Source organism: Diceros bicornis, chromosome 3 (assembly GCF_020826845.1).
Source record: "Diceros bicornis minor isolate mBicDic1 chromosome 3, mDicBic1.mat.cur, whole genome shotgun sequence".
In the NCBI taxonomy this organism is placed as follows: Eukaryota; Metazoa; Chordata; class Mammalia; order Perissodactyla; family Rhinocerotidae; genus Diceros; species Diceros bicornis.
Genome location: NC_080742.1, coordinates 78,141,958 through 78,389,750, shown reverse-complemented (window position 1 = coordinate 78,389,750; position 247,793 = coordinate 78,141,958). Strand labels below are relative to the sequence as shown.

The following is a 247,793-nucleotide window of genomic DNA, read 5'->3' as shown; positions in this document are numbered from 1 at the left end:
ATAGAGCAGACAATATGGAGGAAAGAATTAACATTATTGAGGATAGGAATGCAGAAATGTTCCAGATAGAGGAGGAGAGAGAACTAAGACTAAAAAGAAATGAGGAAATTCTCCAAGAAATATCCGACTCAATTAGGAAATGCAACATGAGGATTATAGGTATTCCTGAGGGAGAAGAGAGGGAAAAAGGAGCAGAGAGCTTGTTCAAGGAAATAATAGCTGAGAACTTCCCAAACCTGGGGAAGGAGCTGGAAATACCAGTGAATGAAGTCAATAGATCTCCTAAATATATCAACATGAAAAGACCCTCTCCAAGGCGTATAGTAGTACAGCTGGAAAAAGTCAATGACAAAGAGAAAATATTAAGGGAAGCTAGACAAAATAAAAAAATAACATACATACAATGGAATTCTCATTAGGCTCTCAGCAGATTTCTCAACAGAAAGTTTACAGGCTAGGAGAGACTAGAATGATATATTCAAAATTCTGAAACACAAAAACTTTCAGCCAAGAATACTCTATCCAGCGAAAATATCCTTCAGATACAATGAAGAAATAATAACTTTCCCAGATAAACAAAAGCTAAGGGAGTTCATTGCCACAAGACCCCCACTACAAGAAATGCTCAAGAAGGCCCTCATGCCTGAAAAAAAATAAATAAATAAAGGGGATACAAAGCTTTGAGCAAGGAGAAAAATAGGTAGACAAAATCAGAAAAATTGCAGCCGTCTATCAGAATAGGTTAGCAAACACTTAATTATAAAAATCAAAGATTAAGGGAAGGAAAACACCAAAAATAAATATAACCTCATCACTTTAAACACACATTCACAAGACAAGATGGAATAAATTGTGACAATAATAACTTAGAAGGGGAAGAGGAAAGGGATAGAATCAACTTAGTCTAATGAAATAAAATGTCATCAGATAATGGACTATCTATCTCATCCACAAGATTTTTTATACAAACCTCATGGTAACCACTAAACAAATAATCAGAACAGAGACACATACGATAAATAAAGAGCAAACTAAAAGAATCATCAGACAGAACTACCAAATTGAATTGGTAGTCCAAAACACATGGGACAAGAAACAAAGGAAATGCAAAAGAACCAGAAAATGAGTGATAAAATAGCAACCTTAAGCCCTCATATATCAATATTCACTCTAAATGTAAATGGATTGAATTCTCCAATCAAAAGACACAGAGTGGCAGGATGGATTAAAAAACAAGACCCAACAATATGCTGCCTCCAGGAAACACATCTCAGTTCTAAAGACAAACACAGGCTTGGAGTGAAAGGTTAGAAGACAATACTCCAAGCTAATGGCAAACAAAAGAAAGCAGGTGTTGCCATACTTATATCAGACAAAGTAGACTTCAAGATAAAAAAGGTAATGAGAGACAAAGAGGGGCAATATATAATGATAAAAGGGACACTCTACCAAGAAGACATATCACTTATAAATATATATGCACCCAACACAGGAGCACCAAAGTACATAAAGCAACTATTAACAAACCTAAAAGGAGATATTAACAACAACACAATAATAGTAGAGGATCTTAACACCCTACTTACATCAATGGATAGATCATCCAAACAGAAAGTCAATAAGGAAACAGTGGACCTAAAGGAAAAACTAAACGAGATGGACTTAATAGATATATACAGAGCACTCCATCCAAAAAGAGCAGACTACATATTCTTCTCAAGCGTGCATGGAACATTCTCAAGGATAGACCATATGTTGGGAAACAAGGCAAGCCTCTACAAATTTAAGAAGACTAAAATCATAACAAGCATCTTTTCCAACCATAATGCTATGAAACTAGAAATCAACTACAAGAAAAAAGCTGGGAAAGTGACATAGATGTGGAGACTAAACAACATGCAACTGAACAACCAATGGATCATTGATGAAATTAAAGGAGAAATCAAAAAATATCTAGAGACAAATGAAAATTAAAATACACCATACCAACTCTTTTTGGATGCAGCAAAAGCAGTCCCAAGAGGGAAACTCATAGCAATACAGGCCCACCTTAACAAACAAGAAAAATCGCAAATAAGCAACCTTAAACTATACCTAACAGAACTAGAAAAAGAAGAACAAACAAAGCATAAAGTCAGCAGAAGGAGAGAAATAATAGAAATTGGAGCAGAAATAAATGAAATTTAAACCAAAAAAAATGGTAGAAAGGATCAATGAAACTAAGAGTTGATTCTTTGGGAAGATAAACAAAATTGAAAAAACTCTTAGCCAGACTCACCAAGAAAAAAAGAGAGAAGGATCAAATAAATAAAATTAGAAATGAAAGAGGAGAAATTACAATGGATACCAAGGAAATGCAAAGGATTATAAGAATACCATGAAAAACTATATGCTAACAAATTGGACAATCTAGAAGAAATGGATAAATTCTTAGACTCACACAACCTCCCAAAACTGAACCAAGAAGAAATAGAGAATCTGAATAGACCAATCACAAGTAAAGAGATTGAAACAGTAATCAAAAACCTCCCCAAAAATAAAAGTCCGGGACCAGATGGCTTCTCCAGAGAATTTTACCAAAATGATGGACAATAACTAGTGTTGACATGGATGTAGAGGAATGGGAACCCTCATACATTGCTGGTAGGAATATAAAATGTTGTAACCACTTTGGAAAACAGTTTGGCAGTTCCTCAAAAAGGTTAAACAGAATTACCAAATGTTCCAGCAACTCTGCTCCTAGGTATATACCCAGGAGAATTGAAAACATGTGTTCACATAAAAACTTGTACATGAATGTTCATAGTAGTATTATTTATAACAGACCACAAGCAGAAACAACTGAAATGTCCAGCCACTGATGAAAGGATGAACAAATGTGATATATTCATGTAGTGGAATATTATTCAGACATGAAAAGGAGTGAAATACTGATACATACTATAACATGGATGACCCTTGGAAGTATTATGCTAAGTGAAAGAAGCCAGACACAAAAGACCACATATTGCAATGAAATGTCCAGAATAGGCAAATCCATAGAACAGAAAGTAAATTAGTGGTTTCCAGAGACTGAGTTGAGGGGAGAGAGGGAAATGACTACCAATAGGTCACAGGTTCCTTTCTGGGGTGATGAAAATGTTGTAAGATTAGATAGTGGTCATAATTGCATAACTTTGTGAATATGCTAAAAAGTCACTGAATTGTTTGCTTTGAAAGGGTAAATTTTGGGCCAGCCTGGTGGCGCAAGTGGTTAAGTGTGCGCTCTCGGCTGCAGCGGCCCCAGGGTTCGCAGGTTTGGAGCCCGGTGTGCACCGACGTACCGCTTGTCAAGCCATGCTGTGGCGGCATCCCACATAAAATAGAGGTAGATGGGCACAGATGTTAGCCCAGGACCAATCTTCCTCGGTGAAAAGAGGAAGATTGGCAACAGATGTTAGCTCAGGGCTGATCTTCCTCACAAATAAATAAATAAACAAATAAATAATAAATAAAAGGGTAAATTTTATGGGATGTGAATTACATCTCAAAAAAGCTATTATAAAGTGTTATTTGAAATATCTCTCAATGAGATGAATGGGCTGTTTTTTTGTTTGTTTTGCAATTATTTTTTATATCTATGGTCTTAGGACAGAATTCAGGAACAATTTTAATCCTATTTTTCATATTTAGAGATGGAAGCCATAAGAAACCTTGTTCACATAAATAAGGAGATGGGAATGGCAAGCATCTTGATACAGTAATTTCAATCAATTCTTTGAATTCTTTCTGAATTATAGCCAAAAGCATAGAGTAATCTATCATCACAAATTATTTTTAATGATCTACCTGTTGACAAATCTATTCAGTTCTCCTCTAATTTACTGAAAGCAAAGAATTAGAAGTCACCTGATTTACAAAACAATTTTTTTTTTACTCAATCATTAAAGTTATTTTGTTTGTCAATTGTGGCAAATATACCAAGAAAGCTTTACCAAGACTTATCAAGTAAGTTAATCACTAAATATATCAAAGATATTGAATATGTTAATTATATCTGTTATTTTTTTCACTTACAGGAATCTTGCTTAACTTAACATATTCAGAAGATTTGGGAAACTAAAAACATTCTTAATTTTAATATGACTTTATCAACATAATTTTTTATAAAATGCCTTTATCTATCACATATTTTACATATACACATATATATGTGTAACACACACATGCACACATACATAATTTTTTTTGTCAAAACCTTGAAACAGCAGTATTGTCTACTCAGTATATGGAAAATCTTTCCTATATGACCTGATTCAGTCCTCTTTATAAAACCAATCAAGCAAATCAGACTGACTGACTTTCTGCCTGAAAAAGCCTGACGTCACTTTTCAATTCAAATAAATGCTTTAATACGCATTTTGAAGAATTAAAAAAAATTGAGAAATAAATTATGAAATACATCTTGCAAAATAGATTATTAAAGGCAGATACCATTAAAATCATATAAAACCAATATAATTAATTTATATGTATTTTAAAAATGTTTTAAAAGCAGAATAAAAAACCAATATGCTGTTTCTTATATCAAAATATGATTTTTAAAAATTTAAAAATATGACGCATACAAAAACAGAGTGATCATGTATCAAAAATTAATTAATGAAGGAATAAGAAGGATGGTAACTGATGCAAATGAGAATTTGAGGAATGGAGATTTTTATAGCCAATCAGTCAAAAGAAAGCTGAAAATAGTTTGCTAATATAGGAACAAAACTGGTTAGTATCTTACAGAGCATTAAAACTGTCATCTTTTTTTTTTTTTTTTTGTGAGGAAGATCAGCCCTGAGCTAACATCCGTGCCAATCTGCCTCTTTTTTTGCTGAGGAAGACTGGCCCTGGGCTAACATCCATGCCCATCTTCCTCCACTTTATATGAGACACTGCCACAGCATGGCTTGACAAGTGGTGTGTCAGTGCGCGCCCAGGATCCAAACCCGGGGCTGCCAGCAGCAGAGCACGAGCACTTAACTGCTACGCCACAGGGCCGGCCCCAAAACTATAATCTTTGAGGTTATCTTCTCTACCAGATTTGTTGAGCAAAAATCTGCAAGTTAACAAGTACCTACGCAAATCTGGCCTCTAATCAACAAGAATACAGTTAAGCACAGATACACTCTCCTGGAGAAATGAATAATTCTTGGGTGGTCCTGTTACACGATGTTCTAATAGGAGCTTTTGAAAAGACACCCAGCCATCCTTTCACCTTGTTTCCATGTTTCAGATAATTTTTCTTTACGCTCATTATTTAATTTGTATCAATATGATTTAATGTGTTATTAAAATGATGTTATTTATGATTAGAAGAATATGATAAAAAGGCATAGTATTCCTTCAGTAAGATGTGTGCTCATGTGTTTCAAACTCTAATGTTTGGTTTTAGGGAATAATTAGAAAGAATCTTATATTAGAAAATCAGAAATAATGCCGCTAAGTTTGTTAGACATCAAGATCAAACTTTTCCAATAATTTTAATGAAAGAGAAAAGCATAAGAACTAATTAATCTGTCAGCTGGCATATAATTTTATTTTTGCTTTAAGGAGGAAAAAATACTAGAATTTTATTAGATGAGATAAAATGAGGATTAATTATAACTGGAACATTATTTTCAAGTAATATGTTATAACATGACTTGATAAGATAGATTTTTTAATACCTTGTTGAATAAACACACTTTAAAAAAAAGTCACATGCAATTTTTTTTTTTTTGGTGAGGAAGATCAGCCCTGTGCTAACATCTGCCAATCCTCCTCTTGTTTTTTTTGTTGCTAAAGAAGACTGGCCCTGTGCTAACATCCTTGCCCATCTTCCTCCACTTTACATGGGACGCCGCCACAGCATGGCTTGACAAGCAGTGCGTAGGTGCACGCCCGGGATCCGAACGCCGCAGTGGAGCGTGCACGCTTAACCACTTGTGCCACCGGGCCTGCCCCATGTGCAATTTTTTAAAATGGGTTTTAGTCAGTCTTGAAAAACATGTGGTAGTCCCTCCAAAACGCTGCACTTACGTTTAGAAGAATCAGAGTCATTAACTTATGCTGCTTCAGTTCTTTTTTTTTTGGAGGAGGAGGAGGACTGGCCCTGGGCCAACATCTGTGCCCATCTTCCTCTACTTTATATGTGGGACACTTGTCACAGCATGGCTTGATAAGTGGTGTGTAAGTCCACACCTAGGATCCGAACCTGTGAGCCCTGGGCCACCAAAGTGGAGCACAGGAACTTAACCACTATGCCACCAGGCCGGCCCCCGCTTCAGTTCTTTTAAGGAGATGTTCTCTCAGACAATGGTTTATGTCGAGCATGGATACTGAGACTAGCCTAAAAATAATTCCTTACATTTAAATGTGGCGGAGCGGGGAAGCCAGTTCCTGTATTCAGCATTCGTTACTAACGCTGGCTTTGCCTTTGCCCTCACAGGGATTTTTCTCTAGAGCTGTAACACCAGCTAGGGTATGAAAGAGGCAAAATGTCCTCACCTCCACCCCCGTTCTACAACACATCTGAATTCTGAAACCCCCAACAGGAGACGAAAAATACAGTTTTTAACACCTGCTTCACCCTGAACAGGTACACACACGTATAAGACAAAGACCAGAGCCGGAAGACAGGTTTTTGGCCCTGAGTAGGCTTGCAGGAGGCTTTCCCCAAGTGGATTTTCAAATTGTGCCTGAAGGTTTTCATATTCAGAGGCAATGCACCTTAAGATTCCCATAGATGGGAGTGCGCAGCGGGAGCCGGACAGTGGTGAGGATGGACATGGGGAATATTTTAAATATATGGCTCTGGCTGCTGTATGGGAAATCGACAGGAGGCGTGAGTGGAAGCCAGAAGCGGGTACCAAAACTCAAGCTGGAGAGATGGCAGCCTGGGACAGGGTTGGGCAGTGGCGGGGGAGGGCTTGCTGTGGACTGGAGGTGGTAGGAGGGAAAGGAGAGTTAAGCATGAAGCAAGGAATTCTACTTGAGTAACTGGGTAGTAAGGATTCCACCTCCGGAGACAGGGAAGGTGCTGGGGAGGAGTTTGGGGAGCGAAGGCTGTGGTGAGTTTGGGAAGGTCACTCAGCAAGTGGAAATGTCAAGGAGGAAGTTGCATAAATGAGGCTGGTGTTCAGGGGCACAGCCTGGTGGATACATCCAATTTGGGAGTCATTAGTGCTCAGAGAACATCACACGGAAAGCCCGTGGAACTGAATGAGATTACCTTGGGAGAGAGATGGATTGAGATTCTCCTTGCCTACCTACTTGCTTTTAAAAACTTTCTTTATCTCATATCAAATATTTGTGTTTGTTAGATCTTTTCCCAAACCATTTTGGGTCATTTATTGATGCTTCTATTTTTGCTTGGCACCATATTATTTAAAATAATGTTGCTTTACAATGCATTCTGATGGTGTAACACGTTCTCTGGGACTAGACCACCATTTTTTCATAATAAAATCTGAAATTATTGCCTATTTATGTTTCCAAATAAATTGTAGAAGCATTTTGTCAAGATCCAAATATCTTTGTGGAGACTTTCATAAGGATTGCAAAAATATGTACATTTGTTTAAGAACAATAGATATCTTTGCATTCTATTTAGTTTAGTCTTTTCATTCAGGAATAAGGAATATTAGTTTTTAAAAATATTTTTGAATCAGTAATACGTAAGCAGTACAAAAAATATACAGTGAAAATTAAATCTCTTGGCTCTTTCTTACAAAACTAAACATGCTCTTACCATATGATCCTGCCATTGTGCTCCTTGGTATTTACCCAAAGGAGCTAAAATCTTATGTCTGCTAAAAACCTGCACACAGTTGTTTTTGGCAGCTTTATTCATAATTGGCAAATCTTGGAAGTTACCAAGATGTCCCTCACTAGGTGAATGGATAAATAAACTGTGGGCCATCCAGACTATGGAATACTATTCAGTGTTAAAAAGAGATGAACTATCAAGCCATGAAAAGACACGAAGGAATCTTAAATTCATATAAGTGTGAAAGTCTATATACTGTATGATTCCAACTATATGATATTCTGGAAAAGGCAAAACTATGCAGACAGTGCAAAGATCAGTGGTTGCCAGGGGCTGAGTTGGAGGAAGGGGTGAGGGATGAATAGGTGGAGCACAGAGGACTTTTAGGGCAGTGAAACTGGTCCGTGTGATACTACAATGGTGGATACATGTCATTATGCATTTGTCCAAACCCATGGAATGTACACCACCAAGAATGAACTCTAAGGTAAACTATGGACTTTGGGTGATAATGATGTGTCAATGTAGGTTCATCAGTTCTAACAAATATACCACTCTGATGGGGGATGTTGATAATGAGGGAGGCTGTTCATGCGTGGGGGCAGGGAGCATATGGGAAATTACTGTATTGTTCCCTCAATTTTGCTGTGAACCTAACACTACTCTGAAAAATAGTCTTAATTTTAAAAATTTAATTTAATTTTTTTTTAAAAAGTAAATCTCTTTGTCATTCCTACTTCTACACATTTAGTTTCCTTTCCCAGAGGCAACCACTATTTGTAGCTTCATGGGTGCCCTCCCACAGATGGGCCCTGTGTATAGTATAAGCATAAAGTAACATATTCTTTACATACAAATTGGAAGCAAATTATACACACTGCTCTGCATCTTGCTTTGTTTTACATGGTAATAATTCCATATCAGCACTTATAGAGCTGTCTCATTATTTTTAATAGCTGTATAATATTCCACTGTATTAAGACATATTTAACCAATCCTTTTTTGTATTAAAGTTCTAGAAGTTCTAGCTGGTTCCTTTTCATATCTACTATGTCACTTTTAAAAATTATTTCCTGTTCCTTGCAGATATTTTCAAGTTTGTCTTTCGTTTCTATAAACAGAGTGTGTAAGTTTTTTTGTAGACTGGGTCTAATAATTCCAATATCTGAAGTCTTCGTGGGACTGTTTCTGTCTGTTATTTCTTGCTGGGTGTCTCACTCATGTTTCCTTGTTTCCTAAGGTCCCTAATCCCAGGTGGAAGAGAGTCTGAGCTGCAAGAAGGAACAGAGAGCGCAAAATGTGATAAACATGAAATCTAAATGAGCATTGACAAATAAAACAACAGAAATAATTGTGGTGCACTTAAAGAATGTAGAATTAAAATACATGACTACACACTGGCTTGTACATTTAAAATGGTTAAAAGAGTAACCTTTGTGTTACGTATATTTTATCACAATAAAAAAATACACAACTACACTAGTATATAGGTCAAGAGGAGGAGTTTTTAGAGGTACAGTGTTCTAGTAACTGAATTGTCTCAGAAGAGAGTAAAGGCTGATGAATTCTAGATCTGATAAAGTATGTATATATGTTGTGATTCCAAGGGGAACCACTAAAAGAATAGAAATAGAGAGTATAACTTCCAAATTAGTAAAGGAAAAAGATTTTTTCTTAAGAAAAAAATCATTCCAAAAGACAGCAAAAAAGGAAAGAAAAAGAAATTTAGAACAGGTGGACTAATGGAAAGCAGAGGGGAGGGAGGCCACCATCTCCCCTCCCCCATGCCGTCATCCATCCATCCCACCAGGGGCCAGACACTGAGCTAGGCACGGCTGAATAAAACCCAACCCTTCCTCCCAAGAAGATATACGAATGGCCAATAAGCACAGGAAAAGATGCTCAACTTCGTTAGTCATTAGGGAGATGCGAGTCAAAACCACAATGAGACACCACTTCACATCCACTAGGATGCTACTATCAAAAACAAACAAACAAACAAAAATGGAAAATAAATGTTGGTGAGGATGTAGAGAAATTGGAACCCTTGTGCTTTGCTGGTAAGAATGTAAAATGATGCAGCAGCTGTAGAAAAGTTTGGTGATTCCTCAAAATGTTAAACAGAGTTACTGTATAAACCAGCAGTTCCACTCCTAGGTATATATACTCAGGAGAACTGAAAACAGGGACTCAAACAGATACTTGTACACCAATGTTCATAGCAACATTATTCACAATAGCTAAAAGGTGGAAGCAGCCTAAGTGTCCGTTGACAGATGAATGGATAAATAAAATGTGGTCTATACATTCAATGGAATATTTTTGTGTGTGTGTGAGGAAGATCAGCCCTAAGCTAACATCCATGCTAATCCTCCTCTTTTTTTTTTGCTGAGGAAGACTAGCCCTGAGCTAACATCTATTGCCAATCCTCCTCCTTCTTTTCCCCTTTTTCTCCCCAAAGCCCCAGTAGATAGTTGTATGTCATAGTTGCACATCCTTCTAGTTGCTGTATGTGGGACGCCGCCTCAGCATGGCCGGACAAGCGGTGCATTAGTGCGCGCCCAGGATCCAAACCTGGGCCGCCAGCAGCAGAGCGCACGCACTTAACCGATAAGCCACGGGGCTGGCGGCTGGCCCCCATTCAATGGAATATTGTTCAGCCTTACAAAGGAAGGAAATTCTCACGCATGTGACCACAGGGAAGAAACTTGAAAACATTATGCTAAGTGTTAAGAAGCCAGACACAAAGGGACAAATATTGTATGATTCCACTTATATGAGGTACCTAGAATAGGCAAATTCGTACAGAGAGAATGTAGAATAGAGGTTACCAGGGCTGCAGGGAGGGGAGAATGGGGAGTTCCATGGATACAGAATTTCTGTTTGGGATGATAAAACAACTTCTGCAAATGCATAGTGGTGATGGTTGCACAACACTGTGAATATACTTAATGTCACTGAATTGTACACTTAAAAATAGTTAAAATGGTAAATTTTATGTTATGTGTATTTTACCAAAAGAAAAGGAATAAAATGTGTAAAAAAAAAAAATAGGTAGAACACCTGATAAACGCATAAAGAAAAGTAAAAAAAAACAAACAAAGAAAACCCCACATAACCTGGTGGGAAAGACAGACACAGGGCTGGATATTTATCAACTTTGCTGAAAAGGCTGTGATAGAGACACAGGCAGGGCAGAGTGGGGCCCTGGTGCTCAGGGAAGGCTTCTTGGAGGAGGGAGGCCTAAGCTGAGTCTTACGAGGTGAGCAGCAGCTGGGCAGATAGAGGGGGGATGCGGGAGTGACATCCCAGGCTGAGGAAGAGGCCTAAATGAAAGCAGAGGCTGGAACAGCACGAGGGGAACCACACAGCGTGTTGTTCCCGGCTCCTGCAGAGTGAGGCAGTGAAAGGCTCTGGGGTGGGGGGGCAGGCAGGGCCTTGGAGGCAGGCGGGGGCTGCAGAACCAGGGTAGGAAGCAGGGCCTTGACCCTGAGACATGGGAATCATGGATGCGCCTGACGCAGGGGACTGGGTTCTAAGCAATCATGTGCAGAGCAAATGGGGGCTATTCTGCAGTCAGGGAGCCCAGTCCAGGAGGGCGGGGGCGCGGAGGGGTGAGGGTTTTGGCTTGGGCCAGTGTAGAGGCCAGGCAGGCGGAGAGGTGCAGATGGAATCAAAGGGGTTATGAGGTGGAATTGGAAAGACTCGGTGGTGTGGGAAGGGGGAGAGGGAGATGACAAAGATGGCTCTGGCAGGGAGACAGCTGTTGGGAAAGCAGGAGGTGGCGGAGCAGGTTCAGACCTGGTGAGGGAGTCTGTGAGACCCTCTAGGGTGTGGAGAAGCCCTGGGGGAGGCTCCTGGCTCCTGCAGAGTAAGGCAGTGAAAGGCTCCTGGGGATCTGCTGCGATGCCCAGGTGGAGGGCCGTGGGGCCAGCAGTCGGCCTCCCACGGTGAGTCGGGATACCCAGCTCTGCTGAATTATTCAGCGGCTGCCTCTCAGCTGTGCCCGCATTAGCAGGGAGGCGGCGGGTGCTAGACACTCAGGCTGCTCTGCTGGCTGCGTGGGAAGTGGGGGACAGGGGTGCCCTGAGCCTCCAGGGAGAGAGCCACCTCGCGCTTGCTGCAGGGCCTCGGAGCTGGACTGCGATGGAGCATGCTCTCCCTCACATTCGCCCCTCCTGCCCACTTCCGGGAGGCCGGGAGCTTGGCCCACTGGCTCGGCTTGGTGGGAGCTGGCACCCTGGGTGCGCTGACGAGAATGAAGCTCCGAGGGCAGGTCACGTCCTCACCTCGGTCCAGGGTCTCAGCTCCCACCATCTGTCTGCTTGTCATTCTGGAACCCAGTTCTACCACCAGGATCCCCAGGCCCAAGGTGGTGGCACTGGGCAGCCCCAGAGACTGGGCAAGGTGAGCACTGGGGGCAAGGCCAGCCAGATGCAGCAGCCTCTGGGCCTGACCCCTGGGCCTGGCATTGGGCAGTCAACTGCAACTCTGGCCCTTATGAAAGCCTCAGCCAGAGACCACTCTAGTCATCCTGCCCCGAGACCCCTGTCTCCCAGCCTATGCCCATCGTGGTCCCAGACGTCAACCCCCACAGGTGTCGGCAGCTCTATCCACAGCAATCTTGGGGCACTCAGGGCCATGGGTGGGTGAGCCCGGAGTGGGCTGAGCTCTCCTCCTTCCTGAGGGTCATGGTTTCTCTGAGGTCACAGAGCTGGTCACCCATGGAGCCTGGGCTGGCCCCATCCTCCTGTGAGGAGTTGGTCTACCCAGCTTCCCTTCAGTACCACACTTTCTCAGTGCCCTCGGGCGGGCCCCAAACCCCCACTTGCCCCGCCTAGGATGTGCCCCCTCCCCACAAAGTTACCCCACCCACACAGGCCTCTCCATCTCCTTGCTGATGGCCTCATTCCTGGAGGTGTTTTTTCCTCCAGCATGATACGTGTTCAGGTAAGAAGGCCTTATCTCTCACAGACAGAATTACAGGGCCCCTAGGAGAGGCATTTTGGGGTGACCAGGACCTTCCTGCCCCAGGGCACCTGCTGGAGACAGGTCACAGGCCCCAGGACAGAGCCTGAGTCCCTCAGGGACATCCCAGAGCTGCTGTGGGAGTGAAGGGACCCTCAGGTGGTGCAGGGGGACAGGCAGGGGCTGAACCTCAGCCCCTGGGAAGGGAAGAGTTGCTGCCTGCAGTCCCAGCATGAGAGGAGCTTCCCATGGCCTCCTCCCTCCCTCCTCATGGGCCTGAGGAGGACAGTTGGGGGGCGAGCAGTGCCCGCTGCACCTCAGCCTGCCCTCTGAGCTGCACCCCCCGCAGCTTGCTCTCCCTGAATCTTACAACCCTCCAGGCCTACTTGGTCCAGGAGGCCTCCTCAGGATCCCCTGCAGCTGGGCCTCTGCTGCTCTTCGGCACACAGTCTAGCCTGCCATGGTCTGACTGTGGCTCTGCTGTGCCCCCTACCACTTGCTGCAACCCCCATTAGGGCAGAGTCCGAGTCCCAGGGCCCCAGAACACCAGGGCCAGAGGTAGCCTCAGAACAGACCGATCACTCTAGGTGAGCAAATGGAGGCCCAGCCCGGGAAGGCCTTGCACCCCCACAAAGGAGTCCTAAGAGGCCTCCCAGGTCATTTCCTAACACTTGCATATTGGCAAAACCTCTGAAAGAAGTGACGATGTGAACAACAAATGCTCAGGATGTCACAGGAGAAATAACTCGTTTGCATTTCTCATTTTGATGTAAGACTGAGGCCCAGGAAAAGAGGAGGTATCTGACGGCCCCACTGTAGGGTGGAGTCTGGAGAGCAGGGGTGTGCGGGCTCGGGTCACTGCCCCACTCTGGAAACAGGGCACGGGGCCAGCGGGATCGGTGGCCATTACTAATGCATGTGCTGGCTGTGGCCAAGCAGCCGTCTCAGCCTCCCCAGCTGGGTCCTGGTGGAGGGGGGGTGGGAGCCCACGTTCACCCTGGCCCTGGCCCCAGTGACAGCCCTGGGGGAACGGCAAGACTGGCCTGAGGGGACAACCAGCTCCCACTGTCTGAGAGCTCAGGCCAGCAACAAGGAGGGGTCAAGCAGAATCCTGGCCTGGCGCTCTCATGTGATGTGATCCCTGCCCCTCAGAGCCTCCAGGACACATCTGTGCCCAGCTGCCTCCCCTACCTCTGATACCACCTCAGATTTGAATTTAATTTTTGCAAGGGAAATGACCTACGTTCCTGCCGGGTACTCCACTCTGGACGGTCTCCTCGCTCTTCTGGGGATGCCCAGCACCCCGAGGGCCACTCTGCTCCACACACTGCCCCCTAGAGCCAGGATTGAGATGCTCCCTGGGCTCGTGGCTTTCCTGGGCTGGGCCTCAGTGTCCTCACCTGGATCCTGATGCCTTTGGTTTTATCAGTCTGTCTGTCTGTCTGTTTGTACCCTGCCTCATTACAGAAAGCATTTCAGGCATTGAAGTTCTGTACCTAGTAACCCACTCCGTCCTGTGAGATAGAGAGGGTGGGTTACTGCCCTGTTCCATGTGTGCCGTCACAGAGTTTAAGCAACTTGTTTAAGGCCAAACAGAACTCACCCAAGGTCACACACCGACTCCTTATCGCCAGCCCAGGGTTCTTTCCACTGGACTCCTATACCTCCCCATGAATAATTTGCACCCAGCTGGTAGGGTGGTCATCAACCACATCCCTCTTCTCACTTTTCTGGAACATCAACACCAACCTCTCTGCTCTCCCTCTGGCAGCTCTCCTACCCATTCCTGTGAGCTGGAGGACCTGTGTGTTCACAATTATTAGCCGATTCTTTTCTCTCCTGGAAGGAAGACAGCCAAATAATGTCTCTCTCCTTCCCAGGTGGGCATCTCATTCCCCTCAAGCTGCCTTGTGTCATCCTGATTAGAATCTCATTCATAAAGTCATTCATTCGGATCTGGACCAAATGCAAATATGAGACATTCACACACACACACACACACACACACACACTCGCATCACAAGAGCACCTACAATAAAACATCTTTAGTTCACAATTTGACATTTGTGATAAGAGTAGAAGGAAATGTACCTTTGCACCCTACATGCCAAAAAAAAAAAAGTGTTGTGTAAATAAATAGCATGAATGAGAAAGAGGACTTATTTAATATCCTATGAATCATATTCACAGGGTTCTTTAAGGTCGCCTTCGGAGTTTATGGCAGGGAGGTCTGATGATAGGAGATTGTCTTCTCAGCTGAACCCTCGATCCTCCTATGGAACAGACGGCAGAGCCATTTGGGTACAGCCAGAGCACTTGTGACCTTCCTCCATATACGCTAAAGTAATTCACACTTCCTAAAACAGAGGCTCTGATGGCATCCTTTGTCATCTTCCAATATGGAGAGCCCCAAGTGCATAGTTTGTCTCCAGACCTCCTCAAATGCTGCTGGTCCCTGAGGTCCAGTCTGTGGTTCAGTGTCCGGCTCAAGCATCGGTCCTCGGGGCAGCTGATCTTGGACAGGCTGGTAGGGGGTTTTCTCTGAAATCCAGGACTTGTTCTGAAAGGAGCATCCGGTGGCTTATACAGAACAGGACTGTGGGTTCGGAGCCTCAAAATACTAGACTCGATTGTTTCCAGGTGCTTCAGAAATATACCTGACAACTATGTGTAATAGAAAAACATTAGGGCCGGCCCCGTGGCTTAGCGGTTAAGTGCATGCACTCCGCTGCTGGCGGTCCCAGTTCGGATCCCGGGCGCGCACCGACGCACCGCTTCTCCTGCCATGCTGAGGCCGAGTCCCACATACAGCAACTAGAAGGATGTGCAGCTATGACATACAACTATCTACTGGGGCTTTGGGGGAAAAATAAATAAATAAATCTTTAAAAAAAAAAAAGAAAAACATTAGAAACCACCCAAATGGCCACCACGAAGGAGCAACTGAATAAATTACGATATATGTACATAATGCAATGCCATGCAACTGTTAAAAAATAAAAGAAATGAAGAATTTCTCTATTTCTATAGAGTAACCTCCCAAATACATTAAATAAAATTTAAGAAGAATTTTTTTAAGGTAGAACTCTTTCTCTTCCTCTTTCTTTTCTCTTTCCTTCCTGAACAATTCATTCCAAACGCCATGAAGTGGGCTGAGCAAGGTGGGCGTCCAAGCTGCTGTGCAGGTGGGAGCTTGAGCCAGGTAGGGAGGGCATGGTGCAGGAGGGGTATGGCCTGGGGCATCAGAAAAGGGCATCCCAATGGGGAGGCCCACCCATCATGGAGTTTCAGAGGCCAAAGAGAGGAGGGAGCCCAGAAGAGGTGAAAGAAATTCTGTTCTATTGAGGGGGCCCATGGGCGAGGAGGGGCTGTGATGTGAGATTGGTTACAAACAAGGATTGAACAAACGAGTCAATATTTTAAGAACAACAGGAGCCACGTTTGTCCCTGTTCAAGAGGGAGGTGCAAATAGGGACAGAGGAAAACTACAATAAACTCTGTGGAGTTGGAAAACTTGTGGTTTTTTGTCATGTATATAAAAGTATAGAAATATAGTTCCAGATAAATATGTGTTTACATCTATAGATCTGGAAATAAATATAAATGTAAATGTACTCCCTAGATCTATCTACTAAGAATCCTGGGAGAGCGGCAGCAGTGATAGCAAAAGTTATTTTGATCTGATATGACTGCAATGACCATCGTGGTGCCCAGACTGGTTTCTAAATACTGTTTTCCACTAAAAGAAACCAGGGCTCCTTGGTGGAGCAAGTGTTGATCACTAAAAGAAACCAGGGCTCCTTGGTGGAGCAAGTGTTGATTTCAGACCAAGGGCAAGAAATGTACAAATGAACCTGAGACATCTTGTTGTGCCAGAAAACAAGGACGTGCTCACAGAAATATAGGGATATGTCAAAAGGACGCAGGAGCCTCCTGGAATGGGCTCCCATTGGTCAAATGTAAGATAATTAGCATGAAAGTAAATAATGAGAGTAAAAGTTACAATCCATTGAATAAACTGAATCCGTCAGTCTGTACTGATACAAATAAATGAATTGAAATTTTGATGAGGAATAGGATATTTACATAGTCTCAAAGCATTTTCCCACAAAATACTTATTAATAACAAAGGGGACAAGAGTAGCTTCAGAGTGGAGAAGCTCTGCAGACGCCACCTTATCCAAGTGATAAGAGTGAACAGTATCAGTAATGGGGCATGTGGGATGTGCCTCCTGATGCAATGAGAAGAACACAGGATCACTCTTGTGATACTTATGCAGAAGACGCAGAACCTGAGGGATCTAATCACGAGGAGTCATCAGAAACCGCCCCTTGGCAGTTGAGAGCCATTCTACAAAACAACTGGCCTGGAATTTTCAAAATTCTTAAGGTCACGAAAGTCAAGGAAAGACTGAGGAACTGTTTAAGACTGAAGGAGACAACTAAACATAACGCATGACTATGGACTGGAGACTTTTGCTATAAAGGATGCTCTTGGGACAAATGAAAAAACTGAATCAGGTTTGGGGATTTAACAGGTATCAATGGTAACACCTCTCTTGTCACATTGCCTCCTCTTCTATTGTGTCTGTCTCCTCTGTGTGTCTCCTGTAAGGACACTTGTCACTGGATTTAGGGCCCACCCGGATAATCCAGGATGATCTCCTTATCTCAAAATCCTTAACTTGATTACATCTGCAAAGACCCTTTTTCCAAATAAGGTAACATTCACAGGTTCTAGGGATTAGCAAGTGGACATATCTTTTGGGGGGCCACCATTCAACCCACTACACCAGCCTTTAAGGAGAAGAAACAGGAAAGAACACTGAGAACGGGAGCCACTGGGTGAGGCTGCACCACTGATGCCGCAGGACTGCAGAGGGACCCACTTGGGTGGAGAGAAGGTGGGACCCGATATTTCTACTTTGTCTTGATGCTACTCTACTTCTCAGGTTTATTTCCTTCGGGGCTTAGCAAAGCCTGTTTTGAAAGTTCTAGTCAGTCTTGGCTGTGCTGTGAAGAACCTGGTTCTTGGGCCAGAGTAATAGAGGGTGCTCAGCTCACCAGGGGCCAGGGAAGTGTCAGCAGCCATCACAGCGAGAGACTAGGGGGAAGGGGAAATCGAGGCACAGTCAGGCCGCGGGCAGTCTGGTCTCAGAGCCCAGCCTTGGAGAGCCAGGGTTCTGTTCCATCAGGGAAGGCAGTGTCCCTTTCACAGGGCTTCCAGCCTGGGAAGACTCTGGAAGTTGGTGGTGCTGATGCAGAAATAAGGAAGGCAGAGAAGAGGCAGGGGTAGAGTGGGGTAAGGAGGGGCGGGGAGGGCAGACAGATGGAGTCCAGACCCTGCAAATTCTTGGTGTCCCCCTTGCCCAGGGAAAAGCGCCTTCTAGACCGTGAGCCCCATGAAGGCTGGCAGCAGCCCCTCCTCCCACCTCCACATGCCCGGTGCTCATCCACACAGGGCGCTGGGCAAATGTGTGCTGTGCACGAATGAGCTGGTCCAGGGTGGTGCTGAGGGAGGAGGAGGTGCCCGGGGCCAGCCTGGGCCAAGGTTCTCTCTTAGCCGGAGGCTGGAGGCAGGGAAGGGACCAGCTAGGGAGGAATAATGCTAACCTGGATATAGCAGGGCAGACCACCTTCCAGAATGTTCCCCAGAGTCTCAGTTCCCTAATAAGAGAAGAGGATAATAGATTGTTTAGGGAGTAAAACCGGCTATCACTGCAAAGCTTTTAGCACACACGTACTAAGTGGTCACTAATGGTAGTAACCATCATAAGCAGCTAAGAGATGGAAGTAGACTGATGAGGCCAGTGGGGAGACTCTACCACCTTTGCAGGGACAGGCACCCTATGGCCTGGGTGACAGGAGCAAGGGTTTGGGGGATGGTGCTGGAGGTGCTGGGCGATCTCCCTTAGGTCCCCCCACCTAGGAAAGTGGGAGTTCAGGTTCTGAAAGCAGAGAAGCCCCTTGAAGGAGGACTCTTAGTGAATCTCAGGTCATGGGGGGCATCTTGCAGATTAGTGGGTACCTGAGGCAGAAAGGCCCCCTTGTTCCATTCTGATTCCCCAGACCTGAGAGTGTTTTCCCAAAGAACTCAGGGAGGAGATGCCACACCTCATCTCAGGTTCAAGATGCCTGTCATCAGGAAGTTCTGCTTGGTATCTCTCCTAATGCTCTCATGCTGCTGCCCTGGCAGGTGGCCCTGTGTTGGGCTGGGAGACAGAGGCATAGTGTCTTTTGCAGAAAACACACACACACACACACATACACACACACACACGCACACACACATCAGGATTGGAGGCTCCTGCCCAGCTCCACGGTGACAACTACACGCCCTTGGCTTTGGGGGGCAGGCAGGCTGGTGGGTGGGGAGGGACCCAGCTGCCACGTGGAGGAGACAGAGCCAGTCTTAGAGCTCCATTCTCAGCCTCTGTCAACTTCAAAAGTAATTTCCTTTATTGCTGGCGCCATTGACTGGAACCCTGGATGAGCAAATTAATGTTGGGAGCAGGTGGGCACAGTTAATACCTGTGGACGGCCTTACGTCCTCTCAGCGGTAAACAAAGATAACCCGAACTCTAAACAGTCAGTTCCCGGCTACCCACGCGCACACACATCTCTCACTCAGCAGATGATGGGCTTGTTTGTTCGAAACAAACAGGGTCCCTCCTTGACTCTGTCGACATTCAGGGTGGGTGGAATCACAGGATTCCAGGATGAAGGGGCCACCTGCCCCCCACCCTGTTGGGGCAGCTCTGCCGGACCCTCCGCCCAGCCCCTCACCTACTCCAGCCTCTCACTGCCCCACAAACAGGAAGTCCTGCGGTACTGCAATTACTGCCATAATCTTGTGACACCTGGGGCCTCCCGGCCAGGCTGGCAGCAGGGGTAGAGGCACCTGGGCACCCCACCTTGCCTCCCCTCACATCCACTGGGCAGGGGCTGCTCTGCTTCCTGCTCAGCCAGGGCTGGCTGGGCTCCTGTGGCCTGTGTTCAGGCTCCTGAGGCTGCTCACCCCCACCCCAACTCCCCCAAGCCCCCATCCCTCTCCCAAATCCTCCCCTGCCCATGGCTCTGAGGGCAGGACGCTGTCATAGCTCAGCAGGCACTTCCAGGGGCTGAAGGTGCAGAGCCCCTCATGGGATGCTCCGAAGTATCCAAGGCTGACCACATGGGGGTCCCAGAGTGACCACCAGTGGCTGGAAGTAGGAATACCAGTTACGACACTTTTGAACATTTACCATACATGTGCTGAATGCCCCACGTCCTCAGGCTCATTTCCTCTCCAATAACAGCCCTGCACGGCGGGCACCACCATCCCCATTACTTCAGGTAAGCAGACCAAGACTCAGAGAGGAGGCGTGAGCTACCAGACAGAGCGGTCTCCCAAATGTCCTACTCTTTGCCTCATTTGACCCCACACAGCTCCTTGAGGTAGGTACCCTTGTTCTCCCCCACGTGTAGGTCAGGAAATGGGGTATCTTCCACGAGGCCAGCCAGCCAGGACATGGGCTAGTTTGAACTTGAGTCGTATGAGTCCTGAGCCTGCCCTTGTCCTGGTCACCACAGTGCCATGCTGCCTGGCCCTCAGACTCATGGCCAGTCATTGAAGGAGCCAGATTTGAACCTGCTGTGTCCAGCCTAGGACACTCGGACATGGACCTTTGACTCCTCTCTCTGCCCTGACCCTATAGTCAGCGAGGGTAACAGTTGGTTCTGGAAGCCTTCCTTCCACAAAGCCCTGGGGGCCCCTCTGCCCAGGCCCAGAGCCAGCATGCTCCACGAGCTTCATTACCAGTTCCCGGGATTTCTAGCCATTACGTCTCTTCCCGTTCTCTCTGCTCCAGTCCATTCTCCATCTTCTGCCACAGCGGCCTTCTCTCATGTCAAGGACCCCCATTGCCCAGAGAATCACACGGAAGGTCCTCAACCTCCAAGACCCGCCACAGCTTTATGTCAAGGCTCCCACCAGACCAGGCCTCAGGCCCAGGCCTAGACACCACAGAGGGGCCTCCCCCAGCCTCTGGAGGGCGGTTCTGGTCCAGGTGCTGCAGGAGGCAGACGGCACTTCTGGCTGAGGGTCAGGGAAGGCTTCCAGGAGGAAGCAGCTTTTAAGGTGGGTCCTGAAGGAGGGGTGGGCTGGGGGCAGGTCAGGAGGTGCTGGGGCAGAAGAGTCGGTGTGGGAAAAACTGAGGCGGGAAGGCTGGGTCTAGGGTCCTCTAGCTAGGAAGGGCAGTCAGTCAGAGCAGCCCCAGAACACAGGAGAGACCACTGCCCACCCTAAAACCTTCCTGAGGGGCTGAGAAGCCCTGGAATGGCAGATGGGAAGTGGGGAATATGAGGGGTGCAGTACTGACGGCCTTCCCGCAGGTGGAGGATTCAAAACCCCTGAAGGGTGACTGAGGGCCTGGAGTCTAGCGCCATCACTGCCTGTTACTAACCTGTTGTTACCCTGGCCAAGTCCTCCCTGTCACTCGGTCTCAGTGACATCGTCTGTCATCGGGAACGCGGGGGTGGGGGTGGGGTGGGATGCAAATTAAACCAATAGTCATTTTTCCAACTATTTTTACCATCAGAGCCTGGAAGCTTTTCCTTAGAAGAGATCTTTTTTTGGAGGTCTTAAGAACAGTGGATAAAAACGAAGCTGTGCAAGTCGATCGGGGGAGGGGGAGTCCAGGGTCTGATCAGCCTCCTATTGCGTCTGCCCCAAGAGGCTGTTTGACAACCACTGGGTGTGGTATCTGTCAGGACACCTGACTCGGCGGTCCTGACCCCACCCCATGATGATCCCTTGACCCCCACTGCCCATCCCCAGCTCAGGCCAGGCCGGTGGCCCCTCCCCGGGTGTCGCTGGCCTCAAACGCCCTCAGCCCGGGCCCTGGAAGAGGAGGAGGAGCCGGCCCACCCAGGCGGCCCCAAGTGCCCGGGCATCAGTACTGAATTGTCTGCATTTCTGTGCGCCCACGGCCCCTGCGGCTGGAGCGGCGGAGGGGGAGGCGGCGGAGGCCCGCCTGGGACCGAGGATGCGCCAGCGAGACGGGCCTCGCCTCACAGCCGCCCCTCAGCCCTGCCGCTCGAGTAGCGAGTAGCGGTCCGGGGCCCGCTGTCGGGGTCGGGATCCAGGTCACCGAGGGCCTGCCGCGTTCACCACCGGCCTGTTGGAAGTTATGACAGCGAGTGCGTGTGTCCCTGTGTGTGGCTTCTGTAATACGAACCAGTAATGCTTTAAATTTGTACACCCTTTGACCTAGAGATACCACTTAGCAGAATATATCCTAAAAAAATATGCCTTTGTCTAATAGCAGGAAATTGGAAACTGCCCAAATGTCCTTAGGATGGGCTTGATAAATAAAGGAATAACCAGAGGATGAAATACTGCGCAGCTATTAATTGTCATAGAATATAATCTTCCCAAATGGGAAAGGCTACCGGGTGAGAAAAATAAGATATAAAACAGTGTATATAAAACGGTCCCAGGGCCGCCCCGTGGCTTAGCGGTTACCTGCATGCGCTCGGCTGCTGACATCCAGGGTTTGGATCCTGGGCGCGCCGATGCACCGCTTCTCCGGCCATGCTGAGGCTGCGGCCCACATACAGCAACCAGAAGGATTTGCAGCTATGACATACAACTATCTACTGGGGCTTTGGGGGGGGGGGGGCCGGAAACTGTCTCATTTTTGATGAAAACAAAATGCACGTGGAAAAGAGGCTGGAAGGGCCTGGGTGGCAGTCAGTGGCTTCCTCCAGTTTGTGTTGTCTGCTTGGTCTTTTCTATCTGTGGTGTGGGGGTTCCTTCTGTGATGCTGCCGGGGAGCAGGGGGGTGTACCAAATATTAGTTTTAAAAGAAAATTAGAGAAAAAGGAAAAATAAAAATCCAAAACACCCAAACCAATTCTTCTGGGTGGCACACCCATGGCTCATGCCCATGGCTGCCCTCCCCTCCCCTTTTTCCATGGCTTCTCTGTCCCTCGGGTAACATGACCCTCCTGGTGAGGAACGTTTCCATCTCCTGGGCCCCTCTCCCTGAGGCCAGCTGTGCTTCCTGGGCTCAGTGCTCAGACCAAGGAGAGGGAGAGGCCTCCTCAGGCCGTACAGCAAGTCCACGCTGTGGCTGAGAGGCAAATCCTGCTCCAACACCCAGTGCTTCCAGGGTTTGGGTGGGTCTGGAGGACCCTCTCAGATTGGGTGGGAGATCCTGTCTGCCAAGGGCTTCCTTCCCCTTGTTAATTATCCAGTAACAAGATATTGGAGATGGCTCCCGGCCTGCGGAGACAGAGAACAAACCTGGATCGGGGTCTCCCATTTCTGTTCCCTGTGCTCAAAGCTCTATATGGATTATTGAGGTTAAGTCTAATGTTCCCATGAGATAGAGATGTTTTGTCCCCATCTTGCAGATGAGAAAACGGAGGCTCGCAGGGGTTAGGTAGCTGGTTTAAGGTACCCCCAGCCAGTACAGCCAGTAGATGCTCCTCGCCGCTGCTGCGACTCAGCTCCAGTCTCCCAGGCTTGTTCCAACAGGGCCGGGTCTTAGCCCCTTTGCTGGGTCATGGAGGCAGTGGGATGGCCCTTCTGTGGCTCAGCTGGGCCCCTGGGTGGGACAGGCCTGGCGAGGCCCTCTGTTCCGAGGCCCAGCCAGCACTGCCAGAGGCGGGTGGGGCCTGGGAGCCTGGCCATGGACAGGCTGTTCCTGCTGCCTTCCCCTCACCTGGTACAGAACGGACAGTGTTTACCATTTAGGGCATGTGCCCAACTGCCCTTTGGACAGGTCCCAACCTGTTCCCAGGTGAAGAAGGGTCTCCTGAGAGGCTGGGTGGGAGGGACTGTGGCCTGGAGCCCCAGGCTGGTGCTCCTCACAGCCCGGGGAGCAGGGCCTAATCCCCCGCACTGCCCTCCCCCTCAGGGGGCTCGCCTTCATGGCTGTGCAGTCTGGCCTCTCAGCACCAGGTGTTCTTAGTCATGCTGACCAGTGTCACGTGTAGGGCAGCAGGGTATGCAGGAAGGAGGTGGGGAGGGACTGTCCTAGACAGTGGAGGGCAGGAGGGCAAGAGCTGAGCAGATGAAGACAAGAACGAGAGATGGAAACAGAGCCAGCAAGAGCAGGCAACAGAAAGAATCAGAATCAAGGAGAGCACAGGAGGGCACCCACTGGGCCCAGCGGCCGTGTCAGACGTTGTGGCCGGCTGCGGGGCCTGGGGGTGGGGTAGGGGATAGGACCCAGCTAGAGTTGCCACACTGAGCAAGTAAAAACACAAGATGTGGGGCCGGCCCCGTGGCTTAGCGGTTAAGTGCACGCGCTCCACTGCTGGCGGCCCGGGGTCGGATCCCGGGCGCACACAGACGCACTGCTTCTCCGGCCATGCTGAGGCGGCATCCCACATACAGCAACTAGAAGGATGTGCAACTAGGACATGCAACTATCTACTGGGGCTTTGGGGAAAAAAAGGAGGAGGATTGGCAATAGATGTTAGCTCAGAGCTGGTCTTCCTCAGCAAAAAGAGGGGGATTGGCATGGATGTTAGCTCAGGGCTGATCTTCCTCACCAAAAAAAAAAAAAAATACAAGATGCCCAGTCAAATTTCAATTTTAGATAAATAAAGAATGCTTTTTTACTATAAGTATGCCCTGTGCAATATTTGGGACATACTTATACTAAAAAATGATTCATTGTTATCTGAAATTCCAATCTGACCGACGTCGTGTGTTTTATTGGCAACCTAGACCCAGGGCCTGCGTTTTCCTCAGCTGCTGAGGCCACTCAAAAGCCACCTAATTGCACCCTCTGGGCACTGACACCCATCTTCATTCAGCCAGGAAGGGGCCCTCCCAGTCCTGTGACATGCTTGAATCTCGTCTCCACACCCAGTGGGGGCCAGCCCTCGCCCCGGGGTAATGAAACGTTGACCCACAGCAGGGCTCTGCCCTCATGTGCCAGCTCAGATTGAGAAGCCACTCTAAGCCAACCTGTGCTGTACCATCCTGTGCTCCCAGAAACTGTACCGAGGAGCTCGGGTGGGCTGGGGGGCTGAGGCTGTGGGTTCCTTAAGGGGTGGGTGGCAGCAGATGGTCTGGTACAAATGCCAGAGGACTCACAGCCTCTGTGAAGGGGGTCCAAGTGCCCAGACATTGGGGGTGCGACCAGGGAAATACCCCAGCCCATGGCAGGCAGTCTCTTGGAACACCATAGAATGCCCTGGCTGGAAGGAAGTTCTGACTCTTTGCTTTACAGATGAGTGTCCTGAGGCCCAGAGCCCTTTGGCCCCCAGGGCAGTGCTCTCCACTGTCGGTGCCACCTCACCTTTGTGGCCTCTGGCCACATGTTACTCATGGCCCCTCATGGAGGTCTAGCATTTTCTACTTTGCAAAGTTCTCTTCCCTCCTTTGTCTCATCTGAGGTACACAGCCACTCCAGATGCAGATGGAACCACCAGCATTGCCCCTGTTTTTACAGATGCAGAAACGGAGGCACAGATAAGAGACTAGCTCAAAATCCTAGAGAGAGATGGTGGTAGAGCTCCGACCAGAATCGGAACTGTCTGCTGGAGGCAGAGTGAGGAACCCCAGGGCAATGTGTTGCTAATTCTTCAGCCAGTCTGGGTTGGGACCCAGGACAGATACCTAGCTTCTGCAGACAGAAACTCAAGTTCATGGGCATGCCTGGATGATGCAATATTTTTTGTATTTGCGTATAAAACCCCCCACAGTCTTGGTAGGTCCCAATTCATGCTAGAAGGGACTCTGCAAACTTTTGAAATATAGCAGAGGTGGTTCCCCACCCCTCACCGGCCAGCTGTGGCCCACCCTGGCCTTGTGGTGCCGGCTGGCCTTGCAGCCCCGGGCTCTGAACTGTCCACTGCCTGCTTGGCTTGAATGGATTACTTCAGATCCTCTGCTGCACCTCAGTTTCCCCACCTGTGAAGTGGGTGGAAATATGCTGTCCTCTCAGGCTCGTAGTGGCCCAGCGTGATGCCATTTGATTACAAAGTGGATTGAAAGTCTTGGGTACTTGATACAAGTAATTCTATCCCGCACATGGATAGTTTCGTTGGAAAGCAGCCCCAGGTGGCCTTTCACCAGCCTCTCTGCCCGGCACCCCCAAGCCCCCCTGGATGGGCTGTGAAGGACAGAGAGAGAAAGACGATAGGCTCCTCCTGGTGCCCTGAGGTATCACTGTCGCTGTTCCTTCCTGCTGAGGGCCCCCGGGAAGATCCAGTGGGGCTGGGTACCTGGGCTGGGTACCTAGGCCGGGTGGGCCCCGTGCACGGCCCGTTCCTGCCAGGCTGGCAGTTGGTGTCTGCCGAAAAGGGCACAAGGGGCTGTAGACCAGAGAGCGGGGGTCCTGCTGAGCACATAGAGCCGCTCAGGTGCCCAACCACCTGGCCTGGGCATCCCACCCCAACCCGACTCACACTGGGCACCTTTGCTGGAACTTGCCTCTTGATGCAACAGAATCCCACGTAACACAAGCTCAGCTCTGGCCTCTGGCCAAGACCTGGTCTCCTGGTGTCCCCTGGACATTCAGGTGGAAGGAAAGTGTGAGCTGCCCCAGGGGAAGCCACAAGCACTGTGAAGCCACCCTTCATCTGTTCCTCGCAGTACAAGTAGTGGGGGATCCCTGGGAGTCCTGTGGTCGGTGCATGGACAAGCGTTAGGCACCGGCCACACTGGCCAGCGGTTCATGTGTTTTTGTTCCCCCTCCTTCTGTGGGGGTTTGTCTGTTCTTTTTCTGTGATCAGCTCTTTCGCAGACGGTCTTCCATTGTCTGCTCCTTCTGGAAGCAGGCCTCAAATAAACAAAGAAGTACATGAATGTGTCCCAGTGGTTTTCAGGAACCTGGACATTAATGGAGTAGCATTACCATCCTTACAACGACCACCATCTCCCCTTCCCAAGGGGTGGCAGCGAGTGATAACACTGATATCCAGGCCTCTGGTGGCCTCGGCCAGCTGAAGCCACAGGCTGCAAATGGCTGCTGAGTGCGGCCTAAGGCAGCACAGGCTGGAATGTCTGGCCTGTTGGATTTCAAAATGGATAGAAAGTCTCCTGGACTTTATACTTTGGAGCAGAGTGATATTCCCTGAGGTCACGGCTAATGCTGGATTTGGAGACACAGCACTAGACGAAAGGATGAAATTCATAGTTTTGTGACCGGCATCTGTCCAACCTTCAGTGGCATAGTGGGCCAGCTGGGGCCAAGGCTGCCCCCCTGTCCACTGGAAGCCACAGGGCCCCTCCAGGGATACCCCCACTTGCCCCCCTCATATGGACAATGGATAGAAGGTCGGCATGGCACTCAAACTCGGTTTGAGTCCTAGCTCCACCCCATCCTAGCTGAGCGACCACATTTTTAAACCTCTTTAGCCTCAGTTTTCTCATCCATAAAATGGGCATAATAATGCTAGCCTCACACAGCTGTGGGGAGTATAAAACATCCACTCAATAAATGTAATTTCCGTCCTCCTGTGTTTTTTAATTAATTACAGCCCAGAAAAAGAAACCATGTTCATTAACAGATACCATTCATTTAGTCAACAGACATGTAAAGAGGGCCTACTATGTGCCAGACAGGTCCTATCAGCACCTGAGCTCTTGGACAGTCAGAGGTGCAGGTCTGAGATGGCTGTTCGAGAATACATGCAGGGACACACTGCCTGTGTGGGGACATTATGTGTCTGGATTTTCACGATGAAGACAGAAGGTGCCGCAAATGTGAGAAGAGTCTCCAGGAGGAATACCTTGCTTTTCTAACAGCAAGACTGTGGGCAACCTGACGCAAGCTGTCCAGGGGCCTTCCAGGCAAGGTCAAAGCCACCAGGTGAAGAGAACAGTTCTGTAAATGTGGCTGAGCTAGACCCAGCTGGGCCTGGCTCAGGCCTGGGGCAGGTGGTCCGAGTGAGGTCTGCGCTGGCCCCAGTAGAATTAAGCAGGGCAGAGCGGACTCCTTGGATCCAGCTAGAGGAGAGGTCAGATGAGCCTCCCAGAGACAGAGGGTGGGGCCAGAGAGCCAAGCAACTAGGGTTCAAGTCTCAGCTCTGCCACTCACTAGCCGTGAGACTTGAACAAGCCACTTAACCTCCCAGAGCCTCAGTCTCCTCACTGGTGGAATGGAATCCGATGAGATGAAGTGTGTGAACGCTCTTCCTAAACAGCAAAGTGGATTATCCGGGCTGGGTGTGAGAAAACCTGGGTCTGAGCCTTCACCCGCCAAGTGTCCACTGAGTGGACTTGGAAAATGCACATTCCCGTCAAGGCTCAGATCTTCCCAGGCCACCGAAAGCGGAGGGGAAAATGGAAGTGCTGGGAAGCCTTTTGTAGACTCTAATCTATCAGGCCTCAGTCAAGGCTGCTTGCTTCCTTGGCCCATCCTTGGACCAGGTGCCCCAGGTTTCCGTGGTGGCTCCAAGGTGCCTGGAGCCCTTCATTGTGGCACTTCATGGCATTTCCCCATAACGCTCCAGAGCCAGGCCCTTCTTCCCAGCCCCCTCAAAACTTACCCACCCAGGCACATAGGCACATAGGCACATGAAAAGATGCTCAGCATCGTTAGCCATCAAGGAACTACAAATTAAAACTACAAGGAGCTGTAGCTACATGCCCTCTATAGAATGCTAAAATTAAAAAGACTGGCATATCAAGTGTTGGCAAGGATGCGGAGCAACTGAAACCCTCATTTCTCTCATTAGCCAAGGGAAATGAAAATCAGTAGTAGCACATTGATAGCTTCAAATTGCCATGGTGGGAATATTTATACCTCAGAAACCAGCAAACACTACAAATCAGGGCTTCCCCCAACCCCAGAGAGCTGGTTGTTAAACATTTACCAGCATAACCTCTGATGGAAATATGTCCACAAAGAGACTTCTGCATGAATGCTCATACTTTATTCATGATAGCCAAAATTGGAAATAACCCAAATGTCAATCAACTGGGGAATGGATAAACAAACTGTGGTATGTCCATACAGTGGAATACTACTCAGCAATAAAAAGCAGTGAACTATTAAAACACACAACAACTTGGATAAACCTCAAAGGCATTATGCTAAATGAAAGTAGCCAGATTCAAAAGGTTACCTACTACATGATTGCATTTATATGAAATTCTAGAAAAGGCAAAGCTACAGTGATAGAAAGCAGATTAGTAGTTGCCAGGGCCTGGAGACAGGGTGGGGGATGGGGTGATAGGGGAAGGAGATTGACCTGGAAGGGGCATGAGGGAAATTTGGGGGGTGATGGAAGACCACCAAACAAAACAAAACCAAAAACATATCCACCTGGGTCCCATTCCTCTAGGTCCCTCTCTCGGCTGACGTATATGTGGTACTGGTGGGTTCACAGGTTATGCATGCAGCACCCATCTTAGAGAACACCCTTCAACCTGATGACTGTCTCGGTAGGCTAGGCCAGTGAGGAAGTGATTTGGAAGATGGAGATGTACCTCAAGTGACACCTTCTCCAGGTAGGCGAGGGCCGCTGGAGTCAAGGGTGGCAAGAAGGGGCGGAGGCTTCTCCCCCATTAGTGCCATCCTCTCCCCCTCCTGCCCTCCGCCTGAAGGAATCGGTAACCTATGGATGCTGACTGCAAAACTTTGTCTTTGACCCCAAAGGCTGGCAGAACTGAGAGAACTAAGGCCATTGAAGCTCAGAGGAAAGACAATGGGAGGGTGGTGAGGGCAGGAAGGGACCAAGCTCATGTTATCATTCACATGTGTGCTTGGTGGGTTAGCATATGGCTAATAACGACCAGCTGTTCTCTGTTGGTTCCAGATGGATTCAGAGAAAAATGGCTGTCAGTGGTAGCAGGAAAGATTTAGGTGGGACACAACGATGAACTTCCTGAGAGTGTTCTTGAGAAAGTGGACAGATGTGTGCACACCCATGTAGTGCGTGTGTGTATGTATGTGTGTGTTGTAAAACCAGGGCAGGGGAAAGGGCACTGGGTATATATAATTCCTTTCTCTGGAGCACTGCAGGAATTGAAAGACAAACCTTGCTCTGAAATGAGCCTGTGTCCCTCTGTGTTGGGGACAGAGAGATGGACTCAGACCCTTTCTCTAGGTACCTCCAAGGGCAATTAGCTGGCTGGTCCATCAGTAAGACCCCCAAACCATAAGTCTGTGGAGCCAGATGGGTACTTACTTCCACAGCCCGACCCAAACCCCCCAGACGGCCCTGTGCACTCTCCTTCCCATTAGGACAGAAAAGACCATCCATCACCAGCAGGGATGGTGATGTCACAGCTACAGGCCTCTGAGTGCGCAGGAAGACTGTTCCAACCCCTCCGAGGCGCTAAATCATTCATAGGGCAGAGAGCCCGGGTGGCAGGAGATTTACTGCTGAGGAAACACTTTAGGGACTTGTGGAAATCAATTCTTTAAAGAGACCCTATCAGCTGGCAGGTGGCCTAAGGCTGAGGCTTGGGTGTGTGATGGGGACCCAATGAAGTGGGAACTGGGGGGGCTGCTTCCCAACTCCAAAACAGAGGATGGGAGGGAGCCGAGTGCCTGGGGCTCAGGGTAGGTCAAAGTGAAGGCAGATTCCCAACACCCTGGGTGCGGGGGGTGCTCCCAGATATCCAGCTCTGTCTCACCCACTCCTCCTGTCACCCCTGTGAGCTTTCCATGCCCATACCCACCAGAGTTCTGCAGGTCAACAAGACGGAATGAGGAATGTTGTCAGGATGTGTTTGCTGAGTCCATTGGCTCTGCGATCTTGGACCACCCCACCCCACTCAGTCTCTACTGGAAAGGGAGTTTCAGGCCAGCTTTGGCTTCTCTGAAGTAGAAGTTGGAACATCACCCAGAATTCATCCTCTTGTCTCAAAGAGAATGTGAGCTCCTCGGAGACCCAAACAGTCTGTTTAATGACCCAGAATTACAGAACTTGATGATTCAGCTCCTGGGGTACCACGTGCTAATTTAACCAGTAGGTGCTTATGACATTCAGCCTGGGACTTCTGCTGCCCCACGCCAAGCAGCACAAAGTGGGAGCTTCGGATTTAGCACAGCGGGGCTCATCTTGTTGAGGTCCAGCCCAGCTTGTCTGCTTCCACTTCTATGGCTGCGGTACACGTCCTCAACATGTCTTGAAGAAGAAGAACGAAGGGACGAAGGAAGAAGGGTAAGGCATTTTCAGATCAGCTCTGGAAAAGCAGATGCAGCTCTAGGGTTTCCTTCTAGTTCTCTTACTTTACAGATGAGGAAACTGAAGCCTAGAGGGGAAATTGGCTTGTCCAAAGCCCACCTCCATGAGATGGAGAAATGGGAAGAGGAAAGGACCCCTGGAGGTCATGCCGAGCAGTTGCTGCCTCTCTTGAAATGATCTTGGTTTTTGCTAAAAGGAGTAATGTAGACTAGGCAGCTGTGGTGGAGAGAGAGAGATCCGGGAGAGGTTCTGGCCCCTGTTCTGCTGCCTGGCTCCTCTGCAAGAAGACGCTCACTGTGCTGCAAGGGGAATCTTTTGGGACCCCGGGTGTGACTGTGCTCTGTACCCTTGCTCCTTTATTCACTCAAACACATTATTTACAGAGCACCTTCCAAGAGTCAGGCTTGCGGATACAGCCGTGAACAAGACAGGTGTGGCCCTTGTCCTCCTGGAGCCTGCATTTTATGTCAGCCGGGACTAGTGGCAAAGGCCTGGGCAGGTAATCCCCTAACGCAATCCACCCCAGGAGGCCGGGATCCAGCTCTATTGGGCGCTCATAGGAGCTCCACATCCTTGACGCAGACCAAAGGCTGCTTCCTACAGTAGTGACCCCGCTGCCTTCAGGGCAGGGCTCCCAGTTGCTGTGCCAGCTGCATCCCCACCACCTTGGCCAGTCCCTCCCTCAGCTGCCATCAGGCTCAGGAGGGCAGGCTGGAGCAGGTTCACACAGGGCAGGAGACAATGCCAAATTCTGGTTCTTGGTTGAGCTTTGTGAAGAGCAGACTCCAGGAGCCATCAAAGACCTTCAGGAATTCCCGATTGTCCCAGTCCCTTCCCAACCCCACCCAAACTGCACCTCTTCTACCTCCCCCTGCCCATCCCCTCTTCCTGCTCACTTACTCTCCACCCCCTCCCCTTGCATCATCTCCCCCATGGGAGGGGTTGTCAGCTTGCAGCCAAGGACCCCGCGAAAAGCCTCCTTCTAGGCATCTGAACGCTTGCTTTACACTCAGCTCTCAGGTTTGTCCCCTGACATCCCTGAAAATCCCTGCAGTTCTCCAGGTCCCCTCCTCGGCTAGAGGTGGGAGCCCGCCTAGGGGACATCTGGCATTCTGAAGCTGGGAGGTCCTGGGCCCCACCCAAGGGGGTCCATCAGCATTTCCTTCTTAATGGCCCCTCCAGGAATTCTCTCTGGAGAAGGGAGAGAGCAGCCCAGTGGAAAAAGCCCCAGGCAGGAGTCCAGAGAACTGGGCTGTGGTCCCAGCTCGGGCCCTAATTCGGAGTTTAGCTGGGCCTGTGATTCCCGCTGCGAAAAATGAGGGGTTGGATCAGACAACCCCTGGAGCCCTGGAAGGGTCGGAGGGGGCGCGGGGCAAACCAGACGGACCCCAAGGGAGACAGCGAGAGGGAACATTCGCGAAGACGCGGCGGCTGAGGAACCCGAGCGGGGCCGGCGGGGTGCAGCACCGAGGTGTCCACAGGGAAGCGCAGACCCGGGCGCAGGGCACAGAGGGGTGCGCGCCAAGAGACGCCACCCGCGAGGAGCGAGGGAGGAAGGGACACGACGCCCCTGAACGGAACGCATGGGCTGCTCCACAGCAAGCAGGAAAAAGACCGTTCCATGCCGGTGCAGGAGCTGCGCGTCCTCATCCGGGAAAGACGGACAATTTGACCCCCTCGAATTTGGGTGGAGACTACAGGACTAAAAAGAACCGTCTCCTGATGAAGCGCTTTGTTGTTTCCAAAGCGCTTGCAAGAATATTTCGTTATTCCATTCCCCCAACAGTCCTCTGACTTGGGTAAACCCCCCAATTTACAGATGAGGAAACTGAGGCTCAGAAAGGTCAGGCAGGCGCCCAACAAATATGTGTTAAGTGATTAAAAATGCACATTATTCTAATTTGAGACATTTAAGTCCTCACTCTCTGAAGCATCCCAACACAGAAATAAAAGCGTTTGCCTGGTTTGGGGGCTGAATTATTCAGTTAAATTCTGCCTTGGACACAGGAAGTGAAACATGGCCCGTGGCCAAAACCATATCTGGGACACTGACCTCTGGATAATCTGCTGAAGGCTGCGGGACCCCTCCCCCACCAGCTGCAGACACAATCTCTGCTTAGAACCTCCGAGTTCCCGAGCGCTGGAGCCCTGAAGACACCCCCGGGCCTTGGGGCTGGGACCCGGGCTCCATGCACGTCGTGCGTGTAGATCGGCTCTCTGGTCCGGGTGCAGCGGCTGCCGGAGGGTGGGGGCCGCCGCGCCGGGCTCTGCTGGGTGGGGATGGGGAAGCTAGTTCTCCAGCCCTTGGAGGGACCCGGGCGGAGCTCTGGCGGACCCCGGTTTTCTCCTCTCATCCTCCAGAAGGAGGTGCGGCGGACAGTTTATTGTACAGAAGAGGAAACTGAGGCTGGGCTCAATCTCGCACCCTGAGTCCCCATCCAGTGCTTGGTCCCCTATGTCAGCCAGCCGCCTTCTCCGCTGCCCCGAGTCACGGACATCTTTGGGGTGGGCGCTCAAGACTCAGCTGCCGCCGGGGCCAGACTCAGCCAGGGTGTCACCAGGTGGGGGAAGGAAGGGGACAGAATGCTGCAAAACAGCACGGGCCGCGCCTGCTGGCTGCACTCCCGGGTCGCCCTAGTTCTGAGCCCGCGTTCTGGACCCGCGTCGCCCCGACCCGAGAACCCCTGGCCCCCACCCCTCCGCGCCCTCCGCGCCGCAGCTCTCGGTCTCTCGGGCTCAGGCTCCAGCTCACCCCCTCTGATTCGACTCCTCCAGGCTTGAACATCCCGAATCAGACTTTAAAAAAAAACAACAACAACAATTTCTCCAGTTTCTTTTTTTAATTGAAAATTTAATACAAGCATATGGTAAACAAACACATACATACTTCAAACAGTCCAGAAAGACATACAGCAAAAAGAAAATCTCCTGCCCCTGGTCCCCAGTTCTCCTACACGGAAGCCACTCCTATTTGCTGTGTCTTGGGTCTCCAGGCGGAGGCTTTTTGTGCGTAAAAAAACTGACACCTAGACACCTCCCTTCATTGATATCTTTACACAAAAAGAAGCCCATGTGTCCTTTGAGCTTTCCACTTAACGTCCAGGATATTTCCAGGATATACAACAACCATACATATTTTCCTCACTCATTTTCAGAGCTGCGTAGATTCCTACGACAAGATCGTCTTTCATTTGTCTGTTTTCCTCGTTCTTTTGCCATCGTCCCCTACACTCCCCGCCCCGGACAGCAGGAGCTGACTCTCCGGGGTCGCCGGCCCTTTGAGAATGGGACAGAGACCGCACGCCACTCGAAGACAAACACACAGACTCACAAACACTCCGTTTTTCGATAAATGTCGGGGGATTAGTTGGGTTTCAAACACTCCTGGGAGTGTCGACCGACGCACATTTAGATTCTGTTAAAGCCCCGAGGGCTGGGGCCTGGGCCAGATCGCAAGACAGTGCTGCAGCACCCCCAGCAGACCGGAGGCCCCAGCACGTGGCCCTGGCCAAGGATGAGGTGGGGTGGTGGTCGTGGCGAGATCTCGAGGGGCAGCACCAGGAGCCTGGGATACGACGGCGGGGGGCGGGCACCGGGAGGGCATCGCGCAGGCCGGGGTACAGGGTCTGCGGCTGTGCCAATGCGGGTTCTGTGGTTTGCGGAGATCTACGGATCACGAAGGACGCGCGTGCCCCCAAGTGCATTCTCTTTGTCTCCCTGAGAGGTAGGCGTCATTCTACCCATTTTGCAGAACTGAGGTTCTGAGAGGTGATCGCGCAGCTGGTAACTGGAGCGCGGGAGGATCCAAACCTGGGGCTCGGTCTCACTGGGGAATGCTAGCTACGCGAGTCTTGGCGCCGAGAGCGAGCGAGGGCAGAACTGCCGCCGCCCGGGAGGGTCTAGCTGGTGGTCGTGGGGACACTGCATCCCAGACACTCCTCCCTGCAGTCCTGCCTCGTAGAGTGGGAAGGGAAGGGGAGACCGAGGGTTGGTGACCTCTTCGCCCAACATCTTCAGCACAACGGGGACTGCCATGGAGAGGGCCAGGTTGGGGATTAGGGAAGCAGAGTGGGGCAGGGGACAGGAAAGAACTGAGATGGCCAGAGAGACAAGCCGAGACACCAGGAGAGAGAAGGAAGGACCGTGTCCGGGGACGGAGCGAGGGGCGCCGAGTCTTTCAGGTTGGAGGAGGCAAGGAGCCTGAGCCTGACCCGAGGGTCGAGGAACCCAAACCTACGCACTGGGGGTGCACGGCTCCGGGCAGAGTGGGATGTTGGTGGCGAGGCGGAAAGGGTCTCTCTAGGGGGAGGAGGAGGCTGCCGCGGGGCAGACAGACGTCTGACCTACAGAAGGAGGGCAGGATGCTGGTAGGCCTAGGGTGCGCGGGACAAGGCAGCAAAGTGAGGACTTGAGGTCGTCCCGAGCCACCTCCTCCCCCCGCCTGGGCCTCGAGCCGAAAGGGATCTGGGGTATCGGGTCCCTGGGGGCCGCCCCCTCACCGTCCGGGTCCAGCTCCGGTTACCGGCCGGGCCTGCTTCCTAAAATATGTATGAGGCCCTTGCGAGTGCAGTTTCGCGGCCCCTCCCGGAGTGGGGCTGCGGGCGTCGGGGTGCGCGGGGAGCCATGGGGGGAGAAAGCAACGCTGGCTCCGAGGCCGGGGCCGTCTCGACTTTCAGCAGTGCATTTAAGAAAAGGTGGAAACTGGATCTGTCTCGGAGGCGCCCCCGCCCCGCCAGCCCCGACGGCCGGACCGCGCGGCCGGGTGGCTCGCTTTGCGCTGTGCGGTGTCCAGTTCTCAACAGCAGGTGAATGGGCCCGGGCGGGTAGCTCCGGGCACGGGGGGCGGGGCGTGCACTATAAAGGGGGAGCTGCACGCCGTAGGGGCCACTCGAAGCCGGCATGGCCTGCGCTTCGGCTTTGCGGTCCCTGGCACACCGCGCCCCTACCACCAAGCATCCCACGGCCCTTGGGGACCAGGTAGGGCGCGGATGGGGACTCAGCCAGGGAAGTTCATGGCGACCTGGCTGGGCAGGGGAATGTGTGCCGGCTGGGGAAGGGTTAATTTGGACCCCCCCCCCCCCCCCCCGCTTTGGCCTGTGGGACCCTGTGTCCTGCCCATGATCTCCTCTGTCCGGGTCCTGGGGTACCGCGCCTCATCTTTGCCTGCGCTGAGAGGGACACCGAGGCCCCACGACTCGCCTGGCCAGCCCGCCTGGGGTGAGGGTCTCGCCTCCTCCTCTGGCTGCGAAAACCAGGGCTGGAGCAGGCCCCGCCCAGGAGTCGGACCTATTGAAGGGTTCGTATTCGCATCATCTCTTTCGGCTCCTCCTGGCTCGGCATGGACGGGGTAAGGGGGGACTATAGACACCCCTCTACCACCACTGCTTACTCCCTTCCTTCGCTCAAGCCCAGGACAGGGTGCTAACGGTCTTCAATCTTAATACAAGAGGCCTTTAGATTTGGTTGGGGCATCAGCTAAGCACCCTCCTTTTTAGGGGCTTCTCAGCCGCCAGACCTACGGCGGTCAATCCGGAGAACTAGGAGCTAAACGGGAGGAGGACGGATTAACGTTTTATTTTAATCTGGTTTTGAACTGCCGTTGCCGTCTGGGGCGGTCAGGCGGGGCCGGGACTGGGAAGGGCGCCCAAAGCATCAGGGGGTGGGGGCGCTCCAGTGCTCAGGATGCTGGGGAAGAAGGAAGAGGACACCCCAACACTGACAGCCTGGGAGTCTCCTAGCCCCTGCCCCGCCCCTCGGAATGCTCCGGGTGGTATCTAAGCGAAGGACGGCGGAGAAGGATCTAATCCGCGTCCGCGCGCCAGCCTTGGCCCGCCCCGCCCCCTCCTAGGGGAGCCACTGACGCAGTGGGGGGAAGGTAGGGGGATGGGAACGGGTCTGGGGGCGGCTCCCCTCTCCCTTCCCTTTCCCGGACAGGCAGCCTTTGTTCCCGGCAGCGGCGGTGGCCAGACACCTGTGAGGCCGCAGAGTTGGGCGAGCGTAGGTGGGTAAGGACGTGGCGGGGAGCCCCTCGTCTCCGCTCCAGCCCTGCGCCCCCGGGTCTGCGTGAGCCCTCTGAGACAACTCAGCCTTGCGCACCTTTCCGCGGGGAATACTGCGGGGATCCGTCCAGTGGTCCCACAGTGCGTCCCAGCTCCAAACGCATTTCCCCTCCCCCAGCCCAGGGGCGGATTTCCAAGCACGCTACGCTACACACACCTCGGCTAGCTCCGGACTCAGAGGGCGGTGGGGTGGCAGGGCGTCGGGGCGCACCTCGGCCAGCAGCACCCTAGTCTGAGGGCAGGAGGCAGAGATAGAAGGCGGGCGGCGAGGCCCCTTGGGGCCAGACCCGGCCGGGTTGGGCGAGCAGGCGGGGCTCCCAGCGTCTCCGCAGTCCGGATCGGGCGTGCCCTGCGCGGTGCACCAACCGGAGCCACATTCAAGGTGAATCATTCCCGGCCCGCCTCCTGCCCCTCCCCCGCCTCACGGCACCTGAGCCAATGGCGCGGCGCGGGGGGCGGGCGGGGCTGGGGGTGGGGTGCGGTAAACCCTCCCAGAGTTATTATCTCCACACTCCGTCGAGCCCCTGAACCTCTGCACCGGAGTCCGCGGGCCTCTCTCCAGCAGCGCCGTCCGGGGCACCCGGCGCACCCTTTTCTTTGGGCTCTGGGGCCCCCGTGCCTCTCCTGCCCTACCCGCCTGCCGCGCGGAGGCGGCTCCTCCTCAGGTGGCCCGGCCCGGGCCTCCCCTAGCAGACCTGTCACCCGACACCCAGGAAGCGCGCGGCCCCATCCCGGCTCCTCTTTGTTCCCCCGCGGGGCTCCGCGCTCGGGCGCCGCCTCCTCCCGCGTCGCGCCGTGGAGGTTCGAGGCGCCGCCCTCGGCCCGGCCCGGGCGCGCCTCAGGTTCCGTCCATCTGGCCCGCTCCGAACCAGGGCCCTTTTTGCCTCGTTTCTCCGGTGTGGACTCCCAGTGGAGCTGGGAGGCGGCGGTGCGCCCAGCCTGGAGCCGGCGCAGGTGAGTGTCCGGGGCGGGGCCGGGCGGAGCCAGCGCCGTGCGAGGGAGAGAAGGTGGAGGCGGGCGCCCCGGGGCGAGCAATGCTAGAACCCGAGTTGCGGGCGGGTGGCCTGGTAGGCGGGGGCCGCTCGGGGCGGCCGGCCTTCGCGGATGACGCGGCAGTGCGGCCTCCCGACTCTCCTGCGGCTTCCGGCGGAGGAACCCACGCGGCTCCGTGGTCCCGGGTCCCTCAGTTGAGTCTGCCGTGCGCCCGGCGCTGTGCCCCGGGCCCGGGGCGGTCGCGCGGTCTGAGTGCGGATTGTGTTTGCAAGGTGCGAATTGGCGCTGGCCCAAGCACCTCCCTGGAGAATGGAGCGGGGGTCGCGTCGGGGTTTCGCCGCCCTGGTGGGCTCAGGTGGAAGCGCAAGGCTGGGAGGCGGGCGGCGACCCGGGCTGGGAGCGAGTTCCTGCTCCGAGAGCTATAGTTTCTCCAGCTCCTTCTCAGGGCTACACGGCAGGTCAATGCCGCTTCTGTGGCCGCGGGGCGGTCCCGCCCAGTCTCTGGGGAAAAGCAGTTCTCAGACCTCCAACGCGTCTCTGCTTCGCGGCCACCCATCCTGGGAACCCCGGAGCACGCGGCTGAGACGTCTTCCCCTCCTGCGCCAAACCCAGTCCCTGTTAGCGCTAGCGAGCACCCGGGGCCCCTGAGCTCTGCTTTGAGGTCGGCGGCTGGACGGCACGCCTCGGGCCCCTCACAGGTGTGGGCGTCCCAGGAATTGGGCTGTGAGGGTGCCGCCCCGAAGTCAGGGATCGCCCGATTCCGCGGAGCCCTCCAGGCTAGGCCATTCGCTTTCCCTTCCCTCAGCCCTGGCATCCCTCCACTGGGTATAGACGTACCTGCTGGGGGCTGGGGGCGCTAATACTGGCTCAGAGCGATTAGTAGCCGGGAGCCGGCGGTGCCCTAATCAACCTCCCTACCCCTACCGTCATCCCCATCGGTTAGGTGAAGACCTGCGTTCTGCTGGGCTTCGCAAAGCTCTTGAGGATTAAAAGCCCAATTTTCGTCCTGGGGGCCAGGTGGCGGATGTTTGCACTACACCCCTGGTCCTCTGGCGGGGTCACTGGGCTGGCTTCACCGGGTGCGCACCACCCTCTGCCCGTCCTGCAGTGAGCGCGACGGGCACCGAGTCAGCAGGTCTGAGCCGAGGCTGAGCCGTCTAAGAAACCTGTCCTGACCGTGGACCGAGCGCACCCAGAGGAACGTGGCCCCACGCCCCGCTCTCAGCCGCGACCCGCCAGCGCATTCCCCGCGAGGCTCTTGGTTTGGATCCCGGCAGCCGAGCTGCAGCCTCCGCTGCTTGTTTCTTTACGGCTCATGGCCGCCCCTTCCTGCGCTCGAGGCCCTGGCCCTGCTCCTGGGTGGGGAAGGGGAGCCTCTGGAGTCGGCCTTATGCAAGAAGAAAAAAATCCGGGGTACTAGCCTCACTTGTGAGAATTTCGTTTATTCCTTTTCCTCTACAAGACGGATTAACGGGGCCCATGGCTCCTGGCATGAGCCCACACAGCTCCAGCCACCGCCTTAATGGTGGGCGCGCTGGCGACCAGGGCCGCGGCGAAAGCAGCTTTGGGCCCCTCCCCTGGGACCTCATGGGGAGACAGGGCGGAAGGCACCGCGTCCTGGGCATGTCCTAGGGCCCCAACCGGCCCCAGCCTCCAGTCCGTTGGGCTTCGGGGGCATTCGATGGAGACGGGCGGGACCAGGGCCGGGCCGGGCGTGGGTGGCACAGCTGGGATCCTGAACTCTGGAATCGTTGTGTAGATGTCAAGCGGAAAGCCTCGGAGCTTCGTCACGGCCAAAGACGCCAGATCTCGGAGTACTCATGGCCTCGTGTCACAGCGACTCTCGCCTCTCGGGAGCCGCTAGCACTGGAAGCAAGCACGGGACCTACCCTGCACGCCTGGGTGCCTGCGCTGAGGGAGGGAAACCTCTGAGGAAGCGAGACTTAGTCTGAAGATGGTCCTAGCAGAGGTCAGGAGAGCGGGACTGAGACCGCTCGAGGAGGGGGTGGTCAGCAGAGTCCTTGTAGGCTGTGTAGGATACACACACACAGCGTGAGACCCTCAAGTACTCCGGGCGTTTTGCTGGCGCTAGTGTCAGCCAGCCTCCGGTCCCGGCCTCCGGTCGAGTCTCCTTTAGACGGACACCAGCTCCAATGCTCTTTTCTTTGCTAGGAACTCACTCCTGGCTCTGGGACCTTGTCTTTATCTTCCCACTCACAGAAGTGGATTTCTGTGCCTTTAGATCTCAAGGTCAGGGCTGTGACCCCGCAGGGAGGGCAGAGGAGGTGGCTCTGAGGCCTTGCCTCAAACCATTGGCCTGTTTTCCCTTTTGACCTTTCAAAATGATGCTTTTGTTGCTTATGTTCTCCCAGCTCTCCTTGTCACTCATTTCGGGAGAGCGGGGAGACCCTGCTTCCCTAGGGCTCAGGCCCCAGCCCCCCGCGACTGAGATGGGAGAGGTACTGCAGGGCTCTGGGGGCTGACCCCGGCTGGGATGGCGGGTGTGGCGCCGCCCAGGCACTGCGGCACCGCGTCCTGCCGCAGTCACCAGTCACGGTAGCAGGGGTGAGGCAGGCGCAGGGGAGGAGTCTCGCCGGGCTCTGCGCTAGAACTGAAGGCTGGAAGAGGATTTGGCCTTGTAAGCTATTCTCTGCACTCCCTCCCCAGTCAGTTTCAAAGATGAGGAAAACAGAGACCAAGTGTCTCCACAGAGATGCCACAATTAGAAAGAGCACCCAAGACCCTGGCGACCTGTTACAGAGCTCTCTTTACCTGTGGTCCCCTTAATTTCCAGGGCTGGGGAGAGCAGGATCCATAGCTACAGTCCTCTGTTCTCAGACTTCCTCCTGCTCCTGATTGCCTGTTGCCAGGCTAGTGCCCCATGTTGCCCCCTCAAAGGGAAGAAAGAAAAAGGAATTTAGAGTTCTGTTTCTGTAGTAAGGCTTCTCATTGATTAGAGTGGAGGCCTTGGAAAAGAGTTCCCAGGCCTTTCTCAAAGAGGATCTGCATCACCTGCAGGAGAATCGCCTGGGTACCTATTAAAATGCAGATTTCTGGAGTGCCCACTAATCTGCGTTTCAACAGCCCTTTGGGTGAGTCTGATGATTACACCCTGAGCTCTGTACCTACCTCTCCTAGACCCATGGTCTTTGCTAAGTCTCCCACCCCCTCAGGCTGGGAGATATCCTGTCCCTTTAGCAGAGTTCAGAGTTGTAGGGGGGGAAACTGAGGCAGAATGCCAGAAAGTGACTTCTGAAGACCTCCATCTCACTGAGCTGGGTTGGCCTCTGGAAGACCAGAGCCCAACAGTGGGCATGTGCTGAAGCAGCACGAACAGTCCCTGGGGGCTATAGGGAGGTGGAGCATTGAGCAGTAATTTGGGGCCCGTTGGGCACAGGTGACGAGGGCAGAGTGGGTGAAGATTTGGTGTAGGTGCCAGGAGGCAGCAAGGCTCCTAGCAGCCCTGAGGTTACTGGGAGAAGCCTTGCCAAGGAGTTTTCATACTTTCTGGGCCCGGGACTCTGACTCTTCTAGGGTGCTTTTCTAGCCACCTTGACTCCTGGGCTCCAGGCTGGCCTGGGGTGGGCCTATACTGCTGCTCTGCAGAGTCCCCCAGCCCTCTTGCCCTGAGCGCCAGCTCCTTTGAGACCATTGCCTTCCCCCTCCCTCTCCCTCCTTCCCTAGGGTGCTTGGCACCAGAGGCAGGAGCCGCCACTGCGACTTCTCTCTGCGACTTCTCTCCAGGCAGCCGCTCTAGCAACCACTGATGCAACCTTTCCTGGTCCCTCCCTCGCCTCCCTCGCCTCTGCAGTCCCCTCAGAGCCAGCCAAAAGCCACTCTCCTTGCTGGAGGGCAGCTGTGCCTCCAGCTGCCTCTACGCTGCCTCCTTGGCCAAGGGACTTCCTGCCCACCTGCCCTCCTGTCCTGGCCACAGGCCGGCAGCAGCGATGCCCAGTCTGGGCAGTTCACAGTCTGGCCTGGTTGGGGATGGGAGTCGGGGAGCAGCAGGTTTGGTGTGCCCCCTGGGGCTCTGTTTCTACCACCGGGCATGCTAGGAGATGGACGATGATGGAGACAAAGGCATCTTGGAGCAGGACTGCTAGTGTCTGTGCCCAGAGGCCAGGAGAGGCACCCTGGATGTCCTGCTGGCCATTGCCACTTTGGGGCCTGGCACGATGGGCAGAGAGGAGGATCTGGCCAGCTGCTCTGAGCTGGATTTACCCCATCTCCAGCTTGAGTAAGGGTGGGCTGGGCGAGGTGGAGGGACGTGGGTGGGCCTCCAGGTGAAGACAGGAACACCTTGATGTGGACATAGTTCAGCCCTTTTCTCCCGCTGTCATTGTCTCCTCAAAGGTCATCTTGGGTTGAGACAAGCATGTCAAGCTTGTGAAGGTGTGGGGTGAGGAGGGCTGCTGAGCGGCACGGGGAGGCTGGACCTTCTGCCCAGGGCTTTGGGAGCCGGGAGCGGGCTTCTTTCCGCAGGGTCGGCAGGCCGGAGAGCGCGACTCCTGTTCTGTGTATGGCACTGGTAGAATTCACTGTGAACAGTCTCAGTCAGTGAATTACCGAAGGGCCATAAACAGAGCAGAGACAGATCCGCGGGTGTCTCCGGAGCGCCTCACTCCCTCTGGCCCCGAGTGGGCCTGGACATCAGAAACGGCCTGCTTCCAGGGGGTGCCAGGAGACCAAGAGCCCCTCCAGTGTGTCCCCAGGGCCCGCACCACTGCCATCTGCTTGGCCGATTTTGGCACTAGCACATTTTTGCTTGTGTCTCTCCGCTCTGAGCAATCATGTGCAGTGCCAATATGGGAGAAGCGGGACGCTGCAGTCATGGTCACCTCCCCCTGTTTCTTGTGTCAAGCCGCAATGTCTCCTCGCTGGCTCCCTGGCCCATCTGGCTCAGCTGCTGTGAGGGCTGCAGCCCTGTGGGCAGCCAGATCGCCTTACACTGCCTGGGGCCACAGCAGAACTGGAAGCCCAGCAATCTGAGCTGGACCAGCAGATGGGGCTGCCTGCGGCAGTGGAGGAGGGGGGGTCACCATCTGTAGGGCCGGCCTGGGTGGTGCCATGGGTCGGAAAGGCCCAGCTTGGCTCCCAGCACACCCTTGGGGTGAGACCTTGGCTGGCAGCACAGCGCCTGGCCTTCTGTTGCAGGAATTGAGGGAGTCAGCTCCCGGCAGTGGGGGGTATCCTTGAGGTCAGGCTGGGTGTTTCCTGGGGGCTGCTGTCCCTGGGGCAGAGACTGCCATGGAGTGGGTCATCTGGACAGCACTGAGAGCACAGTCCTTGGTGGGCTTGGAGCTGAAGTGTGTGGTTCAGTCCTGCCCCTGGAAGGTTCTTGGGCAGGGACCAATGGTCCCCTTCACACACCACACTAGAATGTGGCTCCCTGGATTCGGGCTATGATTTGAACCATCGCTGTCCATTGGTGTACAAGGCGACATTATGCATGTCATCTTGTTGATCCCCACCTCAGCCCTGAGGGGTGTGGAATATTTTTTATCATCTTATAGACAAGGAAACAGGCTCTGAGAGGAAAGGCCTGACTGAGGTCAGTCAGTGGGTGGTAGAGCTGGGCCAGTGTGGCTTTTCAGTCACCACCCACAACTTGTGTGGGGTCAGCCTCATTGGTGGGATGCCCCAGACAGCAGAAATTGAGGCTCAGAGGCCTGGACCCAGCCAGGCTGTCCCCATGTGAAGCCCTGGTGACTGGTGGTCAGCGAGAGGCCAGCCATCACCTGGGATACTGACCAGCTGGGAGCTGTCAGGCCTGAAGTCATTGGCCGCATCCCTGATGGAGCTGCTTCTCCCTGGGAGGCAAGCCTCAGGCAAGGGCTTGTAATTTAGTCTGTATCAGTGAGAGCCATTTTTGGTTTCTGAGCCAGGGAGCGGTGGTGGTAGGGGTCAGGGTGTGTGTGTGTGTGTGTGTGTGTGTGTGGTTGCGGCTGTCAGTTGGAGGATGGCAGGGTCCAATGGGCTATTCAACAGGAACATGGCTTTCTGGACTACCAACCCCTCCTGCCTGGGGCGCTAGGGACTGCCTTGGATGGGTCAGGCTATTTCTCTCTGCTGGTTCCGTGTGTGCCAAACAGGGAGGAGCCCCCCATAGTCCCTCCTGGGTGTGGTGATGGTGTCCCTGTGCAGAAGCTCTTCCAAGCCCTGCAGGAAAAGGAGCTGTTTGCTTATTTCAAGATATGAGAAGGGGACTTCTGTTCTGGTTAGCTGCCCCCACAGCTGGATGTCCCCTCTGATGGCCCAGTCCCCCTATGCCCATCCTGTCTCTTGGCTCCAGCCCTCCAGGGCTAAAATGGCTGACCAGCCTGAGAGCTTCCCTCCAGGGCTCTGTGCTACAGGTCTGAGGGGCAGAGAAGAAGGGAGTCCATGGCTTGGATCGGAGTGACCCCTGGGGGTGGGGGTGGGCACAGAGACCCAGCAAGGAGGGTTGGAAGGCCCCTGTGAGTGACAGTTTCTAGAGTGTCCCTGGCACTTCTGAAATGTCTGGCCACGTTTCTGTACCTGCCTGCCTTAGTAGGGAAGGGTGATCTTTCCAGCTGAGGATAAAGCATCTGCCCCTTAGACCCTGGGTGGTCTGCAGCTGGGCTCCACTTCTTCCTGTGGCTTTGCTTCTGCACACCTCACACCTGCCCAGGTGGGCGCCTTTGCTGGGCCCCGAATAGCAGGTGCTGGTTGTGGGTGCAGAGGAGCCAGTTCTGTGCTTCCATGCCAGGCTGCCTCTGGGAGCCCAGCTCTAGCGCTCCCCTGGGAAGACTTCTGGTGCTGGCTAGTTTCAAGTCCTCATAATTTAGTCAGTCCCAGGTCAGGCCCCAGCTCCTGGCCTGGGCGATGAGTTCACTCACAATAGTGTCTACCCCAGGTTGGGACCCCTGCAGCCGGCTTTTCTCCCCAGGAATCAATTTCCCAGCAGTTGGGGTGGGAGAAGGCCTTCCTTTGCCCCCTCACCCCCTCTAGCCTTTGTCCCTTACCACCCTGTAAACTGGGGCCGGAGTCCTCCTCTGCAGGTCTCCCAGAGGAAATGGGCAAAAGTTTGTACCCACTCGACAGGCCCCTCTCGTTTTTGGAGATGTTTAATCTATCCAGTGCCCTGGGCCCCACAGGAATTCCTAGTCTGATTTCTGCAGCTGAAAGCATTTTCTTGTCAGTGGGAAGGTCCCTGGAAAGCACTTTGCTCTGAGTTTTGGTGTTTTTCAAGAGCAGCCACTCCAGGGGGCCCATCTCCCCATGCAGGGCCCCTTGCCTGTCTGGGTGCTTGGAGCTTCTGGAGATGGCGGCTCTCTGGAGGGGCTGTGTGAAGTTGATTTTCCAGACTCCCCTCCCCTCCCCCACCACTCTATTTGCTTATTCAATCCCAGCCATTATCCTGGTCCCTGCCCTGGCTCTGTGAAATGCGATCTGGCTCCATTGATTGCTGGCGGGCGCTGCAGTGAAGCTGGGCTGGGCTGGGGCAGCTGAGATGGCGCCCACCGGGCCCAGCACTGCAGGCTGCCCTGCGGGAGTGGCCCCAGCACCTGAGGAGAAGGGGCTTGACCCTTCCCACCACAGGGGGCAGGAGAAGCTGACTGGCCAAGTTGTTGGCCCCAGGAATAGCCAGGGACCAAGAGCCCAATTCCTGCTGGTGTCCCCAAAGAGGACACCCAGCCCACGGGCTCGCCCTTGCTCAGTTCTGTAATCTTTACCACCGAGCAGATTTCTCTCAGCAGAAGAGTCTCTCCCGACATCTAGGCCAAGGCTGCTGGCCCTCCCGGGGGTGGGGAGGTAGGGGTGGTTAGAGGGGCTTCAGCTGCCCCACCCTAGTGGGGAATCTGCCCTGGGTGAGCTGGAACATGAGGATGGCCTGGGTCTGTTTGTGTCTCTGCTCTTCCCAATCCATCTTACTGACAACCTTGCTCCACCCCAAAGGGCAGGGAGGAAGGAGCGGTGGCTGCTGTCACCGGGCCCCTGCTGAGGGCCACAGCCCTATGGGATGGGACCAGCCTCCCAGGCAGCTGCTTCTCCAGCTCTGGCTTGGAAATGGGCCCACTTATGATTTGGTCTTACTGCCGAGGGGGCTTTAGGGCAAATAGATCCTTCCAGGCCTTGGAGGGCTGGGCCTGCATGCCAGCTGAAGATGAGGTAACATTAGGGGCTTCAACACCCCTTAGGAAAGGACCTGACTGCATCTGGGGGATGTGCTGTCCTTGGGGTAGGTTACCTGCAGGCCTGGGGAAGGACCACTTTGGGAAATCAGATTGCAGCCAACCCTCGGAGGGTTGCGTTGCATGGTCAGGAGAATGCCATGTGGATGGGATATTCAGCTGCTTTTGGTTTGGCTTGTCTTTGCCATTGACTGGCTGAGACGAGTGATGCCAATGGGCCCAGAGGCTACCTGTGCCTGGTCATGGGTTGAAGGCCCAGCCCAGGTGTTTGCCCACCATCCTCAGGGAAGGGACCACAGCAAGTGGAAGATTCGCCTCTTTGGGGCCTGATAGGGAAGAGTATTATGTACAGGAGCTCTCACTCCCCCCACTGTGGGGTGGGGCAGCTGGTGAGTTTCAGGCTCTGGGAATGACATGGGAGGGGTCTCCCTGGGTCAAATGCAAGAGTGACATGGAGTGCTTGGTGAGTAGCAAAGCATAGCCCACTCTAGCTGTCTATTCGCTAGCTCCCAGGTGGAGGACTCCGTGGTTTAGAGGTGTGCCCTGATCCCGGGACCCCCTGCTGGTGGCCTGGAGTGGAGGTGCCCTCTAGGGTTCCCCCAAGAGTGGATGGGTACAGCTCCTGGGCGTAGGCTGGGTCCCTACAGATGCTCCCTGGGTGTCCCCTCCGTCCCTGCACAGGGACTATGAGGAGGTCTGGGCTCCCACACCAGTGCGGCCAACAGGAAAGACACCATAGTGACCTTGTCCTAGCTGGGGAGGGTGCCTCCCACCTGGCCCTGCCTGGCTCATGCTAACTGTCCCTGTTTCTTCCTAAGCACAGGCTGCGGCCTCCCCAGCTCCTGGGTCCTGGGCCCGCCGCCACTTGCCTCCCACCATTTTTGGCAATGGTAGAACTCACACTGGTGAGGTAATGGGATCCGGTGGTTCTAGACTTGCCAACTACGGTGCGAGGGCTCAGCAGGCAACTCTGCAGCCAGTGGATGAGGGAGGGGCCACACCACGCTGGTCTTGCTGCCCCTGCGAAGGAGGAGAGGACTCTGGTCCCCAGACTGCCAGGCAGTGGCAGAGGGTGGGTGCAGCTGGAAGTGACACTCAGTGTTTCCCTGCATCCCCCTGAGGTCACAGGTCTCCGAATCAGCTGGGGAGCCTTCCTCCGGCCCTGGGGTGGGGTGGGGCTACCAAGAGGGTTTGAGGTCCAGCCGAGGCAAGAGAGCTGGGGGAGTCAAGAGAGCTGGGGGACGGGGCTGGGCTCAGGAAGGAGGGAACATCTGGAGTCCAGGTGCCCTCACCCAGCTCTTCTCCTGGGTGATGAACGTCCTCACCCATGTTCAGGGTGGGCTCTGACGCCCTGAGGGAGGGTGTCCCTCCCTTCCACACATCACTGAGCATGGTCTCCCCTTGGGGCTATTGGCTGGGAAGATGAGGGCAGAGAGGGCTGACTGCACCCACAGGCATCCAGTCACCTTGCTGAGGCAGAAGAGGGACCGATGAGACAAAGGCCCCCCGGGGTGTGATGAGGAGTGCATTCAAGCCATTTGTATAAATGCAGGATTGGCCGCCTGGGGAGTTGGTGGCCTGTGGGCTGGATATCTGCCTTCAGCAACACCTCTCTGCTGTGTAGATGAGCTGCTGATGCCTCAGAGCCTGGTGACAAGCCTGCTCCCACCTTCCCAGAGCCCGAGGTTGCAGCAGGAGCCCCTTGAGACAGGCCAGAGGGTCAGGGACCTGGCTCTGTCAAGACAGGTGGGAGCGTGGTGGGCTGACCTCTTGGGGAGTTTCCGGTGCCTACAGAAGGCTTGGGGCAGCTGGACTAGAGCCATTAAGTGAGTGTGCATTCCGACCCACAGTGAACAGGACATATGAATGCCAAGGCCTTTCCCTGCTCCCCAGCCCCAGGTCTGACCAGCCCTCCATTTCCAGGGAGACCCCATCCCCTGCAGCTCTAGCTCTCTCTTCCCCTCACCTGCCCTCAGAGGGCCATTGGTGGTTCTGGCCCCTGGGGCTAATGGGTAGGCAGCCCGGCAGATGTCTCCACTCCAGGCTCGCCTGGCTCCAGGCGGCTGCAGCCTCTCAGGGAGAGATGGGCTGAGTAAGGAAGTCTGGGGTTCAGGAAGGAGGCTGGTGGAGGGCGACTAAGCCTGTAGCTCTTGAGAAAGAGAAGGGGAGTGTCCTCCCACAGCCTGCAACTGTTTAAAAAAACCTGATAAATTGTGTGCCAGGCCTGAGAAGGACGTGAGTTTGTTCCTCATGCCAAACATTTATTAAGCACTGACTGCATACAAGGCACTGTATACACTGGGCTATAGCCAGGAGCAGGCAGCGTGAGGAAGGGTATGAGGGGCACCTGCTGGGATGCGGTTCCTGGAGGCTGGGTGAGGCTTGGGTGAGGAAGAGGAGGAGGAGGGAGTCTGTTGGGGAAAACACAGATTTCCTTGGGGACTACGCCAGGCTGGAAGGCAGGCCATATTGTTCGTGAACCTGAGGGCAGTGGGAGCCATGGAAGGCAGAGCGGGGGTGGGATCAAGTGTATGTGGAGAATGATGGAGGGATGAGACCAGGGGCGTAGGGCCCTGGTGGGGATGTTAATCCGAGGGGGAGACAGTGGCCTGGACGGTGAAGGCATGGGGCTGGACTGGAGAGAGAAAGTACCTAGGAGCAGACTTTCTCGGAATCCCCAGGAAGGTGAGTGGGGGATCCACTGGTCTCTTGCCTAAAGGGCTCTATTCTTAACTTGAGCAACCGGACGAGGAGGGTGCATTGTGGTAATACATTCCAGTAGGCGTGATCGAGGGGCAGTCAGCTATCTGCTGATCACAGCGCCCTGTGTGCCTGCTAAATGGCGAGCGAACATTCAGGTAAGCGGCGTAATTAGAATGAATTTATAGTCAAAGCCAGTGGAGGTAAGCAGAGCAGGAGGCCAGGGTGGTACCCACCTCTGTCAGCGCCCCCCAGGAACCCATTCTTGCCTTCTCCCTGCTCCAGGCTGGCCAGTTTGGGGCTTGGGGGGCAGACGGGAATGACATTATTCTGGGGCCTTAGCGGGAAGTTAAAGAAGAAATCGGGGGGCTTTGGACAGATGTAGTCATGATAAAGCTACCAATCTTTTAGCACTCACTATGTGCTGTATTTTCATGATTTCCATTAATCCTCACACCCACAGGCCTGCCAGGATCAGGACGGAAAGCACCTTGACTGCAGCGACGAGTGGGGAAGCCGGCCATGGCCATCTGGCCCCGAAGCCGTGAACCCTGCTCTGCGCTGGCCTTCTCCACGGTGGCCCCTTTCACCGCTGCCGGGGCTCTCCCCCTGCCCTGGGAGCTGTGGCTGCTGGAGGTGGTGGAACCAGAACCAGGGCAAGTGGGGGAGGCTTCGGCACCATTGTCACTGCCGCCCCCCAGCCTGGCTCTGTTCCTGCTCCACTGGCCATCCTCTGTGCTAGTCTGACCATGGCACCTCCCTACCCCACCCCGCCCAGCGACTGACCTGTTTTGTGAGACCCCCCCGTGACCTGCCCTGCCATGCAGTCTGCCCCCTTCTCACCACTCCTGGCTTCCCTTGCTCTGCTAGGAGATTCCACACAGGTGTTCGTCCCTTCACCCTTGTCTGCGCTCTCCTACTTGTCCTTTGAATCTGCATACCCCTCCCTGTGTCCTGGCCACCTCGCTGAGAGCGTCTGCTCGTGGGTCTGCTTCCCCGTCAGCTGAAAGCTCTTTGGGGCCCAGGCCAAGTCTCACCCGTACTCGTGTGCCCAGGGCCGCACAGTAGTGCCTGGCATGTAACAGGGAGGCCCTGGAATCCAACGGGCTATTGAGTTCCAGTTTCCCATACTCTGTGTGACCTTGGGCACCTCCAGGATCCTGGTCACCCCCAGAGTCCCAATTCTTCACAAATGGAAAGGACGCTTGTGGCATGGGTAGCCGTTGGGCAAAGCTTGGCGGGCCCCTGGGGTCAGGGCCCAGCGCATGGCTCTAGCCTGGGAGCGGAGGTGGCAGGGGCCCCACCTCTTCAGGTCAAGCATTTTCAGAGCACAGTGTCCTCAAGTGAAGTGCCATCAAAACCCCCTATGATGGGCTTCTCGCAAAGGCCAGCCTTAACGCAGAAAGAGGCCGACTGCAATGAGCCATTCCTGTTGGATGCTAACGGCAAAGGGCTGGGCTTGCTGCTAGAGGCACGTCTACAGACGGGGCCTGTCCTGGCACGTACCGCTCGTCTGGGGAGGTGGGACAGGCATGGTAACAGCCCTGATGGACTGTGTGGATGGAGGACAGGTGAGTGTGGTACAGATGTAGGAGGTGCTGGGCCCAGAGGAAGGAGAGGCCCCCGGGGCTGGGGTGGTCCCACAGGCTTTGAGTGAAGGTAGCACCTGAGCTGAGCCTTAGAGGATAAGATCAGATGGACAGAGAGAGGTGGGCAGCAGCGGGCTCCAGGAGAAGGACCAAATGTGGCTCATTGGAGACTGGAAAGAACAAGCTGGAGCAAAGCGATGGCAGGAGAGTTGGGAAGGGAGTAGTTAGATAAGAATGAGTAGCCCTGGACACGCCTCTCAGTCTTTAGGGACATCCGTGCCAAGGTGTGATCTTCCCGCCCTGGTCTTTTGCCACCAGGATACACGCAGAGCATGTGGTTGACACAATCAGGACGGTACAGAGCAGTGGTCTCAGTGAGGGGTGAGTTTTGCCCTTCTGGCAATATCTGGAGACACTTGTCACAACTGGAGTGGGGGTTGCTACTGGCATCTAGTGGGTGGGGCCAGGGATGCTGCTCAGCACCCTACAATGCACAGGACAGCCCCCACAATAGAGAATGATCCAGCCCCAAATGTCAATAGAGCCGAGGTTGAGAAACCCGCGTATGGAATGACAGGTTAGAAGCAGCAAGTGGACATCTGAGAAGAAAAAGTATAAAACCGTAAAACCCTATGTTTAGGTTAGAAAAAAATGAATTGTACAAGAACGGAGGAGACAGGACTGTACTGAAATGAAGGTGGAATAAATATCTGGTTGACCGAAGCTTCACCTGGACGGCGTTGAAGGAAGGACAGCAGCAGGTCACAGGAGGTGAGCAGGCCACGTCTGTGCCTTCGTCAGGGTCCGGTACGATCTTCAGAGGGTCTGCGTCAGCGAGCTGGCCCAGGCTGAGGACCCTTCTGTGCAGTTGCTTGATCACTAGCTCAGTGATATATGTTAAAAAATATTTTTTAATCCAGCTTTTTTGGTTTTCACTGGGAGGGTCATTTAGGAAATCTAGTCCACTTTATTACTGGAAACAACTCACCAATCTCCAGGAAAAGTTGGAACTGGAGATTTTAGCTATGAAAAAGTTTGGGTGCGAATGTGAGGGCTTTTTTCAAGTATTTGAAGGAATGGAGACCTTTACAGTTCTCTGACTCCAGAATAAATGGGCAGACTTTAGAGAGAGGCAGATTCTGTTTGTCTCCCAGAACTTCCTAACTGGTAGATTGGGCCGTGACTTAAGAGGGGTAAGCTCTCCATCTCTTGGAGATGTTCCAGCAAAAATGGGTGCTGTGGGATGGCAGCCTTAGATGGGGCTGGACCAGATGCTTTGTGACTGTGCATATGCTTAAACTGACCTAAGTGGGGGTCTCTTGCACCTCCCTAAACACCCCAGCCTTGTCTAGGCATTATTAAGCTCACACTCAGATGTCTTTTTATTTTTATTTATTTTATTTTTTTTTGTGAGGAAGATCAGCCCTGAGCTAACATCCGATGCCAATCCTCCTGTTTTTGCTGAAGAAGATGGGCCCTGGGCTAACATCTGTGCCCATCTTCCTCTACTTTATATGGGACGCCGCCACAGCATGGCTTGACAAGCTGTGGGTGCGTCGGTGCGTGCCCGGGGTCCGAACCGCAAACCCGACGCTGCCAAAGCAGAGCATGCAAACTTAACCGCTACGCCACCAGGGCGGCCCCCCGAGATGTCTTTTTAAACGTATGTAAGCGCTGTTGTATGAACAAACTACAAATTAATTGAAGAGTTTTGCACTCATACTGGATGTATCTTCTCAAACAGAAAGCGAGTGGCTGTAGTGGTACAGCTGGTGGCCTCTGGGGTTTTGTTGGTGGATTCGTCCCATATAAGGGTTCTTGAAGCTCTGCCATAAGTGTTGGCCCAAGCATGATCCAAACCTTCCAGAAATGGAGGCCTCCTCCTGCACTGGCTCCATTGGGGTTTCTCAGGGTGAGAGGCCAGCTGGAAAAGGAGGCAGCAGGCCTTGGGGATGGTGATGCAGGCAATGAAGGCCCCCTCTTCCCACCCAGGGCCCCCTGCCCAGCTCCATCAACAGAGACTCTTCTAGAGGGTCTCCTGTGTGTGCTCCCCCACCCCACAATGGCATCCTTCCTGCCCCGTCCTGGAGGTCCCTAGCTTCTGGGAACCAGCTTTCTGCCTCCTCAGCTCTCCTGGGAAGGCGGCATGGGTGGGGGCTGGAAGCCTTTAGGACCAGAAGAGCAAGGACAACTTCCTATGAAGGTTATGGAGGGAGGTGAGATGCAGACAGAGGTGCCCCTTGTGGGGAGATAGAACACTTCATTGCCACTGATGTACCCATAAGTCTCAAGTGTCTTATCTTTGTGAAACCAAAGGCATCTTGCCTTGGTGGGTTTGAACACAAAGTGGCTTCATTTTCTGCAGTCACTGCCTTTACCATGTGCTATTGACTCTTCTAGTTCCTTAATGATTTTTTGAGTGAATTCCATAACTTCATAAACATGGTCCATCATTAAGTCCAGACCACTTTGAAGCTTCAATCTCAAACTTGAGTTCAACTCCATCCTCTTCTGAGCTCCAAGGGAAGGCAAGACTGGCGGTGTTTGGGGTGGGGCTGCAGTCTGTCTTGTAGACCCCCCCCCCACTCCTCTTGGTCCAGATCTTCCAGGACTCAAGGGTTGGAGGGTGGTGGGCAGGCAGGGAGGATGGGAAAGGGAAGGCAGAAATCATAATAGCCAAGCACGTTCCTTTAAGACCCATGGCCTTAACAGCTCCTCTCCCAGTTCCCTGCAGGTCTTACATGGCCTGGGAAGGGACCAGTTGGGGTGGTGACTGGGAGCAGCAGAGCTGGTTTTGCCTCCTAGTAACCTCTGGCCGAGGAGAGTGACTCCTATGGTTGGCAGTTCTCTAGAGAATGGGGATTTGAATGTGGGGGAGGAGAACTCTCTGTCCTCACTTGTGTTTCCTGAGCGCCAATCCATGGAATGGGAAAGGCCCCCTGAGACCTCCTGCTACAGCCATCTTAGGTGGCTCAACAACCGACAATTGCTCACTGCGCTCATCTCTCTTCCACCTTTTCCTTAGATGGTTAATCATCTGCAAATAAACAAATACCGCATTAGTTTAGCCCCTCCCAGAATACCTTCAAAATTGAGGTGTTTTAAAGTAATGCTCAAGGCTTTAAAAGCCTAAGGAAGTAATCAAAGCTATTGCTTTGGCTATAAAAATGTTGAAGATGCTGAATGTAAAATAAATTGGAGTTCCCTTAAACTTTAAAAAAAGTATTTAGTGCTTTGTTTCTTTTGAGTAACTGATGACTTGTTCCTCTCTTTTAGTAACACCAACCTGTTTGCCAAGAGCAGAGCTAAATGGGAGCTTTCATCATATCACCAGTGTTGACCCATGGTTGGCAAATGTGTGGCCTCCTTTTATTTGGTCTTGATTTCTCATTCCTATTATTTCATTGCATACATCTTTTATGTAACCTGCTTAAAATTGTTTTTTGGGGGAAAGTGTTAAAAACAACCCCTTTCCTTTTGAGGATGATGAAAATGTTCTAAAATTAGATTATGGTGGTGGTTGCCCAACTTTGTAAACACACAAGACCATGGAGTTATGCACTTTAAAGCAGGTGAATTTAATGGTATGTAAATTATATCAATAAAGCTGTTTTTAAAAATCTTGAGGTTATTAGGGATGGTGGGAATGGGCAGATGGGGCACACTGTCACCCCAGTAACCCCCTAATTTACTGACTCAAGATCTTCAGAGATGGGGCCGGCCGCGTGGCGTATTGGTTAAGTTCCCACGCTCTGCCGTGGCCGAGGTTCGGATCCGCTTGTCAAGCCATGCTGTGGTGGTGTCCCATATAAAGTGGAGGAGATGGGCATGGATGTTAGCCCAGGGCCAGTGTTCCTCAGCAAAGAGAGGAGGATTGGTGACAGATGTTAGCTCAAGGCTAATCTTCCTCACAAAAAAAGAAAAAAACCAAGATCTTTAGAGACCCAGGAGAGATCTTTGGTAGGGGCAAGCGGGGCAGTGGGGCAGCTGTTAGGATCCAGCTTCATCATCCCCTGGTTGCCATAGCCTGGGTGGAAATGCGGCAACTACCATCTGGTGGACTCCTATCCCAGCCCCCTCCTCTACCTGTGGGGTAGACCGCCGCTGGGTGCGGGTCCCCTGGTTGTTGCTGATTGGCCCGGAGGCAGACACGTGACCTCAACCGGCCAATCAGCTGGGCTCTCCCGAGACAGTGGCTTCGAGTTGCAGGTGCGAACTTGGGCGCCGAGGATACCGCTCCCCGACTCCGCCCGCAGCCCCGGAGCCCGCCTTTGCTCGGGTACCTTTGGGTTCCTGCTGTTCACAACTGGAAAGTTTTTGACGCCTTGTGGGCGCCAGGCGCTTTCCGGCATCATCTCATTCGGGCTGGGCAGGAGGGCCCTGCGGGAGGTGTTGGGACCGGCGTGGACGGGACCCTGAGGCCAGGACTCAGAGTCGGGAGGTAGCAGGGCCTGGACCAACCCAGCTCGGCGCGCCTCCTCATCTGTGGAACAGGAATGACACTCGACTCAGCTACTTCATTGGGGGAAACAAAGGACGTCACCTGGGCCACTGCACTTTGTTGGCGACAGGGTCCCTCGAGTTGTTCATTGTCCACGGAGTTTAACCGCTCTTTTGTACAGATGAGAACCCTGAGGGCCAGGGTAAAGAATCCCATTATGTGCTGAGTCTCCCCTAACTTTTTTCCTGTGAATTTTAAAAATATTTTCTTGATAAAAAAAAAAAAAAAAGTATGCCTTTATGGCTGGTTTCTGCAACGATTTTGGTAAATTCTGGTAAATTTCAGAATAATAAATTTCTTTGGCTTAAATATTGCTCTCTATAAAAATAGTTCTGGTTAGGGAAATACATAGGCATAAATTAAAAATTTCAGGTTTTGAGAATCTGGACGGTAATGCTAGGACAGGAAGAGGTCAGAAAGCAGAGTGCTGTGGGGGGATGACCCCCACCAAGATTCAGAAGTCCGGGTGCAATGCCACCAGCCATGTCGCCCTGGGCCACTCTATGCCTCTAGCCTTTAACCAACATAGCCTAAATGACAGGTGGTGGCTAATGTCCCTCCCAGCTTTAAAATTCTCTTCCATGCAAGGGCACAAGGGAGCCCAAAGACTCCCAGGGCTTAGGCCCAACTGACCACTTCACAGTCCAGCTACTTTGCCAAGATTGGCTTGGCCTCCTGGCCCAGAGCTTCTTGAGTTTGAACACTAACTGCTCTTGCTCTCCGTTTGGGCCCCGGGGCTTTTAAAGAAGACAGCATAATGTAACTGGTGCCAAGACCGTGTCCAGGCACCAGCATCTCCACTACCCTTTACCCTTGGTAGGATCTCACAGGGCCAGAATTGTCTTAGGAATAAAATCAACATTATTTTCTCATCAAATTATTTAACAATGTTAACATTGAATTTTGCAGAAAAATTTTGAGTAAGGAGAATGTGTGGAAATGGATGTTTTGGGTTCCCTGAATTTTCTGATTAAGGAACCACTGGAAAACTAAGGTCACTCATCTGATGAGATGGGTTGAGCCCCTGCTTATATGCAAGTTCCTGTGTGTGTGTGTGTGTGTGTGTGTGTGTGTGTGTGCGCGCGCGCGTGCTGAAAAGCCCTTGGCAAGGAGCGTGGCATGATCTTTATGACCGGTTCAGAAAACATTGACCACTGGGAGGCTGCACATGGGCTGAGCTCAGGATTCACCCGGAGGTGACTTTACAAATGAGAATCCAGGGCCGGCCCCGTGGCTTAGCGGTTAAGTGCTCGTGCTCCGCTGCTGGCGGCCGGGGTTCAGATCCCGGGCGCTGACCGACGCACCGCTTCTCTGGCCATGCTGAGGCCGTGTCCCACATACAGCAACTAGAAGGATGTGCAGCTATGACATACAACTATCTACTGGGGCTTTAGGGGAATAAATAAAATTAAAAAAACAAACAAAAAAAAGAGAATCCAGATGTGCAGCTTGTTTGCCATCACCTGCCCTAAGTGGTTGGCACAAAAAGCAGAGCTTCTAAAGACAGAGTCTGACCCCAGCCCTCCATTTACTAGTTCTGCATTCACCTTGAGAATCTCAGTTCCCACACCTATACAATGAAATCTAACCTCCATCCGGGGTTGTGGAGAGGATTAGAAATAAAAGTGTAAAGCATTTTGCATAGTGTTCTGCGCAGAGCAGCCATTTAGTAATTGGCAGTTATAACTATTAGTTTCTTAAAGGGTAGATAAATTCAGAAGAAATTTGAATTGAGACCCAATTAATTCAAGTTGTATTAACAATTTTACAAGTGCATTAAATTTTCGGGGACAGTTTCTAGCTTTTTCTCCCAAATATTAAATAAGCTACTTTAAACTTAACCTCTTTGTGCCTCAGTTTGCTCATTTATAAAGTGGGGATAATAAATACTTTGTAAAGATTAAGTTAGTATATAGGTAAATCTCATAGAACAGTAAAAGAAATCTCTCAGAACAGTATTGTAAGGGCTGTATGAGTGTTAACTATTATTATTGCTACCATATAAATATGCTTAATTGCAGATAAGCCATAGTTCTCATAAACAAGAGCTAGGAAAGCCTCTGGACATGGCTGGGGGTGCAGGCATTTGCCTTCCAAGGCGGCTCTATGCATGTCCCAGGTTCTCAGGGGACCCTGGTTCCCCCTTTGCAGAATGTCATCCCTGCTCCTTTCCCCTTTTCCCCCAACTCGCTGCAGAAATACACTCCAAGACCACCAACACTTGACAAATGTTTGCTAACAGCCCAGCAGTTTTCAGGAGGGAGAAACTCAAATTCAGAGTAGGTTGGGGACTCATTCAGGGGCCCAGCAGCACTGGGAGTGGAATGGCAGGTAGAGAAAACGTACAGTCTTCAGCTATTTCAGTCCGAGTCCAGTCCTTAAGTCCTACCTACCCCCATGTACCTCCTTCCCCTGCATGTACCACTCCACCATCCTGAGTGGTTCTTCTCCAACAGCTGCCAACCTGGAGCAAACAGCAGAGGCCAGGTGGGAATGCACTGTTGGGTGCCCGTGACTCTGGCATCTGAGTATGAGCTGTGCTGAGGCCACAGGCCGGCTTGGGCTGACGACCTGGGTGGCTCGAGGCCTGTGGAGATGGAGTTGAGAGGGGAAATGTGGGCTCTTCTCCTTCACCCCACGGTGCCTCTGCTCCAAATAACTAAGCTACCGTGTTCTTCCTGATGGGTCTTGGCGCTGACACCAGAGACCCACCACAAGACTAGTACAACTCCGCCATGCCCACAGCTGAGGCTTGGGGGAATTATTGAGGAGGGAAGGGGAAGGGCTGCAGAGAGGGAGGAAGGCGAATGCAGGAGAAGCAGGCCCTCTTCTTCGTGAGCAGCAGCTGGAAATAAGCCTTGCTTGGGTCTGAGTGAGGCCCAGGGTGCACCGGCAGCCTGAGTTCTTCCTATGGGGTGAGCGGCCTCTCCTCTTCCCTGCCCTTTCGGTTCTCCTCAGCTCACTCATCTGAGTTCCGACAACTCCAGTGGTCACCAGCATCGCCAACACATCTTCTCAAATGTAGGACTCAAAGCCAAGAATTCCTAGCCCAGTCTCTTGGTTTCTCTGAGCACCAGATCCTTGTCTGCAACCTGGATGAGAAATTATTTAATGCAGAGGACCCTTAAGGAGAGAAATGAGATAATATAACTCGTTCTGCTCTAGTACTGTTTAGATGACACCTTTCACACTGGGCTGCGGCGATCAGGCCATATGGATATCTCCTCCTCTCACCTTGTTTCTCATGGGCGACTGCCATGCTTTATCCACCTGGCGCATGGTAGGACGAAGTTACACAAAACTGACCCTTGGGCCAGATCTGCTCTATAGGATTTTATTTTGCCTGCAGAGCATGTAAAGGATTTCGGAGTTGTTGAAATCAGGAAATTCATATACAAATCTGGACTCCTCAGCTTCTATGGAAAATTTTGAAGATGGGGCTCCAGGACCCATATTCCTCTGGCTTGGTGACAATCTGCTAGCACTCAGGAGAGGCTGCCCCCTTTAGACAGATGCCATCCACTCTGCTTGTCTCCATCACTGCTCCTCTCACACCTGAATCGCTTCCACTTTGCTCATTGATTTTACCTACCTGGTCTTTGTAGGCAGCTGAGGTAGCAGCTTCTGTAGGTGACTCGGGCAGTAATGGAAGCAAAGGTCTCCATCAGCCCCACCAAAGAAAGTTTTCAATACATGCTTGTTGAAAAGGCGGCATGTGGTCTTGCCAGGCAAACAGAATGTACTGTATAGTAAGGCACCCCTGGAGAGATGCTGTCCCCATAGGAGGTGCTCTAGGTAACCCAGCTGTTCCATGGGTGGCCAACACAGTGATGTTTGGTTGATTTGGCTGCAATTAATCTTCTTTCTCTGTTCCACCCTCTCTGGTGGAAACAGGCAACAGTGTGCCATTTGTGCAAGAACGGGGAGAGATGGCACTGGCTTTATTGAGCAACTATCAGCCATCAAGGAAAACACCTCTGGCCTTCCCCATTCAACTACTCTAATCATTATCACCGGGAAACCAACCCAAACATCCAACAACAAAAAGAAGGGTGGTAGAGGTGGCAAGGAGGGCATCATTTGAGGCTGAGGCACAAGCATGGAGGTGCAGAACCATTGAGGGGTTGAGGAAGGGCCTGAAGCTGGGGGTGTGGCAGGAGGTACAGCTGGAAAGATGGCAGTTACCCCCTTAGAGCAGTGAGCTGCCAGAGAACCCAAGGAGTGAGGACTTAAGGAAACAATTAATGGCTTAGGGCTTCTGCTTCAAGAAGAATAATCCACTGCAATACTAAACAATCCTCATATGGGGAGACTCTCCCCACACGGACAGGCACCATCACCCAACCCTGACTTTTAATGTGCAATGCAATTAACCCCTAAAAAAAGAACTCCAGAATAGAGGTTTTCAAACCATCTTTAGGATTTTCCAAACTGGATCCCCTACCCCCTACCCCTAGGGACAGCATTTTATAAAACAGACTCAGTGGAGCTGCTCTGGTGCTGGAGGACAGGTAGGAGGCCCTGACCGGGGTTGGCACTATCCTTATAGAGCTCTCCAACGCCCAGGAGCATGGTTTAGACCACTGAGCTGGAGTACAAGCACCTTTTCCAAAGCAGAACAAGTCACCCCAAAAGAGAGTTCCTAAGAGGCCAAGTGCTCCTACAGAGATGAACAGTCCCACTTCCTGTTGCCACATTTTTAACTATTTATTGAATGAGGCAGTAAAAGACAGAATGGAAAACAACACAGAATCCATGCTCTGCTACTCGGGTTTTGCTTTTCTTTTTCTTCTTGGCAATTTCTTCAACTATTAGGAGGTTATTTCACCACAAAGGAACACGGACTTTAAAGCCCCTGGACAGCTTCACAATGATGATAAAAAATAATAATTAAAAAAATAACAAATTGTAGAACTAGGACTGTTTAAGTAAATTTCCCTTCCCTCCCCCCATTACGTACAGGAAAAAACATACAAAGAACATTGGATAGTTTTATATAAAACAAGCAAATACAAGAATCTGAAACTTTTCTCAAAGGCTGAGCAAGACATGAAGAATCTTTTAATGTCGCATTAAAAAAAAAAAAACACGTTAAATACGCTATCACACATGAGGGGCCTGGGAGGAGGAAGGAGAATTATTCCTGTACTCAAGGAGCAGAGATTTGGCCTGTCGAAAAGTCAGGTGAAGTTAGCCACTGGAGACTTCAGGCTTGCAGCTGAGAAATCACAGAATTTAATAGTTACAAAGAACACCCAGACCAATCAACACCTGCGAGGAGGAAGCCGTGCGGGGCCTGGGCCCACCAGGATGCACACCTGGGAAAACTGCAGGGTCCCTTCTGAAACAGGGCCTGATCCAGGAGCGCAGGAAACACCCTCGGTCCTCTTCTCTTCTAAGGCCCCAGTGTGTTGGCTAACCTTCCTCAAGCCAGGTGCCCCTGTCAGTTTCAGGCTCTTCTGTTAAGCTACAGAAAGTTACAGGAAAGGAGAAAATTGCTCCCATTGGTGTACTCTGGTCTTGGAAGATTTTTCTCTCCCTCTTTCCTTTCCCCTTCCAACCCCTTCCACTCCCCTTCCCACACGCCCCACCCCACGGACACACGCACAAGCACACTTAACGCGTACACACTCCTCAAACCCTTAATACTTCTGTTACCTTCAGTTCATATACATGACCAATTCAGGACTGACCTTAAAACTAAAGCAACACTTGAATAGTCATGAGATCAAGAAGGTTTCCTGGGAAGGGGAGGAGATGGGAGGCGGAGGAAAACCCTCTTGTCTCTGCCTGGGAGCTTTAAGGACATTCACCTGCCTGTGGCAAGGTCAGCACCTGGGCCAGCCCGAGGAGTGTCTCAGCTGCCAGACCACGAGGCCCCTGGACCTTGCAAACACAATTTCTGGACCCCACCCCGTTCTGGGACCTCCTTCCTCAGGTGAGTCCAGCAGGGAGAGTTGTGGGTGGCCACTGGGAGGCAGCTTTGGTGAAGGGCATGGTCACCTCCGCCTGAGTTTGTCAGTAGCTCAACGCATGACCCTGGTATGAACAAAAACCGGGTGACTGTGTCTGGCCACGTACCCTACACCCACTAAACTGGGTGAATTATTGTTTCCACAGCTCACCTTGATTTCATACAGATAATTCCGTGCGGGTTTCATATACATATATATATATATATATACACACATATATATATATACTTTATATATATGTAAATGTGTATATCCATATGTACACATACACATATTCACACTCACACATACACACACATAAGTATACACACATGTTTCTGCAGAAAGAAGTCCTGCCACAATTTGGCTTTTTCAGGACAGTGGAATTGACAACGCAGTATTTTACTCCACCAATCCCAGAAAATCAAGAGTGGTGCTTTAAAAAATGCAATTCCAAAATCCGCTGCCTTTCTTCCTTTTTAAAAAAAAGGTTAACAAAACTTTTCTTCCAAAGTCGAGAGACTTAATTCCATTTGATTGCACCTCTGCAAACGTGTAAAAAATTTTGAAGTAGACTAGAAAACCATGCCACGATATGGCTGCATGTCACTGTTCCAATGTCACCACCTCCACAGCCTGGCCGTCCATGGTGACTGTGCTGTCCGATATCCTGGTGGTCACAGGGGCCATGGCCACCTGCACCGGCCCATTGCCCTGGGCAAGGCTGGTTACCACAGTCTGGTACATGCTCACAGGGATCTGGACCAGTCCTGGGGAGACAAAGGGGAGATCATTGGTGGGGATCGGGCTCAGCTTCCCAGATGCTGGCTGGACAGGGCAACCGTCTCCAGCCCTTCAGATGTCACTGTCTGCAGCCCCAAATAATTACATACCCACTGTCCAGGCACAAATACTTCCCTTTTCTCACCCCATTTTAATTCTTTAAAACAGACTATCAAGAGAAAAGTTTGGAGAAACTGTGGAAACATGCCTCAGGTCAGGGCCTCCCCAACTTGCCTCCAACTTTAGGAAGCATAGGTCCATTGGGTATGAATCCTCCTCCCCCCAAGCCCATCCCTTCTGCCTGCCTTCTTCCTCTAGGAAAGGCCACCATTAATTTTCTTTGATGTTCTGCTACACTAATTTCTTCAACTCGCTTTCTCTGCCTATGCTCAAGTTTCTCTCAGCTTGAAGAAACTTCTCCCTCAATCCTATCCTGTCTTCTGGCTACTGTCTCTCCCTTTAGAGGCAGCTTATTTAAAAAAAATAAAGCATTGTTCATTAGTTTTCTGATTTTAGATTCCATAGACCACTAAAATTTTAAAATACACTTTGGGGTCAACTTAAAAAAAAAGACGCTACCTACCTCCTAATATCACTATTATTTCACAGTAAAAGGATAGTTCTACACAAAGAAAGGAAAGTTGATGCTTTTATACGACATTAAAAAAACATATTTCCAATTAAGTAAGACAGAATAAATGCACATATCAAACTCTTTTTCCTCCTAAAACTAAAATTATAGTGAAGGAGGAAAAAAAGGATATAAATGAGGGATGTCAACATATTTCTGAAAGATGCAAAGCAAATTTAAAGTGGTTCTGACTTATCAGGGAAGCAGAAGCTGTAACTTCTGTGTCCATAGAGGGCTCAGGACGTGGAGGCCCAGCTACTGCAGAAAGAGGGGATGAGGCCGAAAATAGGAATTAACTGAAAGTTTGTCTTCAACTGATTGGACCAGCAGGTCCCACCAAGCCAACACCTAGACCTTTGTTGACAGGACATCTGAAGTTCATCTACTGTACTGAGAAACTGACCTAGAGAGACCCAAGAAAAGACCTACAGTGATATTAGTTGGGTGGGGAGGCCAGGGGAGACGATGAAAACTCTGGTCTGCTGTGCTAATACTTACCCTGAGGCCGACAGGTCACCTAAGCTTTGCCCAGCAGCACCCTGACAACCAGCATTTCAGTGTCTCTTAGGGAACACAGAGGGAGCAGACAACGTGGGGAGCAGAAGAAAACAAAAACAAATGTCCCAGAATTCTAATATCTTCAAAGATAAAAGAGATTTGTATCATAAAAATGGGATGCTTTTATTAAAAAGGAATATGAGAAAAATTTTAAAATAAAAAATCACATAGATGAAATACATTCTGAAGAAAGATCAGAAGTCAAGTCAAGGAAATCTTCCAGAGAGTAGAAAAGAAAAGATTAAAAGATAGAAAGCAGGAGAGAAAATATGAGACTAAAGAGGTCCAACCTCTGATAAAAGAGAATTCCAGAGAGACTAGAATAAATAGAGAGTAGGAAAATTATCAGACACATTGTAAGTAAATTTCTAGAAATGAAAAACATGAGTTTCAGATAGAAAAGACCCACTACATGCCCAGCACAACAGACGAAAAAAGATCGAGACACTAAGACACATCTTTGCAAAACTGCAGAACACCAGGGATAAAGCAAAGATCTCAAAAGATTCCAGAAAGGAAAAAGAAAAGTCATATACAAAGAACTAGGAATCATAATATTGTTGGACTTCTCAAAAGCAAGCCTGGAGGATAGAAGATGATGGAGCAATGCCTTCAAATGTCTGAGAGAAAATGCTTTCAGCCTAGAATTCTGTATCCAGACCATGAAATGAGACTCACATCAATTAAGTGTGGGGGCAGAATAAAGACATCTTCAGACTTGTAAGGGCTCTAAAAATTGGCCACCCCATGCACACTTTCTCAGGAAGCTCTAAAGGACGTGCTCCATGGAAATGAGAGAGAAAACGAAGAAAGAAGTGGCCATGGGATCTAGGAGACAGAGAATCCACTGTAGAGAGGTCTAGGGCAGGACAAGGGGCCCAGGACAAGGGCTGTGCAGTGAGTCTGAGAGGAGGACAGACAGAGAGAAAGGGCACGACTACACGGGAAAGGGTACTGAGGCGGGTTTTCCAGAATTGGGTAGAACCGGTGATTACTACTTAAAAAGTAGAAGAGAAAAAGCAAGTATTAACCATAATAATTATAATACACTCATCTTGGCAGTGAACAATTTTTATGTGGTTATAATAATATAAACATAAAAACTGAGTTATCAAAAAATTGTGATAATGTCTCAAGAAATAACGATATATGGGGCCGGCCCGGTGGCGCAGCAGTTAAGTGCTTGCGCTCCGCTTCGGCGGCCCGGGGTTCATGGGTTCCAATCCCAGGCGAGCACCGACGCACCGTCTGTCAAGCCATGCTGTGGCAGCATCCCGTATAAAGTAGAGGAAGATGGATGTTAGCCCAGGGCCAATCTTCCTCAGCAAAAAAGAGGAGGACTGGCATTGGATGTTAGCTCAGGGCTGATCTTTCTCTCCAAAAAAAAAAAAAAAAAGAAATAATGATATAAGACTAATATGTAGACCAGTAAAGATACACACCAGAAAAAAGAATATGAAGTGTTGCCTCTGGGGTAGTCTTCTTTTGAAAAAGGACTTTTAGTCCTTTTTGACATTTAAAACCATATATTGATTTGATGAAAATAAAAATTAATCTAAAAAATAGATATCATCAGAATATTTTCTAAGGCAAAAAAATCAAACATAAAATATTCTTTTTACAATGTTAAATTGTATCTAAGTGTTTTCTAGAGGTAAATGTTGCCAGTTTAGGAATAAGTATGTGATGATGCAACATGAAAGAGGCCTCTATGTTTTGTTTTGATGACAGTCATTTTTGGAAATCCAGGCTCACCCTGGTGCATGTTATTGGGAATGGAAGGTACAGCCCACCACCTCTCACACTCGAGATGCTGGGGCCTGAAAAGAGAAGAAAGGAGGCCAGCTCACACTCGCACACGAGGCTGGGAGGACAGCCGGCTGAGGGGCCAGGCACTGGCTTCAGAAGGCTGTGGGGTTCAATTTCTTTCATCTAGACCTTTGCAAATGGCTCTTAAATGTCTCTAATCAATCCCTCTTTCAGTTCACTCTTCCCTGCCACCAGAGTTATCTTTCTATAACATGTCACTCCCCTGATCTCAGACTTTTCAAATTCCATGATGTTGAAAAAGTTCCCAAAGCCTATAATGAAGTTCAAATGTTTGGCATGGTATTCAAGACCTCTCGTGATCTGCCCTGGTCTGCCTTTCCAGTCTCATCTCCCTCACCTCCCTACAGGCACCCTGCACTCTGGGAACCACCCTGGACCAGTCTCAGTTCCTCAACATGTTGGTCACACTCCTTTTGGTGGGCCTTTGCTCAAGTTGTTTGCTACCTGGAATTCCCTCACTCCCCACGCCTTCCCCTTTAAAAGCCAGTTCAGTTGTCCCTCCTCTTGAAGCCTGCCCCATCCTAGCCCCAGTCAATAGCAAGAGTGGCCTCTGGATTCTCAGTAAGCACTGGGACAGTAGTGCATAATCTGGCTTGGCCCAGTTAATGCAGGTGGATAGGCCTTCCCACTTGACTGAGGGCTCCTGGCTCTGGTTCATGTTCTTTTCCCCACACTTTGAGGTACAAGGTGTGCCATCAGTCGGCATCAACATAGCCTCCAAGGCAACAAGCCAAGGGAGTCTATTGCTGGCTCAACCAACGTGCAGCTGGGCCTTACTCCCCAGACTCTAGACTCTAGGCATGAGCTTGAGTATATGTGAAAGCCATACGACCCCTTCAATCACCCCAATTTATCATGATCTTCATCACTTTCACCCTCTCTTCTGATGAAAACAGGCAAAGTTAATGAAGTAACCTCAAATGCCCAGTGGCAAAGCCAAGACACCTGTGTAATCCTCCCAAGAACCCACATGCTAGCAAACAGCAACCAAAACCAGAAGCAAAAATCAGTCTCATTTCACTGCTCTTGTTTCTGGGCTTGATTCAGTTCTAGACCCTCCAAACCTGGGGAACAAGTGACACACTTTACAAATACAGGGACTACTGTGAGCAGGGAGATTCTTCTAACTGTGAGCAACCATCCTGGGTTAGGGCTGGGGTGGATAGAAACTTAAAGAATTGTCAGAATTAAACCTCTTTCACCTGGTTTATGATGTTTGGTTTCCTATGATGTGGGTCCATGTCCAACACTGTTGTTAAAATAGTTTTTAGTATCAGGGAAGATTTGTCCCAGAACAAAATGGAGAACAGTTCAAATGCAAAAATATATATTGGCTGAGACCGCTATAACCAGAACAATCTCCTGAACACAACTGATCTTGCCCTCTTTTACAATTCTTCAGTGCTTTCCAGTGGCCCGTGGGATATAAAGTCCAAATCCCTTTGCAGGTATTTAAAGCCTTCATGTCAGCCCCTGTTGTTCAGTGCAGCCTGTGATCCACGAATCCCCACCCACTTTACACTCCAGTCAGGGGAACTACTTGACTGAAGTTCTCTGTACACACACGCCTCCATGACCTGCATACACCATTACTTCTGCCTGGAATGACTGTCTCCAGCTTGTTTCTTGAATGGGCTCCCATTCTTCCTTCAATAGTCACCTCCAATCTCTCCTCTGTCTTAGCTCCTCTTCTCCCCAGGTCCCACAGCACTTTGTACTGGCAATGTACTGAGGCAATGGTCATATTCATTACCATTGTTTGCATGTCTTGTCTCCAAGGAGACTATAAATTCCCTAATGGAGGGACAGAGTCTCCATCTGTGAGTCCCTAGCAATCAGTTAGTGCTCAATAAGTGTTTTCCACACTCATGAATGAAACCTGCCTTCTGAGATTTCACAGGTGTCCCTCCCAGGGACTGAGTGATTGAAGGGGGTGGGGGTGGGGTCTTAGGATGATTAGCTGTTTCAGAATGAGAGCTCCCAGCCCAGAAAACAGTAACATAAAAACTACATTCAGGACTCATCCAAATAAAACCATTTTGTAAGACTTCACCTTCTGTACTTCACCTCGCAATCAAGGAAGGGTTAATTTGGCCTCTACAACTGGGTGATGAAATGACTCCTACGCAAAGCTGTCTCAGAGTGAATAACGGGTGACAGCGACTGCACATCTGAAAAGCTTTTCAGAGGGAGAAATTCCATATACAGAGGTCATTTCATAACCTCAAATGCCTTGAAATCCCAATTCCATTATTTTCTACATGCATTTTCAGTCTACCTCCATCTTAAATAAATGCATTACCATCGCATTGTGGGGATTTTAGAATCTCTCTCTCTCTCACAATACAGCCATTTTGACATGGGATTAGATTAAATCGTCTCAGTGTCTCTGATCTAGCAGCCTTTATGTCCACGGCAAGGGAAAGGGGGAGGGGACTGGAGGCTTGGACACCAGCACGCACTAAGTCCGGCCGGCTGCCCTTGGAAGAGAGATGATTAAATGCTGAGGTACAGTAATCAGGCTGGGATTGTCCTCGCATCTGCTCAGCCTGCCCCTGATTAGCCCTAATCTAGAAGGCGTATGTTAATCTAAGCTTGTATTCTGGGTCATTTTGATTGATTAAGCAACAGGAAGCCCTTCACATTCTACTTTAAGGGCTTGAAGTTCCCCTTTTTGTTTTTTTCAGAGAGACCCTGTATAATTCTAGCAGTAAGACTCTCTTGGCATTTGTATAGCACTTTTCAAAGCCCTCTCACAGCCACTGCATATTATTTGATTTCTGCTAAGACCCTGGAGGAGTAGGCAGGGCAGGTGTTCTTCCCTTTCACAAATGATAGGCAAGCTCCTTTGGCAGAACCGTGGGCTTATCATAAAGGCACATACTCCAATCTTTAGTACCCCAATATTTCAAAGCTATAAGAAACCTTAGAGTTCATTCAGTTTAGTAAATCCAAGCCCCTTTCTTTCTCTTTAAACTCAAAGGTAAACAGATAAAACGTTTATTAAAAAAAAAATTAAACATGGACCAACAGAGACTGAGTGATATTTTCCCCCCAAGATGACTGAGTTTTGGTAAAGCCAGGTCCAGGCTCTTCATCTGGGAGCCTTTCCATGCACCAGAATGCCCTTATCATTGAACACTATGGCCAGCAGGGGCATTGAAGGGAGAGGACTATCTTTGGGCTCACTGCTGCCTCTCCTCTCAGGCTTCTTGGTAAAGTTTATAGAATTGGCCAAAATGGAAAAAGAGGGCAAAGGCAACTCAGCAGCTTCAGGTCTCAGCACAAGGACTTCCTTGTCAAACAGTAGTCAGACCAAAATCCCTGGAGGAACTGCTGGCTCCAGAACCACATTTCCCTGTAAAAGAGAGAGAGACCTGACCCTCCTCTATTTCTCTCCTAGTTGGGTATCATTCTTGAGCCCAAATGGTCAAAGATACTCCTCCCAGTCTTCTCCCATCTCAGTAAGTGGCAATTACACCCTTCCAGTTGCTTAGGCCAAAAACTTTGAAGTCATCTTTGACTTCACATGCAATACATCAGCAAATCCTGTCAACTCGCCATTCAAAGATAACCTAGCATTCAGCCACTTCTATTGCTGCCTCCCTGGACAAACTCCTATGGTCTTTTGCCTGGACTACATTTAGCTCCCTGTGTGATCGCCCTGCTTCAGCCCTTGCTCCACTGCAGTCTATTCTCCACACAGCAGCAAGAGGGATCTTCTAAAACTTCCACACGAGGTGAGGGATATGGAGACATGCTCTGAAAATTCAGATCCCCAGGCCGGCTCTGACACAACTCACACACTCCTCGCCCAATATCCTTCCTTCCTGCAAGTCAAATGCCCTCTGGGGGAGGACGCACGGTGAGGCTGACCTCCAAGGTGGCCAGCCTTCTGCTCTGACTGCTCAAGGGAGACCCCCACACAGGGTCCATTCTTTGAGGGGCCGGCTCCTCTCATCAGGGGCATCATTCCTCACAGAGTGTTCATCAGTCTCTTAAAGTTTCCCCCCTTTTAGGAGAATCTCTATTTTAACAGGGACTTAACTTTGAAAAATAGTTAACACACAGAGGATGAAGTAAAAAAAGGTACAAAAGGAGTAGACAGTAGGAAAAAGTAAATCTCCCTCCCAGAGGTAACTACTGTGGCCAGCTTCTTGGGTGGCCTACAGTCTACCCAAGATTGTCTGTGCATCTGAAATGTGTATATGTGTGTCTGTGTCTTTTCCCCACTCAAACAATGCATTCTATTCATACTCCTCTGCACCTTGCTATTTGGGAGACCTTTCCTTACAAGTACAAAGAGAGTGGCTTGGGCCGGCTCCGTGGCTTAGCGGTTAAGTGCGCGCGCTCTGATGCTGGCGGCCCGGGTTCGGATCCCGGGCACGCCCCAAGGCACCACTTCTCCGACCAACCCGAGGCCGAGTCCCATGTACAGCAACTAGAAGGATGTGAACCTATGACATACAACTATCTACTGGGGCTTTGGGGGGAAAAAATGAATAAATAAAATCTTTAAAAAAAAAAAAACAAAGAGAGTGGCTTTATTTTTTTAGTGGCTGCAGAGCATTCCAGTTGTATGGAGGTGCTTGATTTTGATTAACCAGTGCTCTGATGACATACACCTTGGGTTTCCAATCTTTTGCTATTATGCCAAATGTATACACAGTTTTTCACAAATGCAAGGATAAATACCCAAGGAGCATGATTTCCTAGTTGGAGGATATTTATACTTTAAAATTTTATAGGTACAGTAATGGGGGACTCTTAACTGTTCTCCTCCCCCCAATTTCTTTCAAGACTCAAAATAATCTATTTCTAGTAGTGGTATTTAAGATTAAGGCATTAATAAGTGATAGTGAAAATACTTTTGGACAGAGGTTCGTCTTTGAGCCACTCAAGTCATATTACATGGGTGGCGGGTAACACCATCTACTCATAAGCTTGGCCTTGTCTTCTAATATAAGTAACCATTTGCTTACGTTAAGGGGTTTGGCCTTGTTTTCTGCAAAACAGGAGGCCATGAGGTTTTATAGTGATCTGTTTCTGATGGTGGCACCAGGAGAGGCTTTGCGGTAGACCATGGGCGCCAATGAGAGTAGCTTGAAAGGTTAGGGTCACAGGCTTGCACACTCTGTGGATTTATCATTCATGAGCTGATCTACTCTATTCCTGACCTCTCCTGAGGTAATGAGTTTCATCACTTACCTACTATGTAATGGAACACGCACACACACACACACACACGTGTGTATGTGTAGAAATGCAATTTATTTACTTAGGGGAATTCATTTATTTTTCCCAAGAATAACTTCCTTTAGTATTCTGAGATTTGATGAATAAGTCTATATATCACAGTTAGCTAAATCTTCCTGAAATATTGTTTGCCAATGGCCACCCATCCACCAAAAAACCCCCCACAAAAAGCAAAAACAAAAGAAAAAACAATTCCAATTTTTTATGGCTTTCTACTATGGGAAAAATAAAGTCCAAATACCTAATAGTTGAGGGATTATACCAGCCCTTCTCACAAATACTTTACATTATCCCTTCATTACAACCATACTTGTTCCCTCAGTGTACCCTAGCCAGCCCTGGTGGTCTAGTGGTTAAGATTCATTGCTCTCACTGCCATGGCCCAGATTCGTTTCCCGGTCAGGGAACCACACCACGGTTGTCAGATTGTGGTGGCTACGTGTTGCTGTGATGCTGAAACCTAAGCCAACTGTATTTCAAATACCAGCAGAGTCACCTGTTGTGGACAGGTTTCAGTGGAGCTTCCAGACTAAGACAAACTAGGAAGAAGGGCCTTGCCCCCAATTCCGAAAAAATTGGCCATGAAAACTCTATGAATAGTGGCGAAGCATTGTCTGATGTAGCACTGGAACGTGAGAGGATGGCGCAAAAGAGGTGGTAGGGTTGTGCTCTACTGTAGACAGGGTCACTGGTAGTCGGAATCGGCTCAACGGCACTAACAAGTGTACCCTAATCGCCACCTCTATTTGCTCAGAGCAGATTCCTCTGCCTAGAATTATCCCCTGCCAATCTAAGTCCTGTTTTCCCAACAATTTCCACATCTTTCACGCAGTTACCCCAGATAGAATAGCCCCCTGGGTTCTCTCCTGCCTGTGATTTTACTGCCTTCACCATTGATTTGGCACCAGCTCTTGTGCAAACCTGTTTCCAAGTAGTTACTGTTTCTCTCTGTATAAATCTGCTTACTTAGATTGTTGATAGGACTATGTCTCTGAATACTGAACAACTTGAACACAGTAGGTGCTTAACAATTAAATGTGACAACAGATCATGTTCTTCATGATTTCAGAAACTTGGTTACATTCTTATTAGCCTTGACCTCTGCAGACTGAAGAGCCTTGAAGCCTTTTACTCTGCTCCTGAGTAAAGTAGGATTTCGTCCACAACAACACTCTTAAGGTAGTGCAGCCAAATGTTCTATGTTAGTTCAGGTGCATTTCATGTGAGAGTAAAATAGCTGTTTTATTTCCATTAATTCTTCCCAGACAGAAAGACCTATGTGTGAATCCTGGCTCTGACACTTAACGGCTTGTGAGCCTCACTTTCCTCATGTGTAAAATGGCAATTACTAATCTCACAGGGTCATTGAGAACTAGATGTGCCGCCTTGGTAAAGTCTGGCACAGTGCCTGGCACACAGTAGGTATACAATAAATAGTTACTTTTCAAAGATGACTTTGAATAAGAGGTCTGATGAAGTCTGGTTGGGGTCACAGATGTTAGAGGAAAGCTCTTGGGAAACAGAAAGGAAAGCAGAGACAGCACAGATCTCCTTTCAGCAGCAATTTGCTCCTGCCAGGAAGCACATCATTTGCCAAAGTCCTTCAAAGATGTAAAGATCAGAGATAACAGCCATGAAATCAGGGCAGATGGACTGGTGGGGCACTTCCTTTGTGAAATGCAGCCATGATCAGAACTGGCACTGGAACTGCACCGTGACACATATGAAGTAGCTGCCGGTTCAGTGCACTGGTAAATCAATGATCCAGGCTAAACCATTAATCAATATTAAGAATGTTAAACATACGATCAGGGACAGTATGATATGATGTCATCACTCTGATAAATTTCTAAACCCCTGCAGAAACTAATAACATACGCTCGAGCCCAGCAGAGACAGAGTAGCAGGCCTGATCGGGTCACCCAGAACCACAGACTGCCCTCCCCCACCCCACCCCACGGACAAGATAGAGCAGGACAGACGGCCTGAGGAAGAATGGGCCTTTCATTTGCCCTCACAATCTGGGAAACCTTTGGGAATTGTTGTTTGCTGTAACTGAATCTTTTAGCCCAAAGGCTTTCCAAGTTGGTCACGGAAATATCTTTAGTTGGAAGAGAAATATTGATGGTTGTGAGAGAAAAATAGAGAGCTAAACAAATAAATCATCAAATAAAACACAAAGTTGGTAGAAGAGAAATAATCCTTAAAACCCAAGGGAAAAATTTACAATGTAATGCCTTTTGTAGTTTACGGACATGAAAGCTAACTACATGTATCAGGGAAATGCTGGCTTAAATGGGGAACTGGAAGACTGTGACTAGAAAGGATAGGAATGAATAAGTAAGAAATGAAACCATGTATTATATTACCTAAGTAACTTCTGCAGTTTTTAAAGAGCCATCAAGGGTATCTATAGGTGTTTCTAGGGGTGACAGGCAGGATGAAGTCCTTTAAAAAATCTTATTTGTAGGCCTGGAAAAAAACTTACATCAATGACTGATGTCTAAGGAAAGTCACTATTATGGTATGTTGCAGTATAGAAATGGGAGAACGTGAAAGGAAATCAGGTGAAGAAGCTAGTCCGGTAGGCAGGCGGCAGATAAAGAGGCTGAGAATGACCAACAAGGACCAGATGGAAAGAGGACAGATGTAAGGCAAGAAAATGAAGGACATGAAAAGAATGCCAATATCAAAGAAAAGGAGATGCAGGTAACCCTCATGGTAGTAAGACAGGGGGAAACAGACAAAAAGATTTCTCTCCCAGTGGTTCTGTTTCTGTTATATTCGCTGATTCTGGGACATTTAATCTTCCTTTTCCGTGTTTTCTAAGTCCATGGCTTTTGGGTACATTCGAGGGATTTATAGATTAAAATATATATTACATCTGGCAAGTATTAAATATTCTCATGAAGCCAATAGCAGCCTCATAAGTGCCTTGGTGTAACAGGCACTTCTCAGCATCTAAGGTTTTCTCCCCTCTTGCTAGACAATCTCAAGCCTCTCTTGGAAAAACCACTTTCTGGAATAACTTTCATAGCAGTGACTCTGTCTGGCTAGGACAGTGTCACTGTGTCCTTTGCCTGATTTTGCAGACTACCAGGAAACTCTTGTCCCCACCCCATAAGCCAAATGTTAAAAATGAATCCATTTTTTATTTTATTAGTAAATGTATTTCAAAACATATTTTGGAGATATAGTTTCACAATTTCCTCTTGAAATTATTGGAGTACCGAGGAACATTAATGAAATCAGGGTTTTGTGCTTCAGTGTTCAGAACCACTGAGCTCCCAATGTGGGGTTGAACAAGCTGACTCCGAAGCCTGCTAATCTGACCAAGAGGGCTTCAAACTGAAAATGGCAGGAGAGAAAAGCGTTCGACTAAAACTGTGGGACATGTACGTGCTTGGGAGGACATCTGATCCGACTATACAAAAAAGGGCAGGAGGTGCCTAGTAAATTTCCAGAAGAAATCACTGGGAAGAAGGGTGGGAACAACACTCAAGGTCTCCAAAGACCAGTGGACTCATAGTGGTCTCCACTACAGACCAGCGCACAGGGTATGGGCAATATGTGAAGCGTGGATATTTTTAAACAGAAAGTGGAGCTGAGATGACAGAAACCTCAGGAGAAAGTCATCGAACTAAGAGTTGGAAATAGTCAGGCGTAGAAATGAATACGAGGGCCAATCCGGAGTTACCCAGAGTTAGGAATGGAGATTTATTTATTTTTGTTATTATTTTCAAATTTTTCATTACGGAAAATTTAGGCACAAAAGGAGAGAGCCTAGTAGAAGGACTGCGCCCCCTCCTCCCTCCAATATGCCCATATTCAGCCTTTGCCTCTTCTCTCTGAACAGAGATAGACCGAGGCAAAGAAGCTTCTAAAGATGTTCTCCTGACTTTTCAACCCCTCACTTAGAACAATCTGTAGAGTACCATTTAGAAAACAAACACACACTAAAACTTTCTAAGAGCACATAAAGGGCAGAATTAAATTTGCTTTAGGCAATGAGACATCTAAAGACAGCAGATTGGAAAGTGGTAAACTGATAGTTGGGGTTTCATAGTCACATAGATAGAAATCTATCTTAATAAACTTCATTTTGATCAACTATTTATCCTGCCTTTCCTATCTAGACTGTATTTAGGATAACCAAATTGTTAATGGGGACAAGTTCTTTATAAAAGAATTCCAGCTAATAAGGCAGAAGAAAAGACAACACTAGAGAAATCACCATTTTGTAACTCTTAGTGAAATAATGAATCTACACAAAGTCATCAATGGTTACTAAAACCATTAGGTGACCAGGTGACGGGGACTGTGGAATAGAGGAATCCCACCATCCATGCAGGATGCAGCACCTGGAAGGGCAGCCTCTCAGTTACTCTACCCACCAGCTGCTTCCTTCTTTCCCCACAGATGACCCCCCTGCGGCATTCTTAGTCAGCGTTCACTCCCAGCGGGCAGTCTGCCATACAGAGGCCTGACAATAACAGAGAACTTTTAAAAAGCACTGGGCATGACGGGCCACTAGAAGGAGCTGTGGAAGGGCAGCCACAGGAAGACTGTTTCCCATGCACACCCTGGTGCCTGGGGTACAAAGCCGTCTCTGACACCCACCCATGGAGGGTTTCACAAATCCTTCAGTTTAAGATGCCAGCATGCTGAGTGCTAACGGTACATGTTTATAAAAGTAGATCTTATAGTCAGGTCTTAGCTGAGCCAAAGGGACGGTAGGTCATTTCCTCCACACTACCCCTCTAAACTGGAATTTATGATGTGCTTTTCATGTGGCAGACTTACTTTCCTAATTATGTCTTCCTTAAGCTAATATGAAAACTAATTTGTATTCCTTAAGTACCCAGCAGCTGGGTGGGGGGTGGAGGAGATGGTCCAGACTTATGTTGGCTTGCTTAGAGAAACTGTCCAAGGATTTTAAATGTGTCACGAGTAATCTGCATGACAGATAATCTGCATGCAGCAACTAAGAGTTGACTATATTTACAACTGTAAAACTGACAGGTTATTTCTGCCTCACAGGGCTGCTATGAGGATAAGGAACATTATATTTACACGATTTAAGTTCTTGGGAAAAAAGATACTATCTAAATTTGAGGCAGTATTGTTATTTCATACAGGTTTTCTCTCAGGAGCCAAACCACCATGTAGTAGCTACTAGAGGCAGACAAATGGAAGAAGCAAGATTAAAGATCCTGCCCTCGGTCCCCAGAGTTGCTGAAAATGGAAGGTGCCACCAGCTCAGTGTTCCACCCCCAGGAGTGTTGTCCATACTCCATGTTGTGCACAAAATGAACAATTCATGTACACGCTGTTGGCTCGAGTGTTCATATGCCCTCTTGTTAGTCAGAAGCTCTGTTTAATGAGGAAAACACTCTCCAGTTAAACAGTGGGGCCGTGAAAGCTTAAGGAAGGGAAGGCCAGGGGCATGCGAGCTGAAAGTAGACATTCCTAAAATTAAAGTCCTTTCTCACGGTTACAACTCATTATTTATTTTTTTTGAGAGGTGTGCAGGGGGTGGGAAAAGGACATGAGATTCTTAGAGGAAAAAAATTTTTAAAGGTGAAAAGATAAAGATCACAGTCTAAGTAAGATGGCTGGAAGGAGTAGTTTCAAAAACATTCAGGCAAATTTCCTTTTCCCCTTCCAATAAGGCTGAAATAGAAACTCTAAGGCTTGCTTAAGCAGTCAAGACATTTCCAGAAGTTTAGACCAATCTCTAAAACAGTGCTGTCCACTAGAACTCACTGTGAAGATGAACATGTTCTATTTGTGCGCTTGCCAATATAGTAGCTATAGAGCACTTGAAATGGAATTTTATTTGATTTTAATTAAAGTTTAAATAGCCAGAGTGCAGCTCTAAAACTTTTCCAGAGCTTCCAGTGAGCCAATTCCACATCATAAACCTGCTTTAGTTGCACACACACTGTAGAACAAGGTAAGAGTTGCCTTTGTTTAGATGGACACTCAATCTGAAATTGGATGCTCTGCATTCACCTAAAATATATTTTCTTTATTTATACCACATGTTTTTTCCTTTGCTGCCCTATCCCATCAACTTATTTTAACAGCCCCCAGCCCCTAGACCCCTAGGTGAGAAACTTTCAGCATTTGAGAACAATATAGTATGGCTATACATTATAGTGCTACAAGTAGTATAGAGAGGCTGGGTTGGGTGAAGTCAAAAGAATTGCTGGACGCCTATTTAGTGAGCCAATCTGATAGCAGGGTCTTTGTAGACTCACTCAGAGCAGTGTCTCAGTTTCCATATTTAGACCCCTTCAATGATTCTCAGATCCAATTGCTAGCTTTACAATGGGAAAGATGTTTTTATCAATTTCACTTTGAAAACCCCATTTAGGCTCTGAAAATCTCTAAATTGGGGCCTTTCTGATAATGAAGATTTGGTGTAATTATGTCACAGGCAGTTGTGCTGACAAAGCAAAACAAATATGTCTCCTTGCTGAGCCTTTGGTCTCAGTCTGACCAAGAGGAGGAGAAAAGAGGCTTTGTCAGGAGCAGATGTGCAGTGGGAGGCCCCAGGAAAGCAGATCTGTTGAATGAAGCAGGTGCCACTTAGACATTCACTTTACTGACTCCAACCGCAACCTCCCCTTCATTTGATATCCTGCTCTTGGCAGGCGGATGGGAAGAGGGCATCACACAAAAAGGAAGCATGTTTATCCTGTTCAGATTACTGCTCTGCCAGGCTGCTGCTGCCGGGTTCTGCACATTTGCTCTTTATTAAGCAAATGGTAGAGCTGGGAAGTGAATCCCTGTATTTACACAGGTAACCTGAGAGCCAGAAGGCCCCAAACCATACTGGCTGCGATGTGCAAGCTATTAGAGTTAATAACAGTGCGCTGACATTCCTTCAAAATCCTAATGGAAGCATAAATAAAAAGAGGAAAGTCCCCTTTACCCAAAAACCTTAAAAACTTCATTCTGTAAGAATTTTTCCTGTTATGATATTCTGGTTCTTGTGTGAACAGTGATTAATCCCATTTTTACAGGCTCAATTAAAACCCACTTTTCATCCATGTATTAAATAGAAATGACTCCAATTACACTTGTCCAATTATGGCTCTGGATTTGCTGTGCCAAAAAAAAAAAAATCCTTTAACAGAATATTACCTGCAATGACAGGCACCAAGATTCTGTCTTGGTTACAAGGAGCTGGAATCATCTAAGACCAGAATCTGTCTTTCGAATACAAAGACTCAGAAAGATCTGGGGACCTAAAAGGGAAGGAGAATGAGATAACGAAACATGTAACTTGGATTTGAGGACACTGGGAACGGAGAGGAGACCATGAGACCATGATCAGGGGTGTCCATCTGCCAGATGGCAGGTACCTTCTTGGGAACCTCCGCCCTGAAGCCCTGGCCTGAGTCCTTTCCGAGAATGTCCCTGGCTTATCAAGTTTCCCCAAGCTGAGAACACCTGACACAATCAGATCAAGGAGTAGATGAAGGTATGCCAGCCTGGCTTGACAGTATGTGCTAATTCCCTCTGGGGTCCCCAGGAGCCAACTCTGGAGGCATTCACCTTTTAACATGGAAAGCATCTAAAAGCTATACCTGAAGGATATGGCCATGGCTCAGATGAATACTTAGAGATAGTGACCTCTCATTTCATTACAAAGGGCCTCTTTTTTCCTGCAGTCTTTAGGTCTTCAAGTGGCAGAGCCTAGATTAGCAATTCCTGGTGTACAAGTTATGAATGTCTGAGGCCACCCCAGTTTATAACAGTACTGGGGAGATGACACATCCCCTCTGGACTTGCGACTCTGCAAGGAGAAAGATGAATCTAAACCTCATAATGACACTTTCAAGAGGCAGTCCTGCTCCTTCTGAAGGTATCCACAGGTCAGCATCTTTATAGGAGACAAAGGCACCAAAGAACCCTGACAACTGAAAACCCCTCCAGTGGTGGGGGCTATGTCTGACGAGTGACAGGAAAGGCCTGGTAATTCTGGAGAATTGAGCCTCAGTTTTTTCTGTCCCAGCATGCCTGAGCCATACCATATGCTCTCACCAGTAACAGAGGCTTTCTGAAGCAGGGATTCTCAGTGTGAGATTCACTACCTGCTCCCTCCAAATGGAAGCTTACTGAACCAGATCCTAAGAGTGTGTCCCAGAAGTGCTAAGAGAGAACACTCTGAAGGTTAATTCCCTTCCCGTTCAGTGTGAGTGTCTAATAATAATAATAGTAGTAGTAGCAGTGGTTAACAGTCATCGCACGCTCACAATGCTCTAGGCACGAAAGAGAACTGGACGAAATATTCTCTGTTGCCCTGAAATTAGTGCCAATGACGGATCTCTCTGGATGTGGGAGATTGGGAAGTCAGAAAAACTGCCACTTCCCTCTGAGAGCTACTCTGGAAGGCATTTTGGACTTTAGGAGGTCATTATGAAGGGAACAGGGAAGGAGGACAAGCTTTAACGCTATGAAAGGTCGGGTAACACACATGGGGCAGAGAACTGAAACCCCCTTGGGTATGCTAGAATAGAGAGCCCCACTACACATCTCCACGTTCCCATTTCTCAGAAGCAGCCACGTTTCGTTGTGAAATCTGGAATTCATCCAATAGTAATGGTTTCTTTCAGGCTTGAGACCCATCAGGCTCTGGATATTTGATCTTTTTTGGGGTCAAAAAGACTGCCTGGCCTGAAGATGCCTGTAGCTGAGAAGAGAAATTTGCACTTGTGAGGCATCTAAGTGGAAATGTGCAAGTGGCCTGCGTCATGAATAAAGAGACTAGGAAGTGGGTCTAGGTGTCGCCACTGCCTCCTGTCTCAGGTTTTCCTTCTCGGGACTCTGCACGAAAATAGGCCAGTTTTTCTTGCAACCCTCCTGCCCAGCTGTTTACTGGCTGCGGATTACTGCAGTCACATGGCAGTATTTTTTTTTTTAGCAAAGCCATGCTGTCTATGAGCTGAGAAGGTCACTGGGAGGCAAGGCTCATGAAGTATTCGTGTCGTCCTCCCCTGTGCAGAGCGGGCACAACTTGCCAGAAGACCACAGTATTTTTGCTATAGCCTTTAGATCAGTGCTATCCAAAAGAACTTTCTCCAATGATGGAAATGTTTGATATCTGTATGGTCCATTACAGTAGCCACCAGCTACATGTGACTATTTAAACTTAAATGTGAATAAATTAAAATTAAATAAAAAAATTCAGTACCTCAGACCACAAATGGCAATTGAGTACTTGAAATGTGGCTAGTGTGACTGACTGAATTTTTAATTTTATTTAATTTTAATTAGCTGTATTTAAATTCAAATGGCCACACATAGCTAGTAGCTACCGTATTGGAATGCCCACCTTTAGATCTTGGGTTTTGATGCTATTTATTTATTTGCCTCTACTAAGATTAATCATGACACTGACTTCTAAAACGAGTAAAATATAGCTATGACCATTCTTTAAAACAATCCTGCAAAATAGTGACCCATACAAGTAACCAAATCATAAAATGACGATTTTCACTGTTTTATACCTTCTTTACTTCCTAGGTTGGCTGGGTTGGCAAGAGGGAGTGAAGGGGAAAGAAGGGCACCCACATCGGGCAGCAGAAAGAGTACTGGAGATCTGGGTTTAGTTTCCAGTGTCACCATTTAGTAGCTGAATGACCCGGGGCAAGTCATTAGCTGCCTCCACAAAATAGGGCTCATAAGCTCTGTTCCACCCACCTTACTGCATGCAGGCAGAATAATGCAGAGAGGGCTTGCTTAGTCAACTGCAAGGGGGTTATGGTGGTGCTGGTGCTAGTAGTAGTAAAAGAAAAAGAATGGAGACAGAAAAGAAAAAGATGAAGATCCCAAAGAATTATGCTCAATGCTTATAGTCAAAAGGCAAAAATAGAGCACAATGGAAATAGTTATTTTCTTGGTATGATCTACCAGCATCTTTCCCAGAATAAAAACTATTCAAGAAAAGTTAGCTGACTTATATGGGAAAAACCCTGTCTGCAAAGAAAGCCTGTTTCCCAGAGTGGCCCGTGGAGGACACTGCAAAGCACCCCTGTTCCGAGGCACTGCCCCGCACGGCTGCAGTTCCCAGCACAGCGTCAGCCTCCCAGTCAGCCCCAGTGACAGGCCCCAAGCATGTATTCACCCCTCACCCCTCTTCTTTCTGCGCCACAACTCAGAAGTCTCCTCATCTTATTTGTTCTAAGAAGTAATCTTTTCAGGTCTCTGAGTGTTCCCCTCACTCCCCTGTTTAAAAAAGACCTATGATTCCAAAGGGGAAACGGTTATATGACAGATGAACCTTTATTTGCTTTTTCTTACAGAACAGGTGATGCCTCAGCATGGTCTGACTGACACCATCCTAGTATCTTAGCTTCCCTGCAGCTCTCCCTATCACTGGGAAAGAGGGCCATCTACCTTACAGAAGGGTGACCTAAAACCCCACAGTTGCCACAGGCCCTGCTCTTTGGGACTTTCGGGATGGGAGGCTTGCAGCCTGGGACTCACAGCTCACACAAAACACTGCTGTTCAGGGGCCACGTGCTTCAAGTCCCAGAGGCAGTGAACTCACCATCTCTGGATTAAAGATACAATAGTGTCACAGTATGAAAGAGTGCAGCAGTTCTGTTAAAGCTATTATCTCGCTAATGGTGACTGAACATGCACTCTGACAATAAAACTTTATTAATACATTTACTTGTTTAAACTTAAAATACTGAAGCAAAAAGTGATTTAGTGCACTCTAGAATAGCATATCAGTGTACCTTTTGGGGGGTGCAACATTGGCATATTTCCTAAATTAATTTAACATGTACATCTCCACTGACTCTTCTGGGAACAAGTCCATATAATAATACGTCCAGAGAATGAGGAGCACAGAAAAAGTGAGAATAGAGATGTATGTTATAGTTTATCAAAATGAAGACTGGCATTTTATCTCCTATTTTGAAAGAGCTGGAAGAGAAGGACATGTAGTAAGTAATAATGGATGATGGTGGTGGTGATAATAAGGGAAAAGGGAAGAAAAGAAAGTCACCCTTCATGATGGAAGCTGACATAACAATGAAGTTGAGAGATTACGCTATTAGGAGTAACAACGGCCATACTAACTACTTGCAAACCTTGTGCTGGAAGAGAATAGCAGCCCTCGCCCAAGGAGAGTGATATAACCAAATACAGGAGCATTATACAACATCACCTTCAATCAAGGTTCCTTCAATTTCCTTCACCCAAGGTTATAGAAAGGGCTTCTGATCTATTGCCATTTTTACAGTATTCACCTCTGGAGCATAAACCCTTCAACTGTATAAGATAAACACTTGGATCTGTCCTAAACACAGGAAAGCAGGGTCTACAACAGTACTGTATGCTCTGTACAACTTAACATATTTGGGGGAATGATGGAGAAGAAATAGATCCTGACAGCTAATAATACTTTCATGTTTACGATGTATCTATGTGCCAAGCACTATGCTAAGCACTTTACAGGAATCATTTTGTTTAATGCTCACAACCACCGTATGAGCATGAACTATCATTATCCTAATTTTATAGTTAAGGCTTAGAGAGGTTAATTTGCCCAAGTTCACAGACTTGGTAGTGGTGCAGCTGTTAAAGTATCCAGCTAGGCCTGCAGATCCTCCCATCTCCCTTGCCCCTCCTTTTACTCTCAGCGCTATACCAGATACCCACAAAGTTAAATGACCCTAGCCACCACTTTCTATGGCAGGGGTAATAGTATTTACCTCAAAGGGTTATTCTGAGTTTTAAATAAGTTAATGCATGTAAAACACTTAGCAGAGTGCTTGTACATAGCAAGCATTATATAAATGTTTGTTAAATAAATAAAATTAATGGGACAATGGAATTGAGAGACAAAATGCAAGTTCAATAGCAGAAAAGAATGCTGACGTCTTATCTTGGAGTACTCCATAAGTGGGGCATGCCCCATTATCTCTAGTACAAAAAATGAAATTGAAGAAGTTGGAAAAAAAGAGAAATTAAAATTTCAAAGTATAAGAACTGAGCCTCTATAGAATTCTGCACAAACAGAATGGATACCACAATGTCTTAGTCTAGAAAGACACACCTGGTTTGGTCTTAAGAAAATGAGTACCATTGCAGGGACAATGTCTCCTCCAGCCACAATTAGTGTCTCATTAGTCAATTAATTGGGGGCAGTATTAAGGGCACTTGCTTCCCAACCCTGGTCCATCTCTGTAATAATGAACACTCCCCATGTCCCTTGCCCCAGGGAAAGCTGGGGCAGAAGGAGAGGAGAAAACTTAAATTAGTCAATTTTACAACTTGTTAGCAGTTCTGCTAAAAGGCTTGCTAAGATTTTAAAACATGGGTAAAATAAGGCTTAATTCTTCCAGATGAACTTTAACATTATTGTAAAGTTCACTCCCCAAAAAACCCTTTGGAATTTTGACTGAATTTTTTTCAAATTTGGAGCTAGGCCTTTCACTAACTGCTAATAATAACATCGCAATAATAAAATATTACAGTATAAATAACAGACGAATGGAAATAGAAGAACCCCACACAAGACCATACACAGTCTATTGAAGAATTCTGCATATGATAAAGATGACATTTCAAATCAGTTTAGAAAGGATGGATTTCAACCGTTTTATGGAATTAATGTTGCAGGAATAATTAGATTATGTAGGAGAAACAATCAATTCAGATTCCTACCTAATGTCGTCACTGAAATAAATTCCACATATTTTACAGTACAGGCATACCTTGGAGATATTGCAGGTTCTGTTCTAGACCACTACGATAGTATATCGCAATAAAGCAAGTCACATGAATTTTCTGGTTTCCCAGGGCATATAGAAGTTAACGTTTACACTATATTGTAGTCTGTTAAGTATGTAATAGCATTATGTCTAAAAAAACAAGTACAAACCTTAATTAAAACATACTTTATTGCTAAAAATGCTAACCATCATTTGAGCTTTCAGTGAGCCATAACCTTTTTGGTGGTGAAGGGTCTTGTAAAAAACACAATATCTGCAAAGCGCAATAAAGCAAAGTGCAATAAACGAGGTATATCTGTACATAAAATAAAAAATGAGACCAAGAATAACTGGCACACAGTTAGATATTTATCTGATCTTGGACCTATGTAAACATAAAGGCAAAAGAGAAATAATTAAGGAAATAAAAACAAAAGTAACAGAAGTAAAATAAAAATAAACTGAGAAAAACTATTTGCAACATAGACAATAAAGGGGTTATATCTTTAATATATGAAGTTTTTCAAAATCAATATGAGAAAGACAGACTCCAACAGAAAAATGGGTGAAGAACATGAATAGACAAATAGTAAAATATACAAATGTAGATAAAAACATGAAGAAAAAAGTAAAAATATCTATCACTAATTTAAAAAAATGCAAATTAAATGAGATACAACTTATTCTCTACCAAATAGGCAAAAAAATGTAAATTATGCTAATATCCAATGTTGGTGAGGGGTAACCAAGCAGGTTCTCAACAGTATTGTTGGAAGTATAAGCAAGCACAGGCTACGTAGAGAGCAAAGAACCAAAGAGGTGGGCAAGATTTTGTACAAAGATAAACAGTATTATTTTTATTGTGAAAAATTATTAATAACTTAAATTATCAACAATGGAGGATTTGTTAATATGATGGATAATATAACATATTAGCAAGTATTAAAGTGATTTTTTCAAAAACAACATGAAAATGGTTAAGATATTTCAAAACAAGTTATAAAATAGTACAGACATGATGCTAATTATGTCTGTAATAATTCATAAAATGTAATAATTCATAAAAATTTTATGAATGGGAAAAAAAAGGCCATATTTTAAAAACTTAGGGGCCGGCCCCTTGGCTTAGCGGTTAGGTGCATGCGCTCTGCTGCTGGTGACCTGGGTTCGGATCCCAGGCGCGCACCGACGCACCGCTTCTCCAGCCATGCTGAGACCGCGTCCCACATACAGCAACTAGAAGGATGTGCAGCTATGACATACAACTATTTACTGGGGCTTTGGGGGAAAAAAAATAATAAAATTAAAAAAAATAAAAAATAAAAACTTAACATTCTATATAGTGGGGTTATAGACAATTTTTATAATCAGGACCAAAAAAAACAAACCAAAACAAAAAAACCCCCAGCAAATGCTATGCCCCCCTTTTTTCTTATGGCCTCATTAAAAAAAGTTTCAGCCATTTTAGAAAATGTTGATACTTTCTTAGCAGCTCTGGTAAGAGGCTTGATGGGACAATAGTTGAAAGAGATGATTGCCATTATTTTTATTTATTTATTTTTTTGTGAGGAAGATCAGCCCTGAGCTGACATCCATGCTAATTCTCCTCGTTTTGCTGAGGAAGACCGGCTCTGAGCTAACATCTATTGCCAATCCTCCTCCTTTTTTTCCCCCAAAGCCCCAGGAGATAGTTGTATGTCATAGTTGCACAACCTTCTAGTTGCTGTATGTGGGACGCGGCCTCAGCATGGCCAGAGAAGCGGTACGTCGGTGCGCGCCCGGGATCCAAACCCGGGCCGCCAGTAGCGGAGCGCGCGCACTTAACCGCTAAGCCACGGGGCCGGCCCCGCCATTATCTTTATTGATTAACCATGAACTTCAGTTACCTGTTTTGTTTTCCCCCATTTACCTTTCAGGAATGAAAGATAGCTGCATGAATCTGCAGTAAGATCTCAGACATAAGAGCACTTCTGGGGTGGCCAAGTGCCAGTATAATTCTTATTTTTCCTTATTTTTGCTGAAATAAGAAGGAAGGCTCCCTGAGGATTGCTAACAGTGGGTGGCAAGGTTGGGTGGAGGTGAATATCAGTCAGAGCTCTTCAACCCGTGTGAGCCTGCTGTCAATGGTCCTGGAGCCCATTAGCACAGGAAGTTCTAGGGCATAGAGGATGGTAGAGAGAAGGGAAACCAACAGGCAATTTAAAAATTGTATGACCTCTTATATTAAGGTGTGTTAGGGGAGCAAAAGCAAGGAGTAACTGTGTTTAAAAAAAAAAAAAGAGAAGAAAAGAAGAAGTAAAGGAAGGAACTCATCAAGAGGCCTTTCCCAGCCTTTGGCAATTCTATTGCATTTCAAGGAAAATAAAGGCACCTGTGAAAATCTTTAACTCGAACCAAACCATGAAACTCCATCCTAAGAGACCAAAGACTCATTTACCTCTATTAAAAACTGGAGAACATAAATGAAATAAAGTAATGCTAGTGCTTGAATAGTCCCTTTAGTGGTGGGGTAGGGTGGGGTCCAAAAATAAGGGGAAGTATTCAGGGTACAAGATCTCTGTCAGGTCTGCCTTGGTGACCTGGAATTTAAACTTCTGCCATGCATGGATCGTTGTCTTTAACTTGGAAACCACCGTCCTACAGGACACTGCTTCATACCCTCGCACTGCCCAGCCATCTCTCACCCTCCACTGTACTCTATCAAGCTCCACACTCAATGGTCCTCCATTCCCTCTAGTTCTATCCCAGAAGATGCTTAAATTCCTTTTGCTTCAGGCCTGAACAATATCCAAATTGCTTTTAGAAGAGTCATCTGCTAATAGGATTTGTATTTAAACAATATTCTGAAATCTGGATGTATTATTTTTTTCCCCAGTAGTGATTGTTTCCAAATAGCGCCTTGTTCTGCTATCATCTGGTTCTTCCTAATGATAAACTCTTCCTGATAATAAACTTGCTCTACTGGCAGACACCATAAATTTGTCATCACACAAGTGATGAACATTGGCAAGAGGACACAATCTGAAAGAATGACGAAAAGAGAACCCCTAAATGTCTAGCCAGATACCAAATTAGCTGGTTAAATGGGGAAAATCTGGTTCCAGTCCCAGGGTAAATCCCATAGCACTCTGGGTAAAAATATCAGAAAACAGAAGGAGCATCAGAATTATCTGGATCATGTCCAATATTAGATTCATTCTCTGGATTCCCAAGGGACAGATGAAATGATTGGCCTTTGCCTAAAATTGCTGGGATAAAGCACAACTCAACGGTCTGATTTGATACAGAAAAGCTGCACTGAGAAAATGGGAACTCTAGCTCTCAAGTCTGAGTTCAGCACTTGTCAGCGATCACAAACTGACGATGGCCTGCTTTGAGGAACTGCTGCCTTTTAGGATGTAGACCAGAATTTTCTCTTATCACAAATGCAGCCAACAATATGAAATCAACACAACTGATCCACACAACCCAAAGCTACTGAAAAGAGGCAGCTTCCAGCAAGCAATAGTAGTGGCGTGGTTCAATATTATCACATGGCTGAAAAGGTCTACTTGGCCAGAGATCCAGAGGGTCCTTACATTTACTTATAAATTCATCCATCTGAAAGGTGACGCTGGGGAGGAGCCAGAACTATAAAGCAGTCTGTTCTCCTTGCCCAGATAGGTCAAGACCATTAGAAAGGATAACAAGGTCTCCTATCAAACTCACACAGAGAAGTATTTTTAGCATTTCCACAGTGAATAACAGCAATTGCACTTCAGAAGAATGTCACATAGCCAGATATCCTCCTTCTGTTCAAGGTAGATTAGGACTCAGATGAGGAATAGGAGTAGGATTCTAGCTAAAGAGGGAGGTATTCCTTAATTCTATCTATGGTCCATGTCATCCTGAACATACATGGCTATAAGATGCCCTTTATCCTGCAGTGTTCTGGCTAAGATCAACTCTATGTCTATTTGAGTTAGTTCATGGAAGCCCCTAGCCCTACAGAAAAAGCAGGCTGTTATTTTATTATTTGATATTTTGTTGTTTGTTCTTTTAAGAAAATGATTCTCAAAAGCCACATGGCTCTTTACATTTCCTATGTTATTCTTCTCTGGGGGACAGAAGTACTTTCTTCTTCCGATTTCCAAAGGAAGACACAGCATTGTGTCTTTCTTCTAAGACTTATCTAACTAACATCTTAATCAGTTCTTAAGGACCGACCCTAAAAAAATTGCCAGGGACTTTTCTTTTAGCCACTAATGCCATTAAAGAACTTTCTGCCTAAATAAAAGTATGTTATTATCTACCTCTTTCTAGACTTTAAACAACAAATAAAAAACCAGAGACCACTTATTTGTCCTCCTTAACCTAATTATATATATATTTAAAAAGTTAATAAGCAATCACATAGAGTCTCACATTAAAGGGCTGGTTCTCCTCTTTGACCCAGACTTCTGAGGCACTTCCCTGGGTAGCCCAAGTCTTGGTAACTGACTCCCAGAGCCTGCTGAAGTGGATCCAAAGAGGTGGGCTGGAGTCGTCAATTTTTGACACGATATTTCTATGAACTTTATCCCTTTTGTTTATTTGGGGTATCACCAATATCCAGGAAGTCAAAGAGCTGGGAAAGAAGGGCAGGGTGGTAGCATGTTATTGGCTAAATCCAGAGGTCCTTGGTGAGGCCACATTTAACAGGAAGCAGAAGTCACAGCACCAACCAGAAAAGCGCCTTCATCACAGCTGCTGGCTGACCCTGTGGTGAGATGGTGGTGCCTTTCTCAAGATAGAACATTCCACCCTCCCACGATGCACTGCCCACAGGAGTCTCTGCTACAGTAAAGGACATTGATCTACCCCTCGGGAGAGTAAAAGACAAAATATGCCCCAGAGCAAATTTTCAAGTACCTCTCAGTGAGTCCTGTCACAGCAAAATAGTTACTTTTCAGTTAGGTAGCCATTATTGTGGCATTTTTTTTTTTTTTTCAGGAAACCCCAAGTCTCCTACTAGTGAAAGGAATCAGAGGTTCCTAGAATCTTCCTAGGCCTACCAATAAAAAACTCAAATCAAAGCTCAACCTCTTTCTGAAGGGTTTGTTGTCAGTCACGTCATGAAGGTTTAAGTGGAAACAGGGAAGAAATTCAATAAAATATTTATGGTCTCTTACCATTAGCATCTTGGACTCCAGTAAGTGCTCCGACGGCTGCTGCGGTTTCCCCAGACAGGACGATCTGTCCCCCTCCTTGCAAGGTAGCCTCTGCCAGGGTGGCGACAGCATGGGCGGCAGCTTCGCTGTGGGTACAGGAACAGGAGAGGGGGACTGTGTAAGTTGAATAAAGGTACAGCACTGCAGCAAGACAGACTATCCTTTTAACCCTTCCTTGGATCTCTCTACTGACTCCACGGTTGTGAGCCTACCAGCAAATACATGACCCCAGTGCTACTGGATAGAGCCACAGTAATTTTTAAATGATAATAATAAATAGCTAGAGAAATCCCAAGCTTTACATATTTACAAAGCTAATGTGCGATTTTCTTTAAACCTAGGAAATGGGTGTTTGAGGACAGAAGGCACTCATTATGAGTATCTTCTTTATCAATATCAGTTGAGTGCTTGTAAGCCATATTGGAAGCTCTGATCCATATTCACAATGCAAAAGCCATTTTGGTTGTCAATCACAAGGTTTTCTTTTTCTCTTTACGGTAACACAAGGCAGACCATCTGAAACCATCCTTGTATAGCAAAGGATGGATGATATGAGGAGTCAGCAACCTGAACTTGCTATTCAATTAACATTAAATAGTAATTTGTTTTACACCCATGATTTCAAATACAAAGTAATGGTTGACTAATATCCTGCAAAGTCCAACTCTTCCCTTTGCCTCACTGTACATGGGGGCAGCGATTTAAATTAAGACTTTAAATTTAAAATTATCACTATAAACCAAACTCCTTGACTCTAGAAACACAATGAAATAATAAACCTCCCTTCAGTGCAAAGCAAATACTCTGTAGAATACAAAGACATTAACCATCTGTTTATAGTGAGCACTATTCTAGCAGTTTGTGTCCCATTTTTCTTTCTCTTCCTTGCTATATGCTTTTACTATATGCATAAATATCCATCTTTATTGATTCTATGATGCTACAAACTATAATGTACCATTATTTTATGTGCCAGTAAAAAAGCAAAGAAAAATTCCTGACAATTGTAATTGTATGATTATAATTTACCATCCAAATTTCAGAGATGTTAAAATGTGAAAAAAAACACAAAAACATGGGGCCCACCCAGTGGTGTAGCAGTTAAGTGCGCGCGCTCCGCTTTGGTGACCCAACGGTTCTCAGGTTCTGATCCCGGGCACACACTGACGCACCACTTGTCAAGCCATGTTGTGGCGGCGTCCCATATAAAGTAGAGGAAGATGGGCACGGATGTTAGCTCAGGGCCAATCTTCCTCACAAACAAACAAACAAACAAAAAACAGATAAATTCAGCACCTCCCCTGGGAAAGCCTCAGGTACCACTTCGCACAGTTACTGAGGGAGTATCAAAAGTGGGCACGGAGCAGAGGAGGTGGTGTCATTTAGTTTAGCAGAGGTGGACAAAGTCCTGGGTTTGACACCAACTAAGCCAGCTGATTCAGCTTTGTTCTGAAGCTGCAGACTTGGCTATAACTATGGCAGTCATCTCACAATCACAAGCTGTAGGTGTGGAGGGATGAGGGGCTATGGACTGGTTAGGGTAAACGTGTCATGACTGTGGGCAAGGCAATGTGTACCAAACTCAACAGTGTCACTTTCATCCAAGAAAGTGAGCAGACAAGTAAAGCAACTGACATAATCATTTCCTTGGGGAAGACTTCGTGGTCACTACAAGGATTCTAGGAAGCAGCAAAAGAAACCTAATGGATAGAAAAATCTCATTACATAGAAAATTATCCCGTTCTTACTAACTTGTCTTGCTTTTTCCTTTTTATGTCTGTGTGTTTAAAAAGTTATTTTTTTCTGATAATAAAATACATGTAAAAAACTTGTAAAAATTTCATTAAGTATAAAAGAAAATTTAAAAATATACAGAGATAACAGTTATTTACTTCTAATCTTAAACACAACTTTAAATAGATAATAATCAGGATCATACTGCACACACAGTTTTATAGCCTGCTTTTTTCACCTAACATTGTATTTCCCCTTTAGCATTCATTCAAAATAATAAATTAAATGCAAAATTGCTGATTCTTCCCTTTTTTCTATTGGTTTAATTGTGGCAACTTTTAATTTTCAGGCTTCCTTTGACTTAGTTCAAGGTCATGATTATATATCTCAAATTTACTTCATAAAAAATTTTGGGATGTAAATGAGCTTGAGAATCATAGAGTTTACCTGCAGCCCATGTAAAAGCTGAGATCATTCTCTATGCTGAAACATACTTCTCGGTGCTCTGATACCCATAGCCAGTCATTCCACAGTGTCTGTAACATGAATTTAGAGCCAAAGGGGCCCTTGATCTGGAATTACTATTAAGGCTATTCTTTTTAGTAATTTTACATGGTAGATTTTAATTTTAAAGTACTTTATAAGTATTTGAGATTGTAAAATGAATGATTATTTAGTACCTATATCCTTAATTTTTAATATTTCTCTAAGAACTTGTGTCCAATAATACTAGCAGCCAATTTTACAGTATCCAGCTATCACTGATTAATAATAAAAATATTTAACACTCTGACCTTAGACTTTATGGAAAGCTGAAAAGTATATTCTTTGGAAAAAGCTGCAGCTGTGTGGTATTTTGAAGAAGGAAGCTGATTATGAAAATTGTTTATATGGAAGTAGGATCTTTGTTTAGAAGTTACCTCAGCGACTGCTCATTCCCCACAGCTTTTATCACAATTTACAATTATCTTATTTCTATGACCATCAAAGGTGATGTCCCACCACTCTTGTACACCCTGGACACATGCTTGCAGCGTGGAATTTCACAGGCAGTGAGAGAGAGGGCAACTACCCCAGCCCTGACATGAAAATGTACCTGTATTCAATCACACCCATTTTATTATGTCTGATGCTCTAAATATTTAAAGTCGTTTTCTTTAATACCTTTCTCAAATATGTTATGGTAGAAGAAAAGCTTTGAACTAGCAACGACCTAAAGCAACCTGGGATGCCAGGGATAAGGGGTCTGATGGGGATGACAGGTCCACAGGTTGACGAGGTTAGTTATTTTATCCTCTGCCAGGAGCCAGAGGCAAAGCAGTGATGGATGGCTCTTTTACACGGGGTATAAAGACAATGGTGACTCCCATGGTCAGCAGGCCTATCATTTCCAAATCTATTCCAACTACCTACACTAGACTTCATGGGAAATGATCAAACTATACTGCTAGAAAAAGATTACCTTTACTTAAAAGGTGAATAGAGATTAAAACGTCTCTAAGCTACCACTTCACAATTTTTTGATAAAAGTCATTTCCAAACCACAGTTACAAATGAGAAATTTCCATCAAGTTTTTATCTGCAAGTGTCCAACATTTATCTACAGGAAAAAGAAGCAGTTGTACAGCCCCTGCCCTCCATTTCCAGAGAAGATTTCTGATCTAGGTTGTCCCTCTCATTTTACTGGACAAATAAATACCAGTCCATACATTAGAGCCATATTTTACTTTAATAATATCTGTAATTTTAAGTCAATAGTGTTTCCATTTAAAAAAACAGTTAAGAGTAAATTTTTCTTTAAAAATATGATTCACTTCTTTTTTTTAAGCAAAATCTCTTCACAGCAAAAGAACAGCAACTCTAAATTCCTTGAGAAGAGCAATCAACTTAAGCATTTGTTTCCCCATAGCACTGAGTCACAGCACTATACATAGTAGACACAGAGTAAAAACTGTGTTGGTGTTGACAACATAGTGTGAATTTCTACTAGGGCAAATGCGGATTTAGCCTACAAATATTTGTCGTGTATGTCTATACGCAAGGACTGTACTGACTTTGCAGAAGGACTTATTTAAGAGGGAATATAAGCCTAGCACAGCTTAGCCAACAGAGTGAAACTTCAAATTAATCATTACAAGCATTACAAAATCATTACATTAATCACAACAAGCAAATCATGATTTCACTTCCTTTCCTCTCTGGTTATTCAGGCTGAATAGCTCTTTTTTTTTTTTTGATCTGGGATGCTCTGTTCTTCATTTGTTCACTTTGAGTCTTTTCCCATCACTTTCCTAAAAGTACTGATTTATTATGTATTTAAAAATAATTAAATTTAACTAGTTTCTAGATTTTTTAATGGCAATTTCTCCATACCTCCTTTTAGGTTATTGTAATGCCAGGGTGGGCTAAAGGCTGTCTGAGCCCAGGGCCCTTGTTCTGACTTGCTATACAAAACTCTTTTAACAGCATGGTTGAAAAACAGGTCTGTCCTACATCTGTCCTGATCCCCCTTTCCCTCTAACAGATGAAGGAGCCCATCTACCTTCTTATTCCCCACCTGCCATTCCATGCTGCTTGCCTCTCTCTTCTCACTCTGCACCCCCATCTGCTGTTTACAGTGCAGCAGAGGTGCAGGTGATTATTACAGAACCATGCTTGTTCTATGTGCACCTGAAACAGAGACATGCTAGAAGGGAGCAGCTCTATGAAACTGCTTTGTTACCATAGGAACAAAGAACAGATTTCTCATGTATTTTTCACTAAGAAGACTTCCAGCAACAAATTCTGTGGAGAGGCTGGGAGTGTATCTCATCCCACAGAGAAGCAAACACCAAGGGCTTGTGTCATCTTAAGTCCATCCTTCTGACGTTAGACAGTGAGTTACCTCCCTTGGAATCAGAAAACCCCTGATGTTCCCTTAATAGTCGGCTATAGTCTAGTCTTGGTTGCCAGGCTTGGTTTCTTCAACCCCAGCAGAAGCTACAGTATACCATCCCCCAACACTCATCAGGGCATTGAACTATCTGATTGCAAACAGATTTCAGCATCTCTTGACTCCTCCTACATGCCACAGTGAACATTCTCCTTCCTTTGGAGTAAACACTGTAGCCACCTCAGCTGTATCTGAGTTTGTTAACAAGCCCTCAGGGGAAACCATTATTTTCCTTGCCTTTAGAAATAAGCCATGGTCCTCACACTAAAGGGAGCCAGAATGTGCCTCATATTTTCCACTATGTACAGGGTTCCTAGGACACTCACACTTCACTGGAATATCCAAAGTGCTGGCTCAATGAAGTCAAGTTTTGCTGGTCTTTAATGATGGCCTGTTAGGTCCCATGCTACAGTGAGGGGTGACCAGACCAAAGGGAGGGAGGTTCTCACTCTGGCCATGGCTTTCAGGAAGTTTATCAGGAAGCGTCCTCTCTCAAAGGAAGGAGCGAGATCGTGCCCAAGTGTAAGGAATCAAATAAGACTCTCACGCTTATTTGAAAAGCGACATGGGCTAAGAAAAAAGTTTCAATCCCAGATCACTCAGGGACTCACTGCATAACTCTGGGAGGATGTATGTGTTTCATTTTTCTATATCTAATCAACCACCAAGTCCTGGCCATACTTCCTTCAAAATCAGTCACTTTATCTCCATTCTTACTACTTTAGTTTCCAAGCCTTTAACAAGTCACACCCGGGCTGCCTCTTCCTAACTGGCCTTCTATTTCTAATCTCTTCTCACTATAAGGAATTCTGAATAGACAAATCTTAAAATATAATTTAAATGATAGTAACTATAATTTCTGAAGCGCTAACCATGGGCTGGACACTTCGATGAGAGTTTTATATACATCATCTCATTGAATCTTTTTGATTCTATGTAATGAAAACTATCTTTATTATAATGATGAGGAGACCAAGGCTCAGAAATTAAATTTCTCAAGATCAGATGGCTAGTAAGTGGCGGAGCTAGGATTCAAATCTGAATCTACGTGACCTCAGAACCCTCTTCTCAGCCACCATACTATATAGCCTCTTGGAAATTATTTGTACAACAGCCTATCAAGGCTTTCTAGTATCTATCACAACCAATCTAAACTTTAGCTGATCTTTATATTTTGGAGGAGGTGATCCCCCTCTGAATTTCTACAATGTTCACAGACCACACTACACAATTCAATGTTGAATTACACTCCGAGTAATACTGTTCACTAAGTGTTTTACTGAAATCAGTCTCCCCAACAACAGTATGATTTCTTTGAGGGCAGACATATCTCAGAGCATTCTTTATTTACAACCTCACCTAGAAGAGTGCTGGCATGTCACAAGAGTTCAATGACTAATTGAGACTAACAGCTGCTGTGCCTAATGATAACAGTAGCCTTACCATATGCCAGGCACTGATCTAAGGATCTCACATGCATTGACTTTTGCTGTTCTCACAACACCCCCACAAGGTGGGTACTGTTATTACCCCCATTTTACAGAAGAGGAAAGCCTGGGCACTGAGTTCAAGCAAACTACCCAAGGCCAAACAGCTAGTAAGTCATAGAGCTGGGATTCAAACCCAGGCAGTCTGGCTTCAAGGCCCACACTCTTAACTATTAGTTAAAATGCCTAGGTCCATTGAAAATAAAATTGTGTCAGCAATGAAGAAGAAGAAGGAGAGAGGGATGATCTTTTCTGTCAACAAACAACAAAAGGAACCAAGCAGAGAACAATACAATTTAGTTTGTACTAATACTCCCTCTTACTGGAGTATCCCATTTTGCAACACCCTTCCTAAACATATCTGAAGTAAAAAACTTCAATTATTTTTCCCAATAACCCAAAACTTATTTTAAAGTCACTGATAAGCAAAAGAAACAAATTTCTTGAAAAGTCAATAAAATCAGCTCTTGACCAGCTAAAACATGGATTAATACTAACAAAAAGCAGTTTCTTTTGTAGGGTAAAAGGAAAAATCAACCCTTAAGCTTCTTGATTTGTTATTATACCCTTTGGTCCCTTTAAATACACAAAGTACTCAATCATACCTTGCTGTTTTTGGTGTGTTAATGGGCATAGAATAGGATAAAGCAAAAGGGACCCATGTCCTTTGCCCAGCAGGCTTGAACTGGAAGTCACAAAGGCTAGACTGGTTGCTGGGGGTGGGGTGGGAATGGGGTGGGTAAGGGCTGATTATAAGCCAATTTACAATATCCTAAGGGCTACAACTGTTAAGCTCCAACTACCAATTGTGACAAACTGAGGTACAACATTTCTCTTTACAACCCGTATGTAGGAACAGATTTGCCATCCTTATTTATTCCCCCACTCCTGCCTCCACCTGTTGAGTGCCATGGTGACTGTAGCTCCCTGTTGCATCTCCTGAGAAGCTGCCACTGCAGCCTCTGCCAATGATGCCACCGCCTGGGTGGCCTCTGATGCTTGCGTCGTCTGGATGGTCATCTCACCTCCCTGTAATGTGGCCCAATTTTGTTCCACCTGAGATGGAAAGAACACAACAGTAAAGAATCAAAGTCACAAAAGAATTATGATTTTTAAAAGTCATTTTTCTAATAAATTGCTATGTGCTCAGCAAAATACATACATACTATTAAATTAACATGATCTACAACGTACAGAACAGAGTTTTCAGTATGCTATCTTTTGTATAAAAAAAAGGGAGTATTAGAATATATATTTGAATTTGCTTATATCTGCATAGAGAAATTCTAGAAGGACACAAAAGAAACCACTGAAAATATTTTCCTCAGTATGTGTGTGGGGGGTGGGGGAGTGGGAGTTGTGGGAATAGGTTGGATTTTCCACTGTATACTTTTAAATGTTGAAATATCTGAGCCATGTCAATATATTACCTATACAAAAATTAAAATTTTTGAATAGACCATAAATTCTAAAAAAATTCAAACCGTATCAAAGGGAATATAATGCCAGTACTCCAGACTCTTTGCCCAAAGGCCACTACTATTACCTATTTCTTGTGTATCTTTGTAGGTATATTCTCTCTACATGCAAGCATATCACACACACACACACACACACACACACACACACACACACACACTCCTACTTTCCCTTTCCTACTCCCTCCTTTTAAAAAATAAAAATGGCAGCATAGTCTACATATCTTTTTGTACCTTGCTTTTTTCACAATGTATCTCTGAAATGATTCTATTTTGGAACATATAAAACTACTTCATTCATTCATGAGTCATAACAGTGGCTGTACAGCATTGTGTTATACAGATGCACCAGGATTTATTTAACCAGCTATCTTTTAATGGGCAGTTAGGTAGTTTCCAGTCTTTTGCTACTAAAACCAGTACTGTGATGAATATCTTATATACTACTTTGTATATTTTATGTGAGTCTATTTACAGAGTAAATCCCTAGAGGTGGAAATGCATATCAAAGTTATTTTGTATTTTTATTTTTCATGGAAACTGCCAAATTCAGTAACTAATTTTTTTTAAACATAGCAAAAACTGCTTTCCTTTTAGTGGGGAATAATTATGAAGAAACAAAACAACACACTATCTGGTGACAGAGGAGATGAGAATTCAGCTCTGCTAGATCTAGCACAGGGTTTCTCCGCCTTGGCACTATTAACATTTTGGCCAGACAATTCTTTGTTGTGGGGGCTGTCCTGTGCATTGAAGGATGTCTAGCAGCTTCCCTGGCTTCTACTCAGTAGGTGCCAATAGCACCCTCCTCAGTCATGACAATCAAAAATATCTCCAGATGTGGCCAAATATCCTCTCTGAGGGTTAGGGGTAGGGAGAGCCCCTGGTTGAGAACCACTGATTTTAGTATAATGCTTTGCTAATGAGATATTTCTCAGTTTTGGATATCTAAATCTAGCTATTTCAGTCTGATTTTCTCAATAAATGCTGGTTGATTATTCCCTCTTAAAAACAAAAAGTAGCAGGGACAGTGAAAGCAATACGGTATGGAATAAATCAATCAGCTCAGGGATATTATTTCTATGGTCTCAGTCTCAGGACGTTAGCTGAGCTTACTGGAGTTCTTGCTGCTCCCACTTCACATTCCTGGGGCCCAGTGAGTGGTTAACCTGTGCCTGCATGTTACTCTGTCCCAAAGAAAGTGCCACAAACTCTAGGAGCGGTAGATACTTACAATGTCCCCCACTTTGGTTCTATTAGCATACTTAGATGATGATAGTGCTTCTCAGAATGTTTGTCAAAAGCCTCCCAGAGAATGAGACATCCCTTTGAGCTACCTTAGTATTTGCCCCGTGTTCTCACAGGTAGTGGATTGTGCCAGCAAGCCTTCAGGGCCCATTACTAGAGGCAGAGATATCCTATTTCCTTCCCTTAGAGCTGCAGAGTTGCCCACTCAGGAACTCACAAAACTCTTGCTTCCGAAGGTATTATCTCTTTGATCTCATTATTCCAATGAGCATCAGTGCAAACAATGCCACTTTAGATGGCAAGTTACACCGTCAATTCATATGTAGTTGACAATTCCACTCAAAACTTCAGCTGAAGCTGGCCAGCCCCGTCACCTTTTGCCATTAAACAGTCTTCCTCTTTCCAGATCTGCCCCTCTATATTTTTGCCCAACCTACTGCTGAGCTTGGCCTAATGCAGCTCTCCCAAGTACTCACGCTTCAATATATATAACATTTAGTTACGACCACATTTGTAGTGAAAATGGTATTAGAATGTTGCCATATACAGTATACTTTAAAGAAGTTAAATTATACAGCATGAAAGATTAACAGATGGTAGTAAACAGTGGAGAGGAAGAAGGAAGAAGCAGACAAAGAGATTTCTGTTCAGAATAATGGCAGGTGATAAATACATCAGCTTAGGTGTTAACATTTCTTTGGAATTTCCTATTCTTGAGTCTCAGTGCTTTAGTTGTATTTGCTTGAGGTCTTGTTGCTCTTTTTCCATCTGTTGGGAGCCACTGTGTGGTTATCTATGCCTGGATGTCACCCTGTCCAAGAGAAGGGGCCACAAGCCCTAGGAGGGAAAGATATTCAGAGGACGTACAGTTAGCTTCTATGCTTTTCCAAGAGACCAGCTGCAATGAGGCCCTTCAAACTGTGGCTACTCAACCCTCTAGCCACAGTGAACCAGCTGTGGCTCTTCCAGACTTTCCCATGCGGCGCACGGCATGTGCTACTCCCTTTGATAGGAATACAACTCCAATCCTTCCAGCCTTTGCTTTCTTTTCACCCTTCTAGACTGAGCTCAGGTGACACTGAAGGAGCCAAGACAACTCCACTGCCCTACAATCCAAGGTGCAGGACCTCTCCTCTGTGTTCCATGCACCCAGGGCTCGCTTCTACTAGATCCTTACCTCATTGCCATTGTTCTTTGATGTGTTTTTCTCTGCCACCTACCTGTGTGCTCCTTAAGGGCAAGAGCAGTCTTCGTTTTCTTGTTATCAACAGTTATCTATAGTGCCTGGCACAGGGCTCAGAAAGTGTTTACTGAATGGATGGATGAAGAACATACTTCTTTATTCATATTTTCCTACTTGTTCTTCAGCCTACCCATATTTCAGGTAAATTAATATACATAAAAGACCCACCTAAAATAAGTCATGCTACTTCAAAACTGTTACATGTGTTGATGGTTCAGTTTAAAATTCATGTCTCTAATGTCTTTGTGCTTTGTTTTTTTTTCTTCTAACAGAATCATGTATACCATTATTATCAGATACCATTCTATTTCAAGCTTTGATTTTTCTGATACATAATGCAATTAATATCACCAATACCGATTGGTGGTCTTATCACACAACAGAATAAATTCTCAAATCCAGCTGTATTTGTAAATATGCCATCAAAACTGAAATTTGTATATATATTTTGAAATCACCATACATAGTTTATTTCATATTATTTTGAAATTCCTTCCTTATTCATTTCTAAATGTCTATGTAACTTATTGTGTCCCTAATTAGTTTTAAGCTGCCTAAGGTTAGAGATTTTCTTTTTGGTTTCTTTGTAACTATTTAGATACACACAGAGAGTACTCAAACAGATCTGGGAGACCATATACAGTCATGCACCACATAACAATGTTTTGGTCAATGATCAACCATAGACTGCATATACGACGGTGGTCGCATAAGATTATAACGGAGCTAAAAAATTCCTATCACCTAGTGACATCGTAGCTGTCATAACGTCACACAGCTGAAGAAGAGGCAAGAGAAAAGGAACTACAGAAGAAAAAGAAGAAAATTAAGTGAAGGGGTTAGGAGAAGCTTTTGCAGACCTCAACAAGGCACTTAAAAAGTTTGAAAACATGGACCCCAACACCAAAAGGTTGTCATTAATAGAGGAAGACTCTTCAAAAAGAGCCTCAGGCAGGTCCTTCAGGAGGTGTTCCAGAAGAAGCAGTGTTATCATAGGAGATGACAGCTCCATGCCTGTTATAGCCCCTGAAGACCTTCCAGTGGAACAAGATGTGGAGATGGAAGGCAGCGATACTGACGATCCTGACCCTGTGTATGCCTAGGCTAATGTGTGTGCCTGTGTTTTAGTTTTTAACAACAAGGTTTAAAAAGTAAAAAAAAAAGAAAAAAGCTTATAGAATCAGGATATAAAGAAAGAAAATATTTTTGTACAGCTGTACAATGTGTTTGTGTTTTAAGCTAAGGGTTATTACAAGAGTCAAAAAGTTAAAAAATATTAACAAGTTTATAAAGTAAAAAAGTTAGAGTAAGCCAAGGTTAATTAATTATTGAAGAAAGAAAAATATTTTTTTATAAACTTAGTGTGTCCTAAGTGGACAGTGTTTATAAAGTCTACAGTAGTGTACAGTAATGTCCTAGGCCTTCACATTCACTCACCACTCACTCACTGACTCACCCAGAGCAACTTCCAGTCCTGCAAGCTCCATTCATGGTAAGTGCCTGATACAGGTGTACCATTTTTTATCTTTTTTTTTTTTTTTTTTTGTGAGGAGATCAGCCCTGTGCTAACATTCGCCAATCCTCCTCTTTTTTTGCTGAGGAAGACGGCCCTGGGCTAACATCTGTGCCCATCTTCCTCCACTTTATATGGGACGCCGCCACAGCATGGCTTGCCAAGCAGTGCGTCGGTGCGCGCCCGGGATCCGAACCAGCGAACCCTGGGCCGACGCAGCGGAGCGCGCGCACTTAACCGCTTGCGCCACCGGGCCGGCCCCCCATTTTTTATCTTTTATACCATACTTTTACTGTCCCTTTTCTATGTTTAGATATATTTAGGTACACAAATACTTATCATTGTGTTATAATTGCCTATAGTATTCAGTGCAGTAACATGGTGTATAGGTTTGTAGCCTAGAAGCAATAGGCTATACCGTATAGCCTAGGTGTGTAGTAGGCTATACCAGCTGGTTTATGTAGAACACTCTCTGATGTTCACACAATGACGAAATTGCCTAATGATGCATTTCTCAGAATATACCCCTGTCGTTAAGTTACACATGATGCATGACTATATTACCAGAAGAGACAGGCCCCCAAACAGTCCTTATAAATGTAACCAAATGTAACTAACTGGATGTTGAAGGCAGTGTGGTCTTAGGTAAGAACTCTCACCGGCAAGGCTGGGATAACAAAATGACCTTACAACTTATAAAAGTATGGGTATTGCGTATTTTGTAAAGTATTTTCCGTTCTGTGAGAGAAAAGATGCTAAATACAAGGTAGTAGAATGTTTTTACTGAGTCACCTGATGAATGTTTCACTGGTTTGACACGGTCTTATGTGCCCCAAGTCAGTGAGATAACTTGAATAATTACAGTTCTTATGGCTCAAAACTAAGATGCTAACAACCATGCCAACACCTAAGAGAAATTAGAAGGCAAATAGAATTAGTACTTAAAACCTAAAACGTTTTGTCACTTTCTGAGATAACCTATGCTTTTTCTCTTCAGATCATTTTTGTTTCACTGGACATGTGGGAAGAGTTAGAATTTCTTTTTTTAATCTAACCGAATTTGGGTTATTTACCAGCAGGCTATTTATATATGTCATTCACCCAATACCTCAATAGATGACAAGAATGATGTTAGTGTGCTGAAAAAGCCATAGATATGTGACTGAGACATTTTTATCCTTCATATTTTCCATGAACTTTTGAATACATTGATTACCTTTGTATATGTGAAGTTATTTAGTAAAATGGGCTTCAAAGAATTAGTCTGTAGAGGAGTGTTTTAAGAAACACAGAGTTACTTCTTTAAATAGTACCAGGAAACATTCAGTAGAGATATGGTTGATCTCCTTGACTAAGTCTAAAAGTAATAAATGTGCCCACCACTAGAGTCTTCTCTACCTCTTTCACACTTAAAGGAGTGTCCTCTAGTTTCAGGATTTGAGGACTGATGAATTTTTCCCTCAGCTAATCCATATTCTTTCATGATATTTATATACTTATAAAAGTAAATATCCTATTGACTTCTACCTTTCTACACTGAAAAACCAAATACTAGCTCCTGCCCTAAACCTTGGGTCCCAGATTCCCTAGCTGGAAACATTCTCTCCTGAAAGCATACACCACTTTGCAGCATCTCTTACAGCACAGACCATAGCTCATTTACACAGACATTTCTCTCCCCCACTAGACAGAAGCTCCTTGAGAGCAAGGTTCCTGTGTAAATCAACTCCACACACCTAACACATCAATTGCAGCATGGCAGCGGCTCAATACATGCTGGTTGACTGAGGAACAGACTGTGTCTCTTCATCTCACTAGCCGTAAGACCTTTACCAGTTCTCTCCATTTCCTGAGATGCACAAATGAAAGGGACTTTGTGGTATGCTGAGTGGAAATGCTCCACGGTTTTGAACAAGGGTGAAATAATACTTTTAGCTTTATTTCTGATACTGCTCTTTGACATTTGTTGATGATTTTTCAAACTTCAGGAGTACACCACACTGGAACCTTTAGGGGAAAAGCCCACAGTGACTTAATGAACCCTTTCCTGAACTTCATTGATGGCCCAGAGCTTAGAACTTAGACAACATTTTTCTAAATGCATTACCCAGCTTCAACACTTACTCTGTAACATTGGGCTAGTCTCCTAACCTCTATATGTTTCAGTTTTCTCATCTATAAAGTGAAGATGATAACAGAATCTATACTTCATAGGGTTGAGTGCTTAGTTTACCAAGTGCTCAGTAAACGTTAGCATAAATCATGTCTACTGATTTACAAATATATTTATCCCGTCAAAGAATGCTTTGTCAACTCCAGTTTTAATGATCTAATTTTTTTTCATAAAGTGCAAAGATTAAATCCTTTGGGATTCACAGTATAAAAGTATTGAATGGATAATCCCTTTTTTATTGTGTATTACACAAAATGCTATATTGCAAACATAAATTATAAGTTCCTGACAGGTCTGAATCATATAGATCCATGAATTTTGATTGTTATAATTAACATACATAGCATAAGATATTTTACAAAATTGTCGTGGTCTGATGTTTTAAAACATTTAAATAAAATAATGCTACAGATGGGTAGGCTACTTACAGTTTCTTCATCTTCTGGACCCACTCTTCTCCCTCACCTGTACATTCAAGTATTTAAGCAGATGCAGACAGAATCCTCTTTCTTACCTCTCCATCAGCAACAGCAGAATAATTCACTTGGGCAACAGTGACTGTGGTTGGCAATTCTGAAGCATCAGCCAATGTGGCTACTGTTGCCCCTGTACCAACCTAAAGAAAAATATGAAAGTGATAAGTGTCAGTAGTTGGATCCTTCTATCTCTCCTTTACTCAGAAGTTAAGATTCATTTAATCCCAAATTCAGCACAGACAACAATTAATGTGAAATGTAATGTGAAATGAGTTACTAAAATCGTATCTCAGACACTAATATGAGTTTCAGAGTTTTACTTCAACCAAATAAAGCAATATTTGAAGCCATCACATTTTACCATTGGTGACCAGTGCCAATCAACCAACTTTCTGCTCTCACCCAATCTGAATTTTAGAGGTTCCCTGTCTATCAACAAATTATTTTTTTACCTCAGAAGAGGTAATTCAGACGGCAAATTTCCTGGCCACTGACAGAGTAAAATGGTAAAAAAGAAGCCATTTTTACAGTGTTTTGTTTTGGAAATGTCCAGAAAAGCTATCTATCATTCTGTATTTAGCAAAATGCAAACAACTTAAAATATTATTCAAAAATCAATTTCAGGTGGGAAGATCTTGGGGAGCTATATAAAATTAATACACGAGTTTGCATAAAGAAAACTTCCTTTAGTCGGAGGTGAGGTGCCCACTGACCAACCTCAGAAACCACAATCTAGTAACCAGAAGGTTTACTCACCTGGATAAGCGATACAGTGCCATCAGGGTTACTAAAGGTCTGGACTACGGTCTGTGATGGTACGAGATGGGCTATACTGTGTGTGGTTGTGGCTTGTGTTTGTGTTTGCTGATCTTCAAAAGCATACAAAAGGTCCTCACGCCCATGCTGTTTATAACAGTTTTTAACTATGGTCCGTAGTGCCTGGGTCCATGAAACCTATCACCAAAAGACCAGAAAAGCATATTAAGTCACGAAGAATGCTGGTTATTCAGTTCCACCATCGAATATGCAGCTGCTTATTTATCAAACCAAACTAAATCTCGTACAGAGTAAACTCTCTCAGGATTATTTCCTACAGACCATTCTGGCACAAAGAAACTCAGCACCACGTACCAAAGAAGATTTCCCACTGGTTTCCTTCCTGATCAAAGTCTGTTTAGCTTTCAGGTTTTATACTCTATTCTAACCTGAGGCTAACTCTTAAATTTCTTACAAAAAGGGCTACTCGTTTGTCAAGAATTTTATATTAAGATTCTCAGTCAATTTCCAAGTTAACTGAAAAACAAATATGTAGAAAAAGTAAGGGATGACGTTTGTTTAGCCTTTCTCCTTTTTTTAAAAGAAGTTTCATGATCAGCAGACTCAGCCAGCTTCACATCTCTCTAATTCCATATTTATATTTTTCAAGAGTAATTCTTGCTAACCAGAAATAAGGACATTTCTAAATCTTCAAAGTGATTAATACTTTTATTTCAAGTTTCTTCAGTTTTTCCAAGCACCTCATAAAATTAAAACTGCTCCAAAAGGCATCTATGCAGAGAGAAGTATAGACTCACGGACCCATCCCAACTCTTTACAGTGATGTAGTGATGAATGGGAAAAGATATAAGTCAGAGAATATCAAACTTCTTTTGGCGGATAGGTTTGACTATAACACAAATGTTTTTAGACTTTTTGGCATAAGAAGTAGAAGGACAAAAATTGAGGTGGTTGATTCAGAATGGAAAAGCAACAGGCAACTCAGGCCAGCGGAACCCTCACCCTCTGCTTTTGCTCTTCTGTGCGGACATCGCTCCGGACATTTGCCCACGGGATATCTTCAGGCCACCAGATGGGCTTGCAGCTTTCTTTGCCCCAGCCTGGTTTGCCCCGACCTGTGGAGTACTTGAGCATCTCTGGAATAAATGCCCGAAGCTGGGCCTGGGAGACAAGAGTGTGGTCATTAGTAGTCATGAAAGACATCTGGGATGTGTTTGTGTCTCCCACCAAATTCTAAGATTATAAAACAGAAAGCCTTCCTGGAGGGTCCCAAAGAGTTCCAAAATGTGACTGATGAGAACCCGTTGTTTTCCATGTGGGTGATGGAGAATTATGCACATGTTAGTAAAGTGCACCTTAAGCTGTATTTCATAGAGTTATTCCTCTAAGATCAAGAATACTTGCCCCCAAGTTTGATTTCTGCCTTCTAAGATACTACTGATACTATAGCTTGTTTCCCTTCTACAGCTTCCACACATTTAAGGTATCAAAGTCAATGTGTTTTCCACATTGTTCTGGAGGTAGTAACCAGGGCAAGTATATAAGAGAGAAATAAGTGGTGAGGAGAAGGTAAAATCATCATTATTTGTAGATGATATGACTGTGTATCTGGAAAACTCCAGAGAATCAAATCAAAAACTACTATAAACAATAAGAGAATTCAGTAGGGCGGTTGGTTATAAATATATGAAAACAAGTAGGCTTTACTTAAAAAATAGAAAAAATAATCCTAAAACTCTTCTAGAAAGTTTCTAGTAAGGTAGGCCAATGTCTACGAGTCTGACATACAGATATAGTGGACCATGTGTGATCTTAAACACATTATAGACTTCATTCAGATTCATTTTACAAATCAAATCCAGACCAAACAGGTGTTAAACCACAGAGACAACGACCACTCCTTATCTCCTGGCAAAGAAACCACACTGTGTGGGTGTTTGAGGGAGAAGGGGAGCCTACTTCATGCATATTCTTAATTACTGACAATGATTTTTGGCAAGAGAAGCAGTTTATCAAGTTAAAATCTTCCTCCCCAGACCTACTGCTTTCCTTTTAACCTGGTGGTCTACAACACTCCAGAGATAAACAGCATCCTCCAACTAAGGACACATCCATACTGCCTCTACAGCTTAACACAAAAAAGGAGAGGGCAATTTTAGCAATGGGTCAGACCCAAGGACATAGGCTTGTGGCTGTAAAACAGAAAAAGAAAAAAATAGAAATGGGAATACTTAAGTATTAACGAGAGAATGAGTGCAGCAACACTTCTATATTGAAGAGCCTATTTAAATATCAGGTTCTTATTTAAATATTATTTTACCAGAAGATGATACAAATTATTACATAATAGAGAATCATGAACCCAAATGGTAATTGGTTCACCTAATAAAGAATGTTCTGGTTGACAGTATTTACATTGTTAATTCTTGGTGAGCTTGCCACTTCGCCTCACTTTCTAAGTTCCCCCTCTCCCAGACAGTCTCCTGCCTACAGGATATGATATAACACACTCTGTATATATTTGGCTCTGCGGCATCAAGCAGCAGGCTAATAGAAATGTATCCATTTGCAAACCCAGGCTATCAGCTGGCTCATGAGGTCACTTCTTCAGTTATTTTAAGAAAGTGCATCTCAAAGTCATTCTTCCCTGTATCCTGGTTTCCTGGGAGTGTGCCTTTCTCTAGCCCCAGATATAAAGAGAAGGAAAAGGCTTAATCCTCTCATAGTATTTACATTTCTTCATATTAAAAAAATGCCTTCTCAGATGCATAAACCACCGAGTTTTATACGTCTCCTCTTTCTTTTAATCCCATTAACAGTCTCCAAAAGGAGAATTCTTTATATCCATACCTAGCAGAGTCTGGAGATAATGAAATAAGAAGGCTAAATATCTCTAAATTAACAAAAGACTAAAGCGTCCAGAAAGAATTTGCTGTGAAGAACACTTGGCTGACAGAGTCTGCTCATATCCCACCTGGAACCCCATATATTCTCTAATTCTGATGATTTTCTCAGCTTCTGACCCCCTACCCATTTGCACCAATAGTTTCCCATGCTTCTCAGTTCTGGGTGCCCCTGGCACCTGGCTGTGGACACCTTTCATCCTCAGTCTTACTTCGGCTCTCTCACACCAGGCTTGCACTGGGTTTCAAGAACTCATTGGTTACTTGAAGTGTGGGCACAGCACCAGCCCACTCACTTAAAACCCTCCCCGCCCCTCTCTCCAACTACTTGTCTTCTCAGCATCTTTGCTTTGTCTTTGCCAGTAGAACCCCACCTTCTTTCCCCAGACACCTGAGCTCAAAACCTGTTAGCTTTTCCTCTTTCTTTCAACACCCATCTAGCTACTCATTGCAAGTTCAATTCTTTATTCTTTGAAATGTCTGTGGCATCCATCCCTTCTTCTCCAGTCCCACCTGCATCCCCACTTCCTAGCCCAAGCCTAGTGTATCCTTCTAGTTGGCTTTCTTGTGGAACTCCAAGTTCTCCCCTCTCTTCCTCATTCCACATATCCTTTGACAGAGAGGTTTCCCTAAATGCTACAAAGCTCCAATGCTCAAAAACCTTCAAATGGCCTTTTACTACTAGCAAATAAACTAGACTCTTCTGTCTAGATTTTCTGGCTCACCACAATTTGGTGTCTCACTACATTCAGTTCCCACTAATTCCCACCAATTCCTACCAGGCAGCCTTGGTCTTTATTAGGTGAGTCTCTGTACTGTCTTATGAACTGCTGAGCTCATTCCCGCTTCTATGCCTTTTGATTTGTTCCTCCTACTGGACCACCTTCTCAAGCTACTATTCCAATGCTACTGCTCATTCCTGAATACCCAGCAAGTCCTACATTCCTCGTGAAATATATCTTGACTACTTCTTGAGGCAGCTTTGTGTACACATCAATAAGAACACTAGCTCTAGACTCAGAGAGCTGGCTCTGAACCCCAACTCTCAATCTTAATTTTCTCAAATGCAAAATAGTAATAATAATGGCAAATACAGAGGGTCAATCAAGAGGATCAGAGATAACAGGTATATACATAACTGCACTGAATAGCAGTTTTACTTTTATTACTTCAGTCACCAGCCATCTTTTCAGATTCAAAGAAATAGCCAACTTTTTGAAATGGTTTTCTAATACTAAACATACTGTGATGTACACAAAGATATTTATCCTTAGTTTTTCAAGATGGGCATAGTGGAAGAAGGCAGAAGAATGAGTTTATATGTAACCATGTAAACATGTGTGAGGATGGAAATAAAGAATGCTAAAATAAAGAAGGAACCAAAACGACCATCCAGGTCAATTCCTTGCCTCGAGGAAGCAAGCTGTTACCAACCTGCCCCAATGCATGGGTAGCTTAGGTATTTGTTCTGCTGTATCTCTGAGCATTAAAAAAAAAAAAAGTGTACAAGCAGATTACTAATGGAAATCATCAGAAAATGGGACTCAAGTATAACCATAATTAGAGGAAAGAGAGAATTAGGAAACCTCTCAAAGATGTTACGTGCTAGAAATCTCCAGACGGGAAATGTTTCAAATTCCTAGGAAGAAGATAGTAGGGGCTAATACGAGAGGTAGGAGAAACAGAAGCAGCACAAAGGGAAGGCAAAAACCTTCCACAGGCAAAAACCCCGTCAAGTTAAAAAGTGGAACCAGAGTGAAATTAACTGCTGGTGTACAAGTTCCAATTCAGAGGCAGACCTTAGCTTTTTAAAGTACTAATTATCAACTGTACAAAATTTGCCCCTATATCAAAACAAGAGGTAAAAAGCACTTTCTACTATAAAAGTTCACTTTTCAAGTCTGTACATTTTGGGGATGAATGATGTGCTTTGCTTTTAAATACATAGAGATAATCTGACTTCACTGAAAAAGGCAATTTTCCACCAGACTATTTTTATACTGTCCCAAATAAATAGTGCTAAGGCCAAAGAGACTATTAATAAGAGAAAATGAGCTGTCCAGTATAGAAAGAGTTAAATGATTCCTTTCCAGAATTCAGCACTGTGCTCTCATTACCAGTCGGATTAATTACTGGGCCTGGAGAGTTTTGGAAATCCAAGCTACTCAATGTGCTTGTTAAGGAAGGTTTGTCTTTAATCCACAGGGGAGACAATCAACAGGATCAGCAAAGGTAAAGCCTACCCTCTCATGCTGTCTTTTAATTGGGCCACAGCAAGCTCTCTGGGCCTCTCATTCTGATTTAGGGCTCTATACGGGCTTAAAGTGCCCAGCTTGATCAGTAAACCCACCTCAAACCAGCAAAGAGTAGAAAATACCACTCTTTCCAGGGTACATTCAGCAAAGAAAAAAGATATCAAGTTCATGCCACTGGCAGTCAAAAGTAAAGATTATCTGTAAACCACAGATGGTTTTAAAGAAAAGATTTTCTACAACTCTAAAAAGTTTAATCTGGCCAAAATGGAATAATACTTCTCTCCACATTAGAAATTTTCCACTTGTAAATTCAGTTAATTCTTTGCTGTCAACAATGCATTATCCTTATACATTCCCAAATACCTTTCTCCTCTCATTCCCTCTATCTTTGCTCTGCATATACTTGAGTCTAGGGATTTTGAAGCTCCTGAAGTCCATTTAGGTTTAGTTACCAAGAAAAGGCCTTTCAAACCAAAATGTTTGCCAACTCCACCTCTACTGAAGAGGTCAGAGAATATGTAATAAATTTAAAGAGAAAGCAGCTGAAATCAAACCATGTTGAAAGGCCATGTTTTCTATAGCCTATAGGAAAACATGAATGTGGCAGGGAAGGAAAACCGAAGAATTTTCAGACTGTAGCTTCTTTATTTTAATTTAAAATTATGAACTTCCAGGTTGACAGACTCAATTATATTCACATGGATATTTAAAGGGCATTAGAAAGCAAAAGCAAAATAATTTTTTTGCTCACTATTTGGAATTATTTGTACCACTGACCTTTCTTAACGGAGATAATGAAAGTGGCTTTCCTTATGAGAAACACCAATCCTATATCCCCAACTCCCTAGCAGTGCCAGCAGAAACACTAGCTTCTGTTACTCTCATTTTCCCATAAAACACATTCCCATAGAGACATGGGAAGAACAAGTTTGGAAGGAAAGATAAGTTCAGGGAATTCGAGGGACAGCCAACAAAGATACTCATTTAGAGACTCCTCTCTCAAGCCAACACTTCTGCTTCTCTATCTCCACACCCATCAACCTATCAAACTGTCTCCCTCTCATTAATCAAAATGTTCTGAAAATTCTACCTTCTCTTTGTGGGAGTCTCAGATTGGTCAGTTTCTGCTAGCTTATCCCAGTTGTACTTTTGAACAAAAACTTAAATAATGCAGATAAGGTCAAAGTCCTCTTTTTCATCCACCCTCCCCCAATCCAGTGACCTGTCCAGAGGCATCAGTTTGATGAACATCCCTCCTTAGAGGCCAAATTCTATGTATTTGCATAGATATATACTGGAAAGGCACAGTTTTACGTGATTAAAAAAAGACACAAATGGTACTATATTGTGTATATTCTACTACAACTCACTTTTTCTACTCAACATTTTGTCATAGAGATCTCATGGTACTAAAACTAGAATAATCTCATCAAAAAACAAAAAAAAAAGTTGCCTGATATCCACGGTATAGATTTTTCCATTTTATTTAACCATTTTCCTAGTGATAAACATTTAGGTTGCTTACAGTGCTTGTACATGCTTCTTTGTGCACATGTGTGAGTATTTCTCTAGCAGAAAAGTGGAATTGCTGGTTAAGGGTATATGCACTTAACATTTTAATAGATACTGCCAAAATGTCCTCAGAAAGGACTCGGCCAATCCCTCTCCCACCAACAGTGCAAGACAATACACATTTTTCACACCCTCCTTCACATTATTTTATTATGTGAAATAACGTGAGCCAAAATAATTTTGGCTCATCGGAAATAGGGGAAATGGTTTATTTTAATTTTCATTACTACTGAGGTTGAGAATCTTTTTATATGTTTACTGATTTTTTCTTTTTATGAACTGTTTATAATGCTTTGCTTATTTTTCTAATTATCTTTTTCTTATTAATTTAAAGGAAATATTAATCTGTCCTGGATATCAATTCTGTCATATAATTTGCAAATATTTTTCCCTGGTCTTGTTGTATCCTGAATATGGAATTTATATACCTAATCCCTTCTATTAGTATTCCTGAATATACTCTTATTCTTTCACTCTACTCAAAATATGTTGTGTTCACTTAAGAACACATCCAATGATTTTGTTACCTTTATATTATCTTAATCTCATCCTGCTTACCTAATATTTACAAAATGTGGAACGGCATCATATATATAAACACTTTTCGATTATTTTAAACAGTACGAAAAACCTCCTTTGCATATGGATTCTACCACTACAGTAAGGAGAAGCAGTTCAGAACTCTCATCTACAACAGCGGTTCTCCAAGTTGGCTGCATACTGGAATCGCCTGGGGAGTTTAAACACTACAGATGTCTCCATCCCATCCCCAAAGATTCTGATTTAATTGGTCTGGAGTGTGGCCTGGGCACTAGGATTTTAAGTTCCCCAGGTGACTCTACTGTGCAGCCAAGTTTGAGGACCACTCAACTAAAGTACTTTTTATCCAGCCCTTTTTCTTTAAAAAATTTTTAAAAATTTGTGGTAAAATATACATAACATAAAATTTACCATTTAACATGTACAATTCAGCGGCATTAAGTACATTCACAATGTTGTACAACCATCACCATTATCTATTTCTAGAACTTATTATCATCCCAAATAGAAACTCTGTACCCATTAAATAATAACTCCCCATTTCTACTTCCCCTAGACCCTGGTAACCTCTATTCTACTTTCTATCTCTATGAATTTGTGATTCTATATACCTCATATAAGTGGAATCACACAATATTTGTCCTTCGTGTCTGGCTTATTTCACTTAGCATAATGTTTCTACTCTTTGAGTAGCCAAAACAAAACAATACTCAGAAAACCTAAATGGATAACAGATGAATGTTTTCTAGTAAAACATGTCAAACTCTGTGAATAACTTCTTCCTCATGCAGCAATCACTGTACTGAATGTTTCTGAAGGTTTCTCTGAAAACCGGTGAAGAATTACTACCCTGTTGCATCATCACGCCAAGGGAATATTAAAGCAACAAAGACTGCCTCAGTGAGAGTAAAAGGAGGAGAGTAAGTTGAAGGGGGGAGAGGGATAGGAAAAGGGAAAAAGGAGTGGATTTTAACAAATAACACCAGACTGGTCTTTCCAGAGATATTTCTTTTATAATTATAATCTTTGCTTGGATCTCTTCTAACACAAATTCCAAAAAGATTTACATCTTCCTAAGAAGAAAATCCTATAGGACTCAAGTGTGGTAAAGAGCAGAGCTGATTTTCCACTAGCAAAATCATAATTATTGCTTAAAGACTCTTCAAGAAATTATGTAATTCCTTAAACTCAAAGTATAGTCTGGGAACAGCAGCATTGGCATCACCTGGGAGCTTGCTAGAAGGCAGAATCTCAGGTCCCACCCCAGACCCACTGATTCACAATCTGCATTTAAACAAATGAAACTCTCAGGTGATGCCTTAGCACACTGAAGTTTGAGAAGCACAATTTAGCCCACCCTCTGGTCTCTGGTCTGAAGTACCCTAGAAAATTTTGCTGACCTGGCTTTCAAAATCTTTGAAAAAGATGACTTCATTATTTCATTGTAAATGAATTCTGGGATTGCAGAATCTACACCCAATTAATGATCTCTTCTGCTAAGCCTTCTCTCAACCTCCTTCAATTCTTATGTAAGGAGGCAGACAGATAGGGGATAAATTCTAGCCACTATTCTTCTTTTTTTTTTTTTTTGTGAGGAAGATCAGCCCTGAGCTAACATCCATGCCAATCCTCCACTTTTTGCTGAGGAATATCAGCCCTGAGCTAACATCTATTGCCAATCCTCCTCCTTTTTTTTCCCTTTTTCTCCCCAAAGCCCCAGTAGATACTTGTATGTCATAGTTGCACATCCTTCTTAGTTGCGGTATGTGGGACGTGGCCTCAGCATGGCCGGACAAGCGGTGCGTTGGTGCGCGCCTGGGATCCGAACCCGGGCTGCCAGTAGCGGAGCACGCGCACTATAACCACTAAGCCTTGGGGCCGGCCCCTCTAGCTACTATTCTTAAAGGTGCCTAGAAATTCAAGTTTTCATTATATCACTAAAAATACTACAGAGCTCTGTGTTTTTTTTACCATACACACAAAAAAGAGTTTATCAGGATCAACATATATTTATAACAATAAAAACAGAAGCTTTTCAGGTAAACATTCTATTTACTAATACAGACTTATACTTTTACCAAAAACCAAAACAAACAAAACTACAGAGCTGCTTCCTAAAAGAACCAGAGCATTCAGTTCACACGGAACTTAAGATACTCTGTTATATGTAATTTCAATCTGTGTAGGTGACAATTTTGATATTTGTTAGAGCAAGTCAAGAAATTCTTTTAGGGGCCAGTCTGGTGGCGCAAGTGGTTAAGTGCACGCGCTCCACTGCGGTGGCCCGGGATTCGCCGGTTGGGATCCCCGGCCCGCACCGACACACTGCTTGGAGAGCCATGCTGTGGCAGTATCCCATATAAAGTGGAGGAAGATGGGCACAGATGTTAGCCCAGGGCTAGTCTTCCTCAGCAAAAAAAGAGGAGGATTGGCAGATGTTAGCTCAGGGCCCATCTTCCTCACAAAAACAAAACAAAAGAAAAAGAAATTCTTTTAAAACAATAAATGTTTAGTGTAGCTTAGCCGAAATACTCAAAATACTCAACCTGAGTGATAATCACAATATAGTTTTATAGAAAAGAGAGAGAGAGAGAGAGAGAGAGAAGAAAGCACTAGCAATATAGACTCAACCCTAAGCTCTATTTATGTTGGCTACTAGCTTGCTTCATAAATTGCTTCCTCTCTTTATGCCTCAATTTTTCAGTATTGTCACCTGTATTGTCCTACTTCATTGCTGAGCAAAATAAAAATTCTAGGTTCATTAACTTTGTCTAAGTGAAAAATCGGTGAGAAATGATATGTTTAGGTTATTCAAAAGTTAATATAGGTAGCATATATAATTAGTATTAATAATTAGTAATCATACTCTTGTGTGATGCCTTTGTTTTCAAAGCACTTTCCCAACTAATATCTCATTTTTTCTTCCTCTGACTCCATAAGGTAGGAGGGCATGTATTATTCTCACTTGCAGAAGATGAAACTGAGAACTAGGGCTAATACATAGTAGAATCGGGACTAGAGACTAGATCTTCTGACTCTAATAAACCATGCTAACTGTAATTTGTAACGAATTAAAATAATGAAAGACATAATAGCATTAGAACAATACTGAATATAATTTACTCTCTTTGGATGATTCAGAACTCATCTTAGGATCGTATATAGCATAATATTTGTAAGTTAGGGTCATCAATATAAACGTCATCTCGATAGCATTCAGAGCAGATAAGATGATTAATAGAGCTGTCTGGTTAACCCAAGTCCATCTCTATTACAGCACACTTGTACAATTCTGGAATTTTATCACTTCAAGGAAGTCATGAATTACCCACATAGTCTGAACTCTAGAACTGGTGTCCAATTAAACTAACTTTGTCCTTTATGGCTACATATCATATCTGAGCTCTGCTTCCTTGACTATAAAAAAGGAATTATATATATATACTCTAGAGGGTAGGGAATAAATGAGATACCCCTGTAAAGAACTTAGTAGTGCACTTTCCAACACATAGTAGCTATAGAAGAGAAAAATAAAAGAGAGAGAAAAAAAGAGTTGTTGACATCTTCACTCGAACATAAAGAAAAGTAATCTTTGGAAGAAACAAAGTAGAAACATTACCAAACTCGTACTTTAAAAAATTCAAGTTTAAATATAAAATATGAAAATACTTTTTGTGTTTCTGTGGTTATAAAAGTAATTCATGCTTATTAAACATAGAAAATGAAAATCACTCATAATGCTATCATGCATAGATAATCACTGCTAATATTTTGGCATACATCCCTCTAAAGTTTTACACACACACACACAGGCAAGTTTTGTGTGCATGTTTTAAACAAATGAGATTGATTAACTCAATTCTGTATTCCCTGAAAAAAAAAATCTAGCCCCCCAAAAGAAACAAAAAATAAAGCCCTAAACCTCTCAAATTAGAGGATGTAAGAAATGCTATTTTACAACCAGTTTTTAACTTATACCACAAGTATTATTCCACAGCGAGAGAGCGCAAATCATGGTTTTCAGTGTCTAATAGTTCACTGAATAGTCAACTTCTAGTTTCTTTTGGGCTAAGCTGCTCTTCTTTCCATGTAAATTCTAAACACCACTACTATAATTTATTCAATCACATTGTTCCCAGATTTTCCTATTGTAAACACTGCCATGAACATACATCTTTGCTTATTTGGAGGGCATGATGCACATTTAAATTTTGATATGTACTGCCAACCTGCCATCTGGAACAACTGTACCAACGTACACTTCTACTGACAGTGGATTAAAGTGCTGTATCCCAGACCCTTGCCTATCTAGGTTCGGTTTGAAATAAAACCCCACTTTTACCCACATTAATAGTGAAAGGCTTTAGGATCAATTAGGAAAAAAAGGTATTTGGCTCACATTAAGAAGAAAGTATCTGAAGAAAACAAAATAAAACACAACTTAAAAAAAAGATTAGGGGAGGAGGGATCCAAATACTCAGAAATTTCCATTCAGTCAGAAGCTGGGTTTTTCATCATCCTGCTTAGGCCTCCTCACCATTTGTTTGTTTTTGTTTTATTTGTTATGTATTATTTTTTAGTCATCATCTGTGGTAAGAAGGGAAAGGAGAGAATGTATGACGATAAAGAAAATACATGCCTCCAACAAAGTCCCTCTGAGTCTGACCCATGACTTGCGTCCCAGCTGCCCTTGGATCCACAACTGCACCGAGCTCTGCTAAGTGCATATTTCATGAAAATGGAAAACACAGTTTACCTCCAAACGTGGTAATTAAACTGTTTGCTCTGACTTCTGTGGCCATCACCAATTTTCATAATTATCAGTATCCATGATGATTTAATATAATCAAAACCTCAGATTATTTCAACCTAACACATCAAATGTGATAAAGAAGGAAAAAATGTCCATCACAGGAGAGGAGTCTACCTAATATAGTCTTCTTAACCAGACGCTTAGTCAGCATTAGATGTACTTTATATCTGAGATACAGAGTAGATTCTTTACATCAATCAGGTAAAAAAATTCACCTTATGTTTTCTTTAACCAGTCAGAACGGCCCTAGGGACAGAATAACAGCAGGTATGAAATGAGAGGGAAAAAGTTTAGATAATGTTTTCCTTTACCATTATTTACAGATCCCTCAAGTGTCCACAGAAAGATCTCTGAATCCAACAATCAAAAGATCACAATTTAGCTTTATATTTACAAAATGTTGTATTACTTCAGACCAAGCTGCTGGTTCAGACTTAGCAAGAAGAAAAGTGCCACCTCCTGAGCGGTGGCATCAATTTCTAGACCGAGTGGACACCCACTCCGGAGACTTGCAGTCCAGTTACCCACTACACTGGATTCATTTTTGCTCTGACCATTAGGTTATTTACTCAACAGATACTAACTGAGTATTATTTAGAATACAGATGTTATTTATTCAGGTGCCAGGCAGCTATACTGGACATCAGTAAAGAAGAGAAACTAAATCCCTGCTCACAAATTCTGGTTGGAGAGATAGACCACAAACAAGTATAAATGCTAATAAATAAGATAATTTAAAGTACTGATAAGTGTTACAAAGACAATAAAATAGGGGATGTATTAGATAGTGATTTGGTGGCGAGGAGAAAGCTTCATTAGATGGGATAATCAAGAAAGGCTTGTCTCAGGAGGTGACAGCTGAGCTAGATTTTGAATAAGATAAGGTCAATCACGCAATGATCTGGGAGAATAATGTTTCAGGCAGAGGGAATAGCAAAAGTGCAAGAAGGAGCTTGGAGGGTCTGACAAAAAGAAAGAGGGCCAGTGTAGCTGGAGCACAGTGACTGAGGGGGAGAAAGAGAAATGAGATTGGAAGAGGCCAGATTTGACAGGGCCTCAGAGGCCATGGTAGACTCTGAATTTGATTCTAGGAATAGTGGAAAGCCACTGAAGGCTTAAACAAGAGAGTGATACGATCTAAGCTCTTTTAAAAATCTCTGCTCTGCAGAGCCTGGACTGCAGCAGAGCAAGAGTGACATTCAGGAGATCAGTAGAACTGATCAACTGCAATAGTCTATGTCAGAGATGCTAAAAGCTTGGGCTAGGGTGGTGATGGGAACTAAGAATGGTCAGATTCAGGGTACATTTCAGAGGTGAACTGACACGACTTGCTAGTAAATTAGATGTGGTTGGTGGGGGGAGTGAGGGCAAAACAGAGAAATCAAGGATTACCCCTGGGGCTGGCCCCATGGCCTAGCGGTTAAGTGCGCGCACTCCACTACTGTTGGCCCGGGTTCAGATCCCGGGCGCGCACCGACGCACCGCTTCTCTGGCCATGCTGAGGCCGCGTCCCAGATACAGAAACTAAGAAGGATGTGCAACTATGACATACAAGTACCTACTGGGGCTTTGGGGAGAAAAAGGGAAAAGAAAGGAGGAGGATTGGCAATAGATGTTAGCTCAGGGCCGGTCTTCCTCAACAGAAAGAGGAGGATTGGCACAGATATTAGCTCAGGGCTGATCTTTCTCACAAAAAAAACCCAAAAAGATTACCCCTATGCTGGGACTTGAGCAACCAAATGGACAGTGGTGTCATTAACTGATCTAGGGAATACTAGGGAGGAACAGATTTGGAGTAGAGAGTGGAGGCAATCAAAGGTTCTGTTTGGTGCATGTTAGGTACTAGAGATCTAATAGTAGTATAAGCTGGAGTGCAAACAGCATATAGATGGGATATAAAGCCCACAGAACAGGATGAGATCATTTGGAGAGAAACTGCAGATAGAGCCCTAGGACATGCCAAGATTGATCGGGTGAGAAGAGGAAGAAGAGCCAGCAGAAGAGCTGAGGAGGAAGCACCCACTGAGGTAGGATATTCAGGAGCGTGTGGTCTCAGAAATGGAGAAAAGAAAGTGTTTTAAGAGGGAAGGAATAATCAACTGTGTTAAATGCTGCTGGAAGATTGAATAAGTTAAGAAAACCTACAACTGGATTCAGCAAGACAGAAGTATTATTAATAAAGAAATAAGGTGGAAATTTGTTATAAAAAAGACATTTGATCTTGATCAAGCTATCACTTTTAAAGCTAAAAAAATTTAAAAGGGACAGTCTCAGCAAAATTCCTGAGGTATGCCTATTTAACAGGCTAAGTCCATTTGGACTTCCCTTCTCAAAGGAAGAGGAGGGAAGCAATGACTCAGTGGGGTGTCCTTTGGAGTTTTCCATTCTTATTCCCCGGAGAGAGGAGCCTTCCTTGGCAATAGTGGGGTGGTATTCAGAATTTATATGGATAGAGGAGCAGCTCAGCCTAAAAGAGACTAAAAGTTTACTTGCCCCACTTGATTGTGATTCATCAAAGTCCTAACGGTCTCCTGTCCAAACCAACTCCAAGGTAAAAGTTTCTTTATCTAACCCAAGGGCCCAAGTGAAAGGAAAAAACTGCCAACAGAAGGAGGAGACCACATCCATGTCCTTGGCTGGGCGCGTTCTCCTGGCATTATATTTTCTTTTCCAAGGTTGCAACTGTTTCACTATCACACTCCAGCCTGCATCTCACTCTGGTGGTATCACTCAGAAAAGTGATCTGAGGCCCGCCCACACCTTTGCCATTTGTCTCTGTGTCTCCTCCTTACTTCCCGCCCCTTACCTGGGTCATTTTGTCCACAGAGACTGGAATTCCGTCGATGGTGAGAGGCGGCAGCTCTGAGTTAACCTCCTGTGGCGCAGGGGCGTGTTCTGCCAGGGCAGACTCCAGGTCTTCCAGGATCATGCTCTTGTATTTACGCACCTGCAGGGAATTAAGGGCAGAAGTAAACAAGACACCCAACAACCAGGGAGAGCTGGTGCCAAGCAACCAGAGAGTGGGTGGGGCTGCCCTCCCTCAGCCAGTGCAGAGCCCTAACTACAACTAGCAGATAAAAATACTCGATGGCCCCAAAGACATCACACAGTACAGAATTAAATGAAAAGATGATGAAATTACAGGTAACAGTAGAAAGGAGCCAGTGGAAAAAGTTTTACAGAAATATTGTTTCCCAGTTAAAAATCACATTTTCTCAGTCAATGCTGGCCCCATCACCTGTTCCGGATCTAATAGGAATGGCATTCATTATTCTGCATTTCCCAGGCCATTTGATAAAACCTAGCTGTGGCAGTTAACTGCCAAAATCATTTTCAAGATCACCAAAGACTTATGTCTCTAAACCTCTAAGTAACCTATTCGAAACTGCTGCTACTTTCCTGCAAAGGCAGACTCCCAAACAGATAGGAGATTCAAGTGCACAAGAGGCTGGACTGAAAAGCTAAAAAAACAAGAGGTGTATATTGTAGCAGGATGTCAAAGGTGCCACTGTCAGGAAGGCCCAGGGCCAGAGAGAGCCCCAAAGGTCAAGTCCTCCTTCTTTCTGGTACTGCCTGGTGACAGAGGTGAACTTCAAACCCATGATGCCTCCGTAGCTCTGACAAGCCCAGGTCCGAACCAGCTATTGTTGTTCTGACTCCATTCCTTCCACTGCCAGTGAAAGCTCTCTCAAAAGACAGAGAACTTAACAGCAGCACATTTGTACATGGACACATTCTTCTACCATGAGCAGAAACGCTAGACAGACACTGGATCCTACAACCGCCAATAATGGGTTCATTCACTTGCAAGAATACCCAAGGGGTGTGAGGACACCTTCAGGAATAACAAAGAAGCCATGGAATTATGGAAATGTGACTAGATGAGATAGTAAATTAACTTGCTTTCAGGGCTCAAGCCATTATCTTAGGGAAAAAAGGGAAAAGAAAATGAGGTTTGCCCAGTTATAACAATGTCTCAGTCCTGAGTTTTCTGCTAAGTGGACTGGACTTTCAATCAGTCCAATCCACTTCCTTATAATTATCTCATTATGAGGATTAAAAAAGATTCCTATACTCCATCTCGAGCATGTGGAAAAGTAAAAATTATTGTTGGCTACAAAATACAGCTTTTGTAGTTATAGAACCTTCCAAGTAAGTCAACAAGAAAGGGGATGAAAGAAAAACAGTGCAAACATGAAGAATCAATATCACTCAAGAGATTCAGTTTTATCCTGGTTTCTAATAAAAAAGAAAGTTTCAAAAATTATCGCCAATATATTTATTGTAACAAGCAGCTGGTGTTGCCACGGCAACTTTAAGGACTTATATTTTCTGCTTTCTAGGTTTCTGTGTCCTATGTAGAGTTTTTACACCACCAACCCACAGAAAAACTGGATCTTATAAGCCTGAGTTCTGGTCTTTGAACTTGAATATAACAGGTTAAATCATTATATTAGTATGTAGCCCCATAGTAAGAGTGAATGATAATACTATAAAAATAAATTTCATCGTGCTAGAAACACCTGGCATTCATAGATGGGAAATCATTAGATTATTAGTATTACATTATTAGCTAGTTTCAAATAATTTCAGCCATTTTCATGGGTCAGTAAAATCTAGGAATTCGTATCCAGGCATTTTGCTAAACTGATCAGTGCTATATAATTCCTTAAAAATATCTTGAGTTGCAAAAGAAATACTGGTAGAGCAACCCTCAGAGTAATTTACAACAAAACAACTTCAAGTGTGACCACAGTATTTCTAAGCTTGCTTAAGTTAATTAACTTTCCCAGAATTATAAAGTTAGTGCTTCAATTCTATCTGATCTATCAATTCTGAGATACATATTTTTTTCCATTTATCAGTCCTCTGAAATTGGGATACATCTTAAAATTGCAGTGGACCAGGGGACATGGGGCATAGCTTGTCACCACCTGCACATATGTGAACATGACTATTATCCCTGGGGGCAGGACTGCAACCCCTTGCCTTTTCAATCAACAAACCATTTAGCACCATTTGAGAAAGGAACGTGAGTCTTGGTTGTTGTCTGATAACCTCCCCAGTGATTTTTCTGGTAAGATCAAGAAGCACCAGCATCAAGTTTGTCACACGTTGGAAAAAAGTCTCAGAGATAATAGCAGAGCACTTTTTAAAGAAATACAGCACCACCCATACTCTTGATGGCACAGAGGACAATATTACATGAAACCGCCAGACAATGATGACTTTGAAACAAGAAGTAATCCTGAAGAGCTGGACTCTGAATGCGAAGAAGTTTTAGGAGTATCAATTTATTTCACTTACATTTTCCTTTTAATGTATATACAGGAGCAATATGATTAAAATCTATGTCTAAGTAAGCCTGAAAGATTTCAGCTCTTTCAAAAATATAAAATAAAAATTCTAAGTGATAAGCATTGTGTTAGTTTGTCAACGTTTTTCCTTTCTTCGTAGTATATAAATAATGGTGCATCTTATAACTGATGGTATCATAGATATGATGAAATACAAGTTTGTTTTCCAACTTCTACCTTCTATTCCAAAAGCCACAGCTTAAGACTTTGTCACTTCACACCAATATGTCCCTGTCAACTACCTGGTTTCACAATTCAAGTTAAAAACCACAAAAACAAAATCAGCTCGTTTGCCTACCAATCTAATCTCTCTTCCCCTAATTCATCCTATCTACCACTGTCACTTATTTATTATTATTTTTTGTGAGGAAGATCCGCCCTGAGCTAACATCCGATGCCAATCCTCCTCTTTTTGCTGAGGAAGACTGGCCCTGGGCTAACATCTGTGCCCATCTTCCTCTACTTTACATGGAATGCTACCACAGCATGGCTTAACAAGCGGTGCGTCAGTGCACGCCCGGGATCCGAACCAGCAAACCCTGGGCCACTGCAGCGGAGCGCGTGCACTTAACCGCTACACCACCGGTCCGGCCCCACCACTGCCATTTAAAATTTCTGAAACACTGACTTATTATAACCAAATTTACTGAGCACTTACTATGTGTCAAGCACTGCATACATTATCTTAATTAATCCTCACATAATTCTATAAGGAAAATACTATTATACACATTTTGCAGATAAGAAAACTGAGGCTTAATAAACTTAAGTAACTTCCCCAAATCAGATAGCTAGTATATAGGAGTGTAGTTGGAAATCAAACTAATTTTTATCTAGCTCCAAAGCCTGTATGTTCAGCTACTTCATTATCATTTATCTTTTTTCTTAAAAATACTTCTACAGTTTCCCACTTCTTATAGGATGAAGTCCAAACTTCTCAGTCTGGTATTTCAGTCTCTCCAATCATTTTCTACTTTTCAATACTCCTCGGCCAGGGCCACCAGATACAGTTGTGCCTGTCCAGCCCTGTAGACTATATGAATGGCACCCTCTTGAGTTCCCAGCGTACAACCCACCGAGTCCTACTGCGCAACTTGGCTCACCTTCCTCCTCTTTAGCTAGCGAGTCTCTTTGCTAACTTTTGTATCTAGCAAGTTCTTTTCTATCTCTGGGTCTTTAATTCTGCTTCTTATCCAAATATTATCCATCTTTCAAGGCCCAACTCAATTTCCACTTTCTCTGAGAAAACTTCCCAAGTGTTCTTGTCATAATTTTCTTACTCCTTTAAATTCCCACAGACTCAAATAATCATGCGTCACTTACATTGTTATTTCCAGGCTATACTGTACACAACTAGTGCATGACATCACTGAGCACTGGGACTGGGTCTTTATTTTTTAAACATATATTATGAAATATCTCACATATTCAGACATGTACAGATAATACATTAACAAACATTCTCATAATCACCAGAGATGGAGAGTGTTTAGAGTGTTTATAGGAGCCATTAGAGTTCTGGGCACAGAATGCTTATTGAGGATTTAGGAATTGGCTGCTACAACCATAAGGTCAACGGGCCGTTAGTCAGGTTGCAAAAACAGCCCCAGACAAGATACCATAATTCTTTTGTATACTTGAAGCTTTTCTGGATAAAGGAGGAGTCTTCATGAAGGTTCCATAAAAGATTAAAAAAATTTTTTTTACCTATGAGCTCCTCTGAGATTAAAAATATATTGTCATCTGAGTATATAACATGCCCCAGTGAGAGCTGCCCTGAGCCAGGCCACAGGCTGTGGCCCATGAAGTTATGTTGGTTTCATCCTGTTTTGAAACCCCTTGTCAGCCTCTTTTCCCTCCTGTCTCAAACCAGATCTCTAGTTTTGAACCTTGAAACCTCAAAGGACTTAGATGGAATCGTATCTCATACTTTGTATCTAACAGTGTTAGTTATTTGTTGAATAAGTAAATAAATAAGCAATAAGGGTTTTACTTTACTACTTTTAAAATATGCTTCCACATTTCATGTAACTTAAAGCCATTTTAAAAAACCTAAATAAATAAGTGAATGACTTGGAACAAATCATGACCAACTCCAGAGTCCACGTATCTTCTGGGAAGGTGGAATCAAACAAAGGCAGGAGGATGATTCCAAAGAAGCTGGTGGTAACCCCGGAGCTACCTCTTGCCTCTGTGACTGTGACTAATTTCTGTACCTGTAGAACTGGTTAGTCATATCCAGTGCATCCCCAGCTAAATGCTATGGATTACTGACTCTGAGGAAAGAGCTCTACCTTCAGCAACTCCCATGGTTCTTTTGAAAAAAAGATGGAAATTCTCTCTGTCCCTCAACAAAATACTTCTAGGCCTATTCCTACAAAGCTCATAAAAGTATGTGATATGGCAGTAAGCTACCAACAGAATGACCTCAGGGCACAGCAACTTTAAAATCCACCATTAGCCAATGCTTTTCATGCCAGCTCTCTGTAAATATTACATAGAGGGGGATGATAATCAACTTTAACACATTTCTACTACTCCCCAGTGAGGCAGGTATCCTTCTTTTACACGTGAGGACACTGAGCCACATATAGGAAAAATCAATGTGGGGAACCAGTCAAAAAAAAAAAGCTTAGAAACAGTTTTCACAAAAGGGGAGTTTTTAGCTATATCCGCCTGCTCTAGTTAATACCAATCCATGGGCAGGACTGAATTAGCTTGTCTAAATATTAATAACTCTATGTTTTACTATGGGAGCCACACTTTCACTAAGAATGTTACTCAAAAGGACCAAAAGACTCAATGGAGTTGTTCTGGAGGTGTTTTAACTTGCTTAGTTTTAAAGAGCAGAGACTTAAAAAGACAAAGGTTTTAGACTGTGGAGGACATTAGATATGAAGGGAGTAGACTCCAAGAAACTTAGAGAAACCTTAGTTTCTGGGTAAGGGATTCTCATTCTCCATCACAGTCAAAGGCCCTTTCTGAGAGTTTATCTCGTTTTAAGTTATTTCACTACCTCATGTTACAAATATAGATATGGCATATGTAATCTCTGAACCTAGTAGCTCCTCCATCCAGCCATCCAGCCAAAAAATATTTATTATTCATCTACTATATGCTACGCACGGGCCGGTCCCATGGCTTAGCAAGTGTGTGTGCTCCGCTACTGGCGGCCCGGGTTCGGATCCCGGGCGCGCACGACGCACCGCTTCTCCGGCCATGCTGAGGCCGCGTCCCACACACAGCAACAAGAAGGATGTGCAACTATGACGTACAACTATCTACTGGGGCTTTGGGGAAAAAAAAAAAAACATAGCTATATGCTACACACTGTGCTAAGGAAGGGGCGGAGACAAAATGGTAAGTAAATTTATCAGTCACAGTGTCCCATTATTGTGCATATTCCAATCTAGTGGAAAAGACAAACACAAAAATAATCACAAAAATGAATGTATAATTACAAACTGGTACAAGTACTATAAAGGATGATCCAACCTAACTTCATAGACCTTTACTTCTCAAGGTCTCAATTTAGATCCAATGTAGGATTAGAATTTAGAAACAAAATCTGCATTTTTTAAATTTCTGAGTGCTGCTAAAGGTTTAAGATACTTTATTCATCCAACAAATGTTACTGAGCAACTACTCGTGGCAGGCATTATGCTTGGCACTGGGACCATCATGGAGAACAAAGTAGATCCCATCTCTGCAGTCTTGGAGCAAACTAACTGGGGACAGACATTAATCAAATAATCACACAAATAAGTAAATAAAAGTGCATCTGTAATAAGCGCAGAGGTGCTGTGAGAGTCTTAGACAGAAAAGGGGCTTTGACCTGCACAGGGAGGTTAGAGACAGATTCATGGAGGAAGTGTCGACTGAGCTGAGTTCTTAAATATGAGTCAAAGTTAATAAGGTGAAGAAGAAGGTGAGAAAGAGCAAATTGGAGAGACGAGCCTACACAAAAGCTCTGTGGAGGGATGAAGCAGAGTTTGTGCATGGACGTGAACAAAGACCCTTGTGGGTGGAGTGAAGACAGAAGCTGGGGTGTGGGGCAAGAGGAGGCTAGAGACGTGTGGGAGTCAAGGAAAGGACTCCTGCTACTGAAAAGGGAACTGGATGGACACCAGAGTTGGTAGCTAGCGTCATGGCGATGGAAATAGCGTAAGTGGGCCTATTTAAGAGATATTTAGGAAATGAAGGGAGAACAAAATAATGGATGGGCCATGGGGTGGAGGAGAGGAGAGGGAGGTGCCAAAAATGGTTATAAGTTTCTGCCTTGCATAACTGGATGAGGGGGCAGCTACTGGAAACAGACAGTAACTTTTTTTTGGTGGGGGAGGAGAAGATTTAAGTTTAGTTTTGCTGAACTTGAGGTGCTACTACGATATGCAGGGGCAGATGTTTCTCTTTGCTGTTCTCTTTCAGTCACAATCTTTTGGAAGTATTTTTGATGATGTCTGTTTTGTGTTATTTTTATCTTTGATATATATGGAAATAACTTTTCTTTCTTCTTTAAAAACTACACACAAACATACACACATATAGATAAAGTTTCTCTCTCTTACGTCCTATCCTATTTTGCCCCATCACTCAATTGCTCACCCCCAAGGTGCTCTGATGGCCTCTTCTCTTGGTTCTGCAGGTCTGATCAGGAAGAGGGAAAGGGGAGGTGACCTTTGCTGTTCATCAGCACCAGAATAATGCCCGGTAAACTGCCTCCTTCCCTCCCTAGAAAGAAGCCAGTAGTAGCAAGTGGGTGCTTGCTTATAACAACCATCCTGACCTTCACAGGACTGTGGAGAACTGGAAGGTAGCTCAATTTGCTCCCCTTTAGAAGAGGGGGCAAGGACTAAGAAAATGAGATTAAATTTGAAATCCCACATTCAATACCCTAGACAAACCTATGGGAGATGTAGTACTCCATCATCTTGAAAGCAAATCCCTACAGTGGCCAAACCCTAGCTCTACTATTCTGAAATTGAGGAATCTTGGGCAAATCACTTAACTTCTCTGAGCTAGTATTCTCATTGGCAAAATGAAAATAATAACAATAATATACCTACATCTCAGGGTTTTTCATGTTTGCCAACATGAGTCATGTAAAATTGTTAGACATTTATTTCCTCTTTTTGTTTATGTCCTTTCCTCTTTTGTCTTTGAGTGTTTAAGAATTTTATTTTTAAATGAAAGGTGGAAAGAATAGTAAAATAAATGTCTCTACATCTACCACCTAGATTCGGTAATTGCCAACATTTTGGCATAATTACTTTATCTGCCATTTATACACACACACACATACACACAATGTTTTCTGGGCTAACCACTTAAAGTATTTTTTAGACATTGCAACACTTCTAAATACTTCAGCATGCATCTTGGAAAAACAAGGGCATTCTCATACACAAGTACAATACAATTATCACATCCTACAAAAATAACATAATTCCTTAATATCATCTAATATCTAATCCAAACATATCTTTGAGTCTTTGTTATTCATCTGTCCATATTTTTATTGATTCTTAAGAGCTCTTTATATATTAAGAATATTAATCATTTCACTACTTACTGTGTGATCTTGGACAAAATACTTAAGCTCTCAAACCCTCAATTTCTACATCTGTAAAGCACAGATAATAACAAGATATATATATCATAGGGTTATTGTGATTATTAAGTAAAAATCATAAAAATAAAGTACTTAGCAGAAAACAGGCACACTGTAAACACTCAATAAACTGTAATTGCTGTTATTATTTTGAAAATTTTTTTTTGGTTTGTTGTGAGCCATTTAACTTTGTTTGCAGTGCTATACACCCAAACTGACGGCAAGGAGGTAATATTGGCAGAACACAGTATAAAGAAATAAACAAAATCCTGGAAAATAGAAGAAAAATTTCGATAACTATTAAAAGGCCCAGTAAAATTTTCAATCCCCCTTCAACAAAGTCTTAAAATAATAAACCATCTTGAATCTGAAATCCATGTTCCAAAGATGAACAGCTCTATTGAATTTTAATTTTTCCAGAGTTCTCGGCAGCCTCCAGGATAATTAATGATGGCTTCAGGCAGGAAGACAAAATGCAAATACCACAGTTTTTAAATTATTAAATGAGATAATACTTGCAAAGTGCTTATAACTGTACCTAGAACACAGTAAGCACTCAATAAACGTTAGACATTACTATAAAATCTAAATCATTTCTTTAACTGTTATTAATACAAGGTTATGTGCAATACACTGCATACCTGATTATGGTAAACAACGGGCTCTAATTCTTTAATACCACCCTGTATATCAGTGTATAGAAGATTAAGAAATATTCTGTACCTTGAAGTTTTAACAGAAGTCACCCAAAATAAATGAGGCACTGTCCAGTTGAGAAATATAGTTTATATACTTTTTCAATTTTGTACATGTTTATTGTTCTACTGAGGTTTGGATACGTTTTGGTTACTGTATTTTCTTACTAAATTATCCACTTAGTTGAAGTTTTTAATTTATAAGGACAGAATTAATACACAGCATTTCCTTAAAATTTTCAGTCTATTCTTATCTGCAGTTGTAACTCTTACCTCATTTCTAAGACTGTTTTCTTCTCCCATTTTCTCAATTAGCATGCTAGAAGTTTTTCTATTTCACTGGACTTTTCATAGTACCATTTCTTAAACGTAACAATTCTATTTTTTCTTTTTATAAACTCATTAATTTCTTCCACACGTTTATTCTATTTTTTTCTTAGACATTTTATTGTTCCCTTTCCAGCTTCTTGAATTAGATAAAGCTTCTTTTCTATCTTTCTCATAAGTAAAAAAAAAATCAAGGCAATGAATACTTCTTTGAGTACCAGTTTAGATCATAACTTTTAAGTTTTTGTTTTATGTTGTTGTTTCTAAATAGTCTGCAAATTAAGTTTTCCTTTTAAGAAATATTTTTATTTGTTTATCTATTTTTTATTTTTTTGAGGACGATTGACCCTGATATTCCTCCTTTTTTTCCCCCAAAGCCCCAGCAGATAGTTGTATGTCACAGTTGTACATCATTCTAGTTGTTCTATGGGGGACACCGCCTCAGCAGTGCATAGGTCTGCATCCAGGATCCAAACTAGCGAACCCCAGGCCGCCAAAGCAGAGCACAAGAACTTAACTGCTACGCCACCGGGCCAGCCCCTAAGAAATATTTTTAAATTTCTATGTGGCTGAAAAATTTCTCCTATCAATTTGACATTAAGTTCTAAATTTTCTGTACTGTGGTCAAAAATATGGCCTGTGTAACTCCTGCATTTTAAAATGTATTAAGGGCCGGCCCCGTGGCTTAGCGGTTAAGTGCGCGCGCTCCACTGCTGGCGGCCTGGGTTCGGTCCCGGGCACGCACCGAAGCACTGCTTCTCCGGCCTCATGGCCGTGTCCCACATACAGCAACTAGAAGGAGGTGCAGCTATGACATCCAACTATCTACTGGGGCTTTGGGGGAATAAATAAATAAATAAAATTATAAAATGTATTAAGATTTTCTTTGTGATCTAATAATAACGTAGTCAATTCTTATAATCCATTCATGTAATTTTTAAAATATGGTATATTCTCCCATTGTAAGGTATCAGTGCTAGTATATCTATCTTTTATATTAACCTTATTAATTTTATTATTCAAATCTCTATATTCTTATTTACATTTTTCTTCCTTGATCTGACAAAGATATTAAAGGCTCCTATTACCATTGTGGTTTATTTTTATTTTTTTTTTACATTTCTAACTTTTTGATCTACATGCTTTGCTTTAATGTTACTTGAGGCATAAAAGGTTCATTATAAATGTATACTGCTTATCAATACTAAATGACCTCTGGTTCTCAGTTAATACTCAATTGTCTTGAGAATCTGGCTTTGTCTGATATTAACGCTTCAATCCATGATTTATTTTTGTAGGCATTTGTCTGACATACCTTTGCCTGTTATTTTATTTTTAACATTTTTAACAGCTTTATTGAGATATAATTCACATACCATACATATTAGTTTCCAATGGCTGCCACGAAGTATCACAAACTTGGTGGCTTAAATGAACAGAAATTCACTCTCTTAGTTTCACTAAGCTAAAGTCAAGGTTGTTGGTGGGGCTGGTCCTTCTGGAGGCTCTAGGGGAGAATTCATTTCCTTGTCTTGCCCAGCTACTGTCTAGCCTGTATTCCTTGGCTCCTGACCCCTTCCTTACATCCAACCTCTTGCTCCCATCAACACACCTCCTACTTCTATATAAATCTCCCTTTGTCTCCCTCTTATAAAGACACTCATTAGATTTAGGGCCTACCTGGATAATCCAGGGTTATCTCTCCACCTCAAGATCCTTAACTTAATGGTACCTGTAAAGTCTTTTTTGCCATATAAGGTAACACACAAAGGTTCCTGGGATTTGGACCTGGATATCTTTGGGGGTCATTATTCAGCCTACCACCATACAATTCACCCACTTAAAGTGTACAATTCAATCTTTTAAAATATATTTGTAGGGTCTGCAAGCATCAACATAATCTAATTTTAGAACATTTTCATCCCCCACACATGAAACTCCATAACCATTGGCTGTCACTCTGTTCCTTCCTCCCCCCTCTCCAACCTGGCAACCACTAATCTACTTTCTTTCTCTACAGATTTGCCTTCTGGACATTGCATATAAATGGAATCATACAATATGTGCTCTTTTGTGACTGGGTTCTTTCATTTAGCACAATGTTTTCAAAGTTCATTCATGCTGTAGTATTTATCAGTACTTCATTCCTCTTTATTGCTGAATAATATTCCATTGTATGGATAATACCACATTTTATTTGTCCATTCATCAGCTGATGGACATTTTGGTTGTTTCACTTTGTGGCTATTCTGAATAATGCTGCTCTGAATATTGTGTATAAGTTTTTGCTGCTATGAACGCTGTGTGTATGAGTTTTGTTTTCAGTTCTCTTAGTAGACATTTTGAGAATTAACAAAATAAATTTTCTCAAAATTAACATTTTGAGAAATTGCCAAACTGTTTTCCAAAGCAGCTGTATCATTTTACATTCCCAACAGCAATGTGTAAGGATTCCAGTTTCTCCACACCCTCACCAACACTTACTGTCCATCTTTTTGATTATAGTCATCCTAGTGGGTGTGAAGTGGTATCTCACTGTGGTTGTGATTTTCATTTCCCTAATTATTAATGATTATTTATCATTAGTGCTCATGTGCTTGCTGGCCATTTATAAATCTTCTGTGGAGAAAGATTCAGATTCTTTCCCATTTTAAAATGGAGTTATCTTTTTACTGTTGAGTTTTAAGAGCTCTTTACGTTAAGTTCTTTATCAGATATATGATTTGCAAATATTTTCTCCCATTCTGTGAACTCTCTTTTCACTTTCTTGATGGCATCGTTTGCAGTGACTTTGAACATTTGTGAGTCACTGTAAGTATGTCACATAACTTGAATAGAGTTGGGTTTTGATTTCGATTGTTGTTCCAATCTGAAAAAAAATCTTTGTCTTTAACAACAGAGTTTAATCCACTCATATTTATGGTCTATAACAGAATTAATTGGCCTCACTTATATTACTTTGATCTATACTTTGTTTTATTTTTTTTAATTCCTTCCCTTGTTTTCTATCTTTTGTATATAGACTTGGTTTTTTTCCTCTTTAGTGCTCTGGAAGACATATTCTGCTTCTAATTCTACTAGTATTTATTCTTTAACCTGTATGTATCAAATGTCAGTCAATGGAAAAAATATCTACTGCTTTTTATCTCAGTCTAGTCTATCACATGACTGTTTGTTCCTGTTTCATAGCATCTACATCTTTTTGTAGTCTATGGAGGACTCCAACAATTTCTTAAAATTTTCTTTTGGATTTTTCAGTGAGTAATTTTCAGAGGTATTTTTCTGAGTCTACTAGATGAGTCTTTTTCATAGATCACATTATTATTAGTAGTAATACTATTTTAAATTTTCAATACTGAATAAGAGAAAACATGCCCAGACTTCATGTTTGTCCACAGCATGACACTGAGGGCTGCATGCCAGGCACTGTTTTAAATTAGAAGCCTTCTACCATATTCTTCTAAGGAAAGGTCCTAATGTGCATCCTACTCTAAGGCCTCAAGAATTTTGGGAAAACTCAAAACAAAACTCAAAAACATTAAGAAAGAATCACAACATTTGTGTCTGTGAAAAAAAACAATACAACAAACAAAATCTCAACTGGTTACTACTTCCAAACTCTGGAAATGTCTACATTCAATAAGGGAGAAATCTAATAAATGTCATTTCAAGCTAATAAACTTTACCCTAATAAAAACAAAATAAAATTTAAATCTGGACATATCATTATTCTACTAATTCTGGCCAAAGAAAGAGTAGTTCACATGGTATAAGTATGAAAGCCTAACATATTATTTTTATAAAGTTAGCTATGGATAAGTATAATCAAAATATTCAACTATGTTTCAAAATTGAAGCAGAGTATTAAATCAATTCATTGAAGAAATGTAAGAGATTTTAAAAATGCAACTCAAATATTAGCAATCAATAAAATGCTCCCAGATTTGCCTCATGAAGTTTACATCCTGGAATTATCTACCATTTTGTTTCTGACATAAATCAGTAATTTTCTTACAAAATTCTGCATTGGTTTCTTAGTAAACACAATGCCATTTTTTTCCATTGTATCTGGTGAGGTAAAATACCTTGTTATAGGAAGTAGAAACAGAAATGATGTTTTTTATTTTGATCTGCATAAAGCAGTTTGAAAACCAGTCCCTACTCCCACCCCTGGATGAGGGGAGGACTGAAGTAATAACTATTGAGCTAGAGAGAGAATCAAAAGAATGCGAACAACAACACACAGAAAGCAAAGGGTATCTGAGAACACAGTTCAATTTTCTTACCACATTCTCCAAAGGTGCTGCACCAAACACTTTAAAGACAGGGTTGGGTTTGGAGGGTGAGATACAGAGGACAATAGCTTGCTGCCCTACTCGAGTAGTATATTCATCTAACGTGGCTCGAAGTTTCCTGAATCAGAGGATGAAAAGAGAATAAAAATAGTTAAAGAAGACAGAAATTACAGTGACACAGACAAAAAATTGACTTTAACTTGAGACAATTTATTCTGATATGTTTTCTTTTAGCTGAAATATGAAAAAGGGAGTGTGAGGTTTGCTATCCTGTTCAGCACAAATATGTACATACCTTTGCCCTAAAGACCAATGACTAGCCCACTGATATAAGGATCTACTACAGGTTTACCTCAGGACACAGCCACGACACAAAGCTGAACACGGCGAGTATCATCCTTCCTGATCTTAGCAACACCAAAGGGGTTTTCTCTTACTGCCACTTATAACAATAAAGATTACTGCTGAGATGTCCTCTTATAGACTTTGTTATATCATCTCCATGCTTAATGAGGGGGCCTTAAATGACCTGCTTCTAAATTCTTTGACTGATGTAGTCATTGTTTATGTCTCACTGACATAATTTTATCCAAAAATACCACTTCAAAAATGTCATTTCCAGATTTTCATTGTAATATAACCAATAATTCTTAGTCCTGCATTTTTTACAAACAAGGATAGAGTAAAGGAGCTTTTTCAAATATATCAACACTGGATGAAATACAAAGGCTGTCCTTTTCCTCTGAGATCATTAGCAATTATTTTAAAGTTCTACATTTCATAATTCTTCTGGGAACACAGTCTACCTTTTCAAGGGACTGGTGAGTCATGTCAATTCAAATAAAGCAAAGCCAACATATCTAAAATAAAGTTTTCCATCTTTCCCCAAAACCATGTACTGTTGTGTCTATGCCCCTTATAGCAAAGATATTTCTATAAATAATACATTCTAATTCCTCCTGCCTGTACTATCATTAAAGGAAATGAAAAGAATTGCCCATCTAGTGGTATACAACCTCTTTGTTTGCTGAAAGCTACTGTTAAGTACTTTTCTGGTTTCTCCTTCAGTTTCTTATAATCTTATGTTCTTAATATACCTGTATTTTCTAGCTTTCGTCACATATTATTTACACGGGCTGGCACTCCATTTGGATTCAACATTCCAAAAAACATCTAGAAAATTTGGATACAGTATTTAAAACGCCACAGGAAAAAACTTCTGGAACATTTTATAGACTAAATTTCTTGTCATATATGAATGCATGTTGTGCAACCTGTTGAACTATTAAGTCCTTCATGTACCACATCTGCGTAATAATCTTTCTTTGCAACCTACAAACTCATCAGAAGAAATAAAAATGAGCAACGGACCACATACCAAATGAGACATTTGGCAGCATTCCTTGAAGGAGTGGTCTATATTCACTGTCTCCAATTCCTCTCTTTCCATTCTCTCTTGAAGACACTCCAATCCTTTCATCCTTACCACTCCTCTGAAAACACTTGTCAAGTTCAATCATGATCTCCATGTTGCTAAATCTAATGGTCAGCAGCATTTGACAGAGCTGATCACACACCATTCTTCTTGAAACACATTTGCATTTGGTTTCCAGGACACCACTCTCTTGGTTTTCCTCCTGACTCATTGGTCGCTTCTTAGTCCTTTGATAGTTCCTCTCATCTCTCCAACCTCTATAGGGTAGAGCACTTCAGGCCTCAGTCCCTCACTCCCTAGGTGATCTCTTCCAGTCTCATAGTTTTTTGTTTTTGTTTTTGAGGAAGATTGGCCCTGTGCTAACATCTGTTGCCAATCTTCCTCTTTTTTTTTTTTTCCTCCCCAAACCCCAGGACATAGCCGTGTATCATAGTTGCAGAGCTGTAGCTCTTCTATATGGGACGCCACCTCAGCACGGCTTGATGAGCAGTGAGAAAGTCCGTGCCCAGGATCCAAACCGGCGAACCCCAGGCCGCCAAAGTGGAACACGTGAACTTAACTGCTATGCCACCGGGCTGGCCCCTCCAGTCTCATAGTTTTAAATACTACCTCTATGCTTATATCTTCAGCTGAGATCTGTCTGTTGAATTCCAGACTCATATATCCAACTGCTTATTCTGTGTCTACACTTAATGGTTAAGAGGTATTACAAACTTAACATGTCCAAAACCAAATTCCTGATTCTGTCCTACCTTCACTTCCATACCTGCTCCTCTTCCAATAAGTATCATCTCAATCCTTCCAGTAATCAGACCAAAAACCTTGAGGTCACCCTTTATTCCTTTTCTTCTCTCACACCCCACATCCAATCCATCAATGAATCATGCTGGAGTTGACTTCTGAAAGACATCCAGAACCTGACCACCTCTTACCACCTTTGCTGTTGCTCCATTGATTTTAAGACACTATCATTTCTGGCCTGGATTACTACAATAACCTCCTAATTGGTCTCCCTGTTTCCATTCTTATACTCCAAGAGTCTATTTTCCACGCAGCTGTCTGAGTGATCCCTTTAAAATACAAGTCAGATCATATCATTGCTTTGGTCAAAAGCCTTCACTGACTTTCCACCTCACTCAGAGTAAGAGTCAAAGCCCTTATATTGGACCAAAAGACTCCATGATGTGGCTCTCCACTACTACTGTGACCACATCTCCTCTCATTCTCTCCCTAGCTGTTCCTCAAACATGACTACCATGTTCCTTCCCACTTCAGAATCTTTGTTCATGGGCAAGCCCCGCGGCTTAGCGGTTAAGTGCGTGCGCTCCGCTACTGGCGGCCCGGGGTTTGGATCCCGGGCGCGCACCGACACACTGCTTGTCCGGCCATGCTGAGGCCGCATCCCACATACAGCAACTAGAAGGATGTGCAGCTATGACATACAACTATCTACTGGGGCTTTGGGGAAAAAAAGGAGGAGGATTGGCAATAGATGTTAGCTCAGAGCAGGTCTTCCTCAGCAAAAAGAGGAGAATTGGCATGAATGTTAGCTCAGGGCTGATCTCCCTCACAAAAAAAAAAAAAAAAAGAAGAATCTTTGCTCTTGCTATTCCCTCTGCCTGAAAAGCTCTTTTCCTGGATATCAACATGGTTGCGCTTTCAATTACTTCAGGTCTCTGTTCAAGGTTGCTGATCAAGAGGATTTCCCAGACCATCCTTATAAAAAAAGAGAAACTACAATATCCCCCTAATCTCCTAACCTATTTTCCTCACTTCACTTCATTTTTTTCCATAACACACCATCATCTGACATATTAGATGTTTATTTTCTCTTTTTCTCCACTAGAATGTAAGCTCTTTAAGGGAATTTGTTTCATTCATTGTTATAGTGTCCCAAGGCCTAGAACAATGCCTGGGGTATAGAGCAGGCATATAAATTTTCTCTGAATGAATTAATGTGATATTATACATCTGTTAATCATATTTCTAGTTTCATTTTTTTAATTTTGTAAGAGAACTTTAAAGTTTCTGTCATCAAGGATTCTAACTTGGTATCCTTGGTGAACCTAATAATGTACGTTCTAACCCTATCATCCACACCATGAGGTATTTGGGGGAATAGCAACAACATGGATAAGGGGGCCCTCACCGAAGCAAACGTGTTTGCTGTCTCTTCCGGATAGATGGATTAGACTCAAACACATGGGGCCGTTTCCGTTTCTTTCCTGTTGCCACAGCGGCAGCAGCAGCCATTCCCACAGGACCTGAAATAATAATGTATGTGCTAAGATTAGGCAGAGCCTGTTAACTGTACAAGACAGAAAATAATTAAAGGTACAAAAAAGGTAGCATTTATTACCTAATATGTTATCAATAAATACAGAATGTTCCTGACATTATCAATGTATTTCACTATTGTTCAACATGAATCATATTTTAATTTACCAATAAAACTTACAATGAATCTTTTTAAAAAGTGAATGACTTACACCTCCCCACCACACACCCGCCTGAATTTTATATAATGTTGTTTTTTGTTTTGTTTTGCCAGCACGCCCATACTGTTAAGGCAATATTCTCAGAGGTGCTAGATGAAATTACAGCACTGAGAGGAAGAGCTTGCCAAAACAAAAAACAAATTTCAAATTTCATTTCCATCCCTGTGCCCCTCTTTCCATTACCCCAAGACATTGCCAAGTTAAGGAAGTCAGAGGCAATCACTCATACTTGGAACTCCAACAACACTTATAAGAGGAATATCTGGAAGAACAGCATCTTAATTGAACATTTTTTTTTGTATATCTGAGAATTACGCCCCAAATGGAGTTGTTGACTACAAAGCCAAGTTGGCGAAAGCATCCTGGCAGCAAAGAAATGAAAACTGTCCCACCCAAAGGAAAAAATGTGAGTAAAAGTTGGTCTGGCTTGCCCTGAAACTAACGACTAAACTAAAGGGTAGGCCCTAAGGCCCTGTTAGAGTCTCTGATTCTTGGAATCTCAACACAGCAACGACATTCCTTTTTTTTTTTTTTTTTAATAGACAATCCACCTTTATCCTTTCTTGTGAACCCTGCAAAAGGCTTAAATGAAAATTAAGTTTAATTGCTCACATTTATACTGGCATATATGTTATATATGTCCTAAGTGGCTCAACTAAAAGAAGACTTCCTGAAAATCTAGATGAGCCTACCTATGTTGTTTAGTAGTATAATCAGTCTGACTTAAATAAATCCATCTAAAGAGCCCCAAAGCAAGTCAAAAATAAACTAATGTGTTTTACCTTCATCATAAACAGCTGGTAGAAGAAAAAAATCTTATTGATGCATTTTTTTCCCAATATTTTTAAATTGTGGTAAGAACACTTAACATGAGATCTACTGTCTTAAATTTTTAAGTGTACAATACAGTATTGTCAAATATAGGCACAATGTTGTACGGCAGATCTCTAGAACTTACTCATCTTACATAACTGAAACTTCATACCTGTTGAACAGCAACTCCTCATCTCCATGTCCCAGCCCCTGACCACCACCATTCTACTCTCTACTTCTATGAGTTTGACTAGTTTAGATATCTTATATAAATGGAATCATGCAGTATCTTTCCTTCTGACCTAGCTTATTTCACTTAGCATAATGCCCTCAAGGTTCATCCATGTTGTCACATTTGGCAGGATTTCCTTCTTTTTAAAGGCTGAATAATACTCCATTGTGTATATATATATACCACATTTTCTTTATCCATTCATCTGTCAATGGACATTTAGGTTATTTCCACATCTTGGCTATTGTGAATAATGCTGCAATGAACACAGGAATGCAAATATCCTTACGAGGTACTAATTTCAATTCTTTTGAATAAGTATCCAGAGGTAGAATTTTTTGAGGAACTTTCATACTATTTTCCATAGAGGCTGCATCATTTTACATTCCCACCAACAGCATACAAGAGTTCCAATTTTCCTATATCCTTGCCAATATTTATCTTTTGTTTTTTTGATAATAGCCATCCTAACTGGTATGAGGTGGTATCTCATTGTGGTTTTGATTTGCATTTCCCTGATAATTAGTATACCTGTTGGCCATTTGTATGTCTCCTTTAGGGAGATGTCTACTCCCTAAAATGGATGTCCATTTTCCAATCAGGTTATTTGTTTTTATGCTATTGAGTTGTAGGAGTCCAACATATTATTAAGACTTTCAAATATATAGCAAAGTTAAAAGAAATTTACAGTGAACATTCATATATCTGCCACCTAGACTCTATCATTAACATTTTACTGTATGTATCTATCCATCTTTCTGTCCATTCATCAACCCATATTGGTTTGGTTTTTGTTTTTTTCAATGTACTTCAAAGTAAACTGCAGTATGATTCCCCTAAATACTTCAGTAGGAATATCATTAGCTAGAGTTCAATACTTGTTTACAAATTTTTTCCTTTGAGGTAAAATCTACATATAATGAAATGTACAAGTCTTAAGTGTACATTCAATCAATTTTGAAAAATGTATACACGTATGAAACCCAATTTCCTATCAAGATATATAACAATACCATCACTGTGAAAAGTTCTTTCATGCCCCTTCCCAGTCACTTCCCACCCTACCTCCCAAAGGTACCCACAATTCTGAATTTTTTTACCCTACATTTGTTTTGCCTATTCTAGAACTTCAAATAAATGGAATCAAACAGTATATATTCTTTTGTGTAAGGTTTCTTTCACTTAGAATAACGTTTTTGGGATTCATCTACGTTGTTATATGTATCAGTAGTTCCTATTTATTGCTCAGTAATATTCCAGAGCATGAATAAACCACAGTTTATCCATTATCCTATTGATGGACACTTGGGCTATTTCCAGTTTTAGGCTATTATGAATAAAGCTGCTTAAGTTAATTAATTTATTTATTTACAAATTCAATGCAATTCAAATAAAAATCCCAATATGGGTTTTTGTGGAACTTGATAAAACTGATCTTAAAATTTAAATGGAAGTGCAAAATGCCAAGAATAGCTAGAACAATTTGGAACATTTTAAAAATGGAAGGGGGCACTCATCCTACCAAATATCAATAGTTACTATAAAGCTATAGTCATTAAGACAGTGTGGAACTGACTGAAGGAAAGACAAACAAACCAATGCAACTGCATTAACAGTTCACAAACACCCTCCCATGTCAGAAGACAGAGGTGGGAAAAGGATGGACTATTAAAAATATGGTGCTGGGGGGCCGGCCTGGTGGTGCAAGTGGTTAACTGCGCGCACTCTGCTTTGGCGGCCCAGGGTTTGTAGGTTCGGATCCCAGGTGGGCACTGACATACCACTTGTTAAGCCATGCTGTGGCAGCGTCCCATATAGGGTAGAGGAAGACGGGCATGATGTTAGCTCAGGGCCAATCTTCCTTGACAAAAACCAGGAGGATTGACATTGGATGTTAGCTCAGGGCTGATCTTCCTCACACACACACAAAATATATATATATGATGCTGGGACAACTGTCGGTATGGAAAAATAATGAAACTAGATCCATACATCACACCATACACAAAAACAAATTCCAGGTGGATCAAAGACCTAAATGTAAAATAACAACATCAATAAAAACAAAAACTACTTTCCAACTTCTATAATAAACTATTGGAGAATATTTATAAACTCAGGGTTAAGAATAATTGCTTAAACAAGACTCCAAAAGGATAAACTGTAAGGTAAAAGACTGACAAATTGCACAAAAATATAATTCAAAAATCTTTATAGACAAAAAGAAATAAAAAATTGGGGGAGGGAGTGGGCAACAAAGTAGAAGATATTTGCAATACATATTACCAAGAAAAAATTAGTATTAAAAAATATATCAATGACTCTTACAAATCAATAAGAAAAACAGACAACCCAGCTGGAAAATGGACAAAGGTATAAACAGGAAATATGCAAAAAAAAGAAAAGTGAATAGTGAATAAAAATCTGAAATGGTGCTCTATCTTGTCTTCCTGCACTGGCTAGAACATCTAGCTCAGAGATAAGCAAATTAAACCAACAGTGAGATACTATTTCATACCCAACAGACTGGCAAAAATGAGAAACGACTGACAATACTAAATGTGGTGAGGATTAGAAGCAACAGGCACTGTAGTACACTGCTAGTGGGAATGTAAATTAAGACAACAATTTGGAAAAGCATTTGGAATATCTAGTAAAGTTGAAAATGTGCCCTCCAATTCCACTCCTGGGTATACCCTCAAGTAGTGTTTTTCAAACTGCAGGTGTCTGTCTTTTGGCGGCTCATGAGTAGTTTCTTTCTTTCTTTTTTTTAAATAAAATAGAATAAATTGAAAGAGACTAGAACGTATCAGAGTGTGTCACTTGCAGTAGGGGGAAGTATCACTTCATGAGAAATTATTTCAGTTTTATGTGCATTTGTTTATTCTCAATCGCAATGTAAAATGTATTACTGTGGGACACTGTCAAAAGAGTCTGAAAACCAATGCCAAGAGAAACTCCCACAATATGCACAAGAAAAGATGTAAAATAATTCTCATTTGAAGCAATTGTAATAGCAAAAAATTATAAACAACCTAAGTGTTCTGCCAATATTTGAGATGTTCAGATAATAAATGGAACTCAACAGTTAAAATGAAAATATATAGCTACATTATCAACATGAATGAATCTCAGAAAAATAATACTGAATGAAATAAACATAACGTTACAGAAAGACGGGTTCGGAGTGATACCATTCATATAAAATTTAAAACATGCCAAACAATGCTAAATATCATTTATTGATACATACACATACAGCAAAAATATGAAAGAAATGTAAGAAAATTATAAAGACCTAATTCAGAATAGTGGTTACCTCAGTGGAGGGAGGGAAGAGAATAGAATTAGAAAAAGCAGCAACACACTACCCTTCCCTCTCCATTTACCTTACTTCATTATTTTCTTCAGATCACTCAGTGCTTTCTGAAATTATTTTACTTTATTATTTGTATCCTTCTTCCCACCACTGGTCTGTAAGCTCCTTCAGGAGCAAGCTCTTGCCTGTCTTGCTCATAGTATCTATATATAGTAATATATAGTATACTGTAATTCATCAATAATTGTTGAATGATTAAATGGTAGATCACTTCTACCAGCTGAGCCTCAGTTTCCACACCTTCCACATGGAAGGTTTAGATTAAAGTCCTTCTGTAATCTTAACACTATGACAATGCAGTACAGTAATACAGCAAAACTATGTCTCAAAAGCATCTTCCTTCCTAGGAAAGAAGTTGACTTGGATTCATTATGTTAGGATGCCCTCTTCTGGAAAGTATAAAAATTTCAAAAATATATTTTATAAATATTTCATATATGTTTTGCTACTAAGCCTTATTTTTAAATTCACCATTCCAGAAATATACAGTGGATAATAACTGACAGTAATAAGGTTATTACATATAAGACATTGCATCTGTCTTCCTCCCCTTATATACAGCATATACTAAAAACATGTAGTATTTTGACTATTCCTAATCATGGATTTCCTGTCCAGCTTTTCCTAAATATCTTCTAAGATCAATTTTCATTTTATAATATTAGACCCACCTAGGCATGGTTTACATGGAGTATTCCATATAGTGCTAAACATACAATGTAAATAGCAAAGAGAATGATACAAAACATAGCCCAGCTTTAAGTCATTTAGCAGCCCAGAAAATCTCAAAATCTTAAATTGGATTAAGATGATCTAGGATTGATAGTGCCCTAAGGCATCTGGCAGAAGCAAATAAAAATCCTCTCTAGAGGATGATAATATTATTCTAGACCTCAAATTATTTCTAAAAATAATTTTCCAAATACACCATCCAGCATTCATTCAAATATAACCAATACATAAACAGAAAAACCAACATGAACAAGAAACAGCACTAACAAAATATAACAGAAACAGATCCACAGGTACTTTAGAGAGTAGAATTAACAAATGGATTGTAAAATTATAATGCTCACTTTACTCATGGAGATTAAAAATATTTTTTTTCCACAACTGGAAACTGTAATTGTGCAAATTTGGGAGGAAAAAAACCACACTAGACATTCTAAAACTAGAAAACAAAACTATTAACTATTACCAAAATTAGTAATTCAATGGACAGATTTAAAAGCACCTTAGACACAACTGAAGAGAAAAATTAATAAACTGGAAAACAGTCAGATGAAACTACATAGAATGAAGCATAAAGAGACAAAAGGATAGTAATACAGAATAGAGGGTAAGAGACATAAAGGATTCAGTGAGGAAGACTAATATATTTAATTGGAGTCATAGAAGGGGAAGAGATGGAATGGAGCAAAACTGAAGCAAAATCTAGTGACTAAGATTTTCCAGAATTGATGAAAGACACCAATCCACAGATTTAAGATGTTCAAAGAATACTAAATAGGGCCGGCCCCGTGGCGCAAGCGGTTAAGTGCATGCGCTCCGCTTCAGTGGCCCAGGGTTCGCTGGTTCGGATCCCGGGCGTGCACTGACGCACCGCTTGGCAAGCCATGCTGTGGCGGTGTCCCATATAAAGTGGAGGAAGATGGGCAAAGATGTTAGCCCAGGGCCAGTCTTCCTCAGCAAAAAAAAAAAAAAAAAAAAAGAGGAGGATAGGCAGATGTTAGCTCAGGGCTGATCTTCCTCACACACACAAAAAAAGAATGCTAAACAGAATAAATGAGAAGAAATCTAGAGCCAGATATATCACAAAAACTAAATACAGAGAAAATCTTAAAAGCACTTGGGGGGAGGGGCCTGTGTGGGAGATAACTTTCAAAGGAGCAGCTGTTAGAATGAAACATCTGAATTCTCAAAAGCAACATGGAAACCAGAAGACTATGGAACAGCATCTTCAATGTGAGGAATGAAAGTAACTGCTAACCTAGAATTCCATACCCAGTGAGAATATTCCTCAAGATTGAAGGTTAAAAACATTCTCAGACAAGCAAAAACTGAGAGACTTTGCTACTAGCAGATTTATGCTGAAGGAAATACTAAATGGTGTCTTTAGGCAGAAGAAAAATTCTCAGAAGGCAAGCTGGAGATAAAAGAAAAAATGAACATTATGTATAGAACAAAAATAGTGGCTTGTAGGGCTTAAAATGTACACAGAATTAATACACAGGACAACAATAGCATATAGATCAGGAACAGGGGAATGAAATTCAAATGTTCTAAGAAACTTGCATTATCCCTGAAGAGGATATAAGTACCAATTACATAACTTCACTTACTGAGATAGTGACGGTTGTATGTGATAATTTCTAGGGATACCACTAATAGTAAAAGAATATATATACCTTCCAAACTAACAAGAAAAAAATAAAAACTTTTCAGTCACTCCAAAAGAAAACACAAAGGAAAGTAAATATAGACTAGGTAGGATGAAGAGAAAGCATATAGTAAAGATGATAGATTTAAACCCAAGTATATCAGTGATTACATTTAATGTAAATGGACTAAATGCCTCAGTTAAAAGTCAAAAGATTGTCAGAATGGATGAAAAAAACAAAACCAAAGTCATATCACTAATAGTATGTGATTCTAGAACTTAAGTCTCAGTATAACACAGTTATAAGCTGTAAATAAAAGGCTTTAAAAAAATGTGAAGATACTATATAAAGATAAATGTTGAGAGTACCTGTACCCTAGGCTCTTTCAGATATGCATGGTATCAAGAATTAAGCAAAAATGAAGAGCTTCCAATTCAAACAACATTACCTGCAGCAGCCAGATGGGCTGTTACCTCATCAGCCGCTGTGGAGTTGAGTATATCTGAATCATCATAAGAGGTGTCCTCGGGAGAAGAAGGTGAGTCTTCATCAGCACTCAGCATACTGTGTTCAGTGTAGGTGGCCACATGGACCTGCTGTACTTGCTGGGCCACAGCATGGGCTTCTATGGTGGCCATGTGTTCAGTTTTGATCACTCCGTGTTCCTCCATGACGATCTACTGTCAGAAAAAATGGCAAAGAACAGGATTCAGTGTATAGTGTAACACAATGCTTAAACTAAGAGATATTCTCCTCAAAAGCAGAAGAAATTTGATAAACCTTCAATTTCACTACATACCTCACTATACCAAGTCATAGGAAATGGGAAGCACCACTCAAATATGACATAAAAATGGTATAATATTTTCCTTATGTGGAACCATTCTGATGGAAATGCATTGTGCTAATTTTATACCTCAGGTCAAAAAACAATAAATAGCCTTAACATTACATATAATAATAAAAAGATATTTAAAAGATCCCAGTGACTAGCATTTGACATTGTGGACATAAAAACACTAAGTAAGTAAGTGAAATACTTAACATTTCTCCCAAATGAAACACAAATGGGAGTTAAACATTTTTTTCCAAAAAATGCAACCATTCAAATTGGTTTTTCTGCTTATAAAACTGTGCTTCTTGTAAACCCTGAAATGATGTGGTAATTTGTAAAGCAGCAAGAAAAAGATGTGCTCTCCTACTGCACTTATAATCTGCCCCATCTTCCCCTGTCCCCCAACCTACAGAGTAGTGTGCTATCCTTAAAAAAAATTTTGAAGCATACATACACCTGATTTAAAATAAAAACATGTTCACATTACACATATTATTCTATAATTTGCTTTTTTCATATTATAATATATCTGGACATTTTGACATGTCAAAACATACAGATCTATCTTACCTTTCTAAATAGCTGCAGAATACTTCATTGTATGGATGTGCCATAATTATGCAACCAATCACCTACTGATACATAGCAAGGATGCTTCCAAATTTTTGCTATTGTAAACATCAGTGAAGTGAACATCCTTGTATTTAAAATATTGCATATTGGTTCCTCGAAAAACTTAAAAGGAATTACCATATGACCCAGCAATTTCACTTCTGGGTATATACGAGAAGAACTGAAAGTAGGGTCTCAAATGGCTATTTTTATACCCATGTTCATACCAGCTTTATTCACAATAGCTAAAAGGTGGAAGCAACCCAACTATCCATTGATTGATGAATGAGTAAACAAAATGTGGATATACATACAATGGAATATTAATCAGCCTTAAAAAGAAAGGATTGCAAACTAGGAATAGAGGGGAACTTCCTCAACTTGATAAAAAAAAAAAAAAGTCTACTTAATGGTGAGAAACTAGAAGCTTTCTCGCTAAGATCAGGAACAAGGCAAGGATATCCCCTCTCACCAGTCCTTTTCAACATTGTGCTGGAAGTTCTAGCTAATGCAGTAGGACAAGAAAAAGAAATAAAAGAAAACTGTCTTTTTTCACAGATGACATGATTGTTCCGAAAGAATCAACAAAAACACATCCTGAAACTAATAAGTGATTATAGCAATGTTGCAGGATACAAAGTTCATATACAAAAGCCAATTGCTTTCCTATATACCAGTAATAAACAACAGAATTTGGAATAAAAAACACAATACCATTTACATTAACAACCAAAAAAATAATATACTTAAGTACAAATCTAACAAAATATATACAAGAGCTATATGAGGAAAACTACAAAACTCTGATGAAAGAAATCAAAGAAGAACTAAAAGAGAGAGACAGTCTAATTCATGGATAGGAAGACTCAATATTGTCAAGATGTCAGTTCATCCTAACTTGACCTATAGATTCAATGCAATCTCAATCAAAATCCTGGCAAGTTATTTTATAGATACTGACAAATGATGCTAAAGTTTATATGGAGAGGCAAAAGACCCAAAATTGCTAACATGATATTGAAGGATGAGAACAAAGTTGGAAGACTGACACTACTTGACTTCAAGACTTACTATAAAGCTACAATAATCAAGACAATGCGGTATTGGTGAAAGAACAGACAAACAGATCAATGGAACAGAATAGAGAGCCCAGAAATAGATCCCTCTAAATATAATCAACTGATCTTTGACAAAGAAGCAAAGGCAATATAACGGAGCAAAGACAGTCTCTTCAACAAATGGTGCTGAAACAACTGGACATCCACATCCCAAAAAATAAATCTAGACACAGACTTTATACCCTTCACAAAAATTAACTCAAAATGGATTGTAGACCTAAATGTGAACCACAAAACTATAAAACTTCTAGAAGATAACACAGGAGAAAACCTAGATGACTTTGGGTACAACCATGAATTTTTAGGTACAACACCAAAGGTACAATCCATGAAAGAAAGAATTGATAAGCTGGACTTTATTAAAATTAAAAACTTCTTCTCTATGAAAGACACTGTAAAGAGAATGAGAAGATAAGCCACCAACTGGGAGAAAATATTTGCAAAAGACACATCTGATAAAGGACTGTTTTCCAAAATATATAAAGAATTCTTAAAACTGAACAATATGAAAATGAACAACCTGATAAAAAATGGCAAAAGACCTGAACAGACACCTCACCAAAGATATACAGATGGCAAATAAGCATCTGAAAAGATGCTCAACATCCTAAATCATTAGGGAATTGAAAATTAAAACAATGAGATAACACTACACACCTACTAAAATGGCTAAAATCCAAAACACCAACACCACCAAATGTTGACAAGGATGTGGAGCAACAGGAATTCTCATGCATTGCCGGTGGGAATGCAAAATGGTACAGCCACTTCGGAAGACAGTTGGGCAGTTTATCACAAAACCAAACATACTCTTACAATACAATCCAGTAATTGTGCTCCTTGGTATTTACCCAAAGGAGCTGAAAACTTATGTCCCTAAAAAAACCTGCACACAGATGTTTATAGCAGCTTTATTCATAATTGCTTAAATTTAGAAGCAACCAAACTGTCCTTCAGTAGGTGAATGGATAAACAAACTGCGGAACACCCAAACAATGGCACATTATTCAGCACTACAAAACATGAGCTATCAAGCCATGAAAAGACATGGAAGAACCTTAAATGTATATTACTAAGTGAAAGAAGACAACCTGAAAAGGCTACACATTGTATGATTCCAAACATATGAAGTTCTGGAAAACGCAAAACTATGGTGACAGTAAAAGGATCAGTGGTTCCCAGGGGTAGGGTGGAGGGAGAGATAAATAGGTGGAGCACAGAGGATTTTGTAGGGCAGTGAAACTACTGTATATGATACTATAATGGTAGATACATGTCATTATACATTTTTCTAAACCCATAGAAAGTACACAAAGAGCGAACCACACTGTAAATTATGGACTTTGGGTGATTATGATGTGTCAGCGTAGGCTCACTCATTGTAACAAATGCACCACTCTGGTGTGGGATGTTGATAGTGAGGGAAGCTGTGTCTGTGGGGGGGGGACAAGAGTCCACGGGAAAACTGTACTTTCCCCTCAATTTTATTTGTCAATTATACCTAAATAAAGGTTAAAAAAAATAAATAAAAGAGATTCTGACACATGCTACAACCTGGATGAACTTTGAAGACATTCTGCTAAGTGTAATAAGCCAGTCACAAAAGGAAAAATACTGTGTGATTCTACTTATAAGAGGTACCTTGAGTAACCAAATTCATACAGACAGAAAATAGAAGGGTGGTTGCAAGGGGCTGCAGGGAGGGGCAGCTGGGGAGTTGTCTTAGGGTTTCAGTTTTTGCAAGATGAAAACAGTTCTGGAGATTGGTTGCACAAAAATGTGAATGTACTTACTACTGAACTGTACACTTAAAAATGGTTAAGATGATAAATTTTATGTTATGTATATTTTACCACAGTTAAAAAAAATATCAGCCCTGACACAAGTTTAACTTCTGTGCAAAAAATGAATGACTAATCTTAGAGCAGAATAATAAAACTAGCCATTATCATCTTAAAATAAAAAAAACCTCTACATATTATTTGATTTATTTTTAAATAAATTCTTAAAGGTAAAATTTCTGGGTCAAGGGTGTATGTACTGTAAATTTTGATGCATATTGAAAAGGTGAGTGTTTAATTTCTGTGCTAACATAATCCCTACCTATATAACCTCCCCCCAAACATATACTTGAAATTTAACTATCATATAATAGTATACAGCACTGCATATATAGAGTTTACAAAAACGGGGGGGCGGGCAGCCATAAAGATACAGTAATGTGCCTTTATGGCCACAAGTGAAAAAGAACATACTTATCTATCCATGCAAACTTTTTCTCTCATTTTTATTCTACTCTACTGTAAAACTCGGATTTTCCTTCTTTGAGAACTTCTAAAATCCTTTGTTCCTCTGAGTAACAGCTTTCTTAAGCCTCATCCTGATATGTCTTTTTTCTTCAGGTCAACTCTTTCCATGTAGATGACCAAATTTTTACTTTTCTGAGGCTCTTGACTTCTATTTTATATTCTTGCGCTGTTTCCAATTTTTTTTTTTTTTGCTTTAACTTTTAGTTATCTCTTTTCACTCTCATACCACTATACATATCACAACATATCCTCCTAATCCAGTGATTCTTAACTTTGGGACTATTCATGAATATTATCTCAAGTATTATGTATTTCAAAATAAAATTCACTTTAATTACAAAATAAAACCACCACAGGATGCCACAAATCCAAAAAGATTAGGAATCACTCAGCTATCATTTGAACCCCTTTCCCACACTTTCTTTTCTGCTTGAGGTCATCTCCCCAGCCCTGTACTTCTGTGTGGCATAATACCTTCATGAACAAACTCACATCCTCATTTCTTCAAATGAAGCTTTTGAAGAGGTACCTGGTAAAAGAGTACGTATTTAATAGAGAAAAGGATAAAGAAAATATAGTAAAATGTTAACATTTAGGAAATCTGGGTAATGAGAATTCTTTACACTATTTTTGCAACTTTTCTAGAAATCTGAAATTATGTCAAAATAAAAACTTTTTTTAAAAAGAGAGGTACCTGATAAGGTTTCTTCCATATCCTATGATTGGTGTATTTCACGATATTCAAGGGGAATACATCCTACCTCCAGATTTGTAAATATCTAAAATGCAATTTAACACACTATTTAAGTCACACAATTAAACATAATACACAGGAGGAAGACACCGTTAAATTACTATCCTTCCATCCATTTCACTGTTCTTCTAGTCTAAGAGACGAACTGCTTAGGGCATTTTAAATTCTGGGTACTTCAAAACTGTTTTTAAATGATTTGGGATTAGATAGCATCTAACTGCTTTTCAAAGGATTTGTACGCTATGCACTTGGCATAATGGATTTCAATTCTTTTCTCCAGAATGCAGTTCACAGCATAAATCAATAGGACTGTCTGCTTCACAGGCTTGTCACTTCTGCCCAGTGCCTCATCTCTTTCTACCTCTCTCCCCATCCCATCCTTCAGCCTCTAGCCATTTTTATTCAGCATACTCTATAAAAAGCAAAGGCAAAGCTATTTCAGCCTTCTTTGAACTAGACTGGGATACTTGTAAATGATGCTTTCAATGTTTTCATAAAATAATAAACAAAACAGATTGTCTAAAGCCAGACATGACTGGCATACACATAGTGCTGGAGATCATCATACCCTACCCCACCTAAGTTATTTTTAGTGAAGCATTTTAGCTTTCATCCACGAGGAGTCAAATTCTTTGGAAAGCAAAAGTTACAGGAACTGCTAATAGATGAAAACATATTAGATAATATGAATTTTAAAAACCAGCACAGACTGCTACTGATATCCTGAACCCCTGGACAAGTTACTTAACCTCTAAGCCTCAATTTCAACTTTTTTTTTTAATGAAAAAAAAAAGATGGCACCTATCCTCAAAAGGATGTGAGGATTAAATGAGACTATCTAGATAAAGTGAGGAACACAGTACCCAGCACATAAATGCTCAACATTAATTATTATGACGATGCCAGAATTCCCATGTCTTTATGATTCTATCCTTCTTGACTCTTTACCTAACTAATCTCACAAAGACTGGACCTCAATTTCTTCATCTTTAAATGAGACATCCATCTCTGAGGATATGGTTTTCTTAATCATGTGGAAAAGATTTTGAGTCAGTCATCTAAAAAGCCCTTATTATATATTTAACTCCAACAACTGAAATACTGTTCTCCTAGACATAAAATAAGGAAACTATAAGGAACCAGTGCCCCTAACATAATTTCATGAGAGTGCACAAAACGGAGAATCAGCAGATGGAACCAACAGTGATTCCTCTGAACAGATGGGAAAAGCAACATGAAAGCACGGGCAACATATAATGACCTGTGACTCCAAACACCACATCCAAATAAAAGACATATCTATCACCCGGAGCCCGTGAGGGTCAGCAGATTAATCAGCACTCCATTTTTAAAAAATCATTCTCCAAAACAATAACATAACACAGTAGCAATTTTACTAAAACCTCTTTCTTAGCCTGGACCATCACCTGGAGGTGCAACATGTGCGTAATCTGAAGGTTCTTCTTTATTATATAAACTTTATTATATAAACTTCTTTATTATATAAATCTGAAGGTTCTTCTTTATTATAATATATAAATATATTATATATATTATATATTATATAATATATTATATTATATAAACTTATATATTATATAAACTTCTTTATTATGTAAGGGTTGGAGAGGGGGCAGTTTGACACAGAGGGGTTCCTACGTTTGCCATTCTAGGCCAGTAAGGGTGGGGCTGAAAGATAATGGAAGAGAGTACAGAAAAACAGATTTTCTTGTCCCAGAGCACCCCGGTAGTTGCAGTCAATAATACCTAGGGAGCTTCTGGAATTTGGATGAAATGTCCAAGGGAGTTAAATTTAGTCTAATCCACACACAAGGGATGAGACTAAGTGCAGAGTATTTTAAAAATCAAAGCAGGAAGAAGAGCAGGCCAGGAAATCTAATCAAGGTATAAACTAAATGTAAAAGAAGGCATTAGTCTAATCAATAGCATTATCACATCAAAAGAAAAGCTGCAAGAACTGCCTAAGGGAAAGTCTCAGAGCAAGCCTGTATCTACAGTCCAAACTAGGGACAGGAAAACCCAGAGGCACCACTTACATTCCTGGACAGGTCCAGAATCTAAACTCCATACTTAGGACAGAAATTTCACCCAACAGAACAGCTTTCTCAAAAAAAGCCTCAAGTCAACGACAGGATTTGATTGTTGAGGGACAAAGGGTAATGAATCAAAATCTCACCACAATAGGAAAAATAAAAAAACTGCACAAGAAAGTCAAAGCAAAAATAGAATCAAGGTAAAATGTGGCTTAATTCTGAGTAATAAATGGAGTTTAAGATAAGAAGAATCCATTTGACCTTCCTAGGAATATTCTCTCTCAAAGAGCACTAATATCCTATCTTCACACAGTGAGGGAGTCAGGAGATACTATTAAAAGCAGACGGACGAACTTAGTATTACAAAGTAACTATGAAAACTAGAGGAGAAAGGAAGAGAATACTGTGGAGTAATCCTCATACAGAAGGAAGTCAAAAATGTCCAAGTTTGATAAATCAAGAAAAAGTGGTATAGACATATTATTTAAAGTTATAGAAGTATTATTGTTTGATAATACTATAAACAAAATAGTTAAACTATAAACAAAAACAGTTGAAGTAAATGTCTCTGAAAAGTGGAACGAGGGGTAGGGGAAGAGTGTGGCAAAAGGCCATTGATTTGTATTATAAACCCTGCCATTTGACCTTTTATCATATGAATGTATTACTTTGACTTCTAGCAAAATAAACTTTAAACACAAATAACTATAACATAGCCTTCCAAACTGATCCTTTGAAACTTAAAATTAAATGACATGCTAGAGCAAACTATCACTAGAAAAATCAAGTCCCTTTCTTATGCTTAGACAGCACAGTTCAACTTTAGAAATAGTCTTGAGTAAGACTAACTTGCTAATTTGGAGCATCTGAAACTAACAAAATTTTGTATGACTGCAATCATAAATTTTTCATTCCAATATGCTGATTAAATTTTAAATATTAATATTAATAACAGCCCAACAACCCAGTTAATAATGATGCTTTATATAATACATGAGAAAGACAGGCTTTACCGCACAACTTCATAATGACTGAAGGGTGAGTGGATGGTTTTGTGAAAACAATGTTGTTAGCTCACTGAAGGTATCACTTGGCTCCATAAAGTCTCTATGAATAGTAGCTATCATAATTTGCTCCTTAATAAACAGCTGGGGTAACTGGTTGCACATTTTAATTACTAAAGCTAAACCCAGGCAATTACAGTTTCTATAATTCTCCTATAAGGTTGTGCTGGCTATTCATCTCTTGTCTCTCACTTCCATGCCCTCTCTTCTATACTTGTTCTGAACTGCTGGGCTGGGTCAGTTAACCTTGTTAAGCAGACTTGCATGCCAGCTTCCTATTAGGTTTTACCAAGGGGAGGCAACAGATGGGAAGAAATGGGAAGAGGCAGGGAGAAGGGATTTCCTTGCTGTTTTCATTCCTATCAAAGTGGCTCCAGCAACAGAGGACAGCTTCATCTCCCAACTCCAGCTGTGCCCCTTCTCCCCTGGTGGTTGAGCACCAGCCACATGGTATCTCACTCAGAGGTCAGATTACCAGCTCTGTGGGAGCCCCTCTGGGCTCCTAGGTTCTTCTCTTCAGTTCTCTCAGCCCTAGGGGTGGTAGCTGCTTCCTATACTTTTTAATATCTGGATTACTTCAGTGCCTACCTTTTGCTCTTTTAGTCTTCCAACACCTGTGTAACCAATTCCCAGAATTAAATTCTCTGAAATACCTTACATGGTTTACTGGGCCCTGATTGATACAAACAGAATAAAATACATACCCTTGTCAGAAATCACTCATAGAGTGCTGGTAAGTAGCAAAACTTTATATTAACCTGTAGAAGTCAACACAATAAAATGTACTGACATTTTACACTGTCAATAAAGTGATTCTAAGGACATTTTTATAAGACCACCACTAGGATTTGTCTCCATACACTGAAGGAAGTTGAATACAAAATCTTGAGTTAGAGGAATCATTACAAAGAGGCTAAGTTAGAGAGTATAAAATGCCTCAAGAAGAGAGATACAGGACACTTAGAAGTGAGAAGGGGGTACAGACAGAAAGGGAAGTAGGAGACATAAACACAAACTTTCATCTGTTTATGAGAATATCTTACCTATTCTTTAAGTAAGATACTTAATAAGTCTAACATCCCAGCAAACCTCAAAATCGACATCACAGTAATACAATAAATGCCTTTTCATGGAAATAAGTGACAAACAGTCACAAAAAGATTTGTTAGGGCCAGCCCCACGGCTTGACGGTTAAGTGCACACACTCCGCTACTGGTGGCCCGGGTTCGGATCCCAGGCCTGCACCGACACACCGCTTCTCCGGCCATGCTGAGGCCTCGTCCCACATACAGCAACTAGAAATGTGCAGCTATAACATACAACTATCTACTGGGGCTTTGGGGGAAAAAAGGAGGAGGACTGGCAATAGATGTTAGCTCTGGGCCGGTCTTCCTCAGCAAAAAGAGGAGGATTAGCATGGATGTTAGCGTAGGGCTGATCTTCCTCACATACATACATACATACATAAATAAATTTTAAAAAAAAGATTTGTCATATTATTCAATGAATAGACTAAGTTAGGAATCTGGACAAACTAAAGAAAATGTGGTCATTAGCAATGGCAGCTCTGACCTTCATCCACCGCTCTAAGTTCTTGGCACACTATGTACATCTACACATACCTACTGAAAAGCAATAGTAGGTACTAACTATAATTTCCAGCGCGGCTTGCAGAGATTTAGAGTTATCATCTTTATTATTATTATACAATTTGACCCAAACTGTACAAAGGTAGTCAAAGTCTCCTCTCCATTCCACTTCATATCTGCTTAAAGGCTTATTATCCTCACTTCTAGAATAGGATGGTTAAAAGTACAGACTCTGGAGCTAGAGTATTGGATTCAAATCCTTGCTCTGCCACTCACTCGCACCTTAGACAAGTTTCACTTGACTTCTATGCTTTTATCACTTCTCAAATGGGGAGAATAATAGAACCTACTTTATAGAACTACTGTGAAGACCAAATAAGTTCATATTTATAAAAAGGCTTAAAATGGCAAATGAGTGCTACATAAATGTAACCTATTACTCTTATTCTTCTACATAATGACAGGTAAAGCACAAAAATGTCAAAAAGAAAGTTACATGATTTATTTTTATATTGGGAGAAAAATCCTTATGAACCACAAACTAGGAGTTTTGACCACACAAGGACTTCTATCAGAGAGTAGTTCTTGACCTTTTTTGAAGTATGGAAACTTTTGAGGACGTGTGAAAGCTACAGACCTCCTCCCTAGAAAAATGCATATACACACAAAATTTTCCAAAATATTTCAATATTCTTGGAGTCAAATCACAAACAGATTATTCATGATATAGAGATTCATGATATAGATGATATAGCTATACCAAAGCTGAAACACTAGAGGGTGCCACAACCAAAGAAAAATATAAAGAAAGTACAGGGAATTTCAGGTTGCTTAAAATTCTTCAACTGGAACAAACATTCTTCCATAGAAAAGAACAGTTAGATGAATCTACTTCACCAACTGCTTTAAAATACGTCAACTCTTCTATAGGTTCTAGATCAGCACTGTCCAATAGAAATTTCTGCAATGATGGAAATGTTTTAAATTTGCACTATCCAAAACAGCAACCACTAATCACATGTGACTATTGACCACATGAAATGTGACAACTGTGACTAAGGAATTAAAATTTTAATTTTATTTAGTTTTAATTAACATAAATAATCACATGTGGCTGGGGCTACCACACTGAACAGTGCAGTTCTACAGTCTATTTTTAAGTTTGGTATGATTTGCTTCTTTTGTTGTTTGTTTTTTTTTATTTATTTTTTTGCAGCGTGTCAAGCTTTATTTGAAATGACTTGCTTCTAATCATTGTTAAAGAAATTTCTAATAGAGTGGGCTCATACAATAATTCAAGCCAATCTGTCCCCTGTGATAATTCAACACTGCAAAGATAGAAAAAAGACGGTCAGTCTCGCCTCTGCCCTACAGGTGTTTACAATCAAAAGGAAAGCTTTCTTTTACTCATTATAGAAGACCCTACCTACCCAATTCCTCAACTGTGCTTCTTAAGACCCTGGGTTATAAGAGCTTAAAAAAATAACTGCAAATTAATAAAGTTACGTAAGAAGTCTTTTGCTTTTAAAAAGGCCTTTTCTTAAAAAAGAAAAAAGTCATATTCTAGTGCTAATCACCAAGGGCTAAGGCAGCAGTGAGAAGAAAGGATTAGAAGGACATCAAGTAGGTATCATGAAAGAAAAGACAGTCTTCAGTCAGGAGTGTGTCAGAAGAAAGAAGGGGACTGCAGGCAGAGGTAACAGCTTGTGAAAGCACATGGCATAGGAAGGGGGCATCAATGAACACCCAGACAGCAGACTCAGGCGGAGTCTGGGAACCAAAGGAACATAGCTCTCGGCTGCCTCCACAACAGATTCTTTCGCTACACTGTAATTTAATCTGCTAAAAATAGAGTGATTCTAAGGACACTAATGCTGACCCACCTGTCAAAGAGGAAAGTAGTCTATCTACATTGTACAGGATATTACAGCTTACAATCCTGTGCCTGGCACAGTACCCTGAATGGAAAGGGTACCTAAAGAATGTTGATGACAATGATAAAAAGGATTAGAAAATGCATTCAAATATTCAGATGCTTATTAACAGCTACAAATATCAATAAAAAGCAGGTGAGCTGCTGAAGCTATCTCTGGATTAGAAACATAGTGGACAGGAAGTTTAGTACGCCCAGGCATTTGCAAATGGGTCAGAATGCAGCTGGCTCTTTCTGCAGAAAAATCATTTGTCCACAGCTGCTCTCCAAATTACCAAAAATCAAATAAGTAGTTGTCATGTGATAGCAGGATTAGAGGCTGCCTCAATTTCCATTAAGGAGAAATAACATAAATTGCCACAAGTCCCACCCCACAGTCTCAGACAAGCACAAAGGACACTTTTATTCAGATCCTGCTTACTATGAAACATAGCATTGTTGCCTGGCTGCTTCTGTGGTGGGCCTCAATCCTGCTAGATCTGTCATTACACAACCAATATTCAGTTAAAGCTGTTTCTTAGATTCTGGCGGACAGTTCAATGCGTGATTTTTCTTTTGAGATAACTGAACTAGGATTTGTTTCTGGATAAAATTATGAAGGTATAAGTGTCAATACTACGGATCTAGGAATCTCTGCAATTCAATCATTCTCTCATTCATTCCACAAATATTTACTAAATTGTTATCAGGTACTCCTAGTATTTAGTATTAGTAGTCCAAAAAAAACTACGACTGGCAATTCTGATTTTTTATCTTTAGTTTAAAAAATTTATTATTAGAAGTGACATATGTTCTTTTTGGGTAATTGAGAAAATACAGGTCAGAAAAAAACAAAAAAGGAAACAGAAATCACCACCACCTGAGATAGCCACATTACCAAGTTAACAATTTAGTGTATATGCTTCTAGCATTTTCCCCCTAAATTTCTTAAATAGTTGGTTTTGGTGGTTTTCTTGTTTTTTAAACAAAAGTGAGGCTGTTTACAGTTTTATATAGATACTGTTTTATAAATATTTAAAAATTTGCTATAGAATAAATTTTTCATGTCACATTTTTACATCATTTAATGTTTACAGAGCATTCCCTGTAGTAGTCATTTTACTAATTCCCTCCAGTTTTATCATTTAGGTTGTTTCCAATTTTTCACTATTATAAACAGTACTGCAATGACAATTCTCATATTCAATAAATATCTGTTGAATAAATGAGTAAACGAATGGTTTACTAAGCTAAGCCTTTAAATACATACCCAATTATTTCCTTAGCTTTTCAAGGACATAAAACTTTAAGAAATCATCCAGTTATGATGCTGGACATGCTCTTATAGCAGGCATGGAAAAGTAATGAAGTAAAAAAAGCAATCTAAACATTAAGATAAGCACATAATACTTAGTGGTGGGTGAAGGACAGAATGAAAATATTAATCTTGATGTAAAAGTAAAGTACAGCTCCCAGAAGGTAGAATATAGAAAAAGGGAAGTGCAGGGGCACTTATAACCCCATTTTACAAAATGGCAAAATGAAACCCTATTGAAAGCTGATGGATCAAAAAAATAAAAGTTTATCATTTATAATTATAAAAATAATTTTAAAAACTCTCAAAAATAATATAAATATCAAATAATGGGAGATAGGAGGGGTAGAAAAAGTGAATTAAATTCTTATTTTTCATATCAAAAAAGTCCACAGAAATTGTCTAAAGTTGATAAATCAAAAAACATGAGTTTACACATATTATTAAGCTTTATGGAAGTAACTCCAAGAGAAGGTGAAAACAGAAACAATAAAATAGTTTTTAAAAGTTGTCTCTGGACAGTAGGGCTGGGGATGGGAAGGAAAGAGAAGAGGCAAGAGACTTGTGTTTCTTTCATCATAACCTCTCCTCTGCTATTTGACTTGTTAGGAAGCACAAATAACACCCTGATAAAGGTTGGCTGAAAAATCTGTAACTATTCACCTCGGCTCCCCTACCTGTATCCTCCTTTCTTGATAACTAGTCAAAGCCAACTGCTCACAGAGCTTTCCTTTAGCAAGAGGCAAACTTAAAATACCTAAGACCTTGGAAACCATCTAGTCTGATTTTCTCATTTTACAGATTAAGTTGAGACCCGGAAAGGCTAAGTGAATTACTCAAAGTCACATCTCTAGTTGGCAGCAAAACCAAAGCTTGAACCCACATCTCCTGCCTTCCAATCAAGTGCTCCATCTGCTCCATCAGAGACTCAGCCTTTGTCCTGGAGCAGTCTAACCATTACTGGCTTGGGCTCCTTAACTGCTATCCTACACTATCATGAGTATATATCTTCAAGCCAAAATTTGGGTTTTACTGAAGGTCTAGTGAATTTGTATTATAAAATAATATGCATACTGAATTGAAACAATTTTTCAAACTGCTCTTGTAGTAACCCATTCCAGTCCCTCTAACATGCCTCCTGTTGCCCCCACCCTCACAACCCCCACCATCACTGCCTTAGAGGATATAGCTACTTTGAAGACTGGTTCCAACAAACTGAGAGGCCTGACAGCATGGTTCCAGCCACAGGAATAAATGCAATTCATGAGTTTCCAAAGCAATGTCTTTTGTGTGTGTGTGTGTGTGTGTGTGAGGAAGATCAGCCCTGAGCTAACATCCATGCTAATCCTCCTCTTGTTGCTGAGGAAGACGGGCTCTGAGCTAACATCTATTACCAATCCTCCTCCTTTTTTTTTTTTTTTTTTGGTCCCCAAAGCCCCAGTATATAGCTGTATGTCATAGTTGCACATCCTTCTAGCTGTTGTATGTGGGACGCGGCCTCAGCATGGCCGGAGAAGCGGTGCGTCGCTGTGTGCCCAGGATCCAAACCCGGGCCGCCAGTAGCGGAGAGCGCGCACTTGACCACTAAGCCATGGGGCCAGCCCCCAAAGCAATGTCTTTTGAAGCTACGGTCTTCTGTGAGCACCAGGGTGGTCAACTGATTTCACGTTTTTCTTCACTATATTAGTTTAGCTAATTACCCACTCCCACTTTCAGTAAATGGAACGGGAAAAATTATTAAAAAACAAAAAAAAAAAAGGACAAGGGATTGACTTTTTGAGGAAAATGGATAATTGTGCAAACATTTTTATGTTGTAATCATTATATACCATTTTATAAAAATTATTTCTAAATTAAATTTTAAATGATATGAAAGTCCTTACTATTTAACTTGTATAAATTATTATTTATATAGATTATTATTTATATATGTTTGTAAACAAGAAAATAAAAAATAACATGTAAAAATGGGGGCCAGATCAATCACTGGAAATCAAGTATATGAAGAAGAGTCAAGATCTAATAACCAAAATCCCAATATCTACTGCATTTTCCGTAAATTGTATACAATCTATATTGTGTACAATTGTGTGAAATGTGTATTCATTTCTTCACTAATTTAAAATAAGTACAGTTGGCCCTCTGACTCAAGGGACTTGAGCATCCGCAGATTTGGGTATCCGCTGGGGTCCTGGAACCAATCCCCTGTGGATACGCAGGGATGACTATACTACTGAATGTTTAAAAGCATGCCTTCTCACACATGCAGGTGGGCATAAGGAGATCAGTGGGGCAACAACAATACTGATTAATTTTGAAAAGCGGGCAGAGAAGTGAGCCTAACACTCATCACTTCATGGTTTACTTCCTGTGTTTTACTCCCTCTGACGCACTGTGAAACTTGAGGGCTAAGGAACACACACATATGGTTTAGTGGTGGCAGTACCAACTGAGGCTTTTTAAAAAGTCAAACAATGCATGTGAAAGCACTTTATAACTGCAACATGCTACAGAAACATAAGGCATTATTTTATTTTATTTTATTTTATTTTATTTTATTTTATTGTGGAGCAAGAAAGTGAGGCAGAAGACGAAATGATTACTGCACCCATTCATATAACTATCCATCCAGCATTTGAGTAACAGGAACTAAAGGGTAGGACCATAAGCAGCTCCAGGTCTAGTCAGAGAACGACCATATAAACCAAAGCAGCCCCTCATACCTGTTTTGTTTGGTTTGCAGTGTTTTTCGTTTGGTTGGTTTTTAAATATGAATGAATTGCCAACATTTTAAAATAGGGAAATAACATAAAAGTTCCAGATTTCTGACTTCTCTGGAAAAATCTGGAAGATGTGGGAACACCAAGAAGCAGTACTGTGTTAAAAGCTTGGGCTGGAGAATCAGTTCTGCCATTTGCTAGTTTGGTGTTAACCTAACCTCTCTGTGTGTTTCAGTTTCCCTATTTATAAACTGGTGATAATGTATTAATGTATTAATTAACACCTCATAGTGTTGATGTGAGGATTAAATGAAACGAAATAATTAAGTAAAGGACTCAGCAGAGTGCCCCCCCGCCCCCCAACAATAAATGTTAATCGTTTGTATCATTACAGACTGGCAACAACTGACTGGCTAGAGGAAGCAGAACATGCTCCTATCAACAGCAAGTTCTCTTCAGGATGTCCACTCCTGGGCTGCCTCACTCATTTACAATGCCTGCTTAGTTCAGCACCAGAGATTGCAAACTCTAACAGCAACAGTCTGCAACGCAATATACAAATGCTAAGGAAGATAATAATAGGGAGAGTGGGGCTCAAAGGAGAGGGTGGGTAATCCAATCAGTCAACACATATTTACTGAGGACCAGGTTCTAGGCCAAGAGACACAGTGATGAAGAAGAAGGCAGAGTCCCTAACCTCAAGGAACTTATATTCTGGTGGAAGGAGCCATAACAACAAAGACAAAGGAATAAAGAATTTCAGGAAGTGACGTGCTACGCAGAAGATAAAACAAGGCAATATGATAAGAAAATAGCTGGAGGGAGGGTGTGTGTGTGTCTCTGATGAGGCACATTTGATTTGCAACCTGAGTGGATAAGAAGGCAGCCATGGGAAGAAACTGGTGAAAGAGGGGAAAGCGCAGGGAGACAAGATTGGAAAAAAATCACGTACGGCCTTTGCAGGCCTTGGAAAGGAGTTTGGATTTTATTCCTATCAGGAAAGATTTTATGGAGTAGCTATTTGAGAGGTGTTGCTTGGGGCTAGAGGGGAGTGGGGCAGAGAAGTATATGGAGCAGAAGAACAAGTATGGCATATGGAGCATGACCAAGCATGGAGTACACCAGAGGTTCAGCTGGGGGGAGGCCAGATGGAGGGGGCCTTATATGCTGTGCAAAGTAATTTGTACTTCATCTTATAGCTCGGTAGTACTCAATATTATGAGGATCCCTCTATAACAACAACAAAAAAAAAAAAAGAAAGAAAAGGAAACCTCTACTACGTGATAGTTATATTTATTCAGAAAACAGATAATGAAAAGAGTATACTATAAATTACTTAGTTTATTTGAAAACTCTTAAGCAATACTTTTGAGAGACAGTATTATCTATTCAGCCTACAGAAAGCCATAGGTCACAAAAGCCCTTTGCAATAACTCCTGGCCACCCTTAGGGTTCTAGGCTACAGGGCGGAGCATTGCTAAAGGTCATGAGTAGCATTCTGCAAACATTCCTCGAAGGCTTGGGAAGGACAGAGGTTAGGGACAGTCAAACCAGTCAAGTAACTAATTCAATGGTTCATGAGGGAGCGCTAATGGGGTTCTGAACTAAGACAATGGGAATGGAAAGCACATGTGCAATATTTAGGTGGTGAAAATGGAAAGAACTTAGTGAATAATTAGATGTGAGCAGTGAAGGAAAGTTAAGTCTAGGGTGTGTTAATGAGTGGCTCATTAACCTAGGGAAGGAACAGTAAAAGAGCAGATTTGCAGAGGAAGGCAGTGCGTGAAAATATTCACATAAGCTGTCTGAACAGATAGCCAGATGTGATGCAGGGAAGTCTGTGATACAAGTGTAAGTTTGGGACTCATCAACAGGAGATGATAATGAAAGCAGAGAGCATGAATAAAATTGACCAGGAATAATATGTAAAGCGGGATGATAAAAGAAGCAAGGAAACTTGGGGAACATTCAAAGGAGTATATAGAGGAAGAAAAAAAACCCCACAACATGTGAAGAAGAAGTTAGAAGGAAAAATGACAATCGGGAGACAGTAGTGTCATGGAAGCCAAATGAGGGCAGAAGTCACAACATCAAATGCAGTGAAAGAAGAGTTGAGATAATGACTTGCCAAGAGATTCAATACATTCATTCATTCCTTACATACACGATAATCATCTACTGTGTGTCAAGCATTGATGTAGACACAGAAGAGGCAGCAATGAACAAAAAAAGTCCCTGCCTTCTTGGATTTTACATCCTACCAGAGGGAGATAAACAATAAACAAATATATATTTAACATTTTAGGGAGAGGGAAGGTGGGAGTCGGGGAGGGCGCTAGTCAAGGAATGCCTTTCTGACAAGACATCTGAGCTCAGATCTGCAGAAGTGAGGGAGATAGCATGAAATACTTTGGGGAAGAGTATCCCATGCAGCAAGAACAGCAAATGCAAAGACGCTGAGACGGGAGTGTGCTTGGTGTGATCAAAGAACAGCAAAATGGCCCGTGTGCCTGAAGCACCCTAAGTTAGGAGAGGAGAGGCAGATGAGGTCAGAGAGGTTAGCCAGGGTCAGACTTGTGGGGCCTTGAAGGCTACACAGGATCCTTGGATTTTACTGTGAATGAGATGAGAAGTCTTTGGAAGGTTTTGAGCAGGGGAAAGATGTGATCTGATTTTCTGATTTACATTTGTAAAGGGTCATTTGGGCTGTCAGTGAGAGCAGACTGAAGAAAGGAAAAGGGTGGAAGTGGGAAGACCAATTAAAGGCTATTGAAAGATGAGCATGGCTTGGACCAGGGTAGCAGCAGTAGAGGTGGTGAGAAGTAGCTAGGTTTTTCATGTTTTGAGGGTAGACCTGCCAGGATTTCCCGACAATCTGGATGCAGGGTAGAGTGAAAGAGCAGAGTCAAAAAATGACTCCAAGGTTTCTGGTCTGAGCAACTGGAAGAACATAATGGCCATTTACTGAGATGGGAATGAGTGTCAGAGGAGCAACTGAGATGTCTATCAGATATCCACACAGAAATGCTGAGTAGGATGTTGTGAATGGGTGACCTAAGTGTGTCATTTTTTTAATTGCTTTTAGAAGCTTTTAAATGCCCTTTAATTGCTTTTTAAAAATGATTTTTAACTGCTTTTTAACATTTATTTTTGCTCCTTTTTTGAAGAATATAATTAAGAACGCACTTATATTCTTAGAAATACCAAGGTCAACATTTATTATTTAGGGTCATTCATTTCTTGACAAATCAATTATAAAAGTGCCACTATTTCCTTTTCTGAGGTAACAATACATTAGGTCACAATTTATATCATATTTCAGTTTACAGATTTCTGTCAAGCGTTTTTCTTTATGGATGTCAAAACAGTCTATGGAAACAAGATAACTACATAAGTAAGTTAAAGTAACTATGCTGGAGAGACTCAAGAATGTGCTCTGTAAATTTCTATACGAACATTCTTTCTTTCTTCTTTTTTTCTTTTCTTTTCTATCTTTTCCTAAGAGATAGTTGTAGTGGGGCCGGCCCGGTGGCGCAAGCAGTTAGGTGCACACGCTCTGCTTCGGTGGCCTGGGGTTCGCAGGTTCGGATCCCAGGCACGCAGAGATGCACCACTTGTCACACCATGCTGTGGCAGCGTCCCATATAGAGTAGAGGAAGATGGGCACGGACGTTAGCTTAGGGCCAATCTTCCTCGGCAAAAAAGAGGAGGATCGGCATCGGATGTCAGCTCAGGGCTGATCTTCCTCACACACACAAAAAAGAGATAGCTGTAGTGTAAGCAGAAAGAAATCCAGAACTTGGAGTCAGAAATGACTGGTTTTGATTTCTAGTTGTATAATCTTGGAATAAAATCATAAAATCTTTATGAACTTCTATTTCATCATCTGCAAAACTGAAAATGATAATGCCTGTCTCATAGAGAAGTAATAGTAATAACAACTAATATTTATTAGGCCCTTACTATGTGCTAGGTGCTTTTCTAAGCACTTTTACAGGGGGCCAGCCCGGTGGCGCAAGCGGTTGAGTGCGCGCGCTCTGCTGTGACGGCCCACAGTTTGCCGGTTTGGATCCCGGGCATGCACAGACGCACTGCTTGGCAAGCCATGCTGTAGCGGCATCCCATATAAAGTGGAGGAAGATGGGCACGGACGTTAGCCCAGGGCCAGTCTTCCTCGGCGAGAAGAGGAGGATTGGCAGATGTTAGCACAGGGCTGATCTCCTCACAAAAAAAATAAAAATAAAAATAAGCACTTTTACATATATAGTCTCATTATAAGGTGTAATGTAATCCTCACATCTCCATCAGGTATTATTAATTATTATCCTCACTGACATATGATGAAACAAGGCACAATAAGGTTAAGTAATTGTTCAAGAGCAAACAGGGAATGAGTGACAGAAACAAAATTTAAATTTTGGCAATATGTATAGTGCTTTACAGTTTACAAAACATGTTCACATTTTATTTTTAAAGGTAGGTACAGCACAGTATTAGACTGAACAATATGAAATTGCTTTCTGTAGGTCCAAAACAGTCAAATATCAGCAATTTCATATGGTTCAACCATAACTATTACGCTATAGCCACTTAAAAAAATGAAATGTGAAAAATGTTTTTAACTGTAGAACACTACAGAAGGTATTATTTTAAGCAACAATAGAACTACACTAAGAATATTAATACAACTGTGAAATTGAAAATAGTATGAAAGGGAGCAGACAATAAATACGGGAATCCATTCAAATTACATATCTATCAATAATCAATTACATATCTATCAATAATCAATAGTCAATCAAAAGTGCATTATATATCCAACCCAGGTTTCCATTTGCAGCATTGGTATTTTTGAGGATTAATCTTCTGAACAATATGGAGACAATCTCAAACTGACATCATTTTCCCCATGGCACTCATTACCAGCTGATGTAATATTTATTTGTTTCTTTTTTCTCAACCCATTAGAAAGTAAGCTCACAAGGGCAAAGATTTTTCTGTTCTATTCAGTGCTTTATCCCCAGCACCTAGAAATGTTCAAGGCTCACAATAATCACTCAAATTTGTTTGTTGAATGAATGAGAAATTAGAGCTTCCTAAAACTTAGACAAGAATACATGAAATATATTTTAAGACAAGGATAAATAGTACCCAGAGATTTTGTGATGTAAACAAGAATAAAACAAACCTTTCTAAATCACATAAGATAATAATGGTCACTTACCATAAACACTTGAAAAAGTGTCAGATATCTAAATTTTAATAGTACCCATTCAAAAATTAAAATCTCCATATTTACTTTGTGAGTAATCCATTAAAATTAATTGTATCTTGAATTAATTACAAAATTCAAGTTAAGATAGTATATAATCAAAGTTACAGACATAGTAGTAAGAAGGAAAAATCATCTTAGAATCCTAGATAAGGAAAGGAAGTTAAAATAAAAAAGCACATATGTTCCAAGAATGGAATTTACAAAGTGGCTGAATATAAAATTAAAATAACTTTACTTAAAACTAGAAATAACATTTCCATTTTAGAATTTGTTTAACCTGTACAAGGTATCTCTAAACTTAAAAGGGGTATGGGGTGGAGAAGAAATGCTATCCTAAGTTTAAAAGCTACCTAAATAACATTTATACTATATTTCCTGTTCAAAAAAGGAAGAAATCACCAAAATTTTTCCATGACTACCAAATGTTGCATCCGTTTAGACTAAGTTATTTTAAAAATTGTAGAGCACCGTACAAAGAAGATAAGATAATAATCATCCTAAAAGAATAAGAAATATTTTTTTCACTACCAATTTCTCAAGGCGATCTTTCATAAAATTCTAAAAAGCAGAAGGGGAAAAGGGACATCAAATGTAATTTACCATATACATTTATCAGCAGCCCCTTGGTCCTGGCCACAATAGACATCCTGCAGCTGGCTGTCAAATCACCGAAAGCTGCTTGTCACCCACCTTCCTAGTCTCTTAGAACTAAGCTCGCTTGGGTCAAAACAAGTCAACTGCTTTTCTTACTGGCAGTAATATACTAGAATAAAAGTGTCAAGTATAATTCCGGCTGCCAAGATTTTGTTCTTAAGAACAGACTTGTAACCATTAAAAGGGACATTAAATTAGAGTGATTGCCTAAAAGAAAAGGGCTATCTGCATCTGTAGCTTGATTGGGATAATACTTCTGAGGTCTTGATCTGTAATCAAGCCAAAGAAAAGGGAAGCAAATGGAAAAAGCAACAAATATCACAACCCCCAAAAAGAGTGAATAAAGAGGAAACTATTGGGAAAAAAATGAGTCTGCCAGGAGCAATAAGTAAATAAAACTAGGGTTATACTTTAGAACAGATCCCATGTGTTGTGCAACAAGGAATACTCGTTCTGACTTAGTATAGTTACAAATCATTAGTAGAGAGGAATATTATAGAACTATTAAGGGATGAAGTAGACTGATGTGTATTAACACAGAAAAATGTCCACAATATACTGTTGGAAATTGAAAAAAGCAGGTTATAAAATCTGCTAGAATGAGTGTGGTCTCATTTAAAAAAAAAAGTACAGATATGGTTATGGGCAAATAAAATAATCTAGAAAGGTATACTGAAACTGTTAAGAATGCTTTTCTTCTGTGCAGAATGAAATTATGAAGACTTTACCTCTGTTATATAGATTTTTTTCTTGCTTTAAAATAATAAGTATGCAATTACTTCTATAATGGGGGCGGGGGTGGGAGATGGATGGTTATTTCCAGGTCTGGGAAAGAAAAGAATAATAGCACAATAAGCCCCTCTCCCCCCCTTCACCAAATGAAAAGTCTGAGGGTGGCCTCCAAGCTCATGGAATCAGAGATACACATACAGAGACCGTCAAAGCTGCCCAATGTCCTCTGGGAACCCTTTCTTTAAACAAAATCCTGTGTGGAACCTCAAAATATAAAAGTGGAACTTCTCCTATTGAAGGAGCTGGGGAATGTAGAGAGCTATAGCCCATTCATCCCCCTCACCTCCTGCAGTACCCTCTGAGGCTCCTTAGGACTCCACTGAGCATAAGCGGAAACCTCCTGATTAATGCAAGTCTTCCACTGTGCAGTTGGGAAACTGAGGCCCAAAGATTAGCCTCCTGTTAAGACATCTGCTTTACACACTTGGCCCCAGGGTCACTGTATATACTAGTAGGCATTATAAACACAGTCCCTGGGGCCTGCAAGCTTTTCAACTATATACAGAAAAGTTTAGAGAAAGCTGAAAATACAGATGAATTGGCTCCAAAATACCAAAATAATAATGCATGATCAATGTCCAAAAAAAAAAAAAAGAAGAAAAAGATACATAAAGCTTCTTGATGTTCAACATGATTCAAGCACACAACTCCCTAGTGGCTTTGCAAATATAAATGTTTTTCTATTGTCTGAGGTTCACTTTTAGCCATACATATCCATCAAAGTAACACAAGCTGGAATCTGCCACTGAGAAAAACAAGTGGAAAAAAGGCAGCAACAAAGGGGCAGTTTTGGAAACTGAAAAGAGACAGAAAAGATATATTGATCAAGTAGGTAGCTAGAGATGCAAGGGATAGTAAAGTCTGTCCTTGGATGGTAAAATCAAATTCCAAAAAGCCTCCAATAGCCTAAAATAATGAGCAAAATCCCACAGGATAAATTTTAATACACATAAATATATCATTCTGAACTTTGGTCTAAAAAAAAACATTGCAGAAAAACACAGAATGATAAAGACTTGTGTCATCATCACAGGAAAAAGAGACAGGGGTGCTGGTTCACACTAAACTTAGTATGGAAATAAACATCATACGACAAGCAACATATGTAACATGTGGATAATGACAGGTGCTTTCTGCAGCAGCCTGACCACACCTGTATTTACTGCTGGGCACTTTATTTTTTAAAGATGTAGAAAAACCCCATGATATTTCACTGGGACTGTGAAAAGGCCTAATATCATAAGGAAAAGTCGGAAAAAGTAGATATGTTTTAAACAAAGAAGAAAAAGCTTTAGGAAAATGACCTCTCATTAAATATTAAACGACTATTACGAGGAAGAGGAATTATAAACTTTATGTGGCCCTAATAAGAAAAGTAGGTTAGAGTAGGTAGGGCAGAATTCTGGTTAACAGATCATTTTTCTAACAAGAATGTGAAGACAGAGTGGGTTGTCAGGAAGCAGTGAGCTCTCCCTTCAATAGATATCTTCATGCAAAGCATAGACAACCACTTGGGGGCACTGGAGAAGTGGGCCTTGCACACATCCTGATTCAAACTAACATGCAAAAAGTAAAGGAGAAAAAAAAAAACCTTTAAGATTCTGCACTAGGAGATTCTACACCATGGGGTCCACAGGTGTGTTTTAGGAAGGCTGTCTCAGGTGAACTGGATACATACCCCAGATGAGATTTGATACATCCTTGCTCTTCACCTATTGGGAGAACATAATCTATTGATGCATAATTCTGCTGCAGTTGCGGGTATGTACAAATGTACACACAAATAGAATTATACACACAGTACAAAACTAGCTTTAACCAAAGGTTTGGTCCTCTTTGAGAACTGTAACAATAGAAACTGAAATGCTTCCCTAGAGAAATGTAAAAAACCAAAATTCTTCTGCTATCAAGGTCTTAAAACATTTTATACAGTGTCCGTACTATCAACAAATTGCAAAGAAAAGCAGGTTTTATTAAGGTACTGCTTCTCCTTTCCCATCTCTGAAGAAATGTTAATCTCTGAAACTAATAATGCAACAACACCTTTACTGAATGCTGCAACCTCAACCATCCATAACACAGCCAAGAGACTCTGGGAAAGGATTTAGTTTTGTCTCTCTTTGCCTGTTAAATCTGTATACTATTCTCATTCCCCAGCCCAAGGCAGAAGAGGTAAAGCAGGGTAAAGAGAGTAAGAACAATACGAGAGAAGGAAAAAAACAAATAAATAAAAGAGAAAGCAGACAAGAACAAGCCAAGTACAACCAGCTGGTATTATTTATAGAGGGACAACCAGCCCTAAGACTTCAATTGCTTGTAAGGGCATTATCCTATCATAGGACAAGCATTCCTTTACATACCTGATTAACGTGTTTTTGAAAAAGCATGAGCAATCTAAAAATACATATGTCAGCCACTTTGGAAGACAATTTGGCAGTTTCTTACAAAAATAAACATAGTCTTACTGTATGATCCAACAATTACACTCCTTGGTATTTACCCAAAGGAGGTGAAAACTTATGTACATGCAAAAACCTGCATACAAATGTTTACAGCAGCTTTATTTATAATTGCCAAAACTCGGAAGCAACCAAGATGTCCTTCAATAGGTGAATGGATAAACAAATTGTGGTACATCCATACAATGGAATACTATTCAGCACTAAAACAAAATGAGCTATCAAGCCATGAAAAGACATGGAGGAACCTTAAATGCATATTACTAAGTGAAAGAAGCCAATCTGAGAAGGCCACATACCGTATATTCCAACTATATCACATTCTGGAAAAGGCAAAACCATGGAGACAAGAAAAAGATCAGTGGTTGCCAGGATTGAGGGTGGGGGGTGGCAGGGTGAATAAGCAGAGCATGGAGGATTTTTAGGGCAGTGCAAATACTCTGTATGATATTATAATGATGGATATATGTCATTATACATTTGTCCAAAGCCACAGAAATATACAACACCAAGAGTAAATCCTAACAAACTATAGACTTTGGGTGATTATGATGTGTTGATCTAGGTTCATCCTTGGTAAAAAATGGACCATTCTGGTGAGTCATGTTGATAATGGGGGGAGGCTATGTATGTGTGGCGGCAGGGTGAGTATATGGGAAACCTCTGTACCTCCCTCTCAATTTTGTTTTAAATCTAAGACTGCTCTAAAAAATAGTCTTAAAAAAATGAAAAAGAAGCTTGCAATAGTATTTCTGTGCTGCTTAAACCTGAATACTAGGTACTGTTTATAATTTTATCTTTTCCTGGCAACTTGATGTCACTGTGGAAAGCACTGATTACTGAACTGTATTGGAAATTTTTTTTGGCCTAAGTGCCTTTGAACTGTTGTGCACTTTTTAGTTAGACCTTTATTAGTATACCATCCCACTGGGGGAAGGGAGCAGGAAGAGCATGATATAAAATTTGAGACAAGAGCCACCACAGGCTACTGCTGGCAAACATAAGCTCCACCAAATCATTATTTAAAAGGAGGAAGAAAAAGTCTTAGGCATTTCTCTCACCAGTAGCAGTATTGGGAAAGCTCCACCAGCAATACTCTCTCTTCATTAGATGAAGCTGACCCACCCCTCTAATTTCTTCAGTCTTTCCCCACCACCATGCATCTTATACATTCAAATGTATTCAGCATTATATAACTATTATTAACTATAAACTATGTGCATATTATATATAAAAACTATATTTCAAGAATATATTTATATGTATATGTAAACTATAAAATAATATATATGTAAACTATAACATTATATAACTACAAAACTATTCAGCATCATCCAACTATAGGCTATGGTGATTTAGTGTGGAGGAACTCCTGACTGTGCCTGAAAATCCCTGTCCCCCACCTTTACCATGATTTCTTATAGAAACATTGGTTTTTGACATATGTATTTTTAATACACTTTTTTAAGAGCAGTTTTAGGTTTATAGAAAAACTGAGTGGAAAGTACAGTGAGTTCCCATATACCCCCTCACCACTCCCTCCCTCTCCTATTAACAGCATGCTTTAGTGTGGTAAATTTGTTGCAAGTGATCAACCAATATTAACTAAAGGCCATAGTTTACATTAGGGTTCCCTCTTTATGTTGTAGTCTTTGCGTTTTGACAAGTGTATTATAACGTACCCTTCATTATAATATATACAGAATAGTTTCACTGCCCCCAAATCCCTCATGCTCCCTTCTCCCAAACCCGGGCAACCACTGATCCTTTCACTATCTCCATAGTTTTGCCTTTTCCAGAACATCATATAGTTGGGACTCATACAATATGTGGCCTTTTCACGTTGGCTTCTTTTACTTAGTAATATGCATTTAAGGTCCCTCCATGTCTTTTCATGGCTTGATAGCTCATATCTTTTTAGTGCTGAATAATATTCCACCATATGGATATACCAGTTATCAATTCTTTCTTTCATAGATCCTGCCTTTGGTGTTGTACCTAAAAAGTCATTGCCATACCCAAGGTCATCTAGGTTTTCTCCTATTCTTCTCCTTTCTTCTAGGAGTTTTATAGTTTTGTCTTTATGTTTAGGTCTATAATCCTTTTTCAGTTAATTTCTGTGAAGGGTGTAGTCTGTATCTAGATTCATTTTTTGCCATGTGAATGTCCAGTTGTTCCAGACCCATCTGTTGAAAAGACCATCTTTGCTCCATTGTATCGCCTTTGCTCCTTTGTCAAAGATCAGTAGACTACATTTATGGGGGTCTATTTCTGGGCTCTCTATTCCGTTCCATTGATCTATTATTTGTCTATTCTTTCACCAATACCACACTGCCTTGATCACTGTAGCTTTATACTAAGTCTTGAAGTCAAGTAGTGTCAATCTTCCAACTTTGTTCTTCTCTTTCAATATTGTGTTAGCTATTCTGGCTCTTTTGCTTCTCCATGTAAATTTTAGAATCAGTTTGTCAATATCCATAAAATAACTAGCTGGGATTTTGATTGGGATTGCACTGAATCTCTAGATCAAGTTAGGACGAAGTGACATCTTGACAATATTGAGTCTTCCTATCCATAAACATGGAATATCTCTATTTTAGTTCGATTTCTTTTGATTTAGTTTGATTTCTTTCATCAGTTTTCCTCATATAGATCTTGTACATATTTTGTTAAAAGTACACCTAAGTATTTCATCTTTTTCATTTTTTAGTCAAAAATGGTTAAAACCAAAATTGTCCTTAATGTTTAAAGACATAAGCATCACTTATCTGGTAAGTTTGTTTACTAGAAAAATCTCTCACATAAGTTTAAAAACATGTTAAACAATACTACCTAACTCTTCCTAGATGCCTTTATACAGTGTTTCTATACTAAGAAATATGTCATCAATATTTGGTATAGATAGGAAATTTACCAGGTATATGACTGATATGTAACGCTCATTCATTCATTTTCTTTCCTTTTTCAACTAAGAATCAACTAAAATGGGATGACAGCCTTTATGTGGCTATTTTGCAATTTTATGTAATCCATAAAACTGTATTGCTTATATATTAAAAAACTACATAAACTTAAGTGGGAAAGGGGGAAGCAAAGGAAGAAAACAAGATTAACTGTGGTATCTGTCGATGGCAAGGCTACTGATTCTCTCATCTTTACACTTTATTTTCAAAATTCTCTATTGCTTTCACATTCCATTAAATCAAATATTATACAGCATATAAAATGAGTAAATTATAACTACATGTGTCAATAAAGATTAATCTCATATAAAGTTTAAAAATATACAAAACAATATTGCATCTTTTCTATGAATACCACACATAAAGGGAAAGTTTTTTTAAATGCAGGGGAATGATAAACACCAAATTCAGAATAATGGTCATAGCTGGGAGGAGAGGAGTTAGGATGAGGAAGGAGTATCCAGGAGGCTTCAATATTATCTGTGATTTTATTTCTTAAGCTGGGTAGAAAGTACATGGTATTCATTATATTGTTCTATATCCTTTTTCATGCCTGAAGTATTTTAAAAAGCAACAGCTACAGAAGTTATACCAAAGTTAGTAGTACTTAACCCTAATCTCTTCAAACTACTTAAAGAGGATATGGTACTAGAGGAATAATGGAGATAAATGTATCTTCTACAAATGATAAAATTTTTTAAAAATTTAAAGGAGTTCTGAAGGTGGGTTTTCATGTACATTTTTATAAGCAAATAACAATCTGAAATCTACATTCCATAAAATATCTGTAGCAAATATTCCAATCTGTGCCTTGCACATAGATCTCAAAATTAAATCTGTCCAGTAAATATAATACATAAATTATTTTGAAGATGGCCTTATTTTACATTTCCACTTACAACTCTGTTTGAAAGCAGACTTTTTACTTAGATCAGTTTTAAAACCATATTTAGTCTTTTTAAGGATGTCATAAAAATAAGATTAATTTCTGACTGGTATTTTCCAGCTTGGTGACTTAAAATGGTTTCTAACCAGGATGTGACACCCATGACAAGAAGCACACAGAAGTGGCTCACCCAGTAACACCACCCCTGTACTAGCTGCATCCTCTCACATCGTTACATCGGTATGATAATGACCAAAGTTTAGGTAATGCCTATCTTACCCAACTTTTCAGTAGTATCCATTGTAATTTGAAGCAATGACCTTCAAGGACAAAAGGTAAATTCATAAGATGTTTGAAGAAACTCCTTAGACTAGACCCAGTAACTTTTAACATGAAACAAAAAACTGTGTGGTTTTGATGGTTAGAAATGCCTTAACTTATCTCTTGCAATCTTTACTTGAGATAGGAGTAAGTAGTTTCTTAAAAATAGGGATGAGGGGTCGGGGTGAGGGTGGGGAAAGACCTAGATGGTTTAGAACTAGTACTCTTCCTTCCCATTTCCCCCTTCAATTTTACTGCCCATTCCTACATCCTAGCCCTAAATTAGAAATAGACTGTAACAAATAAATCACCTGAAAACAAAAGGAGGAAGAGCACTATTTAGCAAATTTTGAGATTATCAAAACATAGCTAGATGGATTGAGGCTTCCACACTAAAAGAAGAGGGTATATCACAACATCTTATCACCCAATTCCTTGACCAAAAAAGAGAAGAATAGTCCATAACCACACTAGGGTATTCACAGGACAGGTTTCCTTAAATGGGGAAATTACTCAAAACTTATCTACCTAGATCTGTAGCTTATATGAACACAGGACTTTTCTTCACTATTCTTCATAAAAAGTGATTTGTTTTTAATATTCACCTTCTGTAACTCTTTTTGAAAAGCCTGTACTGGATCAAGCACAAGCAGTAACTACTGAAATTTCAATGAGATGCCTGCTTTTCAGATCAGAATCATTTTACTTGAGGATCCTCTCTTGGACCACTACAAATTTAAGGACCCAAAAAGTAGAGGACTCATTAAAAGAAATCTAACAAGGCTGAAATTGTTGGCTCTGTAGGTACTTGTACATGTGTATCCTTTTCCTGTGTGTTTCTGAAATCAGTCAATTCTAATTTCAATATCACCTTATATTTAGTTATTTTTTCATCATTTACATTTACTGAGCATATTATCATCCACATTCCATTTATTCACCCTATTCTCACAAATGTCTTTGGAAAAGCTGCCTAACCAAGACTGCCTGGATGGATGTAGGCAGCTATATAATTTTACTCACCAAGTTTTGTCCTGTTAAAACGTCATCATATCACATTCATCAAAAAAAAATTCTTTGAGCACCTTTTCTTTGTAAAATCCTGGACCAGAAACCGAAGGAGGACACCTGGAGGATTAGTTTAACCCTCAAACAGCTTACAGCAGCAGTTCTCAAAGTGAACCATGGAACCCCGGATTCCCTGAGACTTTTTCAAGGGATCCATGAGGTCAAAACTATTTTCACAATAACTAAGACATTATTTGCCTTTTTTCACTGTCTTTTATTTGAACTTATAATGCAAAAGCAATGGTAGGGTAAAACTACTAGCACCTTAGCACAATTTAAGGCAATAGCACCCAACTGTGCTAGTAGTCATTATATTCTTCACCTTCCCATACTCACAGTGGGGAAAAAAAAAAAAAAGTCAATTTTATTTAAGAATGTGTTAAGAGTAAAAATTATTAATTTTATTAAATCTTCATCCTTGAGTTCATGTCTTTTTACTGTTCTGTGTAACCAAATGGAAAGTAGGTATAAAGCACTTCTGCATTCAGAAGTATGATGGCTGTTTCGAAAAGCACATGTACCATGCTTTGAGTTGAAAACTGAATTAGCCACTTTTTCCCAAGGAACACCATTTATACTTGCGAGTGGCTGATAAACTACATGGTTATTCAGACCTAGGTAACTGATAGATATTTTCTCAAAAATTAACAAAGTGAGCCTGTCACTTCAAGGAAAACAACTGACAGTATTTGTTGCCAATGATAAAATTAGTTATTTCAAGTGATAATTAGAATTTTGGAAAACTTGTATCTGCCACAGTGAGCTTGATAGCTTTCCATTACTGAAAGGCCTTTTCGGATGAGATCAGTAGTAGTGTTAATGAATGCAATTTTTGTGTCAACATGTGGAAGATCTGCATAACTCAGTGAACTAATATTTTCCAAATGACCAATGTATGATGTTACAAAATCATGCACAGGTTAAAAGATCCATTCAAAGTGCATGATAAACCAACAGATTTCAATGTAACAAAGTACAGTTAAGGTTTCAGATTCCACACTGCAACTCACCTTTAAGAAATTAATACTGCTGAGTTTTTGGATAATATCAAAGAAGAATGTCCACAATAATTTCAAAAGGCTCTTAAAATACTCTTCCCTTGTCTAACTACATATTGGGTATGAGACCAGATCTTCTTCTTATACTTTAACCAAAGCAACATAGTGCAGCAGATTGAGTGCAAAAGCAGATATGAGAATCTAGCTGTTTTCTATCAAGCCAGACATTAAAGAGATTTGCAAAAACCGTAAAACAAAACCACTCTTCTCACTAAATTGTTTTCTGTTTTGGAAAATACAGTTATTTTTTATAAAAATATTTCACTTATTTTAACATGTAGTAGGGTATATTTTTATTTGAAAATAAGCATTTTTTAAATTTCTGTATTAATTTCTAATACAGTAAATATCAAAAATTATACCCCACATAAACAAAAGCTCTTGAGTCTTCAATAATTTTTAAGAATATAAAAGGGTCCTGAGCCCAAAGATTAAGAACTGCTAGCTTACAGTGTAATGAGAGAGAGGAAAAAAACCCAAATAACCCAAGGTAGAATGTAACGACCGCCACAGCGCTTCTATTCTTGGACATTCCAGCTCTTCCTAAACTAGACCTCTGCTATATGCCAGGCTCATGAAATAATTTATTTAGCCCTGCTGTCAATATAATCAAAATGAGTAATTCATTTAGCAAGCATGAAAAGGGCTCAAGCAATACCAAGATAATGTATTAAACCAATTTGAATTGATGGGTTTTTCTTTACTCGTTTTCCAAATAAATGGCCTGAATTAAAATTGGCCTTATTTCCCTGGTATAAACTTAGCCTATAAAGAGAATTCTTTCATAAAAGACTATATAATATACAACTCTCGTGGAAATGCATCCCACACAATCAAATTAGTAATGGAAGCTATGGAATTTGGTTCCCTGCCTCTGAACAATAGGGCAAAAAAACGAGAAATGCTACACTGGCGCTGAGGATCAGGACACAAAACATGTCACGGCGGGTGGGGCGGGGAGCACTTTCTAGAGCACCATATGCATATAAGCAATCATTCGTGTTTTTTAAAAGGAAGACACACACACACATTTTTGCTTAGCCTACCTTGAAGGATACACAAGAAACCAGTAGTGGTGGTTGTTTCTGGAGAGGGAAACTGTGGAAAAGAAACTTTTCACTTTTCACTGAATTCCTCTTATATTGTTTGATCTTTTAACCATGTGCATGTAATACTTATTCAAAAGTAAATATTTTTAAAACACCATTTCTACATCATCCATTTCTCTAGTCTTTTATCTCAAATGCAAATAATAGCAGTAGATACAGAAATCATTAAATGTATATTTGTTAAATAAGCAATGGACACACATCTCATATACCTGACAGAAGCATCAAAAGCAAGATGTCCATCAACCTGGAAGCGGTCAGCCTCTGATTACCTGAAGGAGTATCTAGTGATGCCATCCACCTGCGCAATATAATTGACACAGTTGCTACTTCAATGGTAACTCTTTTCCTTTTCATATTCACCACAGCATTTGTTTTAAGAAATATTCTCTGAACAGCACCAAAGTAGGTTAAATTTAAAGACTCCTTTAAACCATGTAGCAACATTAAATTCAGCATTAACTTAGCTCCTATTATGCACTAGGCTCTGACTTGATAATGTAACATATGTAACACTTGACAATGTACACTTGGATCTAAGCACTGAACTGCACAATAGAGGTTTAATAGTGACACCAATGAAAAAGATCTGGAGGTTTTAACCAATTCTAAGTTTAATGAGCCAATCTTACGATGTGGCTACAAATAAACTTAATTCAAACTTGGGCTACATTAATCAGAGTGGCTACACAGTGCCCAGAAAACAGAGAAATTGGACCCACTGTAGTTTGTACTTATCTGACCAGTCCCACAGCTCATGCTGGGTTCTAGGCCACACATGATATCTAGGGACCCTGAGAAAGTGCAGTAGGGTCAGTGTAGTTTAAATGTGGAAGGCAACATTTAATGAGTCAACTACCATGTGTCAAGTACTTCACCTGAATTGTCCTTAAATCTTCACATATCAATCATATAGGCATTATCATCCTTGTTTTAAAATTAAGGAGATTCAGACTCAGAAAGGTTAAGTAACATGCTCAAGGTTGCAGAGCTAGTAGGTGACATTATCAGGATTTAAACCCAGAGCCCCTGTAGTGGGTTGAGTGGTGGCTCCCAAAAAGATATGTCCACATCCTAATTCCTGAAACCTGTGAATGCTACCTTCTTGGGAAAAAAGATTCTTTCAGATGTAACTAAATTAAGAATTTTGAGATGAGGAGATCATCCTGCATTATCCAGGTTGGTCTTAAACGACAAGTGTCCTTATAAGAGTGAGGCCAAGAGAGACTATAGAGACAGAATGGAGGAAAGAATGTGCCCGGAGAGGCAGAGACTGGAGTGATGTTAGCTACAAGACAAAGAATGCCAGCAACCACCAAAAGCTGGAAGAGGCAAAGAACAGATTCTTCCTTAAGAGCCTCCAGAGAGATTGTGGCTCTACAACACCTGATTCCTGATTTCTGGCCTCCAGAACTATGAGAGAATAAATTTCTGTTGTTTCAAGGCACCAAGTTCACGGTAATTTGTTATGGTAGCCCTAAGAAACTAATACAACCCCCAAACTCTATCTTTCCAACATACCCCATTACCTTTCCAAGAAGGCTAAAGGATCTAGGGATTTAGGTATGGCCTACCTATGTCGTTGGTACGGCCACATTAAGGAGCTTTGTCTTCATCCTAAATTCAACGGGGGATGTGATCAGACTTGTGAATTTAGAAAAGATCAATTAATTCTGCCTGCAATGAGAATGGACTAGTGCTTAGCCAGACTGAACGCAGGTGGACCAGTTATGGATTATTGCAATAGTCCAAAAGAGAAACAACAGCAACTTAGACAAAAGTGATAATGGTGGAAATGAAGAAGACAAATGGAGTTTATGGACAAATGGAAAGACCAAGGTTTCAGTTCTGAGAAACTGGATGAAACAGTGGTACTCTTCATTGAGGTAAGCAAGAGTGGAACATGGCCAAGTTTGAGATGGGAATTTCATTTTGGGATGAAGTGCATCTGAAGCATCCAAGAAATGTCAATTAGGCCACTGGATATAGAGTTCTGAAACTACTGGTAGGCCAAATCTGAGTAGGCGGATTTACACGGCACAGCTGCACAACCTTTTTATCTTTAAGGGAAAATAATTATTATTCTTTAAAAAAAGATAATTTTCTGGATAAATTCTTAGACTCATACAACCTCCCAAAACTGAACCAAGAAGAAATGGAGAATCTAAACAGACCAATCACAAGTAAAGAGACTGAAGTAGTAATCAAAAACCTCCCAAAAAATAAAAGTCCAGGACCAGATGGCTTCTCCAGTGACTTTTACCAAACATTCAAAGAAAATTTAATGCCCATCCTTCTCAAACTATTCCAAAAAATAGAGGAAGATGGAACACTTCCTAAATCATTCTATGAGGCCAACATCACCCTGATACCAAAGTCAGACAAAGACAACACAAAGAAGGAAAATTACAGGCCAATATCGCTGATGAACATAGATGCAAAAATCCTCAACAAAATATTGGCAAACCGAATATAGCAATACATTAAAAAGATCATACACCATGATCAAGTGGGATTTATACCAGGGACGCAGGGATGGTCCAACATCCTCAAATCAATCAACGTGATACACCACGTCAACAAAACAAAGAACAAAAACCACATGGTCATCTCAATAGATGCAGAGAAGGCATTTGACAAGATACAACATCCATTTATGATAAAAACTCTCAACAAAATGGGTATAGAAGGAAAGTACCTCAACACAATAAAGGCTATTTATGACAAACCCACAGCCAACATCATACTCAACGGGGAAAGACTGAAAGCCATTCCTCTGAGAACAGGAACGAGGCAGGGCTGCCCACTTTCACCACTCCTATTCAACATAGTACTGGAGGTTTTGGCCAGAGCAATTAGGCAAGAAAAAGGAATAAAAGGAATCCAAATAGGCAACGAAGAAGTGAAACTCTCACAATTTGCAGATGACATGATTTTATATATAGAAAACCCTAAAGAATCTGTTGGAAAACTATTAGAAATAATCAACAACTACAGCAAAGTCGCAGGGTACAAAATCAATCTACAAAAATCAGTTGCATTTCTGTATGCTAATAACAAACTAACAGAAAGAGAGCTCAAAAAGATAATACCATTTACAACTGCATCAAAAAGAATAAAATATCTAGGAATAAATCTTACCAAGGAGGTGAAAGACCTATACAATGAAAACTACAAGACATTATTGAAAGAAATCGATGATGACATAAAGAAATGGAAAGACATCCCACACACATGGATTGGAAGAATAAACATAGCTAAAATGTCTATATTACCTAAAGCAATCTACTGATTCAATGCAATCCCAATCAGAATCCCAATGACATTCTTCACGGAAATAGAAAAAAGAATACTAAAATTCATATGGGGCAACAAAAGACCCCGAATAGCTAAAGCAACCCTAAGCAAAAAGAACAAAGCTGGAGGCATCAAAACCCCTGACTTCAAAACATACTACAAAGCAACAGTAATCAAAAAAGCATGGTACTGGTACAAAAACAGACACACAGATCAATGGAACAGAACTGAAAGCCCAGAAATAAAACCACACATATGTGGACAGCTAATTTTCAACAAAGGAGCTAAGAACACACAATGGAGAAAGGAAAGTCTCTTCAATAAATGGTGCTGGGAAAACTGGACAGACACATGCAAAAGAATGAAAGTGGACCATCTGCTATCACCATTCACAAAAATTAACTCAAAATGGATCAAAGACCTGAAGGTGAGACCTGAAACTATAAAACTCATAGAAGAAAATATAGGCAACACACTATTTGACATTGGTCATAAAGAAATCTTTTCGGATGACATGCCTACCCAGACTAGGGAAACTAAAGAAAAAATAAGCCAGTGGGACTTTATCAGATTAAAGAGCTTCTACAAGACAAACGAAACCAGAATCAAGATGAACAGACAACCCACCAGCTGGGAGAAAATATTTGCAAAACATATATCTGACGAGGAGTTGATCTCCATGATATATAAAGAACTCACACAATGGAACAACAAAAAAACAAACAACCCGATCAAAAAATGGGCAGAGGAAATGAACAGACACTTCTCCAAAGAAGATATACAGAAGGCCAATAGGCATATGAAAAGAGGTTCAACATCACTAATCATTAGGGAAATGCAAATCAAAACAACACTAAGATATCACCTCACGCAGGTTAGAATGTCTATAATCACCGAGACAAAAAACAACAAATGTTGGAAAGGATGTGGAGAAACAGGAACCCTCATACACAGCTGGTGGGAATGCAAACTGATGCGGCCTCTATGGAAAACGGTATGGAGATTCCTCAAATAATTAAAAATAGAAATACCCTATGATCCAGCTATCCCATTACTGGGAATCTATCCAACGAACCTGAAATCAACAATCCAAAGAGGCTTATGTACCCCTATGTTCATTGCAGCATTATTCACTACAGCCAAGAAGTGGAAGCAACCTAAGTGTCCCTCAACTGATGACTGGATCAAGAAGATGTGATATACATATACAATGGAATACTACTCAGCCATAAAAAGACAAAATTGTCCCATTTGCAACAACATGGATGGGCCTGGAGGGTATTACGTTAAGTGAAATAAGCCAGAAAGAGAAAGACAAACACCGTATGATCTCAATCATACGTGGAATATAAACCAACACATGGACAGAGAAAACTGTATTGTGGTTACCAGGGGCAATGAGGGTAAGGGGTGGGCACAAGGGGTGAAGGGAGACATATATATGGTGGTGGACAAACAAAAATGTACAACCCAAAATTTCACAATGTTATAAACTATTAAAACATCAATTAAAAAAAAAAAGTAAAAAATGGATGAAAATAATTTTAGTATATTTAACCCAAAACATTCAAACTATAATTTCAGCATGTAACCAATAAAAAGATTATTAATGAGAAAAAAAAAGATAATTTCAAAATCATGCTATCCTAAAAGACAAGAATCACTCCTGTACCAAAAGCCTTAAATTAATACTAATTGAAAATTATTTATTTAAACAACATTGGATACATAATATCACTCATTTAGCCACAAAATAGATTTCTTCAGATCGAAGACAATCCATCTTGGTGGATTCTCAAGTTAGAATTAGCTACTGTTCTCACATCTTTCAGACATAAAAACTGAAGACAAACGTTTAAGAGACAAAAAATTTGTACTTTTTATTCCCCAATTCTCCACCTCCTTCTACATCTGGAAGAAAATGATATAAGCATCTTAATTGTCAAGTATAAATGATAAAGTTTTTCTCCTAGAAAAGATCCTAATCTTCCTATTGGAAGGGAAGAGAATAAACAAATCAGACTTTTTTTCTTCCGACACATATCTCCACAGGCTTTATATTATATTTAGATGAGAAATGACCAGATTACTTTAGATATTAATTGCAGTAACTAAGGAAGTATTTACCCTAGATTTGCTTTCCATTTTGTATAAAAAACAAAAACAAACCGGCTACCAGAGAGATTAAAGGCAAAACTAAATGTGTAGGCAGGAAAATTGGGTTACATTACTAACTCTAAAGAGAATCCACTTAAAATCTTTAAGGAAGTTAACTTTGAGAAAGATCCAGTTATTCTTTACATAAAATTAGAATTTTATATATATCACATACTTCACTGAGCGGAAGCATGAATTAGATTACATAGCATTTTATATTTGCAAATATAAATACTTATATTTTATGTACATAAAATCTTTTGAACTCCCCATAGATAATGCTAAAAAAAAACATGCATTTTTAACACCTTGTATTATACTATTCCTGCTTCTAATACCCAATTTGCTCTTGATAGGAATATAGCAATTCAGAAGGTCCCAGGGTAAAATAAAAGACCAGTACTATATTGAGACAAACTTGTTCACTTCAGTAACTATCCTGCAAATAGGAATCTTAGCTTACGAAGCGTGAGGGCAGAGTGGAGAAAAAGCAAGTTAATGTGTGAATGAATTTGAGGTTAACCCAGGATTTAGCTTTCATTCTTCACTAAGTAAGTTTTCATAGGCAGGCCCTTCCGCCCGTACTCCAAGTTACCCTCACCTCAGCAAAACCACACAGAGCATGAAACAGACAGTAAGCACTTCCTGGACAAACTTTTATTTGGAGAGAACCTTTTAAACATCTTTTATATTTCATTAAAACAAATGGATCTATAACTGCCCCATTAAGAATGTTTCAGGGCAAAAATAGATAAATCAAATATTCTTAGGCATTTTTGGTTCAAGACAGTATGTGCAGTATTATTTCATATTATTATATACAGTATGTATATGTAGTGTGTGTGTGTGCACGTACATACATGTATACTTAGGAAAATATCTAAAACTATATATATTAAAATAGTGTTAATTATCTACACATGGTAGAATTACAATTATTTTTAACTTTCTTCTCTTTGCTTTTCTACCATGAACACGTATAAGTACCTTTTTACTTTAAGAAGAAAATTCATATTTATTGTTTAACATGTCATAACACAGACTCAGAATTAGTTTTATAAGGAATTTTTATTTAGAAGAAACTTTAAATATCATTTCTGTCCTCTTCATTTTCCAAGTGGGGAAAAAGGCTCAGTGAGGATAAGTGACTTAGCACACCCAAAATCTGATAGTGAGTCCTTAGGGCCATAATTACATTATTCATATTTATGTTTATTTTTTCTGATTAGAAAATTTAATGCATTTTCATTAAAGACAATCTGAAAAATAAGGAAAGATACAAGAAAGAAAATAAAAAAACACTTATACACTTATAAACCAAAGATAACCACTGATTCGGGAGTTTTGTTTTCTTTCTAAAATTTTTCACCATAAAAATAATACATTTTCAATGCAGAAAAACTTAAAATATAGAGCCAAAAATTAAGGAAGACAAAAATTTTAACACCCAGTCACATAACCGGTGATAGCAGAATTATTTCTTCTTTAAACTTAGTACCTGAAGCCAGTTTTGGGTTAAGAGACTAGTTCTATGATGGTGTTTTTATTTAGCAAACCTTGGTTGGCTCTTTAATTTGTGGGTCATTTTTATATGGAAGATCTATTACTAAGAATTTTATTTCATAACCGTTTAATGAAAGACAAAGAACCAAAAAAAGTAAGCAAATACTCCAGTTGTATTTAGGGATCTTCTTTGTAGATTTAGTGAATGTGAGGATAATCCACAAATACAAGCTAATTACGAATTACATAACACAAATTTCCTATGTTTAAGATTACCTAATATATTTATTCATATCATTCTTCTATTTACCAATACTTTTACAGGGTATCCTATAAAATATTGCCAACAAGTGGGGCCGGCCTGGTGGCATACTAAGTTCACACGCTCTGCTTCGGTGGCCTGGGGTTCGCAGGTTCGGATCCTGGGCACCGACCTAGGCACCACTTATCAAGCCATGCTGTGGCAGGCATCCCACGTGTAAAGTAGAGGAAGATGGGCACGGATATCAGCCCAGGGCCAATCTTCCTCAGCAAAAGGAGGAGGATTGGCAACAGATGTTAGCTCAGGACTAATCTTCATCACCAAGAAAAAAAAAATTGCCACCTGGCATTAATTATAGAAAAAACATCACGAGTTATGAGCAAATATATTCATAAAAACAAGCTAATCAAACTCAAAATAAGTTACTGAACTACTATTAACTCAATTAACAAGACATTAAAAAATACTGTTTATTTCATCTTTATCTCCTTTTAAAATTTCTACCTTCTACATATATTATAATGCACATAAATGTGTTAGTACAATAGCATAGGAACATCATTTGTAAATAAATGTGAATCAAAATGTGTGCTCAAATTTTTACTTGGAAGCGTAACAAAAGTTGGAGATCACTGCCCGAGCATCTAGGGCCTAGCTAACAAAACTGTCTCCTAATCCAATTTCAAAGATCCAAAGATTAGAGGCAAAAAGTAAAAATGACCAATTATCTAAAATTTCGAAGGAAATATTTTGGGAATCAAGTTCTAGTATGGAGCATTATTAAATAATTTGCTTAGATTTCTAAATTTTATTAATGACTTAAGAAATGTGAACACTAGCAATTTGTTAGTACTAATTCATATTAGATCTCAAGGCATTCCATAATTGTCATATTTCAGAAAGACCCTATAAAATAGGCCAATGGTATTTTCATTTCATGAAAACTGAAGCAAGGAAAATTAAGTAAGGAAAGAGTAAATGTCTTGCCCAGATCATTAGATTGAAACACTTGTGCCTTTTAGAAATTTTCCAAAGTATAAGCAACTCCCAACCTAAACATGAATTTTTCAGTGCAATCTATGAACCATTTAGCTTTCTTTCAAAACTTTCTCTTTAAAGCAATAAGAATTTGATCTCCTCACAAAGCTTATCGTATATAGTGCATGAATAGTCATACACTAGTGTGAATCCTGGAGTATAAAAAACCAAGGAATCCAGAAGACTGGCAAAATTCTGAAATTGGTTAAGCTTTGCTTTGGCATTCCTCCCACCTTCCTTCTGGTGTTCCTACTCCTGTCTCCTAGAGGTGCCTCACATCTTCCCAAAATTCCTCACCTGAGACATCTACTCAAAATTTCTTTCCCTTCATCTATCCCAGTCAGTCAAGATAACTGATTTCAGCCAACTAACACAATGAACATTTGACTTAGTCATTAAAATTGCTGAAAAGTAATTGACTTTCTGTGTGAAATTCTTGACTTTTCTGTGTGTCAAGAAACCTTTGAGAATCTTGTACAAGTTATGGACCCTCTCCCCAGAAAAATCACATAGGCACACACATAAAATTTTTCATACAATTTCAAGAGATTCAGGGTCACACAGCCAAAATATATCCATGAACCCCAGAACTATAAAACCCAGGTTAAAAACCCCTGCACTTAACAGGTAAATATCATAAACCTCAAAACCCTTTAAGAAGAATTTGCATTTTAAGAGACTACAAACTCAGATACACTGTACTATATACTCAAATACATAAACTCTAGTTGTTAGAATTTAAGTGATCTACAGCTTTTGTCCTGTAATCCCCATGAGAGAAGGGGAGTAACAGGACCTATTTCTAAGCACAGGTCATCTATTAAATTGAGTTTTACATAGGCCCTACCACTACATTCAATAATGCTTTAGAAATCTATTGTGTTTATCATGATTCCTGGCAAAACAACACCTACACACACAGAAACACATTCATAAAATTTATTTCTTAATTGCCAAATCTAGTTTTTATCCTAATGAGCTCTCTGTAGTATTTTGCATTGCTAAATTCTCTGTTAAAATTCCCTTAATCCCTATCCTCAGCTTCTTCAACCCTACACCATTTATCTTATCTCTTTAAGCCATTCTTTTTCAACTTTCCTGATAGGCCCCTCTTCTTCCACTGGACCCTCAGATGTAGATGCTACCCAAGTTTGCCCTTAGTCTTTTCCTCACTCCTGATATACACTTTCACAGTTTCTATATGATATTATGCTAATGAATGCAAATCTCTTAACTGATCCTCACTCACCCTTGAGCTCCAGCCCAATCTTCAGGTACCTAACCTATTTGACATATCTTGAGTCCCATATCTAGAATCATACCCTATTACCTTCCTCCTCAAATTCTGTTCTTCCTATACAATCCCTATCTTAATTAAAGGCATCATCATCCATTAGCCAACTATAATCTTTAACTCCCCCATGCTCTTCCCAATCACGTCACAATCTCATCAGCTACACTTTCTACTATTCCCCAAATAGAGCAAAATCTACTTGCTATTTCTCAAATCAGACTATCAATACCCTTCCTCTAGCCTCTTCTTCTCCATGAGTAAAACAGCTACTCATCCTTCAAAGTCCTCCGAAACATCCCCTACATGAAGTCTTTCCTAACCTCGCTTATTCTCCCTGCATCACTCACCCCCTCCCCAGAAGGAATTCCTCTGTCCCTCTATAATCGCACACCACTCTTTCTTTACTCTATCTTGGTTCTCAACAAGTTGTATTATAGTTAATTGAGCTCTTCTCTTTTCTCCCCTATAGACAAGGCCCATGATTTATTTGTTACTCTAGCACCTAGCACTTGCCTAGAATACAATATGTCTTTAATCAACCTCTGGTGAATGAACGGCAACACTTCAAAGTAAGGATGCAATTAAGGTATTTCTCAATGGAGGGTATGCCTCATCCTCTTTTGAATATCAAACAAGAATTAAGTCCCCGGGCCAGCCCCGTGGCCTAGCGGTTAAGCACACGCACTCCGCTGCTGGCAGCCCGCATTCGGATCCCGGGCGCACACCAACACACTGCTTGTCAGGCCATGCTGTGGCAGTGTCCCATATAAAGTAGAGGAAGATGGGCAGGGATGTTAGCCCAGGGCCAGTCTTCCTCAGCAAAAAGAGGATGATTGGCATGGATGTTAGCTCAGGGCTGATCTCCCTCACAAAAAATAAATAAATAAATAAATAAATAAATAAATAAATAAATAAATAAAGTCCCCTAGTCCCTAGCTCCCCACCTCTAGCCCATTGCTTAGTTTTAAGCAATGTTTCATGGGGACATTTCCTCACTTCCTCTTGTTCTTTGCAGGTTTAGCTGCCAGCCTAACCACATTAGCATTCAGTAGCAGCAGCAAAATAGACTCTCCAAGTTCTAAAAAGCAACGACTTTACAATTACCAAGAGTAAAATACCAGCTCGGTTTTTAAAATGGTCTTAACGTTTATACAAAGCTCATTCTTCATGATGATTTTGAAAAAGGCTTGGCATAGTTTATCCAACAGACACCATTTAAGAGTTTTTAAGAAAATGTCCACTTAAACTGTCAAACTTTTCACATTTGTAACCATAGACATCAGCATGCATGAATTAATCTAAATACTATGCTTATATACTAAACAATACACTATAAACAGTAGTCTAAATCATCAAACTGACGACCCATACAAAAGTAGCTCTCTTAGCTTCTTTTAAAAATACTACACCTCCAAAATTTCAGTGAGCATCCCAATCCATTAAAACTAGATTCTTTTACCTATATATCATTTACTCTCCCCCAACACACAAAACACACGCTTCCCTTATTAGACATGACTTCCTCAAGAAATTATCTGATGGCTCAACAGCAATTGGATAAGGCAGGCTACCAGGTCTTGGATTCTGGAGAAGATTCCTTATGGTCAGTTATTGTCTAAGTGACTACTGTTGGTGACACAATACAGATTGACCTCAAGGGATCACAAATGTGGTAGGCCTGCCTTAACTGTGCCCTCGTTTTTTGTTTTTGTCTTTTTTAAACATACTAGAATATCTCTATAAAGTTGTTATTTCTCACTTTTCTTCAGTTCATATAAATGTTCACATTCTAGGACATTTTAGGCAAAAAGACCACATGATGAAAAGGGAAAAAAAAAACCACACAATGAAACCTTTTTGAAGCTTCAGTAACTAAACTGCATCCAGTGGGGTCGAAAACACATCAGGCCGAATTCTGAAATGTACTTCAGTAAAAAGATACACTCCACATATATAATCTACTTATTTTCCTTGAGCAGTCAAAAATTCTTTTCATTTTCTAAGTTTTGTCCATATTACATCAAAATACTTCAAATAAAGCATTCTTGTTGCTCCAGGATTAAAAGTTTCCAATAGCTCAATATGGTTGTAATCTTCCAGAAACACCTGAAATTGATTTGTTTTGCCTCCTTTACTATTTCTCTTCTAGCCTGTTCACCTTAGTAGAATATTGATGGATAAGAGTGCTAACTGAAAAGCCAAGAAAGTAGATAATCCACCCCCTAGTTAATAAGGAAAGAACTACATGATACATAATGCACAAAAATTAACATGCATCCGGAGCCTCAAAAGACAGTGATTGCACTTGGTCTAAATAAAATGTTTCTAAAATAAACTTAACAAGTGGGTTTCTTTTTCATTGCTGTTTTACTAAGCATTCATGGAAAATTATATTTGGGTAAGCTGAAAACACTAGCTTTAGTTCTCAAGGAAAACATCAAAGAATAGAGAGAAAATGTCCTTTAGTATAAAACATTTTCTGAAACGTTTTTTACAAAACCAAAGATTGGTATTTATTTGTAAGGTTGATTTTCCAAATACTATTTATATATGTATTAACAAGCATCACAGTCACACACATCTAAATTCAAATATCTAACTTCCTGGACTAATTACAGCCCGAGTGATACAGTGAAACTCAAGGTTAGAGTAGACCCTTCCGAGACTCAACAACCTACAGAGTCCCCCTTTACCCTCCAACTTTTCACAGTGGCACTGAACAGATGAACAAGCCCGCTGCAGCATGAAGCACTGGGCTTGCCTCAAGATATCTGACAGTAGCTAAATGTATGCAATAACTTCCTGTTCTCCAGAGGACTGGAGGTTGTGCTTCTAAAGACTGATAGTTTATAGTCCTTCCAGAACCCAAAAGATCAGCACACCTTTTCAAATACTTGTGAAAAAAATTTTAATTTCAATAATCACTGTTCATCATTATTATTCTCCAACAAACATTTACTGAATGCCTTATTATATATAAGAAAAAACATATAAAAAATTTAATCCCAGACCACAAGGAGCTTAATGTCCCTTAAATGTCACCCATTTGTGATTATTTCCCATAAAATACTTCTTGAAGATAACCCAGGGTCTGGGTTTGCTTGAACCTACAGGCGTACAGGCAATGCAAATTCAGGTATTTAAATCATGGGAAGTTGGTTTTCAGCTCGCTAACAAAATTAAAGATGGATGCATAATTGTGATTTAATAAAACAAAACAACCTACAATTTTGGGTTCCACTGGAATATACATGAATTGGGAGGGAAACCCAAAATCTTTTCTCCTTTAGTCTCTCCTATATCTGGACAAGGGCTCTCATTATCTTTTATCCCTATAGTTACTTTCCTAAATGCAGGAGCTAAATTTCCTTAAAACCTAGTAAGAAAACTATTTCTACGAAAAGTCCTGGCTTGGGGATAAGAAACCGTTTTGGGTTTTTTTTGCCAAATGAGAATATGATTACTGACTACTAAGGAAAAAGTCATTTTCCCTCATATACGTTGAGTTTGAGATGGGGAGAGGGAGAATGCATGTGAGATGAAATCAAAGGACTTCAAAGATAGGAAACAGTAATTCTTAACCTGATGGATTCTGTTGAAAGCCACATCTAACTCTTGTCAGAAGAAAAAAAAAAGTCTCACAAAAAATTCTGCACACAATTTAGGACTCAAGTTAAGAATAAGTATACTACATTACATATGATGACTGTACATTTTCACGCTCATAAAATAAGGAAATTACACTCAGATGTGCAAATAGAACTAGTCATATTTTCACTACCTTATGGGATACCATGTCAAAAACTTTCAAACACAATTCTAGGGAGCCAGGCTTCTCCTGAATTAAAAAAAAAAAAAAAAAAAAACCAGCATCTCCAAGGTCCCCCCTCCCCTATTCCCTTGCATGAGGAACAACCCAATAACTTACTGCTCAAGGCCAAAGGAAAAGGAATTTTTTTTAAAAGGCTGGGTCTAGATGAAATGAGAAAAGGATCACCATGAGCGCAGATGATGCATGGGGACAAAAGGTGTGACATGGGCATACCTATTCTCCCGCCAAGCACTGTCTAAACTGACAGGCTCACTCAACCATCTTTCACCTTACAAGTTTCCCAATAGTTGTCTCCACACACTTAAGAAAACGTGAATTTTGCTCTGACCACAGAAAGAATTAAGCACAACTGACACAAGCTCTCAAGTAAGCAATATATTCTAATCTAATGCTTGAGAAGAAGGGATGGAGACCAGGCAACAGCTCCTCCATCTGGCTGGAGCAGATAACATTTGAAGCCCTAAAAATATTAAGATTTTAAAACAACTTCAAGTTCTGATGGGCAGTCAGATGCACTGTAGAAACTTTGGGACCAGCAGCAACAACACAACAGGTGAGAGAGGCAGTGGACATTACTGCACAATGAAGTGGATAATATGCAGGGGCAAACCCTTGAGTTCCCCGAAAGGCTGGGGAAGGGGGGTAATACCCATGCACAAGGCCATCCAGAGCCCCTGTCTTCACAGTGGCAAAGGTTCGGTTCCTTCCGAGGGTCGCGCCACTCCCCCTCTCCCAGGGGACCACCACCCCAGGCACAGAAGAACCGAGGCCCCTCCACGGGCAGCATCTCAGCTGAAGAAGAAAACACAATGTCGCTCCTTATTTCTGCGTACAAAAGGACTTTGCGCCCTCCTCTCGAACTGCCGCCGCTACCGTCCGGGCCGCCTCCTAACTTGCAAGAAGGTGGGCAACACGCCACATTCCAGAGTCCCCCGGTCTACCTGGGTAACAAGCCCACGCCACCCCGGCGGGAGGGAAGCTTCGGAGGTCGCCAAAGAACCAGCCTCCTCTCCCGCAGGAGACAGCGGCTCCCGCGCCCCGACCCAGCCCGCCGCGCCGCGCCGCCCGCGGACCAGACCCGGGAAAGGCCGAGGGGGCGAGCAGGCAGCCGCGGCTCCGGTCCCGCGCAGCCCGCCCACCTCCCGCTCCCGGGCCCGGCGCGTTCTCCCGGGTCTCCCGCTCCCGAGCCTGTGGGAAGGCCGGGCCCGGGGTTCCACGGCGAAGAGGAGGCCGCGGCCCCGAGAGCCTCAGGCGGCGGGGGAGGCCGGAACCCTGGGGCTCTCGGGAGGGCAGCGCCTCCCTCCCGAGCCCGCCAGGACGCCTGGGGCCTAGTGCGGCCTGCGCATCCTCGGGGTGGCGGTTTGACTGGGCCGGGCCAGGGCCCCCCGCCCGAGGCGGGCCGAATCCAGTGGGGGCCCAGGCCCGGAGCCGGGGGCGGCAGGGTGCCGGCTGCGGGGCGGGCCGGCCGGCCGGCGGGCGGGCGGGCGGCGTGTTGCGGCTGCGCCGGGGCTGAAATAGCTGGAGATTGCGCGGTAGGGCACTCACCTCAGAGCGGCTGCGCTACCGTGGGCCTGCGCCGTGGAGACTGCGACCGCGCCGGCTCCTCGCAGCCTCCTGCCACCAGCGGCAATGGCGAGCGCTGCCGCCTCTGCCGCCGCCGCCGCCGCCGAGGAGGGGGAGGGGAGGGAGAGGAGGCACGCACGCGACGCACGGGTTGGCTTCCCCGCCCGGCGGCCGCCATGATGGGGAGGTCGGCGCTGCCTTGGTGGGGCTGGTCGGGAGGGGGATGTGGGCCGGGGTCCCTGTCGCCTCCCGCAGCTTTCTTGGTTCACTTTTCGCTTCAAAGGGTTGGATGGGGCCGGAACCACGAAAGCAACTGAACTAGTCAAATGTGGACGCCCCGGAGAAGTGGCGCAGGCAGTCCAAGATGGTTGCTACTCTGGAAATAGTAACATTTGTCGCCCCCCAGCCTGGGAATTAGGACCTCCTGAATGTGCCTCGACGATCGGAAAGGGGCTTCCCGGCACTTTCCTCAGCTCTGCCTTGCCAGTCGCATCCTCACCCTATCTGGAATGACCTTTGCTTCCCTATTTCAAACCCTGCCCCGGTATTTAAAAGCAAAAGTTTTAGTACAAGGCAATATATTAATTTATTCGCTTATTCATTCGTTCAGTGAACATTTCTAGAGGGCCCTTTCTGTGCCAAATATTGTTCTGGGCGCGCTGGAGATGCACCTGTTAGGTAGACGAAGTCCTCGCGCTCATGGAGCTTATACAATGAATGGGGGAGTCAGAAGCAACAGGGACCCCCAAGCAGGTGCCTGTGAAGTGAGGAGGGGTGGATGGTAGAAAAACTAATGTTATGACACAGGATAGGTAGTTTTTGTTGTCCTTTGTTTTGTAAATTGTGATCAGAAGACTACCTGCATCAGAATCACTCGGGCTGATTCTTGAAATCCTGGGCCCCAACTGGTGTCTCCAGAATCTTGGAACCTGTATTTTTACCACCTGCCCCCCTCCATCGCCCCCCCACACGCACACACACATTCTCCTGGTGATTCTCATGCACACCATAGTTTAAGAACCATTTCATTAGGGAATTACTAAATATCCCAAAGGGTGTCAGAAAACAGCTTAACAAAATCAGGGTGCTTTAATTTTCAATAAGATTACATTCATCTAAAAATTCAACATAACCAAAGGCGTAATGTCTTTTTATCCTGCATTTTCTAAGAAAGTGAATGAGTGTCACCCATCTACCACCCAGGTGCACCAGCCAGAGACCTAGGAGTGATCAATTACTCCTTTCTCCCTCAAGTACCCATAACCAGTTAGAGCTTTAAAACTATTGTTCCCTGTCATTTCTTACTTTGGTTTAAGCTGCTATTATCTCTAATCAAGATGCTAGAATAGACCCTTCCTGGTCTCCCTGCCACAGGAATTGCCTTCTCTAATCCATTCTCCGCCCTACAGCTTGAAGAGTGTTTCAAAAAAGTAAATCATGTTATTTCCCAGCTTTACAGACTTAATAAAATCCCATTACACATAAATTAACGTCTAAAATTCTTTGAGATGGATTCAGGGCCCTTAGTGACCTCGTCCCCTGCTGCGATCTCTGACTTCAATCTGTCAGACTTCTCCCTCAGGCTACAGCCAAACTGGGAAGCTCACAAGTCATATAAGACAGGAAGTTCTCTCACCTCATGACTTTTGCAAGGGCTGCCCTCTCTGCAAAGAACTTTCTTCTCTTCTCTCTACTCCTTCCGTTCAACTGCTTAAACCTTCACCTGAATAATTCCTGCTGGTCCTTTAAGGTCTCAACATTAATACCATTTCCTCCAGGAAGCATTCCCTCATCCCCCGCAGATTGAGTGCTTCGGCCCTTCCAGCATCACAGCCAGTACTTACTGCCTGTGTTTGTTGAGCACTCACGATGTGTCAGGCCCTATTTTAAGTCCTTTATAGACATTATCTCCTTTCTCATTTAATTCTCAATTAGGTCCATGAAGTAGGCACTACTATTGTTGTTATCTCATTTTGCAGATGGAGAAACCAGGACCTTTAGGGATTACTTGCCCAATCCCAGACAGTAAGAGGTAGACCCAGGTCTGAAAGCCATCAGCCTGACCTCAGAGTTGTGCTCATAACCAGGGTTTTTCAGTTTGCAGGTCAATAGCCACTGATGAAGCACAAAATTAACTTAGCGGATTATGACCAACATTTTATAAAAGAAATAGAAAATATCAGAGAACATCAAACTTAGTAAGTCTCTTGATTTGTGAAACTTTTGTTTCAGATATATATATGTATGTACATAGGTGTGTATGTTTGTACTGGATCATGATATAAAAATGCATTTCTTATTGGATTACAATTGCAAAATGTTTGAAAGCACTGCATTGCTCCTTCTCCACAGCACTTCTCAGATTATGTGTATCCTCCACAATCCAGCAGCTGTGGGAGGGCAGGAATTTCATCTTGTTCATGATTGTATATCAGCATCTCATGCAATGCCTGGCTCATGGTAGACCTTCAATAACCATGTAATGAAAGACCTCTGTGTCCCCCCTCCTGAGAAATGCAAATTAGTTTCTTAAGACAAATAAGTCTGTGAACCTCAGTTGCTCTGTCCAAAAGGCTCTTTGGATGACCAAAGATTCTAGAATCAGTCTCAGATAAACAGCAGAAAATTCTACCCTAAGAGATTAGAGAACTGGATTCCAATAAAGTTGGATTCTCTTCAGCACAAGGGAGTCAGAAACTGTAGATGATATAATGTGGGAAGAAAACTCCATAAGGTAAGGTATAGGTAGTAACTGCATTAAGAAAGAAGGGATAACTTAAGATGACTTAACCTTGGGGCCCAGAGCAAAGGAAAAAGGAAGCCTAGACCATTATGAAATGGCTGGGAGCTCAGTAGCCTCGGCAATGCAGGAGATTCCCAACTTGGCTTTGCTTTCAGTAAGCTGATGGTCATTTGATTGACTGATTACCAAAAAATTACAACGTGTGCTAAGAACCAAATGAGTGGTGATACAGATAGTAAACGTTTCCAGAAGTGAAATTATGTGGGAAATTTCAAGAGAACTGAACCTTGATTTGGCCTTGAAGGGTGGGCAAGATTTCTATGAGCATAGAAGGGTAAAGACAATAACTGGGTGGAGTGTTTGGAAGACTGAGCAATAGGTGGAGGTGGGAGGCCCAGAAGTGTTTTTAGTAAGTGAAGCAGCGCAGTGGGTCTCAGTTTGAGCAGTCAGCATTCAGGCCTGTCTGCAGTGGTTTGCTCGCTTGGGGGACAGACCCTCTAAGCAACAGTCGCCAGGAGCTGACTTGCAGGAGGCTTTTAGCTGTAGAAGGTAGTCTTCTCTTCTAGTGTTGCCTGTGTGCTAGCGGGAGATGGAGATGAAGAGAGATGGGCCGAGGCAACTGTTTTCACAGAGGACTCTTCAGGATAAACTGATAAACTTCGTGGTGTCCCCAGAGCAGCAGCTTCCCCATCTCTACTTAGGAATGTGCACAGCCCCAGCCCCATAAGGATTAACAGGAACCTGGCACTATGTGAACAGTTCAAGAGAGTTTTGCCACTTTGGGAACATCAAGGGCTGGCCCAGGCAGGATCTGCATTTCCAGAGAGCACTGGCCCCAGCGGCCACACCCCATGATTTCAGAGCCCACAGGTCTCAACTAGGGAGGCATGTTGCATCATAACATGGGTTCTGGAGTCAGACTTCTGGTTCACAGCCTGGCTGTACCACTTCCTACCTGTGAGACCTTGGCAAGTCACCCTTTAAGCCTCTGTTTCTTTGTCTATGACATGGAAGTTAAAAGAGATAATACTCATAAAGGGCTCAGAACAGTGCCTGGCACCCAGGAAGCACATGGTAACTACTGGGTATTATTAGCTTTTCCCAATTACCATTAATCATGTAAATTGCTTGGTATGAAATACAGGTATGATAGATGGTGGCTGCTGTGATCATAATGGTGATGATGATGATGATGATGATGATGATGATGATGAATAACTGTACTTGAGCACATGTAATATCCCTGGGGACTCCCCAAAAAAGTTGGAGAGAACATTCAAAGGATACCAAGACAAGGGATTTGTGTAAGGGAGCAGTGTGTAAATGGGTTAGAAATGTCAAGATGAGTTTTTTTAGGCCTGAGGATGATTTGGCAGGGAAGGGATGGAAAAGACTATTTATTGTTACTTTTTTAGAAATTAATATTTGATTTATTAAGGTAAGAACGTTTTATGTGTGTGAGGAAGATTGGCCCTGCGCTAATATCTGTTGCCAGTCTTCCTCTCTTTCTTTTTTCTGCCCAAAGTCCCAGTGCATAGTTGTATATCATAGTTATAGAGTTGTATGTTTTCTACGTGGGATGCCACCTCAGCATGGCTTGATGAGTGGTGAGTAGGTCCGTGCCCAGGATCCAAACTGGTGAACCCTGGGCCACCGAAGCAGAACACACGAACTTAACTGCTACACCACTGGGCTGGCCCCCAGTAACAACTTTTAAAACCTATTTTTCTTTAAGCTTAATTCACCAATTTCATCTATTTATAAATCTAGGAAATTTTAACAATCATTTTCAAAGGGTCCTCCTCTCCCTGAACCCAAGCTTTGCTGATGATCCCCTGTAATATATATCTCCTGCTCCAGACTGTTTCCCGAGTGTCCGCCCTGCATGTGAGACTGCGAACTGTGGTCAGGAGCTCGTGTCACACAGACACTGCAAGTTTGAGAGGTTAAAACCTGGCTTCATTATCTTCCCTCAATGCTGTTCCTCCTCCTGGTGTCCCTGTCTCAGTTAACAGTGTGTGTTGGTTATAATGTCTTAGAGTCTTTTTTATATGACTTCTCAGTTCAAGTCAGCACAAGTTTATGGAGCACTTACTGTGTACAAATTTCCTCGATGCTGGGGATACAGTGGGAAACGTGGACCCTGTCCTTCTTGAGAGGAGGCTGATTAATACTCCTTCAACTTGACTGGAACTCACTGAACTCCCTTAAATAACTGCTTCATGTATGACTTTGTTAATAAATTTTCCTAAGTATTTAAACAGCATTTATTTACATAATATATTCACTTTACCTTTTAAATACTGTATTTAAATGCCTGAACTAACAAACTAAACCTCTTTATATAAATAACAACAACAACAACGAACTTATTGAGCATTCACTAAAAGTCAAGCACTATTGCAGGCTCTTGTATAAACTCATTAATTCCCTCAAAACAACCTTATGAAATAGGTACTATTATTATACTCATTTTACAGGTGAGAAAACTGAGGCACGAGAAGTTTGTTACTTGCTTTTAGTCGTGTGTTAGCAAATAGCTATTAATCTAATAACTCTTATAAATCTAACATGTTAAACTTATAGTGAATGTCAGATTCTCTTTCAATATTATTTGCAAACTAGTAAAATTCACTAATACAAGTCTAAAATCAATTATTCATTTATATATTTTACATTGTAATCACAAGACTAATTTGTCAGATTCTCTAACATAAATTCTCTGAATCTTATAAACATTGAAAATACCAAATTACACAGAATATTACTAAAGTTAACACAAAAATGTGAATACTATGGATTTGATTTATTTCATCATTCTTATTTTTAATTCTGAACCTTCTTAGGATTAAATGATATTTACCATCCCAAGCAAATTCAGGTCACTGCCTCAAGCTGACTGGTCTTACCTTTGCAGGAAAATGGGGTTTACTGTCTCAGCAGGCTAAGGTTGCCTTTTGGCCAGAGATTTTTGGCCAAGATGTGTCAGAGAGATTCTTCTGCCACCACTGCAAACGCACCAAGTCCCTTTTATATGATGCTATGTCAACAGGATTCTCCCAGACCCCACCCTACAGTTTAGATTCCCTTGATGCCTTACCTACTTCTTTCTGGACCCATTGATTAGGTTATGAGGTAGATAATATTCTGGTAACCACCCAGGTTCCTTCCCCTCTTGATTAGATCCAACTGACTTCTTTATTGGATGATTACATTTGGCATTTTTTTCCTATTCTTGCCCTCTTTGCCACAATCCTAAGGTCATTCTAATGACAAAAAAAGGTAGGTTGAGCTAGGCTGTAGAAGGTCCCAATGGCCTACTTAGGAATTGGGTCTTAACTCAGTAGGCAACAGGTAGGTTTTGACAATTGTGAGCAAGGCACTAGCAAGATCAGAATAGTGTAGATTCATCAGGAACTCAATAGGAGCCGAGCCGCTGGTCCCTAGAGGGCACTCAAGACTCTCCCCTTCTTCACCCTCTCTAGGGTGGAGTCAGAATGGTGAGCAGGAAATTTCACCCCGCAAAAGAAGAAAATGGTGCTAAAATTGGAGAATGTGGATTCTGTTACATTTTCTAGGGGTTGAGCCTTTGAAAGTTAAAAGGTTCAGCACGGATAGGTGCAGTCTCTCCCATCTTCAGTTTATCCTGAGTGGTAACAAGGGCTGTCCTTGCTCTACTTGGAGGCACCCCAGCCAGCATCTTCTCTCTTCCTCTCCCACAAGGCAGCCAGACCCTGAGGCTACAGCCCATCTATGGAGGCTTGGGACAGCCCCAGCTTGGGCAAAGAGGCTGCATATTTATCTTTCTCTCCAAGTTCTCTGGTGAGGGTGGCTTTTTGTCCCACTAGGGAGTAAGGTTCTAAGACTCACATTTGGGCATTGATAGGGGAGAATAGGTAGAGACGACCAAAGTCCAACCAATCTTTCCTGACTTGTGCATTGTGGTTTGACGCCAAATAGCCAGCTAATGATAAAGTTCTCTGTCACCTGGTTGTGTCATTGTTTCCTATACATGTATTTCCCCCAGGGACCTCATGGAGAGGAGAGATGGCTGGCCAAGGCAGAATTCAGGCATTCCCAGATCCGCAAGCAAATATCTTCTCCATACTGTCTTAGTATCAGTCCTTGAAAGATACACTGAACTCCACAACAGACCAGAATTAGGCTGGAGATGGCTAAAAGAAATGAAAAGGAAAAGACCAGTGAGGGAAATAATCAAAGGTAAACTCAACACTGCTTGGTAACTGATGAGCTATTGAGGGACTAGGAGGGCAAAGGTCCGAGGTAATTCCAAGGTTTTAAGGACAGAAGGAAGGTGATGTCGTTGACAGTCGTCTAAAGGAACAGCCAATTGAGGGGATGGCCCAGTGGCGTAGTGGTTAAGTTCGCACATTCCGCTTTGGCCACCCAGGGTTCTCCGGTTCGGATCCTAGGTGCGGACCTACTCACCACTCATTAAGCCATGCTGAGGCGGCATCCCACATAGAAGAGCTACAACTCTACAACTATGATACACAACTATGTACTGGGGCTTTGGGGAGAAAAAAGGAAAAAAAAAAAGAGGAAGATTGGCAACAGATGTTAGTGCAGGGCCAATCTTCCTGAAAAAAAAAAAGGAACAGCCAATTGAGATGGAAAGAGGATGTATTTGGTTTCAGACAGATTGAGTGAAGGGTGGCAAGAGGGAAGCCATATGTTTTGGGAAGATTACTCGGCACAATCAGCAGCATGGAATGGAGGTGGGGAGGCTGAGGCAGAGCAATCAGGCTTGAGTGCAAATGGGAGATGCCAGTGGAATAGAAGGGAGGGAGGATTTGAGAGACATCAGGAAGAAAGCTTAATCAGGGCTTGGAGACTGATTCGATTTTGAAAGTGGTGGAGTGAGCGAGTTTTCCAATAATCTCCTAATACTTAGCTAATAGTGTTGGACAGTTTCTCTTTGTAAATGAGATCATTCACTGATTTCATTTATTTATTCAACAAATACCCTGTAATAGTCACTTCTGGGTCTGACTTGCTACCTCAACAGATTCCCCCTTCTCTGGAAACTGCCCTCATTCACAGAAATGGCCCCAGAAGTCATGCCTATACTTCAGAACCCCCCTGACCCCATTGCTGAGTGATCCAGGCATGGTCACCTGACCCAAGCTGTGCCAAACAAACGTATTCTGTATCCCAGGAACTTAGAATGTTTGGCTAAGAGACACAGAGACTGGAAGCATGCTGGAGCTGAGTCGCATTAATGATGGAGTTACAGAGGAAAGGTCCATGAAAAGGTCCCCAAGGCTGCAATATCCCTATAGTGCCTTCTGACCACAGATGATTAGTCCAGAAGCAGGTACCTAACTCAAGTTGGGCTAATCAGATCCTTTCATGGAGATTTTGAAATTGAAATTGAGATCTCTCTCTCACTCTGTACTTAAGCTACAACTTACTTAGCTTGGAGCTGTAGGCAGAGGTCATTTAGCACCAAATGACCTGGGAAACAGAAAGTCCGTCAGTAATGAGAGAAGAGTGCAGCAAACACACACAGAGAAGCACATATGAGAGAGGATTTCCTGGAGTCCCCACAGTGCTCTAGTCCCTGGTTCTCTCCTGAGACCCACAGTATCCCTGCCCATGGGTTTCATAAGTTCCTGAGTATCCTTCTAATAAATTGCCTTTTTGCTTAGAGCAGTTTGGGCAGAGTTTTTGATGGGCAGACACTCCCAACCAAAAGAGTTCTAATGAATATCCATTTGCTGTGTATGAGACTCTGGACAAGGCACCAGGGATCCAATATGGATCAGGATTGGTTCTGTACTCAAAGAACTTAGAGGAGTGGGGAGAAGATAAACTCTGTTATCCATAACTACGACACAAGTAGGAACAGAAAGCCCATTAGAGATGTACGAAGCAAGCTCCTTGGGGGTCTGGAAGAGGCCTAGTACCAGATTTGAGAGACATTGGGAAGAAAGCTAATCAGGGCTTGGAGCAAGGCTGGACTAGAGTAAGGCAAGCAAGGCACAGAGGGCACAAAATTTAAGGAGCTGCTCGCTCTCAGGGTTGTATAAGTGCAGGGTTGGCACTTGCATGACCCGAGAGTGAGTGCCTCCTTAAATTTTGCGCCTTAGGCGACTTGGGAGGCTCACCTCATTCCTAGTCTTGGCTTATAGTGAGGGTCAGGAGGACTTCACAGAAAAGTTAGTATCTGAGCTGAACCTAAGGGCAGGGAGGATTTGGACTCGGTGGCAAGGTAATACACCTCAAGGTAAAGTAACATAATAAAAAATACTCCCATGAGAACTCACAAGGGCTGCTCCAGGATCATCAGACTCTTGAGTATGACTTAAGTGAAAAGGGTGTGAAGGAGGAGGAGACAGTAACAAAAAAAGGAGTGGGGGCCGGCCCGGTGGCGCAAGCGGTTAAATGCGCGCGCTCCGCTGCTGCGGCCCGGGGTTCGCCGGTTAGGATCCTGGGTGCACACCAACACACCTCTTGTCAAGCCATGCTGTGGCAGTGCCCCAGTCTTCCTCAGCAAAAAGAGGAGGATTGGCAGATGTTAGCTCAGGGCTGATCTTCCTCACCAAAAAAAAAAAAAAAAAAAGGAGGGAACACAAAGTCAGATTCTGCAGGCAATGAGAAAATAGTGATGACTGTTAAGCTGGGAAATGACATAATCAGAGTAGTACTTAAGAAGATCAACTGAACAGAATAGCATGAAGTAAAGAAAGGGCCAAGGTCAGCACAAACAGTGAGAGGCTGTTGTGTCAATCCAGGCAGAAAGGTGAAAGTCTAAACGAATTGAGACTGGCAATGGAGAAACTGTAGTAAAATAATATACAATTAATATAACTTGGCAGTTGATTTGTTGTTGAAGATGAGGAAATAGAGAAATCAGAAATACTGCTAAACTCTATTCAGCTACAACAAAGAATGAAGAAGCATTTGGTAAAACAATGTCCAAGATATACACATGAAAAAAGCAAAGGGTAGAACTGCATTTGGGATGCTATCATCTGTATTTTTAAAAGGGAAAAAATATGTAAATAAACATATTTGCTTACATATGCAAAATATATGTCTATATCTCTAAAAGAATACACACAAAACTTACGGCATTAGTGGCTTGTTGAGAGGGGAAGTGCTTGGTTGGGGGTCAGTAGTGAGAGAGAGTCTTTCCAGCGTTCTTCATTGAACCTTTTGAATCTTGAACCATTTGGATGTATTACCTAATGAAAACAATTGCTTAAAATTGCTAAACAAAAACAACCCCAAAGCCCAAAGATGATGCTGAAGTGTGGAGCTGGTGACGGTAGCTCCATTAACAAAAGTAAAGAAAACAGGAAGAGAAATTCATTTGAGTAAAAAAATGATGTTTTTTTGATTGCAACATACTGAGATGGAGATGCCAGTTGTACATGCATCCAGTTGGAGATGTCCAGCTAGCAATGGAGCGGGGGAGAGCTAAGCAACATGAGATCATGAAAGACCTCTACCAGAATAGTCTCTGTGGCATGGTGCAAGCCAAAGCCAGAATTCAAGGGGTAGCAGAATGAAGGGGAAGTGGGAAAGTAGAGGTAACTAGAGTAGACTATTCCTTTAAGAGTGATGGATGAAAAGGAATAATGGAGAGGTTGTAGTAGCTAGAGAGAGCTAAGGGCAAGGTAGAATGAGGGAGAGTTGAACATATTTACAGGCTTCTGGAAAGTAGAAAGAGAGGGAGGTTGAAACTATAGAAAAAAGAGGGGAGAATTGATGGAGCAAGGCCCCTAAGGAGCTGGGAAAACACAATACTGGGGTGGGACTGAAGGGAGGTGGGGCACCTCCACGTTTAAGAGAAGGTAGAGGGGAAGAAGGAAGGATGGGTGAGGATGTGGATGTGAGTGTTTGTAGGGAGTGAGGATTCAAGTTGGTTAGTCCCTGTTTTCTCTGTGAGGCAGGAGACTAAGTCATCTGCTGAAAGGGGGACTCAGCAGTCAATAGGGAGCTGGGGAGCAACGGTGAAGGTGTGGAACAGGCCTTGCTTAGGGAAGAGGCACCAAACAAAGGCAGACAAGAGGGCTGACCACAGTGTCTAGAGCCCATCTGAGATGAGAACCCACTCAAATATGGTGGCACCAATCAACGTGGCTCATAAAGCACTTTCTGTGACTTTCCACAGCAGCCCACAGACACTCAGGTGGCCAATAGATAGTTTTGTTTGCTTGTTTTGGACTTTCTCTTTCTTTAAGAGTCAACTTAGGTTTATTTGTTTTTAATTGTGGTGAAATACACCGTATTAGTCTGCTAGGGGTGTCGTAACAAAATATCACAGACTGGGTGGCTTACCCGACAGAACTTTATTTTCTCACAGTTCTAGAGGCTAGAAGTCTGAGATCAAGGTGTCAGCTGCTTTGAATTCTTCTCAGGCCTCTCTCCTTGGCTTGCAGAAGGCTACCTTCTCAATGTGTGTTCACATAGTCTTCTCTCTGCACGTGCACGTGTTGGGTATCTGTCTCTGTCTCTCTGTATGTCCAAATTTCCTCTTCCTATAAGGACACCAGTCGTATTGGATTAGGGCCCACCCTAACAACCCCATTTTAACTTAAGTAACTCTTTAAAGGTCCTATTTCCAAATACAGTCACATTCGGAGGTACTGAGAGTTAGGACGTCAACATATGATTTTTGGGGGGGGACACAATTCAGCCGTAAAATACACATAACATAAAATTTACAATCTTAACCATTTTTAAGGGTATAGTAGTGTTTTCTTTATGTATTCATTGTAGCTTATGTGACTTATTTGCTTTCTATAGCAAGAAGATATCCCAGGCAAAATAAGATTTCTCAGGCTCATTCCTGCCATATCCTGGCAATCAGCTGTTCCTACACAGAGCCCAGGTTTCTTTTAGTGGTAATGGTATTTATAGACTAGAATCTAGACACTAGGAGTGATCGTTGCTACTGGTTTGTCATTTTCAATGGACAGTGCTATGAAATCAGTATTTCTGAAAAGAACAAACGTTTATACTGATATTTCTGATTCAAATTTAATCTTACAATTGTTTACTTAACCTTACTGACTTTATACTTGTCAGTATTCTCTTACACTGAAAATATTAGTTCCTAATAACGTTAAGGCAATTTCCTATTTGCTTTATCATATAATGTATGTAAAATGGTTTCAAAGTGATAATACCAATATTACTATTTACAATAAGACTATTCAATAAAGTTTAAGATTTCTTTGCAGCTTTATGTGTCTTTAAAAAAATATTCCATTAAGGATATATAGTCAAAATACTCTGATCTAAAGTGACTTGAAATAATTTTTTTCTCTTTGTTGTGATACCAACTCGATATACACTTAGGCCCATTCATCCCTGCTGTGTTCAAAACTGTGTATTGGCCACCTGAGTGTCTGTGTACTGCTGTGGAAAATCGTGGGACTTTATTAAGTTTTCTTTTTGAATACACAAAACATTTACATGATTGCAAAGCTGAAAATACAAAACAAAATATGTTCAGAGAAGTCTTACTTTCAGCCTAGTGCCTTCCGCTTGCCCTCACCCATGGATAATAATTTTATTAGTTTTTATTTCTCCTTCTAGCACTTCTTCTTGCAAAGTCAGCATGTGCAAACACACACACAAACGTTTGCTTCCACACACATTCATGTTTCTTGAACAGAAGGTAACATTTTATAGTTAATGTTTGAGTAGTATATAATTTTCCATTCTTTTAATTTCAACTTCTCTCTGTCTTTATATTTAAAGTGTATTTCTTGTAGACAGAAAATAGTTAGAACTTGCTTTTTTATCTGATCTGATAATCTCTGCTTTTTAATTGGGATATTTAGACTATTTCCATTTTATATGATTACCAATATTGTTGGTTTTAAACTTATCATCTGCAAATTGTATCCTATTTGATCCATCTGTTTCTTGTTCTATCTTTGTATTTGCCTTCTTTTGGATTGAGGATTTATTTTCTTTTATGATTCCACTTTATCTCCACTATTGGCTTACTGCTACACCTCTTTGTTTAGTTTTTAGTGATTGCTCTAGATTTTACAAATATGCACCTTTGATTTGTCACAGTCTACCTTCATTTGATATTACATGACTTCACGTTTAATACAAGAACTCAACTACAATATAAATCCATTTCTGCCCAACTATCCTTTCTGCTATTTTTGTCATAGGTTTTTCTTCTGTATATGTTATAAACATCACAGTACTGTAGCCTATGTTTTTTAACAGTGAATTATATTTATAATGAATTTTAAAATGAGAAAGAAGCATGTGAAAAGATGCTCAACATCATTTGTTATTAGGGAAATGCAAATTAAAACAACAATGGGATACTACTACCTATCTATTAGAATGGCTAAAATCCAAAAAACTAACAATATCAATTGCTGGTGAAGATGAGTAGGAGAATCTAAATTGACAAATTGTAACTGATAAATTGCTGGAGGCTCAGTGTGGAGAAGTTTGAGAGTTAAAAACTCCAGGGGGCCCAGTATTAGGGGGGCTTCCATACTTTTGTGCATTTTACCTCTACCGGGTTCTCACACTGAAAATAGAAAAATTCCCTCATGCTTTTGAGTGGAGGGGAGTGGAAAGTAGCCATTTTGAAATATGCCTTGAGTAGTCTTTTCTCCTAACAAGGCCTGTCCTCAGTAGAATCTATTTCACCAGAAACTAACTGACCTGGGGGAAGGAAAATACCCAACTCCAGCCTCCTCTAGCCTTCTTGTCTTACATAAAGAGGAGTGGGGGAGATTAAGAAGCACTTGAAGGGTCAGAGCCCAGGAGTACAGGCTCATTAAAGGACTGAGACCTAGTCACAGGACTTTAGAGTGCTTCCCCTCCCCTTACAACCCAAGCATCAGAACCAGACCCAGATATGGCACGGAGGCTGGAATCATCAGACCAGGAATTTAAAACAACTATGATTAATATGCTAGGGACTCTAATGGAAAAAGTAGACAACATGTTAAAACAGCTGGGTAATGTAAGCAGAGAGATGGAAATTCTAAGAAAGAATCAGAAAGAAATGCTAGAAATCAAAACCACTGTAACAAAAATAAATGCCTTTTATAAACTAGTTAGTAGATTGAACACAGCTGAGGAAAGAATCAGTGAGCTTGAAGATATGTCAATAGAAATTTCCAAAACTGAAATGCAAAGAGAAAAATACTGAAAAAAACCAGAACAGAATACCCAAAAACTGGGGGACAATTACAAAAGGTGTAATGTACACATAATGGGAATACCAGAAGGAGAAGAGAGAGAAAAAGGAACAGAAGCAATGGTTTAAGCAATAATGACTGAGAAGTCCTCAAGATTAATAATAATGTGAGCCAGCTGTGATGGCCTAGCAATTAAAGTTCAGCGCACTCTGCTTCAGTGGCCTGGGTTTGGTTCCCAGGCGCAGAACTGCACCACTTGTCTGTCAGTAGCCGTGCTGTGGTGGTGGCTCACACAGAAGAGCCAGCAAGAAGTTACAGCTGTACACAACTATGTACTGGGGCTTTGAGGGGGAAAGAAAAAAGGAGGAAGATTGACAACAGATGTTAGCTTAGGATGAATCTTCCCTCCCCACCCCAAATTTTTTTTTAAATGGTTAATAATAATATGCCAATATTGGCTCTTTTGGCCCTGCTCCAGTTAAGGATAGGCCAGAAATCCTGCAGAGTTAGACCCCCAGGAAAAGCCCTCATCAACTAATGGATGAGCGCTGGAGGATAACTACCCCAGCTTCCTCCTTCTTAGTTGGGACCTTGTGAGGCATGTTCTCCACCGTCTCCCAGAGTTCTTCGTGGGATCTAACCTCAATGCCCCCAACAGGACCCTGGTCTATCACACATCCTCTGTTGCCTCTCTTCTCTTCTCTGTCTCACTTCCCCATTTCCACAGGGCTTCCTGGGATCAAATAAAAGACTTGCACTCAAATCCTTGCCTACTGATTATCTTCCCAATTAAAAGTCTTGCACTCAAATCCTTGCCTACAGATTGCTTCTAGGGGTACCCAACCTAGTACATCAAGGTTATGTTCAGTATGATGTGTTACCTCCATAATAGAGGAACATAGGAAAAAAAGGATCATCACAACTATAAGGTGTTTTTAAGCATGAACCCAAAGATAACATTTTAGCCAGACTCTAGTGTATTTATATTATCTAAGTAGCCAGTCATTGATGCATTTGGAGATCAGGGAATGGAGGAGCATTAAGTATTTCTTAGTTAGAAGAGGTAGAGTTCTTTAAGTTGGATATTTGATATTTTGGTGACTAGGCCCACTGTAATGCAGAAGCTGGGTAAGAAAACTTGCAATCTAGTTGTGGCCCCATAATCAATCAACCATGTGCCATGTTTTTCATGCCTAAAGAGTAGAGAAAATAAAACATTGTCCCTTTTATGCAAATAAGACTATCAAGAGTATAAACTGTTTTGAGGGACTTGGAATTCAAGATATATTATTACACTATTTTTTGAACAGCTAAGTGAAGTTTACTTTGTATTTTTGCTTGATGTATATTCACAGTGCTAAGCATTTTAGAGATGACCTTAAATAGTGGGTAAATATTAAATTTAAATATATTTTTAAATTATAGAGAAAGTGACTAAAACTCTGAATGAGAAAAAAATTCTCACTAAATTTAAGACCACCTAATGTTTGTGAAGGAGAAAGATTAGAAGAACATGTATTAAAATTAGAAAGTAATTTGTGTTTAAATTGATGAGATAGGTTAAGAGTTTTGTTTCTGTTTTCCAAGATTTTGTTTATATGATTACATTATTTTCATAATGAATACAATATTTTAGAAGAAAGATTTGCGGAAACAAATGATACCAGATTTAATTAAAGGAAAGCTACTGTAATATTCAGCTGTCTTCTTGTTTACGTTTGAAATTTCCACAGTAGGGAAAAAAGACTCGAGAAACTACTGGGCATAATTTTGTCTGCCACTGGATTATTATACAGGGTCTCCTCACTGATTTTTAGAAATAAATTTTGTAAATGACATATAACATAAAAGTGCAAAAATCAGAAGTATAGAGCTCAATGAAATTTCAGTCACCTCACCTGTTTAACCAGCACCCTGAGGGAGAACTAGAACATCACCAGCACCCCAGAATTCCTCCTCATTTCCCCCCTCAGTTATTACCACCCAGTCCTCCCCAAAGGCAGCCATCAGCCTGACTTCTAACACCAGACATTAGTTTTGCCTGTTTTTGAAGTTTATGTAATTGGAAATTTATGGTATGAATTCTTTTGTGACCTGCTTCTTTTGTTCAACATAGTTTGTGAGATTAACCATGTCATGTGTTGCTATAGATCCTTCCTACAGTTTACAAATATACCACAATTTATTTATTGTCCTGTTCCGGACATTTGAGATGTTTCCAGTTTGGTATTATTATTAATAATGCTTCTGTCTTCTTGGGCGTGTCTCTGGGTGCACATATGCATATGCAGTTCTGTTGAGTAGATACCCAGGAGTGGAAGTGCTGGATCATCGGTTATGTGTTATGTTCAGTTTTAGTAAATATTCCCAGTTTTCTAAGGAGGTTGTACCAATTTACACTTCCACCAGCAGTGTGTGAAAGTGTCGTTGGTCCATGTTCTTTGCCAACACTTGGTACTTTCAGTCTCTCTAGTTGTCGCCATTCTGGTGCATGGGTGTAGTATCTCTTGGTGGTTTCAATTTGCGTTTCCTTGTTGACTAAAGAGGTTAAGCACTTTTTCACCTCCATGTTGACCATTTGTATAACTTATTTTATGAAATGTCTGTTGAAGCCTTTGCCTAGTTTTCTGTTGAGTTTTACCTTTTTCTTTGATTTGTAGATGTTGTTTATATATTCTAGATGTGAGTCCTTTCTGGGTTATATGTAGTGCAAATGTCTTCTCCCATTCTGTGATTATTATTTCACTCCCTTCATGGTGAATTTTGTAAACAAAACCAATCTTTTTCTCAAAGGTTAGTGCTTTGTATCTCCTGTTTAAGAGATCTTTGTCCACTCTAAGATCATGAAGATAGTTTCCTGTATTATCTTCTCAAAACTATATTATTTTAATTTTCACATTTAGATCTACCACCTACATGGAATATATGTTTGTGTTATGGTGTGAAGTAAAGGTCAAACTGCTTTTTTTTCAAACATGAGGTTATCCACTGGACCAGCATCATTTATTAATGACTGTTCTTTCCGCAGTTTTCTGTATTGCCACCACATAAAACAAGGGATTGTATATACGTGAGTTTGTTTCTATATTTGGGCTCTCTATTCTGTGCCATTAGATGTCACAGATTTTTTTAATTCATAAAAAATTTTGGGGGGGAGAAAGGAAAAGGTTAGGGGCATTCATTATAAACATATATAAATAGTAAAATTCATTAGTATTATCTTGTTTGGTTTAATTTCAAAGTTATCTATTTTTCTTTTTAAAAACAAACATTCAAAACTGCAGCATAAACTGTCAGCCACTTAATGTTTTGTTCATTCTTTTTTTTTAGTTCTATAGACTATTGTGAAGGAAGGGATGCTGAGGTCACATTGAGCAAACCTCAAGATGATTCTCCACTGGACCGCTTTGTCCCAACTGTTTAAGGCACTGAGCTTTGAATATAATCTTTTAAGATTATTCCTACAAAGGTTACCATGCTTTATTAGAGACTTGTTTATCTAAAAAGCATTTTATATACAAGTCACTGTTAGACTCCAACAACAGTGGAGCATACATTTCATAGTTTAAACAGCCTGGGATATGGAATGTGGAATTCAACTTTGGTTAGTATCTTTGTAGGGAAGTATCAGCCACTTAATTTTAAAAAATTAGTTATTTAAGTTTTTGAATGTGTAATATATGCTTGTGGTTCAAACATTAAAATGTATATAAAGGTATACAATGAAAAGTCTCTTTCCACTTCCATTGCCCTGTTTAGTTTCCATCTACCCCAAGAAGTAACTACTGCTATTAGTTTCTTATTTTTCTTCCAGATATTTTTGTGTGTGCGTGTGAGGAAGATCAGCCCTGAGCTAATATCCATGCCATCCTCCTCTTTTTGCTGAGGAAGACTGGCCCTGGGCTAACGTCTGTGCCTATCTTCTTCCACTTTATATGGGACGCCACCACAGCATGGCCTGACAAGCGGGTGCATCTGTACTGCCTGGGATCCCAACCCGGGCCTCCAGCAGTGGAGCTCGTGCACTTAACTGCTACGCGACGGGGCCAGCCCCTAAATATTTTTGATGCATATATAAGCTACCACGAAAATATATTTTTCACTTTTTTACAATGATCTTATGCTCTATACACTCTTCTGCACCTTGCTTTTTTTTAACTTAACAACATATCTTAAAGATTTTTCCATAATAATACAAAAAGTGATTTGTCATTCTTCTATATAGCTGCATAGTGTTCTGTGTTAAATATATGTATCATAGTTTACTTACACTGGTGATGGACATTTAGTTTGTTTTTCTTTTGCTATTATAAATAATGCTACAAAGATTAATCTTGTATGAATGGCATTTTACCAGCGAGGGAGAAATTTCTAGAAGTGGAATTGCTAAGTCAAAATGTTCCTTGACCAGATATTGACAAATTCCCTTAGAGGCTGTTCCAATTTACACCCCCACCAGTAACAGATGAAGGTGCCTCTTTCTCAAGAACTTTGCCAGCATATCATGGTTACTTGTTTGTCTGGAATAACGCAAAGTACATAAAATCAAATATATGTAATTACATTACATGTTATCATTTTTATTTTATTTTTTTTATTTTTTATTTTTTTGTGAGGAAGATCAGCCCTGAGCTAACATCCGTGCTAATCTTCCTCTTGTTTTGCGGAGGAAGACCGGCTCTGAGCTAACATCTATTGCCAATCCTCCTCCTTTTTTTTTACCCAAAGCCCCAGTAGATAGTTGTATGTCATAGTTGCACATCCTTCTAGTTGCTGTATGTGGGACGCGGCCTCAGCATGGCCGGAGAAGCGGTGCGCCGGTGCGCACCTGGTATCCGAACTCGAACTCGGGCTGCCAGTAGCGGAGCGCGCGCACTTAACAGCTAAGCCACGGGGCCGACCCCCATGCTATCATTTTTAAATAAGATTTTATTTCATGGCTACTTATTGCAAAAGAAAACTCTATCCATAAGTGGAATATGCTACCTGCCCCAAATCTTAAGATCTTTTGTGCTCCATTTTTCCTTTCTTTTCACATTGATGATTTTTTTTACTTCCCTGTAGCCCAAAATAATTTTGGACAACTGTTTTATCTATTTTTAAAAAACTTTCTCACTTTAATGGCATCATAGGCCTTTAAAAAAATATGTTTTCATCATATACAAGTTTATACAAATAAAAACTAGAAGGAATAGCATAATGATCCTCCCATCACCCAGCGTTAACTCTTCATTTACGGCCAATCTTATTTCATCCCCATCTTCCTGACTCAGGATTATTTCAAAGCAAATCCCAAACTTCATATCATTTCTCTATAAATATTTCCGGATGTATCTACATAGGGACATAACCACAATAGCATTATCCTACCTTAAAAAAGTAACAATAATTTCTTAATATCATCAAATATCCCATCAGTGTTCATTTTCCTCTGATCATCTCTTTAAAAAACTTTTTTCTCATTGTTTATTTAAATCTTGATTTGAACAAGGTCCATATATTATGATGGGTTAAATTTCTTTTTAAATTTTTAATTTCTTTTCATCTATAAGTTCACCCATCTTATTTTTCCTTGCAATTTTTGGTTGAAGAGACTGGATAAATGGTCTTCTAGAGTTTCCCACAATGTAGATTTTGCTGATTGCATCCCCATGTGTAGTCCTCTGTATTTCCTGTAAATTGGTGATTAGATCTACAGGCTTGATTAGATTTTAGTTCAAAAACATTTTGAGGGTGAGATTACTTCATATGTGGTGGTGTGGGCTTATATCGGGGGAACAGTGTTTAGTTGTCTATTTCCATGTTATCATGAATTCATGTCTATATCCTTTAAAACTTTATAGAGCTTTAATTACATCACCTTTCATTCCCATAGTGGACATACATACACTTTTTTAGTCTGCCCTGTGTACCTTCTTTGGAGGTACCACTGTTCCCTCACCCTTGGTCTTTTGGTTCAGGTGGGGTAAAACTCACTCCTATCCTCATAATTCCAGGGCAGGACACAGTGTCCTCCATCCCTGACCACACTGATTAATTCAAAGAAGAGATCACAAGGTCAAAGGAAAGCATCCATGGGCTTTTTGCTAACGAGAGCAGAAAGGAAGTGCTCTCTTTTCTCTGGGATTATAACCTATAAGAATCAAGTAAGCCTAGAGCAGCTGGAGCAGCCTTCTCTGCTACCAAGGGAAAGAGCTGCCTGGGAATCAGCCAATCCAGGGCAAAGCAGAGCCGAGAGATGGAGAATGATGTGAAGGAGTCCCAGATCCAACCTTGCCAAATCCAAGTGGTGACCTGTGTCAGGAATAACTTCACAGTTTCTCCTTCTCCTCTTTTTCTTTTCCCTCTCCCTCCCTCTCCCTCCTCCTCTTCTTTTTTTTCTTCTTCTTCACTTATGCTAATTTTAGGTTTTTTCCTACAACTTGCTATCTAAAGAGACTCAACTAATACAACTATCCACCTTCAAGTTCTTAAAATAATTTAACGTTTTAGTTTCCTGAATAAGATGTTCCATGTTCTTCCTTTACTTTCAACTTCATTCAACTCTCCTTCAATTTTGCTTTTCTAGGACCTACTTCTTGTTTAATTAATGAGTCATCCAACATTGAATATAATACCTTCGAGAACCCACTGTAGTTACTATGGGAGACACAGCCCTTTCTCTTAAGGTGCTAAGGCGTGGGGAGGGAGCCAGACAATTACACAGGAAAAGGTGATCAGCACCACCAGGAAGATCACAAAATGCCAAATATAGTGAAAGGGGGCCAGAGGAAAAAGGCCTCCCTCTTCCCCAGAGTAGTCAGAAAAGAATTCACATAGAAGACAAGACTGTTTTGTCTTTTTGTGTTTTATTTTAGTAGATAGTACATTGACATAGACCAACGTTCAAAAGGTACACATAACGTAGCATTCACATCTTAACTATTTTTAAGTGTGCAGTTCTGTGGCATTAATTACATTGACATGTTGTGCTACCATCACCACCATCTAGCCCCAGGCCTCTTTTCATCTTGAAAAACTGAAACTGTACCCTTTAAACAATAACTCCCCATTCATCCCTCCCCCCAGGCCCTGGCAACCACTCTTCTACTTTCTGTCACTATGAATAAGTGGAATCATACAGTATTTGTCCTTTTGTGTCTGGCTTATTTCACTTCACATAATGTCCTCGAGGTTCATCCATATTGTAGCATGTATCAGAATTTCCTTCCTTTTTAGGCTGAAAATATTCCATTGCATGTATATACCACATTTTGCTTATCGATTCAGTTACATTTTGTTTATCCAAATTCAGTTTTTTGAGAGTTTTACAGATCCTGCTGTTCCACTCCTTCTTAATGTGCACAATCAAGCACTTTGCTAGAAGGTCAAAGCCCTTACATGTCTCATTTATTGGGCAGAAGGACCTACTAGTGTGACTGTCTTTTCCCAGGGACTACAAGAATCCTAGCTGACCTCCAACACCTCTCGAGGCCAGAGGCCTCGTCTCTTTGTTAACTTGGTTTCTTTTTTTTCTGCTGAGGAAGATTGACCCTGAGCTAATATCTATTGCCCATCTTCCTCTTTTTGCTTGAGGAAGATTTGCCCTGAGCTAACAGGCTTGCCAATCTTCCTCTATTTTGTATGTGGGTCACCGCCACAGCATGGCCACTGACAAGTGCTGTAGGTCCGCACCCAGGAACCAAACCCGGGCTGCTGAAGTGGAGCACTCTGAACTTAACCACTAGGCCGTGGGGCCAGCCTCTTAACTTGGTTTCTTTTCTTTTTTTCTTTTTTGTGAGGAAGATCAGCCCTGAGCTAACATCCATGCCAATCCTCCTCTTTTTGCTGAGGAAGACTGGCCCTGAGCTAACATCCTTGCCCATCTTCCTCCACTTTATGTGGTATGCCGCCACAGCACGGCCTGATAAGCGGTGCATCGGTGCGTGCCCAGGATCCGAACCCAGGCCACCAGCAGCGGAGAGTGTGCACTTAACCGCTAGGCCATGTGGCCGGCGCCTCCTTAACTTGGTTTCTTGAAGGAAACACTTCCTTTCAAAGCGCTTCAGGATCTCAACCCTCTTAGCCAGAAATGTCCTTCTGAAACTGGGCTCCCTGTGCTGACCCAGGGCCGTCAGCATTCTGCTGAGCAGCTTCTGACAAAGGCCTTCTGAAGGGTTTTTCTTCACATCCTCAGCAAGGAGCTTCCAGAAGTGCTGCCTTTTTTCACCCTGCCCTGCTCTTTGGGCGTCTGAGGCATATCCTTCTCTGCACCTACCCTCAGCTATATCCTTTCAGATGCTTTATCTTCTGTGCGTCTGGGACCTTTGCTGAAGGTGTTGCCTGGCCCTTTGCCAAATTTTCACAGGGAAAGATTGGGACCTCTCAGTCTCCTTCATTCTTGCTCTTTTTTCCTGTTGCTTTTTCGCTGTCTTAAAAAACCAAGCAATTGTACTGTAAGAAAGTGGCCTTATTCTTAGGAAATATGCCTATGTAACACACCTGGTGAATACACCAGATGGTTATGGGCTGCAGGCAAACCCAGTTCCTGCATATTTAGGGGTGAAGGAGCACAGTGCCCCCAGTTTACAAATGGTTCAGAAAAAAAAGTATCTATATAAAGATATAAAGAGAAAGGATGATAAAGCAAATGCAATAAAATGTAACAACTGGTGAATCTGGTGCTATGGGTTGAATGTTTGTATCCCCCAAAATTCATATATTGAAGCCCTAATCCCCAGTGCTGTGGTATTTGGAAGTGGGACCTTTGGGAGGTCATGAGGTTGGGGTCCTTATAATGAGATTAATGCCCTTATCTAAAGAGGAGGAGACCCAAGATTTTTGTGTTCTCCCACCAAAGAATGGCACATGACGACATAATCTGGAAGACCCTCACAAAGGACCCAGCCACACTGACACCCTGATCTCAGACTTTCACCCTCCAGAACTGTGAGAAATAAACTGTTGTTTAAGCCACCTAATCTATGGTATTCTGTTACAGCAAATTGAACTGACTCAGACGTATGGGTAAAGAGTATAAGGAGTTCCTTTTAGTATTGCTACTTTTCTGTGTTTGAAATTATATCAAAATTTAAAATTACGGAAACAAACAACAAAGCTTCTGTTTTCAAAACCCCACTACTCCCCAAGAATTAAAAACACAGTTTGGTTTTTAAGCTTTTTTTTGTTTTTTAAATGATATCCCAAATTGCAAAACAGATATTTTCACATCTATGGTCACTGTCAATCTGTCAAATATTTATTGAGTGATTAAAAGATGGAGTCCTGGCTTTCAAGGCCTTCATGGTTTAGCAGGGAATACAGAAAATTAAACAGACAGTTAAAATACGGGGAAGTGTTGAGCACCGTGGGCATACATGCCAGAGTGGGGGTTGATATTTCAGTGGGTAGAGGTGGAAAGGGTCCAGAAAGTCCTCTCAATTACAAGCCAAACCTCAGCTGGCTCGTGAAGGATGGAAAACACTGAGGAGGCAAAGAAGCAAGGAGGGAAGACAGAGAGCAGGGAGATTTGTTAGTGATGTCTAGTGAGGTGCTTATTATATACCAAGCGCCGTGCTAGAAGCTGTCCTCTGGTATCTGATTTAAACCTTGGAAGTCAAGTCTCACTTTACCAGCGAGTTTCAGGGGGAGTCAGTCACTTTCCCATCCAGCATGTGACTATCCGAATTCCAGCCAGATGTGCCAGACCCCAAGCCACACCACTCTGCTTTGACACAGAGGAAATAGCCACTATTCTTGCCTCCATTTTTCAATTTGTTGTTGAGCTTCCTTAATTTCCCCAAGGACCACATCTGAGACACCATGAACAAAATTGGGTATGAGAAAATGTAGTGAGGTGACAGAGTTGCCCAAGGCACGCATCTCACCAGCATGCTAGCTCAGTGCATCGACCACCCATCTGCTTCATAGGAGGCTGGAAAAGAGTCATCCCGCTGGAAAAATGTTAACTCTTTCAGATGGAGAAGGAAAAAAGGGAACCAGTGAATTGATGGAGCCCCTTGAAGAAATCTCTGGAATGGTACTTGTTCTCTTTTCATAAGTTGTTTTGTCTGGCTTTATGGAGTTTCACTCTATGCATGCAAATTCATATTCAGCCAAAAACGCAACCAGACCCCAATGAGATGTCTAGACCCCCTTCTTTGTGTAGCTCCTTCCTCTCAGTACGCCCTGCAAATTCTAGTTGCCTTGGCCTCCCAAACACCAGTTTCCATCTTCTCAACTCGGCAAGAATGCCAGCCTCTCCTGGGAACTGCTCTCTGTATGCTGTAGTCTGGGTACTATCTCCCCGCAGACAGTCAGGGGACGGTAGGGCTCACCTCATTTGTTTCCTTTTTCTCAGCGATCATAGTCCTGTGCTGCCTTTGTCTGTTTGTGCTGTGTTTGGGTCAGTTTTCTAGTTCTTTATGGCAGGAGGGTAATTCTGGACTGTCTTACTGTCTCATCATCTGAGGCAGAAGTCTCTACTGTTAAGTTTTAGTGACATACACGAAAACTTCAAAATAGCACATTTTATTCAACATGAAAGTTAATTCAGAGAACTTGCAATGATACCATCGGCCTCCTACATATATGAACTTGACTCAATACATCTGCAGTCCAGAATAAGTTTGTAATTTTCACAACTATTCAAGTTCATTTCACGTGCAGTTTTCTTCTCCAGCCCTAGGGTACTGCATATTCCTTTGTTTAAACAGTAGATACAAGCTAAACCATGATAGCACAGCGATTGCAAAGATGAAGAAGCCAAACTTGAGTTACTTCAATTCTGTCATCCTTTGTGACCACTGGGAGTTTTTATGTGTGTTTGAAATTTTAAAAAGGACATACAATATTTTTGTTTGGCAAATGCAAGTTTTAGTTTATACATAAAATATTTTAACAAATTTAAATAATATCTTTAAAATTGAAGTCTTTTTAAAAAGTTATTATTTTTTGTGTGTGTGAGGAAGATCAGCCTTGAGCTAACATCCGATGCCAATCCTCCTCTTTTTGCTGAAGAAGATTGGCCCTGGGCTAACATCCGTGCCCATCTTCCTCTTCTTTATATGGGACGTTGCCACAGCATGGCTTGACAAGCAGTGCATTGGTGTGGGCCTGAACCTGAGAACCCTGGGCCTCCGAAGCAGAGCATGTGCGATTAACTGCTGCACCACCAGGCCAGCCCCAGTTGTTGTTTGTTTTAAAACTAAAGGACAAAACTGGAAAATAAAATATTACATCAGCGGTAAGTTTTAGAAGTCAAATAAATTGTATCTTTTGACTGTAATTAAATGCATTAATTAATTAATCACTTTTTATATCCTAATATTTTAGTTACTTTTTTTATTGGCATGATTATTTACACAAAGTTCGATAATGGAAAATTTTCACTGCTTGCATTTCTTTTCTGAGTCTTATTATTACTCGTTTATTTTTGTAATTATTACTAAAAATAATTGTCATATTATATCTATGAGTGTCAAATATATTAGGTATGCCACTGAGCCTCATAGATAAGAGAAGTTTGCATCCATGAAATAAGAATACGATGCCATGATAAAGTATGATCATAAAACAAGAGAGAGATTTTGGAAATTTTTAAATTTTACTAGCAGAAATTTAAAATTCAATAGAAGATAAAATTATGGAAATCTTCCATTAAAGGCACAATAAAAAGAGAAAGAAATGGTTGATATGGAAGAAAATAAAAAATTAGTACAGCAGAGCAAGACGTTCAATCTCTGACTAATAAGAGTTGCAGGCAGGAAAAAACCAAAAAGCCAAAGAGAAAATGGAGGAAACTTTCAACGAAATAATACAAGAAAACCTCAAGTACTGAAGGATATGAGTTTCTAGAATGAAAGGCCCACCAATTGCCCAGCACAACAAACAACTGAAAGAGAAAAAAAAAAATCACCTCTTTAGGCATATTCATGAAATTTTAGAACACTGGAAATAAAGGGAAGATCCTGTGGAAGGCAGAATAACAGTCCCCCTAAATATCTACATCCTAATCCCCAGAACCTGTGAATATTCAGGTTATATGGCAAAGGGAATTAAGATGGCAGATGGAATTAGGCTGCTAATCAGCTGACTTTAAAATAGGGAGATTATCTGGGATTATCCGAATGGACCCACTGTAATCACAAGGGTCCTTAAAAGTGAAAGAGGGAGGCGGGAAAGGAAGAACGGGAGAGATGGCAGTGTGAGAAGAAGGTGGCCCAAGGCTGCTGGTTTGAAGATGGAGGAAGCGGGCCGTGAGCCAAGGAAAGTGGGCAGCTTCTAGGAGCTGGAAAAGGCGAGGAAACATTCCTTCCTAGAGCCTCCGAAAAGTAATGCATGCTGTCAACACTTAGATCTTAGCTCAGTGAGATCCGTGTCAGGCTTCTGATCTACAAAACTGTAAGAAAATAAATTTATCTTGATTTAAGCCACCGAGTCTGTGGTGATTTGTTACAACAGCAATAGAAAACTAATGCAGCTCCTAAAAATTTTCAGAGAGAAAAAGCAGATCACACAACAAGAGCAAGGAATTAGAATGACATCAAACTTCTAAGAGTAGCAACGAAAGCTAAAACACACTGGAGCAAAGCCTTCAAAGTTACGAGGAAAGATGATTTCCAACCTAGATTAGATACTCAGCCAAACTATTAATCAGAATAGGGTGGATGAAGACATCTTCAGTCAACTGGGTATTGAAAATTTTTGTACCACGCACCCTGTGCTCCAGTGAAACTCAACCTAGGAAATAGGGGCTTCAACGCAGGAGAGAGGTGAGGAAGTTCACAGGGTGACGATGAGGGAAAATCCCAGGACAATAGGACTAGAGAGGCACCCTTCGGGGACTGGAGCAGAGGGGCAGAGTTCCAGGAGGTAAATTCCTGGGTGTGTGTGTATGTGTGTGTGTGTGCATAATAAAAAGGAACTAATACAAGAGGAAGCATCCTCTACTGCTTCCCTTTCTCTTGTCTGGGCTACAATAAGAACTTCCATCCTTCCAAAATTATTGGCAAGAGTAACTTTGGCCCTTCTTTCTGCCCGTGAACCCACTCCCTCCCTCTTCCCCAGGGAAGGGGGTGGCACTTACTGATTGCTGATGCTGCAGAAGGACCTAACACGTGAGGCGCCCCTTTCTTTTGGAGAGGCTTATCCTCTGGATGATAGATCCTGGCCTGCATGTGGTCAGCTATAGAGCGAGCTCTGCTCCTGCGGAGGGGCAGCCTGCAGTTCTAAGTGGCAGGTCTAATGTGGGGGGAGAGACCCAGCAGAAAGTGTATGGCTACAGGTCTAAGTCCGGTTCTCCAATCCCCTTCACCTAACAATGTTGATATTTTATCTCCATTTCTGCATTGCTTCTGCACTCAGAGGGTGCTATAGACTGAATGCTTGTATCCTCCCAAAATTCATATGTTGAAAACTAACCCCCATGTGGTAGTATTAGAAGGCAGGCCTTTGGGAGGTGATTAGGTGATAAAAATAATAATAGGTACAGCCCTCATGAATGGGATTAGTGCCCTTATAAAAGGGACCCCAGAGAGCTCCCTCACCCCTTCCGCCACGTGAGGACACAACGAAAAGATGGCAGTCTATGAATGAGGAAGAGAGCTCTCACCAGACACTGAATCTGCTGGCACCTTAATCTTGGACTTTCCAGCCTCCAGAACTGTATGAAACAAATTTCCATTGTTTGTAAACCACTCAGTCGATGGTATTCTGTTATAGCAACCTGAACAGACTAAGACAGAGGGAAACTCTAAACACAGCAAATTATCTGATACATTTGTATGAAAAAATTGGATTGAAAGGCTGTTGGAGGTTGGGCTCCATAGAAAACCAAGTAAATGAAAAACCAAGGTAAATATTAACTTTGGGGGGGAGGGGGGATTGTACAATGAAATTAAAGCACAGGAAATCAATAGGCTCAGCACTGGTTCACTTCAGATGTTTATTGATAGCCCTCTTTGTGCCAGGCATGTTCCTAGGCCCTGGAGGACATAGCAGTAAACGATCTCCCTTCTCTCAATAAATATATAATCAGTATTTAAATCAATAAGTATATAATGTAATAGAGTGTGTGTGTGATCAGTCTGTGAAGAAAAGTAAAGCTGGGAGAACGGATGAGGGATATTATTTTAGATAGGATAGTCTGGAAAGACTTCTCTGATCAGGTGATATTTGAGCAGATTCATAAATGAAATAAGGAAGCAGCTCAGGCAGACATGACAGAGGAGAGAATTCCAGTAGAGGTAGAGCAAGTGCAAAGGCCCTGGGGTAGGAGTGCACTCAACGTGGTCACATGTTTGAGGAACCAGGGAGGCCACTGATGCTGGAGAGCAGTGATGGAGAGAGAAACAGCAGGAGGAAAAGGGAGCCAGGGGCAAGATCCCATAGGGCTTTGTAGGACGTGGCAAAGACTTGAATGATTCGTAATCATAATAAAGTACACACTGAATATTGATTTAACTAAAACTTGTGATAAGATGATGGAGATTTGCCCAAAAAGTCAAATCCTCATCTACCATAACAGAAAGTCAATGGATAATATCTCAAATTGGAAAATTAAGAAATATAAGAATAAGCATATTATTTGGAAATGTGGAGATAAATACCAGAAGAAACAGCTGAAAGGGTTGACGGTGGTTGCCTCCCAAGAGGAGCCTGGCTGGGAGACAAGAGAGTGGGGAAGGAGACCATTGTTTATTGTTACAAGCCTTTTAGCATAATGTAATTTTAAAAACCATATGCCATATTGCTTTGACAAAACCAAAAAACAAAATAGGAAACAAAAACACCAGAAAAACCAATGAGTGACCTCCCATGTCCTAGTTTCAAAGGCGATGACAGGGATGACCTCTTTCTATGAAGCTGAAATCTGGCTCCCAGTAATCGTCACCCATTGGCCTAATTCAGCTGTTTGGAAAGACCCGGGAAAGCCGCTCCCTCCTCCCACGATGGTCATCGGGTTCATGAAGCAGATCTCTCAGGAAACAAACTCGCTGGGACTGCCAGCTGCTCTGGCTCCCTCACCAGACAAGGTTTTCTCATAGAAGCAACTCAACTTGGCGATAAGCAGCAGCCACAGATGGCAGGCTGGGGGCTATGATAAGGGATGGGATAGGGTTTGAACTTAAAACCAAACCGACCAAGGCATTCCAACTCAGCTTCACAATGCTGTGGGCCAAGTTTAGTGAGAGAAGTTATGAGAGAAGAGAACTTACATCCATTGAGAATTCACTGTGCTCTAGTTTATGTGCTAGAGGCTTTAAATACGTTATTCCATTTAATACTCAAAAACTACCCTGTGTGTTTAATGCCGTTGAACTGTACACTTAAAAATGGGTAAGATGGTAAATTTTATGTTATGTGTATTTTACCACAATTTAAAAAACACAACCTTGTATGGAAGGTATTGCCCCCATTTTTCAGAAGAGGAAACAGAGGCTCAATAAATTAAATAACTTGTTCAAACTACCCAGTTAGAGGGTGTCTGAGGCAGTGTGAACTCAGGTCTGTCTGCCTTCGAAGCTGATGGCTTTCTGCCCAGTTGGGAGGTCTCAGGTGATACGGTAAATGCTAAATGAAATGGACAGAATCAGCTTTGGGAGGGGATTGTGGTCTTTCTCTGAGTATCACAATTCTGCCCGCTTCCTCCTCCCCAGAGCAGTGAGCAGCTGCGGAGTGAGGCTTAGTAATTAACATTCCCCAGCTCAGCAGCTCTGGGAGAGGGGCCCATCACTCTGTTTCTCACCCATGAGGGCCAGTCAGGGAGGGGCTGCAAACGTCTGCAGTCGGTAAGCAGGCAGCTCTGAGACATCTTAGATTCTCCACGGGAGGTTTCCTTCACTTGATTTCAGGTTCTGAATTAGCTAAATTTTTAGATGATGCAAATCTGATTCTCTCCCTGCCGGAGTTGGAGGAAATGACAAGTACTTGACAGAGGGCAAAGAGAGCATCCGCATATCATTAAAATCCAGTTGGGTAGGGGGTAGGGGAAGAAAGTCTTAGGAGGACAGGTGAAGGTGTGGAGAATAATTACAATAATAACACCACCAAACACTTTCCTAAAGCATGCCATGTGGCAGGTACTGTTCTAAGCACTTTATATGCATTAATTCATTTAATTCTCATAACCACGCTACGAGGTTGTTATCAGTTGGCTAAAGAGCACACAGTTTATAAAGCACTGAATTATCCTATATGCCAATTTCCACCTAAGAAAGTGGGAAAGTATTACTTAGACAAAAACTAGAAACCAGCTAAATGTCCAACAACAGGGAATATTAAAGCCATGGAATGTTATGCAGACAAAAAGGATAAATAATAATAATAACCATAATTTACTGAGTGCTTGCCATCTCCATGCATGCTATACATAGGTTATGTCCTTTAATCTTTACAACGATCCTATGAGGGAGGTCCTAGTAGGAGCCCATTTTACAGGTACGGAGACTGAGGGCTAAGAAGCCTTATAATGTTAGCTAGAGTAGATTTGAAATCCAGCCACGTCTAACCTCAGGACCCAAGCTCTTGCCCACTGTGTTATCCTGCCTCTGAAGACTGGAAGGTAAAAAGTATTGCACAAAACTGCTGCTCACCAGGATTAGAATCACGTAAAACCTGAGGCCGTGGGAAAATGCCAGTCGTGACTATAAGATGTGAACTGGGTAAGGGGGTAATTTGACTGAAATGAGTGGAAGCTGCTCTCTCTAAATACAATTGTTAAGCCTGGAACAGGGCATTCTTTTTCCCGCTTTCCCTGGTAACAGTCCCCCCTGTAGCTGTCATCACACTCTGTGCCACTTTGAGCATCTGGGCCTTCTTGTCCTGGGTTCCAAAAGGGAGAGAGGGGGCAAAAAGTAGGACTTTTCCTTTCCCAGATTCCCATGGGACCTGCAGGCCTGCACCAACACACTCCTCGCTGAAGTCACCCCTGCTTGGAGCAGAAGACCATGGCCAGGGTGTGTCTGCCGCCTGCATTTCAGTTGAGTCCCAAGCCTCCTGGAGCCTGGGACTCCACTCATATGGACTCCTCTATGTCCTGGGCATCAGTGTCCTTAAAATATGCACTCTCGGTGGCTCAAGGTGTCTCAGAGGTGACATTTGGCTCCTTCTTTGACTTCCACAAAACCACTCCCCCAAAGCGTCTGTTAGCACAGTGAGCTTACTGATGACTTCAGAGGGAGACAAGAGAGGTTTACGTGGAAGCCATACAAAGTCATCACCTTTCTAAAAGTCCTTTGTCCTTTGTCACCAGTCCTGTCTTCTCACCACCTCTCTGGCTCTTCTCCATGCCTTTAGCTTGTCCCTGTCACTCTTCTCTCTTCTTCACTGGTCTCCTCCCCGTTCAGGAGCAAAGCCAGGGATTCCTCCCTCTGCTTCGTGCAGAACCGCTGCCCTTCTCCCTGCTAATTCCATTCACACCGGTCACACCAAATCCCCAGGAGAGTCAGCAAATTTTTTTCCTCAAAAAATACGTCCTTTCCTAAGAGGAATTTCAGTAACAACTGTTCAGGAAAAAAGATTTTAAAAAACCCTCCTTTTACATTTGCAATCATACGAGGTCAGCTTCCCCAGAAAACAGACTCTGAGCAGAGATTTGTGTGCAGTCAGCTTTGTGGGACGCGCTCTTGAGAACAACCTCTGTAAGGAGTGAGGGAAGCAGGATGGAACAGAGGGAGAAGTTAAGCTTCTATGCAGTGTCAATAAGAGTTTTCACCCAGTCTCAAGGAAAGTTCTGGAACAGGAATGGCCCTTTGGAGTTATGCCATTGAGGCAAGGGGGCCAGGCCTTTGCACTCTCCGCTCCACACATACATGCTGACTGGTCAGTCACTGGATGCCAGACAGCCCACTTGGCTGATGACAAGTCCAGATAGGGACAGAGATGTGAGCCACCAGCAGGCAAACTCCAGCAGCTGGGTGAGTGAGAGACTCCCTCCTAAGGCGGTTGTGGGTGGCACACCACAGCAGCCACTGCAGCAATAATAATTTTTTAAAAATATGAAACAACCCAAATGCCTATCTATTGGAGATTTGATAAATAATGATAAATAACGGTATATCCACGCCATAGAATACTATGCAGCTGTTAAAGACTCAGTTTGTTCACTGACACGGAATGGTAGTTACAATATGTTATGTGAGGGCCAGCCAGTGGTGCAGCAGTTAAGTGCACGCGCTCCACTTCTGCAGCCCGTGGTTCGTGGGTTAGGATGCCGGGCACCCACCGATGCACCGCTTGTCAAGCCATGCTGTGACAGCGTCCCATATAAAGTAAAGGAACATGGGCATCGATGTTAGTCCACGGCCAGTCTTCCTCAGCAGAAAAGAGGAGGATTGGCATCGGATGTTAGCTCAGGGCTGATCTACCTCCCCCCCCCCCCCCAAAAAAAAAGATATATTATGTGAAAAAAGCAAGTTGCAAAACAGTATTATATCCTTTTTTATATTTAATAAATATATATTTAAAACATATGTATAGTCTAAAAATATTTAGTCCAAAATTTTAATACTGACAGCCTCTGCAGAGGGTATTATATTAAAGCCTCTGGAGAGGGTATTATATTAAATAATTAACAATAAACATTATTTTTAGTATGATAATCTTGACAGTAAAACTTTTCTGGGGCAGGGGGTGAGGGGGAGCCCTAGCCAAAGGAGACAAATTTAAGTCAAGGAAGCGACTTTTCTTGCTGCCGGCTTGAATTTCTCTTCCCATCAGTCTTCTGTAAGAAACGGCATTTCTCTCCAATTCCTGCTTTAAATTGGGCTGCAGCCTGTGCAGCTGTTGAGCAGCTGTCACTCCCTTCCACCACAGAGGCGGCTGCAAGCTCCTAACGGGAAGGCTGTTGGCTCCGTGTGCACTGTGGGAGGAAGAGGAAGAGCTGGGGTGGCCCGGATTCCACAGAGCCGTGCAACAAATTCCCAGGCTGCGGTGGCTGCTCCGCGTCCCTCATGGCACGCATCCCGGGCTGCTGCCGCCTCATCCGTCATCCTTGTCATCATCTTCGTCAAAATAACAATGCCCACTTATTGAGAGTTTCCTGCGTGCCGGGCAATGTACCAAGAGCTTTATATTCATTATCTCATTTCTTTCTCACAGCAATCTTACGAGGTTATATACAATTATCCTGTTTTACAGGCAAGAAACTGAAGTCTTTGCACAACTTTGTGAATATACTAAAAACCACTCAACTGTACACTTTTTTTTATTTTTTTTTTTTTGTGAGGAAGATGGGTCCTGAGCTAACATCCATGCTAATCCTCCTCTTTTTGCTGAGGAAGACCGGCTCTGAGCTAACATCTATTGCCAATCCTCCTCCTTTTTTTCCTCCCCAAAGCCCCAGTAGATAGTTGTATGTCATAGTTGCACATCCTTCTAGTTGCTGTGTGTGGGACGTGGCCGGAAAAGCGGTGCATCGCAGAGCGCGGGAGATGCGACCCCGGGTCGCCAGTAGCCGAGCGCGCGCACTTAACCGCTAAGCTGCGGGCCGGCCCCTCAACTGGACACTTTAAATGGGTGAATTTTACGGTACATTAAAACTATCTTAATAAAGCTGTCTAAAAAACCAGAGAGAAAGCCGAAAGTCCTATCAGTTAGATAACTTGCCCAAGATCACGGAAGTGTACGGCGGCAGGATATCCTTAGCAGGCGAGAAGCAGGCAATGGTTCCTGTGCGGTGTCTGCTACACCAGAATCTCCTGACAGCCTGCGGCAGACACTGGAGTGCTCAGTGTCACTGACAACCTTAGGTCACGGGGACGATGGAGGGTCTGGGGTGGCAAGCCCTCTGGGCAGTCACTTCTGGCTGTGAGCAGCAGCATCTGGGCTCCTCAGAGAGTGGCCTCAGCAGCGTGGGGCTGGGAGGGGACAAGAAGAGGGAGCGAGAAAAATGAATGCCATCTGTCACTGGAAGCCCCATGCCGAAAATGCTTCACCATGTGGACGCCCACATCAGTAGCTGCTGCAAATCGGGTAGGCATGAGGTGGAGAAGGGGCCCAAGGAGGTCCTGGGGTTTCTGTTCCAAGTGTCCTGCAAGCCTGGCATCCAGCTGAGGCGATGGAGAGCAGGGAGGCGGCTGCTGCTGGAGGGGCAGCACCGGGCTGGATCCCAAAGCTGTGTCTTTGCCCACGCTGGAATCTGTCCTTTTGCAGCCCGCGTGCCCTTTGTGCGGTAGCCACACAGGCTGTGTGGGGTGTGCTCTAGTGACGCGTGCGTGTTCTGCTAAACAGATCGTCAGCGTTAGCTTGAAATAACTGCTATGAAAAAGTTTGATGGGTTTGAAATCCTTTGCCTTTTGACAAGAAATTTCCATAAGAGCTGTTAAACTCTTTAAAGATAATTTCAACTGCTATGAAAGTTTGAAGGGTGGTAAAAACGCTTTTAAGTTTTTTATCTCCCACTTGGGCAAAATTTCTCATTGATGGTGATTGCCAAGAGCTTGAATAGATCGTTATTTAAAAATCTTCATTGGCAATTATTTATCACCATTGCAAACCTATAAAAAAGAATGTTTAAGGGGGCCGGTCTGGTGGCATAGTGGTTAAGTTTACCTGCTCTGCTTCAGCAGCTCAGGGTTCAAGTGTTTGGATCCTAGGCGCCGACATACAGCACTCATCAAGCCATGGTGTGGCAGCATCCCATGTACAAAATAGAGGAAGATTGGCACAGATGTTATCGCAGGGCCAATCTTCCTCACCAGAAGAAAGAATGTTTAAAAGAGTTATGTTCAGGCTATATTTACCATCCTCACTGCAGAACAGTGCTGTGCAATCAGGCAGCCACTGGTCTCATGTGGCCACTGAGCATTTGAACTGTGCCTGGTCCGAATTCAGACATGCTGTAGGTGAAAATACACACCAGATTTTGAAGACTTAGTAAGAAAACAAGAATGTGAAATATCTCATTAATAATTTTTATATTGACGACATGTTGAAATCATAATATTGTGGATATATTAAGGTAAATAAAATATTTTTAAAAAATTTATGTTCGTGGAAGCAAGCTCAAGTTTCTCATTAAAAATTTGAAAATATTTTATTTGGAAAATTTTATACAAATTCAGTATTTAATATGTTCTCTAATTACTTTGTATTTTATTTTTAAATTCTTTAATATAAAGAAAACATAATTACTTTTTCCATCAGCCCCCACACAGATGTCCTCAAATCCCCTCCAGTTTACTTGAGCCTGCCATAAAAATATGGTCGTTTCCTATGACTGTGATGACATGAAACAGTTTCAAAGTAGGTATTTTTGAGCATCTTTAAGGTTTGGAAAGAGCACTTTTGGCATCTCTCCATGCCAGGAACCATGCTGGATTCTGGGGATACAGAGCTATACATATGGTATATTGTATTGTATATAGAGCGACAATTATCCCAGGGAAATCTTTTTGTTGTCTCATTAAAGAAAGAAACACCTGGTGAGGAGCTCGCAGCAACTGCTTTCTTGGCAACAGAATTCATGGGCATCTCAGTGAGGCCTGGGCCAGCCACAGAGCAGTGGGCCAGAAGGCCTAAGTCTGATCAGAGTGACAAGGAGAGGTGGGGCCCTTTGCTTTTTTGAGCTTATGTTTAAGTAGAGCCCTTGGCCTGGCTCCTTATTGCGTATTTCCACCACACGAGGCTTTCTCTCTGTCCTCTTGTAAACTCCAGAAGCCCTGGCTCAGCTGCCAAGCATCTGTGTGCAGATTTCCTATAATCCAAATGCCTGAGGTGAGGTGTGTCCAGAAGTCAGAGGCCAGGCTACCTGGGTGCTTGTAAACTCGGTTACTTTTCACATGTGTGATGTTGGCAAACCATTTACTCCTCGTTATGGGTCAGCCTAATGCCAAGGCTGACTTTCCGTTTCCAGCCTTGCTCCCCTGGGCAGAATCTTACACTCTCCATCAACAGCCTCTGCCATGCAGAAAGCCACTGGTGTATTCTCACTTGCATAATTGGAGATGCTGGCATTTTCTCAGCTCGTTGGAGGTGGAGCCACTTGACTATCCTTTTGGAAAATCATCAGGGAGATCTGAAGGCAATGAAAGCCGTTGTTAGGTCCCGGACTACAGAGCCACTTCCTGGAAATGCAAAAAAACAATATGGCGTCTGTTCAGATAAATATGGCTTTCTCAAATTCTGTGTGGCCTTGGGCCTGCTCTGTGGTGTAACTTTGTCATAACTTTCTCTATCTTTGCCCTAAAATACCTATGTAATTGTGCCTAAAGCAATTGGTATACAAGTGTAGGTGGTACACATTACATAAAAACTATGTATAAGTGTAAGTGTACGGTGGAAGGGGTGTACTTGGTTATAAGATGTGTTGTATCGAGATGGCAGAGGTCATGGGTGTTATTTACTGTTAAGTTTTTAAAATATTAAATAAACATTTAAACTTTAAAAAACTGTTTACTTGAGCCTACCATAAAAGGGAAAAACTGCCTGCCTAAAGGGAAAAATCTGATAAAGCCCTTTGAAGAAAGCCTGTTAAAAGAATTTCAGCTATTTAAATGTCCAACAATAGGGGAATGATTAAATAAATAAATTAAAGTAGTAATGAGTTACCACTTACTGTATACCTTACTCTGTACCAAGGCTAAGTCCTTTATATGAATTATTTCAGTTTTTTAAAATGTTCAAAATAACCCAATAGAAGAGGACTATTGTCATCATCATTTCATTTTATAGATGAGAAAACTAGGGCATAGAGACATCAAGCCACTCACCAAAGACCACATAGCTAGTTAGTGGCAGAGCTGGGATTTGAACCCAAGACTGTTGGGTCCTATAACCAAGTGTCAACCACTAGGTTACCAGACAACACATGTCACACAATCTTGGTAAATTTTCACAGCCATACACACTACTGGTGGGGCTACAATGGCTAGAACCTTCTAAAAGGAAGGCAATTTTGCAACATAGATCACAATGTTAAGATGCATAAACCATTTGTCACACAATTCCACTTCTAGGACACCATTCAAGAGAAATGCTCATGCATGTACATAATGACGGTTGTACCAGTGATTAGAAACACTGCAAATGTCCATTAACAGGGGAATGGCAAAACAAATGATGCTATATCTATAGATGAACTATTTGGCAGCTTTCTTAAAGTGCAGTAGATCCCTGCATACCGATAAGAAAATGTCTCCAAGACACATTGTGACATGAAAAAGCTAGTTGTAGGACCATTTGTTAAAAAGCTGTTTTGTATAAGTATAGAGAAAGCTCTGCAAGGATAAAAACTAAACTGTTAAAAGTGGTTTACTTCTGAGGCATGGGAGGAAAAAGAGGAGTGAAGGGAAATTTTTACTTTTTCCTTTATATATTTCTGAATTATTTTAATTCTTTACAGTGACTGTGTATTACTTTTGTAATTAAAAAAACTAATACAGAAAAAATTTTAATGTTTTCAACCAATTTTTAATGATATGGGAAAATATTGGAACAAGTGAAAAAAATTAGAGCATGAAATTATGTATACAGTATGATCTCAGCTACAGAAAAATGCATTTAAAATCCAGGAAGGAAATATATCAAAATGTTAATAGGGGCTGCCTCTGAGTGGCAGGATTATAGGGTTGTTTTTTTTTTCTGCTCTTACTTTTCTATACTTTCTAAATGTGCCTTATTATGTTTATAATTAGAAAAAAAGTTAAGCAGGTCTGCCAAAGATGCATGGCAGGTTGTAAAACCCGGGCAGCTGCCCACGCTGGGTGGCGTGCCAGTCCAAGATTCCCAGCCACCTAAGGAAAATTCCCTAATTGCAAGGGGATGGATGAGGAGAAAAGACGGTTTTTCTCCATTTTGCTTTTCTGATTAAATTGCAAGAGGAAAAAGGAGAGGGAGATACCAAAGGAAGGAGAGAGTCTCCTGCAAAGAGGATGAGACTTCCACAACGGGCCAGGATGAGGTTGTGAAGGTGACAGCACCGGGCCTCGTAAGGAAAGGTTTCTCATCCTGAAGGTCAGTGATGGGCGTTCCGGGGACTGGGGGATCTCTGTGGCTTTAATGGTTTCTGCGTCCTACAGCTGAGTGACTGGGCCCAGGCGGCTGCAGGGCCTGGCAGCACCGCAGCGGGGTGGAGCGAAGGCAGGCGCCACACCGGCTGCAGGGTCTTGAGTGGTTCCCAGAGACTGGCTGGGATGCTGCCATGACACAGTGCAGAGGTTGGGGTCACAGTGGTGGTGGCTGCAGGGAAAGCAACTCTCCCTGGACCCATATGACAAGGGATCCAACACTTCTTGAAGTTGCCTGGGATACTTTTTGGAGCCCGTGGCAATCATAATGGCAAGCTCTAGGATTCTGAAGAAAAATGTATCTCTTTCAACAAGTAATTATTCTCCCTTTGATAAAGGGCTCTTGGCTTATGTGCCAATTCTAGGCCTGTTTGTCAGCAGATGCCTTTCTTGCTCTTCTCCTGCTCGGCTCTGTTGTACAGAAGGGCTGCTCCCTGAAGGCTGTGTTTCCAGGCCTCCTGTGTCAGCAGCTGGGTTTAGCCAAAGGGAGACACTGTCAGGAGACTGGAAGATAGGAGGCATGGGGAAGTCGGGGTATTTCTCCTCCTTCTCTGCCTCACATGATGTCTCTGGCAGCAAATGAATTTCCTCCATGACTCCTCTCTTTGTCCCCTTCAGCGTAGGGGCAGTGGTGGCTTCCTGTTGTTGCTAATCTCCAGGTCGTTTGGTTTCAGGTACCTTGTTTGGCTTCACAAGGCTTCTACCACATGTGTAATCAATTCCCTGCATTAAATTCTCTCTATTGAAAGTACTTTAAATGGCTTCTGTTTTCCTGGTTAGATCCTGAACTAATATCTCCTTAGTCTGGGGTAGTCCCAGTATAGAGAACCTCAAGGTGGGAATATTGAAGAAGATTTACTATGTGCAGTTGGCTTACTCTCTTTCACTATATCCCCCAGGAATGCCCAGTGCTTCTCGGTCTTTAATTTACGTACATATAACTGGGGATCTTATTCAAAGGTAGATTGGAATCCAGTAGGTGTGGGGTAGGGCCCGAGGATCTGTATTTCTAACAAGCTCCCAAGTGATGCCAATACTGCTGGGACAGACCTGCTGGATAAAAAGGCAAAAAGGCATATAAAACTATATGAGGGAGGGAAAAACCAGCGTCCTGTAGTAGCTCAGTGGCAGTGGTCCTCTGTAGCACTACCTCTCAGAGGCATAACACTTGGTGAAACTTTGTGATTCTTAGAGGCAACACAATTCCACATTTGAGTATACTGTTCTGACATTTATTGAGTGGGGGACAGAAGGTGGAAGCCGGCTATCTGGTGGCGGGTTGACTACATTCATGTGGCTGCAAGAATCCAACTCTCGTATTGCGACACCTAGAGTTGTTGTGCCTGAGCATTTACTTGTTTAAATATGTTTTATTTTTTATAAATTATTTATTTCCCCTTTATTATACAGTTAGGAATATATATGTACATTTTAAAAATTATTGTATGGTTAAGATATTTTACTTCTGAATTTCATTTTCAGGATAGTACAGGGGATGTTACAAAATATTTCTTTTACAAAGAGGCCCTGGGGTGGAAGAAGGTGGTGAACCCCTGGGTTGGAGGATCTAAGATGGGATCTAGAGGAGGGTGGGCACCACCGGAAGTCCTGGAGCAGAGGTGGAAGTAGGCATGATAAGACTCTGGGTTGTTTCCCTTTCTGGGGAGGGAGGCACATACTCTTGATTATACAAGGGGCAATGTCCTTGTGTTGGTGACAGCATTTTCATTTTCAAAGTGTAAGAATGGGCAGAATTGTTTATATTTTGGCCAAGGAGCCAAGACGTGCATTCTGGTGGGCATCTGTCCCTCCTCTCAGCTGCCGGGCCCCTGAACACCCTTTCTCTGGGTTGGGGACATTCCTCATCTTACGGGGCTCAGCAGCAGGCAGAGCCTGCCTCCCACTGCAGAAGCTAAGAGTCCAGACACGCTCTCCCAGGCTACCCTACAGCTGAGTCCACACTCATGTCCTCGGCACACATGGAGCAGGTGCACCTGCCCTGGACTTTGAACGAAGACGTGATTGCTTTTCCCTGAGGAAGGAGGGAAGCCATTACTGAGGAGGTGGTATTTAAACAAGGCTTTGACGGATAAGTAGAATTTCAACAGGGTGGGTGGTTGGAGGAGTGAGCGGTAGGCAGATTGCGGGATTGGGAGGCAGGCATTCCAGTAATGGCAAAGGCATAAGTGTGAAGACACTTTAAAATAGGTAAAATGCCATTAATTTTACTCAAGAATGTTGGAGTCAAGGGCACTGAAAAGGGATCACAAGACTTAGATTCAAATATGGAACCTGCCTCGTGTGGCCTTGGGCAAGTCCCCGACCTTCTGGGCTCTGTTCCCTTACCTGCAAAAGGAATCTACTACCACTGATCTTCCCTCCTCACATTGTTTTTGTAGGATCAAACGAAAATGAGTGTAAAAATGCTTTTAAATGGAAAAGTCTAAATGAAAATTAGCAATTATGAAGAATTGAGGGAGGAGGGACAAACAAGATAGATGAGAGTGCATGCTGAGAGAGGTTGGAAAAGAATCAACAGACTGGGAAGGAATTTGTCTCTTCAAAAGGCGACCTCTGGGGGCCAGTCCGGTGGCATAGTGGTTAACTTTGCACGCTCCGCTTCGGTGGCCCGGGGTTCGCAGGTTCGGATCGCTGGCGTGGACCAACGTACCACTCATCAAGCCATGCTGTGGCAGGCGTCCCACATATAATAAAAATAGAGGCAGATGGGCACAGATGTTAGCTCAGGTCCAATTTTCCTCAGCAAAAAGAAGATTGGCAACAGATGTTAGCTCAGGGCTAATCTTCCTCACCAAAAAAAAAAAGGCCAACTCTGCCTGAAGTGAGGGGCCTGGAGGTCAGCTTGGGTTGGGGGTAGGCGGGCAGGAAGTTGCCAGGAAACTCTCACACCTGGACAAGCAGCAGATGTCACAAGGAGCACAAATATCCAGCCAGGAAAGGGAGGAGACTCGCAATTCCCTTCTTCCGGGGCAGGCGCAACCCCCACCGCCCTGAGGCCCTGGTCCAACCACTTCAGCTGCTCTGTGGGTGTTCCCCATCTTTCAGCCATTCTTGCTACAAATGCCTTGTGTTATTTGCTGTCTCTAGTTGGCCAATGTCTTCTATCACATTTTGATTCTTAATTTTCATCCCAGAAAGTAACTCTAACTTTATTTGGGGGAAGCTTTGCCAACAGCCCCATGTTCCCCCATGTAGAACGTGATGTATGGGAGTAAACGGCCCATCTGTTTTGCATAGAAGAGGGGCAGAGAGGCTTCTTCTCAACACTGTTCATGTAAATATTGTCACTTGGGTGGTCCCCAGAGCCCTCTAGTTCAAGCCCCTGCCCTCCTAATTACCTAGGCTCAAAATCAGCAAACAGGGGCCTGCCTGGCGGCGTTAACAGTTAAGTTTGCACACGCTCTGCTTCAGTCGCCTGGGTTTCGCAGGTTTAGATCCGGGGCATGGACCTACACACTGCTCATCAAGCCACGCTGTGGTGGCGTCCCATGTATAAAATAGAGGAAGGTGGGCACAGATGTTAGCTCAGGGCTAATCTTCCTTAGCAAAAAGAGGAAGGTTGGCAACGGATGTTAGCTCAGGGCCAATCTTCCTCACCAGAAAAAAAAAATCAGCAAACAGCAAACCTTCCTGTTTGCATCCCAAACCATCACTAAATCCTGATAAAGCCAGAGGCCTTTGGACTTTCACAAGTTACACAGTGAAGGGTGTGACTATTTGCAGCAACTCCAAAGTCTGTGACCTCCTGCCATTTGGAATGGGGTCACCACCCACCATGTAGGGTTGTTGTCAGGAGTACAGGAGAAGGTGATGCAAAGCCTCAGCAGGACTCTAACCCACAGCATTTACCATGTGAGACCAGACAGCCTGCAGCCCCTTCAGCCCAGCGAGTGATGCCCTTAACACTAGGGATTCCAGAAGGTCTGCAAAAGCACCACCCTTATGTGACAAGGATCCACTCCTCCCACTGTAATATCTGCAGGATCCCTCTCCTTTCCACTCCCCCAGCCCCAGTTCCGGTGCCCATCTCCACTTGGGCTCTGGCAGTGACTCCTCCCATTTCCTCCTCTCCCTGTGCACATGGCCTCCATTGTGAAGATCCTCAAACACACACCTGGCCACACCCTTCTGAGACCTTTCGGTATGAGCCCCGCCTGGCAGAATCAAGACTGAGCCCTGAGCCTGGCTCTCCACACATTCACAGTTGGGCCCACAGCCTTTTCTCCAGCCTTCTCTTCCACCCAACATTTTCCTTGCCACCTGCCTCTCCTGCTCCAGCCAAATTCCTCTGTGCCATGACTCCATGATTGAAAAACCAGCCCACGTCACATGCTCTGTCATTTTAGTCAGTGTTGCCATCACCCTGTGTCCTCACATTGTTACTGTTACCAACATTCCAAAGTGCAAATTGTCAGATAAGAAAAGCAAGACCAAGGCCAGCCTTATAGCCTAGTATTTAGGTTCAGTGCACTCTGCTTCAGGGGCCCGGGTTCAGTTCCCAGGCGTGGACCTACACCACTCATCGGCAGCCATGATGTGGTGGCGACCCACATACAAAATAGAGGAAGACTGGCACAGATGTAGCTCAGGGCAAATCTTTCTCAGCCAAAAAAAAAAAAGCAAGACCATAAATTACTGAAAACTGAGCTGACGATTCAAGTTGCATAAATTAATGGTACAGGGGAGAGAAAGAGAGACGACAGGAGCCTGCTGGCACCCGGGTGCCCCTGGGCTAAATGGCTGCCTGCTCATCCCACGAGGGCCTGGAGCACTTAGCAGATGGTGGGTAATGGAGGAGCAACGGAGCCCCAGCCCCGTCATGTTCCTGGGCCTCATCCTCTGCCACGTCATCCCCGCAAAGCCTGCCAAATACACAACGTCAGGAGATTCAACTTCACATGAAGGAGTTTTCACACCCTGTGGCTGGAAAAAGTCCTAGAGGCAAACGTGTTCTCCCCAGAGCCCCGGTAGATTCAAGCAGGCGCTGATGTGAGAGAAAAAAAGAGAGAGGAAATGAGGTCAAGGTCATGTCCTCGAGCTGGTCCAGGCCTGGCCTCTCCCTGAACACAGACCTGGCCTCTGGGCTTTAGGCGAGAGGGCAGGAGAGGCAGAACTAGAGAGGTGAGGAGCTCTAATGCCAGAGGAAGCGGGGGAGAGCAGCAGGCTAGGGGTGAAGCCAGGAGGCGGTCTTCCTGTAAGGGGCAGGGTAGGGCTTCAGTGAGAGTGGCCACCCGGGCCCCTCCCCTTCCCCCTTCCCTGTTTTGTGTGTGTGTGTGTGTGTGTGTGTGTGTGTGTGTGTGTGAGGAAGATCAGCCCTGAGCTAACGTCTGTTGCCAATCCTCCTCTTTTTGCTGAGGAAGATGGGCCCTGGGCTAACATCCGTGCCCATCTTCCTCTACTTTATATGGGACGCCGCCACAGCATGGCTTAATATGTGGTGCGTCGATGCGCACCTGGGATCTGAACCTGTGGACCCCGGGCCGCTGAAGCTGAGCATGCGAACCTAACCGCTGCACCAAGTCAGCCTCCCCTCTTCCCTGTGTTTTAAAATGAGCCCAGGATTTTGTATTTATCAGGTCTGGTGAAGCCAACAGCTCAGGAGATGTCTGCCATCGACAAAGGTTTGTTACTAACTGTCCCCAAGAGGAGGGGGTACAAGACGCACGCAGAGTCTCACAGGGAGGCACCAGGGTCTCAGGAATGAGAGGAAAGCCTGGGCCAGAGGCTTTATTGTGGTTTTCATGGGAAGGAACAGGTGAGGCTGGGTAGGGAAGCTGGGCAGGCTTGGGATGGGATAGTTTGGATAATGTCAGTGGGCCCTGGTGATGGGGTCCCTAGTTGTCTGGTACCTGGCCCTGGGGTGACTTAGGGTAGAGGGATAGTGTCCCGGGCTGCAGGAATCTGATAAAGGAGGTGAATGGGAGGATTGGTTGGTTTGCATATCAAAGGTATGCTCACAGGCCAGTTGTTCTCTCTCTCTAGAAATTAGCCAGCCTTGGGAGAGGCGGTCCCTCCCCGGGTCTGCAAGGCCCCAAGATGTCAAACATCAGAAAATACAGAAAATAAAGAGCAGAATGTCTTTGCCAGAATTGCCAGAGCATCAGCGAGTCTTTGTGGGGGTGTAACGTCTCCATGAACCCCACCCAATGAGGTAGGGCATGAGAGCCCAATAGCGACGTGGAAGTAGGATGTTCCCAGGTTCCCTCTACAACCCCATTCAGCCGTCAGCTACTGACAACTTACGCCCTCACCCTCTCCCAGAGGCTGCTGTGTGGGGTGGACTAGAGCTCTGGCTTTGGAGTCTGGCACACAGACCTGGCTTGAATTTCACCTCAGTGGTTGCTGCTGTGTGACCCTGGGTAAGTTACTTCACCTCTCTGAGCCTGAGAGGCTCCTTGGGAGAATTAAACAAATCAGTACAAAAGCTTCTCTACTTAGCTTCTCGCTCTGTGAGCTGCACAACTCCTGCTTCAGAGAGCCCTCCGGAGCCGGCTAAAAAATGCGGATTTCCTGGCTCCATCCAGACCTTCATGTGGCCGGTGCCTGGGCGACACTCAGTACATTGTAGAGAGATAGCAAGACGAAGAGCAGTGACTGTCTTAAGGAGCATTTCAGTAACATTAGGGAGACATTGGGGCAACGCCGAATCGCTCCAGGCATCAGAAACCAACGCCCTTGACAGGGAAGCCTGGCTAGGCTGGGCGGGCTGTCATCACTTCACACCTGGGAGTGGGCTACGAGGGCCCCGACCCAGATACTGGCCCCAGCGTGTGAGAAGCTCTTTCTGGTGCCACACGCAGAGGGCTGGCACCCTGGGATGGGTCTGCTGACCTGCTGTAGCCCCAATACTGAAATTAAAGGTGTGCAGCAAACACACAACAGACACTATTTTCAGCTCTGTTACCCCCAGAATGAGAAATAAATTCATGTCCTCAGAGGAAAATGGAAATGTCATATTTTTTTCCAAGTTCCTGGTGGTACCTGTATATTCCAAACCATGGAGAATGGACCATTTACTTATTTATTTAAGAATGGACTTTTTTTTTTTTTTTGCAAGGAAGATCAGCCCTGAGCTAACATCCGATGCCAATCCTCCTCTTTTTTGCTGAGGAAGATTGGCCCTGAGCTGACATCCATGCCCATCTTCCTCTACTTTATATGGGACGCTGCCACAGCATGGCTTGACAAGCGGTGCATCAGTGCGCAGCCGAGATCCAAACCTGAGAACCTCGGGCCGCCGAAGCGGAGGGAGCAAACTTAACTGCTGCACCACCGGGCTGGCCCCAAGAATGGACATTTTTTAAAGCAAGCTGATTTTTCCTGGTCATCTTTTTTTTTTTTTTTGGTGAGGAAGATTGGCCATGAGCTAACATCTGTTGCCAATCTTCCTCTTTTTGCTGACGAAGATTGGCCCTGAGCTAACATCTGTACCCATCTTCCTCTAGTTTGTATGTAGGACACCGCCTCAGCATGGCTTGATGAGCGGTGCGTAGGTCCATGCCCAGGATCTGAACCTGTGAACTCCAGGCCACTGAAGCAGAGCACGCAAACTTAACCACTATGCCACCAGGCTGCTCCCTTTCCTGGTCATCTCTTATCTACAAATTCCATGAAGGCTAAAAATCTGGAGTTCATCTCCTCTACTGCTCACTCCTTAATCCTGCCTACTCCCCATGCAAAGATATCTTTGTGTAATTTCTAATGAGAGAGCAACATCTCGCTGAGGTGATTTCACAGAATTCTGTAGCCAGCAGTCTCTTGTCACCCATCTCCCAGTCAGCGTAGTGACCGTGTGAGCCCAGAGCCCAGGCCCCAGGGCACCCCTGCTTTCTGAAACGCCTGACTCATCCCACCCAGGCTTTCTTGAGGAAAGTGAAGTGAAATTAAACCCTCCCACACTCCTTTAAAAATGTATACTCTAAATTCCAGTTGTCGTAGTAACATCTTCACACTGCCCTGGTGCCTTTTCTGTATTTTGGTGCTGATGGACCCTCAGTTACCATGAGAACAGGAGTGGTTTTAAACACAGCGGATCTTGTGGTGCTTATCTGTGTGTCTCGTGAAAAACAAAACCAGCGTCCACAGGGACAGCCTCAGCAGAGCCCAGGTGCTTTAACAACGAAATGATGGAACGTATTCTGTCAGTGGGACCTAGAAACCACTCGAGTTTCACTTTGTTCTCTGAATTTTATTTTGAAGAAAAGGTGTATATTTTTTAAAGATTCAGTTGCTCTATTGTCACTCTTAAGTGAGTAGATTAGTTTTAAATGCATATTCCTACCTTTGGTCTTGAAGACAAATTTGTCACTCCTGCCACAGAATTGTAATGACTTCCTGAGCTGTGCTTTGCTCTGCTCCTCCAGTTGGACCCGGCGACCCACTAGCAACGGGGAAGTGCCAAAGACCAGGCGTCCCCTGCTATTTCAGGCCCAAGGTCGGCACATTTACTCTTCCTTTCAAAGCTGAATGTTTGAAAAATGTGAGTTCTTTGGGTTCAAGGACATAACACATGCTTCTTCAGAACTCTCTGCATAGTTCTCTTTGTTAATTGACTTGATTTTAAGCTTTCCCTTCTAATATGCAGAATTAAGTTTCAGCTGAGAATTTTAAATAGTTAATTTCAGAGGATTTGTGTGTGGGAACAAACTTGAAGGTAGGAAGAAACCAACCCCACAGTCCAAATAGCAGGCTGTGTCAACAACACGTTCTTTAATTAGTCCTGTTGATATAACTGACACGTGTTCCTACCATGTGCTGGGCACTGGGCTAAACACAGGACATTATCTCATTTAATCCTCATAGTACCTTATGAGGTAAGTTCTGTTTTTAATCTTTCATTTTACAAATGAAAGCAGAGCCACAGATATTAGGCAAATTGACTCAAAGTCACACACCTGACAGCCCAGTGGAGCTGGGATTTGATTACAAGCATCTTGTGCCACAACCCAGGCACCTGACTTCCAAGCCAAGTAAACCTACCTTTTACAAAGACATCCTAAATCCAAGGCCAAGTGTATGGGCTTTGTATGTCTGCGCAAACTCGAGCAGCAGATGGCAGCATGGGGACCCTGTTTTAACTGGTCATTCCCTGAATTCTATCTTTCTGTGTTACCGCTTTGCCACGACCTCCCCAGGCAGAAGCAAACTCGGCTCAGCTGCAAATGTGAGAATTGAGTCACGGCCAGTGGCCCGGCAGATCAGTTCCTGGTCCTCTGGAAAACAACGCGGCCCACAGAGAAACAAGGGGCCCCATAAACGGATTTTACTTTTTGACCCAGTAATCCCACTGAAGAGGGAATTTATTCTAAGAAAATTATTCAAAACAAATCTATACACACAAAGGCATTCATTCAGCGTTATACATAATAGCAAAAACTGGAAGCCATATAAACGTACCACTTTAATGGATCTTCAGGTAAATTATAGCACATCAACTAAATGGAACACCACACAGACCATAACAGATAGCTATGAAGACGACGAAACCACAAGTTAAAATGCTTATAATTCCACAAATATGTTCAATTCAGCATCTGAAAATTAGCCTTCACCCAAGACTATGACAATGCTTTTTAAGAAAAATGTTTATAATGTTAAGTGAAAAACAGAATATAAAATGTTTGTGCTATTACAATAATAAGTAAACAATAAATCAACTATGTTCGCAAAGGGCATGGAAAGATGGGAAAAAATATGTGAAAATAACAGGAGTCAAGTCTGATTCATCTTGATATCCCCAGTCCTTAGCCAGTGCCTAACACATATGAGGTATTCAATCAGTATTTTCGGATGAATTCTAAAATATGAAAAAAAAATCAGTTGCTATATCAGTATGGGGGAATCCAGGTTATAATTTTTCTTCCTTAATAATGAATTTATTGCTGATATAATAATGTTAATATAGTTTTTAAAAGGCAGGGTCCTAAGCGTCTTCTGGATTTGGAGGTTGGGCAGTATATTAGTCTGCTTGGACTGCCATAACAAAAACAGTGGCTTAAACAACAGAAAATTATTTCGCCCAGTTCTGGAGGCTGGTAAGTCCAAGATCAAGGTGCCAGTAGGGAAAGTTTCATTCTGAGGCCTCTTCTCTTGGCTTGTAGGTGGCCCCTTTCTCGATGTGTGCACATGTGACCTCTTCTTTGTGCAAGGGCAGAGAGTGAGTCCCTGGTGTCTCGTCTTATACAGACACCAATCCTATTGGACCAGGACCTCACCTTCATGACCTCGTCTAGCCCTAATTACTCCTCACAGGCCCCATCTCCAAATACCATCACGTTGAGGGTCAGGGCTTCAACATATGAATTGGGGGGAGAGAGACACAAACATTCAGTTCAGAACAGGCAGTTCTTGCCCCAGAAAACCCTCTGTATACGATAGCAGCTAGAGACCATTCTGGGCTGAGCTGACCCCAGTAGTGATGGTGGCAAGTTCCACAGTGGGGCTGGATAAGGTATTTTGACATTCCTTGTCCATCCATGGAGCCCACAAAGGGCTAGGGTCAACTTAAGGGCTCTAGGGAGTTAGTGGAAGACCCCAGTAGGGCCAGTGAATGGAGAGACCTGGGTAAGAGGCAAGATCTGGGGCAGCGGGGAGGACAGATGGACTTCTACCACACCCAGTGGCTCTAACTGGTCACCGTGGTAAGCCAGATTAGTCATCCAAGGGAAGGACCAGTCAACAGGCAGCTTCATTTTGACCAGAGGCTGAAACCAGAAGGGGAATTTAAGCTGATCCGTGGAAGAAAGCAAAGCTGGGCAGAGAGATTCCTCACCCTACCACTGCTCCCATAGTAACTCGCGGCTGTACTGCAGCAATAGGCTGCCATCGTCTCCTCCTGGTAGGTTCTGGGATGCTGACTTCCGCAGTGTGGATGGAGCTCAGCAATCTTACAGAAGAACAAAGCCCACGGGCTGCACACACCTGGCAGCAGACTGTTGAAGAAGTCAAGGCTGAAGGACACAGGGAGACAGAACGGACCAAGTGGCACTGGGCGATTCAACTCCCACAGCCCACGGGTGGACCCGGATGGGTGGACACTGCTGTTTGTAGCTCTCCTGGTCACCTACTTGTGGCAAATACGACTATGGTCAGTACGACGGTGATTGGTGTCCCAGAAGCCAGGGACCAGGAGGCCCAAGAAGATGCAGTGTGAGCGACACTGGTGGGTGCAGCGGCCTGAAGCTGATGCGCTGGCGGGCCTCAGTCTGCCAGCCTCCCAGCGCCTGCGCACTCTCCCTGCGCTGATTCTGCCGTGAGCCGTGAGCCTGACCTGGCACTCGCAGCTTCCCTGCCGCGTTTATCGTTAGCGCGTTTCACATCCTAGTCCGGGAGAGAAAACACAAGGTTGAAATAACTGGGGAAGGCTGTTCCCAGAGTAACAGATCCAAGGTGCAAATTAGCGGGTAGGAAGCGCAGACTCCGAGCCAGGGAAGGCAAGCGAGGGCAGCGGTGAAGTGTTTTCTGTAGGAAGTGGGTGGAGGTAAAGGCGCGGGTGGTCTAGTGGCACGTGGTGTGGCTCACAGGCCCAGAGGGCGAGCTGTGTGGGAGGGCCGAGAGCGCATCACCAGTTTCTCTGCATCACAGGGAAAAGATGGGAAATAAGGCTGCGTGCGCGGAGGGAGGGAGCCGAGTGAGGGAGGAGCACTGGAGCGGGTATCCTGTCTTTCCGGGACAGTCCCCTTCCTTCCTTCATAGCTGCCTCCCCTCACCCCCGCCCCCCCACTGCCCAACTGGAGAGAGGAAGCCTCTTGTGGGAGGTCTGCTCTGCATATGCTGTCTTTCCCTCCCACGTCTACCAGAGATCTAGACCAAAGAGGGAAAAGCCTTGATTGATTTTGTATTTTTTTATTGTGGTAAAATATATGGAACATAAAAATTATCATTTTAGGGCTGGCCCGTGGCTTAGCGGTTAAGTGCGCACGCTCTGCTGCTGGCGGCCCTGGTTCCCATCCTGGGGCGCACCGACGCACCGCTTATCCGGCCATGCTGAGGCCGAGTCCCACGTGCAGCAACTAGAAGAATGTGCAGCCATGACATACAACTATCTACTGGGGCTTTGGGGGAAAAATAAATAAATAAAATTATAAAAAAAAGTTATCATTTTAACCATTTCTAAGTGTACAGTTTAGTGGCATTAAATACATTCACAATGTTGTACAACCATGACCACTATCCATTTAGAACTTTTTCATTATCCCAAACAGAAACTCTGTACCCATTAAGGAATAGCTTCCCATTCCGTCCTCCCCCCTGGGCCCTGGTAACCATTATTCTACATTCTATCTCCATGAATCTACCTATTCTAGATGAGTCATATAAGCGACTCATACATCTGTCTTTTTCTGTCTGGCTTATTTTACTTAGCATAGTGTTTTCAAGTTTCATCCATGTTGTAGCATGTATCAGTATTTCATTCCTTTTGATGTCTGAATAATATTCCATCGTATGTATGGACCACATTTTCTTTATCCATTCACCTGTTGATGGACACTGCGTTGTTTCCACTTTTTGGCTATTGTGAATAATGCTGCTATGGGCATTGATGTACAAGTGTCTGTTTGGGTCCCTGCTTTCAGTTCTCCTGGGTATATACCTAGAAGTGGAATTGCTGGATCACATGCTAATTTTATGTTTAACTTTTTGAGGAACCACCAAACTGTTTTCCACAGTGGCTACACCATGCCTTGAGCTATTTAAATGAAGAACAAATCTATTCCAAAAGCCTCATGTCAGCCTGGACTGGAAGGATAGTCTAATGTCCAGATTTCAGGAGGCAAGAGTGTCACTGGGCTGTGAAATGTGGGTGCCCCATCTTAGCTACAGGGGCAATGACAAACTGGTGGCATCCAGAAGAGGGTGACCAAGAAGGGTCACATCAAGTGAAAAGTGGTTGAAGGGACTGAGTGTTTGGCTTGGAGAAGAACAGGTGTTTTCTCACAAAGAACTATCTCCAGGAGTGTGCAAGGCCGTCATGTGGCAGAGTGGACAGACGTCTCTTCAGCTATGGAGGTAGACAGGGAGCACTGGGGGAAATGCACCAGGAGACCAACTTTGGCTGAACGCTGCTCTGAGGGCCAGAGTCCACTGCGGCAGCAATGCCCCCACCTGGGCAGTGGCAGCAGGTTTTGAGAGGATTTGTGATGGGTCATTGCTAAGCTCCATGACCCTAGAGGCCAGTGAAGAAGACAGCACAGAGCAGTGGCTCACACTTCACGAGATTCTTTTGTTGCTGTTCTGCTTCTGAACAAATGGGAAGGTTGAGCTCAGAAGATTTTTTGCAACTAACAAAATCTTACACTTTCCTTTTTACATTGGAAATTAGGAAGCACACAGTCTCAATGCAAATAGTACTGTAATTGCTGGATTATGAATTTCATTTTGATAAATTTAAACATTAATCAAAATGAAATATTTAAGAACGGTCATCTTATTTGAACGGTTTCTCTAGAAGTTGGAGGTGCAGAAGAAAATGTGATCAGAAGTAAGAAGAGTTTTGAGACTTTAAAACTCTTCTTTGGGGCCGGCCCCATGGCCTAGCGGTTAAGTGCGTGTGCTCCGCTACTGGCGGCCCGGGGTTCGGATCCCAGGCACGCACCGACCCACCGCTTCTCTGGCCATGCTGAGGACGCGTCCCACATACAGCAACAAGAAGGATGTGCAACTATGACATACAACTATCTACTGGGGCTTTGGGGAAAAAAAACGAGGAGGATTGGCAATAGATGTTAGCTCAGAGCCGGTCTTCCTCAGCAAAAAGAGGAGGATTAGCATGGATGTTAGCTCAGGGCTGATCTTCCTCACAAAAAAATAAATAAATAAAATAAATAAAACTCTGCTTTGCGCAGGTATCCTAACGGCTGTGGACCCCCACAGGGGGCTCGGTAAACCAACACAAGTGCACACAGGCAGCATCGTGGGATGCTTTTCGTCTCTAACCCAACTTGGACACCACTTGTTTCTCAGCCTTGTGTTTCCTTTTTTATTGTTTTCTGAGTCTTTTTTATTTATTACAAAAGTAATGTGTGCCTCAGATGGTTACTAGTGCTGTCCAGCAAATACTTCTGGTTCTCCTCCAGGGCACGTTGTGGCATTGTCTCCCCACTCCCTTCAAGTGAGGGGTGGCCATGTGACTTGCTTTGGCCAGTAAAATGAAAGAAGTGACCTGTGCCACTTCCGGGTGGGAACTCTGAGTCCATGTGCAATTTACACTTCTTGCTTTCTTCCCTCCGCCCTGTAACCTGCAACAGCCCGAATGGTGGCTGTTCTGTAAGCCTGGGTCCCCAGCCCCCAGTCCACCCTCAGTGGACATTGAGCCTGAAGGAGAAATCAACCTCTGGGTCAGCCCTCCATGAACTATGACCTTAATAAGAAGTAAATCTGTGTTGTTTTAAGCCACTGAGATTTTGGAGTTCTTATTGTAGCATAACTAGCTTGTTAGGCAAAATACTTCCGCAAACATTCACGTGCCAAGGTGCTAGCAATAGAGCTGGTGACGAAAAAGCCATCAGCAAGCTGACCAGGCCTGCTACCACAGAGCTTCACTCCAGCAGGGAAGAGAACCATTCAACAATGAATTGTACAATTAAGTATTTAGTTGTAAAAGAATGGAGAAGAAGAGAGCAGGACGAGTGTGAACAGCAAAATGACCTAATCAGGTCCGGGTTCAGGGAAACTTCTCTTGGAGGCTATAAAACTGGGATCTAAAGGATGACTAGTAGTTAGCCAGGGGAAACAGATAACAGTGTTCCCTGCAGAGAGAACAACATGAGCAAAATCCCTGAGGCAGAAGAAAGGTGGAGCTGGGGAAAGCCGAGAATAGGGGGGGAAGTGCTCGGAGGCGGCAGGTAGGCAGGGCCTGACTACTCGGCGCTTGTGGGCCATGGCGGGAAGTTTGGTCTTATCCCAAGAGCAACGGTCTTCATGGGAATGTTTGAGGCAGAATTCCTCAAATGTGATCATATCTGTATTTTTAAAGGGCAACAGCCAACACAGGATATGTGTGTGGTAAGAGATGTCAGGTGAGGAGAAAATCAATCCCAAGTTGGCTCTGACCGGCAAGACAAAACACGATGCAGCCCTAAACCCAGCAGCGCGTGGCTCTGCCAGACGTCTGCCCAGCCACCAGGAGTATCTGGCCACTGCAGTGAGCCTGCCTCAAGGAGGCAGCATCTCCCGGCTCTCCCAGAAGCTGAGGGAGGCACGCTGCATCCTTCCATCACCAGGGGGAGACAAGGAGGCATTGGCTGCAGCCGGATGGGCAGGGCGCATCGGGTGTTGGTTTTTGGACCAGCTGAAGCCCCTCCTTCCTCCCTTCTACATTTATTCTCATCTCCTACTTTATGGAGGAGCCTGAGACAAGGATGACCCCCTCATCCAGCAGATCATGGTCCCTGTCCCCATTCCCTCATCCTCCTGACGTCTCTGCAGCATGCAGCTGACAGACCCCCTTTTCTTCTAGGTTTCCTCCCCTTTCTCGTTTTCCTCCTCCATCTGTGACAGTTCCTCTTCTTCCTTCTGCCCCTAAATGAGAGGAGGTTGTTCCCAAGGTTCCTAACTCAGTGCTCCTTTCTCATCTCTCTATACTATCCTGACCAGCTCTTGGTTCCAACCACAAGATTTCATTGCATAGTCTAAACCTACACCCCTGGCCAACATCTCTCTTCTGAGCTTTGGTCCCAAATTCCCCAGTGCCTACAGGACATCTCCCTGAATTTTCCACGGCCACCTCATGTCTCCCAGGGCGAAGGTCTGATTCACTTAGCTCGTGTTTTACAGCCAGGTGCCCAACCTGGGTGCAGTTCAAGGGGGAGTGGGAAGGAGGAGAGGGAAGTGGTACAGAGCACAGCCAGGGGGTGTGGCTTGGGGAGAACCCTGTGGGCACCAACCTGTAAATGGACGCTCTGTGGACAGGAAGAGGAGAAGCAAAAACAGATGCAGAAGCACAGAGATAGGAGCAGAGCCAGAAGAGATGGTGTCCAAGAAGCCAAGAGAAGAGAGAGTATTGAGAAGGGAGTGGATGCAAACAGGGCATTGGCTTCGGCAATTACCAAAATCCACCCATTTGAAGACACTTTTTTTTTTCACATTTGAACACAATGTGTCATACAATTGACAGCATTTCATTGTTAACTGGTGGTGGGTTTTTCCCCTCTTTCTTAGTGGTACATAAAATGATGGTATGGTTTGCCTTCTATGGAATTTTAGAGTTGATACAACAATGACAGTTATCAAGCAATTTCACTGGAGCAGTGGAGGCAGAAGTCTGAATGTAGTGGGTTGAAAAGAGAGAAAACATTCCACAAAAAGCAACTGCGTCTGGACTTTCAAAAATGTCAACATCATAAAAGACTGAAAAAAAAAAAGAGGGAACTGTTTCAGATTAATGGAGACCACAGGGACATGACAGCTATATCATCATGAGAGAGACATCACTGATCAGAGACCATAAAGAACATTATTGGAATAATTAGGAAAAAATGAATATGGGCTATATAATAATATTGTATGGATGGGTAAATTTCTTAGCCATGATAATCTTATTGTGGTTATATATGAGAACATCCTGGTTCTCAGGAGCTAAAGTATTAAGAAGTGAAAGATAACGATGTATGCAACTTATTTTGAAATGGTTCAGGAAAAAAAAAGTATGTGTACATATATGATTGTGTGTGTATATATTTGTATATATTTAACATTTTGCCACATTTACTGTCTCTGTATATGTATGTAAAATACACATATATGCATATATAATACATATACGTGTATAATATGCATATGTATTAGAGAGATCCACAAATTAATATTTTGCCACATTTGCTCACTCTGTATGATTATATGTATATAAGAAATATGTATGCACATATACATAAATGTATGTTTATATGTGTATATATACATGTATGTATTTGTATTATATATGTATGTAATACATAAACATATATATGGATATAAACACACAGAGAGTGTGTGCATGTGCGAATGTGACAAAACATCAGTTCCTGAATGTAGGTCAATGGTTCTCAACTGGGGGCAATTTTGCCTCCCAGGGGACATTTGGCAATGTCTGGAGACATTTTTGGTTGTCTCAGTTGAGGACCTTTCACCCCGCGGCCCGGGTTCGTTTCCCCATCAAGGAACCACATCACCCATCTGTCGGCTGTCATACTGTGGCGGCTCAGTGTTGCCGTGATGCTGAAAGCTATGCCACCTGTATTTCAAATACCAGCAGGGTCACTTATGCTGGACAGGTTTCAGCGGAGCTTCCAGACTAAGACAGACTAGGAAGAAGGACCTGGCCACCCACGCTCAAAAAAATTGGCCTTGAAAACTCTGTGAATAGCAGCGGAGCATTGTCTGATACAGCGCCAGAAGGTAAGAGGATGGTGCACAAAGACTGGGCAGGCTTCCGCTCTGCTATTCACATGGTCACTAGGAGTCCGGAATACACTTGAGGGCACTAACAACAGTTAAGGGGGTGCTACCAGCATCTAGTCAGTAGAGGTCAGGAATGCTGGTAAACATCCCACAATACACAGGACAGCTCCCACAATAACGAATTATCCGGCCCCAAATGTTAATAGTGCCAGGGTTAAGAACCCTGGTCTAGGTAAAGGGTCTGGGTGTTCACTGTACTTTCTCTTCAACCTTTCTGTAGGCTTGAAATTTAAAAAAATACAGAGTTGGTGTAAAAAAAAAAAGTGAGAGAGGAAAAATGTGTGACAGAAAGGTGAAGAAGTGAGGAAAAAAGTATCAGCAAATTCTTTCCAGGATCTTGTCTATAAAGGGATGAATTACAGCTAGAGGGAAAGAAAGCTCTCCTATCAACCGCACACCAACACCCCCACGAAGAATCACCCTGTATCCATGTTTAGTTACACTCGACCAGCGACACCTGTACCTACCTCAGGCCCAGGGGATGGGACCAGCAGGAGCCCCCAACCCTGAGAGCTCATCCGCTGGCTGCTACAACAGAGCCTGGTGCATTGTAAGACAAGGCGGGTCTATCAGAGTCGCAGAGAATGAGGCACTTAGGAAGCTGACACTCAAGGAAGCACAGGAAGAGATCACAAACGAGAGCCGGCGTCACAGGGATCACAACAAGCTGAGTTGTGGCAAAGCAGAAAACCAGAGTAAGCAGAATTTAGGAGGAGAGAACAGACGTAGAGCACAGAGGAAGGATAAAGCGTCCGCAGCTGGCAGAATCGGTGGTCTCACTGCAGCGGGCTCAGGAGTGGGAATCCCAACTGCTGCTGAGCTCCCTGGCACCGTCTTGGACCCTGGCCCCAAGGGGTCCACTAGGACCCACAACGTTCTCATCTCATGCCTCCCACGTGCCCTCTGTGCTCTTGTTCAGTTCCTGTGACCTGCCATGCTCCCTCCTGCCTTTGCACATGCTCTGCCCCTGCCTAATTTAGTCCTAGTTAATGCTTTCCTGGGGCAGATCCAGGTTTTGTGGGGCCTAAAGCTTGGAGGCCCTCTAGAAAAAGAACACAACAGCAAGAATACAAATTGCTAGGGCTTCATTAGCTTCATGGTAACCTGTCCCATTGCCTACGCCTCTTCAGTCTCAACACCACTTCCTTGGTAACATCTACTTGCCCCTCACCCTCCCCAACTCCGTCAAATCCCTCCATATGTAATTCTGTGCTGTCCAATACAATAGCCAGTAACTACATGTGGCTATTTAAATTTAAATTAATTATAATTAAATCAAATAAAATATTCATTTCTTCAGTCTTCACTAGCCCCATGTTGGACATGTGCTGGTATTATATGGTGCATATTCTCATAGCACTAACCAGTGACTACTCACACTCCATCCCCCTCGAGACTAGCTCCCTAACAGGATTACTTGCCTGTGGGCCTCATCACCGTCATCCCAGCCCCTGGCACACGACAGGCCCTCTATAAACATTCATTCAATGAGTGACTGACGGACTGTGCCATTCTTGCTGTTCCAGGCATCTCCTTTCAAACCCCCTTCCCCCACATCAGACTTCAGCCAGCCCCCATCCTTGCTTTTCAAGTGAGGAAAGAGCTTCCCTCGAGGGGAAGGAGCAGGCAGAGAGGGAGAGCTTGAAAGTGCAGGAGAAAGACTTGCCCTAGAACTAAAATCCACATTCTCTCGTATATGGAGATGGATTCACATCACCGCGCAGGAAAAAGCCTAAGTATACACCAAATATGCCGCATGTTGGCAGAGTTTATCTCCAGATGCGTGAGGTGGGTGATTCTAATGATCTTCATGGTGGCTTTTGTTTTTCCCAAGTGTTCTCCCGTGTACAATATTAAAGGGATGATCAATGAAGCAGGCTCCACGCCCTGAGATGAGGGAGGAAGGGATTCAGAAGCCAAGAAGAAGTGACTAAAACCTGCAGTCCCGTCCCCATCCTGTCCCGTCGTCTCCCCCCACCCCGCCCTCGGCCAAAGCTGTGTGAGGGTGGAGGGGGCAGAAGGTTGAGGGGACCTAGTCAGCCCTGAGAGCCTCCGAGTCCCCTGTGAAGGGGAAGACGAGGGTGGAGCGTGAGGCTGGGTAAGCAGCCGGAGAGGGAGCTGTGCGGCTCTGCCAGATGGGAGGGGCTGAAAACTCCTTAGTTGAAGGATGAAACAAAGAACAAAAAGAAGTTGGAGAAAGGCCAGTGTCCTGAAACCAGGAAGTCATTGGTGGCTTGAGAAAAGTTTGGTTAAGTGATAAGAAATAGAATCCCAGATAACAAGGGTTTGGGGTGGTTCAGAGGAAACACAGGCTTGACCACGCATTCAGGAAATAAGGCAAATAAAGAAAAAAAGAAAAGAACAGGAGAGGAATGGAATGGCAGCTGAATGGGGTGGCAGGGTCACGCCAGGGCTTTTTGAAACGGAGGTCACTTAGGGGCGTTGAGGACACAGTGGAGGGGTGTGGAGCAAGGATAGAAAACTTCCTCCCTCACGGCACAGGGGCATCTAACAAATGACCACTGAGAACTCAAATTACAGCCGGATCTCCCTGAAGTGGGAGTTCGACTGTAAAATTACCTGCTCAGGGATGAAATGGCACGTATGTGATTTGCTTTAAAATGCTAAAAAAAATAAAGTGG

The 247,793-nt window shown here is 43.1% G+C and overlaps 1 protein-coding gene across 5 annotated transcripts; it reads right to left on the bottom strand.

The window, feature by feature from the left end:
* Positions 1-59,570: 59,570 nt before the first annotated feature.
* On the bottom strand, positions 59,571-189,890 carry NRF1 (nuclear respiratory factor 1). 5 transcript variants are annotated; one of them, XM_058529813.1, is made up of 12 exons: positions 189,788-189,863; positions 175,072-175,160; positions 142,441-142,672; positions 134,839-134,953; positions 131,246-131,372; positions 117,776-117,916; positions 103,889-104,047; positions 102,866-103,063; positions 102,148-102,249; positions 94,877-95,034; positions 87,787-87,911; positions 59,571-61,608 (listed from the first exon to the last, which is right to left on the bottom strand). In XM_058529813.1, exons 3-12 carry the CDS (start codon positions 142,661-142,663, stop codon positions 61,445-61,447), a joined length of 1,512 nt encoding a protein of 503 aa, XP_058385796.1. In that variant the 5' UTR covers positions 142,664-142,672; positions 175,072-175,160; positions 189,788-189,863; the 3' UTR covers positions 59,571-61,444. The 5 variants fall into 5 exon arrangements, with proteins under 5 accessions (XP_058385796.1, XP_058385786.1, XP_058385815.1 ...); XM_058529841.1 differs by lacking the exon at positions 175,072-175,160 and adding an exon at positions 77,049-77,152 and having other exon boundaries at positions 61,560-61,608; positions 189,788-189,890; XM_058529803.1 differs by lacking the exon at positions 175,072-175,160 and having other exon boundaries at positions 189,788-189,890.
* Positions 189,891-247,793: the final 57,903 nt, after the last annotated feature.

Bases quoted from the DNA above. Each gene is read 5' to 3' on its own strand.
- NRF1 (XM_058529803.1), bottom strand. From the start codon at position 142,663: ATGGAGGAACACGGAGTGATCAAAACTGAACACATGGCCACCATAGAA. The intron at 134,954-142,440 runs GTAATGTTGTTT...TTATTATTTCAG, and splicing joins AGCCCATCTGGCTGCTGCAG to GTCCTGTGGGAATGGCTGCT. The intron at 117,917-131,245 runs GTAAGAAAATTG...AATTCCCTGCAG, and splicing joins CAGCACCTTTGGAGAATGTG to GTGCGTAAATACAAGAGCAT.